We start from the raw sequence: 207,472 nt of genomic DNA, 5'->3' as shown, positions 1-207,472 counted from the left end.
TTGACGTTCAGTCGGAGTAATGGGCCTTTAACGGGCTTCCTGAGTGGCAATCGACTGCATATTAAATGAGCCCACCCACTTAATATACACATAAAGTCCATCAGCTGCTGGTACAACTGACGGGAAACACAGAGCTCGTTGTGCAGGAATATCTGTCTGTAAACAAAATGAGGTTAAAGGGACAAAGGCGGAGTAAGAAGAGTTTGCTTGTGTCCGTGTCAGCTTTGGATAATAAGACAATGAAGCCCAAGAGAAAGGACCAAACACCTCTCCTACATAAAGGAGGGACACTCAGAGACTTTATAGTTGTTTTCCCCTTTTTGCAGTCGTTTTGTGGTCATTTTGTGTCTCTTTGTAGTTCTTTTGTGTGTCTTTGTAGTTGTTTTGTCTCTTTGTTTTTTTCTGATAAAATGAATAAGATGGGGTAAATAGGACAAAAAGGTTCAGTACATCTTTCACTCAGAGCTGTTATGTTTAAAGCTTCATGAACAAACATGTAAAGAGAAACACTAACAAACGCACCTCAACACACGAGGAAAGAGAGTGTTTCTCTGCATTTCCTCTTTGCATTGTTTGTCAGGCAGAAGTGGACCAGATGAAGGTCCAGCTTGTTCTCAATGAGACATCGAGGCTCGTTTTAGACGTGAACCGGTCAGTCTGCATTCACGACAGCATTCCAGGTGCTGAGCTGCGTTTCAGGGCCCTGCCCACTAATGCCATCCACAAACATGTGCTCTCACTGCATGTCAGGGTGCTGACGAATTACGTATAGATGCCACTTTAAAAACAATTATTCAAAGTATGTGACGTCAGCCAATCTAAATGTGAGACAGCAGTAAAGCGAGGTGACTTCTCTGACTCGATCAACCCCAAAACATTCAATTATACTTCCATAAAAGTTTCATATTTATATCAAGTTATTCTTATCTAATGGTTGTGCCTTTAATGGACAAACAATTAGGGAAGAAACTAACAATTATTTCCATCATAGATTCCTTTTCAGGATATTTTATAGTTTGATTTATTTGGTCTGTAAAATGTGACGAATGCCAAACACAATTCCCTGAAACCAAATATTTATAAAACTGTTTGTTTTCACCAACAGTCCAAAACCCAAAGAGTTTACTGTGTATACTGTATCATCATATGGTCTCAGCACTAAATAAGATACTTTTGACCTAAAAAGGTGAGTAAAGAATAAAAAAGCAGCCGAGGATCAAGTGGTCGAAGCACTTTTCCTGAAGTCTGACACCCAACTGAGGGGGGGTCCTCATGCCCCCCAACACCCATCACCTCCAGACTCACCTGAACAGGTGACCCCATGGTGGAAGATGTAGTGGCAGCACACGTCACACCAAGTGTCCTCGCCTCCGGGCAGGAAGGTGTGTCCCTCCCCGGACTCCCGTCTCACCCTGGGGTCCTTCTCTCCGGGGGTGAAGATGGTCCTCACATCGGGCGGTCTGAACCCTCTTTTCTTAGACTTCGGTGGCCCCGCACCGTGACCGTCCATCCCGTTTCTCCCCTCGTGGCTCGGTGAACTCACCGGTGGTTTCACCTCCCCGTGCGCTCTCTCGCTCCAAGCCGCCTCCAGGCTCTCCAGAGAGGCCGGCGGAGGAGTCAAGTGCGGCCGGACAGCCTTTACTATCGCCGGGCCCTTGCCGGCCTTGGAGATCCGCAGCTTGGCGCCGGGCTGCGACCAAGCGGTCTCCGGTGCCTCGTCCATCGTACCCGGGGATCTGTTGACATGAACAGTCCGCACGGTTAACGGAGACTCATCCGTGACCGAGGAGCGCATGGGGACATATTTCCGACCCTGGTGCACGACGTTGAACATCATGTAGCCTACACTCAAACTCCTCCGCTGCGTTTACAGAGTCGGGTGAGGTGCATTGACAGAGTGACCGACAGGTGAGGCGTCACTGATGAGCAGTGTGTCCTCCTCGCGCTGGTGTTTGTTGTCGGTAGAGCAGGTTTGAGGCAGTCCGAGGTGCGCAGGGGAACGGGTTGGATCTCATTTCATTTGGAGAAACCAATCAGCAGCAGCGTCACGTTGGACCGTTAAGAAAAATACGAATTTATAGATTTTGTTGTCAGGACGCGAAATCATTTGCAACTCGATTACAGTAAGTCAGTGAATTAAAGAGACAGTTCTTTAATTCGGCGTAAATTGCAACAAAATCATCTAAACTGAGATTGAATTAAAGCAAACTGCTGTTAGGGATTTCATTTATATGCCGAATTATTAAAATAATTAATAATATAAGAACTTGTCGCCTGGTGAAGCACTGAGAGAGTAATTAGAAAACTAAAAAGTAGAAAAATGAAATACATTATAAAACATTTGAATAGGGTTCAGGACTGCTCTGTCAGTACGATACAGTTCTTCGTTTGACCACAAGACGGGGCTGTTTGCACTTAAAGAGATGTGTACATTATGACGTTTTATACATGCACCGGTCACAGAAAGGTCATTTTAACAATTCAGTAATTCAATTCAGTTAATAGATTTAGTTCATACATGGCCAAGATTTACCTTTCAAGCCTTGTACTTAAATATATATTAACATTTCTTGTGACATGAATACATTGTGATAAAATGTCCTAAATTTTAATATTAACTATCAATTAAACTGCTTATATTTCCAAAGTATATTTCTTTCTGCTGAATCAATAAAATTTGTAATAAACAGAGAATATTTAAAAAAAAAAAACACACATGACTACATCAGTAAGAACCACTTGGTGTTAAGATTTTATTACAAAGAATAGTTAATTTTTTTCATTTACACATTTGTAGCAAAATCACACACACACACACGCACACACACACACATTCATGAAAAAGTGCAAATGCTAAAAAAACAAAAACATTAATTGTTTTTATCCACCAAATTCCAGCACAAATAATGCCGATTTAAAATTACGATAGCTATCTTATATTTCCCTGAAACACGATTATTATGTTTCCTTTAAATTAAATCACATATAAAAGTTGATATCAATGAGACGGAAACAGTTTTGTCTTTGGCTCAGAGTCTTAAGAGGAAATGGCACAAAACGGACCTGAACACCATTATGCATGTGATGCGAGGGTGCAGGTGTGTTGCTGCTCGTCAGCGTTTCACGTGCATGTAAACTGAAACGGTGGCAGAAAATTAAAATGCGTCTCGAGTTTTTGAAGGAACTCAAACGACTTCCTGCTCACTCTTCATCCTCATCGTCACTGTAGAAGGCTTCCGCCTGTCAGAGAGGGACATGTGATGATTAAAAAAAGGCTTATGGGTGAACTGAAGTGTTCAGGAAGATATTAAAGGTGTGTTGTTAACGTACGTATCCGCCCTGCTGCTGAACCCAGGGGGAGTAATAATGCTGCAGGTATCTGGCTCCGTGGTCCAGCAGTCGGTTCCTGGGCAGCGACTTCACCTCCGACAGACGACTGGTGACCTGCAGACAAACATGTTGGTCAATACCCCCCAAAAAAAAACCTGTTTTACTTTGGTTGTATTTATTAATAAGACCATAAAAGGTTGCTCTCACCTCACAGGCGACGGCGATCTGGGTTTCGGGCGACGCTTTGGGCCCCGGAGAGTCTGGGTGGAGGCTCTTGAGGCCCATCCTCAAGAGAAGAGTCGACATCAGCAGCTTAAAGAAACCGTAGTCCCGGAAAAGCTCCGTGGCGATAGCGGCGTCTTTCAGCTCCTGGTGAGGACCACAAACGGTTTCTTCATGTTTAGAGTCTTTTCATTGGTGGATAAAACATCCGTCACCATTTCACACACTAAGATATTATGTTATTAAATGTTTACGAGCCATTTGTGAACTCTAGACCTTCCAGATACGGTGGACGACGGGCACAAAAACAATATGACGGCAGATAAACATGAACGACTTCCAAACCTTTACCGTGAAAGAGTTCCCTACGAATCCTCCAGAGAGGCAGAATTATATTAACTATATTCAGAGTGAAACGTTGTTTCTTACCTTCTCGTCGAGCCGGTCTCCAGCGTCTCTCAGCAGCAGGCCGATCATTTTCTCCACATTCTCATCTTCACCTGGAAGAAAACAACGAGGATCAACGGTTTAAAGGTTTGAAGGAGCACGAAACACAAAACCAACAGACAGTTTCATATTTCCTGATGCTCAAACATCACCTACATTTTGTTTAGTGGCACGTTTAAGGAAGGAGGTTAACACAGTGGTGATGAAAGTATTGCAATATTTATATATAATTGCAGTATCTGTGCTGCTTAAAGCTCGGCAGCTCTGGAGACGTGTTTGTGGATGAAGTCTTCACTAAAAGGAGCTTCGTGTTTATTCTGAGAGGAGGAAACCAAAGCTCACCTTCTGGCGAGTCGGGCTCTATTTCTGGAGGAAGGAACTGGATTTCATCAGCGATCTTCGTCAGTTGATTTGCCGCCTCTTTCAACTCATCCTCCTCTTCTTCTACTTCTCCTACAGCGGAAAGAAATAATACAAACACACGAACGAAACGGTTTAGAGAAAGAAAGCACAGCAACAAGTCCCAGCCTGTATCCCAAGAATACAAACTTGTGGCTGCATGTTTTAAAACAACATTTAAAGTACAAAAACACAAGGTGACGTAGACGAGGAGGTGATGAAGAATGCGTCGTCTGTTTCGGTAGATTATAACCGATAATTAAACAGACAATTATTTTCATTATCGATGTAATCTGGTGATAATTGTCTCACTTAATCTTATTTATAATGTAATTTAGATGCCTGCTGTTTGCTCGATAAAGTAACTTAATAACATCTTTTAATTTGACTGTTTTATGCATAAAAGAGCTACAAATCCATAATTTAAACATCCCAAATATCATTGATTAAATATGAGCCAGAGCTCTGGACTTTATAGTGACTTTCAGGCATTAAAGTCGTCATTTTATATCATTTTACAGACAAAACGATGGTTCCAATAATCAATAATAAAAGTAATGATCCTCACCACTCACAGGACCACGTCTGCAGTCATCGTCAGGCAGTTTCTCATTACTTTTTCTCAGTTCTTTGTCTTCTCCCTGAGGTTTGATACAGCTGAAAATGTTTCTCCATCCCTTCATCATCATCATCATCCTCCTCTTCTTCTTCTTCTTCTCTTTCTCCGTCGTCTGAGGTGAGGACAACTCGTTTGCGTCGAGGCCACCGCATACTAAGACGTCCTGTGAAGGAGACTCCTTCTGAGGAGACTCCCTCTGAGGTCGTCTCCTCTTGGCGTAGGCCATGAGGAGCCTGAGCTCCACCGTGTCCTCCATGCTGTCGGAGTCTGAGGTAGGTTTAAGGTCTGTGGTGCCGTCCAGGCTGGAGAAGGGGTTGTGGATTTCCACGTGTCCGTTCGCCATGTTGGTTTACTGTTGATTAAAAATGGAAAAAAAAATCCTTCAACTATAAGATTAAACTCAAAATGAGGGATTTCGAGCTAAACGAGTGTTCATCATAAACGTGTTCTTCTATCAGTTGTTGCTTCTTTAATTGTATTATTCTGCATTATAGACATAGACATTATAAAATGTAATATAACAGTGAATAATGCCACGAGGTGACGTCTTTAAAATGCCTTATTGATCATGATGAACTATCAAAAGCTCATAAATATTAATGTCAGCAAATCCTCACATTTAAGAAATCTGGAACAAGTGAAAGTTTAGATTTTTAAGCCTGAAAAATGACAAATACTCAATTAGTTAAATAGTTACCACATAATGTCTGTATTCTACACACTCCAAGAGCTGTGTAATACACATTTGTTCATACTCTATAGTAGTGTAGTATAACTTATTATTCATGTAATATTAGTCATTTTAAGTCATTTGACTTACCATTGACCTACATGCCACTGTTTTACCGCCCCCTCGTGGTGGTTAGTGGACATTACACTCATGAAACTTTCCAAAGTCATGTCGAGGCATGCACTAGTTTATTAACTTATTAATAAATTGTTTTTACTTAAACACACAACTAACACACAGTCAGTAACTTAAACAATACGTTTATTAACTGTCACACGGCATGTTTGATTAATAAAAGACACTTTTAACAGATGTTAAGACGTTAAACGTTTGTTACAACTGTATCGAGTCAACGAATGCGGAAGTAAACTTTAATAATAAAGGAATAATATTTGAAAAGCATAAAAATATGAGTACTTACGGTCCAATCGAGTAAAAAGAGGCACAAATATGCTCCAAGTGACACCTTCCTCCTCCACTAGCTACAGGTTATTACTCCTCCTTCCACTTTTAAAGACTTAAGCGGTCCCTCCCGCGACGTCTTACGTAATGACGTCAGAGAACTGTCATGTGACAGAAAGCTACTCTATGTGCTCGTCCTCACAACTTTAGGTGAGTTTTTCTACTGAAAATCAGTAAATAGATTAATTTAAAACAAACAAAATATAATATATTTATATTTTAAAATATATAAATATATTATATTTTGCTATCAAGTGTTGTTTCTAACCAAACACAAAAGTGAAACTGACAGTGACACAGCAAATAAAAAAAGTGTTTCAACTTTATTTATAATAAAATGATAAGATTCCTCAAATGTTAATGTATATATACATACACACACACATTTATTTATTTTTTATTCTTCCCTTAAACATTTTTAAAAGTCCACAAAATTCATCCCAAAGTAAAAAGGTGGTTTTGTTTTTGTGACAGAAACTTCCAGAACCTCTTTGTGTTGGTTAACAGTTGTTTTGAATGGTGTGTCAGTGGTATAATAACCTTCTTTTACATCAAAATACTTTCACTTTGGCAGTAGTGTTTTGACAAGAGAAAAGAGGAACTGTTACATACAAACTAAAATAACAAAGAGGAAGTTTACATTCATTTAAATAAACTACATGTTGTGAATCTACGACGTCTTCGATGTCTAAAATCCTCACAAACGTGTGAAAACTTAACCGGCACTTGTTGTTGACGATGAACGGGACGACTTATAATTCTTCCTCTTTCCAAGAAGTGGTCTGTTTCTATATACTCACTGACTGCCGCGACGGCTGACTCATGAACAAATAAAAACAACCTGAGCCAGCAGCAGCAGTTTAACAGGACTCATCAGTCGTCTTAAACATGACTCATCAGTCGTCATCAGTCATGTTAAAGATGACTCATCAGTCACGTTAAAGATGACTCTGGCCTTAACAAAATAAGATCTTAAGTGTGAGTTTAATATTTTTGGTTTGGTCATTAAAATGTATATTTATTTTGATTTATTTATTTTGGTTCCCACATAATATTATTAAAACAAAAACATATTTCTGCCTCATGAATTTTCTACTTTGTCAGACTTTTTCTTCTCTTTTCTCATGTGAATTACTGAATAATTTTATTTCCTCAGGCAGCAGAATGTCATTTAAATAAAACAGGACAATAGTTTAAACTGGTGATAAAAGGCTGCAAGACGTTGCATCTTTTTAAGGGGTCACAGGTAGAAAAGGTTGGGAACTACGGATCGAGAAAACACTACGGGAGCTCATTTTAAACAGAAAAAATAAGATAAAAAGATGAAAAGTAATGATGAGAAAATAGCATTTTAGTTTACTAGGTCAAAGTTATGAAACAAAAAGTCAAAGTTAAGAAAGTAAAAGTGAAAGTTAGGAGACAAACAGCCAAAATTACAAGATGAAAAGTCCAAATGTATGTTTTTATCATGACTAAATTTGTATCCATATATTTTTTGGGTATAAACCCAGTAAACTGGTGTTATAATCTAAATACTGAAATAAATCAGCTGATTAGTTATAGACTTATTATATTTGCAGAAGTATTAAGAGTTTCCAGCCTGTTAAACAGTTGATAAAGTCTGACACTTGAAGCCATAGATAGTTTTTAAAGAATTAACTTTAATCTACATTTTCTTAAAGCCAACTGGGACAAGAACTCCTTGAAGTGCTCAGAAGAAGAAGAACCAGCAGGAGATCATTTGATCCTTCCACAGGTTTGTTTGTCCTCTTTTTACCATTTCAGGGAATTCCCATCTGAGACGCGCTGAGGTTGTTTGACTTAACGGCCACCTGAGAAATCCGTCAGAGTCGCGTCACATTCAGGAAGTTATTGAACACAGTTAACGTTCATTTCCTGCTTCAGCATACAAACACAGCAGGATACAGTGAACACTTGTTTCAGTACGCCGGTGAATGACGTTTTATAATCAGGTTTGAGTTCACGACAACGTGCAGTGAAACATTTAATGTGTGGAGGAAGATATAAAGATGTAAAAGAGATTAAATCTTTTTATTACTGGCAGTAGAGTCTCGTGTTTGACCTCTTGACCCTGTATTAACAATGATTCACTGATATGAATAATATAATAATATAAAACCTCTTGATTTGTAATCTGTTCTGATGTTTAAGGCATCTTTTTTAAACCTAAAAATAATCCTTTAAAAACAAGAAAATCATGGATATTTAGAAGTTTTTGTTCGAGGTTTTTAGTTTATACTCTACTTCTTTATTTTACCTGAATTATTTCTATGGCACAGTGTTTTCATGACTCAAAGAGAAGGGTCTAATCCATCAACATTACTTTTAATTTAACTAACAGTCAGTGAAGGTTTAATGAAATACCTTAACTCCACCCGTCTGGTGCTAAGAGTGGAGTAAAACAAACAAAGTAATTCACAGGTCTGATATGAATCCAGCAGATTTAAATCTATTTAATTAAAGACCGTTAGAGGTGTTAGTTGACTCATCTCTTTGTATTTTTAGATATATTTATAGTCTGTTCTTGTCTTAATGATAACGTATGTTTGTTAGTGTTTGCTAAACAAATAAATAATACATAATATTAAAAAAGAGATGTCTAGTGGAGTGTTTAATGGTTTTGTCATGATTAATATCTTGTTTCCTTGCACAAGTATTTTGGATAATTTTAGCAGTGCAAAAATTAAAATATCTTAACAACTATTTGATGAATTGACATGAATTTTTGCACAGACATCCATGCTCCCCAGAGGATGAATCCTACTGATTTTGGGGATCCTCTGACTTTTCCTCTAGCGCCACCAAGAGGCTGAAGTTATGCTAACATGCTAAACAAAGATGTTTTAGCATCAGCACGTTAGCATGCTAGCGTTAGCATTTAGCTCAAAGTGTAGCCTAGCACTGTTGTAGGGCCTGATACCTTGTTCATATATTTGAGATCATTTTGATATACTTTATATATTTTATGTATTATTGTTGTGGTTGTGAGTCAGTGTTCAGATATGATGAATTAAGAACATTGTTAACTACACTACGAGGCATCTTTGCATCTGGATGTTTAAATTAAAAAGTGACTTCATCATGTTGGCAGTTGGTTCCCAGTTTAGATAAACGTTTTTGGCTGAAGAGGAAACACAGTTAAGCAAAATGTCCACAACAGGAAATAATGTCAGAGGCAAAACTACAGCATCACATCTTCTTTTAACAAATTAATAAAATAAAACAACAAACTTCAAGTAATCCCATCATCATCATCATCATCATCATCATCAGAAAAATAAGAAATACAAAAGCAAAAGATAACCACATGTCCAACCAAAAAGGAAACTCAGGTAGAAATAAAACTATAATAATTAAATAGTTTGAAACAACAATAATGCCATTTTTTATGCCATATTACCAGAAAATAATCCCAAGAAGGAGGTAAGAGAATGCCATGCATAAACAAACGCTGATGAGAGACGTAATCTAATACAGAGTTTCTACTCCATGGAGTGATAAGAGGCGTGTGAGCGGGCCGAGCTTATAGTGGCTTCATAGAAAGGTCGTCTCCATTCACAGAGAGTTCAGTTTGAGGATTTCATTTAATCGTCTCCAGACACTCAGAGGAAGCTCTCGGTGTTGGAGAGACAGCGGCAGCCATCGTAGAAGCAAACAATCGTGAAAAGACAAAGAAAATCGTATCTGAGAGGCTTGAAAGTGTGGATTTAGTCGAGGGAATTTACTCAGAAGTGAAGCAGAACATCTCAGATATATTAAAGTAAAACTGTGTGACGGCTATATTTTTAAACAAAACTTCACATGTGTTGGTTTCAATGGTAAAGAGATAATAAACTGTCAGCAATGACTCATAAAAACAGGTCTGAGTAACACCGAGTTTCAGTTAAAAAAAAACGGGATTTCCAAGAGTTTAAAAGCCGTTAGACTTCTACGATGGCTACGGAGTCTTTAAAATAATTCAAAGCAGTTCTTACTTTATATATCAATTTAGCTTACAACAGGTTATATCAAAAGAGACCTCACAGGGTTGTTTTTTAAAAGATCGATCCATGTACATGCACACAAAGTAACATAAGAAATAAAAGAACAGGACAATCATGTAACCGACCAGCACTGAAGTAAAAATGCACATTCAATACTCCTCGGTGCTAAATGGTAATGTTCAAAACATTAATGTAATGTAAACGATTAATATAGAAATGCAAAAGACGTCATCGATTCATATTGCATTGAATATGGCTCAGATTTGTATCTTCTTCTTGGATTAATGCTGCAAACACACACACACACACACACACATACACTATTACAGCAACACACAGTCTGTGGTCACGTACATGCTGCACAGAGAGAAGACTGTTTCTGTTGCAGCTGTACTGATTCTCTTTTCAGGTTTGATATGGAATGAAGAATCCTATCACACACTCACACACACACACACACACACACACACAAGCTGCATGTGAAAAGCCTTGTCGGGTCAGGAGTACCAGATACACACTATGAAAAGTTAAAATATGTTTGTGTGACGTCAGCTGGAGTTAGTGATTATGCTTTAAACGAGTCTGGTCTGTCCTCCATAGTCAACTGGCTGCATTACGGCTGAACTATCCCCCACACTGGGCTGATACTGGCTTCATAGATTTCTTTATAACCATATCTGACAACGAAATGCTGTTAAAGGTAAATGAGAGAACGTTCTTCCTGGTTTACCTCCAACACTGTGGAATAAACCAGAGGTTCCCAACACTCTTATTTATCTTGTGATACCTTAAAACATATCAAATCTATTTTATTTTGTTTTGTTGTTTCTGGTATTTTTATGAGAAACTTGTAGCACTGGTTTTAAAAGTTAACACAAAAAGATTTCTTCCTTCTTTCTTTCTGTACTTTAAATAATGTGGGACCTTCATAACGTTATCAAAGCCCTCCGTTGACCCAGTGACGCTGAATGAAACATTAATTTGGTATGAAAGCAGAGATTCATGTGAAAACAAACCGCTGTGATTCTGGGAGCAGATGTGACACTACATCCATGTAATGTCTTTGGCACACAGGTTTTATGGGGTGAATGTAATACAAAACTTAAGTATTTAGGTCAAATGTTTTTCTAAATGCTTATCAACACACTCTCTTTCTTAAAATATGAATTGTGACCAAAAACAAACGTGTTTTCACGAGTTCGGCTCTCCTAAACGACACGTGAACTCACGACGGCTGCCCAAAGTGCACTTGCATCCTCAATCAATCAGCACAACCAATAAATAGAATATGAATAAATAAATACAAATAAATAGTTGACCATTAAAATCTCCAGCTGCTGTGAGCTGAAGCAGTTCACTGCTCTGGTTTGTCTCGTGTCTCCGTCTGCAGAGAGTCCATTATTTTATTTTATTTACACTTACACACTCTCCACTAAGAGTGTGTGTGTGAGAGTCCAGAGAGGCAGAGTGTGTGTGTGTGTGTGTGTGTGTGTGTGTGTGCGCCTCAGACAGCCGTCTCCAGGTCCTCGCGGGTGGTAGATTGTTGTTGGGCGTTCAGGAAGGCGGCGAGCTCCGAGTCTCCCTCCGCTTGGTCCGCGGGCATCTTCCCCTGGTGGACACACACACGGTCACTACGGTGAAAAAACAAAAAGGAGCGCAGAGCTGCAGCTAACAGGTTGTCATATTGAAATTATAATAATAATAATAATAATAATAACATATTACAATGTTGCCCATGCATCAAAGCTAAAAAAGTACACTAATATTAATAGTCTGTCCATCTGTCTGTCTGTCTCTCTCTCTCTCTCTGTCTGTCTGTGTCTCTCTGTCTGTCTGTCTCTCTCTCTCTCTCTCTCTCTGTCTGTCTGTGTCTCTCTGTCTGTCTGTCTGTCTGTCTCTCTCTCTCTCTCTCTCTCTGTCTGTCTGTGTCTCTCTGTCTGTCTGTCTGTCTGTCTCTCGCTGGTGAATCCCGAACAAACAAACAAACCAACGTTGTGTGAGACGGTCAGGACATCCCCAACTCTGGAGCCGGAGAGACACACCCTGTAGGCCTCTGTAGATCATTTACAAGTCATGCTGGTCCTCTTGATGTGACTCAGCAGCAGCATTTACGGGTAGTGTCTCTACAGTGTGCGTGTGTGTGTGTGACTGTGTGTTTACCTGAAAGTTGACTTTTTCGAGCGACGCCCCGGCCTCCACCAGCAACCGACACACGGCATGCTGCTTCTCTGAGGCTGCTTTGTGCAAGGCAGTGTCCCCTCTACACACACACACACACACACACACACACACACACACACACACACACACACACACACACACAGTCTTAGCGATCAGATAAGCTGTAAGTACGTGCAAATTGTTGGTTGTCATTTACAGGTAAAGATTACCGGTAAACTGAGCACACTGACGTAAAACAGAAAGCATAAAAGAAGACACACAGCAGATAAAAGAAGAGTTCTCACGCTATCGAGGCAGCTGACTTTCAACAATAACCTGATAACAAATACAAATAAAAAACATACACACAGACTCATTTAAAGTAGTCAACATACTTCTCTCTGTCGGTCAAATCCAGAAGCACCTTAGAGCCTGAAGATGGAAAAACATAATCACAAAGACACAATGATTATGTATTTACACATTTACTCTTTGAATTAGTACTTTAAAGGAGTTTAACAGCGTCAAACTCATGATAGACGGCTACATAAAAGTGTTACACTCATTCTTCTTGCTCGTCAAAAGCTGGCGCCTACATTACCCACAATGCAACTCCATGGCTGACACTTTTGGGTATGCTACGCTCGTGGCGGCTAACGTTACCTGGAGCCTGCAGCAGAGATGAGCAGCGAGTTACGCTTCTTTCTGACTCCACACCACCAGATTTATTTAACACCTCGAGTGACACCCTTTAAGATCGTCTTACACACACATTTACCTCCATGCACTTCATACACGCGCTCACCCTGTTGCAGTATGAAGCTGACCAGGTCCGTGTGTCCGTTCTGGGCGGATATATGTAACGCTGAACAACCTCTGGAGTCTCTAACCAGCAAGCTGACGCCTCGACGCACACACTCCGACAGCTGGAGACAGAGGGAAGAAGCAGATTAGCTTCTTTTTCTCATTTGTAGCTTCAACATGGTATAAAACATATCTTTGTGTCGTTTATCTTTATCTGTGATTTATGTCTTTATGGCCATAGTTTGGTTTACAGACAGTAAACACACATAATATCTTTTAAAGTATGTTCAGCGTTCTCTTCAGCAGCACAGAACGGTCTCTTAAGAGTCGAGAGATTCAATGGAGTGGCTTTATGCTGAAGCATTATGGATGTTCTTATCAGCTGGTGAAACCTGGAGAGATTAAACTAAACGGAGTCTTAATAAATCTCAGTGCAGCAAACCGGTTAAACTTGCTTTAACGACGCGCTCCTCTACAGTCAGTGAGTGATTGCACTTTACCATAGACAGGTCTCCTGTACCGGCAGCCGTCAGCAGAGCTGTAAACACACAAACAGACATCGAGCGAGATCAACGCTACAGAAATCTTCCTCTTTTTCTAAACATATCCGCCTCCGCGTGGAGTAACGATGACTAACGATGAATCACGTTCAGGGATTTTTTTTCCTGCTTTAAGATGTTGAGGATGTTCTCAAAGTGAGGCATTGATTAAGAAAAAAGGGAAGCGAGGAAAATAACAATAAACAAGTTCTTATTTTCTCCTGCAGGGTCTTCTGCTGGGACTCTTTCAGAGCTTTCAGTTTCACCGTCTTTTGTCCATTCAGATGAAGCCTGAGCTAATTTCCTCACAGCGGAACATTTTCATTGTCTCTGGCACATCTAAAAATACCTAATGACATAAATGAGCTCAGAGTAACTGGAAAACCTGCCTGGACTTGAGTTAGACGCACCAAAACACGTGTTTCATCTAACATTACTCAATACCACCGCACCCGTAACTATGGTTTCCAAAAATACTGAGTCACCTTTTGCAATTATTTTGTATCTGTAACCCTTTTACTGCTTTCTGGAACTGAATTCAAGAGAAATTTACCCCAAAAAACAATGAAACAAACATGAAAGACGTGTCTCTGACTGAATATGAAGCATCGGATGAGATGTTTTGATCTAAGAGTGAGTGGACTCTGTTTGTCGTTCGCTAAACTGAAAGTAGACAAAGATGTCGAGACAGGTTTGTTAAACTGGAGAGTCCCAGGAACTACAGTGACTTATTATTCAACAGAAAATATCCTCCAACTTTCCGTGAGAAAGTTTAAGGGGAACGTTAGAATCATCACAAGACTGAACGAGGGGATTTAAGAGACTCGCAGCTGTTTTGAAAAACATCTGTAAAGCCCTCAGGAGGGTGTTGAGATTCAGCAAGAGGAAACTCTGTTCTTTAAGAGGAAGCTGCTGCCTTCGACTCTTTATGTCTTGATAACAAACAAACACAGTGTGTGTGTGTGTGTGTGTGTGTGTGTGCGTGTGTGTGTGTGTTTTTTACCTTGTTCGTCGGGTGTCAAAGAAACACTGGAAGTACAAATTACAGAAGGAATTAAAATGTGATGGAGGTCTCACCCGGTTAAATAAAGGTTGAAAGAAATATAAAACAATACATCTGTTGTGTCTCCGCTGACGTACCCGGCGGTCGGCTCCACCACCAGATCAGGCATCGCTGTGGACGATCCCTGGTTCACCGTCGGTCCCTCGTGGTCCAGGATGAACACCTCGTCCTGACAGATCTCCGTCACAAAGTGGAGGTGCTCCTACAGACACACACACACATACGTACGCACATGCAGATACAGATATATATACAAGCAGCAGCTCATGAATGCTGATGATAGCAGCTCCTTTAAGTCGTGTTTACCTGAGCCTTGTCGATGCGGTAGAAGCGGTCAGCTGACGTGGCTGCAGAGCACAAACATGCATGTCAACAGGAAGCTCTTCTTTAGGACTCTGAGGACTCTCGTCTGTCTGTCGAGTCACTTAACTTATTAAACCGGCTTTTAACGGACTCAGATCACCTGTTATTTTATCTCATTTATCAACTTACACTTTTACATAATTACTGTCTCCAATTTCCTTTGTAAACATGTTAAGAAAAGAGATTTACAAAGTTGTTATTATGATAATTGAGACACCAAAAACACCAAAATAAAATACATCATTTAAGTGACTATTCTAAAGGTTTTCCTCCACTGATGAAAGTTACAAACCTGGCGTCTATATGTTCGGATCTCTGGGAAGTGAGATGCAAAAACAGTAGAAAATCAAAGTGTCCACTGCTTGCATACTTTAGCTGCTCCTCTCTGATTAAACGGTCCGAGGTTTGTTCCTATTTGTTTGTGTCACATGAACATCTGTGTCTCGGTCACTCACAATCCAAGAAGCTCCAGTTGGGAGAGAGTCTACTGGTGGAACTGGTCCTCGGGACGCCTCTGCTCTCGTCCTGAAGACAAAGAGATCAGACACTCGTGATCTTCATCATCACTTCACTGAACAATAAACTAAATGTACATTTACATGTATTTAAAGAAAGCAAAAGAGAGAAATCCAGACAGAGGAAAGGTATTAATAAGAACAATCAGTAACAAGACAGAGACAATGAGGCAGAGTATAGTGTAGTTTAAATTAGACTCACCACAGCTAATGAATATCATTATTATATTACTGTTTTGATGAACACAAAAGACTTTACTCAACAGGGTGTCAGTCTGTAAAACCTACATTTCCTACGTTGTATTCAGCGTTTGAGTTTTATTTTCATTCTTTATGGAACTGCTAACACTGCTAAAAGTATCATAACTACGGCATAATCGTCCAAAATCCTTGAAACAGGTTGATACAAATTTTAAGTACTGGAAAAAAAGGCAGATTTAGAGATTTAAAATATGTAAGAAATTACTTCTAAATTGTTCAAAACTGATTAAAAAACAACAACTTTTCCTGCAGAAAGACACCCAAAAGTGATATACCTGATAGTGCACCCTGTGGCCAGTAGATGGCGCCTGGTGTAAGTCCTAGCAAGCACAGCAGACAGGTTTCAAGGTTAACAAACAGCCAAAGCATTTACATCCAAAACGTCCACAGATGTTAGCCCAGTTAGCTTCCCACGAGAGACACACAAGCTCCGCATTCCCAGCGGTGTCGGATGCTCATCCGTCTATAAATAACGCTGCAAGCGTCATGAAATAATGATGAAGAGGAAGAAACAGAAGAAGATTGAGATGATCATGAGCGTTAACGATGAAGATAAAGGGCGGGGGGGGGGGGGGGGGGACCTGCCTCTTGTAATCTGTCGATGTAGAGTCTGCACGTCTCCAGGTCACAGTCGCCCCTCACCACCACGATGCCCACTGGGATGGCTGGAATGCACAAACGCACACTTTAGACATTTATGCATCGAAAAAGTAGGTTAAACCAGGATTAACTGCATTTTTTTTGGCTGCATTCATTGACATTTAATCTTTTTTTGTTTTCATTTTGTTGGCAAAGAGTTGCTCATTTACACATCCAGCAGATGTGCGACAACGTCATTGATTCGTGTCAAATGTTCACTCTCTTTTAGCTCTGATTCAGGTCCCTGAGGGAAATATCTGGCTCTTAAGCTGCTAAACGCTCCACTATCTCCACCAGCTGGTCTTAAAACTTTCAAGACTTTATTCTAATCGTCACATGCATGAAATTTGAGCTCTGCATTTAACCCCTCCTGAGCGTTTAGGAGCAGTAAGCTGCTGTGACGCTGCCGGGGACCAGCCACTCCAAAGTCTCTACCTCCGTCCCTCTCTTTGATGAGAGTGAATCAAAACGGTAAAGCTGTGAGCTAGAAAACCAAAAAGAGCCTAAAGATGCTGAAATGCTCCGTAGAGTCATGCTAATCATTGCGAGTGACCACACACACACACACACACACCCTTACAGATGTCTCGTAGCCGCTCCTTGTCGTACTGCAGTCGGTCGTACTCCTGCAGGCTGATCCGATTCACTCGAAGACGCAGACGATCTGGAACTGCGTGAGGACTGGAAAGACAACACACACACGCACAATTCAGACAATGATAAGGACACACGTATGCATGCACACACAGACACACACACACACACACACACACACACATCACAAACCAGATTTTGCACGATAATGACATTTAAATTCTGTCTTAAAGTTTTCTAACTGAGCTCCAGTTTTAAAGGTCTAACTGACGACTCTGTCATCCTCCTGCAGCACGACCCCGACGCTGTGTTTAAGTCAATGTTTGTGGGCAATGTTGCCTTCAGCGAGGACGGAGGTTGAATATTGACGTGGGTGAAAAACAAAACCACAGTGAGAAAACACACAAATCTACCCATCGACCCAGCCTCGTGAGCTCAACATCTTATCTGCAAACGAACAGAAAGGGCGTCAAATTAAAAGTACATTAACACTTTTGTTCTTTTCAGTCACAGCTGAAGCAAAATTAAGAAAACAGCTTTTCTTGGGGGGTGTGGGGGGGGGGGGGGGGTGGACATCAAGTGAGGGCCAAGGAGTGGTGCAGGAATAATAAGCTCAGGGAGAAGTTAAAGGTAAAGGGACTACAGCGGAAAACACCAAGACAAGAGGCAGACAAACATGTAGAAGTGAAGAGACTTTCAGCATGCGGCCATACTCTCTCTATGTCTGTCTGTCTGTCTGTCTCTCTGTGTCTCTCTCTCTCTCTCTGTCTATCGCTCTCCCTCCCTCTCCCTGTCTGTCTGTCTGTCTGTCTCTGTCTCTCCCTCTCTGTCTGTCTCTCTCTCCCTCTCCCTGTCTCTCTCTCTTTGTCTCTCCCTCTCTCTCTCTCTCTCTCTCTGTCTCTCCCTGTCTCTCCCTGTCTCTCTCTCTCTCTCTCTCTGTCTCTCCCTCTCTCTCTCTCTCTCTGTCTCTCCCTCTCTCTCTGTCCCTCTCTCTCCCTGTCTCTCTCTCTCTGTCTCTCCCTGTCTCTCCCTGTCTCTCTCTCTCTCTCTCTCTCTCTGTCTCTCCCTCTCTCTCTCTCTCTCTGTCTCTCCCTCTCTCTCTGTCCCTCTCTCTCCCTGTCTCTCTCTCTCTGTCTCTCCCTGTCTCTCCCTGTCTCTCCCTCTCTCTCTCTCTCTCTGTCTCTCCCTCTCTCTCTGTCCCTCTCTCTCCCTGTCTCTCTCTCTCTGTCTCTCCCTGTCTCTCCCTGTCTCTCTCTCTCTCTCTCTTTGTCTCTCCCTCTCTCTCTCTCTCTCTGTCTCTCCCTCTCTCTCTGTCCCTCTCTCTCCCTGTCTCTCTCTCTCTGTCTCTCCCTGTCTCTCCCTGTCTCTCTCTCTCTCTCTCTCTGTCTCTCCCTCTCTCTCTGTCCCTCTCTCTCTCCCTGTCTCTCTCTCTCTGTCTCTCCCTGTCTCTCTCTCTCTCTCTCTGTCTGTCCACATAAAAACAAAAACTCACATTCAACACGATACGACTCAACTTGGGTTCGACCAATATACGTTTTTGAAGTCAACAATGACACAAATATGTTGATGCTGCAAATAGTTTTCCCTTTGTGTCAGTATTCAACACCTTTAAAGAATCTACTGAGTACAAATATTAATAAAAGTTTGCATAAAAGGAGAAATTAGATTTTGGTCGAAAACGTAAAAGTTGTGAAATTGTTTATTAAGTCACGTCATCAAGACAAAAATATTTGACAAATGCAAACTTATTGTAAGGAGAAAAAAGAGCTTCAGTTTCATGGAATTAAATATTGGTCGAACCCAAACAGACAAACGTTGACAACAACAGCATTGACTCGTCCACTCACTCCTCGTCCACTCACTCCTCGTCCACTCACTCGCTCGCTCACTCGTTCCCTCACTCGTCCACTCGTCCCCTCACTCGTTCCCTCACTCGCTCCCAAACACACAGTGACGTTCAGTGACAGAGGGCTCAGGTACTTACACAGAGAAGGAGTCGGGGGGAGCAGAGAGGCGGCGCAGATCTGCTGCACACACCTTCTGAATACTACGGCCACACACACACACACACACACACAGAGAAGAGAGGAGGAACGTGAGGAGGGGGAGGGAGGTGAGGAGGAGAGGAGGTGAGGAGAAACATATGGAGGAGAGGAGAGAAGGTGAGGAGATGATGAGAGGAGGTGGAGAGGAGATGAGGAGATGAGGAGATGATGAGAGGAAGAGAGGAGGAGAGGAGGAAGAGAGGAGGTGGAGAGGAGGCGAGGATAGGAGAGGATGAGAGGAGGAGAGTAGGAGAGGAGAGGAAGAGAGGAGAGAAAGAACGGAGTTGAGGAGAGGAGGAGGAGGAAAGGAGGTGAGTATAGTTTGGGCGGAGGAAGAAAGTTGGTGAGTCAAGGAGAGGAAGAGAGAAGGAGGAGAGGAGGTGAGGAGAGGAAGAGAGTGAAAAGAGGAGAAGGAAAGAGAGGGAAGAGACAAGGAAACAAGAGGAGAAGACAGGAGAAGAGACAAGATGAGGAGAAAAAGAGATGAGGAGAGAAAATAAAAAAGAGAGGAGGAGACAGGACAGGAGAAGGAGAGGAGACAAGAGGAGAAAAAAATGAAATGAACAAGAGGAGAGGAAGGAAACAAAGGAAGGAGAGGAGAGAAAGTAAACAAATGAAAGTAATAAATAATCAAAACGATCACAGACATGTGTTGGTGAGAACAGAAGAGGGACAGAGATAAGTGGACAAACATTGATACACAGAGTAGAGCAGCAGTACATCAAGCAGAGACAATAGTTACTGCAGTAACTATGAAGTACTTATTGTTATTTACTGTGCACGTATTTACTGTAGCTGGTAGACTCACATATATAAAGACAAAGATATACATGGATAAGTATTAGTGCTACAGGGAATGGAGGAGTGTTAGTAGCCAGATATAAGCATTGTTTTGTTAGTATTATACATTTAATACAGGTACTGTTCTTAAAGGGACAGTGTGTGTCTACAAAGGGAGGAGTGAGCAGAGGGGTTGATCTATAACACTGTCCCTTTAAGTAACGTTTTTAATTCAGGACTACTCACGATGGAGTATTCTAAGACTGCGGTATTCCTACTTTTAATTAACTAAAAGGATCGGAGTACTTCTCCCACCACTGCACCGCAATACAGCTCTGCTGCTTCATCCCCGATAGAAATCAATAAACGTCTCGGTTCATTCTCCTTCTCAGCCGACATAGCCACACAGTATAACATGTCAGCCGGTCTCCCCGGTGCTTTCGTCTTGATTAAATTGAACATCCGTCCTTTGATTGTGGTTTGGCGAGCTGACGGGAGTTGTGGGACACAGAGAGGAGTGAATGTCAGCTCCCACTAAACAGATCGTATGACTCACTCAGTGCAAACCCGGGCTTTTACAACACCGCTGGCCTAGTTCCTCTCTCTGTGTGTGTGTGTGTGTGACTCACTCGTTAAGCAGGGGCACAGAGGTGCGTCTCTTGCTCTTCTGGACCATGTTGGCCTGATTTCGGAGGGAGATGCGGAGGGTGGAGGGAGCCAGTCGACACGGCTCACCGTCCACCTACATGCAAACAAACAGAGACACACGAGGACAACTCATTGTTTGGTCATTTTTATTATCAGTGACAATACAATACGATACAATACTTTGTTTGAGTAAAATAAACATGCTTTTCCAGAGAGAGAACAGGTAAAAACATGATCTTAAATATCTTTTAACGGTATAATATGTAGCTATACCTGTGCACACGTTCTAAATCTTAACTATATTATTCTTCTGCTGCAAAAATATAGTTTCATCTCATGTTGTTTTACTTTCTGTAGCTATAATCTGTATATAATAACAAAGTAAATTCACGCAATGGGCTAATCATTTGGCGAATACACTCACCTGAACAGGTACAGTCTTGAAGGTAGTGAGGACGACTTCTCTGCACTGGTGCAATCTCTCTCCGTGACCGCCGACCTGTAGCGCCGCCTGGTGGACAGAGCGGAGACTTACGGCAAAAGAAGGGATGACGATTTCATCAGATCGTACCACACTGTTTCTATTTCCTTGTTATCTCACCAGAGAGGCCACAGTGAAGCCAATAACCTCGATGCAGCCGTCGTCGTGTCGCTGCGGTTCAAAGTCCCGGTGGTCGCCTGTGTTCCCCCACGGCATGGTGCCTGCACAGTACCTGCACACGTTTAAAAATATGCGTCATTAGTTCATAAAAACGGCAATGGCTTCTACCAAACACTGAGAAATTATAAATAGGTCAAATTTTTGGGCATGAAAATGATCCCAATAAATATCAGACACAGTTTCATGGACTCTGTATATTCACCGACCTGGGAATGTTTAGAAACACGATGCATTGAAACTTCAGCTCCTGGATCTTCGGAGTTAGATCGGTACCATCGCACTGAGAGAGACAAGGAAAGGAAAAGTTCAAATGTGTGTCTTTGACCAGCTGTTACCAAAACCAGATGTATGCCCTCAGGCACGAAGTTCTGTTGCTGTACAAAACAACTCATTTTCACTCTCAGATCCTTCCGAAGCTTCTCTCTCAGTTCTCAGTTCTCACTCTCAGCTTGAACGCTCTCGCTCTAAAAACCTGTTGTGAAGTGAGTGGAAAGTGATTGATTACAGGTCAAAGGTCACGTCAGACTCGCCCATTCAAGGACACCCTCGAGGAGTTGTGGCAGCGCCAAAGAGTGAGGAGAAGCATGGACCTGAGGCATGAATGTAGGAATTCTTCAGCAAGGATCCCATGAAAACACCACAACCAACGATGGTTGTATGTAGTAGTTTAGTCGATCAGTATTGTGTTTGATATATATATATATATAAAATCAAGAAAGCAAACAGCCGAATCGTTAACGAGAATGATTGTTAGCTGCTGCTCTAATAACAGTACGGAGGTCAGCAGCTCTGGTCAGGATCCACTGAAGGACACTTCAGCATGGCCGATGTTAAAAGAGGAGTTGAAGGACGGACCTTTTAATCACCCGGCCGACCTGCTGCTTAGACATGTCGACATGGAAAACGATACAGATCGAGAGAGAGAGAGAGAGAGAGAGAGAGAGAGAGAGACAGAGAGAGAGAGACAGAGAGAGAGAGACAGAGAGAGAGAGAGTGTGTGTTAACACTCACCACCACTCTGACGTGCTTGGACAAATCCCTCGAGCTTCTCTGGAGGAAATCTGAGAACGCAGCCTGCAAAGACACAACCACACGCACACACACACACACACACACACATACACACACACACACACACACACACACACACACACACACACACACACACGCACACACACACACACACACACAAACAGAGAAAAAGCGAACCCAATCAAACAGAATTACAGTTCATTACATTTCCCTCATTAAATAGAGATAACTCCCCTGCATGCTTCCTCTCAGACTCCCACCCGTCCTTTATTCCTCACATCTCTCATTCTTTACAGAATATCGTGAGTTTGTAAAAAGTTATAAGATGTCTGTCAAACTTCAGATTTGAACCAGACAAAAATTCTAAACAAACATTGAGAAGAAGCTGGAAAATATGATGAATTTCACTTCTAATCAAAACTTCTACAAACTACACGATGCTATAAAAGTGCAAAATGTCAAAATTCATTATTATTATTATTATTATAAACCATGACATCATCATGTTTACTATAGCACACGGGATGCAGATTCATTATTAATCTAACATGACTAGAAACTGCAATTAGCTTTGGCGTTGCATGGTGGCAGATAACACCAATTCCGATTGGATTTAGGACTTTAATAAGTATTTACGGCCGACAGTAAGACTCAGAGACACACCCTGCTGTATCCCAAACTCCTCACTCTGGCCGTGATTAGTTTGTCTATTTTCCCTTCATCTATATTTCCTGATATTTGTGTCGTCCAGCCGCTCCATCTCTCCTTATCCTCCTGTCTTTTCCCCTCATTCCCTTCCTTCACTGCAATGTTGCTTCCCTCTCAGCCGTGATTCTTGTAGAAGACTACGTTTCTTTCTTCGTGTGTTAATAACACTGAGTTTCTGAGTGGGCAATAAGTCAAGCGGGACACTCACCCCTGCATAGAACATCTTGTTGCGGAAGCGACTGTTAAACTTTTCTGGGTTGGCCTCTGCAAAGACACAATGAGAGAGGCAGAGAAGGAGAACACATTAAATATGTTGCAAACACAGAGGCGTAGGTAGAGGAAGACTTCGGACTCATTCGTGCGCGTATGAACGCGTCCTTTTTAAAGTTTTCTTTCAGTGGAGTGCGATGCATTAACGGGAAAGAGAAGGACTTAATGGAATATAAATAGAGTTAATGCAGGATGAAATGTGGGGGGAAGAAAAGCGATTAAGATTTCACCGACCTCTGGATTCGTGGAACTCCAGGGTGACGTGAGCATCGAAGCCCAGGCTGAAGTAGTTGTTGAACACATTCAGAGGCAGCTGAGGACAAAGGACGACGTATTTAAGTGAGCATGTTTGCATAAATATTACACAATTAGACGGCTCATCGTTTTTAAGTGGGGTTGTATGAGGTACTTATCCACAGTCAGACACAGGAGGACCAGCACGGGAGCAGAGCAATATACTGCTGTGGACGTATTTTAGACACCTAAAAACTCTGTTTAAGTGTACGCTATATTTAGAATATTTTCACTGACTTACCTTGTTGTCAGAAAGTCCTTTCCGACGGGGAACTAAAGATATCATCTACGCTCTCTTCAAAGCCGTGTATTAAAACAGTTCTGCAAGGTACAATTACTGTTTTTGTCGAAGGACTCCTGTGGCTTTGAAGAGGGCGTAGGATATAACGGCTTCGGCTCCCTGTCAAAAAGTGTTGTCTGAAAGCAAAGTAAATTGGTGATAATATTGTACATATAGCGTACATTTGAACTGATACGGATTTTAGGCCCCCTATCTCTTGAAAGATGCTAAAAGTTCTGCACATAGTGGCTTTAACTTATTGTAACCAAGTCTTAACCCTCGAATTACCCACACACACACACACACACACCCTGACCTTCTGTGTTCCCTCCTCCGGCTGCGCGGCACCTTTCTCTACCAGGAGGTTCCACCTGTCCAGCTGCACCACCGAACCGTCCTCCACGTGACACAGAACCTTGGACACCGGCTCGTCTGTGTAACCCTTCAGACAACATATAGACAGCGAGAGAGAGAGAGACAGAAGAGGAGTGAATTTACATTAAATAACATATAGAGTTAAAGCGTCGAGCCAAGGTGTCCAATGCAGATGATCATTTTAGTAGCTAGTAGTAGATGTGAAATGACCGAACGCTCCAGACCAGCTGCTACTAAATGGACCTTGTGGTGAGATTTGTTTTGTCTGTTTCCACGGGTCAAGAATGAACTTTCAATCCCAACTTCAAGTCCTTCAAGTGCTCAGAGGAACATCTGTAATAACTTCATCTGCAGAGGAAGATCGTGTGATCCCATCAAAAGCTCCAGAACAGCTACGACAGTAAGAGGACCTTGAGGGGAGATAGTTGTGCCGACGGCTGTTTTAACGGTCGGAAGGGGACGCTCGTATCAAGTAACTAACAAATTCAGATAAGTCATTAAATCGAGTCTTGTCAATAGAATTACTCTTATAAATTCAGAAGGTTTTGAGGAAAAACAAGGAAGAGGAAGAACAAGTAAAGAAAAAAGAGGAAGAAAAGGAAGAAAGTGAGGAGAGGGAGAGCAGAGAGAAGGACGAGAAGAGAAGGTAAAGGGAGATGAAAGGATGATTTCCTCTCTATCCCTCTTTTTATCTGTCGAACCACCGAGGTCTCTCTTCCCGTTATCTATTTGATAACAAGAACACACACGTGAACACATGAAGGGAGGTAAAGAAAGAGAAGAATAGACAGAGAGAGAGCATGTGAGCATTGGCTCTCAACAAGTGGTCACTGAGGCGGCTTCACTGGCACAAGAGCACAGATACTCACACCAGACCTCATGCATAAATGAGTGAACTTTACAGATAACACACACCTTACTCCTCCCTTTCATCCCACCATCAATCCATCTCTCTAGTCTACCTTTGTCATTCAAGCCAGGTCTCTCTAATGGACGCTGTTTTGTCTTTCTTTCATTATTCTCTCCGTCCTCTGTCTCTGTGTGTCGTCTGCTTTTCATTTTCTGTCTGGACAGGGTCAGGAAATCAGTGTACCAAGGACTGCAGTGAGTGTCTCACACACACACACATACACACACACACACACACACACACACACACACACACACACACACAGAGAGTCACAGGGTTATTCACACTCACACAGAGAGAGGTGAGGCAGGTGCAATGGTGAGTAACATAACTGAGTGTCAGAAGGAGAAGAGAAAAGGAAAGAAAGGAGAGGGAAGGAAAGATGGCAGGAAGACGGTGGGAAGGGAAGGAAGGGAACGTGTTGTTGCTGCTGTGATTGTATGTTACACTAATGCGGTTCTACTGCATAAAGAAAGAGAAAATGTTACACTCGTCATGGAATCAATTAAAGGGAAGTGTCAACAACGGCCGTGTCATCGTTGTGTGACGTGCTGTGCCTCGGAGAGGTCAGACGATGGCTGAATGTCGGGCTTTAGAGGAAGAGTTGCGCAGGAAGAGCGTGCCGTAGACTTCCTGGAATGTGAGTTTTTCTGTCGCTCCCAGAAGTGTCTGAGAGACGAATATTAGATATTCCTTTTCAACTTATTGAGTGTGTTGGAAGTGCTGGCATTGTTTTATCTTCATACTTGTTTTAATCAACCTGAACTCAAAGACATCAAACACACTTAAATTAACTACAGGGAGGAGAAGCTGCGACGTCCTGCCGCTCACAAGTCAAGGCTACAACTCACCCCACCCCAGTTGAGCGTCCTGGCGAGGTCATTTCCTGTTCCCAGAGGAAGAACAGCCACCGGAGGCTGGGGGTTCATCTGCAGCTCATCCAGAGTGGACAGGATCCAGCCCACCTACAGAAAGACGAGCACGGGAGGTTATAGGCTGCAGAGATTCACAATAGAATGTATAGAAATGCATCACAATAGAACAGAGTCTTACCGTGCCGTCCCCTCCGCAGGCAAGGATCCTCAGATTTGGCACTTTACGATACAACTCCAACCTGACAATTTCCCACACAAAGCAGAGAGAGGTTGTAGAATACAACATAACAAAGACTGATTGTGTTGAGTGGGTGTAATTGGTGCAAGCTTTGTGAAAGTTGCTCGACCCGTGAGCAGAGTATTTGAATAAAAGAGGATAATGACTAACGCTGAAGTGAGAAGATACAGCCCCTTCACCCCGGCAGTAGATAATGACGGTTTAAGTAGAAAACGATCACTAAATTGGCTGTTTCTCTATATTTGCATTCTTTACACACTCGTGAAATGTTTTGCTCCCAACTGAAGGGTACTTACGCCTCTCGCAGCCCCCCCTGTGACAGGTCGAAGACTTGTCGAGGGTTCAAGATCCACATTAACATCTGTAACACCTTGGCACCCTACAGAGAGACATTTACAGTCAGGGTTGTCCTACAACTACTTGACGAACCTTATTGGAAGATCCTCCAGGAGGAACGATTTCATATGATACCAGTATCTTCATAAATCCTCACTGATGGTGAGCTTGAAGGGGTCTCAAACAGACAAAAATAAAACATTTCAGGGTTCGCTGACCTGGTTGCCTCCACTCTTGGGATTGACAAAAACCAAGATGGGCTTCATGAGAGGTGAAGGAAGAGGCTTCAACATGAACGGACGCCATTTAGACTCCTGAAGACAGAAAGAGACAATAACGATGAAATGATTAGACGACTAATCGATTAGCTGATTTACAAAGGGCAGAAAATTCAGTTTTCATTGCTGTTCATTGATCCATGTGGTCACAATACATGGTCATGAAAACATTTACGCACATGTTGAGTAGGTAAGTGGAGCGTATAAATCTGCTCAGGTGAGAGGAAAACATAAATCTGAACCCGGTATAGACACTTAAAAACACTAACGTTCAGTCTCACAGTGCTACTTACATCCAGTCCCTTCTTGCTTGTCCTTCGTTTAAATGATGTTCGCTTTTTTCTCCTGGCAGAGTTCTTAAGTGAGCTCTGGGGTAAACACACACACACACACACACACATACACACACACACACAGAGTTCAACGGTTAGTTCACTGCCACCGTGTCCCTTATGATGGTAATTAAAATGAAGGATGTGATGTGACTGAGGGTTATGTGTGTGTGTGTGTGTGTGTGTGTGTGTGTGAGACACAAACCCAGACATGTGTCAGCTCATATCACATCATAGCCAAAATCACACACTCTTTTCTCACACACACACAGTTTTTGACACACGCCTTCTTTTAGAGTTTTAAATTTAGATCCAACAAAGTCGTTTCTCATTACTGTCACAAGATGACAGGTTAGTGAACTTTATCAACCAGTGGACCGACAGGTGAGGGGCGTCTGCAATGTGTGTGTGTGTGTGTGTGTGTGTGTGTGCACCTGTGGTTTCCTGACTTTGATGATCCAGGAGGGTGGTACTATGACTCCAGCGTGGGCCCCCAGTGAACATGGCTCCTCAATCTGGTGCAGCATGAAACACGTCACCTTATTGTGGAACTGCAACAGAAAACACTCCTCGTTGTCATTTATCCTTTTATCAAAGATATCGTTTATAATCGAGCCACATCTTTCTGAAACTCCGCCTCTTAAAGGGTCATTTCACCCAAGAATATAATAATTATTATAACCCTGTAATAATAATTACAGAGGATGAATTACTTACTGCCTGTTTACACCAGGAACAACTGATGGCGATTATTTCTTTACTGTGGAAGAACTTCTGTTGAAAACTCTGCAGAAACCGACAGAAATACAACGAAGTCAATATTAACTGTTGACAACGTACGTGTGTGTGTGTGTGTGTGTGTGTGTGTGTGCTTACCTTTCCACACTGTCTACATTTCCCCTCCTGTCTTCTTCTGTGAACCCAGTGATGTCTCAGTATGTTCTGCTGTCAGAGGGAGAAATGCTATTTATAATCCTGTTTCCTCGTCACCCAAAGTGTAAACAGGACACGTAAAAATTCTTCTTCTGTCACATGTAGTAAGTCTTGAGCATATTTAAACACACACACACACACACACACACACACACACACACACACACTCTTACATCTCGCATGCAGCGGGATCCTCCCTCTCTGTAGGTTGGCTTACATCGGAAGTTAATCTAGAAAGAGATAGAGACACAAAATGCCAAATAAGCTTCATTTTAGATGTGTGATGACTTTGGTCATTCTTTTACCCGTTACCTGTAAAGTCTGTTTCGATTCGAGTACTAACAACGAATAATTGGTCAACATTCTGGCGTTCAATAATGACAAGATCGCTCTGAAGAACTACAACAGCATACGACAAGTTACCCAACATGCATCTGTCCTATGTAAGCTACCTGCACTCATTTTAAGCTCCACAGTAACAATGCTGCAGGAAACTCTCTCACAAACATGCGTTAGAACTGAAACTCCTTTCAATGATAGTGTGTCAAGTCTGCATTAACTGTGTGTGTGTGTGTGTGTGTGTGTGTGTGTGTGTGTGTGTGTGTCATACCTTTTCTAGTTGCTCTATGCAGCCGGAGTGAACAACGATCTTACAGGCAGCACATTTCCTCCTGGGGGCCGACTTCTTAAAGGAGAAAACAGACACACAGCACAGAGGGCGGTGAGATACACAACAACAACAAACACACAACAGACACACACTGATGATACGTGTACGCTGTTACACACACATTCAAGCACACAGAGATGTGTTCAATGTGTCACTTCTACAGCATTAAAGGTACGATTACACCTGTGATGACTCGATTTTCAATCTTTTTCATGCCAAGAGTTTGATGAGATCTGTCCCTTAAATATGAAGCTACAGCCCCGAGACAGTTAGCTTAGCTTAGCATAAAGACTGGAAACGGGGGGAAACAGCTAGCGTTGCTGGCTCCAAACAAAACCGAATCCACCTACCGTCACACTAAAGCTCCCTGTTTTACCAGTTATTTCTTTAATTTGTCAGTTTTTATGCTAAGCTAAGCTAAACAAGTGCTCGCTGTAGCTTCATATTTTGTGGACAGATAATAAGAGACGTATTGATCTTTAATTATAAGCAAAAACATACTATTTTCAAGTAAACATAGCTCATGAAAAGCTAGTATGCCGGGGAAAGACAGCTCAGAGATAACCACTTCAATTCATCACAATGAAAGATAATAGTGAAACACTCAGGATGCCAAAGTGCTGTTTACCTTCAATGAATAGTACTGGCCTGCTGCCTTTGCTCTTACAACACACAAACTACTCACAATGGGTGATAATGGAGCGGTGTCAACTCCAGTCAATGGGTTCAGTCTGAACTGTCCCAGTGAGCAACACTTAACGGCACAGTGCTAATCAAAACACAGCCTTACACTCTCATATCTGATGGGTTAGCAGTTCTCAATGTTCTCAAAGGGACTCTCTTCTCACAAGAAGTACGTCACGTTAAGGAAGCAAGATGTTCTTTTTCCAGATGCTCCGACTGACAACATGTCGGGGAAACGACGGGTCTTTGACGAGGAAATGTAAGAACTTGGTAGAAATCGTCGGTGTACGTAATCTTACAATCCTGATTTTAAAAAGATTGTTCTTAGCAGAGAGTTGACGAGAGGAATTAACGTCAGCAATTCAAGCAAAAGGAATCTCACGTGACGCTCCGTGCTGAGCTTAAAGCCTGGTTTTCCTCGATTAAGAATCATATCTAGATGAGCGCAGGTGGGAATGTGCAATCTCCCCCGAGGTCACGCTGTCCTTTTAGCTAGCTGAAAGCACGCATCGCTGATGGAATATTTATCTAATTAAACATATGACAGGGAGAGATTATGATGAATATATTTTCGCTGCGGCTCCGCTTCGCTGGCAGCAATCTCCCCGTGTTCCTGTACTCTCACTGCGCTGTAATTACATGCCATCAGTGGAAATGACCAGATATGTCATTATGTTATTGTCAGTATTGTAGGTTGTTTTCTCAGCTCTGCAATTCCAAGTGCTGTTGTTCCCGTCGGAGGTGTGTGGAGCCAGAGAGGGTCCATAATACCTGTAATTTAAAGCCTTTCTGCACCGCTCTGCACGGTTAATGTGAAAGTTCACCTTCATCCTGCTGCTTTGAAGTCATGGATCATGTGAGTGGGAGTGTGGCGTCCTGTTTAGAATAACTCACATACATACAATAACGCTGCACTTCCAGAGCGCTGGACCACCTGCTCTGTGCATGAACTAATCCAAAACATATCAGACTTTGAATGAGTTACTAGCGTGTAGATTTTAGATTTTGGATGTTTAACGGACTCTAATTTTTTCCCCCACAGACCAGCTTTTAGGATTTGAGGATTAAGTTAGAGGATAGGTTCCCAACCACAGACTGTATATAAGAAGTGGACGTATAGTCACCTATTGGTTTGTACTCTACGGGTTTAAAGCCTCGACAGGGTGGAGCTAAGTACAACAGAAAGACATTTTTAGGCGATCAAAATGTTCCAATTAACTTTCATGAACTTTAAGTTCTAAAGACGAAAACACTGTCAGTCACAAGGTAGCCCCGCCCTAAAGCATCCCCTGCTTTATGGTCAGTTTGGCTCTATATGGACCATAATGTACTAAATGAACATCATGCTGTATTGAAGAAGACTTGAAACTATAGATTGAGACCATAAACTCATGTTTACAATGTTTACTGAGGTAATAAATCAAGAGAGAAGTAGAGTCATTTTCTCATAGACTTCTATACGACCAGAGGAGTCGCCCCCTGGTGGACATTAGAGAGAATGCAGCTTTAACACGTGAAGCTTTGGCTTCACTTTACAGAACAAGAGGTTGCTGCCTGTTCCCAACCCTTTGGACCACAGACCCGTACCAGGCCTCAGAACAAGACACTACACACACACACACACACACACACACACACACACACACACAGGAGTGGTCAGTGTGCACACTACTCACTGCGGTCTTTAGTAGGCAGGTGTCCTCTCCGAGATAACAGAGCTCTCCTGAACAACTCGTCTCCATCCACACGTGATCCCCGTTCAGTGCGTTCTCCTGCAGGTCGACAGAGAAAGGGAAGTGAGAGAGAGAGAAAGTGGAAGTAATGATATAATAACTCACATTATCCTTTGCGTCGCTCACTCACATTAAACTGCAACCATATGCACATAAACACTCGGCAGCGAACGCGGTCAACAAGTGTGTCAAGCACATAATTGGCGCTGCTGAGGCGGCGGGTAATTTCACAGTGCATGTAAATTCAGGGAGCTGATTGAAACCCACCACAGGAGCTGGTGATTCATGTGCAAACACACCTCTGTGCATACAAACATGTAAGTGTGCTTGACTGCATGTATGTGTTAAACGAAGAGGGTAGTCCTGTAGAAAGTGCAATGAATACATTTCTCCTGTAGATGTAGATGATTAGAGACCGACTGGCCAAACAGAGCTGCACTGTGATGAGAAAAGAGGAGCCAGAGCTGTCTGATCTCTTTCTAATCTCTCTCTTGTCTCTCACTTCTCTCTGATTGGTTAACCACGGTCATAATTGCCTCTGCCACAGAACAGCAAATCCCTTTCAGTAGCCATTTGTAATCATTTCCATTTCCTCCTCCGATATCTGGCCATACCACAAACAGCAGGAACACAAAAAATAAAACCACTCTGATTCATTAAGGGGACCATGAAGCCGCAGTAAATCAACCCCTGAATGTAAATTAATGAGTGATGAGGTACAATGATTATATTAAAGTGTGTGTCGTGCGGAGAGCTAAAGGCCAGCGATGACGTGGTGGAAGTGTCCCTGCAGACGGAGCCAGAGGGGAATCTCAGAAGGCTCGTCTACTTACACCTCCCAATTAATAATACAGCAGGTTTTATTTAATATTCAGTATTGATGCACGATTCCCTCGGTGTCTCGGTGAGACGCTGACATCCTTGTTTTTAAACTCCATTAAGCATTTTTAGATGTTTTTCTGATTCATATCAATGAGTTTGCAGTATTTTGGAGGATGTAGTTTGTTTTCTTTCATGAGCCTGTTGTGCTCTAAATTAAAGATGCCTCTTCGTTGATGTTTCGGAGTATAAAGCTCCCTCTGTCACAGTCTGAATCAGATATAAATAGAAGCTTTGTCTCGCTTCCGTTGAGCCCATTGCACACAAAGTAATCGGTTATTTCGGCACAGACTATATTTAAAATCAGCTCTAACAGGATCTCAGACTGTTTTTGTGGTAACTGCAGACCAAATAAATTATTTATAGTTATTACTAGTATGTTGTTTGTAGTGGACATGGTTTAGTTTACTGCGGGTACTTTGGATTATAGAAAATATAAAACTTCTCCCTTGATTTGACCCCTTTCTGCAGAAATGTGGGCCTTTTACAGAACTGCACACTCTTGTGAATGACATGGGATTAATTTTGATCATCACAAAAACACAAGTTGCTTTGGAATTCATTTGTGCACGTCTTTTTACAAATGTCCGATGTTTAATCACGTTGATTTAAAGGGAAATGAAGACGCCTCGCTGGACTTTTTGACCATTTCTCCCTGATTTGCGGCGTCATTTCATGACATTTTTCTGAGTGCTTTCCATGGCATTACCATTAAATCCGAATGCAAAATAAACCCCCAGAAAAAGTCACATCCCATAAAAGCTTTTCTCTCTCCCACGCTCAAGACATTTTCTGGTAATGATCAAAAAAAGAAAATTGCTGCTTTCATTTCCACGGGAACATACGGCCGTCGAAACCAGTCTGCTGACAAATCTGTTGGCATGAAAACCCGAATGTCATTCAGTGACTCAGACCGAGATAAATGTAACAGAACAAAGAAACAAATCTGATCCTTATTCATGTTTAAGTATGTGTGTGTGTGTCTGACCGTCCAGTCCACGCAGGTACGCAGCTCCTTGTTGGGCCCGTTGGATGCCGGAGGCTGGGAGGGTTGAGATGGACCGAGGTGCTGGAGGCCTGAACGGGAGATCGCTTTCCTAAAAACAGGAAAAATAACTTTATCGGCAATCAAAAACAGAAAAAAGCCTGTAAAGAGACACACTGTCATCCATGTGTGTGTGTGTGACACAGCTCTCTCTCACCACAGATTCAGTATAATTCAGTATGTACATTCATTATTCATGGTATGAGACCACATTTCAGCGGGTTCGGCTGGAGATATTTGGTGGAGGAGAAGCGGGAACAGCTTGGAGGAGAGACTGCCAGCAGCACTTTGGGGTGACAGAGACAGATCTGTTCAGTCAGAGGATGAGTCAGCAGTCATCTCTCTTACTCTCCATGTTTCAGGCTCAGACTCTCGCCCCGTTACGCTTCCTCTTCCCATCTTCTGTCATCTGGATGTTTATATATTTCTCTGTGATTTCTGCACCACCTCTCTCGTCCCCGTGTCCCAAACATATCTCAACATGTCTCTGTCCTTATTCATGTTGCTGTCCAGCATCTATCAGTAACTGCTGAGTGTTCACTAAAGCAGCAAAAGACCATTTATACTTGACATACTTTAATAATTGTGTTTATCTATTTAACTCACGTCCTTGAATATACAGCATTGAAACCATTCTGTGTCAACTGTCTTTTCATGCAGTATTTGCATCTAAGTTCATTTTAAGTACACTTAAATCTCACTTTCTGAGAAAAAACAAAACAATTTGGGGGTTCTGATAAAAAAAAAAAGTCAGTTTTTAAAAAACTATTCATGTTTTTGTATTATGTAAACCTTTCCTGTTTGTACAATATAGCAAAGAAGAAAACATTTGAGCTTTTCCCCAATAACTTCACATAAACGTCCATATTTTTGCAGACCTGGAAATTGCAGAAAGGATGTGTGTGTGTGTGTGTGTGTGTGTGTGTGTGTCTGTCTGTCTGTCTGTCTGTCTGTCTGTCTGTCTGTCAGTGGAAAAGGTTGCACGGGAGCATCTGACCTCCCTGTTGAAAGTTTCAGTGGCCGTCTGTCTAAAATGATCCACCAGGACAAAGAGGAGTCCACTTACACACACTGTAACCTGATGACACACCCCGACACACACACACACACACACACACACACACACACACACACACACACACACACACGTACTCGCCCTCACGACTCTTGGGATAAAAATAGTATTGCGTGGGTGACATATGCACAAATACAAGGACGTATGGTGACTGGACATATGCCGCGTATAACAAGGATCACACACACACACACACACACACACACATATAAACTTCACGAGTCTAATCTCATTAATTCATTCTGATGAATGTATATTTTTTGATATGATCATCACAAAACAAGGTTAATGGGAACACACACTTAAAATATGCACACACACACGCACACACACACACACTCTGATTCAGGGGTCATAGGGCGACACTATATTTGAGTGAGTCCTAATCTACTACAAGCAGACAGGCTCACACGCATTAAGGCTAAAATCTAAACACACACATAAAATGGTCAGTGTGAAGCTGGTCTGTGGTCTGCGTTAGCATACAAACATAAACACACACTCTGATGCTGCACTCGTTTAGAGACAGATCTACTAAAATAACTCAGACAAGATTAAAGACATTAAAGTCAAACATAAGAAGACAGATAATCATCTGTACGACCAGAAGTCATTTTTACAGATGTTGAAATGAATGCTGCCTGCTCAGCTTATGTCACATTTAAACTCTTCAGGTACGGAGAGAGGAGATTAAACTGAACCATGAATAGATCAAACACCTCCTATTCTCTCTCTCTCCCTCTCTTTATCTGGTCCTTTCCCCACATCACTGTCTCTGGAACTAATCACCCTCCTCTTCCTCCTCCACTCTCTTCTTCTATCCTCCTCGTCCTCTTCCTCCTTCTCTTCCTCCACTCACGTCTCTTTTTTCCTCTTCAACATCCCATCCCCTCACCTCCTCCCCCTCTATTTTCCATTTCTGCTCCTCATCTGCTCTTCTTCTCCCATCCATCCATCCCTCTCGTCTCCTCTCTTTATTTTCCTCCTCCTCCTCCTCATCCTCCACTCTCTTCTTCTATCCTCCTCCACTCTCTTCTTCTATCCTCCTCGTCCTCTTCCTCCTCCTCTTCCTCCACTCACATCTCTTTTTTCCTCTTCAACATCCCATCCTCTCACCTCCTCCCCTCTAATTTTCCATTTCTACTACTCATCTGCTCTTCTTCTCCCATCCATCCATCCCTCTCGTCTCCTCTCTTTACTTTCCTCCTCCTCCTCCACTATCTTCTTCTATCCTCCTCCGCTCTCTTCTCCTCTTCCTCCTCCTCTTCCACCTCTCATGTCACTTTTTTCATCTTCAACATCTCCTCCCCTCACCTCCTCCCCCTCTAATCTCCCTCTTTTTTCCATTTCTGCTCTTCTTCTCCCATCCATCCATCCCTCTCGTCTCCTCTCTTCCTCTTCCTCCTTTCTCTCCTCCAGCAGAGGTGGGTTGTCGGCGTTGCCATGCGACGGCACAGCGGGAGCATCGGCAGCTCATCCAGTAATTATATTGGTGGAGAATCATCTCTGTGTGTGTGTGTGTGTATGAGTGTGTGTGTGTATGTGTGTGTGTGTGTGTTTCAGCAACTTTAACAGCAAAACTGTAAATGCAGTTACTTCGACAGAAGCCTCGTCACCCCATGTGGGTTGACTGTGTGTACGCGGACACACACACACACACACACACACACAGTCTTCATCTAACAGCCTACACACTGAGGATGATGTAATCTGTGTAATTCCTCAACTGGTTTCTATATACAGATCCTCTGTAGCGACGGAGGGAGGGCTGGACCGTTACTACAGGAGGAGGTGTGTGTGTGGCGTTCAGGTGATTACGGTGGAGTGTTAACAAACCCACACCGGTGCTATCCGGTGATTTCACCAGTTTCTGTGAACGCAGAGAGCCTCGCCGCACAGCCGGGCAGCACCGCTCATGATTAATGGCAAAGTAAGAACACAAAGTAATGGCCACACAAAAGAAAAAAAAGGCAGCTGCAAGTGGGAGGAATCAATTTGAACATCTTCTGACTCGTGGAGCAGAGGATGCTGTGATTATACGTGGGAAGACGTCGGTTGACAAAAGAGACACAACTGCACCAGTGTGGGTTTAGTGCTGAACCGGTTTCTCAGTGCAGGAACATGTTTGTTTCAGGGAGAATGAGAAATACAAAGTTTGCAGGTTTTTCAGAAGAACAGAAGTTGAACTGTGTGGTTTCTCCGGCTTTCATAACCATTGTTCCTCGTTTGGTTAAAAGGGGGGAAATCACGTGTTTCTTCATCCAAAATTGTGCCAAAACGCAATTATTAATCGCCGATGATCCGCCTCAAGTTTCCCACCAAAACACTACATTTAACGCCTCATGATAACGATATAATTTACCTTCAACTAATACCCATTTTTACTGAGTAGAGCTCGAACGCATCATATTTGAACTCAATGCAACCTCCGTCAACGTTATCTGTTAGCTTTGTTATTAGCACTTAAGTGAAAAGTGTACAAAAAGCAACCAGAGTTAGCTTTAGCTAAAAGTGACCTACAGTGGCTTCAGTTATGGTTTGAGTAAAAGCCTAAAAGTACTGTGTGTGTGGTGAGAAACATCTATATTTAAATATGTATTTAACACCTGCACAAAACCCCTAACGCCAAAATAAGTCAGAAGTGGTCTTGAAGAGCCCACAGCAGCCAGACATTTGAAGCAGCATCTCAGGAATCGATTGGTTTCACTACCGGTGAACAGAGAAAGACAGAAGATGACGCGTTACGCCGGTTATAAAAGATACAGCTACAGGCAGAACTCCACTCACCTGTAGCCAAGAAGCCGGTGAAACCAGCTCACTTTTTTCCCCCTCCTTCTCCTCCCTCCACGTCCGTCTGCTCCCACATTTATCATTATTACATTCAAAGCCTCTCTCTCTCTCTCTCTCTCTCTCTTACTCCTGCTGCTAACGTCCTCGTCTCCCGGACTGAATCAACCAAACAGTTATTTCCAGCGTAATTATGCCAATCATCGTGACGGACAGCCGGGCACCTGACACCAGACATCTGAGCTCCACGCTGCCGTGTGACAATGTGTGTGTGTGTGTGTGTGTGTGTGTGTGTGTGTAGGTAGTACAGAGTTACGATTCAGCTCGAGATTAAGCTCGAGGTTATACATCAGGAGTGAGGACGGTTTATTAAGTTTATGTTATAGATGAATGATATTGATACTGTGATGTTATAGATATTGTCTAGGATCTTGGTGTATATTAATTGTCTTTTTCTGGGATTGGCGGCTACACTACAATGAAAAATATCTATAAAGTGAAGATGAATTTACTGACAATTCTACTGAGAAGTACAGTACACATAGAAGTACAGAAGTGTCTGTTTTGGGCTGTTTATAGGAGGCTACCTCATCATAACTCATCGTATTATCAATACCACGATGTTGGTTAAAAGCCTCGCCCTATAAATTGACGGCTGAGGTTCAATAAAAGAGTCTCTTTCCCCCTCCAGACATTATTATATTGCTTCCTATTTCCTGCCTCCTCCTCCCCTACGTCTCCTTTCCTTTACAGGTGAGTGGGCTCTATTTTTGGAACATTACGTAAGAGATAACCTGAGAAACTGAGGTCATGATTACACACACACACACACACACACACACACACACATTTATCAGTGTTTTTTTAAGCGGGGCATTTAGCTGAATGTTTGTGCAGCACATAGATGATACAGGGATTTAAAGGTTTAGAAGACGTTTTGTTTTTAGGCTTTTATGCTGATGGAGGATTTAATTCTTGACAGTGTAGAGAAAAAAAAAATACGTTCCAGAGGATTTAAATGTCTCCTCGTGACCAAAAATAAAATAAAAGTGCTGATTAAATTAATAGACATTCACAAATGATGAAAAGAGTTTCCACGAGACTGCGAAGGGGCTTTACAATCCTACACCCTCTCTCCTTAGACCCTCTCTCTTTAGACCCTCTCTCTTTAGACCCTCTCTCTTTAGACCCTCTCTCCTTAGACCCTCTTAGACCCTCTCTCCTCACTTATGACTCTCCAGATGATAACGGCAGTAACTTCAGTAGACGGCGAGAGTGAAACAACCTCCCAAACCCGACACAAGCCGATCCGTCGGCTGCTTTGTGAACACGCAGACAGTTACAGATGTTAGCCTTAATCTTGACATGGACACACAGATGTTCATTTACGTGGAGCTCAAACATGAGAGTTGACAGTGAGGGACAATCAAGTCCTTCATTCAACACGCTCGCTCTCTTCTTGTTGCTCCACTTCGGTTTCTTTATCTCTCTCCTTTCAATCTTCCTCTTTTCTTTCTATCTCAACCCAATTTCTCTACCTCCTTTCATTCTCTCTCTCTCTCTCTCTCTCTCTCTCTCTCTCTCTCTCTCTATGTGGGTCAGTGTGAAAGGCTCGTTTGTTGCCTCTGGTGACACAGCATGCCCAGAGTGTGTGTGTGTGTGTGTGTGTCTCTACAGGCCTCCTCTCGGTGCCTCAGGTAATGGGGTGTGATGGATAAAGGTTGATCTCCACATGCAAACACACACTCGCAAAACTCACACCGACTTTATGAGACAGGATTCAGGAGGGTTTGAGTATCTCATGACGACGGCTGACATTTTTTAAATAACAGGAAACACACACACACACACACACACACACACACACAACATTCACACGCTTTTCATACAAATAAATATGTCTGACTGCGTATCCTGTGTAGACAAAGTGCATCTTTTGCAGGCTGTATACACGTGTGTGTGTATTCAGAGCGACAATAACATCGGGAACGGTGCAATGCAACTTCATGCAGCAATGCTCTGCGTTGGCCAATCAAATACATGCAAGTTCCTGGTAGATTGTTTTGTAATGTGAATGTTGTAATGGTGGAGGATAGATTATTGCTGCTGTAAAAGTATATCTTATTGTATCATAAACAAGTGTTTTAGCGTCTAATAAGCCTTCCAGCTAATGGAGATAGCTTGACTTTTTGGATAACAGCTTCAGTCTGACCCCTAAGCACACAAAATCAAACAGGAACGTGACTGCACACAATAGCAGGAAGAAATCAACACACACACACACACACACACACACACACGAACAGTTATTACAGCGAGCTACAGATTGTAGTTCTTCTTCTGTGGTCATTTATTGTCAATCTGCAGAAAACAATTTCTTATCTGCACACACACGCTTCAAATAATCAAACAAACATTTCCCTCATCTCCCCGCCTTGCACAGGCCCAATGTGTTAGTGTGTGTGTGTGTGTGTGTGTGTTAGTGGGCGGGGTGTGAAGGCAACCCCCCTCAGACTTCCTTCCCAGTTTTTATCGAAGCATACAGCATTCCTCTCTGTGTCTGTCTGTCTGTCTGTCTTCCTCCCTGTCGGCCTGTCTGTCTGCACAGTGTTCAGTGCCTCTCCCTTCTGATCGTGTCTGTCTGTCTGCGTGTGTCTGCATGTGTGTGTGCGTCTGTCTGTCTGTGTGTGTCTGTATGTGTCTGTCTGCGTCAGCAGGTGTTAGCCACTAAAAAGCAGATGTTTTCTTTGGGTCTGTAAACGATAAAACCAGACCCCAGATTGAACGTTTACTCCCAGCTGTTACTCCCCTTCTGCAGAGCCGCACTGACAATCTACCAAGTTAGACAGCTGATGCACATGTGGGCCACGAAAACCCCCCAAAAACCAGCACCTTTATGCTGCAGGATCAGACACTTCAGGTGGTCGTGGTCCAGCCGTGACCCGGGTACCTGACATGTGTGAGTACACCTCGAGTTGCAGGAAAAATCGGGTATGTGGGTTAAACACGTAAATAATTGGGTTTATTAATAAAGGTTTTATTGAGTAGTGCTACTGTATATCTACAGTCTGTGGTCATATTTCTATATGATTCTAGCTGCGTTTTCACTCCACTTTAATAAGTGTAATATATTTAATTATGGTCTGCTCTTCTCTTCTCTGTGTGTCTCTGACAGGGAGTGGGAGTGTGAGAGCAGCTGCAGTCGGGTACACTATCAACTCTTATTAGATCACTCTCTCCACACACACACACACACACACACACACACACACACACACACACACACACACACACACACACACACACACACACACACACACACACACACACACACACACACACACACACACACACACACACACACACGCACTTCTGGACAACACACTGTTCTTGTGAATGCAAGTGCAATGTGACCAATAACACACACACACACAGTCATGAACACAGAGAAGAGCACACAGTATCAGTTGCAGCCCTAGACTAAAGGACAATACGTTCTTAATATAAATTGAACAAATAAAACTGGAAACATGTCAAACATTTACATCACATTGTTGTGTGTGTGTGTTGTGTATGTGCATGTGTGTCTGTGTGTGTATCCGGTTGTGAGGCTGGATACAGGAAGCCTGACTCCTTCCCTCTGACCTTCCTCCCTCTATTTATAATCTCTCTCTCTCTCTCTCTCTCTCTCTCTCTCTCTCTCTCTCTCTTTCTCTCTCATTCATGTTCCCCAGAGGATGAATCCTAATGACTTTGCTGACCCTCTGACTTTTTCACCTCACCATGAAGATTGTATTTTTGGTTTTCGGGGGTGAAATGTCTCCACAACCACCTTAACTTCATTAAAAACATTAAAAACTGCCTGTCGTCAAAAGTCAGGTGCTAATTAGCAAATGTTAGCCTACCAGCTAGCTGGACTACGATGCGGAATAAGATGTTCATGATACCTGCTAATCAGCATGTTGAAGAAGCAATAATAAACAATTTTACACAAACAAGACAAAAAAACAAAGACAAATATGTCTCTGAAGGACTTCAGGACAGACCACATGTGCACGTTTCACAATGTCCTTCACTGGACGAGGTGTGTGTGTTTGCCTGCCCTTCACTTCCCTTCTCCATTGGCCTACATTGCTTCTCCTCTGACGGAGGATGAGGAGGAGAAAGTGAGTGTGAAATAGAGAGAGAGAGCGGACAAGAGGACACATGAAGAGAGAGGAAAAGGAATAACAGTGAGGGAGTGAGAGAGTGAGGGGGTGAGGGAGTGAAGGAGAGAGCATCTGTAGGCGGTCTTGGCTTTGCCCAAAGGCCTTGGCTTCTCTCCTCCTCCTCCTCCTCCTCCTCCTCATCATCATCTCTCCTTCACACTCTCTCTCTTTCCCCTCCACATCTTCATCCCTCCATCCACCTACTATTTTCTCTTCCTCTTTTTCACTCACTCACACGTTTTGGTTATCATGCTATGGTTTGTAAAGTGCGGTTAATCCAGCAGTTTCAAGGGGTTCAAACACAGAGGCTATAAGTCTGACATTTAAATCTCTGTCTCTCTCTCTGTCTCTCTCTCTCTCTGTCTCTCTCTCTCTCTTTTTGTCCAGCAGAGTCAGCAGAGTATCGTATCCAAAACTCCCACTCAGAAAACCCACTCTGTTTCTATAAGTAGAAGAAAGAGAGGACGGGAGCCAGAGAACTGCACTATGAACATAGTCATAGTGGTGGAGTATCAACTCAACATAATGCTCACACACACACACACACACACACACACACACACACACACACACACACACACACACACACACACACACACACACACACACACACACACACACACACACACACACACACACACACACAGCCAGCGGGGGAATGTGGAAGGCAAAGAAAGGAAGCGCTTCCAAAGGTGATAAAGCTTCACCAACATTCACGACCCACAAATGTGTTGAAACGAGGCTTTGAAACACAGCGTACGAACTCAAAACTCACTACTGCGTGTCAACAACAACACAGAGCTGTCAATAACAGCAACACACACACACACACACACACACACACACACACACACACTTCAGGTGATCACTGCAAACAGATCATTGAGTGATCACACCTCTCCAAACAGCGACTGGATGTCTCACCTGTGATTCATTTTGATTGGATTGTTTGCTTTTGCTGACTTCGGGCGAGTCTTTTTTAAACACAAACACGTGCACAAAGTGTGTTCGTGGACTGAACGTGATGCAAACTTTAGGCACAAAGTCAATGGAAAGACACAAATGCATGCAAATGGGTGTCAAATCTGAGGCAATGACTTGTGCTAGCTCAGGTTTATGGTGACAGAATCAGAAAGAAACTGATCGGAGAGACAATTTAGAAGGTATAGCAGTTCCTGAGAACGGCACAGCAACGTTAAAACTATACCGCATATATCAGCTAATACATGTCATGAACCAGAGCCAGAACAGAGGAGTGATACTTCCCTCTCCTCACCCTCTCTCTCACATTGTCCTCTGACACCGACATAATTACACAGTCTGTCAGTGGGTATGCACGTGTGTGTGTGTGTGGGGGAGGCATCAGATCCGTGCTGTGCATCTCTATCTGACCTTTACTGCTTAGAATAGACGCAGAAGAGAGAAGAAGAGCAGAGAAAATGAGAAACGGAGAGATGGAAGGCGAAAGAGCAGAAAGACAGAAGCATGGAGGGTAAAAGTGGATCGAAAAGAAAGAGAGAAAGCAGAGAAAAAAGGAGGATAAGACGATAAACTGGTAGGAAGAACGACAAAGTACAGAGAAAGTGAGAGAAACCACGCAAGTGTACCGTCTCTCTAACCTCTACAGCTGCCTAATAAAATGAATTATTTACTAATGACTCTCATCTAACCTGAGCAATTAGTGCGCACACACACACACACACACACACACACACACACACACACACAAAGAGAGAGAGTGAGATAAAGATGCTGTCTCACTAATTAGAGCGTGCCTCTGCAGCTGAGGTCTGCTAGGTTGTGTGTGAGCGTGTGTGCGTGGGCGAGCTAGTGTATGCGTGTGCCTACGCGTGTGAGTGTGTGTGTGTGTGTGTGTGTCAGCGAAGTAGCGTGTGTGCATTTGAGTCAGGGACAAAAAAATCCAAAACCAGCAAAGTAAACGCTTAATTGCAGAGAAGAAAATAAAAACGAAGAATAATTTAAGTATAGAGTTGCATTGTGTGTTTGTGCGTACATAAGTGCATATGTGTGTGTGTGTGTGTAAGTGTGTGTGTGTGTCAGCTTTGAGGTTGAGTGGGGACTCATCTTTGTGAGAGCTGAGAGATGATCAGTGCTCAGTAATCCTACCTGCATTAGACACACACACACACACACACACACACTTCCAAAAAACCCGCGGTTAATCCACGCAGCACATACATGTCTACAATCATGCTAATGTGTGTTTGTGTTAACAGAGGTCTATAAATAGGGAGGTGTGCAGATGTGCAGGACCTGGCACTAGTCTAACCCGTAGTCCACATTCTCCAGAGAAATGAAACCCAAATCTCTCCTCTGTGAATGTGGAGCTGACGGAGCAGCTGTGAGCTCCACCAAATTAGTGAGCGCAACCATTTGGTATCAGAGCCACAGATCTCCCTCTCTCTCTCTCTCTCTCTCTCTCTGTCTGTCTCTCTCTCTCTGTCTGTCTCTGTCTCTCTCTGTCTGTCTCTCTGTCTCTCAACCATCAAAACCCTTTGAAATACATTTAAAAGATGATTACACACGACGATAAAGCGATGATAATAAAATCTAAAAATAAAATGGCCTTTTGTCAGACGGGGAATCCATCTGGCTCAAAAGAAAAATGAGAGACCAGAGGTCAAAAACGTAGTGGTCTTTTCTACCTATAAAAATACATTTCTCATGTTATTTCCTGTTAATTCCTTTACCTTCAGCTCCCTGCTGTGTTCTTCGGCTACACATGTATGTGAGCGGTGTCATTAAACCGAGCTGAGACGGAGACGGACAGAGTTAGAGCTGCGCTGATGGAGTCGCTGTCACCTCAGCGGTCGACTCCACAGGTTCATTATCGGCTCGGAGGAGACAGATGGACTTACTGGAGGTGAGAGAGGAGGCGAGAGAGGAAGGGAGAGAGGAGGCGAGAGAGGAGGCGAGAGAGGAGGCAAGAGAGGAGATGAGAGAGGAGGCGAGAGAGGAGGCGAGAGAGGAGACGAGAGAGGAGGGGAGAGATGAGCTTGAGAGAGGAGGTGAGAGAGGAGGCGAGAGAGGAGCTTACACATCATCCACTCAAACAGCCATCCAGCCAGCCAATCCTCCAACATACCGACCGGCCTCTCAGGTAAAGGTTTAACCGTAGTGTTCGGTTTCATGATGTTAAAGTTGCATAGACAGGTTTAGCAGGTTTGACCTGAAGGGTCAGAAAGGACCTCCAGCTCACTGACGTAGTAATCCAGTCCTTTCACTCGGTCGGCAAATCAATCACTCACCAGCTGTCTGTCCGTCTGTCCAGACACGTTTAAACACAGGCGGTGTGTAAACGTGTCCGGCTCCATGCTGACTAGCTTTGAATGAATGTTAACACGCACACAAATCATACAGCAGCAAGTCAACGTCAATCACAGACGTAAGAACCCAGCAGGTATAAAATATATATATTCATACCAATTACTGCTAATCAGTCAATCTCCTGTCACAACAGCTTCTGACTGAATAAAAATCTGAATCGTGAGTAAAGAATCCTCTATAATCATGTAATAATGAAAGGTTTTCTGTGTATTTTACTGTTGCACCGCGTTAGCGTCTTGCCCCCGTCCTGAGCCTCCGTCCTTTACATCAGAGGAATGTAAACAGACTCCTGCAGTATGTAAAGCAGCAGAGCACAGTGTGGTGAAGGCTGTCCTTTCCTCTACACAGAGATCACAAGACGTTCATTGCGTTACGACACATTGAGGGATTAGATGTTTGGTCAGTAACAGGCCAGAGAACTTTAGGTTCAACCACAGCGAGAATTAAGACTTCTAACAAAAGGCCTCTTTTGAAATAATGAGTGAAACATAAAAGGTGTTAGCCGGCCACATACATCTGTTAAAGTCTTCCAGAAACCTCCTTGCACAATTGTATGAGAGTGTGTGATAGAGAAGGAAGTACTTGACTAATCTTCACCACGTCGAGGTTCCTCTTCCTCTCTGTTAAACCAGGAAGAGGAAGATCCACTTCTCTTTTCTCTTCTGTTTCACCTTTCACCCTTCTGTTTTCTTTTTTCTTAGCTCCATTTCCAAGCAGGAAAAGCCTCTTACGGCCAGCCAGACGACTAATAAGGAGCGGCTCCTGACAGCCAATCCCCCATAATGCCTCAGCACACTGCATTATGGGCAAAATAACCCCCGACACACACACACACACACACACTCGCTAGCACTCTCAAACACTCCTGAAAAGGCTAGGAAAGAGAGAGAGAGAGAGAGAGAGAGAGAGAGAGAGGAAATCTCACTTCTGTTCCTAAAACAGACACCATCATCCCTCTTCTTGATTGATATGCACGAGCATACACAAACACACCGCCAGCCAACGGGAACGCCGTTGCTCAGAGAAGGTGGGGAGGGATGTACCAACACCTCGGTGTGTCTGCGATATGTGGAAAGATAGAGAGAAGAGGAAGAGCAGAGGAACACACCGCATCATCATCATCATGACTGATGTTTGACCGAGCCAGGAAAAAGGTACACACTCCCTTCAGTATCACGGCATCCGTCCTGTACAAAAAGCTTATATTCACCTTTAACCCTCACCCTAAGAGGTCAGTCACTTCCTCCAGAACATGCTTAAAGGGCCTCTAAGCAATGTGTTGGGCCAGAAAGTTAATAAAAATGTACCAAACATGTTGTAAACTGTGTACACCGACAATGGATCAAGATATAAAATGCTCCACAGGTTGAGAATTACTAAAATAAATCATAAAGAGGCTCTGCAAAATGCAGCTGGTGTTGCATGTTTAACCAACTAAATTCATGTTTTTTTAACCAACAAGCCAAACTGCACCCTCAGTAAACAGTCTCACAATGGATGTATTTAATTACTTGTCTTTGAAAGTAAGATATTTAATGTGTAGTCAAGTAAATGATGGGAAACTCTCAGAGTAGTCCAATAAAATAACCAGCTATGACTGGAATTAACAAAACCGTTGATGAAAAGCCAACTGCAGCTTTAGCAGCACACCCGATGATACACTGGTTTAAAATAATACACGACTGCTGAGCTGTTATGTCTTTTGAATTATCCATACATCCATACAGCTTACTCTCCTCTTCCTCCTCCTCCTCCTCCTAACAGGAGAATCATAAATATACATGCGTATATCTGTTCATCCATCCCGAGGAGATGAGAGAGGGGAAATTGTGTCAGTGAGCCTTGTATTTCACCAACAATTGGTGCTCTGATCGTCTGCTTAACAATTCATGAGTGTCTTTAAGCTGCCCGGACTCTGAGCCAAGCGTTCCGCTGAATTTAACACAGTCTGAGCAACAGAAGCGACTCCTACACTGGTTGTATAAAGCACGAGGGAGCAGCTCTTCCTACAGGATACTATGCAGATGCATTCAGGTGAAAGCTCTCATTCCTTATTGATTTTAGTGGTTCAATCCACTTTAGCCCCGACGGGGGAAGGGAGCAGGCAGTTAATCACCATGTAAAGAAAAACACATGGTGAAGAGCCTTTTTACTAACAGATATTTAATCTTACATATCATTGTTACAGGGGGATCCATAAACAGACGAACCACCAGCGGATCACCAAACGTATTACGAGTCATCCTAAGAGATAATCTGGAAACCATGAACGTCCAAACGTTTGGGCCAATGTTGTGATATTTGATTGGATAAATTAAAATGTTGACCTGCTGCTGGTGCTATAAAGAGAAGGGGATTACCCTCTAGGGTTCATCCTCTGGGGACCATGAATGCCTGTACAATGTCATGAAAATTCATCCAACAATAGTTTGGATTTCATTGTGGCTAAAAATGGTAAATTAGTGAACCAAGTATTGCTGATTTATGCACCAAATCGATGATTTCTTGAAATGCTTTAAGTGCATAATCATACACAAATACACGAAACCTGACACATCTTTACTTTTTGTACCACGAGATTTTAAAAAGACGTGTTTAATGTTGTTCCTTGTTGTGTGTAATGAGTATTGTTTTTCCGTGTTGGCCTCCTAATCTTAATTTCCCAAGGGGGGGGGAGCCGGCGCTGTTGTGCAACACTGTGATGCATTGCTCGGTTAGACAATTACCGTATAAGCAGCGCGGCATTACGGAGGTTTCTAAATCTGAAATCTCTTTTCCCTTTCGGCTGTTGACCCGTGTTGGTTGTTGAAAGAACTGAAAACTCGGATCACACGGTTAAAAATTTGCCTTCTAAGAGCCCGAAGGTATACGTATACGCCTACGAACTCTGATAAAGGCTCGACTCAAACACGTCCAAGTACATTTTTTAAATGTAAATGTTCTAGAATCTAGATCAACACAATTAAAGGATTTGGCATAAAGACGGAACACACTAGACTTGTGAGCTTTTCATCATCAAGTAAAAAATATATCTGCGACCTTTAAATATATTTTTAGAGCAAGTTGACTTTTATTGCTCCACCTAATGTATCAATTCTCTGTTGGGTAATACAATAATTGTCTTCCAGTCTGACGCTATTCCTTCCTTCTTTCTCGTTGTGACACAGCTTTGACTTCGTCTCTCTCTCTCTCTCCATCTTTTTCACCCCCCTCAACTCTCTCTCTCTCTGTATTTTGGCCCTAATTGAAGGCTGAAAAGAGAGTTTTGTATTCTGGCAGCATCAGACGATGAAAGGCCTTTGATCACTGTTTACCCCTGCAGGTGGTTCACAGCGGTAGCGACATGAGATACATTTATACATCTTTTCATGTTTTTGCCTCTCTTCATGTCTCTCCAGTCTTTCTTCCCCGTCCCTACTGTACATCGTCCCATGTGCCTTAGAAGACATAACAACCCAAAGTGTATTGTGACCAGCTCTTATTGTGATCCGTTGTTTATAAAGTGGGCTGTAAATAGTGGAGGGATAACGTTACGACATCCTGTCCTGTGGCACTTTGTTTCTGCACCAGTTCCCATAAAGGACGATGGTGAAATCTCACCACATGATAAGCTGGCTGACGAAACAAAGCCTTTGTTTTTTTGTCTTCTTTTTTTCCCCCCTCTTGGGCAAACGGGTCATGGTGGCATGTTTACCCAGCAGAGTCATGGTTTAGTCGGCCATGTGGAGGCTCAAGTGGTGGTTCACACACACACACACACACACACACACACACACACACACACACACACACACACACACACACACACACACACACACACACACACACACACACAATAGTAAGACGTCTACCTATCTTGACAGCTGGATTCTCCCAAAAAAAATGCATAAATGACCAGCCGACTGTCACAGACAGACAGGAAGTGTCTGGAACCACAACTCTCTGACTCACTAGTTCGCTCCCTGATTGGGCGTCCAGCTGGTTGACCGGCTCGCTAACTGAAGTGATGTCTTACACACTAACTTGGCGCGCTGACTAACTGGTTGGCGTGACACACACACTCAAAGCAACTGTCTTTGCGACTGTCATGCAGGCAGACGGGTGAGACGTCTAAGAATAGACAAAAGGAGGGACAGTGTTCTGAGAACACACAGACACAGTGTGACGAATGTCTGCCAGATAAGTTACACGTGCCTTACGCTGCCATAAACACATCATAACACACACACACACACACACACACACACACACACACACACACACACACATTAGCTTTGATGTTCAACGCCATCATTTCTCAGCTCTTTCATATCGCCACATATGGAAATTTAATCCTTGGCTCTGGCCACTTCAAAGCTATGTCAACCACCTTCTTACGAAGCATCTCTCTCGACCGGCTAATGCCATTTCCTCCACACGGCTGAAGAGGAATAATCACAGACCCTTCACAGCTTTTATCTAATAAGGCCAAAGATCAAAACTACACCAAGACACGGTGGCATGTAACTGATGCCCTTACCATTGTCATACGGAAGAGAATACATAATTAAAGACACCGGACTGCATTCATACGGTGTGGAGGATTCAAAATAAAGAACCTTACAGAATACGGTCTATTTTCTCGAATAAGTGAGGGTGCACTTCATCATTAATAGTAAAAATGTTCTTCTTGTGTTTCCCCAGAATACATTTGTATGAACAGCAAACAATGGCTGCACTCACACGAGCCAAATGTTCTGTTTCCAAATGAAAGTAACCCAACAGGGGATTTCCAATGAGGCCGTTTTAAAAGTACATAAAAATGACTCGGGAAACGATTGTGGTCTCTATTGTGACGATGTTTCCCCGTCACTATGAGGCAGCACTATCAAGCGAGTGACTGTCTCCAATTAGTACGTAAAATAAATAGTTTGGCATTTTTGGGGAAATGTCCAATAGACCGTTAAATACATTTATAGTCCAGCACACAAACCACTGATTAAGCAAATCAAGAGTGTCTTAAAATAGGCTAAATGTGGCTAAATGAGACTACAAAAGAGTCCTCCTTTAGCTTACTGATGGTGACGTAAAGTCATGTGATTTGATCGGCAGCTGAAGAATAATCAGTGCACATTTAGACGCCCCAAATGTCTCCTTCATATCCTAAATTTATATTGAATAAACAATGAACCATGCTTCTTACAGAAACCCTGCAGCACGTATCACAACAATCAGCTTTTATTCCACATTACATGAATTAGAAAAAGGTTCTGACATGCACAGTTTACCAAATCCAAGGCAACAGATGTATCAGAACAAAATACTCCCGCTATTATTAAATTGGACAAGGCGAAGCAGCTGTGCCCCCCCCCCCCCCCCCCCCCTTCCTGATGATGCACCGTCTCCTGGTAACTTAACAAAAGATGGTTTCCCTCAGAGAAAACAAGCAGAGGAAGAAAGACTCAAATGCTGGTTCAAGTGAAGGATGGTGAGTCTTCCCTTGGTAATGTAATTGCCTTACAGTACTTTAAAAAGACTGTGAATCTTCAAAAAAACAATATTATAAAACCGGATAAATTATCATCTGTCAAATGGATTGTAACAGGATCATCCTGTAGCATCCCTTCTTTTGTAAATTAGATGAACCTCCTTCCTAAATGACCAGTTAATTCTGTTTTAATGTGTTTAACTTGATGCATATTTCATCTGAGTGGGACGTTAATTACTGGTGGCCCTCGTCGTCATGTTTAATCAATATTAATTTAGAGAATACAGATTTCACCAGGCCGATGTATGACCTTATCTCTGTGTAACTCTTAAGACCAGCCATAAATCAAATAATATTCAATAGACTCCGTTGCTTTGTTTTGCCACAGTTTCTAAAAATAAATCAATCAGATACAAACAAGTTAAAATTATTGATTTTACCTCTAAATGCAGATCATTTTGGTTGACATACATTCACAAACAGACAGACAGATAGATGCCACACATTCCTGACTGACATTTGACAACAAAAACTGTGTGTGTGTGTGTGTGTGTGTGTGTGTGTGTGTGCTTGGTCTATAGCCAGTGTTCACTATCAACAGCAGCTGCCAGTCGCACCAGGGTGTCAGGCTGCTGCTGGCATTCACACACACACACACACACACACACACATACATTGCCCACAAATCAATACTGTTTCTGCTCCCCCTCCCCCCTCTCTTCACATGCTCCAACACAACAGCGCTACAACACCACTGGGAAATGAGCGCGCACACACAACAGCATTGTTGCATGTGCAAAATTGTTTTGATCCATGACTGTCATGGGCTAAAATGCTGCTGCTGCTGTTGTGTGTATTAATGTTATGTTGTTAACTTGATGGTTAGCATGACCACCATAAGACGCAGTCTCACAGCTGTTCAATAGTCAACATATGTAGCTATATGACAATTTAGCTTTCAAAAATTAGCACAAAAAATAACCCCTGTAATATAATCCCTCAGTCTCTTTGTGTTTATCATCAGCTTCAGCTAGTTTACATGTCATCCTAACCATAGCATTAGCTTATATACAGTAACCATGAGGGGCTAGCTAAATGTTTGTTGTTTGGTTAAATCGTTGCACTACTGTTTAGTTAGTTAATTTAGTATTATTCTATTTCATTGTATATATTGTGCATTTTTTTATATTTAATATTTTTACTCTATTTTTATTGTATATATTGTGCATTCTTTATATTTAATATTTTACTCTGCTATTTTTATTGTATATATTTTGCATTTTTATCCTCAATATTTTTTCCATTTTTTACTCTACTTTGATTGCTCTACCTGTATCATAATGCTGCTGTAGAGGGATTAATAAAGCATCTATCTATCTATCTAAATGAATAACAGATAATAACATCAACATATCCCCCCTCTGATTAGCATAATGTCCCAGCATCCTCACCGATACGAGGTCTGTTTTCTGAACGCCAGTCCTCTTAGTTTATCCTCCAGTGTTTCCTTCTCCATGTCTTGCAGGCTGCTGAACGTGTCGCTGCAGCAGCCGACGCCAGCTTCCTCCGAGGCGGCTCCGGACTCCGAGTCACCTCCGTCGGCTCCCAGAGAGGCCATGCGCCCGCTGAACCCGCAGGTTCGCTCCTTCGCTTGGGGGTCCATTGCTGGTCCGGGCTATGGATGTCTCGCCTCCGCTCTGGACCCCCCTCTCTACCGGCTTATGCCGGTGGTGGAGAGGAGAATTGGGGGCGTTTTTTTTGGGGGGGGGGGGAGTAAAAACGACACACGCTAACGTTCTCGAGCGGTTTGACCGTTGTGATTTTCAGACCGTAGACCGCCTTTATGTACACGGGCAGCCAGGCACGCGCAGCACGCGCAGCCGCCTGGACATCAGACCGAACTGCATCTCACGAGCTCCAAACCAACTGGAGGAGAGCTACGTCAAGTTAAGCAACGTCAACCAGGAAGTGTAGCGTCATATCCTTCAAAATAAAAGATCTCTCAAAAAACGTCTTTATTTAATTACAGCTGTAGAAGAATATCTGAGAACTAGTTGAACAGAAATAATGTAGACATCTGTACTGGTTTGAATGGTTATTTCTGAAAATGATAAATCCCATGATATATATATGCAGTTATCTATACATATAGCTATCTTACGTATATTATCTACTACACATTGCCAGCTAATATCTTTAGTAGATACTTAGTTGGATACTTAGTTGGACTTTGTAGTAGGCAAAGAAAGGGAAGCATTCGTGTATTTCATATATTATAGTCTCTCTAACATGATGAATAAGAAAGCACTTCGTTGTGGAACCTCACAACATTTGTGCGCACATTTTATTTCCACTTTCTCTATGTGCACAACTGTAGTTTAGTTATTTGTGGTCACACACGATAAATATCATAATACTCTCTTATCATTACAACACCCTCTGACTGATATTACGGACATAATCATGGACTTTGTTTATATTTTGGCGTTGTGTATGTTGTGGATTTGCAGCTCTGAAAAAGGCCTTTATTTTTATATACATGACCGGAAGTCGGGTATTTGATTCTTTGTGCGACTTGACGAGTTTTTTAAAAAAAACTGCGAAAGCGCGGCGACAATTAACACGTTCAACTAACTGCAGCATCCTGTCTGTCTGTCCGTCCCTGTAAGCTCAGCCCCCCCCCCCCCCCCCTCCCTCTGTGTCTGTCTGTCCGTCTGTCTGTCTGTCCATCCATCTGGCCCATGGGACGAGCAGCGTGGCATTGTGGGATATTCCCTCTCCTCTTTTCTGCAGCATCATCAGTCAGAAAGTAGGGCAGAGGGTGAGCGTGCACGCACTCTCACACGCACCCTCTCTCAGTGTATCACTCTCACACACTAATCACACACACACACACACACGCGCACACACACACACACACACACACAGACCATATGGTGCGTCCAGGGACTGCGTGTGTCAGAGCCTTCCCGATGATAATATTCTCACGTTGCTCTGCTTTATGTTGAATCATTCTTTAGGTCTTCCTGATGAAAACATCAGGCCACATCTGTCCGCCTGCTGTTGTCGCCTTGCTGCACTGAGCCACCAGGTTTATAGAGTCAACACTGACCTGAGCTGAACTGTTTCACCTTTGTGTACCTTTATTTTTTGTTGTTTTTTTCCAGCAGTGGAGCATATGTCTGCAATCCTATTCACCATAAATAATTTAACGAAACACACCACGTGAGATTACAGACAAACACGCAGTCATTCTAGTTGTAATAACTGCAGTTTGGCTGCTTTAATTTGTCACTTTGACGCTTTTGAACATTAGTTTGATTTCCAGTTAGTCAACATTTGGATTTAGAATCTGGATTTTTTTAAATTTAGTATCACAAAATGTTGAGTTAATAAGACTTAGTATGTCTATGTTGACATCATATCTCCTAACTTTAATTTAAGTCAACATTTTGACTGAGAATCTTTTAATTTAATTTAGTAACTCATCATTTTGTCTTAGTAAGTCAAATGTTTTGTCTTAGCATATCTTAACAGCTCATAATTGTGACCTACAACGGTCATTTTTACTCTTATAATGCATAACTTTAAATTTATTTTGTGCTTCCACTGAGCAGTAATTATGAGGCGATGCTGCTGATCTATTTCAGGATCCTGGTCACGGTGGAGGACACAACGCTCCTCTACAGGCCGCTATGTTAACCCTGAGACACATGTCTGTCCTAATGGAGTCTAACTTAATTTAAGCTGCACAGAAAACGCTTTGAAGACAAAAACTATCCATCATACGTTGAAGTAAACATTTCATTTTCGGCAGTTGTTGCACTCGTTTTGGAGAGAAAGCCGCACTTAAGGAAACAAGAAAAAGAGTCTACTAGCAGCATTTATGAGGTTGTTTGTGAGCACCAGAGTTCCTTTAGAAAGGCTCTCATTTTACTGCAGCAGGGTCCTGGTTCCAGCAATACGTCCTGGGTCTCCAGCAGCGTGGTGTCGGTGTTGGCTCCCAGAGAGGAGAAGCTCTGCTCCTGGAGGAGGAGGAGGAGGAGACGCTGCTGCTGCCGGGAGCTGAGCTCTCCTCCTCCCTCCGGAGCTCCGACTCCAGGTCCAAGGCTGCAGGAGAAGCCGGATCTGGGTCCGTCCACGGTGGACCGGTCTCTGCTGGAGGATCTGGGTCCGTCCACGGTGGACCGGTCTCTGCTGGAGTCTGAGCTGAAGGAGTTTCTGGTGAACCTGCATGATTTCATCTGGTTTCACCAGAATCCGACCCGGTGGCTCCGATGACGAGCATTAAGAATAACTCTATAGAAACAGACCATCTTCTCTCTGATGGTCTCTTTGCTGATGGAGATCTGATAGAGGATCAGGACTAAACTGAGACTGGTTCAGAACCAGATAAAAGGTCCTCACAGTAACTTCAAGATGTTAGCGAGCTAACATTTGTTTTTATGTCTTCTCTAACGTCAACAAACAGACCAAACACAATCATCTGTTTTGCAAAATATTCTTTTACTAAAGAAAATACTGAATATTCATTTGAAAGCAAAGAGACAGGAGTGGCTTTACACTGAAGCAACACGGAACATTAAAGCTGATTTGGGAAAAAGCTCTTCACTGGAGGAGACGTTTCCACGAAATAAAATAAATCTAAATTAAGTTAAAATCTTGCGTTTCCTACGACCTCTCCTGCAGACTCTTGGAGCAAAGACTATCATCGTGCATCCTAACGTACAGATTCAACAACAAATCTTTGACAAAACACGAGACCGAGATATACAAATGTTGTCTTCTAGTCTCTAAACAGGACTGTGGTCTATTTCTGAGGACAGTTTGATTCATCCTCAGTCTGTAAAATATCATTTCTGACCTTTCTGAACTTAAATAACTTGAGTTTTTAACAAATGGGATGTTTGTATTTACAAGGAGTCTGTAACACACATAAACGAAAACTATAAAAACAACTTTAAAACACTTTTAAACTAAAGCCAACAGACAGTGAGGACACACCGTGAAGCTAAAGCATCGTACGTTCATAATTTATCAACAACGTCGCATCCAAAATAGACTCTGAATGAATTATGGATTGGTTTATAAACTACAGGTCCCACACACATTTAGACTTGCTTATTCATTCACAACTTATATTTACAAAAATAGATGTTTGTTTTGGCAAACGCTGAGAGAACAGAGCGAGGTACAGACTCTCGGAGCTGACCGTGAAAGTGTTAAAGGCAGAAGCATCGCAGGGTTAAAAGGCCATCAACAGTTACTGCAAAAAGTTCACTCTGTGGTTCCTCTGCACATTTAAAAAACACTTAAAGACGAGAAGATCGATGCCTGTCTCATGTTTGTACGATCAATTCGAAGCTGCTGTCGGCAGGCGGTTAGCTTAGCTTAGCTTAGCATGAAGACTGGAAACAGGGGGAAACAGCCAGCATCACAACTATAAAGCTCAGTAATGAGTACGTCATATCTCATTTGTTAATTAGTGTGTTTTAGAGTTGCTGGAAATTGTTTTTTATATCTTTGGTCAGAACAAGGCTAGCTGTTTCCATACGTTTCCAGTCTTTATGCTAAGCTAAGCTAACCGGCTGTCAGATTTGAGCCGCAGATCGATCAACACACCTAAAAACATCCCAAATATGACTTTCTACCATCAACAATGTTTCTAAATGAGCGCAGGAACGTCGAGCTAAGCCCTCAATGTATGAAATGTCAAGTCAGCTGAAGAGAATATACATAACAATATATAAAAGAGAACAATAAAATAAAAAATAACACAAATATATATATATTATGAACACAAACACGTATCAAAATGGGATGTACGCCTCACCGGAATGGAATAAAACCATTTAATAATAAAAGAACTACGAAGAGCAATAATTTTACGAAAATAAAACAAAACAAAAAAAGGTTTCTATAAATACAAAGGTTCTCCGTCAATGTCCTGTAAAAAGCCTCACACGTCGTATTTTAATAAGCTTTCCACTGGAATAAATGCCACGCTGCATTATTCAAAGTATCTGTTGGAATTCATCACAATGTGAGTCAAGCCAGATACAACTGATAAGTTGACTCATGTAAAAAATATTCAGTGCAACCAGCCTCTTAATTATTACTATTATTATTATCATTACAGTGTATTAAGCAGAGATGGAACAATCAGCAGTGGGAACTACTGCATGAGGTTTGCTCCAGGACACTGAACCAGCTCTACGTGTGTGTGTGTGTGTGTGTGTGTGTGTGTGTGTGTGTGTGTGTGTTGACATGAATCTCAGGAGGTCTCGTTGACCGTTCGCTCCAGCTCGAACACTTTACTGCTGCTCTCATTCGTCCTCTGCTCCAGAGACCTGAGGGACAAAAGACAGGAGAGTTCAGTGCGTTTATTTTTATTTCATTTCTAGGTCAGGTCATATTGTTTCAATCTAGTTTTTAATACATCGTTTTCAGAAATATTTAGATATATATAACTTGTGGTGAGGGGTCACAGGTAAAAAAAGTCTCGGAACTACTTTTTAGGGTTTAGGGAGGATTGTTTCCTGGATCAATACCATATCAGAATGAATAACCCTGTTGATTATGATTAAATACGTGTATTGATGTTTATTCCAGGTAACTGTTTCTGTGAGCTCACCTGTGCAGATCCAGCAGCATGTTTTTGGATGTCTGCGTATCGTTGCTTGTATTTCTGAAGGGTGGGTGTGTTTCCACCCTGCTGGGCTCCACGGCCTCCTTCTGTTGCTCTGAGCGCCGCCACGCCGCCAGGACGACGGCCGTCGTGTCCTCCCATTGGTCGGGATACTCCCCGCCCAGACCGAGGAGGTGCGGCTGCTCGTCTTCGAAGGTCGATAACAGATTCCTCGACTTCACTAAAAGAGGAGAAAAGACATTTTAATTTAGATATTATCTATTGATATGTTAGTGTTTTCTTAAACAGGTTAATAAAGTTTTTTGCAGTGCAAACAATGTATTTTGTGTGTTTTGTGTGTGTGTGGGCAGGAAACTGAATTTGATTGTCAAGAAAATGATATCTGGTCTCTATTATAAAACTGTGTGTGTGTGTGTGTGTGTGTGTGTGTGTGTGTGTGTGTGTGTGCGTGTGTGTGTGTGTGGGAGGTAGTAGAGAGGATGTAGTGAAAGGTCAGCTCTTGTAATCAGTAGCGGTGCAGCTTTCTATTATTGCAGCGCTGTAGGTGGAATCTGATTATTGCCGATGTTATAATGGAGCTCCGCAGTTTTATAGCCGGGAAAATAATGATTCATTACAAATAGAAACAGCAGGAAGAGACAGTAATTGAAAACAAATGTATTTCTATATCGTTCAACGAATACATTTAATTGTGATTCAGTAAAATTTAATTGTGATTAATGCCAAGGTCGAGCTTCAAACACAACAGAGAGAGTGAACCACAATATAGCAGCTTGTAAAACCAAAAGAAAGAGCTCCGAAGAGCTAATAAATCTCATCGCTATATGCATCGTGCATCGTGTTATACAGATGAAGTTATCACTATTAGGTTATTTATGATGTCTGTATGTTTGATTAGTATGGAGAGTGTAACCACCTGTGGTTGTGTAGGAATCTTTGACAGCCAGCTGTTTGGAAGCGAGGCCAGTTTCAGTGATGGTGGAGCACGGAGTCAAACTGCTGGGGTAGAAACTCCCCAAAAACAGAGCGAAACACAACACGACCACCTAGAGAGAGACAGGGGGGGGGGGGGGGGGAGAGAGAGAGAGACAGGGGGAGAAAGAGAGAGAGAGAGAGAGATAGAGAGAGAGAAAATACATTATGAATCAATGCTAAGCAGCTAATGAATGGAAGCAGATGTTTTCAATTCAATATTTCAATCAATGTTTCATCACAACAATCTCCTGTTAGCATGCACACACACACACACACACACACACACACACACGCACGCACGCACACACACACACTGTAGTACCATTAGGCATGATGATGTCTGGGTGCCGGCCATCCTGCAGGATTTGGGGACTTTACTGGCCACCATCGCCTGCAGAGACTGCAGCTGCTGTAACAGAGACCTGAGGAAGAAGCACACACACACACACACACACACACACACACACACACGAGTTAGTGTCTTTTGTTCAGCGCTAGTCAGAGGATTTGTTCAGTCGTTTGCTTCATTAAAAAGACACACACACACACTATCCAGGTGCACCAGCATCAACACACACACACACACACACACACACACACACACACACACACACACACACACAGATGCAAGCGGTTCATTTAACTTTCAGACAGTGACGATGAAGCGCACTTTAACCACTGAGTGGAAAACAAGACCCTAAACAGCTGTGATCCAGTGAGCTGTACACACACACACAGCTCATCCGAGCATAACGAGAGCGAACAACGCCGGCTCGAGCATTTCACATTCAAAAACAGCCTCATGATTATGCATGGCTGCAAAATTGCCTATGAAGTGATCTACAGGGAGCTTTTGATTCCACAATAAAAATGCAGTCAGCATTTCCCTCTCAGCTACACCGTGTGTGATAAAAAAACAAATGCCTTTAAAGGGATTGTAAAAACAAAAAGGTGAATATAAACGCCAAGTCCCGGAGGATGTGTCAAGACTCACATCCAGAGAGAGACATTCCCCTCTCTTTAATTTCCTGGTGTTTGGATTGTCACCACTGTCGAAGCTGTCTCCTCTCCTGCAGCTCACTCAACTCACTCAAGAGCTCCGGTGTTTCCCTAAAAACTGTGCAACGCTCCCTCTCTTACGTATCGATTCCAGGAGTCCGGTGAAGCCGTGAGTGGTCACAAATAATGACATTACCGGAGGAAATGGTCTGTTGAATTAACGTCAGAGCACAGAGACGCTGAGCTAAGTGGTGGAACAGGTACTCAGATCTTGTACTTAAGTGAAAAGTAACAATACTCTGTAATAAAAGTAATAATACTCTGTTACAAGTAAAAAGTCCTGCATTTAAAATTCTACTTGAGTAAGTGTTACCAACTAAATGTACTTAAAGTAAAAAGTACTCATCATGCAAAATGGCCTCTTTCAGAGTGTTACATTATGCAAATGAGATAGGTTGTACACATAAGTTTCTGTGCAACAAGATAATTAAATATAAATAAATAAATAATAATAATACATAGTAGTTTTATTTCAGGACTTCGGGGGCTCTCCTGTTTTTGAAGTTTTGTTGTCGGGCAATTTACATTTTTATCATTCTTATGATAAAAGTACAAAGTACGAGATAAAGTACGATAAATACGATACGTAAAGTACAAAAAGAACATGAAGTATGATAACTACCTGATGAAGTATGACAAGTATGTGATGAAGTACAACTCCAACCTGAGTCTAATATCAGCGACATAACTGAAAACACCTGTGAGGTTATTTGGGAGCTTTAATCTATAAAGATTAATCATATTTAATAAGTCTAACATGTGTTTTGTATGTTAAATCAAAGGAGCTGTTAAATAAATGTAGTGAAGTACAATATATGATATGGATATACTTAAGTAAAGTACTTTAACAGTACTTAAACTACATTGTACCACTGCATTGTGTATTGTGATGCGTTGATTATTACCTGTATTTGCTGATATGATGATAAACAATCTTTTTGTTAGATTTTTGCAACGATACCTGAACGTTTCATACTTCACAATGAGAACTACTTTAATTAAATGGGTCTAAAATACACCTTTCAGGAGCGTGTGAATGTGTGACTGTGTCGTTCTTACTTGTTTGTGCACTCCAGAGTTTCCACTTTCCTGCGTAGCTCGTGGTTTTCGTTGGAGCAGGTCTCCACCCTGTGGTCAGACAATAGTACTGCAGGGTCAGTGACTGCAGATGATCTATCATTTAGCATAACTAGATGTAGTTCCTCTTTGTCATGATATAATCTTCTACACCCGTAATGCTTGCAATGTCCCAGTCTCTCAGATATGATGAAGAATGAAGACGAGGAGGAGGACTTACTTCTTCTCCAGAGCGTCCATGTACTCTTTCTTCTTCCTGCGACTCTCTTGAGCTGAAATCTAAGACAAAGAGGAAGACATTTAAAGAAAGAAGCACATAAGATTGCTCTACGTTGTGTGACAAAATTCATAAAGGTTTAATTTATTATAATAATATCTCTCCCAATTATTTGGTGGTTATTCGGGGGTCGATATACTGGCCTGACAGGAATCTGTACCTTATTTTTGATCTTCCTGCGGATCTTCTTCAGCGCCTTCTCTTCGGCTTTGGTGAGCGGCAGCTTGGTGGGCACCGGGTAACCTTCGGCCACCAGCGTCCGACGCTCCTCCTCAGTCAGCATCAGGGGGCCCGACCCCTGCAGCTTCTACACACACAAAAACATACAGCCAGTTATAAACAGAGGGGTAAAAAGATGGATTATAACACTGAAATAAAGTTTATTATTTGCAGTCATTTCAATGCAAATGTCTCCCAATAAATAGACGTATTGTTGTCATGTGTGACAGGTTTGGATCGGTGGATTACTCACATGGGCGGCGGTGAGCAGAGGGGAGTTAGAGAGGGAGGAAGCAGCGCGAGGAGACACCTTCAGGCCGGCCTGGGAGGGAGGAGGGCTGGTGGGGGAGGTGGGGGATGACAGGCCGGGGGGGGCGTGGACGGGGCTCTGGCTGCCCTCCGAGTCGCTGCCGTGGGAGCTGGGAGGAGTGGGAGGCATCTGCAGCGACTCCAGACCTGGAACGACATCCTGATTAAAAATGCTTCATGCAACCATGAAAACTCTTTGAGTTAAAATAAACTGATGTATCAACAAATGGCCAGCAGGGGTCGCTGTAGCATCAGATAAGTGACTGAGTGAGAGGGTGAAACAGTTAAATTCACACCTTTGGGTGAAAGATTGAGGAACTGGTCCACTTCATGAGGCTCCAGTTTAATCTGAGGGATGATGTTCTCCTCTTTTATCTGACGACAGAAGAAGAGTGATGACACAGTTACAAACAAAAAAATCACCGAAAATATCACCAACGATCGTCACGCTTAACTCTCACCTTGAAGCCTTTGCCCTGGTTGTGGCTGCTGACGATGGTCTGAGGTGGGGAGGCGGCAGCAGCAGCTGGGGGGGCCACAGCGAGGCCCTCGGGCTCCTGGGGCCCCCTGCTGGAGGAGGCCAGAGAGAGGGAGAGGGTAGGGAGGAGGGAAGGAGTCTCACAAAGGAGGCTGTCGATGGCGTCCTCCTGCTCCATGGGCCAGTCAGCCGAGTCTCCATCAGACTCTGCAGCACAAGAGGAGACATGGACTCGTGTTACTGTCCTCTGGGACTCTTTAGAAGGACTCTGATGTTCTTAACCTGTGTTTTAAAACTAATTCCACTAATCTGCCTCTTACCTGCGTCGCTGCCTTGCTCTCCGGTCAGGTGCGACAGGGGCGACTGTGGTCGGCTGTCCCCGCAGAGCGAGTAGCTGTGCTCGGCCGTGATGTGAGGCGGCAGAGGGGAGGACGGGGACAGGTCGCTGCCGTCCTCCCCCTCCATGGCCTCCACGCCGCCTCGCACCGCGGACAGGAAGGGGTCGCTGAGCAGCTGGCCCAGCAATGCATCCTGGGAGAGATCGTCGAGGAGCTCGGAGAAGTGCTGCACAAGACAAGGAAGAAATATATACTGAAACTATCTCATTTAATACAAGCATAAAATATCAAGCTGAGACGAGGACACAGACGGATAATTAGATAAATAGTTAGAGTGGAAGACAGCCTGCCTGTAATCACAGACGGCTAAACCTTTACTTTAACTTCTCCCCTCAGGGAACACTGAAGCAGCCAATTAAATACATGTAAAATTGTCTTTCACCGTTTCTCTTTCTGTGTGTGCGTGACTCTCGGTGTGGAGACACATTTACAAAAGCCATGAAGAAGACAAGCGTCCTCCTTCCCCACATTCCTGCTGCTCTCTCTATCTTTCCCTTCCATCTCTTAACGAGTTGAGCGTTCAGGTGTTGTGACGAACAACAACAACAAAAGGCCCCGCAGGTGATGCGTTGATAACATACTGACATACATCTCCTGTTAGTGAGCATGGAACTGGTAGAAACCTATAATTACTGCCGGAGAGCCAGCAAATCATCACAACCTTGTGTTTCTTTTCTTTTGTTATTTCAGTATTTTCATTATATTTCATCTGCAGGATTTGTTTTTGATTGTCGTCAACAGAATGTGAGTAAAAAGTGACAAATGTCGGTCACAATTAGTTGAGAAACGTCCAAAAATAACAAGTTTACAATTATATAAAATGAGAAAAAGCAACAGATGCTCATGTTTTAGTTAGACAACAAAGAATAGATTATTTTCCTAGATTTATTCTTGCTTATACCTTTATTTTGAAAATTTAAAGAATAAGACAGCTTGTTGTATCAAGAAAAGTTGAATTTAATTAGGAATAAATTAACTACTTTGCTGTTAACTAACACAATATTCTAATAAGTCTAATACAAGTAAGAGTGATTCATTATTGGAACAGCAACATGTTTATAATATAACTGTGTGACTACAAAATAAAAGTCCTGCCCTCACTCGAACTCATTGCTCCCGAGAGAACGTAAAGATATTTCTGCTCAGATTCTGTGTTGCCGGGCAGAAGATCGTGTCCAATGAAATATTGGTGATGTGAGAGCAGTCTGGGCTCAGCCAATGAGAAGGAAATAAACTATTTAAATCAAACACACGTGAAACTGAGACATCTGGAACTGTTGACCGAGAAAAGGAAAGAAAGGAAATGAAGGAAGCTTTATTCATACGGAACATTTCACACACAGAGGCGACTCAAGGTGAGTTTAAAGTTTAAAGAGACAGAAGAAGAGGAAGAAAAGAGAAAGACTAAGTTCTGCAGTTTTTAGCATAAAAAGTTAAAGTCTAATAGTTTTAATTAAGGAAAGAGATTAAAAAGAAAGAAGAAGGGAAAGAAGGGAAGGGAGAAAAGACAGAGGGAAAGGAAGGAAGGATAGGATAAAAAGGAAAAGAAAGGAAAGAAGAAAGGAGGACAAGGAGGGAAGAAAGGAAGGAAGGAAAGAAAGAAGGAAGAGAGAAAGTAATGGAAAGGAGAAGAAGAAAGGAGGGAAAGGAATTGAAAAGAAAAGAAAGACGGAAGGAAGTTAGGAAGGAAAGAAGGGAAAAAAGAAAGGAGGGAGGAAAGGAAAGGAAATCTAGCATTCAGACATATTTTGTTCCGTGACATCAGACAAAAGGACGTACGGAGAGACGAGAGTGAAATCAAGATGGAGGAAACAGGAGGAGGGCCAAACATGTGGCTTCAATTACAGGCCGAGAGACTTTCTATTACACACACACACACACACACACACACACACACACACACACACACTCAGTGAAATGACCTCTTAACTCCATAAACACACAGCATGCTCCTGCCACCATATGCTGCCCTATAAGGCCACTGGTTTCAGGCCTCTGTGTGTGTGTGTGTGTGTGTGTGTGTGTGTGTGTGTGTGTGTGTGTGTGTGTGTGTGTGTGTGTGTGTGATGCAAACACCGACAGCGTACCGTGAATCTACTCAAGGAGGGAAGACAAATATGTGCACACTTATCCATCAGATGGGTCCATTTCTACCTTTCAGCCAAGAAAAGAGTGCACGTATGAGTGTGCACGAGCCAAAACCCATCACCTTTACAGCAGTTCACTACGCTTTACAGCGTCTCCTGGCTACCACATCTCGTCTGCTGCTGATATTATGGTTCAGTTACTGACAGTTGAGGGTTTTGTAAACGAATAAAATAGCACTTGTTGCAGGAAAATATAAAATATATGAAGTTAACTCCATTAAAAGTGAACATTTATTCAAGTTTAGAGAAAAATAGTTTGAAAATATCCTCTCAAAGAGGGAGTAAAGAAAAGGAGATTGATCGGGTTTCAGCTGAAAAAGAGGAGAGACCATCATGATGGTAAAAGAGGGAGGAGTTTTTAGGGAGGAGTAATTACATCCAGAGCCCATCTTTAAAAAAAGGCCATATTTTGTGGGGTTAAGTGACCTTTGACATTAACTTGTAGTTTTGTCAGATCAATATAAACCATTAATAACATTCTTAAATCCGCATGCAAATCATAGCAAATAAGAGGCATTTTCACATTATCTTCAGTAATCCAGTGATATTGTCTGTAAATCCATGGGTGCACTAATGCACCCATGGATTTACAGATTTACAGATTTAATTCACAGCGCAGATGTTTACACAGAGAGGAATAAAGCCTCATGTTGTTCAAGAAAAGGAAATGAGAGAGGTCCATCTCTGCAGAACCACACCAAACACACACACATATATAGAGAGGGTTTGTATTCGCTCCCTGTCATTTTCTGTGTGTGGTTGTGGTTGAGAGAAGTAAATGTGATGCAGGGAGTAGACCGGGCTGCAGGATCGGTCACTGGTCGGGTGTAACTCATCACACACACACACAACAGAAACCTCTTTGTCTTCGCAGCCCAACGCAGAGGCGTTATTTGGGGTCGACTGTAACTCGACACTCTTCGGCTGGGAAACTTAAAGCCTAAATGGGAAAACTGGGAGCGTAAACTGGAACTAGGGCAAGAATCTGTAAGCACTCTGAAGGAGCAGTGGTGTTAACAAAGAGCCTATTCTCATGTTCCTTCTGAGTAACATAGCGAAACACAGCAGAGGACGTCGCTGAAAGTGCAGGTTGTTATCTTTTAATGAAGCCACAATGAAGTCTGTCGACGGAGGAGGAAAAACAGAGAGATTGTCTCTCCAGTTCCTGGTTCATCCAAAGAGACGATCCTCTCGGAGGCCTGATCTTAATACAAATCAGAGGAACACTGATGAAGAGAAGATGCCGAAATGGGTCAGAAAAGTCTATTAAACAATCAGAGGCAGAACTGAGAGCGAAGGAAAACTGTTAGCTGAGATTGAGCCAAAGAGCATCTTGTTTGTTGTCACCATGTTGCAGTTGTAGCTACATTTCACGCTAAATTACAAATGTCAACCTCATGGTGGCTCTACAGGAAAAGTCAGAGGATCACCAAAGTCATAAGGATTCATCCTCTGGGGATCGTGAATGTCTGTACAAAATTTCATACCAATCCATCGGATAGTTGTTGAGATATTTCAGTCTGTACTTAAGTGGTGGACCAATTTCTTTAAAAACACTCCCAGGCAGAGTGGCGAGTGATAAGCCTTCACAATAAAAGCCTCGACAGCTGTGTTGGTCAGTAGTTAGCCGTTAAATTAACGGTCTGGGAGTGGAAGGAATGTCCTCTCAGGCCTGTAATTCTTCCGTTGAATAAAGTAGGATGTCTGTTTTAACGCTTAATGACCAGAAGTTTAAAACTGCAGAGGTAGGAAGAGGAGGGAAGTTTGATGACGTAACACCTTCCTCCCTCAAAGAGCAAAAAACAGATGTGAAAGAGTACTGGCATTACTAATGACGCACACACACACACACACAGAACCAAGGGTCATCTCCATGGAGAGTGTGTGTCAGAGTGTGTGTGTGTGTGTGTATCTTGCCCTGGACTTTTGCTGATGATACAACTTCACAAACACTAATAAAAAAAGACACACTCGGAGTTATGTCAAGATAAACTCAATGACTCATTTGTTTGTTTTGGATCCAGGTTGAAGACTTGTTCCAGCCACTATAGACCACCACTATAGACCACCATTATAGACCACCACTATAGACCACTACTATAGACCACTACTATAGACCACTACTATAGACCACTACAATAGACCACCACTATAGACCACCGCTATAGACCACCACTATAGACCATCACGTGTCCCATCATAACCAGATTAAACCAGTATTAAAGTCCCAAGAGATATCTGACTGTTTATCTGCCGCTTCACTGTTAAATAATGTGTTCATAGTTTCGTTTCCACTGTTTAATAAGTCACCAATAGGTTTATAATCTGCAAATAATGGCTTTTTTTTTATAGATCACTTATTTATAAGACAGTACATCGCAAATAAACGTCCATAAATCCACTTGGAAATCATAGGAAAGTCTCCTTATAACTGCGAAACATCACGTTTTAGCATTTTCGTCAGTATAAAAGTACTCCAGTGATACTTGTCTGTACATCCACTGTAAACAGGAGCAGCTAATAGCTAATTCTGCATACTTTTAATGACGCTAACTTGCCAAAATGTAAACAAATCCAGGCTGCAAATACACAGTCAGACTTTAAAAACCCCTGATATATGTCAATAAGTCATTATAAGGCTCACGAGCTTCTCCCTGTCTAGTCAGCTATCATCTAATGTTAATATTTAATTAAACATCTTGATAACTCAACAACTGGTTTTGTTACTTTCTGCAGACTTCAATTGTTGTTTTTATGTCTTTTCTTTCAGTTCATGTTCACGCTTTCTTTTATTTAATCCTTTGACGTTTGTTCCAATTACTATTAAAGTTTAAATTTCGGTAAAACTCGTTGAAACTGCGTTGTGAATGAATATATATATATATAAATAAATGTGCCTTTTCTTCACAGATAAAAGTTGCCTCACAAGTAAAACAAAACTTTGTTTATCTTGAAAGTTGTCTGAGTGAGATTCAAATCTAGTGTTTTCGTTGCCTATTTTACACCGGACACTGTTGAACGCATGCACTGAGAAGATGCACGATATTACAGAAGAGATGAACAGGTGGTGGAAAACCAACCGAGAGACAGAAGCGAGCCTTGTTCCTAAAATTAAAAAACATGTTTCAGTTTCAGTGTTGTTGCAGGTTTTTGGGGTAATTCTCCGAGGAAACAATAACACCTCTGAGCTTTGCTCGATTGTATTTTGTCACTGAAGGGGGAAAAGTTATTCTATATTCTTCTTTGACTTCCCAGCAAGTCCAGAGACTCTCAAAAAATCCAGTTCCTCTGCATTCGTAGTTAATTCCCACCATTCTGACCCTCTGGTGAAATTCCCAAAACACTTTCAGATAAAAAAAAAACATTTGCATAAACCTCAGTTCCTGCAGCTGTGAGCCGAAGTGCAGCAAGTATCTTCTGGAATGCTAACAATGTTTTAACACTTGAAGAACATGTGTAGAGACTTTGTCTGCAGAGCGGCAGAGATTCCTTCAGCGGCTCGGAATACAATCTTTAATACTTGTTGATAACTTCAGGTCAAATTGAGACAGTAAACTAGTGTTTGAGCAGATTAAACAGCTGATAACAAAACCAATGTTTGTGCATCAAACACGCCGGCAGCTTTTTATTTTTAAATCAGAGAGGTTTCTAAAAAGTACAACTATTGTGTCTGTTATTCCAGTGTTCAGTGATTTATTCCAGTATAGTCGACAGGCCCACATGAGGCTTTAAAGGGAACATTAGGCACAGCCTCAGCTTTTCTTAGTTGGATCGAGAATGAAATTATAGAAGTATAAAACAGCTGTTCTGCACCGTAACGAGCCAAAACACCTACAACCATCATATGTTTGCATTATATAACCCTGATAGTAAACAGGACTATTTATCACCCACCATTTGTTGTAACAGCTCTGAGACTCGAGGCCATCTCGGCTGTAGCATGAATATTGTACGAGTCAGCATAATCAGACAAATCCCAGGCCTTGGAGGGTTTCTGCTATCTGGGTCTTATCAGCAGGGGGGGCCGAGCCCAGCACCGAGGCCTCGTGTCCGGGCTGTGTTGGAGGAGCCAACATGGTGCTGCTTCATGTGTGACATCATCATTTCCAACGGACACACAAACACACATCTGTCTTGTTGACATCATTCGTTCCATAACGTCTGAGGAACTAAAGTGACCTCGCTTCACAGAAATGTCCTCGTTGTGAAGGAGACTCAAAGTGGTTCTCACAAGGATAAAAGTACACACACACACACACACACACACACACACACCAAAGCAAATCACAACCACACATGATACACATGACAGCCAGAGATGAGATCAAGCAACATGTTGCTCGCACGACCCTGCAGCCTCGAGCAACGTTGTTCAAAATTGCTGATCCCGAGAGCTTGATTTGAGCCAGATTTATCTACTAATCAAGGACGCCGTAAGTGCATCAGGAAAAGCAATCATGGAAGGAAGAAAAACAGCAAAGAAACTCCTGCAAGTTTTTAGCTGACAAGAAAATCCTGACTGACTGGATTCATTATCAATTAACCTGCCTGCCTAAACGTAACCAAGTAGCTTTGTTGCCTAAATGTCGACTATTTTAAATATAAGAAACAACATAATCTGCCTTGATATTATCATATTATTCGTTCTTTAAACAGAATTGTGTCGGGGGTGGAGTGATGTAAACGGATGTAAACAACAGGATGTGAGGGAGAATAACAGGTGTGACGTCCAGCAGTGTTTACTCTCCACCCACACAGTGTGAGGACAGGAATAAACACACAACGCCTGAATGTGACACAAATCACAGCTGATCCATTACAAACCAGCTCCCAAAACCTCAAGGTCCACTTCCTGTTCAACACCGTCGTCCTTGACCTTTTTTTTTTTTCGGTCTCATTAATGTTTTCACGCTTTCTTTAAAGAAGTGCACGCAGAGTCACGACAGGAAGTGTGTTAAAATAGGAAGTGTCACAGCGCCGACAAAGAGATCCCGAGTCAAAGTTCACATCTATGAGTCAGTCGTTATCTGACGGGGACTCTGCTGATATTAGAGGGCAGGGTGTGTGTGTGTGTGTGTGTGTGTGTGTGTGTGTGTGTGAGAGAGAATCAGTGAGGCCTCACAACAGAGACAATATAAAAAACAGACCCAGACGATGACAAATGGAAAAAACTCTCATTTTCTCCCCCTTCTGGTTAAATCCCCCCGTCTGGTTTACCAAAAGTTCAAACTCCTACCCTCAAAACACACACACCCACACACACACACACACATTCCAGTCTGTCATTCTGACCGATCACAGAGTGCAACCCCCACTCTGCACACACACACACATCCAAACACACACTGACCCTCCAGATGTTACGCAATGACTTCACCAGACTGATAGAAGCTTGCTTGCAGTGTTTTAACTTTCCTCGTGTCAACAAAATCCCATGAAAAACATCAATGAATTAAACCAACAAGTATCGTCAGTGTGTCCTGATAAATCTTATTCCTTTCTCCACCAATTTGCACTTTGAAAATAACTGCACTAGAGCACCAAATGAGGATTAATCCGCTGCTAAAAATAGTCCCTAAGAAATGCACTGCTTCTTTCCATTTCTTTGATGAAAACTACAGAGACCAGCAGGAAATTACTATATATATATATATATTGTGTGTTGTTTTTAAAGAAATAGTCCGACACATAACTTAACACTGGCCACATATCATCAAATCAAGACTATACTTCCTGTCCTCAAACACAGCTGAGACTGTGTCAAAAACAAGCACAGCTCTCTTCTGATGTCTCTCCCTCTCTCATCCTGAGTGTGTGTGTGCTCGTTATAAACTGGGTCAACACACACACACATGCACAGACACACACATGAATAACTTTTTCCATCTCTGCACTGTAACACTGACCGGTCACAAAGTACCATTAAACACACACACACACACACGCGCAGACGTTACTCAACCAGTGAACTCCCTAACCCCTTTCTAGTTTTTCCAGCTCTCCTTTTGTGTTTTTTAAATGTTCTTCCTTCAACACAAACTGCAAACTTCTCTCCTCCTCATGACCATCAACTGTCTGAAACTCAACAAGTTTCTGCTGCAAACTTCAGGACAAGAAGTGAGAAGATTTGAGAAGAAGCTAAGCTCAACGTCTTCTCCCGAGTGCTTTCTTTGTGTTCATGTGGTTGTTTGCTGCGGGATTTAACCCACAAAACATTTGTTGTCATGATCGGCAGGGACCTCGTCTTCACTGAGGGACTCCTGCTGGATTCTGGGTAAAAGCACTGGGTCAATGCCGGTCCTGAGTACTCCATAGAGATCGCTTTAATCACAGGCAATCACTCCCGGGAAACTTGTTTGGGCGCGCCTGTGATCTTAAATCCTCTGTTAAAGCATTAGAGCTCTGTGAGAGGGACGTTTGCCAAGTAGAGACATGCTTGAATGTCAAGTCACACACACACACACTGAACTATGCACGGATGAACGGGCTTGTTCACATCTCTTTAAATGGAAAGGTTCAAGAGAAAAGGTGAGATGAAGAGTTTGTTTAGAGGAATGCAGAGACAAGTATGATCTTTCTCATTTATTCCCAGTTTGTCTGCAGTCACACCTGCAGCTCAGTATTTCTTGGACAGTTCCTCACACTTTATTTAAAATGCCGGCGTTCAGTGCGCAGTAGTGTGACATTATTATTGAGGTGGAAAGTTTGATAACCGCAATCTGTCTCTAACCTCGAGCAAGAGATTTAGTTGTGAAACAAAATGCATTTTCCTCAAAACATAAAAGACAATGCAGGTTTGTTGCATGGGAAGGACATTTTTAGGAGACAAGGCCCAATTTTGAGTGTTTTAAAACAGCTCATATGGAAATTCAAGAGAGAAAATTTACTTTAAAAGTAAATTTAAAAAGACAAACATAAAGTAAACCGGTGAAAACAAAGAAAGAGACAGTTGGAGAGGAAGAGAAAGATGAATAACTCAAAGTTCACAAAGAAAGAAGAGTCAGGAAGAGAAACAAGGAGGGTAAAAAGCAGACTCAGAAATGGGAGCAATGGAGGAGTTTCTGGCATTTTGGGACAGGAGCCGACTTGTCCCGACTCTCAGCTCACCATGGAGGAGTGATGAAGGAGGAGGAGGAATGGAAAGAGGGGTGAAAGGTTAACTAGACAGCGAATGGAGAGGTTTCTGTTTAAAGCTGATTGTACACTTTGAGCCAGGATATGAGCTGCAATATCCATAAAAAAACAAAAACATCAGAGGGGGTCTCACATCTCATACTGTTTAATAAGCACATGAAACACTTTGATGTTTCAAGCCCCCAAAAACTACATCTAAATACTGTCGATACTGCAACTTTAAAGAACATAACATTCTATTTATTGCTCCAAACTTAAAGCTCAAATCTCCACCTCGGTGTCTTTTAGAATTGATAAAGAAGAAAAGAAAGAGTGGTGAGTTAGATGCATTTTCACCAGGCTGCTATTATACCAAACAGCTTCCAGACTCATTTTTTGGGCTGGGTGTATAAGCTACTCACAGGGATATTAAGCCCACACCCTGCTAACCACACACACACACATCCATTTCAAACCTTTTATGGTGACTAAAGCAAAGCCGGAGGGGGCAGATGTGGGACGGGGAAATGCAGAATCAAGAGAGACAGACAGAATTATAGAGACAGATGAGGTAAATTTAGCTTTGCCTCGGAGAACGAAGGCTCCTGTGGATTTTCCATAATGATCCCTCACGCGCTGATTACTACCTTCGCTTTGCTCCCAAACGGCCGTCCGCCTGCAGCAAAAACTTGAGTCCACTTTCAAAGTCGGGGGAAATGTTGCATCAGATTTGGGAAAAAAAGAGAGAAAACGTGGCCTTCATGCGTCCATTTGCACACCATGTGTAGACCCGCTGTCACTTTTTAAAGCCAAAAGAGTTCAAGTCAGCAAGGTGGCTCTGATTAAAGCAACGTAGACAGATATTGTGAAATGTGCCAAATATTTTATGGGTGGAAAAACCTCAGGAGAAGCCTTTAGACCCCAAGACACCAAAACACACGAGTATTTTGTCTACGGCCTTAACATTTACAACCAGTGTACGTCGCTATTTCTTGCAACGTCTTAAAGAAAAATGATCTTATCTTTCAACCTGGGATTTCATTATTGTGACTATGACTATATATTTTAAATATTATATAAATAAATTTAAACTCTTGTCTCTTAAACCCCATATACACCTGGCTACACCTAGTAGTAGCACTAGCTAGCTCGCAAGTAGCTAGTGCTAGTGGCTAACTAGCTTTTGCCAAGTTTGTTTAAGTTTACTAGCTCTGTATTAACATAACATATATAAAATGTTTCCTTGTCCAAGTAGGATATCCAAGTACAGATCACACATTACTGCCAGGCGTAAATGGGGTTTTAGTTAGACCAGACGTAAATGCAGAATTTAGCTACATGGATTAGCTACATAGATTAGCTATTTAAGCTAACTGTGTAGGGATCTACTTCCATGTGTATGAAACATATCTTATATTGATATGTGTCACTTTAATTAATCAAACACAGAAACATAATATGGTAATAAACAGTAAATCAGGAAGCAGCTCCAGTTTCCAAAGAAAAATAAGAATCAACAGCCATGCTAGCAGCTCCGTAACGCTAGCATGCTAACATGCTCAAAGTGCTAAAACACTGTTGCTAAGCAGGTTTACCATGTTCCCCATTTTAGTTTGGCTTGTTAGCATGCTAGCATTTGCTAATAGGGTTATAGTTTAGCTGATTGGATGATTTAAGTTTAATCAGAAAATTCTCCATATCATAGTGTCTTAAAAAATAATTGATGTAGGTATTAATTAACTGTAGTCAACTCTCAGTCGACCAACCAGAAGATCCGGCACCACACCTACATTATTAACACTTCATTATCGAATATAGGTGCATTCCTTTAGGTGATTTAAAGATGGAGAGGACGGTCTGATTGTATTATTCAAAACTGGAACACAGTGGTGGAATGTAACCCAGTACATTTACTCAAGTACACATTTAAAGTACTTTACTTTTACTACACTGCATTTGTCTGAGAAATTTAGTTTCTTTTCAGATGACAGTTTTTCATCCCCTTCCAGTGAAAACCACGTATCTCCAGATGTGTTGATGTTTAATGTTTGTGATAAACTAAAGGATGAAGTGTTTCCTTTATGTGTTGAGAAAATCCTGGTAAGGGATCTGAATACTTCTTTGATAACTGCTGAGTAAAACTAAAATAGACACAGACATCAGAGACACTCAAACTTTGATTGGCAGTAAAATGTGACTGGTTGTGAAATTATGTCATCATTTACTCACTATCTGTATATAAACTGTGTGTGTGTGTGTGTGTGTGCTGCCTACGGACTGACACAACAGACACATGGAGCATTCAGAGAGAGACAGAGCGAGGCCACCGGCGAGCAGGATGCCCTGCCCCGACGGAGAACAGGCTGAGCTCAGTGAGCACACGGATCAGGCTGTTTACCTTTCGACTCCTTGTGTTTGCTCTCGATGAATAAAGCGACTCTAAGTGTGTGTACTCACATCCTTTACTTGAGTAAAAGTACAGATACCACACTGTGAAAACACACTGTAGAACTATTTTAAAAGTAACATTATTATTACATTATTATTAGTAGAATTTACTTTAAGTTTGAAAAGTATTGATTTTGCAGTAAAATGTTCCCCGTCAGTGTTTTACTATTATACCTGATGTTTCTACTGCACTAATGTGTATGTTGCATCTTTACTCCTTCATATCCTGTTAACTAGTTTAATCTACATGAAAAACTGTCATCTGAAAAGAAACTGAAGCTGTCAGACAAATGTAGTGGAGTAGAAGTATAAAGTATCACAAAATGGAAATACTCAAGTAAAGTACCTCGAAGCACAGTACTTGAGTAAATACTTAAGCTGTCAAAGCCATTATATCAATTGAAGGGCTGTATTACAGCTGGAGTTTGATTTAAAGACACAGGTGAGTCTTTATCTGCAGGTATGCTGTGTGTTATGTAAGCACACACACACACACACACACAGCTGCCCTGCAGTGTGAGCAGAGCAAATATACGCGTTTCCTCTGTATGTCCTCTTCTTCTCTCCACGGGTACACCATGTGCTGAGCGCCACGCCAAGTTTTTTTTTTAATGACAAGTATGTGTAAGAGCATGAAATAGCATTTCAGTTTAGTTCACTTTCTCTCTGTCTATTTCCTGATCTGTCTGACAGGAGGCCAAGCTTCTACTCAAAAGCAGACATTTGGTCAAACCAAGACGGGCGGTTATCTCCCAGCTGAGCATCAATTCATGATTACAAACACTTCATCCTCCAGCAGAGACCGGTCCACCGTGGACAGACCCAGATCCTCCAGCAGAGACCGGTCCACCGTGGACAGACCCAGATCCTCCAGCAGAGACTGGTCCACCGTGGACAGACCCAGATCCAGCTTCACCTGCAGCCTTGGACCTGCAGTCGGAGCTCCGGAGGGAGGAGGAGAGCTCAGCTCCCGGCAGCAGCAGCAGCGTCTCCTCCTCCTCCTCCTCCAGGAGCAGAGCTTCTCCTCTCTGGGAGCCAACACCGACACCACGCTGCTGGAGACCCAGGACGTATTGCTGGACCCGCTGGAGGGAAGGGAGGCACGGGAGAACCAGGACTGAGAGGAGCAGACTGTCAGACCCTGCTGCAGTAAAATTAGAGGTTTTCTGAAGGGACTCTGGTGCTCAGAAACACTACCAATCTCGTTCACAGGGACCGCCAGAACCACAAAGTTAAAGCAGTCTTTTCGGCTCTTACGGAAAACTGAAGAAGAAACAAAGATATTTTTGATTAATCGATTAATTTGACCTCCTGTTTTGGAGCATGTTTTCTCTTTCCTGAAATAGATATAACTTACGTCACACAAATACGTCTGTTGTTGCGTCAGAGGCGCGTGGATGAATGGAGATAAAAGAACAAACCCCACCTTAGCTATGACGCTATGTCATTATGTTAAAACCTGAGGAACTTGATTATGATATGAGCGGAGACAAAGAGAAGGAGACGGGAGGGACGTCGGACTGAGGAGGGAAGCAGAGATCGAGAATCCCACACATGCGACCGACCGAGAGGCTTTACATTGTTGTGAGGAATCTCACGTCAACAAAACCCCCGGGAGAGAAAGTGAGAGCGAGAAAGTGAGACTGAGACCCAACAAAGACTCCAGTCTGTTTCCCAAGCTGCCCGGGATTCAAACACTGCAGTCTTCATGCATCCCCCACTCGCACACACATGCTATTCATGCTTTACTATATATATATATATATATAGAATATTCACCTCTCTAACAAGAGCATCTTAGTCCCGCTGCTTAACACAACCTGACCTTTGTGTGCCGTCGGCATGAGCGGCAGAGCGAGGCTTCATGTAACACCTGGAGAGGTTCAACTTTGAGCTTCGGATAGTTGAGAGCAGTAAAGTGGGACAGCAACACAAAGTCGTTTTGATACAATAGCAAGAAATGCAGAGCCAAAATCACAAGTATCAAAACAAATTAAAAGCAGCTAATGTGTAATAATGTATGAAAGAAGAACTAGTCTTGATTTATTTATTAAATGCATATTGATATTCAAAATTAATAAGCATTCATTTTTACGATTCTTAAAAGGGTTAGTGTTTAGGATTTGGTTGCATCTGGCGTTGTGGTTGCAGATTGCAACCAGCTGACTCCCTTTCCAAGATGGTGATCATACCATAATAACACTACTATAGGAGCAACGTAAGTATCAACGCTATGCACCGTGTGCCTCAGGGTACCGCAGCGTGTCGGAGAACTACCGTGGCCTTCAGGTGACATGAAAACATGAACTCTCTAGAGCCAGTGCTTGTTTTGTCCTTTCTGGGCTACCGTAGAAACATGGAGGTGCAACATGGCGGTCAAGAGGCAAGAGCACCCGCTCCTTATGTTAGATATGATGTTTTCTAAGCCAACGAAAACATAAAGACTCTTAGGTTCATGTGAAACAAACCAAAACAAAGTTTTTAGTATTATATTCCATTACACGGGCCCTTTAAAGCGGGTTAGATAATGTGACTTTAAATGTCATCAGAAGTAGAATAAAGACGCAAGTTGGAATAAATTATAATTAAATGCAAAAGATTACAGAATTTGAATCTTAGTACGGCACTTTCATAGAGGAAGATCTTTCTTCTCATCACACAATCTTCCAAAAACGTGCAGTAAATTTTGAACAGCTGGTCCGATGTTACAGGACTCGTAGCCTCGGGACTCGTTTAAAAAGGCCCACATTCACAGCTTGAATGCTCTGAAGTTTTATCAGCACAAGTCTTTACCTGTCTGCAGGTTTTCCTACAAGAGTGTGTGTGTGTGTGTGTGTGTGTGTGTGTGTGTGTGTATTGTCTCAGTCTCAGGGCTCAATAGGCCTCTGTGGTGTCTGATTCCAGTCATGCAAGCCAGCTGGATTTTTTTCCACTGTAAACCCAAATGCTCCCTCCCATCGTCTACACACACACACACACACACACACACACACACACACACACACAGTCTCTGGCTCACTCACACACACACTCTCCTCTCGAGAGACATATGGCTGGACTACACACATCAACTGAAGGCCATTTTAAAGCAGCTTTCCTGAGGAGATGCTGTGTGTGCAACTTATTTCTATTAAAAGTGGTATTCGTCGTGATATGTAACTCGGCAAAAACGTACACAATAACTTTACGTCTTTAGACTCAAACATGTTCACAAACTATTCAACACCGTCCCCTAGAAATAACGTTGTTAAAATACAACTAATTTGCAACAACGAATACATTTTGGAAGAAACCTAATGCCACATTTTCAACTTGGGGGCCTCAAGCAGCGTCAAAATAACTGATGGAAAATATCTGTTAATGGAAAAGTAAAAGCTAGGAGTATACCTGAAAAAGATGGCTTTAACACCGACGCAATGCTCCTAGAATCAGTCACTATTTGGTTCAACTTTGACCTGCAATTTGCTATAAACAAAGTCCAAAGAGAAAGTATGAAAACAGGTATTTTTTCCAATATGATATTAAGTATAAACTCTTCATTAAAAGCTTTATAAAGTGTACCACCCCATGTCACATAAAGTATCTGAGTTATAACCTTTCTGACATAAATGTTCATCACAAGTTAAAACACTAAAAGAACATTAAAAGTCTTATTTTGAAGTTCCATATCCTCAAAAACTAGTTGTTGTTTTTTGTCATTTATAGACAGTTTATCTGCGTTATCTCTCATTTTGAATACTTTGTCACCAAATGCGTTTCAAAGAAAAGAAAGAAAGGAAAAGGAGGCTGAGAAATCATCCAAAAGAAAGTTGCATCCTGGACCTTAAGGCTCAAGTTGTGAATGGAGAGCCGGGTACCAACACACACACACGCACACACACACACACACACACTTCCCTCCCCCCTCGTCTCAATCAAAGTGATTAAAAGGTGATTATTTCTCACTGACAGGCTTCAGAGACAATCACCCTGATCGATAACTTACATTGGTGTAGAGCACACGGTCGATCTCTCCAGCCTCAGACAGCTCGCTGAGGTTCCGGTCCCAGTGTAGAAACGGTTCACTACCGTCCAGGATCTCCATGATTTCCTCCACACACACACACACACACACACACACACACACACACACACACACACACACACACACACACACACACACACACTCACACTCACACTCACACACACTCTCTTCTGCCCGGTTTGTTGTTGTTTTTTGCCGCAGAAATAAAAATGCAGCGAAAACAAAAACGGGTGTTTTGTTGCAGTGCAGTCGGACTGAAAACCAAAACTCCAAAAAGAAAGCTCCAACTCCGGTGTAAAAAAAAAAGAAAAGTTTCCAACAACTCGTTAAAGGAAATAAGTAGAATAAATAGAAACACGTGCCGTTGGTTCAGACTTGAGGGATAAATGCTCGATGTGTCAGTCAGATTGAAGCTGAGCGTTGTTGTTGTTGATGATCATCTGCTCTCTGCTTCAGCTTTCTGCAGCGTCCTCCTCCTCTTCTTCACAGCCCAGACACACAGGAATGCAGGGGCGGAGTCACGGAGAAGCAGAGAAATTGGGGGAAAATAAACTCAAGAAATAAAAGAAACTCAATAAAAAAGTGAGCACGACTGTTAACAAGTACAAGTGAAAGTACTGCAATACATTGGAGGTTAAATGTAGGCTGTAGAATGTGGAGTGGTTCGTCTGTTCCAGCTGTTTATGACACTAGCGTCAAATACCTACAATAACAAACTAGTTTCCGGTTAAAACCTTCAAAATAAAGCCAGCACTCCTCATTTCAGGCCTTTGCTGAAGGTTTTACAGCAGTTAAAGTGAGTAAACAGTAAACAAATATATAAACTAAAATAAACTTGTGTAGGATAATAAGATAAAAGATTCAGTCTCTACTTTTGACAAATTCTGTTATAAATAAGTTTTCAGCTTTTATTTTTAAATCCACTCAACCTATTTCCGGTCTCACACTGGTTAATTCCGTCAATTGACGGAGTTAACCAGTCTTTTAAACTGAATCCACAGGTTTCCCCAAAAATCACAGCCCCGCCCACCTCCAGCTATCCGACGGTGCTTCTTCTTTGATTGACAAGTGACGCAGCCAATCAGGAAAGACTATGACTATTCCTGAGACCAATCACGTTAGGCCAAGAATACCTTTGACTTAAGCCCGCCCCCGCTGCCGGAGAAACAGCCAATCAACGTCCACTAGCGAAAGTACAAGATTTAAATAACTCAATACTTAAATGTGACATACTTTCATAAAGTACACGTTTATATGTTTTTAATGCAAATATTTGCCATTCATTTTCTTAGAATTCCTTTAATAGTTTTTTTTTTACATTTTTAATGGTTATTTGTAACTTTTTTCTGCTTTTCCTCCTCTATAAAGTGCTTATAGGGGAATTTGTTCAGTTATTAACACAGGGAGGTTTGAATCATACATGCCCTGACTGAAGAAGACGAACAAAAATGTGAACACAAATATAGTTTGTAAAAAAAAAAAAAGTCTATTATACCAAATATTACAGAGAAATGAAGCAGCAATAGTGAGCTAACAGATAAGAGGGATAACAACTGATAAGTGACAAAACAAAAAACATCAAATACACACATCAATGTTGGTTACAAGTATGCACGATTCAGGGATGTGAACAAGAAAACAAAATGCAGAAACAGGACAAAAAAAGTTTAGCATATTAAATGCGTTTCCTCCGATTTAGCAGGAAAGACAGCTGACATTTAACACAGAGAGAAGCCAGTGTAAGAAAGAGCAAATCTGTTTAAATTAGACTTAAAACTGGTGATGAACTGTATTTTCTTTGTGATGAACAAATCCCATGAAATGACCACGATTAATCTGACAATAGTTCCCAACAAAACACATGACTTCTTTTTAGTTTTCAGAGCAGTTGTCTTTACCGACCCCATGAAGAAACAATAACAACGTTCGTCTACGATCCTCAACACGACTACGAGTCGCTACAACTTCTTCAAACTTCTAACGCAGTGAAACATTCGTCTTTTCTAAACTGCACCTTTAACGTTCATGTACAAGTAGCACAATGAAAACTATATAATCAGAACGTCTATTTATACTTTCTGCTTCTCTCGATGCCTCAAGGTCGGCAGGAGGCGCCAAACATGATCAGTGTCGCAGCATATTTGGTCCCCGTTCTCTTTGGGTGGGTCAGTTCCTTTTAGGGGGGGGGGGGTTTCAGTCAGGTTTCTGTGTAAAACTGGAGAATACAAAATAAGTTGTCGTGTGGAGACGAAGAGGAGAAAGAGCTTCAGGTTCTTTCTCGGATGTTGTCGCTCAGGAAGACGATGTTGTCTGGAAAGAAAGAAACAAATTGTTTGTCAATTAGGATCCTTTAACACACAAATTAAATGCATCCAAGTAACTGAGCAACGGTAAGAGCAAGTGATGTCATATTTAACATCCAAAAAATACATCTTATTGTGGGTCCAACAAACAGGACGTTCACCCACAAGACCCGAGTGTTCGACACCACGTTGTGGTTCTGTTGCCTGAAGCGAACTGTACGTCCTTATTTTAAATAAGGACGATTCGTGTCCTTTTACACGAAACCAATAGATTGAATTTGTGCCACGAGACTGTGTCGTAATCGTCGTGTCACCTTTACGCGACTTCATATTCACATAAAGCGTTTATGACCTGCGATGATGGTGGTGGCCTGGCGTCTCACTTGGTTCTTGTCCACATATTCTCCGTAGTCCAGTTTCCCCTCCACAAGGATCCTCGACCTAAAACAGAGGCCTTGAATCAGTCACATGAAGGTTCCTCTGTCATACGTTATCCAGCTTTAGACCCTCAGGTGGAGAGTTAAAGTGATACTCTACCGAAAATATGTCTTCTTAGTATTAATATCTCTGCAGGTTTAAAATAAACAATCTGTAATTAAGCTTCTCTTTCTCACTTTGGACGAACTTATCTGCTAGTGCAGTGCTTCCCAAACTTTTTGTTTTCTGGGGACCAACTTCTTGTGGCCATTTCCACATCACTTACTATTACCGCGATGAAGTAAACCAGCCATTTAGAATTTGTTTTATGCTTCAATTATCAGAATACGAACGTTCAGGCGCCCTCGTGTGGCTCAAACCCGTACTGCAGATATGAACGTTGAATCAAAGACTATGGAAGAAAGTCTGAAAATGTATTTGGCGACCTGACCCTGTCTTTAAGAATGACTGATGAAATCCTCTGACCGTGTTATTTCATATTAAGATATCAATGTATATTGTGATATAGTGACGTTTCCTTTGGCTAATCCAGTGAATTTAAATACTTTTTATGATTTTGTGTGTATTTTGTGACTCTGCCTCTCTGCTGTACGCCACCAAAAAACATTTTAAACACCCAGATGTGTTTACGGTCATACCCTTTCTTGACGTACTGGTAGGCCACGTCTCTCAAACCAGGTTTGAACACTGACACGCGATGCCACGTCGTCTTCTGACTGATGTCCCCTGGAGCTACAAAAAAACAATCCTCATTCTTTACACTGTAAACACTTACACACTTTGTTTTAAAACACGCTACAGCTCTTTAAAATGTACACGTAAAATTCTTAACATGCGGTGCTTAGTTTAGTACTTTTACTGTAAATTTATATTTTAGATTCTTACCTCGCAGTGATGTTTATTTCTTATATTGTACATTTATTTCTAATATTCTTAACGTGCAGTGCTTTGTTACGCACCAACATAAGAGAAAAACGATGTCAGCAGAGCTGGACCTTTAAGGAGATCGTAAAATAATATAATATATTAAATATGCTGCTCTGTGTCTTTACTTTATGTGGATTTCTTTCCATCTCTGCAGAGGAATTTTAGCGTAAAGCACAACGAGTTCACTTGTAACAAACTGTTTTTCCATCATCGGGTATCAAGTGACGTCGTACCCGTTGGGCTCGTCTCTCCGTCTCCAGAGCGCCACATTTCATTGGTCGCCATCGAGAAGATGGTGACCGGGTTGCGACCCTCCACTTGTCTCATCACCGGGTCCTGACCCACTCGGCCCAACAGCTGCACGCGGTTTATCGCTGGAACAAAGACGTTAAATCGTAGTGAGAACACATTTGAGAGGCGAGGATGTTTAAATCCGTCTCTTCCAGGCAGAAAGCGGACTCACATCTCTCCAGGATGAGGCTGGCGTCTGTGCTGCTGCATCTCACCACCTGTCTGAAGATCTGTGGAGGGACGAGATTAAATATTTACTTTGTAAAGCCCAAAGTATGCAGAGCTCGTGTGCATCTCCCTGCACACGCTTGAATGTTTTCCTCCTTCTCATCAGTTGAGATGCTTTTCTTTGGTGTCTGCATGTCTGATCAATAAAGTCTCAGTCCATGCTGATGGTGCTGATCTTTCTATAGTCAGATATATATCCAATACAACTAATGTGTCTAGTAGTAATTATTATCACCACCTACTTTGATAACCAATTAATTGATTTGAGTGATTCTTTAAAGAAAAAAAAATATCTTAAATGTGAATATTTTCTCGTATCTTTACTCCTCTATGACCGTTTAAAAAAAAGACTTTTGAGGATGTGATCTTGTGTTTTTGTAAAACACAAATTTTACACATTTTATAGAACAAACAACTAATTGATGAATCCAGAAAATAAGAGACAAACTAATTGATAATGAAATTAATAACTACTTGCAGTAACAATCCCTTTTTTCCTCTCACCTGTGCAGAGGCACTTCTCAACATCTTGTCAGCTGTGGAGACTATTTAAGAGACTGATCTAAAAAAACAACAACAAACATCTTAGAGATAGAAGGAAAAGTATACAAGTAACACTGACATCGAGCTTACTAAACTATATAAAGAAAGATTTACTTCAACTGGTACAAGCAAAATATTCAAACAGTTGAATCAACAACTCTCTAACAGTTTTAAGAAAAATGTAACATTGTAACCTACACGGTTCGTTTATTCTCATTGTACACATACACACAAAAAGAAGAATCAAGCACGTGAGCGTCGACTCAAAGTCACAACAGCAATGGCTGTCTGGGTCTCGCGCCATTAGGATGTGATAAATGAATAAAGAATAAATCTGTTAAATCTTTCAAATATAATATGAGATAAAACGGACGCGTGTTTGGTAGAAAACGGTGTCAAAGTTTGACAAAAGAAGGACATGAAAGAGCTGGTTGGAAACTCACCAGGTGCAGAACGGTCTTCGGTACCCTCACGCTTCCGGTCCGTCTATAACACGGGTCCGACCACCTACCGGAAGTTGTGAAAGTTCCGCATCCTAACTCACGTAACATTTGTTTTATTTTTATTTAACCTTTATTTAACCAGGTGAGTCCCATTGAGATTAAAAATCTCTTTTTCAAGGGAGACAGGCAGCAACACAAGAAACACATAGTTACAGACAGGAAACACAGAACAAGACAAGTTAAGTGACTTAACCGAGTTAATTTAAAAAACATTGACATTTTTGGGAACCTGCCTCTATTTCTTTCATTTTATATTTAAAAGCAGTAAGTGGTATCAGTTCTTTCAGTTTTAAGTCATTCTGCAACATATTCCAGGATGAGGGTGCAGAGTACACAAAAGCCCTTTTTCCCATTTCCGTTCTGGCATGGGACAGTGAGCATAAAGAAGTCCTGAGAACGCAAGGAGTATTGTCCGACACTTCCGCATGATCAATACACACAGGTAGCTTGCAATGTGATTTTTTGCCTCACGTTGGTTTTTCTGAGACAATTATACGTTTAATAGCCCGCAAAACAATATATATTCATAACTTTTTAAACATAAATATGTTTGTGGAATATGGTTAGAACAGTTTAGATCTAATGTAGGACTTGTTATGAAAGCATGTGTTGAAACTTACCTTTAGCAACAAGTGGAAGTGATTTAATTGGTACACAAATAAACTCACTGGTCACATGAAGTCACCAGGATGTTCCGTATGTGTCACTGAGGGGACTTTAAGAGTTAAAATCACGGCTACAACTGTATGAGGAACTTTCCAGGATATTTAAAGTGGGTCCTTAATTAATGGGTAATTACAAAGATAAGAGCCCCGAGGCACACGAGACGTGTCATGCACGCTGTGTCGCGGGTCATAGAGATAAGTAGTCTGCAACTGGGTGAACATGTTTCTGTGCGAAGTCTGCGAGGCAAGTCCCCTTTAAGGAGTGCACACTTGAGGAACGTACAGTATGAAAGGGTTTACACCAGAGAGCTCACAGGCATTTGAGGATTTCCCTGAGCCCTCGTGGACCTGCAGCCAACGATCCTCAAACTCTGTGAGTTCTTTTGGTGAAACTGTTAATGAGTACTTAGTTTGTGAAATGCTCACGAGGTTTATGTACTGCTCTAAACCTCTTTTTCGGGACAATATGCGAGAAAACTAAAGTTTTACGCAACAAAACCACTTAGTTGGGTTTAGGTAAAATATCTTTAAAAAGTTAGATTTAGTAAACAAAACCAAACGTTGCAGTGAAAGCAAAGTATGAAGAGAAAACATACGCATGGTGCATGATATAACTTAAATACTTCCACTAGTGGCAACTTTACAAAAAATACTAATGTAAAAAATACTTGAATTAAAGTAAAAGTCCTGCACTCAAAAAATACAGAAGTTTTATGAGCAAAATATACTTAGAAGTATCAAGTATCATGTCTAAGCAGTGTTCTACTGCTCTAACTGATTTATATGCAGTTGGGGAGTTAAACTGAGTGAGTTTTCATCATCAAAGCATTAACTTATCAAATCCATCACTCCCACAATTAGTGTGGAGGAACGCTGTGTTCTGTCTCAACCTTGATAAGAGTCTAAAACAACCTCTCCTGAGATAACATTCATCAAACTAAACAATCATTTCCTTGTTGTGTCTTTGGTATTTCTGTTTTGTCAGCAGGTTTATCAGGGTCTAAACCCTCTTTTATTTATCTTTTTGTTATTGCAAAAGAGCAAGAACCCTGTGGTATGTTCTGAATTACATCACTTTACTGTAATGTAGCCAACATTCAGGATATCTAAAATCCAAAGTTATACGTCGTCTCAAGTCATGATATTAATCTAATCTGGACGGAGTTCATTAGAACCCTTTTATATTATGAGAGTTCCTTCTGGAGCTCAAGTTACTGTTCAGAAGGTCCAGGGTCTTTGTTCACAATCACAGTTTTTGGGGGTCGTGTTGTCACTCATGCTTTCATCGATCCTTGAAGAACTCTTTCTTCCAAAACAGTTTTTAGGCTGAAAAGAGTTCTTAATGGAAACCTTTAAAGAACCCTTTAAAGAACCCTTGAAAAAACGATGGCACGTATGAAATTAACTCGTGCATTTCTCCACAGACGATTGTCCGCCATGTCCCACACTGTCCCTCCGGTTGTCTCCGTTGTCCCCTCTCGGGCTCTGGTGGATGAGACGTTCAAGGTGGCGGTGCAGAATCTGCCTCCGGGTTCTCCAGTAACACTTCACTCCCTCCACCTCTCCGAGGACAAGGACTTCTGGGAGGCCTTCGGACACTACATCAGCGATCACAGAGGAACCGTGTCTCGTGGGTTCTCTTCCTTTTTATCTCCTCAAAACTATATTTTAAAATCTTAAAGTGTGTTTTAAATCTACCGTGAGGACAAGCGGCCTCGTGCTAAACACAAAAACACTTCAGAGTTCTGCGCTAATTTGCTTCTTGGCTTTTTTGTATATTTTGTTTTGTTGACATTTAAACAATGTTTGTAGTTGCAGCGGATTTCAGTTTTGGGGGAACGTACACGGGAAAAGAAGCCATGGGTTTGTTGTGGAGTATGCGTCCTGTCCCAGGCAGCCGCGAGGGCCTCAGGTAAAACTATCACCTAAAGTCAATCACACAATTAATCCTCTTCTTCTCCTCTGAAATGATTAATCAAACGATATTGATTCTCTGTCCTCGCACTGGATCTGTTATAAATTCTTTGCACTGAACAACAAAATCATGGATAACAAAGACATTGTGGAAAGACGGGGGACTACAGGGCCACGGGTGGGATTTGAACCCGGGCTTGTGCCTTAAGGTCTCAGCTTTAATTCTTTGGGTGTGGATCCACAGGGTGAGCTGGTGAAACCTGTATTTCTGTATCATGTTAACTGAAACCTAGCGTGTGTTGAAGAAGTGAGCTGCTCATCTCTGCTGCAGGCTGGAGGCTCCGGGCCTCATTAACACACCTTGAACCTCTTCACCTGTCAAGGTTGAGAAAGATGAACGTCTGCAGCCCCCTGCTGGTCAACATCTCGGTCTACAGTGGACATGTAGAGGAGGGCTTCAGGGAGCAGGCTCCTCTGGCCTCGGCGCTCACAGAGAGATGGTACATGGGTCCAGGAGTCCGGAGGATGGAAGTCAGAGAGAAAGGAGTGCGAGGGACGCTGTTTCTACCTCCAGGTCCACCTGAAAACATATGTCCTCCTCTTATCTTCCTTGTGTTGCTCTTAAAAGATCAGTGTTTTAGTTAGATTAGATAGTTGATGATCAGTAAATCCAGTGTCTCCGTGCCTCAGGTCCAGGACCGTTCCCCGGCCTGCTGGACATGTGGGGAGGAGGTGGAGGGCTGTTGGAGTATCGCTCAGCTCTGCTGGCGTCTCACGGTTACGTTTCTTTGGCGCTGGAATATTTCTCCGCCAATGACCTGAAGTCAGCCGAAATAGATTTCAACTATTTTGAGGTTTGTGTTTGTTATTAATATACTAAGTTATTCATATTTCAATATATAAAGCTGGTGTGGCCAAACTATGGCCCGTTTTTATTGAATTTCTGCCTGTTCTGTTTGTGACATCTTAGACACATAAACATCTTACATTTACATTTGCATCGTCATCTTTAGGCCATGAACAGACACCAATATTTTAAACTTTACTTATTACGTTTATTAGCGTTTTAAAAAGGTTTATTGTTTCTTAAGTTCCCGTTCTACTTCTGCACAGACGGCGTTTAATATCGTCAGTGACCATCCTCAAGTGATCCCAGACAGAGTCGGAATTTTTGGTCTTTCCCTCGGCTCGGTTGTGACCAATTACTTGGCAGCCGAGAGCAGCGTTATCAAGGCAAGTACTGAATGCAAAATATGTTGGAGATTGCTTTTTTGTTTGCAGGTTTGAAATTGAAAACCTGTAGAACTTTTGGCCCCGATAGCACGCAGTAGAGAACCAGATTTAAGAGTGCATCGTTGTGTTTTGTTCCAGCCTCGTTGTTGTGTTTGTATCAGCGGCATCCACATTTATCCACGCGGGGCGACCCTCGAAGGATTCTCTCGATTGTTGTTCTCGTAGGTATTCTGTTATTCTGTCAGTAACATGAAGCCAGTACACACAGTTGGACTGATATCATGGTGAATTAATTACTTGTGATGGCAGGAATACTCACAAGGTGCGTGTGGATGAGAACAACCATGAGATATGGCGAGATAGGTACCTACCGATTCCCGATGATCTCTCGCAGAAAGTGGACGTAAGTACATGTTGCACTTTTTAACGTCCAACATCGGACAAAAATATGTCTTGGCGCCCTATTTTCGTGGCTTTCTTATCTGTTCTTCAATCATTGTACCAGGCAGAAACCTTCTGTTCTGAAAAGTGAAGTCAATGCAGAAGTGCCCTAAAGCTGCATTCTCTCTAGTGTCCACTAGGGGGCGACTCCTCTAGTTGTATAGAAGTCTATGAGAAAATGACTCTACTTCTCTCTTGATTTATTACCTCAGTAAACATTGTAAACATGAGTTTATGGTCTCAATCTCTAGTTGCAAGTCTTCTTCAATACAGCATGATGTTCATTTAGTACATTATGGTCCATTTAGAGTCAAACAGACCATAAAGCAGGGGATGCTTTAGGGCGGGGCTACACAGTGATTGACAGGTTGACAACCCTGTCAGTGTGTTTTCAGTTAATGAAATGACTACATCCCCTTACGATATAGTCAATGCATTGTACTAAAATGTAAACTATTGTTATGTTGTTCCACTTTGCACCAAATGACACATTTGGTGCAAACATTGGTTTATTCTAACAAACACGTATTGTGCTCGATTCTCTTGGAGGTGGGGAAAATAAACTGTCCAATGTTGTTGGTGAACGGCCGTGATGATCAGAGCTTGCCCACAGTGGAGTGTGCTGAGGATGTGAGTGCACACACACACACACACACACACACCTGCTGGAGCTCCACAGACATGAAATCAGTCGGTGGTGTTTTGATTTGACCTTTGACCCCACCCCAGATGGCCAAAATGATGCGAGCAGCAGGGAAGGAGCACCTGCTGACCAGAATTGAATACCTGGATGCCGGACATCTGATCGAGCCGCCCTACTCGCCTCACTTCAGAGCCACTAAGTTCATAAAGGACGACACAAAAGAGAAAGGTGAGTTCTGCTCATTTAACGTCTGCAGGCTCTGCTTTTTGTTTTTAGTTTTGGTGGTTATGGAAGACATTCATAGATGTGTTCCCTTCACCGTCGATCAGAGAACCAAATATTTTACTCTGTTGGTAAAAAATTGTTCTATATTTTACAATGTAACATTTATTTATTTTGTTCTGCCTTACGTATCCATTAAAAAACCCTCCAACTGTGTTAAATTGAGGTTTTCTGATCTTCATCGTGTGTTTCAGTGATATTGCTTTGGGGAGGACAAACCAAACCCCATTCAGACGCTCAGGAGGACTCCTGGAATAAGATCTTGGCTTTTCTGCAGCAGCATCTGTACTCGAGCCAGACGCTTAAAGCCAAGATGTGAACGCGTACGGCAGCACGCATCGCCCACGAATCAGTGCAGGAAAACAAGGCGTTGTGTGACGAGATCATGTTTTATTAAATTAACACACTCACATGTTCACAGGTGACCGTGTGCCTTTTCTTCTGATGGAGTATTCCTTTAATTATCTGCAAACTTCAACAGTTGACAGTAAAATCAATGGAAGTCGTGGATTTCTAGAGAAAATGTCAGAAAAGTAATTTCTACTAGTTCTGGTATTAAAACTTAATTTCGTTAAATAATCAGGGTTTTACACTGATTAAGTGAATCTTTCTAAAAGCTTCAGTCTACCTTTAATTTAAGAAATTATTTCTTCAATGTACTTCCTGCCCACTAGCCCAACAATCAGACGGAATTGGTTTTATGACCGCTGTCTTCTTCAGTCCGAGTCTTGTTAGACGTAATCTTTTCTCCGTCGTTGACACAATCGTGAGTAATCCACCATGAATGTGCCCTTGCACTTCAGACAACTTCCACTTCAATAACGTTCATTTAGAGCGCACTTCATCTGAGGACATCTACAGATCTACATGTCCTAAATATACACAAAGGCAGAATCCAAACGTACAGGGAAGGATGCTTATACAACAGGAACGTTGGTGCCAATTAGCAGGTGCTTGCGTGCTAATATGCTAAGCTAACGTGGTGAACACTACACCAGCTGAGCATCGACGCAGGAAACCGGGAGAAGATTTCTGCTTTACAGCATTAAAGGAACATTTCGTAACACAACAAAAACACGTGGTAGAAAGAAGTGCTATTCTTTCTACTGAGTTCCTTTGTTTCACCTGTAACAGCAGCAGATTTACCGCTCGGTTCATTAACGGCAGCGGTGCGACTCGAAAGATAAACTCACTCAGACTTTATTAAAGGCACAGTCTGCGAGAGCGCGTGTGTTTGTGTGCGATCATCTGTGCAGATGAAGAGTCAGGATTTGCTCGACCAGCTGAAGAGTTGGTTGGCTGATCGGGTAGTGAGGCGGCAGCTTCTCCTCCGCGCACGACAGCTTCACAAAGTACCTGGAGGGAAACACACTTATTCACCAAGTACTGCACTGAAGTACAATTTTGACATACTTGAGTACTTCCATTGTATTCTACTTAATACTTATACCCCACTACACCTCGGGGAGGTACTTTTTACTCCAAAAAACTCGTGCGTTAGTCCTCACCGTCCTGAATGTGGAGCAGAAAAGTGAGGCAGCAGCACAAACCTGAACTCCTCTCTGAAGTGGGATCGGAGGTGCTGGGCCAGCTGGTTGTTGTACTGCAGACAGGCCAGCAGGAGGCGACAGCGCTGGTACAACACAACAGACTGAAGTGGACTCAGAAGGGACTCCTGCAGGTCCGACAGAACCAGCACCACCTGCTGGACCTGGTACCCAATGAAGGACAACTGCAGAGAGATGAGGAGAGCAGTTCTCTAGTTTTAACTCGAGTCAAAAATAACCTAAATGCAGCTTTAAAATGTTTGGCCTACAGGACAATCTGTCTCAGAGTGAACTTAACAGGGATGTATGATGATGGAGGACGTTTACCATTTGAGGATGAGGCTGCAGGACTCCGAGGATCCAGCCAACAGACAGGAAGTTGTCAGCAGAGGAACTTCTGCTGGCCTAAAGTTTCAATAAAGTGAAAATTCACAGGCTGAGTGGGGAAGTTTGACATTTACCAGGCTAAAATCAGTTTAGGACTGTATAGATGAGAGTAACTTTAGCAGCGTTGATGCTCAAACAATCAAAGAAGAGGTTTCATTGGGATATAAACTCACGTCGTGGCGTAAAAGCAGCAGCTCAAAGAGCAGAGAGCAGGCGGCGTCCAGGTACTCGGCTAGTAAGGCCTGACGCTGACAGAGAAGGACAGCGGTGACATTAGAAACAGATGAAATATATAACATTAATGTGAGTGGGGAGCAGCTCACCTCGCAGTCAACCAGAGAGCTTTGGTTCTGTGTTTGTAGCTCTGCGTCACATATCAAGACGAGCAGCATTCTGGAGGCCAGGGCTCCTCTGCAGGGAGAGAGAGAGAGAGAGAGATAAAGGTGTTTACAGCAGGAACAAGATCCACGCATCAACGTTTTAAAGGATGAAGAATTGAAATAGAAAGGGGACAGTTGGGGTCTTTACTTTTTGGCAGAGAGCAGGTTGAGTCTGGCCGGTTCGACCTCCGTCTCTCTGAACATGACGGCGAGCGTCTGGACGATCAGAGTGCTCAGTCTGAACAGAAGCATTGAGCTGGTGTTAAAGGCTTATTGTTGCATAAAAATTCCTTCCAATACAATTCACAGACACAGAGTGTAAGAAAGTCCATTGGTATTAACTCAGTTTTAAAGCGGACGCCTCTGCTTCATCTCCTTCTGAAAAGAAACTTGATCGGTTTAAAATAAAATCACATTCAGAAGCACTGAACTACCACAAAACTGTGTTAAGATAAGAGAAGAGCAAAAATGAGAAGACATTGGTGAATCCCAGAAATCAATACGTACTAACAAAATAAAAACACACTGCCAAGAGAGTTAAGAGTGCATCCACAGTAACTGGTGAAATACAAACTACATTTTTCTGTGAAACACACACACACACACACACACACACACACACACGCATTTAGTTTTTAATTGACAAAAATCAAGGATAAAGAGAGAGATGAACACACGCACATCTCAACACTTCTGTAACAGCCTTAAGTGTGTTGTGTAAAAACAAAAGCACCTTATAAGCTCAAAGGGTTATTTCCCTGATTGGATTAAGGGTCTAAGATCAGACACACACACACACACACACACACACTCTCTGAAGCTTACAGTAGTTGATCTGCTGTGCAGACTCCACTGAGGCTCTGGCAGCCGTGCAGAGATTCCTCCAGAGTCTGAACCAGGAAGACGAACAGCTCACTGGACTGAAGCACAACAGAGAAAGTCCTCACAAACATATAAACTTCCTGTGAAGATGACACTGACAGTAGAGCGCCATGGTTTGAAGCTCAATATCCCCCAATATTCAGTAAAACCTACGATCAGGACGTCGCCATTGATGCTCTTCTAGTCGGCGATCCCCGATAGTGTCACACTACAAACAACCACTCCGTGTTTAAATAATAGACTGTATATAAGGAGGTTTGAACTGACAGGAGGAGAGATAGTAACGTTAGCAGCATCGCTAACATTATGATGCTTTCAGGGTCTGTTCAGTGAAAATGAGTATTGTGGGAATAATGTCGAGGAGCACAAACGGGTGCGTGGACGTCTCACCCTCCAGAAGAGTCGGCGGAGTGTGATGTCGCGGTGAGCGGCGGTTCTCAGCTCCTGCAGCAGCAGGTAGAGACTCTCCACACTGATCCCCTCCTGCAGGAGCTCACAGCTCAGCTGACCAAACAGGTGAGCTGTCCGCTCCCAGCTACACACACGCACACACACACACACACACGCACACACAGCAGGTCATAAATAATGCTTCTGCTTCCGTTACAGTGCTGTGTTACAACAGAGTTTTGTTACCTGATGGCTGGAGGTCGTTTTCCAGGACAGGAGTTAGACGAGGCACTGCACCTCCTTCTGTAGAGCGGGTCCAACGCCAGAGTGGACTTCTGAACACACACACACACACACAGAATGTTAACATCCAAATAAGAATATATGATTGTGGGTAATGGAGTGGAATGGATTTTAAACTTGTCCATCAGGAGTCGGACAACGTTACGGTAGAGAAATGCTGAATCAGTGGATAACTACAGGTGATATAGTATTACATACAAGAATAATAAAAGGAATGTCAATTATTTTCTAAATCAATTGATTATTGATAGAATCCTAACGACAGTCATCCCTCCATCACATCACGTCGTAAAGCACTCGCTCGTCAATGAGTCCCTCACAATAATGAAGCTGTTCCATGAGCTCTGCAGATGGAGGTAAAGTCTGGACGTATCCGACACGGCGTAAAGATGCAGCTCGGCCTCCCTCTCCTCTCCGCTCGAAGAGTCCCTCCTCAACAGGCGAGACAGAACTGAGCCGATCCCCCTCTGGACCTGGATCAACACATCATCAACACACCAATGAAGGTTTCATCTTCTGAGCCACTTTGCATGCACAAATGTTTGAAACCAAATGTAGAAAAGACAGTCTGCACCTGGCCAGTGTTGGGGAAGTTAAGTCTGTGACTGGACGGCGACCGAGGAGAGGTGGGGGAGCTGGTGGGCGAGGGCGCTGTGGAGGGAGGCCGAGTGGGGGGGTGTGGGACCCTGATGAGGCCCAGAGTCTCCGGGTCTGGACACGAGGCAGAACGTGTGGGTGGTAACGTGGGAAGCTCACCGGGGCTCCTGAGGAACAGGAAAGAGATGGACGAGGTTCACTTCTGTCACAGTAGCATCATTTTAATTGTGGAGGAATGTTAATATGTTGATTATTTTAATTGTTTGTCCTATAAAATGTCAGAAAATGATGAAAAATGTCTATCAGACATCCTCTAATGTCTTGTTTTGTCCACTTGCCTGTCATAGAGGAGTGAAGACACCAGTAAAAATTCACATTTAATGTTTTAACATTTTTTTTCTGATGTGTATTGAGCATTAAAGCTAAGTGTGTCTTCTATTGTTGCTGACAGGCTGCTCAGTAATTTCAACGTAACGATCCAACGGATGAAAACTGCTTCCGAGTCCCCAAAGATCCATCAATATCTCTCAGCGTGTGTTTAATGACCCCCCATGGGTGAACTACACTCAAGCAGAAAGATAGGTAAGCATGAGACAGCGTTTACATCACACACACACACACAACAAGCATTTGTTGTAACGAGGCAACAAGTCAGTGTTCAACGACAGCAAATCTGATCGCACTTCCTCTCGTCATTTCCTGAGACGCAGAGGGATTCAAGACGCGACCAAATAGCAATCAGGACGTCAAGAACCCAGAACAATTCATTCGAAAATAATGTGTATTCAGGTAAAAAGTCGGATGAAGGTACTTGACACAAATTCCTTAATTTTCACTTCATAATTAGATGAAAAGCTGAAACGATCAACAAAACTACTTCTAAAAACTGCACAGCTTATTCATTTTAATTCAGATATGCTGTATATATTTTCATATTTAAAGTGTAATTTTACTCTTTTAATACTTCGTTTGCAAAAGCTTCTTAAATGTGAAGATGTTCAGTTTAAAGTAGTCAATTTTATACATCTGTGTTTGGATGAAACAATCAAATTGAAGACGAGGAGTATAAGAACTTGTGATGCACATTGTTTGGGCTGTTTCATAATAATAATAAAAACACAATAATTTGCAAATTAAAAGAAGGTTGCTCATGTACTCATGTAAAATAAATACATTTGGATCTCAGTAATGAGTCGGAGACGATCGTGGTACCTGTTGAAATTCCCCAGTGGACGATGACCATGAGCAGCAGGTAAACTGAGGTGAAACATGTCCCTCTTCATTAAATACGTCATGAGCTACCCGAAGAGGATCACTACTGAGCCTGTTAGAGTGAGGCAGCTTTCACTTCACGCATTATTTACCTGTTTCCAAACCGAAGGGATGAGATTGAACTTTTTGTGGAATGTTTTGTCGTGTCGGTGAGGACACTACCCTCTTCCCGTCACCACACATACAGTATACAAACATTATGAATGCAGGTATTTAAGCTCCTAAAGTTTAACCCTCCTCTCTTGTAGCCCTGCAGATAAACACAGCTGTAAAGGTTTTATAGCTCAAAGAGTTCGTCTGTCTCCCTGACGCCCAGACAGAATCTGAGCTGCTCACTTTGGACACACAGGAGGGTAAAAAGCTAAATTAGACACATAAAGTTACACCATGCAGGACAGCTGGACCTCTGAAGTGTCAAATAACTCCCGTAGTTGTGGATTAAAAGACTTTAGCATTCGTTTCAAAGTAGATTTTCAGTTATTAGACTTAAGCAGGAAGTGCGCTTCTTTTTGGACCATCTTTAAAAAGAGTGTTTGACACTCAAGAGTTAGAAAGTAAAAGTAACCACAGCCGGTCTCAGGTTCCATTGATGGCTATCATCTGACTAACCTGAGAGGGTATTTGTGTGTGTGTGTGTGTGTGTGTGTGTGTGTGTGTGTGTGTGTGTGTGTGTGTGTGTGTGTGTGATGCTCACCTCTGTGCAGGATATCCTGTCAGGGAAATAAAAGACACAGGGGGGGTAAAGTTACACTCAAAAGGTATCGGGGGAAATGAACCAAGAAGCAAAGAACAGCTTCACAGATTTCATAGTAAAACGGCTCTTAAATAACTTGCTTTTTCTCCAAAACTGCAGCAAATTACAGGAGCTTTTCTCACTCAAATAGAAGTTCTCCGTGTTATTGGGACGTTACTGGCTGTGCCGCTGTCCCAGCAATGTTCAACCATCAAGCAGCTGTGAGGCCAGCGGCTGATCGACCGGTGTATCTCTAAATGTACTGCGCTTTACTGGACAATCTCACACCACAGACTGTGTAAGTGGACGTATCGTCATCGTGACGTCACCCGTTGGTCAGTAGACTGCGTTTTGAAGCCGTGAGTTCGTGGTTTTGGTCGTCGCCATCTTGGCTTTTTGCAATGAACGGAAGTGAACATATTTACTAAATGAACATCATGCTGTATTGAAGAATACTTGAAACTAGAGATTGAGACCATAAACTCATGTTTACAATGTTGACTGAGGTAATAAATCAAGAGAGAAGTAGAGTCATTTTCATCAGTAGAAGAGAATGCAAGTTTTAAGACACTTCCGCATTGACTTCACGATTAGCGCATCAGCTGCTCTTCCTCCTCAGCCACAGCCGCCCTTACAAACTTTGGCCCCCTACGGTGATCTAAGATGCAATCTTTGACAATTGTTTGTAAATTATTTTGGTAATTTGACATTTAAAAACAGCTCTTTACCTTCTACGGTGTGTGTTATTGTTGGGCATTGGCTGGTTCTGCGAGAGGGCGGGGCTACGGGAGGACGTCCCGCCTTCCTGTCTCTCCTCAGCCAATCATGGCCCCTCACAGCAGGCTTGTCTGTGACGTAGGTGATTCGAATGTGCTGGCAGAGTTCCCGGTTCTTTCCATGAAGGAAGTCTGGGAGGTCATTGACCTGAGGAGATGATACGGAGAAAAAGATCGGGATTAACTCTGTGAGGAGGAATTTAAACCGTTGACCTCTGACCTACGTGACATAACAAGGTGTTAAAAGGAGGCGTGTTCTGCTACAGCTTGTCTTTTGGATACTGCATGTTATGTAGGGTTTTATTACTAAGCATTGAGCTTGAATCTATTTCGAGTCCCTGGTAGTCTAGACCAGGACATTCAGTTTAAGCTCAGGATAATGGCTTCCTGATTAGTTAGCGTCTTTATCGGACAGCAAAGTGTTGCAGAGATATAGAAAACTGATTATTTATTCTTCAATTACTTTTGTTATATATTTAAATAAATGTGGTGTTTTAACAATTAACCATTTCAAGTTTACTATCAAACAAGAACAAAAAAACAGCGTATGTGCTTAATTTAGAAGCTGGAAATAGAGAACGTTTGACATTTCTGCTTCATAAATATCTCAAACGTTTAGTCAACAATCAAAATAGTTGCTGACAATTAGTTGGACAGAAAAAAAAAGAAGTAATTTCTGACATTTAATAGTCCAAATATTCATTTTTCAATCAAGATTAATGGAGAATTCAGTGAATCAATAACGTCACAGTCCTATAGCCGATATTGGTTTTCTGTCAATCACCTAATTGATTAATTGATCAGCTGTAGTAGAACATTTAAAAAGTTGAACACCATTCTTTGAACTCACGAGCTCGATGTCACGCACACACCTGAAGCTCAAGGCTTCGGTGAGCGTGCGCGGCGGGTATTCAGTGAGGTACACGCGCTCGTCGCTCAGAACCACGTGCATGTAAGCCTTGTTGATGGTCTCCGATAGCACCACGCACGGCTCGTGGGCTCGGATCCGCTCGTACACCGTCCGCTCCGTGTTCCGCTTCAGGAAGGAGTCCAGCTTGATGTTTGGGCGCGAGAGAAGGAGCGCACCGGAGCCGGTCCGAGCCATGCCGGTACTGGTACCGAGCAGTTGGTGACAACTTTGTGGCTCTTCCCGTCCCGTTAAAGTACAACTGAGCAGGTAAACTGCTGCTGTCTCGCGCTGTCAGTGCGCACAGCGCTCTGATTGGTCCGCGCAGTGAGGAGGAACGCTGCTGATTGGCTAGAAGATACTGGGTTATTACCTCATGTAAAAACAGGCAACTGAATAACTGTTTACACCTTTCATGGTGAAATGTCGAACCATAGTTGAAGGTTTTATTTATTATTTATTTCAAACAAAGCTTTATTAATTACCCTTGCACATGACACTTTAATAATATACTTTTTTAAATATACTCCTATTTGTTTGTTTCCCATATTTTTATATTTTATTGTACATTTCAATATGTTTCTATTTTTAAATCATGTCTTGTATTTTGTGTTGATTGTTGTCATGCACCATCCACCATGTCAAATTCCTTGTATGTGCAATATACTTTCACAATTAAATGGTTCTGATTCTGATTAAGTTCATAACAAGTTTACAGTTCATAAATACATAAACAATATATAAATATACATGCACAATATAGAAAAACCGGTACAGATATGTTTGTGCCACGGCAGGATCTGTTTTATAGTTTTATGGTGTTTTATTACCATGTGGCTGTCTATAACAGTCTGATCTATTACCAAGAAACGTCTGGTTACTCTCATTTAAAACATGTAATGCTGACAAAGAGTTGGATAAGTTATTTTTTTACATTTATTCAACAGGTGTAAACTCAAATTATAATCTTTGTAGAAAAAGGTGAATCAGAGTGGTATGACGGCAGGTGGAAGTGGCACACAGTGGCACACAGTGGCACACAGTACCGCCACCTGATGCATATGCAAATTCCATGCAAAAGTGAATTGCAATAAATAAATCTGCTAGTCGGGAGCTATACCCAGCATGCATTTCTTCATGATTGTACATTAACAGTGACCATTTGTAAACATCTACTCTATCAGAGAGTCTTCTATAAACAATGGTTCTAAACTGTCAGGCAACAGTTTTATAAAGGAACACATAACGTCACATACGTGCGTGCTGTGGCCGACAGATAAGCAGAAGTGTTAACACTAGAGGGGTAGCTTCTAAATGACTTGACTAGGCTACCTTATTTACCCTCAAATGTAAGAAATAACTTTATATATAATAGTTATGGATATTATTAAAATTATGTTTGTTAATACTGAATAATTTAATGACACACTTTGCTGTTGAAACCTGGAATCATTTTGAAAATGTGCAAAATGTCTTCTTGTTCCTCCTCTGCTTCAACTTCCTCCCTTTCTGAGAGAGCGAGAGAGAGAGGGGGAGAGAGAATGAGAGGGAGAGGGAGAGAGAGAGAATGACAGAGAGAGAATGACAGAGAGAGAGAGGGAAAGAGAGAATGAGAGGGAGAGAGAGAGAGAGAGAGAGAGAGAGAGACGCTGGCTGCAGCTTTGAAGGGGAGCTTTGTAAATGGATGCAGAGATGAACGCCAAGTTGTTTTGCAAACCAAACCACACACACACTCATACACACACACACACACACACACACACACACACACACACACAAACACACACACACACACACTCCGTGCAGGAGATGAAGGCAGTGTTGTTTTACAGAGGAACAGACTCTGTCTTTTATCCAGCTCAGTAAGAAGACTAAGACACCATAGACACACAGACTCTGGGTTTACAGGAGGAGGCTGCAGTCATTCTTAACAACAACAAACCAAACCTTTCTTTTACACATAAACAGTTACACCTGTTCAGAGTCTTTTGAAATGCATCTAAAGTAGCTTTTTGTAACACACAAAATCAAGTTAAAGTTAAATCAATATATATATATATATATATTTAAAAAGCACATCAGCCCTATATGTTCGTCTCATACTGCTGAAGACAAATGTTTCTGGAAGCTTTTACTCAGTTTCGTTAAAGATGTTTAGAACTATTTTAGTCCCTCGGTTCTGGTCAGCTGGGTCGGGCTGTGCTCCTTCATCCCCATCCTCCTCATCCTCCTCATCCTCATCCTCATCATCAATGTGTGTTTGTGTGCAGTTGCAAACAAAAGTCGTGGGCTGGCCGATCACACTGTCGTCTTTGTTCTGCAGAAGAAGAAAAACAGTCACATTTCCACCAAAGAGAACGAGAGAATATAGCCGCGCACACTCTCACACACACTCTCACACACGCGCGCACACACACACACACACACGCACACACACACACACACAGCGTTAAAAAAACATATTATTAAATGCATCATCAAGTCACATATACATCTATCTTAATGTACAAAACAACTGTCATAAAACTACTTAACTTCATTTCAGAGGTTCTCAGATTCAATAACTTGTAATCATAAGTATATAACAACAATAATAATAATAGTAATGCTGGTATGAAATTCACAAGTGATGTACACATGAATGCATCAATGATTATAATTCAATACTATTATATGTATTCACTCCTAGTTCACTTGTGCAGTATTTTGGCCTATTCTCTGTTACTTTTATGGTTTTTATTCGATTTGTATTCGATTTATTACATTGTTTTTCTTCATCAAAGGACGTGTGGTTAGCTAAGAGGAACAAAAGAAGCAAAGAGTGAGAAAAAGAGAGAAAGAAAGAAAGGAAACTATGTTTCTGTCTCTATTTCTGTGGGTGTTCAGCCGTTGACGTTCTCTGTTGCCTCCCAGTCGATCGGGCACGCGCGCGCGCGGTCACGCAGAGCGACATCTGGTGAGCGCGCGAGCTCTGTCCAACCCTGCTCCACCCAACCGACAAGTGGCGGAAACCATCGAACGCAGCCGAACCGAGCCGAACGTTTCAGATCCGAAAATAACGGAAGAACGGCGAGAGATTTTCCAGATATTTGACAGTTTTATTTCGATCTAACTTCGTTAAGGCACACAGTAGTGATGACTGCTCTTAGCAGCTGGGAGGTGTGCGTCAAGTACGCCCTCTTCATCTTTAATTTCGTCTTCTGGGTAAGATATTTTAAGATATTTAAAATAATATTGACAAAAGTAAGCTAAGTAACGTTACATGTACTTAAGTAGTACTTTTGAGGTACTTGTAAAGTTACTTTAATTACATTTTACGTTAACTTTACTTGATAGCCGAACGTTACTTCTAACGTTACTTTAAAGTATACCAAAAGTAAGAGTAGTTATTATGCAGACTGGTATTATATATATATATATACTCATAATGATATATATATTATATTATTGGATCATAATCATTGATGCATTAATGTGTACATCTATTTAATACTGAACTGCTTTATTTTAACTAAACTTGACCATATTTCTTCTTGGTTGTAAAGTGGACATTTTCATGACATTAGTGCAATTTCATGTATTCATGAGGAATTTAAGATATTATTTCAGTTCAACTAATCTAGACACGCTGACCAACATGTGTCTTTATTCTTATTAAGTGTGTTATTACAATATTGTGTTGTTCTGACCGAGACAACTCCCAAATTATTGATTGTAAGTATTTACATTTCATCACGAGAAACATTTTGCCACCATCAATGTTAGCATTGTGTACGCCATAGTCTCACAGTTGGTGGACTTTTATCTTAATTAATATGACGAGCTAGGCTTCATGAGCCAGTAGGACGGACAACATGCAGCTGTAAATACATTAACACAGATGTTAACATGTTGTCGTACATGTTGACTCTAAAAACTGAGACATTTTGATTGACTTCCTGCCCACTCCTACTTCCCTTATTGTCTCTCTGACCACTCATTTATAATATAGTAGTTGGTTATGCAATCATGCATATCTCAATTATGTGGGAATTGTCATATCTAAACTAGAACGCTGCTCACTCGCCAAACAGAATAGCTCATGGCGGAGAAGAGAGAGCGAAGGGAGTGAGAGACGGGGGAGGCTTTAGCAGCTCGGACACAAAGCTAGTGTTGTTGGTTTCACTGGGTCTACTGGGAGAGGAGCTCCAGTTACCTCAGTGTGTGTGTGTGTGTGTGTGTGCGTGTGTATGTGTGTGTGTGTGAACACACCTGTGAAGCTTCATTTCTCTTCATCCACATTGTTTTATGCTTCTTGTTTGGTCTCAGAATATTGTTTTTTTACCATACCAGTTTAGTTATTCATAAATAATTCAATGATCAGTATACCCTCTCTGTCTTCTCTGGTGATGTGACAGTAATCAAGTCATTTTTTATGTAATATATCATGGAATAATTCTAAATATTCAAAATGTCTGTTTCTTTATCCTGAGTTCTCTCAGTCAGTCACCTGCTTGATAATTGCATTCACCTGCTCTGATTTAAACCTCAAGGTCCTCTGCTGGAAGAGAATACCCCTCCCACACCTCCTCCCTCCCACTCCTCCTCCCTCCCACTCCTCCTCCCTCCTCCACTCAGTCCCTCCCCCCTTCCTCTCCCTAAGTATACCCAGGTGAGCCATGCAAGGGTGTGGTTCCCAAAAAAATACTTCTCACCCGGCCCTATTTGTTGTCCTCCCACAAAGAAGACGGTGTAACTCAGAGAAGGACACTCTGCGTTTGGATTGTCTTCTTAAAAACCTCTAAACCTTGAAGCCATGGGAGCTCTGCAGTGTATCAAATACATGGTGTTTGTGTTCAACTTTCTCTTCTGGGTACGTAGTGTCACTTACACATGATACGTGAGGCTCTGAGGATATTTAGCTGGTGCTTTTAAAACGTGATTCAGTAAGAGGAGGGAAGTTAAAACAAGTGTTAGTTTGAGGAGTGTGTATTGTTTGAGGGGAGAGGCTGCTTAACTTGTGTTTAAATTATGGTTAAAATCCAGTTTAAAACTTCTTTTGTAGAACGTTTTGAGCCTTATTTTGAGCTTGCTCTCTCAGGGTTACAAACTTTATCTTCAGCTGAATTCATGAATCAATTCCTGAACTTTTTGGGGCTGAAAATGTGCTCCCAGTGGAAACTATAGTGCAGGATTGGTTGATTACATTCACCTGCTGTCAGGCAGACTGTCGGGACATTACAACACACATGGTGTTCTTGGTAGATTTGATTTAGTCTCAATCACTAGATCCCAAATGATAAACGAGGGTTTGACATCCGCTGTAGAACTAGAGGGGAAATTATTGTTTGTAATCCCAGAGGAGGTGTGAAGTCACTCGAAGTTCTTTAACACAGAGATTTATTCCCAAATAAGCACACTCCCTGCTGTGTCATTACCGTTATGACCTGTTCACAGTGGCTGTTACGTCCTCGTTTAATGACTGTTTTAACTGCTCGTCAGTGTGTAATGATTGCACAGACAACTATGAGTGGACACATGAGATAACAACCGAAGAGAGAGAGGCGTAAACATCAGATTACATCGGTTTATTTATTATAAAATGTTCCTTGTTCTAAAAGACTACATTTCCCACGATCCACATTGTCTTGGAGGATATTTCATTTACAAGAAACTCTTTAACTAGTTCATAAAAGCTGGCAAACATGTCAGCAATAATTCATTTCTCTGTTGCCTTGGCACTTTTGCTGGTGCTGCAGAGAGAGAGAGTGTCTTCTTGTGGTTAATGAGAGCTAATGTGAACCTCCAGGGTGTTGTCTTCCATCTTTAAGACGGCTCATCGCTGCCTTTGACTACACAAACACACAACTCTCCTGAGTGCTTTTACCGTATGTTCACACCAATAAATTCATCATTCAGCACGCAAGCTTTTTACAGCCAGGACTTAATGAAAACAAGATTATATCAAGTGCTAATCCAAAAGACTCTCCACTGCGTCACTGTCGGAGTGAAAGGTCTTCATGCTATTGTCTGCATATATTGCATGAAACAGAATATTAAGCCTTTACACCCCTACGCTGAGGTGGGTGCACATTGTTGTGATGTGTCCATCCGTCCGGTGATTCATGGTCATCAGACTGTGACGGAGGACGTGTTGAGGCAGATTCCTCATGCCTCCTGTTGCACAACAAAGACGTCAGACCTTATGGAAGTTATTTGGGTGGGTTATTACTGAGGTTAACACCGTGGAAGAGTCATGTACATACACAAGATGACTCTCACCATTACTTTGCAATGTATAACTTAATAAAACAATGTTCTGGTTAAACAAAGACGTGTTATTGTACTAGAAGATGTGCTTGTTGATCAGGTTCTAGTGGGTGGGTTTGGTATTCGGGACTGTGTGTGTGCGTGTGTTGGGAATGTGAAGCATTCAGTGGAATCCAGCACAGTGTTTTCCACAGACTGAAATATCTCACCAGCTATTGCAGGAGATGGTTTGTCTTGATGCAGACCATCACGCTCCTCACGGGAGGAATGGAAATGACTTTGGTGATCCCATGAATTTAGTTTATGGCCAAATGAAATCTGCTGACCCTGTCATCCTCTGTGTCTCATGTAGCTAGCAGGTACCGGGGTGCTGGCTGTGGGCCTTTGGCTGCGTTTTGACTCCAGGACCAAGGGACTGTTTCAAGGAGATGACTCGCCTACAGTCTTCTTCACCGGTAAGGCCTCAGCCACTCGAGCCTATTATTAAACCTAAACGCGTTCTATTAGGCACACGTTTCCACACGAGATGTCTCTTTGACATCTCCTGTTTACATGTTAAACAGGAGTTGACCCAATAACCATGTGCACAGTTATTTATCAGATCAGATGTGACGGTAGCGCTACAACAGGAACGAGCAGAAGAGGCAGCTGAGGTCAACACGACACACGGCTTTCATTCTTCTCCTCCTCACAGGGTCGTCTTTGTTTCTCCACTTCTGTGTTCTCCGAGGAGCTCGCAGGAAGAGACTCCCTTCCTCCCTCCCGTCACTCTTTGTGTTTCGCTTCCATCAAACTGATGAGTGAACAATCCTCTGGGCAGTGAGGCGACAGAGGATTGTTTTGAAATGACAAACATCTTAATAACTGCTTGGGAGGAGGAATGTTTGTGTGGTTCATTTTTAAATCATGTTTCATCAGCATGAAAACTGCATCAAAGGACAGTAAAGAAGCTGAAATCATTTTTCTAATTAGTTTTTACAGTGGATGTTTGGAAACAAACACAGTAATTTATGATTCGCTGAATATTATTCATAACCACAACTAGAGGGAAGTACAACAACAACACAGCGGAAGTATACTGATGCTTTAATAAACACCGTCACCACGATATCGTGTCGTTCTGTAGGCGTGTACATCCTGGTTGCGGCGGGCGCTCTGATGATGATCGTGGGCTTCCTGGGATGCTGCGGCGCCATTAAAGAGTCACCGTGCATGCTGGGATTGGTGAGCCACTCTTCATGTTCAGCACGTGAACAGAGTATTTTGGGAAATATATCGACACTAAATGTCAACCAGGTAACTCCAGAGCTCGTAAAGTACAGTTCTGACTCTTGTTTTCCCGTTTAGTTCTTCCTCTTCCTGCTCCTCATCTTCGCTGTGGAAGTGGCTGCTGGGATCTGGGGTCTCTCCAACAAGGACAGGGTACACAACACACACACACACACACACACACACACACACACACACACACACACGCATTCTGTTGTCAGCTGGCAGAGTCTGCAGTGTTTTTCTTTGTGTTTTCAGGTGGTGGACGATGTCACAGAGTTCTACAAGCAGACTTACGACAACTACAAAAACACCAGACAGGAAGCACTGAAGGAGACGCTGCGTCTCATCCACTTTGGAGTGAGAACACACACACACACACACACACACACCCAAAAGGTCTATTGCAACAACTTAATACCCATCACCATCATCAGGGCAACATTTCAATTCCTCCAATACTTTAGTTTTCGGCCAAATTCCTGCAGAACTAGTGCCGGTTCTTTGTGTTCAGTGCTAATCTTACGCCCGTATTTCCTCTTGTTCTTGTTTCCTCTTCACAGCTCAACTGCTGCGGTCCCGCGGGGACGGTGTTCGATGCCGCCAAAGATATCTGCCCCAAGCAGGAAGGACTGGAGATCCTCGTCACCACGGTAAGGCAACACACAGACGGTGTAGGAGTCTCCGGTCATATGGTTGGTTTCAGGCGAGCCGGTCTTCTTCTTTATGCGTTTTTATAATATGTTATTTCTGAAGCACTTATCAAACGTAAAAAGAACAAAGGATAGAATACAATGGACACATTTCCACATAAATATATATTTAACCTCCTAAACGCGTATAAATTAATCCAAACGTGGTCTTTGAACTACAAGTTGCCTACAAATCGGATCTAACGGATTCTTTGACTTCCAGTTTTTTTCCCGCCCCCTGCTGCTTCTTATAAAATGCATTTAATTTCACTCCCAAACATTCCTCCTTCCTGTTGCTGTTCCTTCAGACCTGTCCAGCCGTCATCGACCAGATGTTCAACAACAAGCTGCACATCATCGGGGGGGTCGGCATCGGTATCGGTGTCATCATGGTGAGTCTGTGGAGGACGGACCTACTTTATCTCGAGTCTCTCTTAGTAAATCAGCTAATACAGTAAATCTAATGTGGCTTTAACCCTTTCTATTCCTCCTCCTCAGATCTTCGGCATGATCTTCAGCATGATGCTCTGCTGTGCCATCAAGAGGTCCAGGGACTTCGTCTGAGCACACCGTCACAACCTCACCTTTTACACTTTCTATCTGTTTAATAGTCATAACAGCCGTTTGGTAGCTTACTGTTCGGGTCCATACAGGATGACCACACCTGTGAGCGTATTGGAACCTCGACGCGTTTCTTTTCCACTCACGAGTACAAATGTAACCTCCCTTCAAAGTGAACTGAACTGTTTCCCAACATGAAGATTCGACATCCAGCTCTTCATCAGAGATGTGTTGACTCTGCTGCCCTCTGGAGGACATTACAGATCACCACTCTTCACTTGTTGGGGAACATCCGTTCAGTTTGATGTAAAGTGTTCGTCAGCCTGTGGTTGGTTTCTATTCTAACAGGCTTTTTTTGCAGCTGACTAAATTTTAGTGACTTTATTTTTTTGCTCGTTCCTGAAGTTAAATGTTTTGATTTTTTGTTGTTTGTTTTTTTTAAAGCTGAACTGTGGAGTTTTATGCAAATATTTTGATTGACTGAAGTTCAGATTTATCTTTAAAATGCCAAATAAATGAACTCATGAAGAGTGATTTGTGTTAAACTGAGACTTTGTAACAATGGTTGTGACTGATTTATTTAACCAAATTATTGATTATTATTATTGAAAATTAAACAGTTAATTGATGACGTTGATGTTAATTGTAAAGTTTCTCGGAGGTCTTTACAATCCATCTTTTCTCAGATCTACTGAATACAAACATTGAATTGTAATAACTTTACATTCACTGCCTTCATCGGGTCTTTTGTTTTATTTTCACGAGAACATTTTTTTTAATCAAGTTTCACATAAGAGACAAAGTAACTTGAATTATAAAGTCTGAGATAGTTGACTAACGGTCATAATTATGATGTGGGAAAACACTTAAAAACATGTTTTATATACATTTATGGATACAATTAAAGCTCTAATTGGATAACCGAAGTTGCTCATTTGCACTTTCACCATAATTTAAATTTCACTTTTCCCCAAAGAGTCTGAAAACTCAGTCACACAGTTGGAAAAGAAAGTATAGAGGCAGTCTGGGTACATTATTTATTCCATAAAACAAAACAAAGGAACGCACGGCTTTGACAATCCTAAAGTCGTGGCGAGTTGAGAGACGGGTTTAGTTTGTCACTGTCGTCGGTTTACTGCAGAAACAAAAAGAACAAAGATGAGACGAGCTTAAAGGAAGTCTGGTATTATTCTATATTTTACCTTTTTTAAATGTTGAGACGCGTACTGACACTGGGATTTGTAGAATAATGTGAGCCTCTTCCTTTAAGATTGTGTGAAGCTTTGACACTGAGACCAAACCCGACACCAGAATTAGATTTTTGGCAGCGATAGATTAACTGTCTCTACTTCTTTTTGGGCTTAAACCTTTAGTTAAATCAGGGAATGGACAGAAGATTAATCAGATTAAACCACCAAAATGAGCATTCTAACATACAAACACCTAATCGAGAAAACAACCCCCAGATAAATCAATTATGACTTTAAAACTGTTAGATTCCAGTTTGAAAAGTCCAGTCGGTCCACTCCACTTAAGTGCAAAGATGCCTTTTGCAGACAAAGTCCTGCTTTACTTCATCTTCTCTGTTTCACTCGTTCAGGATCACTAAAGCAGCTACATATGTAAACAGTGTCTGCAAACCAAACCTCTCTTTCACACGGTGAATGTGCCGAGCTAAACGGATCTACAAAATAAAAAAGAAAGCAAACTTAAAGCTACTTCTGGAAACCCAGGCTCAGAGCTGTGAATGGCAGAATTATTAAGTGCAACGTTTCGATGGCGGACACATCGACGTGATATAGAAACGTATAACGGTCCCTGTAAAGATCTGTTGTGCAGTGACGTGTGGCTTCGGTGTGAATTGTTCCCCTTCATTCGTGCTACAGCTGTGTGTGTGCGTGTGCGTGTGTGTGTGTGCCTTACACAAACGTGTAAGTCAACCTTCCTTTGGTGCAGCATTTAAGAAATCCTCAAAGCAAAGACTTGATGTGGAAAATTAATTAAATGATAATCAGATAAGCTAAAGAAGAAATAAAAACATTCCAACTGTTTTGCATATATTTGCCACAGACGCCTGAAGCTGCTTGTGCTATTGCTGTGTTTGTGCTACAGTTCACAGTCGGTGTGTTTACATGCTCATCATTTACATCCTGGTTAAAGGAAACATCCACGCTGTTCAAATCTGAACAGTATAAAATTATAAAGTAAAGTATAAAGTATAAAGTAATTTAATTAAATTACAGAACCGGGAGAGACGGTTTATTAATCAAAAGCATCCGTTCTCCTGTGAATTTACAACTTTAATGTCTTTTCCTCTGGATATTATCCTCATTCGTAGTTGTTTTTCCTACAATGTTTAAATTCCCGTAAAACGTATCTCCAACGCCAAACTTTTCATCTGATTCTCCTTTTTTTGGGGTCATTATTAGACGGCGATTTGTTGAGTTTTGGACCGTTGTATAACAAAATAGAAGATAGAAGAATAGAAGTTGCATAGAGAATACTTATAATTGTATTTTAGTTTAATCATAATTCATTTACCCACCAAATCGGAGAGTTGCATTGGCTTTTATTCTTTATAATATCTCTTTGTCGTTAATGATCTTGAATATAAATGAAGCTTGAATGGAGTTTGACTGTGTCCCAATTCCACAGTTCATTCTACATTAAGTATATACAAAAAATGCTTAATAATGCCCACAATTCATTGCACTGCTAACGGCTGCAAAAAAGTATTACATCTTTTGCTTTCTGGTGGAGAAGTTTGACATCTATGTGCAGACGATGTGCATGAACTCCTGCTGGTACGCAACAGTAAATCACATCGAGTACAACTGAAAAACAGTGTACTATGACAAGTGGTAGTACATACTCTATAGTAGTCGTATGTAGTACAGAACTGGGACGTATACTTCCGTTATCTACAACCTGCAGACTTGCCCGTCTCTCGGTTAGACAGAAGATACAAGATGTTGCATCATAACTCAGAAGAAGTTTGGCCGACACTAACGGGATAAAAGGGCAGATGTTTCCTTTAACTGCTGCATCGTCAAACCAAACCGAATATGTTTAAGAGCTCGTTATTGTGAGGATCAGACTGTAAATAATTTTACGTTCAAGTTTACGTTCATGTAAACACACCTGTTTCATCCTCCAGGCAGATTCATGGCCTCTAACAGTACATCATGTGTGTGTGTGTGTGTGTGTGTGTGTGTAGTTCATTATGTTTCAGCACCAAGTCTGACAGTCTTCATCCCACAGGAACCATTAAGCTTCACTGGTTTTGGTCCAAGAAAAGTTTGCTGCAGGTCAGATGTGTAAATCATTCCATCAAGTGTGTGAGGAGTCCGTCTCTCCACGTAGTCCTTCCATGTCTCAAGGCCATGTCTTCCCTTCCTCCTCCTCCTCCTCCTCCTCTTCCTCCTCCTCGTGTCCCCGTCTCTACCTGACATCGTGGAAGTAGAGGTTGGCACAAAGACACAGCAGCACGATGGACACCAGCATGTAGTAGATCAGATTCCTGAATTTAGGCTCCAGATCGCCCTGCCGGTACCAGAATATCTGATGGGGAGAAACATAAATATTGTTTTTTTCCTTATATATAATAAAAAGGTCAGTATAACATCAGCTAATGCAACAACGTCTGTGCTGTTCTACTGCACTCCTACTCTCTTAAGTTATTATAAATGTCGTGAATGTATAATAATAATGGCTTTACCAGCATTATAGCGGAGCCACATGCTAACAGGATGCACACGGCAAAGAAGACATTAAGTGGCCGTGGAGGCAACGAGGGGAACACAAAGGAACTGATGACGGTCACCTGGAAGACAAAACAGGACATTAAAGACACTTAAACATTAAATGCGTTCAATTAACTAAACTCCAGCTAAACTGGATATTCAAACTGTTAAACTGCAGCCTCTAAATAAAAGTAAACCATGAGGAAAATGACTATTCAAAGGGCCCTTGATGTGTTCATGCCACACGTTAAGAAGCATAATATTAGCATGTGAGACTTTTAATGTCTGTAAAGGAGAAACGTGAGATCAGTTATAACCGCTCTAGACTTAAATAGAACCTACACAGCCTGTCTAATGGTAAATAAAAAGAATAAACACATTCCAAGTAGAAGCTAATAAATGCCTCAACATTTGCATTTTCAAAGTTATGGTGCAGCTCAGAGCTACTTATTATGACTAGCTCTTTGTGATCGTTGGCGCTCGCGTGTGATACGAAAGCAACAGATAAAATTCAGTCGTTAAAAACAGCTAAAAGTGGAAGAAAGTGTTTGAAGATCAGTTTTGTACTCACTAAAACAACCAGAGACGTGAACCCCCCCACCGCCAGGTTGATGATCCGATCCTGCGGGAAAAGACGAAGAAAGAGTTGAAACAAAAACATTTTCATTTAGCTGTGAGATTGTGAATTAAATTCTGCATTAAACCACTTCCTCCAGGCTCCTACCCGTGCCGAGGTCTCCCCGAACAGAGGCCTGTTGTCCATGCCGCTGGTGCCGTACGTCCTGGTGGAGAAGTCCTCCATGGCACGGCTGGCAGACACCAAACACTCGCCTCTCAGCAGCGCCGCCTCCTGGAGACGCCCGGCCGGCAGTGCTGCATGTTAGCGAAGCTAACTAGGGAGCTAGCTCCTAGCCGCCTCCCTCAGGAAGCTGTCGGCCTCAACAGACCGATGGGGACATGATGGAGGGTGACTGGTTGCCAGGTGGGTTAGTTACTTTACCTGTGGAACAAAACAAAATATATCACAACAGGAAATGCAAACCAAACAAAGTCAAAGTCTCTCACCAAACATCAAAGTCTCTCACCACAACATCAAAGTCTCTCACCACAACATCAAACATGTGCAAAAGTAACAAATGGTTTAGGACTAGAACCTGGACCACCTCCTGGTTTAGGACTAGAACCTGGACCACATGCTGGTTAAATGTTAATATTTCGCGTGAACCTCAGTAGTAAATAAAGTGTATCCAAATAAAAAGTAATGAAGAAAGAATTTAGAGTTCCACATCTACTATAACGGCATTATAACTTTAGAAAACACAATAAATATATAAAAGACACTCAAAGTTACAGCATCGTGTTTTTATAAATCAACAGTTTCTCTAACTATTAATAAACTACAGAAAACAGATTTCTATTGCAGCTCATTCGGCTTCACTTCCTCTATTTGCAGGTGTGATAACAAGTCCGTTCCATCTTTAAAGAGGAAGAAAAGAGTAGTGATGATGATGATGATGATAGCGGTTAAAAGAGGAAGCTGATATGAAACTCTGATTCTGCTCCAATGTAAAAGTCTATTTTTCTGTTAAACTCTTGATTCAGCGACTACTTTGATGAGTGATTCACTTTTTGAGCAAAAACTCCACAAACATTCTCCAGTTCCAACCTCTCAGATGTCAAATATATGACGGATTTATATGATAAACTGAATATATTTAGGGTTTGGACAGTTGATGAAGCAACACTGGGCTCTGGGAACTTACGATGGGTATTTTTCAGATTTCTTAGACCTCATCTGACATTAGAAATGCTACGTAAGTCTCCGTGTTGTTTGGTGTACTTACTCTACAAAAACTATCCGTCCACCAGCTCCAGAGCAGACGACAGACTCTGTGAGGAGATTGTTTCGGTTTCTAATTAAGGTAGAGACCTTATATTATACGATAGATGATGTATTTAAAGAGAGAGACAGGAGCAGTCCTTCACTGCCTGATCTGGGAACTATTTTTTACCGTAACAACTTTCAGTGGATGTAAAAGTACTTTTCACAGGCCCGAGGTTTTCAGTTTGAGCCCTGATTTAATGCAATAAATGGGCGTTCTCCTACATCCTCATTTTTGATATTGCCAAAAAGTTTCTTTGTCTGCTCACGACTCTCAGAATTCGATCATATTCCAGGAATGACAGAACTAGACCGCAGACAGCAGTATCAAGACAGGGGAAAGTTTAGGCTCAGCTTTGTTACAAACTGACGCATTTCCCATTTCAGTTTGCACAGCCGGAGGCATCGACTCGTGTTCGGACACAACAAAAGCCTTTTTTTAGGAAGGCTTATGAAGTCCATAACAACACCTCGAGAGAGAAGTTAAAATATATTCCTCGAACAAGAGTTTCACACCCGTTTTCACAAAGACGGCAGCAGCAGTTGCTGCTTCCTTTCTGGGTCAGAAGGCAGCAGGAAAGGAAACAAACCCCCCTCGCAGAGCTTTCTCAGCAGAAAAACACAGTGTGGAAAACAAGAGCTTCATTATGAGCTAGAATAAAACTGTCCTCCAGTTACATTCCTCCAGAGCCTTGTGATTCACTAGGCTCCTTAAAAACAAGACTGAGCTAAGAAGAAAAATATTTGTTTCACAGTGAAAACCGATGTAACGACACCTCCAGAGACCGTTCAAACTAAACAAATCTAGGAAACAAAGCTATTTATTCAGTCAGATTAGTGTAGAAAGTGAATACAAAGGGGAATATGTCCATTTGGGCAGATAGGTAAGCTTTAGAAAAGTTACTGTTAACCTTAATCTGTTGCTCAACATATCAATTATTTCCTTAGATTTCAGATAATCTATAAAATGTCAAAACAGTAGCGAAATATGCAGAAAATGTCTTGTTTTGTCACACCAACAACCCAAAGATATTCAGCTTCCTATTACAGAAGATTTTAAGAAAAACATTCCCAAACTCAATTTGCTATCATAGTAATCTATTTAAATCACAATTATGACTCCAAAAGCATTGATTTCTTGTAATGTATAAGTTAAAAATGACACAAATAGTCAAAATAGTTGCTTATTAGTTTTCTGTTGATGGACTAATTGGTTAATTAACTTCTTTCAGCTCCAGATAAAAAGGTTTTTGTTGAAAATAAGCTGCAATTAAGATAATTGAATGCCTTTTTCAAGGACTTATATACTCTTTGTTTCTTAATTAATGCACACAGAATTGGGTCAGTCCCATCTGGGTCCAGTGACAGTCAGTACCGAGCACTGTGACTAAAGTAGAGGCAAGAATAGAGTCTCATGAGCAGATACCGATGGGTTAAACTAACATTAATGTATATATACTGTGCAGCTACAGTCAAAACATTAGCAGCTTGTTGTTGTTGGGAAGTTAAGAGATAAAATCTGAACAAACACCTAACACCATGGTTAGTAAATAACTCACCTGGCTAGCTAAGAGCTAAGCAAACACCTTTAACTTTAACACAAACAGCCGTGTGAGTTAACGCCACCTAACCATATGTTACCGTGTGTTATTAAGACTACAACCCCGGTAAACGAGGACTATAAACGATAAGCTAAACGTTGACGTTTATACCTTCACTTTACGTTACTGCTAGCTGACGTTAACTTAAAAGGCCAACTGTGAAGCAGGCTGCTAACAATGCTAAGCTAACCACCCAGAGAAGAATCAGTACATTTTAAAGACCAACGTTTTTCTACTATCTGACTCTACTAGAGGCCCACTTGCCTTATAAACCTCCGTGTTGACTCCGGTGTAACTTCAGACATAATAGGGTCGAGTATGAATTAAAGGGAATAAGCCCGGTAGCTTCGGTTCAAGCTGTTAAAGGAGAGTTCAATTACTGTTGAGCCGACAGCAAGAGTACGGTTTATATGGTTGAGGCCTACGGGAGGTTCACACCAGGCTCCATTCAAAAACAGGACATTTAACAGCGGATGCTAATATGCTAATATGCTAATTTATTATATATATATATAGAGACATAGTAAAAAACAAGATCAAAACAAGTATTATAAATAGGTAAATAAGTAATAATAATAAAACAGTAAAGAGTATAAAATAAGTAAAAAAGTAAAAAATCCACAATAACTAAAATATTATATCTACAGACAATAGTTGTAGTATTGCACAGTGTATTTATACTGCACAGATTTCCGTTTATTAGTAAGTGTTTTAATTACCAACAGCTGTTTTCTACGGTTAAAAAAAGGAGACATGTCACACATTAAAACAGAAAAGTACAAGTTTGAGTTAGTTTTAGTGCATTTTTTTTCTAGTAACTTCAGAAATTAAATTAAATCGTCATGAATTTGGTGTGAGGATATCATACAGTCTCTGAAAACAGACTGTAACCTTACTTAAGCATAAGTATAATGCAATTTAGCATTACTCACCTGCCTTGCTGTCTGTGGAGCAGCAGGGTCTAGTTCCTTTAGCTTTGTATATTTCTCTGAGCAGCACCAAGGGGTTCAATTACTAGTTAATAAAGCATAAATCACTAATTTTCCAAGCAGCTAAGTAAAGCAATATGTTCCCTCAGATGTGAGAGCGAGTGGGTTCCATGGATAATCTCCCCCCTCATGTTACATCACATGAGGAGAGTGTGACAGGCCTAGTGTTTAATCCAACAAAAATTTCTTTTAAACAGGTCATGATGGGTTACAGTGAGTGGGCGTGGAATCTCTCCTCATTAAACCATGGCTAAATATGGTAAAATAGAAATGTTACTGTAATAATGTAATTAAAACTATTACTTAACGCACAGAATTGATCTCGTTCAAACAATCCACACAACTTCAGGCAAACACGACGTAGTTGTATTAACTTGTTCATGACATCTTTAACTACAAAATCAACATCATTTATATAATAATCATGTGAAGTTTCAAAAAAAATCCTTGATTGGAAACAAAACAACGAGGTCACTTTCATCTTCAAAGGGGATGTATCTGTGCCTAGTATAGTGTGTGTTGACAGGCTACCGTTATATTATCATAATGATTAGTGGATGGAGTCCATAAACTTTGACGTTGTGGACATCACGGTCCTCACATTCCCTCTTCCTTCTGAAGCACAATGTGTTGTCTCGACGTTGCTTTTCTGTTTTATTTTTATTTGTTGATTTTACTAAATATATATATATATATATATATATATATATATTCTTTTTTATCGTATAAACTGTCTCCCTGAGCGTTCTGTTATTGTTATTATCGCCTTGGTTTTGCTGCTTTGTCTGTCAAAACACTTTGTAAACTCTGTTTTTAAAGGTGCTATATAAATAAAGTTATTATTATTATTATTATTAGAAAAAGCAAAAGTCAAGTTAACACGGATTCAATAAGACAAAAGCAAAGTGTAGAAACATATTTTTAATGAGGTTTAGTCAGTTAGAAGAAAACAGGTAAGAAACGGACAGTAGATGGCGCTAATACCCTTTAAAGTCATCTGAACCGCCCTTAAAAAGAAACGAAGAAGAAGATGAACTGAATTCAAAAAGTGAATGTTATCAAGTAATATTTCAATATCTTAGACTAACTAATATTATTAAGAAAATATGAGCCAGTTGTTTCTTATTTATTTTCTTTATCTTTTATTATATTTATTATTTTACTACACACTCCAGACCAGTTGGTGGCGGTAATGTGCCAATTCATTGTTTGCCAACCGCCAATAAACCTCAAAAAAGAAAGAAGAAGAAGAAAGATGACGTACAATTGGAGGGCGGGACAAACAAAAACAAAACAGACGACGTAAACTAACTAGATATGCTCTCTCCTGTGGACACAACGACACCACAGAAAGGTTCGTGAAGATGAGTTCGTTTATGGGCAGAATGAAGGAGTATCCCACCGTTTCTCTGGACCGGTTCGACCGGGAGAACTTACATGCCCGGGCATATTTCCTCTCCCACTGTCACAAAGGTGAGCCTGGTAACACTGAATAACATGTTTAATTCACAGAGGCTTGTTATACAGAGTACACGTGTCTCTGATCTGTTTTTATCTTATTAACAGATCACATGAAAGGACTGAAAGGACCAATACTGAAGAGAAAGCTGCACTTCAGGTGAAGTTTACTTAGAGAGATAGATGGATGGAGAGGTGGGTAAATAAAGAGAGCGAGACAGAGAGAGAGAGAGAGAAAAAGAGAGAGGGAGAGACAGAGAGGGAGAGAGGTAGATAGAGAGAGGTGTAGATAGAGGGAGAGAGAGCGATAGAGAGGGAGTCAAATAGTGAGAGACAGAGAGAGAAAGAGATGGGTAGAGAGAGAGACAGAGATGGGTAGAGAGGTAGGTAGGTAGAGAGAGAGCAACTATGAGTTGTGGGTGAGAGCAATGCCTCCATGCTCTACACAGTAATAACAGTAACGATCTGTACTAATGAATCCTCTCCTGGTTTGTAGTCGTACAGTCAGGCTTTACTGCTCCTTTGTGACCAAAGAGCTTCTGCTGAGCAACCCCAAGTACTCTTTCTGGGAGGAATACATAGTAAGTCTCCTCTAATACTTTGTTTTTTCTCCGTGTATGCAGTGTGGTAGTTAAGAGTATCATCTACTGAATAACTGGTGGATGATCTGTTTTAGGTTCCCTTAGAGCTGGAGAGCCCCACTCAGATGTCTCTGGTTGACGAGGCCTCCGGAGAGGTAAAGCCTGAGGATTGTTTCCTTCAGATCTGGAGATTTACGTCGTCAGTTGTGTCCCTGATCTTCTTGTCTGGTATCTCCTCGACAGAAAGAAGAGATTGTGGTCACGTTGCTTCCTGCAGCCCACTGTCCCGGCTCTGTTATGCAAGTCCAAACATTTTTAAATGCTTCTTCATTTTCTATGTTTGTTTCTAAGTGTTGAAAGATAAAAGCACTCATAACCTCTCCTCAGACCTCCAGTAGTTTGTCATGATGTAACAAAGTAAATTGGCTTTAATGTGCATTAAAAATACACATTTAACTCTTCTCAAGAGGCCGAGGAATACACAAAATACACGATCTGTGTGAAACGGTGTGTTCCTATCTGCAGGTTCCTGTTTGAGGGTTCCCAGGGTGCCGTGCTGTATACAGGAGACTTCAGGTTTGCAGCTGGAGACGTCTCCAGAATAGAACATCTGCACTCTGGCAGCCGGTCGGTCCCGATGAACATCTGTCTCGTAGATTCTCTTAACAGTCACAGACGTTCTGGAGTTATGTGTTCTGTCCACTAAAGCTTTCTTGTGTCGCGTTTCTCTCGCAGAGTGAAGGATCTTCAGAGTGTTTATCTGGACTCTACTTTCTATGACCCACGGTTCTACCAGATTCCCACTCGGGTACGTTTTGGAGATGGGGACAGGATTCAATAAAGAGATATCTGGAGTCCAAACAGGAATACTGAGGAGAGCTTCTGAATCGGATTCATCTTGCAGAGAAAAACAGAAAGATTTAACCGTGTGTGTGTGTGTGTGTGTGTGTGTGTGTGTGTGTGTGTGTGTGTGTGTGTGTGTGTGTGTGTGTGTGTGTGTGTGTGTGTGTGTGTGTGTGTGTGTGTGTGTGTGTGTGTGTGTGTGTGTGTGTGTGTGTGCGCAGGAGGTCTGTCTGAACGGAATCTCGGAGCTTGTTGGAAACTGGATCAGTCAGAGTTCATATCACGTCGTGTGGCTGAACTGTAAAGCTGCGTATGGATATGAATACCTGTTTACCAACCTGGGAGAGGAGTTCAACACACAGGTAACGCAATAAAAACACACACACGTTTCTGTCCACGCACTGTAATCTGATAAACACGCTTATGTGTTAAACGTTTACATGTCGTGTGTTTACGATTGTGCTCTCAGATCCATGTCAGAAGTCTGGCGATGTTCAAGAAGATGCCGGAGATCCTGAGCTACGTGACGACCGACCGCAGGACGCAGATCCACGCGTGTCGACACCCGAAGGTCCTCCTCTAGGCCTCTCACACACACACACACACACACACGTAGGGTTTCTCTCAGGTTATTCTGAGCAACAAGTGGGCACAGGGAAACAAGGTTTTTAGATTTCATATCTCTAAAAGATATAATTCGGAACTACTTTCAAAAGTCTCCGATCCACTGCTGGCATTTAAGGCCCATGACGCCCGTTGTTCTTCGTCAACTCCTTCATTGAACCCTGTTTTGTGTGTGTGTGTGTGTGTGTGTGTGTGTGTGCAGGATGAGGAGTTTTTACAAGGCAGCCGGCTGCCGTGCGGCTGCACAGCCCCCGACGGGACTCCTCTTCGCATCATCAGCATCAAACCGTCCACCATGTGGTTCGGAGAGAGGATGAAGAGAACCAAAGTTATAATAAAGTGAGCGCAGGTTCAAATGTCTCTTTGTGGAAGTACTAACTCTCTGAGAAGGTCTGATTACATACGTTCATCTTTTAGGCAAAAGATAAATAATTCATTATAAATCGCATTAAGTTTGGTTCATGAGCCCTAAAATCGCCTTTTTTTGTTGTGTTTCCAGAACAGGAGCCAGTTCCTACCGAGCCTGCTTCAGCTTCCACTCCTCCTACTCAGAGGTACCTCCATGTTTTTATTTAAATTATTAAACCAGACTACTCGACTGTGGTTACACATGGACAGTATATTAGTTACATACACAAGTCTAGTAGAAGCTTGTAGCGTTCTCAGCTAATAATCAACAAGACTTTTTCACTGTTTCATTTTTAATAAAGTAGATTTAATGAGTCATGTCTTTGTTTGTCCACACGTATGTTGAATGTTCCTCTCTGATTTTCAGATTAAACACTTCCTGTCCTACCTCCAGCCAGTCCACATCTACCCCAGTGTTATCCCTATCGGTCGGACGCTGACTGAGGTGACACAGATGTGAGTGTTTTCATTCTCATAATGAATGCTAATCAAGTCACTAAACGTCATATGACAACTTTTAAAGCTGTAAAATCGGAGGCCAATGTCTCCCTTCTGTAGACTTTTGCAATTTTATCTGAATACAACAATAATTTAAGAGATGTAACCAGTTTTATGCACACGTTGGTGTGTTGATCACATTAATAATCGTGTCTGAAACTGTCGGACAGCCGTACTAACGTCGTCGCGGTGTGTTTGAACAGGTTGATGCTGATGTGCAGGAGCCGGTCTGACGAAGCAGCGTCCGTATACAAACCTCTGGGAGTCCTCAAGCGCTGCATGGCGGAGCGACCTACATACGGTGAGACTAACACACACACACACGCATGTGTAACCACAACAGGTGCGCTGCACAACAACACGTCGGTGGATGTCTCTGTAGCTGTGGTGCTTGTTTACAGGTCACCGTGTTGGAGCATGAAATAGAAACGATTGTTAAAAAGTATTACCTAACATACCTTAACTATCTTGATGTCATGTGATCAGGGACAACAAAAAGATACATAATTTCATCAATGATCAATATCAGCTTTATTAAACTAATTTCATCGTCAGCATATGTTTTGAAAGTATTAACTGTTCTTCCCTGATCAGACTCAGACAGCGATGACGGGCTGTTTGACGGGCGGGACCTCGCACCAGTGAGGAAGAAGACGGCGCTGGACCAACACATACAGAACGGTGCAGCATTGTTTTTAACTTCTAGCATTAACGAGGTATTGATTAGCATTCACACCTTTTTTACTTTTTCATCTGCAATTCTCAGTGAAAGCTCAGAGTCCTCAGAAGACAGCACCCGCTGTGTCTGTGGTGGAGAGGGTCACAGACGCTCAGCCTGGTGGTCGCAACTTTGTGGACTGCACCGAGTCGAATGATGAAGAGGAAGATGATCAGCTGCAGGAGGAGGAGGAGGAGAGCGAAGGAAAGGAAGATACAAAACTGGTGAAGGAGGAGGAGAGCGAAGGAAAGGAGGATACAAAACTGGTGAAGGAGGAGGAGAGCGAAGGAAAGGAGGATACAAAACTGGTGAAGGAGGAGGAGAGCGAAGGAAAGGAGGATACAAAACTGGTGAAGGAGGAGGTGAACGAAGGAAAGGAGGATACAAAACGGATGAAGGAGGAGGAGAACGAAGGAAAGGAGGATACAAAACTGGTGAAGGAGGAGGTGAATGAAGGAAAGGAGGATACAAAACGGATGAAGGAGGAGGTGAACGAGGCGATAAAAGAAACCGAGAAGAAGATGATTGAGGCTGAAGGAAGTGGCTCCTCCGATCCTCCCAAATGGGATGATTTCTTCACCACGGAGACGCTGATTGACAGCCAGAACAGCCTCAACAGCCAATTACATTCCTGCTGCTCCGTCCCAAGCCCCGCCCCCTCCAAAATGACTGGTTCACAGAGCCCCGATCTGTTCGGTGACGAAGAGGAAACCCCACATAACGAGGAGAACTTCAGTCTGACCCTCTCCGCCTCGCTGTCAAATCAGTCCTCGCAGAACCTGGATTCGTATTTACCCGACACTCTGATCCTCCAACCAGAGCAGGGGGGGCGGGAACAAGGTGACTCGTGGACCAATGCTGTGTCTCAGGCGAAGGACAGCAACGGCCAATCGGAGCTGGAGGAGCTCTCGGGGTCTCAGGTGTCGTCGGATTTCGATATCCCCTGCACGCCAGAGTCAAAAATGCCACAACCCGACGAACTGTCGCAGTTGTACAGGAAGCTGGCGTCGGGAGAGGAAGTCGGGGCTTCATGTGAAGGAATGTTAAAGGACGGTTCGTTGGTGAGCCATGCTACTTCTGTTTGTCATGCTGCAAGATGATAAACGCATATGTGACACCATTCCTCTGCTTCAGTTAAACCTCCACACCACACACACCTCAGTATGTATGCAGCAACACACGCACACACTCTAACATAGAAGTAGGTTAAAAACACTTCCCTTGAAATACAGTTCAGTGCGATGGAAACATGTTCGATGAAGAGTGTTTATGTGACAGCTGTAGCTGCATCCCTTTAAGCATTTAAAGTTCATATCAATAGTTAGTTTGACTTTAAAACAAATCAAATGTTCAATCTTGAGAGAAGTAACGACTATTACAGAATTGTGACATTATGTAACAACATTTTACATTTGATGAATAAACATTTTTCACATAAAGGTCTCTGTGTTCATGTCTTTCAGCTTTAAACATTTGATCACTCATTTTACTTTCTTATTCCTCTAGCAGTTAAAGAAATAAACACTTTTAAAGACACAGGAACATACCGAGATTTTAAAGATCCAGTGTTTACAATAACTCAAGTTATATTAAACCAAAAGCTGTTTTGTATAAATGCCCGAAGGAGAAGATTCTCTGACGTCGTCTCACAGCAGGAACCACTTAAAGGTCCTTTGCTGTGTCCTGGAGACGCCAACAGTCTGCAGGTTCTCAGTTCAAACAAAGCAAACAGGTGAGCACTGAAAGGTTTATCCTTCCTTTATTAAGTTTATACTGTAAAGCACTTTGTAAACTTTCAGGAAAATGTTCTCTAAATAGCCTCATTATTATAATAAAGATGTACTTCACACAGTTGGACTAACTTTAAATCACCGTTGGACATCTTGCAGCCTCACCGGACGCATCCTTCAGTATGTGTTAAATGTCGTCCTACGTGACAGTCAGTCCTCATCGAGGACAGCTACCACATCTTCCACCTCCTGTCTGCCGTTCTGTGACAATCAGCTGATGGACCTTCAGTGTAACAGCTGCATCCTCTTCATGTAACCACCATTAAACGGCCTGTTTCATACGTCTATTTCCATTAAAAGCACAAAAGTCTTAAAGCAGTTTGTTTGTCTCCACAGCCGGTGAAACCAGGTGGAGCTGATCCCGTTAAAGTCCTCACAATGGACGCTGGGAGAGAAGATTGTCTCCGCTGGCTGCTGCTGTTTCCCATTTGAGACTTGGTGAGTTCCTGATGACAAACGCCTGCAGGGTTTCTTCTTCTTCCTCTGCCGTATGATTCTTCTGTTGCACCTTTCACTTCACAGAGAGGCACAAAAACACAGCAGCAGGATTCATTTCAAGGGATTTATTTAACTGGTTAGAACTGAAACAATGAATGATGATGATTATTATTATAATGACTGCGTGATTTAAGAGATGCAATGGAAAATAAACACCCAGGAGGTCACGTGCAACACTGAATAAATATACTAATATATAATACTATAATTACAGTAATGATCTCTGATGAGATTTTGTTCCTATGAGATAAGTTATGATACAACTTTATTTATCACAAAGGAAATTGTGCAGTAGTTGCAGTATAAAGTAGGAAATAGTTGAGACACACACACACACACACACAAACTGAAGCAAGTACACACACACACACACACACACACACACACACCTGGCTCTTCATTAAAGTTAGAATCCGTCGGCCCACAGCGGCCTCCTGAGGGACAACGGGTCTGTCTCATGCTCTGTGGACGTCAGTTTCATTGATTAACACACACGTCAAATATTAAACAAAGTGCACGTGATGCGCTAACAAAATATACAATACTTATATATATATATATATATATATATACACACACACACACAGACACATGTATGTGTAACATAAAAGACAATAAACAAAACGTAAACGCATGCAGATTGTGAAGAGATCATCAGTGTTTTCTCTCTCCCATGCTCTCATGACCCTGGAGACTCAACAGGAAATTGAGGCTGTGTGTGTGTGTGCGTGCGTGTGTGTGTGTGTGTGTTACCTCTGAGTGATCCAATCTGTACTTGAGGAGTGTTGCTCAGGTCTGCAGGAAAACCCACATACACACCTCCATAGTTCCTATTATATACCATATAACCATATATATCATAACACATTATGCAAAATGTAAAATATGTTTAGAAGTAATTTATTTCTGTATAAACCAATATTATATGCAGAGACTGAAAATCAGAACTCACTTCCGTTTGTCGTCCTCGGCCATAGACTCTTCTGATCTGTCAGCACACACACACACACACACACACACACACATTAAAAGCTCCACGTAACAGAGAACATCAGAGAAAGGTCAAACAACACAGACATCTTTTAACATCTGAATGTGTTTGTAATGAGAAAGATTTAAAATGAACTTACATCTTTGATGAAGACTCAGCACGACCTGAAGTCACAGACAGACAGATGTTAGTTAAACTAACGATCTTCATATTAATTTAAATGATCAAACACATCTTTGCAATCATCCACCTGAGACTACAGGAATAACATCTACAGCAACGAGAAGAAGAAACATTCTGCAAAAGAAGCAATAAAAAGGACGAATCTGAGAAGATTAGGTTGAAAAAACAGCTAAAAGTAGATAAATAGTAAGCATAGCAGATGGGGTTATTGAACTCCATCGTTTAAACACTGGAACGTCTGGTTCAGAGCGCTGCTTTCACACTTATTATCTGATATCCTTCACAATGTTTGGCTCATGTCACAGCTGCGTGGTCAGTTACATCCAGAGACATTCATAACCTGACTGAGGCTGACCATCCCTGCAATTTATATGAATTTATACTGGACCTTTAACGGCATTATCTGACAAAAAAAAGTTACTAAACACTTAAATACAACTAAAGAACGAGAGAAGCGTTGAATCTGTTATATTATCTGCTGTTATATGCTACTAGATAAACAAAATGTTCTCCTCACCTCCAGTATTGCTGCTGCTGTTGTTGCTGGTGGCTGGTGAGGAGTTTCCACAGCCCATCTCTCACCTGAGTCTATAAAAACCACAGAAGAAGAGGAAGGAAAGAACAGACGAATGAGAGGAAGAAGAAGAAATAAAGAAGCAACAGGTACGAAGAAGGTTCCTTCCTCTACTCTGTGTCTATCTACTGTACCTCTCAGCATGGAGGATAGATTAAAATGACGGCAAGAAAAGGGAGGAGGAGGAGGAGGAGGAGGAGAGAGAGAGGAGGAGAGAGAGGGAGGAAACAGCTAGAAGCAGAGTGTGTTCACCCCGGCTGTCAAGGGAGTGTTTGTGTGTCTCAGGCTTTGAAATCTCTGCACAATTTCTAAGGAAGTAGATCAGAGTCGCATTGAATCTTTTCAATTCCTCCCAGAACAGCAGCAGTGGACTTGAGTTGGTGCAGAAAGAAGATGAAACACAAACTTTATTAACAATAAGCGACAGATTGAATACAGAGCTTCTGTACAACTCTGGGAAACCAGTCTCCACTCACTGTTAGATGTCTTCAAAAACATGCTTTTTGATCCCAGTTAGTGTATTAAGTGTATTAAAATGATGAAGTAGAGCTCCAAAGTGTTGCTGAGCTTCACAAAAGACAGCGGTGATGCACTTCTGGAGTTTGTCTTAAATTACAGAAGCTCCTGGAGACTATTTGTCCTTAAATAGTCCATGCAGTCTGGTGTAAGAATGTGGACATTCAGGATACAAAGTGCCGGTAAATAGAGAACGTAAGAGATCAATACTAAGAGGTTTATAAAACTAAGATAAGATGGAAGTAAAAACTATACGAGAGACAAAATAGAAATACTTTATTACATTTATTTTCAGCAGCTAGAATCTGCTGAAAATAAAGTAAACCTTGTTTTCTTACTCATGTGATTTATTATTATTTATATTTATATAGTAGGAACCCTAACAACAGCTATAGGTAGACTACAATTAGAGTTGTGCCACCAGGCGACTTCCCACGAGAACACAAATCCCCTCGTGTGACTGCAGCACAGCAGAGGTGCATCTCCAGTAATGAACAGTCGGCTCCTTTAAGCTGCAGTTTGAGCTTAGAAAGAGAAGAAACGTAGAGATTCTCCTGCTGAACGAGATGCTGCACTGTACGTCTGTGAAGGTCCGATATCGGAGCGCGTTATTGACCCACAGGCTCTAGCTGGTTTTATTATTACACACAGATGCTGTAAATCCCAGTGTCTCCACATCGCCACAGGTCAGCTGACTCAGCAGATTACTGTGTGATGTAGAAACGAAGGCAGCGTCGGTAGACACAACAGCATCTTCATTTCTGATTAACTGGAGAATATAATGTGTGTTAGCTTCTTTGTGAGCACAATGAGACCTTTAGGCTTAAGTTAAACCTGCAATAACTGAGTTTATGGCTTCTTGGCGGCAGTGGAAACAAGTTGTGGACGTAGAAAACTGTTTATTTACACATCCCGCAGTTACGTAGCAACATCATCATTTATTTTGAGGAGAGGTTGTGTCCATCTGATGAATGTAAGTCTAATTCTGTCTCTCTTTTAGCTCTGCTTTTGGTCTCCACCAGCTCCTGGGGGGAGATAACTGTCTCTTTAGCGGCTAAATGCTCCGTTATTTTCACCAAAAGCGACGTTGTGAGAGTGAAACAAAACAGTGAAGTTGCAGATAACGAAACAATGAGCTGAAGCACTTCTATATTTTGCTGCTCAAACCTCCTGCTGGCTCATTGTTGATGTTAAACTGCAAATCCTTCACATCAAACGCAAGCCAGGGAGACATTTTGGGAGCTGCAATGTCCCCGCCGGGGCAATCAATGCTATTTCTTAAATTGAACTGAGTTTTGAAAAGGCCCATTATCAGCAAATTCTTGTCCGTGATTGGTTGATAATAACAACAACAACAACAACAACAGACTTTCTGTTTCTGTACAACTGCAGAAGAAGAAAAGGGTGAAGAATAAGAGTGAAATGAAGAGACAAGTGAGTTGTGGGTGTTTAAAGCTGTAGTTCCTCATTATGAACACAGGGAGGCAGTGTTGTCATATATTTAGCAAATTAAAATCGACAAAATGAAAAAAGATTTGCACCAACCCAAAGATATTTATGTGTTTGTGTTTAAGAATGTAACTGTGTATGCTGTTGAAATTCTGCTTTGTCTCTGAATAGAAGATTAATAATCCAAAATATAACAACAAATAAATCTCAATGTAGATTGAGATCAAACTTTATCGATGCCTGGGGGGCTAAAATTATATAAAGTAATTAAAATTACCAGCTGAAAACGAAAGCAATGAACACATTAATGCATCAATTATTATAATATAATACACTTTATTCTGAAATAGGCCATCCTGCATAATGGTCACTTTTGGTTTTGTAGCTATATTTAGAAGCTTATATATACTTTTGTGCTTAAAGAGTCTTCATACAATATTAAGAGCATTGATTTAGAAACAAACAAATAGCGTTGTGAAGATATAGTGGAGTGATATCCACCTGAGCTCTCCCTGCTTGTAGTTTGTTAATCTGAGTTTCTCTGAGCTGCTGCGGAAGCGTAGCATCCAGCTAAACACCGTTAGCTCTGTCAGCATTGCTGCCGTAGCTTGCGCTGTTAGCTGCGAGCCGCCGGCTCAGCCGTTGCCATGTTGAGAGCCGTGTAGAGGCAATATATGCTTTCAATTTCACTTTTTTCTTTTACGAATAATTCTGCACGGTCCATATTTTCAGCAAACATAAAGGAACGTTAAATACAGCTGTGTTCTTCAATAGGTTGTCTGTGGCACTGTTCACACTTCATACTCAGGGTAATCCTGGGATTGGCCCTTTCCACACACCATAGAGGCAGACTTTTGACTTCTGCAAGAAAAACCTCCTCTAACTTCATACTCACACTCCCTCCCTCTCTCCCAGCTGCAGGACGCATCAGCATCATCTACAGGACGTCCTGTCAATGTTCCGCACTTGGAAATGTGGCTCATAATCCTCTTTATAACAACTTTGGGTGAGTTTATGTTTTTATTTTTTAAAGTTAGTTAATAACGCTAACCCTTTAAAGTTAGTTAAAGGTAATGTACAAACTATCTGAGGTGCTGTCAGGACACTTTGGTTCTCACGTCTGCAGCAGCAACACATGTAATGAAAGCCATCTGTAAACCATTAGTCATGTGTTGTTTTCACCAGAAATCTGAGTGTTTTGTAAGTTGAGAAAGGGCAGAGCTGCTGCAGGAAAGTTTGACAATTCGATTTTATTGCTCAATCCTGAGAGAATCCATGTGATTTTAATTTAAACTGAACGCAAACATGCTCTGCTTCTGGGTTTTATAATTGAAAGCAAAAGGAGACCAGCGTTGCTGATTTGTGGGTGGATTTCTAGTTTTTATTTTGGGGATTCAGGACTGTCACTGACGGCTCTTCTCCTCCCTGCAGCCCTGTGGAGCCCCGTCAGGGCGCAGCAGCTGCCGGAGTTCCCGGATGTCTGCACCGAGGGCAGCTGCTACCCGGCCACAGGTGGCCTGCTGATCGGCCGGGCGCACAAGCTCTCCGTCACCTCCACCTGCGGCCTGAAGCATCCGGAGCGCTTCTGCATCGTCGGACATCTGGAGGTAAGAAAGGGTGGATGCTGCTGCTGGGGAAATGAACTCAATTAACTCAGGGCCTCATGTCCTTGAACTTTCTCTGCTGTTTGATACAGAAGCTGCTTTGAAACAAAGCGAGAATGTTCTTTGGCTTTTGTCTCTTTTGTGGCTGTGAGTGCAAGCAAGGAGGCAAACTTTAGTTACATATAAAAAGCATTTTTCAAAAGTGCTTTACACTTAATATATATAACAAGAAAAAAATAACCCTAAAATATATTTAGTTAACTGTCCAATAAGAAGAAGAAAAAGCAGCAAACTCTCATATTTTAGATCTACTGATGATGGAGACTGATAATCTAAATCCATCTCCTAATCAATGAGCTGGATAGATTCAGCTCTCCATCATGTGTGGGAGTGTGCACATCATGTGTGGGAGCGTGCACATGTACAGTGTCTGCTCGCTGTGAGTTCAGACATTCCTCTCCACAATAAAAGCGCTGTGTGGCCTCACAATCGCTTTGCTGTGTGCATGTGGGCCGGGGGGGGGGGGGGGTGTTCTCCTTTTTATTATCAAACAGCCCTATGGCGAGTCCGCTGTGTGAATGGTGTCCTTATGAAATGACACACTGCGGGGCCTTTTTGCTGAGCTTCCTGAGGATGAGCACAGTCCTCAAGTATGAGCTGCATGGCGGAGGAGGGGGGGAGGGGGAGGGGGGGGGGGGAGTGAGCCTCGAGTAGAAGACCTTTCTCTGATAAACACTGTGAAGAGACACGACGCTCACATTTCAACACGGCTGGCAGGAGCTCGCCGAAATTGAGAAACTCTTCTTGTTTATTCACATGTTGCGATACTTTAAGTGTGTCCGAGCCAAACCGAGGCTCCTGCTGTTTACAAACGCAGTGAACACATTATTAAACAGACACGTGATATATATACTGTGCATCCACTTTTACTGGATCTCTCTGTCATTGCTCACATTATACACCCACATGTGATTGTTGAACACGCATTGAGGCTTTAATAAGCTGCTGCTGAAACAGCCTCCACTCCTTCAGGGAAAAGCCTCTCTTAAGATGTTGGACATTTGCTCGTCCAACACAAACTGGGGAGAATCCTTGTGTTGCATTCCCTGATAATTCCCAAACTTGTCAGAATGACTGATCCCTCTCTGTGCTCGGTGTCCCTCAGGACGAGAAGAAATGTTTTGTGTGCGACTCCAGGCAGGTGTTCGACGAGGACAGCAACCAAGTCAGCCACGCCATCGAAAACTTGGTCACCACCTTCGCCCACAACCGCCTCAAGACCTGGTGGCAGTCTGAGAACGGTGAGAGACAAAACATGCGTGAGAGAGAAACAACAACCAACAGAAGGAAAAGAGTGTGTTTTGCTGTTGAATTACAGAGACAGAACTCCTGTTCTCTTGAGATGAATGACGAGCAGCGTAGCGTGTGAGCTCCGACTGAGGCTCTTCTCGTGGGAACTGAGCTCAGTAATGACTAGACAGGACATCACACGGACTCTCACTGCAGCCAATCGCAGCAGGGACAGGGGGCGGGGCTTACAGGTGTGCTGGGGGAGAACAGGTGTGCGGGTGAGAAACGCGTGTCATCACTTGAACACACAGGGAGGGGAGGAAGTGTGTAATGAGACGGTGGAGGTGGTGGACGATGTGTTCAGATACTTTACTGAAGTAAAAGTACAAATACCACATTGTAAAAATACTCCCAAGTCCTGCAATGAAAATGTTACAAAAGTATGTAAGTATCATGAGGAAAATGTACTGAAAGTATCAAAAGTAGATGTACTTGTTGCAGAAAAATGGCCAAAATGCAGCAAATCTTTACATTAAAGAAGCTGAAAGTGTCTGAAATTATTACGATTGAATTACAATATGTTTTTAAGACGACTCTTAAAAATATCAATAAATTCAGTGAAGCTGATGGTTTCAGACAAACTGCCCTGGAGTCTGTGTCTAACGGGACATCTGTAACATCTGTTCTGCCTGATTAATAGCACACACAACAATCGTCACATCCTTAATTTGAGCCATGAAAGAAATCCCATTACAGTGAGAAAGTCCAGCTCCAGTGTGACGAAAGCTTCCCTCTTTGCTCCCTCATTCATGCCGCACACCGTCTCCCTCCGAGTGGTGGGAATCTGTCCGAGGTGTGAGTCATGGAGGGAGCGGCGGCCAGAAGTGCAGATGGCTTAGAAACAGCAGGAAGCTGCAGACACACAATGGCTTTGCTTGGGATTTCCTAATTCCCTGGCAGTCGTCCTCCAGCTCCCTCTTGGCCTTGATATGTAATATAAACAGTTGCAATCTACACATTTTGCTATATAATCCCCGGAAAAGGAGAACCCAGTTTTAATATTGCAAAGCAACGTAAATAACTAGATTAAAACCACGTTTACACATAAACGTCGTGAAGAATTTAGGAGTAGCTGGTGCAACACAACCCAGAACCGCTGATTGATTAGATTCATGTGAGCTCAACGCTCAAAAAGCTGCATAAACATGTGCAGAAAGAATCTGTAAACATTTAGAATAAACTGTGTTTAAGTGTGTGAGAAAGTGTGTCGTCGGTGGAGAAAGAGATTTAATTGTTAATTTCCTGTTTCTTTTTACCTGCAGGTGTGGAGAATGTGACCATCCAGCTTGACCTGGAGGCCGAGTTTCACTTCACACACCTTATCATGACCTTTAAGGTGCCTGTCTCTCTCACACACACACACGCACACACACGTTATACACTCTCGTAGGCACGGAGATAAACACAGCGTCGGACAGCTGTTGTTGAGCAATGTGGGAAACCGTTGTGGTCTCTGGGGGACGGTGGGAAGAGAGGAAGGAGGGATGAGTTTGAGGGTGTGCAGTAAAATGATTTCACATGGTCGACGCCGACCAGCTGGTTTTGTGCCTGTAGTTCATCATACATCATAATCAAAACGCACACTCTCCATGTGTTTCCTGTCTCATCCTGCTTTGGGATTAGATGGCAGAAAAACACGTCTAAAAGCCACCAGCCTTTCAGGAACATCATAAACGTATATTCCAAGTTGTAGTATTATTATGGTATCCAAATGAAAAGTATTAGATATCTAGAAAATGTACTTTATCCAAATTCCCGTCCGTCTCTGTTGACAGACGTTTCGGCCGGCTGCGATGATGATCGAGCGGTCCATGGACTTTGGGAAAACGTGGCAGGTTTATCGTTACTTCGCCTACGACTGCGAGTTGTCCTTCCCCGGCGTGTCCTCCGGGCCGATGGCCAAAGTGGACGAAATCATCTGCGACTCCCGTTACTCCGACATCGAACCGTCCACAGAGGGAGAAGTGAGTATTTAAGTGTATTGTTAGTATTTATAGTATTTTGTTCTATTCAATGTCTGGTTGATTTTAAGGAGAAGTAGCCGCTCACAAAAGTCACTTTCAATACAAACTTTAAACAGTTTTTTTACTCTTTTAGGTGATATTTCGGGCGCTGGACCCCATCTTTCAGATTGAAGACCCCTACAGCCTGAAGATACAGAGTAAGCTGATCCTTAAATTGCCTTTAAAACCTTTTATTGTTGTGTTGTTGGCATTGTATAGATTAGAGGCAAACATTTTTGACATTTGGCCTCTTAAAATGTCTATAAAGTCGGTGGTCTGTCATCACAGGTTGCATGTAGTCATTGTACTTCTCAGATTGATTGATTTGGAGTCTGTTAAGATAAATTCATTCATTCAATTAAACCCAAATGATGGAGGAAAATGATACGTCGGCTGAGGTAGTTATGTTAGATAACCACATGACTATATTGAGGGGATTTCCAGTACCAGACGGGAGGAGCGCTGCGTGGAATTTCACATGTTGGAGCGACTTGGCCTTCGTGCACTCGCCTACATCCAGACTGAGACACTCACACACTCACACACACATGCAGAGGCCTCATGTTAAGTATGTGGTGAATACTGTGGGTGTGCGAGGAACAAAGGCGGCGTCTTTGAGGTGGGGGGGAAAAAAGGGAAAATGAATCTGTAAAACGATGTGATATACCCAACACTCTTAACTTCCTGTGTGTGTGTGTGTGCAGACATGCTGAAGATCACTAACCTCCGGGTGAAGTTCTTGAGGCTCCACACGTTGGGCGACAACCTGCTCGACTCCCGCGAGGAAGTGACGGAGAAGTACTATTACTCCCTCTATGACATGGTTGTACGCGGGAACTGCTTCTGCTACGGTCACGCCTCCGAATGCGCCCCGATCGATGGAGCGCCGACCAGTGCTGAGGGCATGGTACATCCAAACACACACTCACAGGATGGAAATTTAATATCGACAATTTCATGTTATACCTGTAACTCTTCATCTGTTGATGAAGATCGTGTGACATGATTGAAAGCTCCAGAACAGCCACTAAATGGACCTTTTGGTTAACTTGTTTTCACAACACAGCAACAATAAATCATAAAACAAACATGGTCTGTAGCCTTTTATCAGATCGGAAAAGATCTCACCACACGGTCCATCTAGTAGCTGTTCTAGAGCTTTCGATCACATCACATGATCTTCATCAGTAGAGTCCATCTTACTAAATGGAGCTTTTAGTGAGATAATCTTCTTAACTGCGGAGTATCAAGTCACTTTATATTTATAACTATAACATGTTTTCCGAGTAGATTACTTACTTATTTAATTAAATGGTTTCAGCTCAAAGAGCCAATTGCTTTCCCAGAGCTTTCAAACGCATCTAATAGTCTTTAACTGCTGAAGGCACTCTGAAAAATACACGTGTTGTATGTTGATACTAGAAACTAGAAGAAGAAAATATATATTCTGGTACTACGGATGATGTTGATTTATTTTGTGTGTGTAGGTCCATGGCCGCTGTGTGTGTAATCACAACACCGAGGGACTAAACTGTGAGCGCTGTCAGGACTTTTACCACGATTTGCCTTGGAAACCCGCGGAGGGCCGAAACAGCCACGCCTGCAAGAGTACGAACACAAACACGAACGTAGATTTCACTTCTCAAAATGCATATTTTGACCAGAAACAAACCCAGCAGTAAATGTGACTTTTGTTCCTCAGAGTGTGAGTGTAACCAGCACTCCACATCGTGCCACTTCGACCTGGCCATGTACATGACGACCGGCAACATGAGCGGAGGCGTGTGCGACGACTGTCGACACAACACGGTGGGCCGGCAGTGCGAGCAGTGTGCACCCTTCTACTACCAGCACCCGAACCGCGACCTGAGGGACCCCAACGTCTGCGAGCGTGAGTCACCTCTGACCCCAACTCTGAACCCTTCTGAGAGTTCTGCACTCGTCGTTCCTCTTTACGACCACACACACTACTCATTAGATGAACTGTTAGAATGCATGTTGGTGTCCTCCTCCGGGACATGTCTCTCCCTCAGACGAGCACCACCTGGCTCTGCAGAAAGGAGCTGTTGTTACGTCGTGATTGTAATTATCGACTGAGTGCTGGGTACAAGTGGAAATAGTGTTGTAAAATGAAACACAGCCTCCCCCTCTCTCTTTCCCTCCCCATGAGACTCATCTTTTAAATCACACACTGTTATTGCAGCTCTTGTCCATTCTCACTCACAGATAACCAACTGCTGATGTAATGCTACTACAACGTTTCCACACCTTTATCTGTTGCATGTCATGGAAGGAAATCCCTTCATTTTAGCATTTACTGAGCAGATAGACTTGAAATTAGAATTTTTGAGGCTGCAGCCTTTTTTGTTGCGTCATCTAAACTGTTGCTCTTTTACACAATGAATATAATCTAGCGGGCAGATTTCCATTTCATTTAGTGAGCACGCCCATTCAGTTTTTGGACACTCTTTGACATTTCCTCCAGTGCCTCCTTCAGACCAAAATGTAATTGTTGCACACAAGAAATATTGACAGGCTGCCATGAAATTTGTTATATTTCCCTCCCTTGTTCGTTGTAAATTATGTTAATATTTTCACATGACCATGAGACGGAGGAATGATAAGCATTCACGTGTCCACACGATTTCCCTAATGTCATTTTTCACGTCTCCACAGAGTGCAACTGTGACCCAGCCGGGTCTCTGCAGGGCGGACTGTGTGACTCGCACACCAACGTGGCGGCCGGTCTGATCTCAGGCCAGTGTCGATGCAAAGCCAATGTGGAGGGGGAGCGCTGCGACCACTGCAGACAGGGACACCACGGACTGGGACAGGGGCCTCACGGCTGCCTGCGTACGTCACAATATGTTTCTGTTGAGGCCCTTATTATGCCCCACGTTTTAAGATTATATTGCCTTTTGAATATCTCGGTTCTCATCCTTTTGCACAGGAAAGCCAAACAAGTTATTCACATTTTGCATTTTACCATTAAGAAATACCTTAATTTCCATCATTATAAAAACGTAATTTACTGCAATTTTTAGGTGGAAGGTTGGTTTCATAGTTACTTTACTGACTTTTATTTGTCTGTAATATCAGAAATAGAGATTAAAAGTGCATTTTGCTGGAGAACTTGAAATAACAACGCTGACACAAACATACACAATGTGGATAAACAGTCGGACAGACTGACGCAGGTGAATCTGAAGCTACATTGTTCGGTTGTGTGTTTTGGCAGCTTGTACCTGTAACCCGCTGGGCACTCTGTCCGGAGGAAACTCCTGCGATTCGGACACGGGACGGTGCTTCTGCAAACGCCTCGTTGACGGACATAATTGCGACGAGTGTCTGGTGCGCAAACACAACTGCCTCAATTAAAATACACATTTTTCCGTGTGTGTGTGTGTGTAAACAAAGGTCTGTCTTTTTATTCTTTTCCATGTAGCCGCAGCACTGGGGTCTGTCCAATGACATGGATGGCTGCAGATCATGTGACTGTGATCAGGGCGGGGCTATCAACAATAAGTATGTTTAAAGATCACTTTTACTAATTCATTATCTAAGTTTAGAGGATGCACAAAGGTATAACAGGAGTCAAATTTCACTACAAAACGTATGCACTAAAACATTTCTATTGTACATTTATGAAAAAGCAGAAAAATAAAAATGCATGAAAGTTATATGTACTGAGATAATATCTGCCAAATCTCTCCCTCCACAGCTGTGACCCTCACTCAGGACAGTGTGTGTGCAGGGAGCACATGTTTGGAAGACGCTGCGAACAAGTCGAGTCCGGCTTCTACTTCATCACTCTGGATCACTACACCTACGAGGCAGAGGACGCCAAGCACGGACCCGTAAGTGTGTTTATAGTACCATCCCATGTATTGACCTAAACATGTGAACTACAGCTTCGTTGATCTCTTTAATCTCTGTCAGGGTGTGACGGTGGTACCGAGGCCTTATCCTCTGGATCGCAGTCCTACGTGGACCGGTATGGGCTTTGTTAATGTTCCAGAAGGAGCCTACTTAGAGTTCACCGTCAACAACATCCCAGAGTCCATGGACTACGACATCCTTATTCGCTACGAGCCACAGGTAATAAACATCATCTGTCTGGATGGTAAGAACAACAACAACGCTTCATACACATTTGTTTTAATTGGTGATGTTGATTTAATTTATTAAAGTTACTACAAGGAACTTCTAACTGGTTATGAAACAGTCTATATTTAATACTGATGCCTCTATATGACCTAGATAAGTAAAGGAGACCATCAGCGAGAAGATTGTCTATTCTAAATAAAGTCTGACAGCTTTTACACGGGGAGATATGTGTGTCTGTCTATGTTTGCAGCTGCCAGACCAGTGGGAGCAGGTGAACATCCGAGTGCAGCGTCCCGTCTTCAACCCTCCAAACTACTCCGCTCACTGCGGCAACTCCATCCAGAGTGAAGACGACCAGTCCAGCTCTCTTCCACCTGGATCCAGGTATGAACATTAGCTAACTTCACTGTGTCTCTCGAGCGAGACGTTCACTACACACACACACCGACTCTCTGTTGTGTTTCAGACACGCGTTGCTGGTGAGGCCGGTGTGTTTCGAGAAAGGACTGAACTACACGATCCGTCTCACTCTGCCGCTCTACTCGTCAGTCAGCGACATCCAGAGCCCGTACACGCTCATCGACTCTGTACGTTGATTACATTCATTCATTAACCCCCAACTTATCTTAAAGGACAGAAAGATTTTCCTTGTTGGTCTTCCTTATTGTTGAAAGATAAGGCTGACCCCTTGTCCTCCTCCTCTTCCTCTCTTCGTAGTTGGTGCTGATACCCCGGGTCAGGGATCTGGACATGTTCCATGGGATCGACGGTGAAGGAGCGTGGGATACGTTCCAGCGCTACCGGTGTCTGGAGAGCAGCCAGAGTGTCGTGAAAAGCCCCTTGACCGACATCTGTAACGACTACATCTTCAGCATCTCTGCTCTGCTGCACAAAGGAGCCATGGGTACGTAGTTTTTATGTGCGCATGTATAACATGTGTGTTTGTAGAGTTGCAGACATTTTCGTTTGTTTACTGTCAGGTCATTTTGCTCATAAATCTCACTTTTCTCTCCCTTGTGTTGTCTCCCAGCATGCCAGTGTGACCCTCAGGGTGCACTCAGCGCTGTGTGTGAGCCCAGTGGAGGTCAGTGCCAGTGTCGACACAACGTTGTCGGCAGGAACTGTGAACACTGTGCCCCCGCTACGTTTCTGTTCAGCCCCGCCGGCTGCAGACGTAAGTTTAAGGATCGACTGTCCGGTTTGATGCTGATTTAACTCCGTAACAGGAAGTGTAATGATTATAATATCACCCTCAGCTTGCGATTGTGACCCTCTGGGCTCCGTCAGCGCCTTCTGCCACGAGGCGACAGGCCAGTGCGAGTGTGTGCCGGGGGCCACGGGGCGCCAGTGTTCCCATTGCCTGCCGGGCTTCTGGGGCTTCCCTCAGTGCAGACCATGCCATTGTAACGGCCACAGCGAGCACTGCCACCCTCAGACTGGAGAGTGTCAGGGCTGCAAAGACTTCACCACCGGACACCACTGTGAGAGGTTCGGCACCAGGAAGCTAAATCAAGAGGGATTATAACCGCGGGATCTGGGAGTCTGTCTAGTTTACCTGTTCCTTTACTTCCAGGTGTGTGGGCGGTTATCATGGTGACCCAGAGCTGGGGTCAGGTGGCCACTGCCGTCCCTGTATGTGCCCCGATGGTCCGCGCAGTGGACGCCAGTTTTCTGACAGCTGTTACCTTCTGGCTACCACTAACCAGCTTGTGTGTGTGTGCAGCCCTGGCTACAAAGGTATACAAACACACACACACACACACACAGCAGATTTGTTTGTATGTAAGCAGCTCAAAGCATCACGTTACAGTTTATGTCATCGCGTCTTCACATGTTAGAAACCCAAACACTCCTCTAATTAGCCCTCTGAACTTGAAAAACATGAATTCACTTCCTGTTTCCTTTCCTCGTGCAGGCGCCAGGTGTGATGAGTGTGCCCCCGGTTATTTCGGGAACCCTTTGGTGCCCGGTGGGCGCTGCATGCCCTGCCAGTGTAACAGCAACATCGACATGCACGACCCGGGGTCCTGTGACTCTCGGACGGGCGCCTGTCTCAAATGCCTTGGCCACACCGAGGGCTACGGGTGTCAGCACTGCAAACAGGGTTATTACGGCGACGCTGCCACTCAGAGCTGCTGGAGTGAGTACAGCTGTTAATGTGACACTACTGTATGTATGGGTGCATGTCTATTATTCATCTACCATATCGATATAACTAACATCCTCAAACATCCAGCATCAGTTGGGCTGTAGCATCAATCTCATCTCACAGTGTGTTTCTTTTAATACAATGAATACTCACACAAACAAATCAAACGTGGGTAAAAGCTTTCGAACACTGATTGACGTCTTCCCTCCTCTGTGCAGAGTGTATGTGTCACTTTGTGGGCACAGCACCTCGGGCCTGTTCGTCCCCCGATGAGTGTCAGTGTGACCAGCACAGCGGCCAGTGTCCCTGCCTGCCCAACGTGGTCGGTCAGAACTGCGACGCCTGTGCCGCCGACACGTGGAACATCGCCAGCGGGACGGGCTGCCAGCGCTGCGACTGCGACCCCGTCCACTCCTACGGATCCTCCTGCGACGAGGTGAGTCAGACGCTGTGATGGAATCCAAGAGCAGCAACCACTCGCCAAACATCCAACATCTGTCTGCATCATTTCCTGCGTTAGCATCGCAGCAGCTGCTCCGATTTTGCTCTCCCACGTTATGATGTATAGCTGAACTGAATCCCAACGCTGCACCACAAAATCGGATTGTTGAGTGAGTTTTCCTTCCACAATGTGGGACTTTGTTTTCCCAAACAATTCTCAGTGAGAGTAAAGCTCCAGGGCTGCAGTAAGTCACTGTGACCAACCCATCTAATCACCGAGGCCCGTGTTTGTGTTGTTTTTGTGATGTATGGACTCCAGCTGTTTGGGAATAGCTTCTCTCTGCAGCTCTGTTTAACTCAAACTCACAACTGTGTATGTGGATGCATGGGAACATGCACATAAAGAACAGAATAGTGTGCGCACACACACACAAATATTTGGATTTCTGTGTTTACTGGCTGCTCTCCATCAGAGGAAGGAAGTTTCAGAATACACTGTGGAATAACTGAATACACTTTTCTCTGAGAGGAGCAAGTTGTATCAAACTACAAAGGTCCATTGTGTCCGCACGTCAAAGAAAAGACATGAAACAAACACATCATCCACCCTCTTGCACGTCTACTGTCTGATCATATTTAGTTTGACCTGATGTTCTTTGTGTTTTTGCTGTTCCTGAAGATCACAGGACAGTGTTTGTGCAAACCCGGTTTTGGTGGCAAGACGTGTCGAGAATGCAGAGAGCTCTTCTGGGGGGAACCAGAGGTGAAATGTCACGGTGGGTAACACATCACCGCTATATGAACAAACAAGAAAACCGAGTATTAACGTTAAGCTACGTGAAGCTTGTTACACTGCCCTCTAGTGGCCAGCTCAGTTCGCAGCGGTTTTCCTTCGCAAAGCTCTGCCAGGCCTGGACAGCAGCCACGTTCACTTCCTGCTTTTTTTGGGAGCTTTCTGACTTCCTCTGGTCCTCAGTATGTGAAACATATTAGCAGTTTGGCTGAGGTCAGGTAAGAGACCTGGCCAGCCAATAACACGCTGCCGTTTGGCAGTAAAAGAACTCCTCAGTTCCCTTGTTTTTATGATCAAGATAATTGACCTAACATAGAGGGACTATGTTTAAAACGGCCTTGAGTCCTGGATAGTACCTCTGAAGAAATGTGTGCGTCACAGAGCTGGGAATGACCTCTCATTCCCAGCTCATGAGAACCAGATGTTCCCCAGAACTCCCAGGCATCCCATTTTCGTCATGCACCAACGCCCAGAGGACTCAGGAATTATGCCTGCTGTATTCCCTAAAGGTCTCTCAAGCTGCTAATCCAGCTGGACTTCGCTTTCCATCTGCACAGATGATACACGCACTGAGAAAAGTGTGGGAGTAATGCGTAGTTATGTGAGAGAGTGTTGGTAATAAAGCCTCTAAAAGATGTCGCCACAGCTGAGAGGTTGTTATGTCCATATTTATATTTCAGAGGTTAGAATGCTGTCTGCGTGGTGTGATTTAAGGATAATCACCGTGCTTGTTCTGACCCTAAAGTGCTTTTAAAAACAGGTGTAATATTTCATCATGATAATGCAAAACTTCAAACCCAACGCTCCTTTTCTGCTCCATAAATCACACAACACACAGCAACACTGATGGTGGAAGCCTCTCCAACCTTGCATTCCTTCTTTCTGACTTACACCAAACCTCCTCCTCCTCCTCCTCCTCCTCTTCTCTGGGGAGGGAGGGCAGCCCTGTGGAGGGCCTCGAGACTTGGCTCACGTTCATGTCTCTGTTTATTTACTGGAGTGCTGGAGGTTGAACAAACTTTGTTTTCAAATGGCTCATTTCCCGAGGGAGACTTAAAAACCTAAACACTCATATAACAGAGTCCTCTAGGTCAAACAAGTTCTATTATGAAGTTCATTTATGATCATTTTGACGCTCAAGTCATCATACATCATGTAAATATGACCGTACAGGACAAATACTTACTATCCTTGACAACAGTGATGGCTGACATCATGCACTATTCAATTGAAAGCCAACTGGGAATACATTGCATGGTTTTAGATTTATTTCCTTACGATGTGCACATATATCGTTTCATAATTAGGGATAGTTGAACCTTTATTTGTATTCCTGAAATCTGATTTTCTCTTCCAGCTTGTGACTGCGACTCTTGGGGAATCTCCAGCGATCAGTGCCATCGTGCGACGGGTCAGTGTATCTGTGTGGAGGGCGTGTCTGGGCCACGGTGTGACAAATGTGCCAGAGGCCATCAGGGGGAGTTCCCCACCTGTGAACCCTGCCACCAGTGCTTCGCCCTCTGGGACACCGTGGTCGGCGAGCTGACCAATCAAACTCGACGCCTGGAGGCTCAAGTGACACAGCTCCAGACCAGCGGGGTGACGGCGCCGTACAAAGAGTTGGTCAGCAGCCTGGAGAGGAACACCAAAGCTGTCAGAGAAATAGTAGAGAACAACCCTGCAGCAGTGAAGCTGGAGCAGATACAGGAGCTGATGCATCAGATTACGTATGTACACAAACAGATCTGTACAACATCTGCAGACACCTTTTTGTTTGTGTTCATTACCGTCTTGTTTCTTTCAGCGGTGTGATGTCCTACCTAAACGGAAAGCTGAACACGACGGAGGAGACCTTGAACCTTCTCCAAAGTGACGCCAACGCCACCGATGCAAAGTTGGACACGCTGACCGATGAGGCCAACCAGCTGGAGCTGAGTGTCCAGGAGCTGATAGAGGAGGTGTACAATGCCAAGAACGCCAACATCCAGGGTGAGAAACTGTGCTTTTTAAACCTTAAACCAACAGAGAGGCCAGCGTGTCATCAGCAATATTGCTTCACATACATCCTGAAGCATGGTCTGAGGAACAACGGATTAGTCTTCTATGCAATTCCAGAAATTTGTTTTAAACTCCTGAAGAGGTTAGCGTATCATCAGATACATCACAGTAGCGTACTCGTGCTGACATTCCCCCGTGCATTTACCTCTTAGACCGACCGACATCCTTTTCTGTGTCTTCTCAGGTGCCATGGACACCATTGCAGCCGCACACATGCAGTCTACGATGGCTGAGCTCCGCGCCAACACCTCCACCAGCAATCCCAGAAGCACGGTGGAGGAATCGGCCACAGTACGGAAAGCCACAGAGGACAAACTGAGCGGCGCTCAGAAGGAGTTTGACCGCAAGCACCAGAGAAACTCGCAGAAGCTGGACAAACTGTCTTCTGAGCTGAATACATTTGACCTGTCACCACTTGGCGAGAAGGTGAGAGAGGTTTATAAAGAGTCTGTTTTTCTCAGTAAAGTTTCATCTTAATGCTGAACATCGTCGACAAACAGACTGACCTCAAACTGATTAAATATTCACTTACACTCACTTTGTTTTCTGTTCTTTCTCTGCAGACATGTGGTGGTGCAGCTGAAGGGGACGGCTGCTCTGGCTCCCCCTGCGGTGGTTTGGGTTGCGTCGGCGAGGACGGAGCGCCTCAGTGCGGCGGAGACGGATGCGGAGGCCTCGTCACGACTTCCCAAACTGCACTGAAATCAGCCAAAGACCTGGACCGGGAGATCCTCGCAGCGAGTCAGGAAGTGGACAAGCTCTCCAGGATGGTGAGTGAACATGGTAGAAACTCAACTAATGTAGAATGACTTCAGATGTAAGTGAGCTTTAACTGATTCTATTTGTGGTCAGGTGTGGGAAGCCAACAACCACGCAAACAAGGCCAAGGTGAACGCTCTGGAGGTTCTGGTCAAATCTAACCGGAGCAAAGAGAGAGTGGAGCAGAGCAACCAGCAGCTCCGGAACCTCATCAAAGAGATACGAGACCTGCTCACCAGTGAGTAGATCGCAAGAAAAGTCATTTTGAAGTTTAAAAAGGGGGAAAGAAAGTATCAACTCTGTTTTGTTTCTGATTATCCAGACAACACGGCAGATGTTTCGGTGATTGAGGCGGTGGCCAACGAGGTGTTGGCTCTGGAGATGCCGACCTCGACCGAAAAGCTGCAGGAGCTGACGAAGGAGATCAGGGAGAAGGTCGACACTCTGACCAGCGTGGAGACGATCCTCGGTCAGAGCGCTGAGGACATCCAGGCTGCAGAGACGCTGCTGAAACAGGCCAAGGCTGCCAGGTAACATAATAATATTTAAGATTATACGAGTATAGGTTCATTTTAGTGAGTTTTTGCGGTCTCCAGACATAAATGAGATGCTGCGTTTTCTTAGATTGTCTCTCGTCTACATGATATATGAATAAAGTTATGTTATTGTAAATACATATACTCTATCTGTCCATCAGCGAGGAGGCGTCTAACATAAAGGAGGCGGCAGATGTGGTGAAGGCCGCCCTGGATGAGACTGAGCGTGCTCAGACTACCGCTATGGACGCCATCCAACTGGCCCAGAACAACACGAGGGGAACCCTGGACCTGCTGATCTCTGTGAGTTTAATCCACAACCCTCTTTTCTCAGACTGATGGAAGCTTCATGTACCGATAACGGACACAGAGCCAGTGACTTCAACATGTGCGCGTGTGTCAGGTGGAGTCGGAGACGGCCATGTCGGAGCTGAAGCTCGGTAACACCACGGGTCGTCTGGTTCAGCTCGAGCGGGAGGTCGGCCTGCTGAGACAGAACAACCTGGAGGTGAACCGCATGGCGGAGACGGCCGACTGGACCACCGACCAGGCCAGACTGAACGCAGAGGAGGCCCAGCAGGTTGCTCTCACACACACGGACACACACTGTTTACTCATCATTCCTCCTGAAATACCTTAAGTCTGGATTTTGAGTGATGAGGGCCGCTTTCCGTCAGTCTAACAAGGTGAAGAAAGGAGCATTTTCTGCTGCTATTCTCCCAGTAATGCGCCGTTGTTTGTGTGTGTGTGTGTGTGAAGGAGTTTGACGTAGAGGTGAAAGACAAATTAGTGGAAGTCAAGGACCTGCTGGAGGATAAAGGGGAGTCAGTGCTGCAGGCGAGGAGGAGAGCGGACGAACTGCAGCAGGAAGCCAAAGTGTTGCTCGCAGAGAGCAGCAGGAAGCTGCAGAGACTCGGAGGTGGCCGTCAGATGTTTACAGTATTTTCTTTACATACTATATTATGACTTTTATGAGATTATTTATGACAGAAACAGCCCGGTTTTCTTTCATAAGTCACAGTTTACTTTGTTTTCAGAGTTGGAAAGTTCTTATGGGGCCAACCAGCTCATCCTGGAGGCCAAAGCTGCAGAGATGGTGGAGTTGGAGCAAACCGTCCGACGGATCCTGGAGGAGATCAGCTACAAAGTGACGCTGTACAGCACCTGTGCGTGATGATCACCCTGGACGGTCGAGCACCTGGCTGGGATTTTAATGGTGCCAAATGTTTTAAAGCATTTCAATTATGCTCCCAGATAATTCTGAGTATTTTATAGCTTTTAGGACCAAACACTGTAATATGTTTGACACTGTCAGTGCCAACAACTTAACATTCAAGTATATTGGACAGCTGTGCCAAAACAAGTGAAATAAGCTGTACTGCTGCCAAAGACCATTGCAGTATTGAAGTAACGAGTCTCAAAGGAAACCACTAAAAGCCGATGTGACCTCAGTGCTCGAAACCAAGAATGTGTGGAGAATATTGAACGATGTAACTGTATAAGATATTAAAACCTTTGTATTTAAATATATGACTGAACATATTTGATAGAAACAATATGTACGTACTGAATAAGCCCAAAGATAAACATTTCTGAATAGTTTTGTTTGTGCATACGAACAAATATTAAACTTCTATTTGAAAATCAAGTAACTGAAGCGTCGGTCTTTTATTTTAGGTGGAGCGTCAAGAGTTTCACTTTCAGCTACCCGATGGCGACTTTAATACCAGCTTGATTCCAGATAGATTTTAACAATTGTTCAAGGTTTCCCTGAGGTGGTAACCCATAAAGATCTTTACTAATCTTGTAATCAGTTTAGTGAGTTAACAGGCTGAACAACAGCGCCTCACACAGGCAGAGAACAGCAACTACAGTGATGCTGAAGTCCAGAATAAAAGGTTTGAAGTGTTTGATACCGTACATGATAAACTTGGACAAAGATGATTTACAAGAACAGAGAAACATTTTTTTATTTGATATATTTGGCATTCAGAAGAATATCTGTTCTGGTTAAAATAGAGCATCCTCCATGAAACAAGTCATTCAATATCATTACAAAAGACGACAGATGACTCTTACAGTACTAACAGACATGTTATTGGTTAATTTGTCAAATGACCACCTGTGCTGTAGTTGTATAATGACAGACAACGTATCCTCATGACTCAGTGTGATGTTATGGCTCTGTTATTATGTGGCACTTCAGACAGCAGCAGCAACACATGTGGATCCTTGTTTAGTATTTGCACAATGGTGAGACAGATGTGGGGTTTTAAAGGCCGACATTGATATAATTTTACTGCCACAACAATGACAACTATTCAATGTTTTCAAAGAGTTGTATTTCTTGGAAGCAAAACCTGAAATAAAAACAAATTCACATCATCATGGGACAACTAAATGTAACACTATAATCAAATTGCTTGAGTATTAGCAGCTTGATAAGGCCGGGCGAGGAAGGTTTAACAGACTAACAATGAAAGGAAAATCCTCCCACAACACACTCGTATGATCTCTGTTTTTAGACATCTGGTGTAAAAATATATGGAGCTGTGGTCAGAGAATCTTAAATCAAAATGTTGACCCCATTTACACCCTTAATGAACTTCAGCGTTTCAGCTCCAAACAAAAAGTACAACTTGACATTAAGACCGTAAAAGTGTTTTGGATTTGTTTTTCTCTCCAACTCACAGGGGTTAAAAGTTGAAACCGGAGAACTGGCCTCGGGTCCTGGGTCTAGTCTCTGCTGCGGGGGTTATGTGGTGGGGGGGCTCCTTCCACAGGATCCGAGCTGGGCACGGAGAGCAGCTGGCCGGCGTGCATGCGTTCGTTGACGCGCAGCTGACAGCCATCCTGCAGCATGCGCAGCGCTATCCGGGCGATGTTACGCGAGTCGTCCAGCCCAGAGTGAGGGCGACCTTCGTACTTCAGACCCAACTTCTCCAACATGGTGCTCAGCTTCGTCTGTGTGCGCGGGACCTGGGGGGGAAACAGCTGGTTGGTGGTTTGCTGCTGTTTCTGATGGGGCTTAAATTCATTTAAAAACAATAAGATCCTTCAATAGTCTGCATTGAACATTTTGTTCTTTCATGAATAACTTTTATACCTTCTTGAGGGTTCATTGTGAAATAAAGACCGCAACATCGAGTCTCTCATATTAAAACTATTAAAAACACAAACCTTGTAGAAGTTTCCGTATGATTTCCTGATGTTGATCCACTTCTTTGCAAAGTGGGGGTATCGGATCCGGCTAATCCGGCACTGGATGTTGAGGAACTTGCTCATATCCCAGGCCCTGAAGAAGAGTTAGGAAAGAGAACGGTGTAAAGATTTCACTAAAGTGATGAGAAGAGCCACATATTCAGCATCTTCAAAGAACTCAAACACACCCGTCGGTAAGGATGGCGTATTTGTACTTTGTCCCAAGCTCCCTCTCCTGAAGCCAAGCGACGACCCGCTGGAGGACCTCTGGAAACAGCTCTGCTTCGTCCACCATTTTCTGCTCAACAAAACAACAGAGTATTCAATAACACAAGAACTCCTGATCACGCGTTGATGATGCCGATATCAGAGCGGGCTCCACCGACCTGTGTTATCCCCGTTAACTTCACACAGAAGTCTGAAAGCTGTGGGTTCGTCTCTGGTTTCACATATTCCTGAAAGGAGTCCACCTGCAAAGTAAATGACAAAGAAACGACACTCGTAAATTCAGAAGTCGCCCCACAGGTTAAAAACGGAGCATCTCAAACTCAACTTACAATTTCTAAGGTGTGCGTGTTGATGAGAACCATGGGGAACTCAATGATTTCATGGTGGAAGTCTGAAGGATTATCCTCCTCACACGTCGCTTCAAAGTCCACCACGCAGATGTAGTCGTAGAAGGTGTCGGTGGGCCCCCCCTCGCCGGGGGACTGCATCAGCTTCTGCTTCTTGTAGTGGCTCTTCAACCTCTTCTTCATCACGTCCTTCACACCTCTTTACACACAAAGAGAGAGAAGAGGTTTAGGGAACACTGGAGGTAGAAATGTTTATGAACTGAGCACCGAGCCCTGCGGTCAAATGTCTTCCTCAATAGTATGTTAATATGTTCTACTGTTTCTATTCTTTATTAGTTGTATATACTCTTTGGCCAGCGTTACCTGGTGTCGAGCTGCAGTGCTGCTAACTTGATCCGAAGCTCTTCCTTGGTCATGCGGTTGATGTGTCCGTTAGCCTGAGCGATCTCTTTGTACACCGGATGACTGAAGTCACTGTTGGACTGAGACGGGGACACCTGAGGAGCAGATTCCTCATCGGGACATATCCTGCTGCAAGGCTTCACCTGAAGAGGAGTTATATTATTAATTATGTGGGACAGAAACATAACACACAGAGGAGTCAACATGCTGTCAGATTAGTTCACTGGGCAGGTCGGTGATGATAGAATATGGATTAAAACGTGCTAAGACACAAAGATGGAATATATAACTTGAGTATTTGCATTGTGTAGCTGTACTTCATTATATTAATAGGAAATATTGTTCCCTTTGCTCCACTACATGTATTTGATGATTTTAGTTACTATATTAAGAGTAATAAACAGTCATAGTATAGTATGTCATAATAACAGTAAAAAGTCATAGTATAGTATGTCATAATAACAGTAAAAAGTCATAGTATAGTATGTCATAATAACAGTAAAAAATCATAGTATAGTATGTCATAATAACAGTAAAAAGTCATAGTATAGTATGTCATAATAACAGTAAAAAGTCATAGTATAGTATGTCATAATAACAGTAAAAAGTCATAGTATAGTATGTCATAACAGTAAAACGTCATAGTATAGTATGTCATAATAACAGTAAAAAGTCATAGTATAGTATGTCACATATACATGTTTTCATCACCTTGTGGTTGCTGAAACTAAACAATATGCTTACACATGAATGAATCAATGATTATAGTCCAATAATATAACACACATTATTCTGAAATGGGTGATTCTGCAGAATGAGAACTTTAACATTTGATACTTGAATAAATTTATGCTTATATCTGCGTTCATTTTGGCGTTGAATTGTTAGCATCTCAGAAACATAAACAGCATTTCAAAGGTGTAGCATGAAGCTAACGTTAGCTCAGTGCATCCACCAACCTTCTCTTCTTCTCTCGTGTTAGACATCTTCACGTTGACGTCCTCGGTGTGAATGTTCTCCTTGTGCTCATCCATTTAAAGTGGAAGTTAATCCAGAAACTAGTCGGCAATTTAGAATAAACAACCTAGCGTGAATTTAAAGTGAAGTCAGTACTAGATAACGGTTTAGCTTCACTTGCTAACATCAGCTAGCTAGCTAACAGGATAGCAATCATTCCAGTGTTTGGATTCTTCTTCGCGGTTTTCCACTTTGAACCGCTAACTTAAGTACGGAACTAACTCGTTCAGTTATAAGTATTACATACGTCTAAATCAATCAATAATAAACGCGATTAATCGATAACGTTACTATCTCAGCTCAAGATGCAGGTCGCCGCTCAATGTTCAACTTTTTTTGAGGCGGACAGTTGTGATGACTTCCGGTTTGCGCCAAAATAAAATGACGCTCACTGGTGGTGTGGATGACACATAACATATCTAATACTGGACGTGTATTTCTGCATATTATGTCTTGCATATTATGTCTTGCATACACAATATGGATACTCACGTACTGTAATTTATTTATTTTTTAATTTTCAATGATTAATACCAATTTCAATATTTACACATGAAGATAGGACGCACAAGATATATCAAGATAATGTTTAATGTGCACTGTTTGTCATTTGTTCCTATATAACTAATGTTAATTATTATAATCACAATTGTTTTGCTTTTTGTTTGTGTACTCTTTTATCTGCTTTGCTATAGAAAATGCCAATAAAGCTTTTAAGACATTTATGTGTGATTTGGAGACACTGCTCACACCTGACAGCTAGGGGGCAGTCTCCTCTAGGTTTTAGAAACAAACAGCAAAGAGCACGAGGACAGAAGAGGAGCAAAATACTGACTCTGAGTAAAAATATTCTATCTCCATAAAACACATATAATCTCCATATCTGAAATATTTCTGGGATGGTAAAGCATTTTCCCCAAATCAAATCAAGAGTGGAGATCATTCAAAAACCACCTGACATGTATTTCAAGATGCACCTGCATTAAATTAAGCTGTTTATGCTAAGCTAAGTTGTTAAGTCTCCTGACCGTAGATTAGTGATATCAATCTTCTCATCTAACTCTTGAGAAGAAAAGCAAATATATTATATATTACTTTCAAGTACTATAAGAACATACTTTAGAGGTTTTTTTTCCACTCAGTCATTTTTATGTATGAATTCCTTAAGATGCTGAGTGGTTTGATCTCGGTCCTGACGTCACACAGTCCGATGGTTAATGTATAATGGATGAGATGTCGGGAATAAAAAAAAAGGACAAGTAGGAAACAGAACATCTGGAACGATCTTTAAACAAAATCTGATTTATTTTCTCATTTGAAAATAAGATAACGTCATGGAACCCCATAACCAGAAACTAATGCACAGAGCAGAGACAGGAATATGAAAATATACATCGTGGACGTACAGCTTTGGAGAGGAGGTGCATTTCTCTCCTGAAGAGCAGATACAAAGATTTTGAGCCAATTTGAAAACCACCAAAGACCGATGGTAAGAAAACTAAAAAAAAATATTTAAAAAAAGCAATTTCAGTGTTACTTAGAAAGGCGTCTGTGCCTTAAAAATCTCCATATTTGGCTTTAGAAGGGACGCAAACAGAAGACAAAGAATAAAATAAACTGACACGGCTTCAGTCCCGGTTCACCCCCCGATCATCACAGTGTGCAGGGTTACAGAGCACAGCGCTACATGGTGCACTTTCCTCTGTGAAGTCTGTTATGGTGCATTCAAGTCACGTGGGAAAAATAGTCGCTAAGGGGTTTATGCCATCACTTCTTCTAAGTTACCGACATTTCAGTCATTGCAATTCATACTTCTTAAAATCTGATGGCAGGGCATGAGTTAGTGTGCTAGCTTCATCTCCAATGAGTCACTTCTCAGCCGTCTAGTGTGAAAAGGCTGAAGGGAATTATTACGTGCGATTGAAATGTAGTAGCGGTAATCAATCACGGTCTCCCCGCAGCTTCATTAGGTGGGAATCCTTTCAAGTCAGGACTATTCCCACAGGACCTGAACGCAGCACGACATCGAAGGCTTTACACAAAAGTTAATTTTGTTCCGATCACCTCGAAAAATAAAAAAAGGCAATTCAATAAAAAGCCAAAACATGCTAGAGCTTTTCTCTAATCGTGTCGGCCTTCCTCACAGTTTACAGGCTAGCTGGTCGATGCTAAAGCTGCACGTCAACTCATACGTTACCCGAAAAACACGAAACAGAGTTTACATGACGAAAACCCCAAAGCAACAACGAGACAGGAGGCAGTTTAAAAGAGTTCCTTTAAAAAGGAATAGTTTTAAGCTTTCTTACAGAGAGTTAAATGAGTAGAACCAGGGGACGGTTAGCTTAGCTTAGCTTAGCTCCTGGTTCTGTCCAAAGATAACAAAATCTGCCAATGAGCAAAACAGTGACAGAAAGTCAATGCTTCTATCCAAGAAACAGTCCTGCATGCACATAACAGCACACATTGTTGTATTTAAATAACATATATAACATGTTAATTACTGAGTCAGGCTAGCCGTTTAAACTCGTTTCCAGCCTTTATGCTAAGCTAATCATCTCCTGGCTCTAGCTTCATAGCTAGACGTGAGTGTTCACCAAACTCTCTCCAAGAAAGCAAACATTGTGTGGAACACGGTGGAGACACAAACAAGAAGCAGACACACACAAAACACACCCACAGTTTAAAACAACAGCTTATAAAATGTTTTAAATGAGACGAGAATAAACATGACATAAATACAGGACAGATCAGTACACAGTACAAATCAACCTTCGGGTGGACGTGTCTTTGTGTTGTCACAGCTGGCCGGTGTTCAGGACTGCTTGACTGGCCACATGCAGCCCGTGAGAGTGTTCAGAGGGGTGAGGTGGGGCCTCAACAGATACACGTCCCTTTATTTCAGGAAATAACCGGCTGTATTTCCACGCACCGATCAAATCCTCTGTTTAGATTTTAGTGTCTTGTTGTTGCTGCGATCCAGAATCCAGGTGGGGAATCCTAAAGCCAATAATATGGCCGATTAATTCCAGTTGATTCATCTTCTAGTTGTTACTTTGGATTGTAGTGATATACTTTTATGTCAGCGTTGTGTCAAAAGTTTTATATGTTTGCACCTTCAGCACGTTGTGGATCTCGGTAATAACTTATATCAGCTTGTGTGTTGACAGTGGAGGTGCATTCTGGGAAAGGCTTTTCCATGGACCCCATTGAGACATGCAAAGCACAAAGCCATGAACCAATCACGTGGAGCCCACAACAAGGGCTGGTGTAGAAGGCTACATGTAAACTCGACAAAAACCTGGACCCTTCAGGGTTGGTCGTCTGCTTTCGCGCTCCCTCGAGTCAGTGCGAGAGGAGCAATCGTTCCAAAGCGCTCTGCAAATGTTCCCAGTTCTTCCACAGCAGCGCCAGCACGGACACGCCCACGCAGGTGAGCGCCAGGTGAACGCGGCTGCGCAGCAGCGGGGCGGCGAACTTGGCCGCTGTGGAAACGCACACCAAGATCACGGTGACTATGGCCAGCATGATGTTGATGCACTTCCCCAGCAGCACCTTGGCGTCGGTGTTCTCCACCTGCACCGTCTGCTGCTGCTGTTGCTGGAGCTCCAGCTTTGACACGCGAGTCTGACACGACTCCAGCACCTCCTGCACGCGCATACACAATATGGTTGAGATCAGGGAAATACTGGAGAGCAATGAGTCATAAGGGAAGGGCAGCGAAACTGGATTAGATAAGATTTGACATCAACTGCATTAGAAATGAACAGCAGTTGTGTATCTTATAAGAAATGAATGGGAGATGCAGGAGGCACCTCAGTGTGACTCGTCCGTCTTCTTCTTAAAAAAGACAAAATACCCAAAACGGTAAAAGAAAACAAAATATTGTACAACCAGTTAGAAAAGATCAGAACACTAAACGCTACGTTTAAAGTAGTAAATTTGATACGGAGTCGATGTTTTGTTGCTTAAACTGTCATAAATGACTAGAGTGGTGAGTACTATGTACTATTATAGTGTTTTTGGGGTGAACTATTCCTTTAAACAATGAATAGATTGTCACCATCTCTCCATCTTTAACTCAAATATTACGGATGTTAAATGTCTGTACTCGTTCAATAATGTTGAACTTGAGTCTGTGTTGTATTATATAACTCGCTCTCATATGTTTGTGTACAAAAACACAAAGTACCTGGATGTCCCTGGCCCTCTCGTAGGCCTGGTAGGCCACCTTCTCCTCGATGCTGGCCAGCTCCTGCTTCAGGTTACTGGTCTCATTCTGGTGGAGCTCCGTCAGGTCATTTAACTGGTCCTCCAACCGCTCATACCTGACACGCACGCGCACACACACACACACACACACACACACACACACACACACACACACACACACACACACACACACACACACACACACACACACACACACACACACACACACACACACACACACACACACACACACACACACACACACACACACACACACACACACACACACACACACACACACACACATGCAGAGGAGGAGGAGGCAGAGCACCAACGATAGAGAGAGACGGTGAGCAAACGATGCATAATTGAGTATGTGTGTGTGTGTGTGTGTGTGTGGGCGAGTAACAGTACAGCAATTTACTTACTACAGCAACTGAGCTGCTGAAAACATTTGCCCTTGGACAACTTAGCAACAGTCTGGAGGTTTGTGTCTATTTTTAGTTTACAGAAGCTTATAATAACTGTCAAAAGCCTTTTGAGGTTCAACAGATGTACAAACACACTGCGTCACTACCAGTTAGTTATATTATTTAACTTCATACTATAAAGACTGTTCCTCCCTCAGTGACGAGGGCAAAGCCTCAAACATCCGTGTTTACTAATCTAACAAGAGTGCAGCTTGACCTACTTATTGATGACCTCTGTTATATGCGTTTTAAGAGGACACTACTGGGTTTGTGTGTAATCCCCACCTGTATCTCTCCTCCTGCATCATCTGTGTGAAGTAGCTGTAGTCTCGTTTGAACTGTGTGTTCAGAGTCTCCATGTCCTCGGCCAGCTGCACCTGAGCCTCCCTGATCTCGCGCACCATGTCCAGCACCTCCCCCAGACGCACGTTGGAGTCCGACCTCCCCGGACCCCCGGATCCGGCCCCGGAGCCCCCGGCCGGGTTCCCGTTGGAGTCTGCGGACACGGACGTCCCCGTGGAGCACTCGTCGTCGCTCTGGTACTTCGACGCTTTGGCTACCGTGGTGGCGCTCCCGCTCAGGCCCCTCGCGGCGCCGTCCACGTGCAGCCCGGACCCCGACTCCATGGAGCTCTTGAGGTGGGCGATGTTGTCGGCGCTGCCGAACTTGTTCCTGATGAGGTTGGCGAACTCCCGGGACTTGTTGAAGAAGAACGGCGGCGAGAGCGACACGCCGGGCCCGATCGTCTTCACTTTATCCAGCGCCGGGTGGCGTCCGGTGGCGCTGACATCCCGCAGGCTTCCCTCTTTGCTGTGAGTCCCGGACTCCTTGCTGCTGCTGCCATCCTTGTGGTTGTGTTTCCCGTTGGTCTCGCTGTCCTTCACGCGTCGGTGGTACTGTTCCAGCTTCCTCTGCAGCCGGGCGATGGTGTGCGCTGACTTCTGGTTCTTCTTCTCGAAGACCTGGCGAATTCGTCCCACCTGCTGCTTGTCGGCGTTGTTCACCAGCTTCAGGTACTCTGCGACGTTCTGGTCCCGAGCTGCCTGCTCCACCTTGATCTGCTCCGTCACCTGAAGGCAGAACGACAATTATTTAGGATGCGCCGATTCAACCCCCTCTTTATCATTCGGACTGTTTGTAACTCCTTTGCACTCACTCCAAACAAAAGTGTTCTACTCTGTTTTTATTACTCACTGGGATAGAATAGATTACATTAGTTGTTAATAATCTCTTCATTAAGTTTCAGTATGATGAGAAACTTCGATCCAATGAAAGTGAGACAACAAGGACAATGAAAATCAAATCAACTGAAATCTAATTGGCTCATCATTGGATAAAGACATTTAACAGCTCTATAAAGCACCATCAAACTGAGCTGAGGAGTTATTTGATTTGGTCTTTGTGATGTTTGTTCAGAGGCTCTCGGAGTGAAAACACAGTAAATCCTCTGACCTTAAGGACCTTCTGCTGCAGGCTGTCGATGCCGAGCGCTCCTTTGGTGAAATCCAGCCCGACTCCGTCATCCCCGATGCTGTCCACCAGGTTGGACTCTGAGCCGCCGCGGCGAATGGGCACCGGGATGCTGAGGATGTTGGCATCGCAAGCGCTGCGCTCCGCCTGTAAACACACACACACACACAAAAGGATTGGAATTATTAGGAGTGAAACTACAAAATCTATAAAACACTCTTTTATAGTTGTCCAGACCACAAGTTGATGCCTTAAAATGTCTCGTTTTGTTCGACCAACAGTCTAATATCCTGGAAATATTCAGTTCAAAGTGACATGTGGCAAAGAAACGCAGCAAATCATCTCATTTGAGAGCTTGAAACTAGAGAACGGCGACATTTTCTGCTTAAAAAATGACTGAAAGAAGCATTTTTCCATCTGACTGACAAGAGTCATTTCTGTGTTTACAACATTTAGTCATCAGAGTGTCTTCTTGAGTGGAGCCGATATCAATAATGCTTCAAAAGATCATCTGACGCTCTTTATTATTGTGACCGTGGAGATTTAAAATGCCTCATTGAACAACTTTAGAGAGGAAATTAAATCTCATCAAAAGGTACAAAAACAAAAGACGGCCGTTGCTCAGACGTCTATTCAGACTTTCAGGCACAAACCTGCTGCACAATATCAACCCATTGATATAAAACATCAGGTGTGTTCATGAGGCCGCGTAGAAGAGCTTCACGTTTTTCTTTCCACCTCTTGCTTAAACTGGCCTGCCTCGTCTCTTGGCGAGACTCACAGAAGATGAGAGCAGAGCTTTAAAACAGCCAAACAAGAGGATGAGGAGAGTTGAGTGTTCAGTCTTGAGAGGATCCTTGTGTTTAGATTGAAGAGGAGGAAGAGCTGAGTGGAGGCTGATAATCCACTATTGACAAAAGCAGACGGTTACGCAACGCAACCTAAAATATTAGTATGTGGTAACTCTTGTTGCTACGGCAGCAAAGTGCACATAAGCTCTAAAACACGCACACACATGAGCAAACAGCTGACGAACCCTGAAGGCGTTTTTTTTGGGCTGTATTGTTTTTGTCTTTTTCTTACACACACGGCGCTTTAATTGTGTCCTGTGGCTTTGTGATACGTCCTGCAGAGTCAGCAACCGTCACCCCCCCCCCAAGCAGAGAATCATAGTCCGACATTAACAAACAGTCACTAACTTTATTAACATAAAGTCATTCATGTAATTCCTTTGTTCTGAATTAAACACTGTGCTTCTCCTCGCTACTCCTGAGTACAGATGGCTTCCACCCTCACAACACGTCCATCGGTCCAACCAGACGGCCACGAGCAGAACAAACCTGTGCTGCTGAGAAACGCCGATTCAGTCAATATCGAGGTAAACATGCAGAACATTTGCTGTTAGGAGCCTCGGAGACACGATATTCTTGTTCCTGTGGCTGGAACAGTGGGCGGTAAAAGGTTGAAAAGAAAAAATAATGAACGGATGATTAAATAATTCAGATTGGTGAAGTCAATCAGCTGCAGCCTGGTGATTAGTGCACGAGACTAGTGAGTGAGTCACCTTCCTATTGTAGCGAACACTAAACCCCCTGCTGTGGACTCACAAACACACACAACCTGGAATAGTTTACATTTGTGACCAAATGACGCTTTCATTTGCACAAACCAAGCAGCTTTTTCACATCCTCCTTTGCTGCCTCTCACGCACAAACAGCCTGGAAGTAAATCACATGTTTGCAGGAGATTCAAGTGTCAACATGCGGCTGTGTGAGCCTCACACTCGGCAGTGCACACACGTATCGCACATCGGCTGGGATTATTTACATGTGAAGACACAGAGGCACCATATGTCTCTGAAGGGCACATGCAGATATCAGGTCACTACTCGGCCTTTGGCTCAATCCTGAAGGGTAAGTTAGCATTTGTACCAAATTTTATGGAAATTCATCCAATAGTTGTTGAGACATCTCACTCAAAACCATTAAAAGAAAGGTCACCAACATCTGGCAGATGTTGAGATACTTCAGACTGGACCAAAGTGATGCACCGACTGACCTCGTTCCTGAAGCCATGCTGCTAGTGTGGCTAAAAATAATCTACAGATTAACTGATGAAGGAAATAATGATCACTTGAAGGCAAACACTCCAACAAGAAGAGGACCCACGATGAGGCAGATCTGGTGCGAGTATCTGCGTCGGTGTGCTTTCTATAATCAAAATCTAAGATTAGAGACGGGAGAGGAAGCTCACGCTGTTTACGGTGTGTGGAAGAGAGAGAGCGAGAGAGAGAGTGGGCCAACAAGTGCTACTCCAACTCCCACTAAGCACCGCTCATCTCAGCATCTCATTAGTGGGAGTTGGGAGTATAGGGACCTTGCCACGGGGAGACGTACGGCCTGACACAAACACAGGAAATAGCCATTGGAAACGTTTCTTTTGTTGCTCCCAGAGAGAGTCCGAGGCTCTTTATTCCTGCCTCCAATCCATCAGTTTTATTTTCCACTAACACGAGCCAGAGGTAGACGCAAGTCAGATACCCGTCGTCCCTCGTGAGCGACTCGATCTTCCCCCCCGTCAGCTGATCAGAGCGAAACGCAGAGGTGACGCTCAGCTATTTTGTCAAAAACCAATCAGCAGCTGTCCGCCAGTGACGAAAGAACAAATCAACACTAATCCATCAAGTCAAGGCTGTTCACAGAAAATGTAAAATCCCCTCTGAATACGAGCCGAGTGAAGTGCTGTGCATACATTATTCAGTGTCCAGGGCTTCACACATAACCAAACTCACCGGTCCGAAATGGAAAATGTGGGCTTGTTAAAAATAAAATGAACAGGGAGTTGGAGAACTGGACAAAAAAAAAAAAAAAAAAGAGTAAAAAAAAGAAAATCTAAATGTCATCCTTTTACTTTGAAATTGTGATATATAGTGTTTATTTGTATAATAAGCTGCTCAGAGCTAGTGCTAGGAATGAATCAATTAAATATATACATAAATAAACACATGAATTTGTTTCTTATTGGCATTAGTACGGCATTAAGCCAGTAATGTATTTGCAGTAGATTATTCTTTACTTCTTCTCTGTGACAAATGAGAGCTTAAAAAGTGTAACAGAGATTATAGCACATTAGCCGTCTATTGGCTCTCAACCAGCATGGAGCCACACACAGTCTGAACCAGCACACCAGATTAGCAACGGCTGATTTAAACTGGTGTGTGTTTGAGTATTAGAGGAGGAAATGATGTGGCTGGGAGATCAAGAGATTTAGAGGAGGAGATGTTTAAAACCAGACTTCTTAAGCCAATAACAGGAAGCCAGTTCAACATAAAAACATGCTCATTTCTCTGTGAGGCTGTAATTCCGAGCTACATGCTAATAATAGCAATGCTAACATCCTGATGTTTAGCAGGGATCATGATCATCATCTTAGTTTAGTGTCAGCATGCTAACCTTTGCTCATTAGCACCAAACACAAAGGGAATATCATTCTTTCTGCAGGTATTTGGTCATAAACTAAAGTATTGGACAAATTAAAAACTTTGACCGTGTGTTGGCGCTAAAGGGAAAGTCAGGTAAGTGAGATTCATCCTCTGGGCCCCGTGGATGTTTGTACCAAATTACATTAAAATCCATCAAATTGTTGTTGAGATATTTCACTTTGGACCAAGGTTCCCTTCAGCTACATCTCTAGCTTGTCTAAAAATAGATGTTCTGTTCAATTTTCTTTGGTATCAGTTCTCCTCCGGCACCATTATCGCTTCCTTCCCTAACAGGACGGACTATACAGCAGCTCTTTGGACAAATATGGAGATGTACTCGGACCACAATTTAGATAATGACGTTTTGAAAGGCTTAATCTAGCAAACCCTATTATGTTTGCCAAGGCCACTCTGTTCCAACAGACGAGAAGAACACAGATGAGCATCCCTGGTAATTGATGACTGTACTTCCTGAGGGGCTCCAGAGAAAAGCTCGTACACCGAGCCTAATGCATCAACGCGGCCACGGAATAAGGTGCCGGTTAACCAAACCAGTGCACCTGCACTTTGATTTAAATACATTCAACCTGTGGGGCACAACTCTGAAATGCTAAATTGCAAAAGGAGAGTTTTGTGCAGACTGAAAACTCCCTCTGCAACAAATTAAACACAGTATGAATAATAAATGAAACAACTGGGGATCTATACTGAGCTGTTCATCATCAGGATTAACGCGTGTACTCGGTGGGTCACTAAGCACTGCGTCGTGTAATTTTCACATTACCCTAATGCTGTTTCTTAAACTTTTACATTTCCACTGCTGTGACTTTAGGGCTCATAACTTGATTTTTAATAAGTAAGCAGAGGAGCTGCCTATTTTGAAGTCTGCAATCAAAAAGAGACCTCTGTGTCTGAATGCATAATGAATATTAGATACGCTGTTTAGGAAATTATTTGCGTTAACAGGAAAAGAAGTGAGAGACCTGGCTTGGTTTTGGTGACAGGATGTCGTCTCATTTCTAAAATGTATTCAGATCACGTACAGAGACAGAAAGAAGACAGAAGAAGAGGACAGCTTAAGGTGAAATGAGACATTTGGTTCATGTGAACTGGACTGGAGCGCCTCCTGTCGGGACCATCGGCCGTGACTCTGTGGCCTGAGAAGAGGAGCCTCCTGTGGGGAGGACGAGCTGGCAGACATGCACACCACCTCCCCGTGGGGCTCCAGAGATGCAACAGAGAATTAACCAGGGAATAAATGGAACGCAAATCATCATTAAACTGGTTATTAAAGATTATTCTAATGATAGACGGTGTCCTAAGCTGACTAAATGATAATTCAATGTAGTTTATTGACGTTCTGTGGAATTGTATCATGATCATATTATGAGCGGCGTATAATACATAATTAAAGCTAGTAATGTCAACACATACTGATAATGCTAACAGAAACAATATGAATATCATCTTCACTGTGGCTGCAACGAACGACTATTTTCGATTGATCGGACGATTACTTCCTTGATTCGTTGATTGAATGTTAGCGCTAAACAAATGACACAAAGTAGTGAAACATGCCTGTTGCCAGTTCCTAACACTCAACGTGGGACCTACAGTCCTTAAGTAACCCAGAGATATACATTTAAATATCATAGCGGACAAAAAGAAACATCAAATATTCACATTTGTGAAGCATGGAGTGCTATATATATACATGGACATATTGCGTCGTCATAACTGTGAAAGACGGAGAGATCCACACACTGTTGGACTTTTAAAAAAAGCATTTGATCAAAGGACCTCTTTGTATTGTTCCGCCTTTGCAACACCCTTGTTCTGTCTGCAGTAACACACACACACACACACACACACACACACACACACACACACACACACACCAAAGGTGGGGCTGAGGGGAAGTCGACAGCTCACGTCTGATTACTGTGTCGATGCACGGACTGAACCAATTTCAAGTCAGGACAGGCTGCTCTCTGCACACTCCACGTTCCATGGATCTCAATACTAAGTGTCTTGTTATCAACAGCCATTGTGATTCTAACCGCCACAGTACTTCTTCCACCATCATGTTTGATCCTGCTTCTGAAGCACTTTAATCAGGTGTCATAACTACTTGACTACTAACCTCGGCAATAAGTTATAGAGATGAAGACGTTAGGAATCAACGGAAAGACATCCGAGAAGCATTTAGCACCATGACGTAACTTGATGAATTTTTCCGTTTTTCTCCGTGCTTTATAAACACTCCTCTGTGCAATGTGTGCGCTGTGAGATAAGCAGCTCTGAAGTCTCTTAGACCGAGATGTCCATACAGTATGAAAGAGTGTCAAGTCGTCACAGTGACGTGACCCCAGAGCCTCATTAACAAACCACAGATGGAGGGACGAGAGCCCGACGGAGATATCCTTCTCTCCTCAGTCATTCCTCTGTACACTCGCTGCAAATTTAAACGGTGATCAGTTCAGACGGCCGCAGAGAGACGGCTGCAGCAGACTGAAGAGTAATACCTTCTTCTACGAGTCGGTCGAGGTGTTATGTGCGCCAACATGTGGAACAACAGCGCGTTCTTTGAGTGTCAAATGCTTAGAATAAAGATCTACAGAAGGACAGTCACGTAAATAAAATAGTAGACATTAAAAATGACAAACAGGACTATGAGTGTAGACCAAGAGAGTCTCGAATGTGCTTTGGATTGCATTTTGTGCTTCTTTTCAGTAATCTGGTGTCGTCTGTTTGTAGTCATTTAACTAACGTCTCTAGATGAACGATGCTTGTGATATTTAACGACAAAGCGCTACATTTAGAGAGACGTTTACTTCATTTTAAATAGATGTCGATATGGAACATTTCCCAGAATGCAACGGATCATTTAACATCAGTAGTGTCTTGCTGTGACTAAATAAACGTTATGTGGGGTGATGTTGTCCGCTGCGATGCTCCGTTAACCAGAGAAACTGGGAAATCACAGTGCAGCGGGAAACAGAGCGGTCTCAATGGATATCGAGTTAGAAATCAATGAAATGTTGGCAATCCATTTACTCTCTGGGGGCCTTAGCATGAGATAATGACTTGATGATACATGTACAGAACCAACACGCATATATATAAATATATATATATATAAACGTGTACTGCACAAGCTAGAGGACGGGAGAATATCTCTACAGCATCTGAACCACGTGTGTGTGTTTGTATATGACCTGCTTTACACAACCACATGCAACAGAAAAAATTGTAATCCGTCCTCTCCTCTTGTAATCTGAGATTTTAATCTGCCGCTTTCCAGAGCAACGATTACCCAGCAGCCCTTGCGCCCATTCTAAAAATGCCCGGGGGAGGAAATAAAAGAAGGAAAGCGATGAGAGTGAGGATGAAGGATACGGAAAATGTTTTTAACATACATACTAACATGTTATATCCCCAACAAAACACACACACACACACGCACACACACGCCAACTGTAACAGAGGAAAGAGTTCGTCTACATTCAACCCCTCTATTCATAACACAGCGCTGCTCCGACTTCTCCGGCGTTCCTACTACAAGTTATCGTGATAGTAACTCTGAAATATTTTGAATAACGCTGCATCCTTCTGTCAACACACTTTGCAAACATCGGGAGTTACATAACGAAGACTGGCAGGTGTGTGTGTGTGTGTGTGTGTGTGTGTAGGGCAGCAACTATTTCTTACGTATTTTGGATTCTGACTGAAACAATTAGTCGATTAATTGACCTTCCATCAGCCAGACAAAGGTGAGGACGTGTTTGTTTTCTTTGTCCGAAGACATTTGAAGACATCGCTTTTAGTTTTGGGATGTGATGGACAGTTCTCACTCTGTTCTGCCATTTTTAAAAGACACAACGATTGATCCATTAATCCAATAACCAAATCAAAGCAGCCCGCATTCACACACAGCACATTTATTTGGAGTATATGTGTTATTAAGGCTGCAACAAACTATTGTTTTTGATAAACCGATACATTGATTAGTATGAAAAACGCAGGTAAACACTGAAGATTGCCTTTCACGAGCTAAAGCGACGCCTTTAAAATGCCTGTTTTGTCCGACCAGCAGTTAAAACCCAAAGATATTAAATTTCCAACGATATAAAACAGCAAATCCTCAGAGATTTAGAAGCTGCAAGCAGTAAATATTTGGCTTTTGGGCTTCAACGATGTACCAGCCATGAGAGTTGTCTAAGTGATTAAATGTTGCACGGTTTCTGGGTAGAAACGTGAGCTGCGGAGCCACATATTCCCACATATGAATTAATTCCTGCATCTGTACGTTTTAATATTCATGACTTCGCTTTGCATTATCGCAGGTTGTGATGATTGTGCAGCGGCAGTTCTGTTGAGTGGTTTAAAGAATATAATGCAAAAAGGGCTTAAACCAAATCTAGGCAGCGAGCTTAATACATCTGCTCACAGAGTGTAATAATAGGCGATGAATCAGCGTTATATGATATGACTAGGGGCTAAACAGCCGAGTGTGTGTGTGTGTGTGTGTGTTAGCCCAACACAGGATCCCTTTGATAGGCAGAGTATTTGTGTGTTGGTTAATCCACACCGTGTTACTCACACACATCACTGCTGGTGTGTGTTGATTCACCGTCAGCTTAGCCCACTCCATCGCTAATCCAAACGCACTGAGAGGAAGAGATGAACCCGTGCAACTACGTCTCAATAATTCACATCTCACAGATCCACCTCTGTCCTCCTCCAGCGCTCACGTCCCCTCCCTCGCTCGGTAATAAATCGAAGCTTCATTTAGTCCGCGATACGACACAGATTCCATCGGTTGCTCTGACAACAGACGCCATTGAGTAGAGGCGGACTCGCACTCCGGCGCGAATGACCAATGAAGGGAGCCGAAGAGCATCAGTCAACGACATCCACTCCTCCCGTTCTGCTCGCTCGCAATGGTCAAACAAAGGCCACGGCTCAGCTCGTCACTGTGATTTGTGGTGCTGATGGAGGGTGTGTGTGTGTGTGTGTGTGTGTGTGTGTGTGCTGCCCATAAATCAAAACATACTGCAAGAACTGGTTTCCTGTATCCCACAGAAACACAGCACAAAATCAAACAAGCTTGGACCTGTTGAGTGCAATTAACAGCCAACGGCTAGGAACATATTATATCGTGTTTGCATGCTCTATTTCTATCCATATATCTATGATAATTTAAAGAATATGTCATTTTACTTCTCAAATCTTAAGTCTTAAAATGACCCCGAACAAAAGCCGGTTCTACTGAGCTAACGAGAGAAATAATATAGAAGCTAGAGAATATTTTGATCAATTAATCTATGACTTGTTTGCTCATTTAAATGACAGAAAACGGTGTAAAATGTCAATCTTAAGTTTATCAAAAATGTTCAGTTTAAAAGCGAAAAACAAATCTCACAGTTGAGAAGCCACAACGAGGAAAATGCGCAGACACTTCAGCGAGCGGCGATGATTAAATAAAGAGAACAGAGTGCTCATTAAATATACGAGACTTCAGAGGACGTCTGCTCCCGGCTGTTCGCACCCTGAAACACTTTCAGGAGACTAAATATAAAAGGCGACGGGCAGAGTCGGTTCCTTCCTTTGTTTTGTGTTTGTTATGTCAGCCAGCAGTTATGGAGCTGCAACGAACCGACTGATCCGTCGATTCTTTTTCTTTAGATTAATCCCATAATCGTAAAAGACAATCACAATATCTCCTTTAAATGTGTTCTTTGGTCCAAACAGTCCCAAAACTCCTCCTTATGGACATGAATCTAAAGAAGAAGAAGAAGAAGAAGAAGAAGAAGAATCTGCTGCCCAGAGGGGGAAACTATCAGGAGCTCAGAGAAGGAAACACCCCCCCCCCCCCATCCTCCACAAACACACTAAAGTTCAGCCTGCAGAGGAGCAAATCTTCCTCTTTGAAAGTGATCTGATGGTAGCTAGAGAACAGGCTACTTGGTGCATTAATTACACACACAAGAGGACAGTAGGGTTTAACTTTAAGCTGAGCCTACTGATTAACTGTATTTTGACCCGATTATATGATGACACAGGAGCAAACATCTGCGTATTCACAACCTCAAATATTCCCTTTGAAAACACAGACAGCTCCTACAGAGAGTGTTGCATTATGGGTTGTTTGCAGCCTTAATGCTGCTCGGTTAGCAAGTTTCACATCTGTGCATTCTTCATGTCCACGGATGAAAATGAACCGTTCAACCAGAGTAAACAGCGCAGGTTAGAAAACGTGTGTGATGAAAGTAAGCTTTCGTACAAGTTTCCGTCCCGATTTGAGGCTTTCAGTGCTACTTCCAACTTCATCGAACAGACCCTCCTCTCCTCTTACAAACACTAGACTTTCCAGCTACTGTCTGGAAAATGTTCTTGGGGAAAATGACTAATGCTTCCACAGCAACTACCACTCAGGTGCCCTTGGGCAAGGCTCCTTCATCCTGCACCCAGATCGCTGCTCAGCAGGAAAAATACGTTTGCACCCCGGGGGCGGCTCGGCCGCTTGAAGGATGCTCAGTCGACGCTTCCGTACGTATCCCCTGAGCTTCGTCAGATAAAAGGTGAACAAGAAGCAGCTCTAGGGTGTAGTGAGCCCCCCTGCAAGTGGGTCAGAGGACCACCAGTTCTCTGTTATAACACATGTTATTCAACCTTTGGGAGGAATAACACAGTGACACAAGCACTTACTCTTTGATACAACTTGAACACACCTCGAGGAAAAACAGCAACCTCCCCTGTTGTTTCCGTTTCCATATAACAGGACATAATAGAACATATTTCAACACCTGCAGACAGACTGGATCAACTTGCTTTGCCCGTGGGTGCTTATACTGCTGTGCAGTCACGTGATGTCTGGGTCACAAAAAAAGGTCTCCTCGACACAAAATGACTTGTGGCAAGTTCACTGTCTGCAGGCGGTCTGCAAGAAGCTGGGCTCATCTCCACCAAACTCCATTATAACATCTGTCAATGTGATGCACGTGCAGACACACAGCCGTATATAACATGATATAAGAGCTTCAGACCGCAGTGCATTTTGGTAGCACACGGTTGTGTGAACTAAGAATTGGAAAATGCAGATTCATGCATGTGTACATGCATGTGTAATGGAAAGTTGGCGTCTTCACACAATAAAGCAAAACGTGTCTGGACTCGTCGGGCATGGAGCGTCAGCTGTTAGAGGATTTTAGGAGGAAACAGAAAGCAGGATAACTCCACTTCTCCTCTAATGACGGTTAGCTGGTAGTACAAAGCGCCATATTAACCATATATTTACCATATTAACGTCACTGGTGTGAGAGTATCCCTACTCCTGGTGAACTTTTCTCCACAGCAGCACGAGCTCCGGAACATACTCTCGAGGCTCACACTTGATCTCCCGTTTTGTTTTGTTTTGTTTGTCCTCAGGTGTGAAGTTGACCGTCGTCCGTTCGCTTCGTCGGTGCAACAACACGTGTCATCACGGCGTCCTACTGGCTCACCACCGCTGCCGGTGAGGGAAGAAAAAAAACCGACCGACAAGCGGCGACCGACGGTGTGGTTCGTTCCACAGCACGCCGGTAATCCCTCTAAACCGGGCGAGCCAGGGAAGGACAATGTGTGATTAAGCCCCGCCCACCGCTTCAACACTGGGAGGGGCTGCGGAGGATATCGAATACACCCCCCTATGAATCACACACACACAAACATGCAAACACACGTACATACACGAACACACACACACACACACACTTACATACACACACACACACACACACAAACAAACACACATTCACCCCCCTATGAAACACACATAGACACACACACACATACATACACATACATATACACACGTACATACATACACACACACACATACAAACACACATACACACGTACATACACACACACACACACACATACATACACACACGCATACATACACACACACACACACACATACAAACATACATACAAACACACGTACATACACACACGCATACATACACACATACAAACATACACACACTCTTTACTACTGTCCTCACCGATTACAGGCAGACTTCTTCGATATCTTGTTTACAGCGGATTAAAATCACATTGATGATTCTTTCGATGGCTGACAGATAAACAGGACACATATCTGAAGTGAAGGGTCGGATGAATTACCCAACAAAGGTCTGGGGAGAGACTCATGAATGATTTAAGGGCAGAGCAGCTCTACTCTGGCATTACTGATAAAGAAACCAATTAGTATGATTAGCAGGTCATGCGATATGGGCCCGCTGATAGTTTACTGTCCGGGCTCACATGAAGTATTCATCCACACGCTATAAGTGGACTCCTCCGTATATTGGAAGACATACCGACAGGTGTTTCATCCCCGTCTCACCCTCTTGTCGTTCTTCATCACTATCTCCCCTCTCGTGCACGCGTCGACCTGAAGCCCACTTTCTGAGTCAGCCATCTTTTAATCACCGTGACAAGTGTGTGTGCTGACAAGTCGGACACTCTGAGGCCGGGTGATTCAGCCTGCAGGGCAGAGAATAAGCACCCGGCACCGAGGCCGCCTGCAGGGCCAGAGCTCCGTTATTGAAAGTTGAATCCGATCCAGGCTGATTCAATCACATCGGTTCTGTGAGTGCGTGTGTGCGTATTTAGGAAAGATCGTTGCATAGCTCTGGGATGGATCCACGACAAATCTTTCCGTTATGATCAATCCTAAATAACCTAATACACTTCCAGTCCATTTCCCCTGGGTATTGATTTATTACATCCACGCTTATGCGTGTGTGAAAGAGAGGTAGCAGGCAGGGAGTTAAATGTGACATTTATTTAGATCCAGATTGGTGCTCTCTTTGTACTTTAGCATTGATTTGATCCACAGAGGGTATTGGCTGTGGGCTCACAGAAAACAACCGTTATGTAAATGCCATTAAGAGCAGATCCCTAATGGGTATTTCAGCACTGCACGACTCCTGTGAGGCTGTAAAACCGCTACAAAAGTCCACTTTAAGACTATTCTATTTCCCTGCATTGCAAGGAAATAAAGAATTCTGTCACACACACACACACACGCTGACGTGCATGCAGTTCCAATTCTTCATCTAAATGTCCCCCCCCCCCCCCCCCCCCATCTGATATTTAATAAGTGCAATATAGAGATCAAAATCCAACTATCTGCCAAAAAGAGAGATGGTGCACAGCATTTCTGATCTAGATTTCATGGTTTGAATATGACATAAAATCCATGTGTCGGTCAAGGACTGAAGCTTTTGCGTGCGCACATAAAAATCCACTCTGTTGATCACAAGATGCCATTGTTTGTGTTCTTTATGGACTTTCTGCAGCGTTTCCTGTCTCCATCTCAGCAGTGACATCAGCCTGACTTCCATAACACACACACTGTCACTGGTCAGGAGAGTGTACGTGGGGCTCTGGGTTGTTTCGGGAGAAGAGGGGGCTCTGGAATGTTTGACGGAGTTGGGAACATTCTGAAGGGATTCTGAGACGTTGGGATGTTTAGGTGAATGGAATTGGAATGTTCCAGTGGAATTTGGGAACGTTGTTGGGGGACATTCTGTCAGGGTTCTGGAATGTTTAAGTTAGGGGTGGTGCAGGATGTTCTGGTGGGTTTCTACAAGGCTTAGGTTACCGGGGTCAGAACTTTCTGGTGGGAAGGGGGCCTCAGATAATTCTGTTGGGGTTCTTGGGGCAGCTTTAAAATGATGCTGCATGACTCATGTCTTATTATTACTTCTCTACCAGTATAACTGACTTCAGTGCAACTGCAGCACCAGAGAAATAGAAACACGTGTATGATGAAATATAACGCAACAACCTGGAATTACTTAAGATGTTCTCTTTTTTGTTGAGTCTTCTGCCTTAGTTGCTCTATGGTACATTTCATACATATATACTTGTTCTCTTGTATTGGACTGCACACATTAATGTTTCCAACATTTAGTCCACCCAATTTACATATTTGGAGGATGTATGCCAGTAAAACTGACGTCAATCCCGCTAACAGTTCCTATTTCTCACTGACAGTAAACCTGACTTCATTTAATATGTGTGAGAAAAGAAAGTGAGAGCTAATTGACAAACAGCTGTCTTAATCCGGCCCGGTTATTGCTGCGTCTTAGCTGAGCCAGACAGGAAGGGGAACTCTCCAGAGCAGACTGTGTTCAGACGTCTGTCGGTAAAAAGAAATGTCTTTGCTTCCTCATTTCTTTTGTTCCTTGCAACACACAATCAGTACATCATACTGAACAGATACAGACCAAATCAACTGATGTTATGTGGATGAGATTACACCTCAAGTAGATCATGTTTCATTAATCTTGCATTCATCTTTATCCATTACACAGACAGGGAATTAATGTGTACTACAAGTAAATTATAAGATATCAGAGCGCCGTGGGGAAAAAAAGGAAATTACGCGCCGAGAATTACATTAAGATCTTTCACATTTCACAGTTACGTCTCCTGCCTAATGTCTGGCTGAGATCACTGTCGCATAGACGCTCTAATGTGTTTTTAATGTTGTCATTTGGGAATGTGTCTACATCCAGATGAGCACAAAAAGCTGCGACCCACTGCTGTGTGCATCTGTATGTAAAACTCGTCTTCCATCCTTAGCGCCATGCAGGGCGAAGGCAGAATCAATTGAACAGCGAGACGCTTGCACATGCACATGCACATGACTTTGGGCTCAGTAACAGGAGCAGTGAGGTTATGCCACTAAATAACATCCCTTCTTTCATTATGGCTGTGAGTAACCTGTCCGCAAATATCTCTCTTTTTATTAAAGCTGTCAGCCTTTTATTATGTCAATGCCTTAGTGCCAGCAATTACATTTTCTTTCACAACCCGTCTCCTTCCCTGCCTGTCTCTCTCACCTCATGGCTACATCTCCCACAGTTCTTTCACTTATTGCTTGGACCTTTATAGCGTTATAACTCTGCAGCCTTGCTTCAATCAAACAGAGCACATCACCTATGTCACCCTGACTTAAATATCATGTAATGCCTCTGGATCTATCTCTGCCAAAGAAGATGGATTTGTCAGCAAGGCTAGTTTCTACGACCCTAAATGTTCTTTTCACCGTGTGCTATTGATGCTGATAAGGCCCATTAGGCTCACTAGTGGACGAGTAATGATCCTCACTCGCACACAAATATGTTGCAACAGAAAGGGTGTCGAGAGCAGGAGGGTTTTCTGCTGCGGTGGCTGCCCGTTTGGTAGAGATGACAGTGATTGATCAGCCTGAGCATCCTCATATATCACCGGGCAGAATTAATCAGCAGAGCGGACTCAGTCTGACACACTCAGGATCAGCCATGATAACAAGTCTGTATGAAATGTAGACATGAGTCCTTCCCAAGAGGTCACGTCTACTTAGTTTCAAACTACTGATTCACTGATTCAAGGAAACAAGCTGTGAACACGACAAGTTGTTCGCAAACAGTTGCTTACTTATACATCTAGCAGATACGGAGCAAGATTAGCATTCATTTGGAGTCATGTTTCTGCCCACCGGATGAATGTAAGCACCCTTTTTTTGCTCTGTTTTTGGTCTCCACCCACTTCTCTTTACCGACTACATGCCTCAAATTCTTCCGGTAGTTGCTAACTTGTGGGCTTACCTGCATAAGTGTGACTTTATGTGTATACGGAGAAGTAAAAGTCAGCAGTATTCATGTAATTTAGAAGGAGAGAGAAATATTTGATCTGATTTAGCTAGTATAATTGGCATAACGTTTTGTAATTGGAGGTATAGTGTCACGTGTCGAACACATTACTGTATTAACTTAATTTACTCCTGACTATAAGCTTTCTCATTTAGCTCAGGTAGCTCGGTAGTTACACCTGAGTAAATAATTAGTGGAAGTAGTTTGTATGGTACATCGCGAATTACTTTAATGATACGTAAATCTTCACTTAACGTGAAGTACTTTTCTGATAACTAGGCTGAGTTTGAATCGATAAAGAGCAACCGGCTCCAGAGTTTTCCACTAGCTCTCCTCTCTTTGTAACCTCTGCATTAAAAGCAACTCTCTCTTTCCAACAAATGAACAGACGAAGCGTCGCTCCTCCTCCTCACAGTCTTTTCAGCCTCTATGAAAGCATTTCTTCAGGGAGGGCTAAGGTTCCCTGCTTTCCAGCCGTATCTTTTGTCCCAGCATAGCAGGGGAACTAAATCAATGGGGCACTTGAATGGGAATGCAGGGAATGAAAAGGGGCTGGCGGGGTTTTTTAGGAGACTCTGATGATAAATTTAAGCTGCCTGGAATAGAGGCTCTGCAGCAGATGGATGCTGTACCATCGAGGTTAATCACACGGACACTATTTTTACAAACCCTGATGCAGTTTTATTGCATGCAATAGTTGTGGACAGTAAATGGCACTTATGATACTATTAAAGACAGAAATACAGTGAGGCATATATCTGGACATGAAACAGGTGGTCTTCTGAATAGGCAGAAGTGAGACGGGGGGTTTTGAAGGCCCAAACTACAACAAAACTGTACTCTATCTGCAAAATAAAGAGCATTTTACTGGCTGATTGTAGTTTTTTAACCTCAATAAACTTTAATTTGTCTACTTTTAGGCCAACATTAATAAAAATATGAATAAAAGGCTACAGCTACATGTTAAATTGGTGCCAATACCACTCCATACTTCGGGGAATATAAAAAGGTTTTGGCCCATTCCTTCATGTACAGGTCTAGTGTGTCCGATTTGGCGACATCTAGTGGCGAGGTAGCAGATTGCAACCAACTGAAACTTCCATCTAGACCTACAAGACGGGAAATAAAATGCACAGTGAATACAATTGAACAGTTAACTGAATAGTTAAAATGGGAAAAATCCAATTAGGGCCAGGATTATAGAAATAAAAACAGCTGGGCCCGGCCCTCCATATTTGAAGAATTATTTGGGGCTCCTGACCTCACTGTTTCTAAAATCCTGGACCTAATTTGATCCCCACCTTTGGTCTCAAACAACCAGCTTCTCATGGGTTTTTCGTTCTACACAGTGATGGAATTCATGCTGACACTCATTACTTTCACACAGTTTGGCCTTTTTTTAACGTTTTTTTTGCTGCCTTCACCCACAAGCAGCTTCTCGATGTTTCCTTGTCACTTTGTTCTTGATGCATGAGCAGCCTTGGATTGCATTTGCTCCCAGACACCTCTCACCAGTGTCTCCCTACTGTCTGTATAACATTGTAGTTAAAGCACAAAGGCATTGTTTATACCTGCAACCAGAGCAGCAAAGCTGAAGTTTAGAGTAAGCACACTCTAATACATGCCATTTTGCAGCTAATACTTTTACTCAAGGTAACTTACTTGTACCTGGTAATCATGGATTGTTGCCTGTAGCATGTTTTAACTAAACTTTGATGTATTCCAGTGACATAAACACTGTAACGTGAGCTGATCTGACCACGAGAATGTGCGAATACTTTCATAAAGGACAGTGCAACCTCTCTGACGGGCGCCAGACGCCGTTTGAAATAAATATCTAAAGGGTCACACTTTCAAAGTGTGCGGGGCCACGCTTTCATGTGTCATCCCTGCTACACGCCCACATCGCTGCCCACACTGCACCACCAGCTCATGACATTTAATGTCCCGTTGTCTTCCTCCGAGTGGTTCGAGACCTTGTTGGAGGATGAATGTATTTTTATAGAGTAAATGACAGCTGCTGTGACATGTAGGCGGAGAGAGAGAGAGTTAAAGTAGCTGTAAGATACGGAGGTGTGACATTAAAGCAAGAGGTCAGAGAGATAAAAGGATATGACAACATGTGTCATCAAATAACTCAGCAGATTAAACATCAACGTTCATATACTGTCGGATGGCTGATGGCGAAATCTCTCTTCTGATGCTGAAACAATAAGTCGATTATTAGTTGACCGACAGAATAATCGGTTGAGGAGTGGACCAATACCACTCTCATAACTGTCTGTTAAACATGAAGCTATAGCCATTAGCTTAGCTTAGCATAATGATAGCAGATTTATTGTAATGTTGTGGAATTAGAGCTAATAAACTTGCAACCGGAGTGACCTTAAAGCCAAGGAGACAGCATGAAAGTAAGAACAGAGCGAGAATATCACATTTCTTATTTCTGCTGCTGACTTCACCGAGAAAACAGATGACGATAGAGAAAAGACGAAACCTTTATTTACAGTACAGAGCCTGTTTTTCCTCTTCAGAGCAGGTAGCTAGAGGCTTCTGACACAGACAAGGTTATATGTTAATGAGGCTGAGCACGCACGCGCACACACACACACACACACACACACACACACTGCTCTGTTTGACTTTTATTTAACCAAACAAGTCAACTATGAATAAATCTTATCTGGTATAATGTTATTCACATACAAGGAAAGAGATTACTTTTCTGGACTTCTCTTCCAGACTCTAATGACAGCAAACACACTCACACACACGCACACACGCACACATACACACACACACACACACACACACACACACACACACACACACTGTATCGTAAACTCAATCTCGATAGATAGAACATCACATTCGGTCACTTTTACCTGAATCTTCAGCTCCCTTTGTCTTTACAAAGAGCTGTATAGTGAGTTTCAGCTCATTGCTGTCCGGTCTTTAACTTTACTGGTTTGGTTCCCTCTCACAGCTCTCACACAGTCATTTTCGGTCAAATCTGGCAGCAGTTTTCCCTGAAAAAGCTCTAAAAACCATGACCGTCTCTACAAAATGTAAAGGCAACCCATCCAACAGTTGTGGAGATATTTCAGTCTGAACCAAAGCATCACCGTCCCGGGAGCCACTCTGCCAGCATGGCTGACAATAATCAAAACACTAATTAATGAAAGTAATTGTTTGGAGCCTTATACTCTTAACAGATCATTACTGTGATGGAAAAACAGACAGCGAAGGGAAGCACACACTATCTTTACATTAACCCTCACTGACACACACTGACAATCTATTTAGGTAATTCAATTTGGGAACTTCCACTGAACTATTTGCAGCCACTTGTGATTCAACACAACAAGTGATTTCTGGTGAAACCGGCCTTCTCTGGAATCTTTGCACTGTATGTGATTAAAGCTTCTTTCAAATTATTAAGGTAATATTTGTTTGTTTGTTGTTTTGATTAGACAAGTATGATGAATATAGGTGCAGTAAATATGTTGGCTTCACTTCACTTTAATGGCTCCATAACCAGAGTGGGTGGGATGTGTTTTCAGTCCAGCACAGTGAAATGCATAGTGCACAGGGTCAGCAGACTTATATCACAACCTCTACGTGGGCAGAGAAAGGTGAATACAGCACAATGCAGAGATGCAGGAGCTGTTTGTGTTGCAGATAAAATAGTAATTCTACACATGACGGCTGTAATTAATCATGAATAATAAGCTGTTCTTTAGTTTTGTGCCACAGAGTTGTGCTGATTTGAGATCTTACTTCATGTAACGGATGTAAAAGGGGAAGGAGAGACGTGGGAAATGCAGGCCTTTTGACAACACTGGTGAAGTATAATTTGCACAACTAATACCACTTTAAACGTTAATGAAACATAAACAAAATCCTAAATTAAAGTGTTGGTTTCAGAGTGGGCTTGAGAGTGTGAGGATAAAGGCACAAGACACTCAGTGAGGTATAGTAGCCAGAGAAATGTGCTGTTGACACGCAGCTTAATGAGCGACAACAGAGGAGGAATAAAAGCTTCGACCGAGGTCTTTGATTGCTGAGTGTCTGAGACACTGCGATGGTTACCATGGTAAACGGATGGAAGTGACCACAGTTAACAGTTGGAGGGCATTTCTGAGGCTCTGTAGATATACTGTGCACGGAGGCTTTGACAACACATCAGCGGTGCAGAAGCTGTGAAAACACTGTGACAACACTGTGACTTGTTGCAGGACTTTCCTGCAGAAACAAACAAAAAAAGCTGCTTCTTTCTACTATTTCCTTGTTTGTGGACTGGCACAGGCCAGTGTTGGCTTGACAGGAAAAGCCCCATTATACTGGAGGGGTTACAGAACATTATTTTGATGGCATTTTGTTGTGCATATACTGGCTGAGTGAGGCACACATAGAAACCCACAACGTCAGCACAATAAGGGCAGCCCAAAGAACAGCGAACATCTAGGAATTGGCTCTAAATTTAGCCACAGAGTGCAATAACAAGAGAGCGCCTGAGACTGAGATAGACAGATAAAGACAGGAGGCCCACTAACATGAACTCCTGCTGGAGCACTCGGAGAAACTTCAGGGACAAGCGAGAAAGGCAGAGAAGAAGAAAGCAAGCTCTGCATGATCGATGGCTTGCTGTACACATTCCTTAGATGTTACTCGAGCAGCAAAGGCCAATCACATGCTTCACACTGACACAAACGTGGTGAAACTTGCCAGGCTCAACCTCTAACTGTCAAAAAAACAATTGCTCATCTCAAACGTAAAATAACAAATTTATCAACAAGGCTGTAATGAACCAAACCATATAAAATCAATCTTTATAGTTCATAATCATAGTGAGCTATACCAAGAACGCCGAGCCCAAAAAAGATCTTGGTAACTAACAGAGGACAGTTCAGTGGTAAACAAGTGATAAAGTCTATCTCACACATACTGCACAGCTTCTCATGTGACTCATGCAGAGTTCATGAGGGCAATAATACGCTGCTGATTACATGTGACTCTGCAACTGACTTCATTTGAGCTGCATAAAGAGAAGTGATTCCCTTATCCACCACATCGAACAGACAGAAAAACTCAAAAACGCTACCTCTGACACATAGATGAGCGGGATAGCGGTGTAGTTCTTCCTCATGCCTCCTCTTCCTCACGGCCTGAGGTCAAAGCGCATGCCACAGCGGCTTCAGAAGACTCACACCAGAGAGCTCTCTCTGCCTCCTTTGAAGTTGTAGGACTACCCTGCGCGAGGGGAGGAGTATATGTGTGTCTATCTGGCTGTGGGTGTGCAACCCTCTTATTGTGAAAGCTTTTGCTTCCTGTGTTCGCAGGCTCAAAACCTCAAAACCTCGCTCCGCACAACGTTGCCTCGTACTGGGATGCGTTCCCAAGCTGTCCTGTTCTGTACTGTTTTTCACACACTTGGGGAAAAGACCACCTTAAAAGGCAGCCGGAGACGGACATTTTTTGATTCCTATCAGCCACCCTCCACTGGTCCGGGCACACTTCGCCAATCAGGAGGGAGCAGAGAAGAGAATGGAGAGCTGGGGGGGGGGGGACACTGAGAGAGAGAGAGTGAGAGGGGAGGGAGGGAGGAAGGAGATTTAAGGGAATGAATGAATGTGGGAACGTTGAGTTAGTGCAGGAATCTCCTGCCAGACTCGCTCCCGGCGGGGTGAACGCTCTCTACAGGCCGGAGACAGCACTTCTAATCTGCAGAGCCAGATAACACTGTGTGTGTGTGTGTGTGTGTGTGTGTGTGTGTGTGTGTGTGTGTGTGTGTGTGTATGACCGAGGCTGGACTTTGCACACACTCCCACTCATGCTCAAAGGCATACTTTACAAGTGGGAGTGGGAGAGGGCTCAATGTTGTTTCTTGTCATCCAACCAACCGAAAGCATAATGTTCTTCATCAACAATTCCACTAAAAAGTCCAAAACTAACAAAACTTTCCTCCTGCTTTTATGTGTGTAGTCACAGATTGACACACTGAAAAACGATATGACACTATTTCTAAGTAAGTGAGATAATGTTTAGATTTAGATTTGCTTTAAGTATGTCACTTGCCACACAAACATTTGTACTGCAACACCTACATGCACTCCGGCCTTAATGGACATCAAAACAACCTCTTTAGGATCTTTCTGGTACCCAGCTGGCATCACTAGCTTCAGTATACTGCTGCGGCAGCACTTAAAGACTGAGAGAGATTATCTGCTCCACTTTGCAGAGGAAAACAGAAAGGCAACACATGGGCCGTCCACTGTTCATTTAAATGGTACTCTAGCTTATTGTCATTCGTCAGAGCACTTCTGGCTCATTTTTCTTAATTAATGTCAGTGGATGAGACGCTGCCTCCATTCTCCGAGTCCCCACTGGTTTCTAATTAAAGACGAGAGAGGATTGTTATGCTGGCTCCAGAGGATGCCAAAAGCTTTTTTTCATTCAGAAATCAAAAGGAGCATTGCCCCCTCCTGGATAATAAACAGTATCACAGACGTGGTGTGTGCTGAATCTTGCATTTAGGGGACTTTCTTCTTCTCTTTCTTCATCTTCTTCCTCCAAACCATCCCCTTGATGGTAAAGTGATGAAACAGTGAGTCTCCTCATTTAACAGCTCCAGATCTCTGAAACTAGAAAGACGATTCATGTCTCAACTGACGAATGATTTATGCACCGAAACTCAGATTTCACACTTGACACACACTTGGAAAATTATAAGTACAGCTCTGTGAGGCTGTACTTGGCTTTGAGATGGCTAAAAGCCAACATTAGCCATATTAGCTAATGATGCTCTTCGCACTCTATTGGCGAGTTAGCACACTAAGAAAAATGTGGTTAATGTGGTCATGTAAAAATGAATTGGGTGGACGGTGCAAACACCTAACCCACACGTATGACAGTAACTTTAATGCTGATGCATGTGGTTTACATATGAAACACCGTTTTCGTTCTCATTTCTTTTGGTACTTTTTGTACTTAAAAAGAATGTGAAACTCACTGAATGCAAAACTTTAGACTGAATTGAATAGATCATATATTATATACAAAATGCAGTCTTGACTGTCCCTATGGTTAGACCAGAAACATCACAGAACGACAAGGATATTGAACAGATGCCTATTGGACAGATGCAATAGGCTTACTTGCTCACGCTTTTACCAAAAGTACGGTTCGATATTTACACGACGAGCCTCTAAGGTTTATTGTAAGAACTGCCACTCCCATCATAAATGTCTGTATAGAGATTTTATTCAGGACATGTTGGATGCAGTTTCAGAATACCATAATTTACAAATATGCAGTCAGAGTTCACTGAGCTCCGGCTGTGGGTGGAACCCACTCGTGGATCTTCTTGCTGGTGGTGGGGAAGGGCACGTACTGCTGTGAGCTGCCACTCACGTTGAACTGGTGGACCTCAGCCAGGAACTTCTTGGGCTCTGGTGGATGTGTGGTGGGGGGGTCGTCTGTCATGCAGTGCAGCCAGCGATGCCTGAAGAGTGAACACAAAGGTATAGCTGTCTTAAATAATAAACTAATTCCTTCTTTTTATTCATTTTGTGGTGATTTTTGTTGACTGTTACATTTCTGCAGGAGGTGAAAACATGTAAATAATGTTTAATCTACTTGCCAAAACAGTACAGTAGACTACAAACTGCATATATTTTTTATATGTTTAAGGTAGATAGTAGACGTGCCAAATATTGCCAAAGAAATCATTTAGAGTTTTAGCCCAAATGGTCATTGTTGTGCTGATTCTATACCAAACTGCAGGTCGTACCATTCAGCTGGAACCATGCTGGCGTCCACCTGCCACTTGGTGTTCGTTCCGTTCATCTCTGTGGTGTAGATCACCCAGCGGTGACGTCCTGAACACATTTAGGAAACAAACAAGAGATTATTAATCCAATCTAACAAGTGTTATCTGAACATCCTGTGCTAAATACTCCCGACAACAACATTATGTTTAGTGTAAATGTCCTGCTAGTGACTGGTTGAAATCATGCACATTTGGGGATACTCGACTCACCAAAGAAGTAGTTCTTTTTGTCCTCAAAGTATTTATTTCCATATTTATCCAAACCAACCAGGGCTCCTGTCTTCACATCGTTCACCCTGCCAACGGAATAATGACAGTCAGGTAGACAGTCCCAAGACAATACACATCTACTAACACATCAACGGTGGTTTAATAAAGACAATAAAAAACATTAAATTAAACTGACCGGAATAATTGAAGGAAAAAACCCCGAACTCCACCATGACCTCCTATTTGTCCCAAAGCCCTTCGGACGATGTTCGCATACTCCGCCATCTTGAGACGGAAGAGTTATCGAGACGGACTGTTGTGCGGAAAAAATAAAAAGTCCGAGTAGCACCAACAAGCTTGTAGATATTAGTTCCACATGTAGATACACAAGTATGTGGTAACCGTAACAGTACTTGTATAATATAATTTATGAAATGTATATACTATAGTAACAAAGTATAAGTACTATTTAAAAATTAACATACCGTTTATCTTTTCCATCTCTACACCCTTGTATATGTTTTTAGTGTTCAACACTATGATAGTATACTGTTTATTTCTATTTCTTATCTCATGTTTATACCATTTTTATTTTATCTACACATTCAAGGACGGTGCATTTAAATTAACATATACATGAAGGACTGTATGTGACAAATACAACCGTAATCCTGAACTATCATAGATGTTGCTGTTAGTGCAACTACAACAGTTCATAGTATTACTTCACCTTTGTTGTAACTACAAGCTCAGTCAGGTGGACCAGCCTGTTTGATACAGTTAGTGACTGTTGTGTTTATAAATCATTCCCTTATGCTGTTAATTTCACAAAGTACATACTTATATATGTAAATATCTAGAGTAGTGTTGGACTGTGGCGCTACACTGATCCTGTATAAGTGATGATTATCGGACACAATGTAGACTTCCAGGCGTTACCTAGAGAAGATGTCAGGCTGCTTAATGGAAGTAAAGTGACAATTATCGGCAAGATCAAGGTCTGAAATGGTGCTGAAATGTCAGTAATAAATGATGATTGGCGGAGAGAATATTTGCCACACGCAAAACGTGATCTATCCAAAAAAATTACAATCGTATTAATGGCGATAAAGTGAAGACTATCAGCGAGATCAAGGTATTTTTTAGATTCGCCAAAGATACACCACCACAGATGTACCCTAACAAATATTCGATAGATCCACATGTTGTGGAGGGAAGCACCAAAAAAATACCCGTCTTTGGGATGGATGTTATAAGCTACCTGGCTCACTGGTCTAAACCCAGAACTCCCCTGCAAGAAACAGATATTTACTTCCCTGTCAAATCAACGGCATTGACACTGAAGCTCTATTAGATTCTGGAAGTGTAGTCTCATTTCTTCCGAATGAATGGGTACAGAAAAATCTCCCAAATGAGATCAGACCCGTGGAGGATTTGGACGGCAGCCAATACATGGATGCATTTCGAGCAGCTGATGGAAAACCTCTAAAACTGACTGGCTGGATCAAAGTCCAGTTGAAGATGGATTCACTGACAGTTCCAGAGATACGATCTACCTACCTATCTATCTATCGACCTACCTATCTACCTATCTATCTACCTACCTACCTATCTACCTATCTATCTACCTAGCTGCCTATAGTGACAGTGGTTTGAACACAGCTCACTGCTTTTCATCCTTTGAAGTAAAGAAACAGGAAATGAACACGAGATATATATATATTTTATATTTATTTAATTAAAAACTGTTGCCTGACAGTTTAGAATCATTGTTTATAGAAGACTCTCTGATAGAGTAGATGTTTACACATGGTCACTGTTAATGTACAATCATGAAGAAATGCATGCTGGGTAGCTCCCGACTAGCAGATTTATACCTCACCAACACACATCTGAACGAGAGGCACACATGAAATCGTATGACAGCAGCCGAAGAGCTCTACTGACAGAATTAACCGTTGTATTCCTTCACTATAAAAAGCAGGATTTGGGTTTCTCCAACTATAAAAGTTGCCATAACTGGGAAGTGCAACATACAGCAACCTAACCAAGAGGAAACAGACCTGATAAATGACTGTTTTTAAAAACTACAAACCTCCAGTACCCTGGCTAGAAAGTGAGTAGTCATGCAAACTGGATGCTTAAATTGTCCTTATTTAGTGAAGAATGTCAGACAGCACCTATATTATTGCAATTCATCTCAAAACAGGAGATATAAGGCACAACGTCTGCATAAACAAGCATCAAAATCCAAAATGTTTTCTTTCTTTTGAGCATTTCCTTAGAAATATAGTTTGTGCATACTTTCCACATCATTAAAAAAAATCCCCTTCTTCTGTAAGAAGTTTTCTTTTAAATTTAAAAGAATAACTGATGGAAACATATTTCCTAACAAACCCTGACTCCCAAAATAAGCGGCAGCCTGTGCTTTTAAAACAATAAATCTTCCTATTTTATAAATATTAGCTCTTGGCTTTGATATAAAAAAAAGGTCATTGTTGCTCTTTCATGTCCTTATACGCAGTTTTACCCATTAACCATTTCTAATGTGGCTTAACAGGCAAAACACATTTAAAAAACTGATTGAAAAATATCTACATTATTCATGACATTTCCAGTTTTCTCCAGGACGTTGTTTCTTCAACCCATCATTTAAATGTTTTGTTTGTTAAATTGAAAAACGGAGGAGTAAAATCTCTTAAACCAGAGAGATCAACTAAAAGAGCAGAACATCAACTTCCTGTTTCTCTGTAGAAGCCGGATTTTCACAGTAAAATCCCACCTAGTTACACGGTTAAACTCTTGAACAGACATCGGCGACACTTTGCATTTATAATTCAGGTGAGAAAATCTTACTAGTTTGAATATTTAACAATGTGTGTGTATTTGTTGACACAGAAATGACACAGTAGGTTTTAAACTAGCAAATATCAACCTGATCAAAAAAAGACGGACAGTTTTGTATATTTTGTTTCACACAAAAAGTAATTCCTTCATCCATTTGCAGTTAAAAGTAATTCCAAGACTTCCTCGGATATCCGAGAACTTTAAATATTCCCGACAACTGTTCTCTCTCACTTCCACAGACACGCTTCTGGACTTGACATGTGACCCACGGCTGCGACAAACGCTTAACTCTGACGTCTGCTGAGCATCAGTAGGTGTTGTTGGTACTGATGATATGTTTTAGAGTTCTTTGAGGGATAAGCAGTGTGTGTTTCTTTTGCAGTGGGTTTCTGTTTGAAGTAAACAGTCCATCCGGAGTCCTTCCTGAGCTGGTGACCGCTGACCTGAGATCGATCAGGGGTCGTGAGTTGTCTATCAACTGGCTCCGGGGCTGCCATGTGACGTCACTGCTGTAAAGCTGATATTACTGTTCAAGAATCATTGCCTCTTGGAAGGCTTCGATCCATCTAAAGACAAAAACACAAAACAGGGAACTTAGCGACCACTGTACAGCATACAGAATACATAGTAATGATCTCTATGTGGTAGTTCTCATTGTCAGTGGCGGAGTCCGCCATTCCCGTTTAGGATATACATTTAAATGCACTGTGGATTGACAGTAAACAGGGCAGCATGTTTACTGCCATGTTACAGCAATTACCTCTGAGCGGTGGGGATGTCGTCGGCTTTAAAGATGTGAAACAGCGTATTTTTGTGATACAGCTTAAACTGCAGCTTCTGGGCCGGACCGTTCTTCTCCTCCCTCAGGAAAAAACCGAGCAAAGGCTGACTCTCCAACGCTGCAACGTCCTAAAAAGGGAGAGATAATTACTCAAGCGAAAAGGTAAAAAAACGAAAAGCCACACATAGTTCAGGAGAGCAACAAAAGCACACAGTGTGCGTACCTCGCTGGCAGCGTATGTGTACAGGACTTTGTTCTTAATGACAAACCACAGCCTCTTCCACTGCTTCTTGTAGCCTTTTGACCTGTTTAAGTAGCCGCTCATGGAGGAGTTCTCAGTGTTGGCGGACACCTGGAAAAACAGCATGAACAAAATAAAACACTTCGCAAACTTGATACATAAATAATGCAAAATAAATGACACGAATATAGTGTTAATTTATGTTCCTTGCCTCTTTTAGTGCAGCAGGAATCTTCTTCTGTTTCCTAGAGAAGGAGAAAGCTCCAGATTTGATCGGAGAAACTGATGTTGAAGCACAGCGGTCACCTAAAAAATGGGGGGAATAACGTCAATATAATAGATCAAAACCATATATTTTTACCACGAGTAAATAATCTATATTATCTTAAAGGACCAGTCTGATTATATTCTGTATTTTTGTTATTGTCAATCTGTCAACAAATCCCATGAAAGACCAAAACCAACAATGCGTTTTTAAATCGTTAAAAACAGCTCACAGATACATATTCATCTTTAAAAAGGCTAAATCATTTCCCAAAACAGATGGCCACTGTAGCTTTTATCTAACGTTACTCAAACAGGAGCAAATATTGCATTTTTTAGGGACTATTTTCAGCGGCGGATCAATCCACATTTATTGCTCTGGTGAGTATTTGTGTCCACGTTTACTTACTATTCTCCTGCAGTTTGGCAAAGCAGTGATCACACACTCGTGCCGGCTGGTTCTTCAAGTACTCCAGGTAGTACTTATTGGCAGAGCACGCCTGACACACCACCTGTCAGACACACGTGTAACTGCGATGAGAAGGGGGTTCATTCAAGAATGTTTTGTAAGAGCAGCAGTAGTCGTAGTGGTACAGACCCTTCCACAGGCGCGACAGTGATGCCTCCTCCAGGTGAGGGTGAACTCACAGGTGCAGATCATGCACATGGTGGCCCTCAGGTCTGGGATCCAGATGGGAGCCTTTGAACCCAACGGGGCCCCGGTGTCGACAACGCCCTCCGCCTGGGTCGAGAGAGATTGGGGCTTAACATGGACACATTCAGGGTGAATTTATAACATGAACAAACGCAAAGATGTTTAGTTTCACCTCCTCCTGACTTCGACTTGATATGAAGGTTATTTTCTTCTTCGTGTAGTCATCTATGGCCTTGGCGATGGCCTCCAGCCACTCGTCCCTCTCTGTAGCTGAGCTGCAAGATACACCAGAACTCTCAGCAACAGTGAACAGAACAATCAATTCAATGTATAGATGTTTACAGCTCATTGTACGATATATTTCATGTAACTGTCAGATGTTAAGACTGACCTGGCAGACAGGATGAAAGAGCGCTCAACACTCTCAATGTTCAGCTCGTTCTGATAGGCCTCCTGGCTCGGTTTACTCACCTGGAAGACACACCAGAAATCCATAAATAACAGATAACCACCAGGGATTGTGCACCATTTCAGATGAGCAACGTTCAAACTGTTGTTGCAAACTCAGCCTCATGTGTTTCAGTATACATGAAGAAAACAGTAAGAGGTGAAGCTCTAAAAGTAAAGAGGACCATCACAGCGTGTCTCTAACCTTCATCCCAGCTAGAGAGAGGACACTGTTGAGTTTATACTGGCCAGACTGGACCGGAGTGGTGTACATGAGAGCATCGTTGAACTGAGGGAAGCACAGACACAAGAAAACTTCAGAAACACACACAGATAATATAAAAATATAGATATATATATATATTTTTTTTTAAGGCAGAACAACAGCATAACGTAAACTGGATTTAATTATCGCTCACCAGAAAGAACATACGAGGCTGCATGACTTTCCTGGACAGCTTCATTAGAGTGCCCTCCTTCAGAAACACCTGAAAATAAACGGGCTGCATTTAGAAAACACCTGCAGTCTGTGGAGTCCAGTGGCTAAACAACGACTTCTTAAGACTCAATCGATACGCAAAACAGAAGCACAGAGCAGCGTGATGTGATGGTGGGGTGATATCATCAGTCATACAGACTTAAACCACACATGAGTGTATTCTGATTCACAGAGAACCTGCAACATTAATAATGACCCTGCAAAAAATGATTAGCAAGAAACTGAAAGACGATTAAAACGAGGAGGGATCAAATTTAACGTCTTCTGATTTGTGGAGCACTGCTGTGGAGCAGTCATATTTGTTAAATATAGGCAAACTGGTATTTGTAAGTCTTCTGAGAGAATTTACACCTGTGTGAAAATTCTCCCCGCATGACAGACCGAACTGCAATCTGAACTTTGGTTTGTGAAAGAAGTTAGCAAACCCTTTTGAGACTTACCCGGCCTGGCTGAACGATCTCATGGTGACCGTTGAGACTGTACTGAATCTGCATCAGCTTCTGAAAGTTATCCTGTGAAACAGCATCAGAGGTGTGAGGAGAAGCACGAGGCTGAAGTAGACGTGAAGCTGTGTGTGGAATAAGGTCTCACCCCTTGTTTCATGATATCGTTGGCGTGGTTGGCCACTTCTTTCACTATGCTGAGGGCCGCTGCATGGAGAGCAAAGATAAAACATCAGCTTTTAGCAAATGATGGTCCTGGTGGACACTGCGGGGGAGTTTAGTTCTTTATCTGACCTTGTGTGTCTTTATAGTCCTCTGAGTCTTCTGGAAGGTTCTTCAGATAATCTGAAAAAGAAATTTCCATTTATTTTGAAACTAGCAACAAAGGCAAAAGGAGAGTCTGTCTGCCCGCGGCAATTTGCAAGATCCAACAAGTTATTTTATTACGATTAAAATAACACCCGTATCACTTTGATAAGTATGTGTTTGAGAAAACACCTCATGTCCTAAAAAAAGCAAATAAAGTACATGCAATACATGTTTTGAAATACATTTTTTAAATGTGTACATTGTGCAGAATATGCTCGAGAAGAAACAGATCAATATCTGCTCTAGATCTAGATAAAAACAGATATTACAAACTTTCCTTTTCTCCTTCTCTGATGATATAAAATGTGAAATTCCTTATTTTCAGTGTGCAGTCAGCTTCCAAATTGCCTTGAAATTGTTTTGAATATTTGAAATCTGTTCTGCAGAATTGATCCCTTGCGTTAAAGCTCCTCAGGTGTTTATTACTGTTACTGTCCACTGGGTGCCAGTACGGTACCAAAACAAAGAAGGTTCATTCAGGTGCTGTCAATAAAGGAGCGCCATCACTCAGGAAACCCTTTGACCATCAGTGAATAGCGAGTGTGTGTTTGTACCTGTGAGCAGCAGCTGGTACTGAGGGATCCTCTGCACTGGTTTCAGCAGGTAGTGTTTCAGAGCCAGACTGGCACATCTGGGACTCATCTGGGACAAAACAAACACGGTGCCGTCCAGTTTACTGTGAGAGATACGCGTCGTGTGTTTTCATGGCTGCTTCTGACAGCAGCACTTCCGGACTGAAGCTGAGCTGTATCACTTCATCTTTAAATGTTAGTTACAGTGAAGCAGTGAAGTGTTATGTCAATAAGAAAAACATTACAACGTTCTCTGTAATAATTCCCAATAAAAGCAAATACAAAACTGTATTTCCAGCTTTACCTCAAACTCTCTGACAACAGCGGCGAACGCTGCGTTTTTCCTGCACTGCTCGTCCAACAGAGCAACGTTGTTGTCAAACTGGCGGATGTAGGTGGAGTACATCTTCAGGTAAGGACCCTTCTGGACGAAGATGTCCGACAGTCTCTGGTGATCGCTCCTGTAACCAGACACACACAAACAGTTCCCTTCAGTCAGTGAACCGAGTCATTCAGTATAAAAGTAGTCGATGAAAAGGAAATCCAGCTGTTGTGTTCATTTATTTCATACTATTTAACACATCATAAGTCACTGAATCAGTACCAACATCCCCCAGTGCATTATGGGAGCTGTTGTTCTTCTCCATGTGTGTTGGTTGTGTGTTTACCAGTGTGCCACTCGCTCCTCCAGCTCCCTCAGCAGGTCTCTGTTGAGCTGGTAGAGTTGTGGAAGGTAGTACAGGATCTGACTGAGGATCCGCTCCTCCACCACCGGCTTCCCATTCTGACGGGTGGCCTTTGCGACAGCATCTCGAAAGTCCTGCAGAGACACAGAGGGTGGATTCTGCATCATTATCACACACACACACACACATACACACACACACACACACACACACACACACGCACACACACACACACACACACACAGCTGTACAGGGTGGGTGACACATGACAACATACTGTATTGCTGAACAGGAACACCTGGTTATCACCTCACGAAACTGCTGAAAATAATTTAATAATGCACAATTTTTTATCTAATCACCAACTCCACAGAATGTCTTGCTGATGTCATGCTGAACTTTTTGATATCAACATAACCAAAACACAAGACAAGCTAAGAAGTACAAATAGAAAAAAAAATAAAAAAACTCAGCGAAGTAAAATATTATTACAGTTTCTTTTCTTGCATATGGACTCTTTGACACAAAGAACTGACAAACCACAAACCATTGAAGGCAGGTGCTGCTAGAAGACACTTCAGGGAGCGACAAACCGCCGTCTAAATATTCACAAAACGGACATGAACGTTGGCAATAAATTATCTAAAAATGTCACCAACCCACGCACCCACCTGCACACACTCAACACAACACACTGCACACACACACACAGGATTATCTAAGGTATGTGTGTGTCTGGAGGTCGTCTCTGTGGCCTGAGGAAGCAGCTGCTGTGCGGCCAGGCCGTCCGCAGAGAGAGGAGAATGCGATCTGACCTCTTTTCTTGGACGCCTCGCCCCCCCCAGCCATCCATGGGGCGACGTTTTCTACTAATCCCGCTGTGGGTTTCTCCAAAGCCACGTCTGAGGCGGCCAAACAGGTGGACCCTCGACCCCTCTCAACCGGGATTCAGACCTACTACAGAGTCCGTCTTTGAGATATACATAAACACACGCTTCCCCGTCAAACGTTACCAACAAAACCTAAACAAAAGACATTAAAATGTGCTCTAATACATTAGATGTCCGTGTGTACAGTAAAACATTCTCCATTCACTTCCCCTAAAAAGCTGACCTCATCCAGTCACATGGTTCCTGTTAGCCGTCATTCAAAACACAGGAACATGCAGCATTTAGCTTAATTTATCTTTCAGCAAAGCAAACACTGCAGACTCAAGGAACCCTGACAAGTCTGTTTTTAAATATATAATCCATCACTGCCAACTACATCTACAAAATATCTCTTTTCAGTGCAGTAAAACTTTGCACCGCTTATGATTTTTCCCGGCAATGATGGATATAAACAAGGATGCATCAGTGGGCCACAGGTTCAATCACCATTGTGTTGCCTCATTTAGCGACAGTGACTCAACAGACAGCTAGATATGAATATGAAATATGAAATAAACTCTTTGGCGTTTGAACTCACCAAACAAACATCAACCGAGCCAAACAAAGCCTGTGACTCACTTATGGCGTCTTTTTCTTGCACAATAACACACTCACACAACAGTGTTTCCCCGTGAAGAGACGGATCAAAGCGCCGCCTCCCTACTTGTGGCCGTGCGTTTACCTGCCCACTGCCGCCCACGGGGGAAACCACAACCCTCCAACGCTGCAACTTTAAAAAGCCTCAGCTGTGAAATAACGGCGTTATTCAACTCTGAGCGGGGCCTTAAGCAAACACAACACCGGCCAAGACCTCATTAATTCATATTCATCCCAGGGAAGAAGCTTTGAACACCATTCAAAACAATCACAGCGTCGGCGAGGGTAACAAAAACATACACTGAGATTTATTATGTTGGGCACTCTTCTTCCCTGTCCCTTTAATGCAACTCTTGGATAAATAAGACACTTACTATGTGAAGCAGCTTCAGGACATCCACGAATCTGAAACATGAGCAGAAATACATCCGTTAGACGACACACATATGGACGTTTTTAAGTGTTCACTCCAAAAGCACTCACACTTTCTCGGAGCTCATAATCTCCTGGGCGATGTGCACCACCTTCTTCCTCTTCATCTCATCCTCCTGCTGAAAGAGCACAAACACAAACAGTTCAGCAACGCCACAGACACGCCACCGGTGACTGACCTCGACACAAACACACCGCTGTAAACTCACAGGCTCGCTGCAAACCACCATGATCACTGGGATCCCGTTTCACTCTGCAAAACCATCAGGATTGAGTTTACAGCCTTCAAAACAACCCGAAAGTAGAGCGCCAACCCTCCTCCCTCTCTCCCCTCTCCCTGTGTCTTTCTGATGGTGTGTGTTGTTGAATGGTAATGGGGCGGTCTTTCAATGACTTAATTTGGACTGTGGCCTTGGCCTTGGGCCCCCCCCCCCCCCAGCTTGACTGAAATGTCCCACTGGTCCTATCGGAGCCTGTGTTTGTGATACCCTGACAGTATCACGGAGAGCGTTACACAGGAGGAAGAAAGAAAAAAAGAAACAGCTCATTGAGAGAGCTATTCCTGAACCTGTAGCCCTTCTGTGTTTGCTCACCATCCCCCCTTTCAACACACACACACACACACACACACACACAGACCTTTGGAGAGCTGTGACGAACACACTTGGCAGCAAACGTGCACACAATCTCCAGTGGCTGCAGCGACAGTTCAACTGTGACATGAGACGCTCTGCCAGTTTTACATGATGTCATTTTTCCGTCCAAGTTTCTCTTTTGTTTTGTTTTTTATCATTTCTGAATAAATTTATAGTCGCTGCTGTGTAATGACTGATTACCTGTCGGTCTGCCACATCCACGTGCTCCTTGCTGGAGGTGGAACTGTTGTCCTCTTCATCTGAACTGTGGATCTCCTCCTCCTCAGAGTGGACGTCCTGCCCCAGCCAGCCACTGCACATAGCAGACATTCAACACAACAAACGGAGATTAAATGACACACGAAGCAGAATTAAGTTTTCGGGATTAAGGGAAGGTCTGCGGACAAGAGTGAGTTGAGAAAAACACACCCTGGATAAATAAAGATTAAAGTTGTGTGCAAGAGGGGGACCTGATGATGAATTGGACTTAATCATTACTCACAAGAAGCACATGAGTCATTACAAGAGTGTGAAACTCATTAAGAGGTCTGGTACAATAGAAATCTATAACGATTAGAATAAAAACGCTTGTGTGAGATAAAACACAGAAAAGAAGGGCTTTAATACAGCAAGAAAAGCCTGTTATTTCGAATTCTTTGGTTCTGATAATCATGTGATATTGTGACCTAATTGTCTTATTGATCTCAGCCATACTGCCCGGTCCGTGTTAATATTGTTGTGTTTTAGGTGGGTCCATATCCATCATGTTTTTCTTTAAAGAGACCTTTATAAACCCTGCTGCTGGCTCCACTCTACCCACAAGGCAAACAAGCACCAACATGTGTTTGTGTGTCACTAAATGTTTGGCTCTTTTTCTGTACAATTAAGCCGTCAGATTTCAAAGAAGGGTGAGTTAATGTGTTTTGATTTCGCCTCCATTGGCCCTGTCCTGCCGTCTCTCTTTCCTACACAACTCTCTGTAAAGAGGCTCGGCAAAAAAAGGGTGATGGCTCGGAATAAAAATCAGAAAAGGAAAGACTGTGGGACTCCAAACATTCTCACATTTCCTTTCACGCTCATCAGCAGTAGCCCGCTCTCTCCACTTCCTTGTTTTTCTTACGTGCCTCCGGACACTTTCTTTTACCTAAATAGTAATACACACTCACTCTTCCTCTCTTATGCTTCCTCTATAGTGGAGCATTCCAACACACTGGATCCGGCACAGAGCGCCACTTGTTTACAGCCTGAGGCTACTTACATGAACTCAACAGGCTCAGATGCCTGGGAAACACTACACATTCACTCACTTCTCCCCCTGAGCACAGAAACACCCCGATAACCACTCGGATGCAAACCACACAGAATAAAGAAACAAGGTTCATCTCAGCTTGATGCCTCAGCGTGACTTAACGTGGTCTCGACTTCATCACTTGTAGCGCCACCGTCTGACAGAGGGAACAGGACGCACAGCACTTATCATGGGAACGGCTTCTCATTACAATTTGTTGGCGGTGTCCCTTTTCACTTATTCGGACGATCGAATATTTGTTTGTCATTAACAGAGCAAAAGGCCAAAATTCTAAAGTTTTAGCTTCTTAAAGCAGCACTTAATCAATGTTTTATATTTAAATGATTGTATTATTATAATTGTTATGTGAGTGGGTTAGTTGTAGCGACAACCTTTCAGAGAAGTATCACTCAAACTTAGCTCTACAGAGTGTTTTAGCATCTTTCAGCTTTGTTTTGGTTTAAAAGAAGCCACTGTGCACTACCTGCCCAGCACTAACCGGTGAACAGAGAAAGTTAGCAACGAGCAAATGGACAAAGTGGAGCATTTAACAGATAAAGAGATATTTCCTGAAGGAGTTGGTGGAGACCACAAACAGAGCTAAAAGTAGAGTGAATGTTGGACTCAAATTCACCAGATGGCCAGACACGTGACTCCAAAAAAAGATCGTATTTGTTAATTTACTGGGATGAGAACAGAGCTCACTTCAGAGACACAGGAGGAGAAGAATGGAGTGATGAGGTTAGGAAGAGGCTAAACACAGTGCGAGTGCGTGCAGGCCGAGGAGGAGGAGGCCGGTGGTTGCTGGAGGTTTATTTTCCCTGTTCCAGAGAGCTGTGTGGCGTTTCTGCGATTCTCAGACATTTCCTGCCCTGGCCACCGAAAATAACCCACAGGAAAACAGGCCGACCTGTTGCACATCAATGCTCCATTCAAATCCAATGCCCCTGTTTCAAAGGTCAACTTTCACACACTTGTAAACACAAACCACGAATGTCACCTGTGCAACTAGTCGCACACGGCGGCTCCCACACTGAAGCTACGGGTCAAAATTACAGAGTGGCTGCAAGTGTTGTAGAGTGGCTCTGAACCTCACACACACACACACACACACACACACTCTCTCTCTCTCTCTCTCTCTCTCTCTCTCTCACTCTCTCTCTCTCTCTCTCTCTCACACACACACACAACGTTCCAGGTATGAATCGACCACCTATCTCTTCCTTAAACTCATCTCTCTACTGCAATAGATTTTTAAATAATAATCATTAGTTGGACCCTTTACAAACTACTACTGTACCTCTCGTACTCATGCTCGTGGCACCTGTGATAGGGATCCTGCACTTCATAGATGTCTGAATCTGCTCCGTCGGGGTCATGTGACCAGCCCGGCCTCGCACTGTGAAACGGCAGGTTCATGTACTCTGGGATCTCCTCGTACAGGGGAACGTTCTCATACTCCACCGATTCCTCTATGTATTCTCCACGAACATCAGCCTCCACTATGCAGCTACTGGGCCGCTCCAGGCTTTTCCCCCCCGGGCTTGAGTCCACGCTGGTACAGTCCAGGGTCTGCCCTCCTTTGGCCAGCAGCTTTGGCAGCATCTTGACAGACAGCCGGAGCTCCAGCAGCTTCCTGAAAGAGAGGCTCCTCTTTTGGGAGTCGGCCCGGGTGGCCAGGTCGGCTGCAGAGAAGGACTGCGCCCTCTGCTTGACCCCCAGCGCCGGAGCTCGGCTCTTTGGCGGCACGCTGCTCCTGGTGGGCATCTGCCGGCTGAAGAAGGTCACGCAGGGCCGCGTGAACCGCCAGGCTGTTTTCTCCTGAGGGGGCGGGGGCAGCTCCCTCATCGGGGTGTTCGCATGTGGAGGTGCAGGAGGGCAGATGGAGGGCGGAGGGGGCGTCGGCAGGCTGTGTCTCTGAGGTTTTCTCGGTGGCGCCCTCGGTGACCGCTGATCCTCGGCAGAGAAGGCCTTCCTCGCGTTCGCCAGAAGAGGATGACAGCCGAGTTTGATCTGTTTGGGGAGGCTGTGAGTTATCGGGTAGCGCTCAAAGTCGCCGTACCCGTCCTCTTCATCCTCGTCCACGCGGTGCTCCACTCCCCCTTTTTTGTGGCTGTTGGAGTCCGCGTGCGAGAGCAAGACTAAGGAGTGGGAGGTGTTTTTGTTTAGAGAGGGGGGCATGCGGGCTAGTCTTTGAAGGCGAGGGGAGAGGGAGGTCTGCCGAAGAGGGGGGACCGGTGCGCTGGTCTCGTCATCTCCCAAACCTGAGTCTTTTTGGGGTAAAAGGTCGTCACATGTGTTCCATTTGAGCTCCTCGCCGTCCGAACCGAGAGACAGACCAGCTAGACTCAGTTTCCCCTCATCCTCTCCCATCTCAAGCTCCTGTCTCTGTTCCTCCGCCACCTGATCCTGGGCACTGCCCTCCACGCCATCCTGCCTCACCAGGGCTGGCTTTTTAGGTTTGCGTGGGTGAGGGACTGGGAGAGGTTTGCTGGGGGCAGCGGGGACCTGCAGATCAGGGTGTAACCTGGTAGGAGATGCTTCGCTGCATTCTACCTGAAAGGACTGTGCAGACGATTCATGAGGAGGGACACCTGGGGAGACAATGATGCTGCCTGCAACATCACAGGTAGAGTCTGTGAAATCTGTGTTTTGGGCCTCAGTCTGTCCATTCGCTTTTGAAACATCAGGCTCAGCGACAGCACTTTCCTGATGTTTGACAGTCTCTGGAGCGTTCTGCTCCTCGGTCCTCTGTGCCTCTTTGTTGACCAATCCCTGATCCAGGTGTCTCTGTCTTTGAGGTTTGTCCCTGGGCTTCTTGCTAATCCCTCCACCTTCCCCCTTCTCTACAGCAACTCCCTCCTCTTTGTTTTCTGCTCTCTCGTGTGGCCTCGTCCCTGTGAATCCTTCTGTAGAAATCCCATTCTGCAACGGTTCCTTGTGCAAATCGCTGCCAATCTCAGTTGCATGTCCGTTTTCCACACGCTGGCACTGGGAACAATCCTGGTGCCCACAGGAGCAGGTGGGAATTATGTAATCCGAGTTACGCTTGTTTGTCTCTGATAAAATCCCATTTTTGGAGTTAAGAAGTAAGAGGCTATCGCCTAAAGCTTCCTGCCGTTCCTGAGTTAGGATAAAGGGTTCACTGGGTTTGGGTGGCGGAGGTGAAACGGGGGGAGATGAGGCCGTGGATTTGGGAATGCAGGGTTTGGGGGCAACAGCCGGTTTAGTCCTCTTGAGAGTAGCAGGGGAGGGTTGGGAGATGACTGTAGACTGGGAGAGAAGACCTGGTTTGGGGGCGATGGGTGGGGGAGAGGGTTTGGTGGTGGCAGGGAGTTTAGGTTTGGGAGCTAATGGAGGCTTCTTCACACCTGCATGTAAAGAAGAGGGAGGATATTTACAGAGAAGTCAAACAACAATGTACTCACACTTCCTTTTAAATGCATCATGCAACACCGTCACATCACATGAAAGCATGCTCCATCCACACCTCCTCTAGTAAACGCACAGACAGCTGCAAACTCAAAGCTCGGGTCAAAAGGTCTCCAGAAGGTTCAGAACGACGGAAGGTTGGAATAATGTGTGAAATGAGGATTTATATAAGTAATGAAACTTTTACCACATCTGCTCAACCGTTTTGTAAAGTAATAATCTGATGAACGAGCAGCAAACACAAAGTAAATCTGGATTATTTCATTCAGATGCACAATGTATTGTTGTCAGATTGTAGTTAAACATAAGTATGTTGTATTGTATGTATTACAACGAGTACAATATTTACTGTAAGTACATTCTGATACTTTACTAATGTTTAAAGTAGATGATACACAGACAATGACTGATTAATTTGGTTAAATAAAGTTTAAATTGAAAAAAACAGAGCCTCTACAATTAATAACAAGCTGTGAATTGACATTGTAGGCGATGTTTTCCGCTCTACTGGCTGAAACGTTTGGCTGGCCGACAACACGAGAAGTGGAGTCATCGAGCGGATGTTTCCGAAAAGGCCAACGACCAGAAACCGCTGTGACTCCCAGACATGCTGCTCTGCCTCTGCAGAGAGCTCCAAACTCTGCTCAAACAGTATAAAGCCATTGGGCTTAAACACCAAAAACACCCACGTTATTGAACAGTAATTAACATGTTTACTAATCACTGATAGACACTTTTCAATTCGGCATACACCTTCTGTTTTGGTTCAGCAAAAAAATGATTTTAAACTTCACCACGGATGGCGGAGACGATCAAACCTAAAACGTGACTCAAATATCAAATTATCTTTATATATTGGCCGAATTTGCCAGTGTATGCTAACGATGCCATGCGAGTTCATTAACTATATCTTCGGATATATAATGCAACTTAAAAACCGACTTAACAACCAACTAGAACATTTTAGAGCGGAGTCTGGCCTCGCTGTAAAAGTAACGCCAGATATCTGGACGCGGAAACACAAACAACAATAACTCTTTTGCACATATCCCATTTCTCTAAGGATACACCTCTTCATCCAGGTAAACGTTACCTGTTTTATATCAGAAGCTAACACTGCAGCTTATTATCGAGTCTTGTTGCATCAACAGCAGGACAGATGTTTTAAGACAAAGGATTTAACCCCCTCCAGCTGGGACAGTAGCTTTAATATCAAACGTGAAAGGGACATTTTACATTGTGAGTTATGATGGAAGTTTTTTAGAAAGCACTCTAAATTGCAATCGAGCATGTGTCCTTCTTTTATATATTTTTGAAAGGTGTTATTAAGAAAAAACTACGCGTAATTACGCGTGGCTGCGTACAAAGAGGGTTGACGCTTATCGTCCGTTATAACGCATAGTTTTTTACTACAATAAAACTACAATAAAACTTTTTTACTACAATAAAACTACAATAACACTTTAAGTATTTAGATTTTGCACAGCTAACTTTAAGTTAAACAAGGAAACAAACCTGTGCTCATGACTCCCGACTGGCTCCCTTCTCCATGAGTAAATTTACTTTCAATGGAATTGCGAGAAAATCTGCGTTTTCTCCTCATTCGACACCATAGTCAGTTTGAAACCCACTCCTGGGAGAAAACATGCAAATCCATCGCTGTCGCTCCTTATCTTGCCAGCGGATGCTCGGATAAAGTCTTTACGCGTGTTACTTTTCCCATTTTTCCCCAAAAAGTTTTCAGCCACGGTGCTTTTCCCAACAGTATCAAGTAGGACGCAACAAAACAATCCACTTCCGTTTATGCATTTCAAAACAAAAATAATTGTTGAAGAATTTCTGGTCCGGTTGTTGTAATCTGATGTAAAGCACGGAGTTAAGCATAAATATAGGTTCAGTTGTATGTTTTAAGTAAATATAAATGTAATTCAGATCGATTCCGTGATTCACATTTCCAACAAACTGTTTAAAATAAATTGTAGTTATTTATTTTGAAGGGAATTCCGGTTTCACACTGGTTGATTCTTGATAACTTTACACTCGATTTTTCCTAACGGTTCCTCCACTGTCCCTCGCGCCCACTTGGGGCGCTCTAACATGCATTCGTGTGAGTTGCTCGCGAGCAAACGACGAGCATTATGGGTATTGTAGTTTTAAGCGAAGTTTTCGCAAACCGGCTAACAACCAACTTCTCCAACGGCTGTTCCTGACTACTGTCGCCTACAACTTCAGAATGCAAACGCGGCTGTGTGTATAAATGGCGGTGAGCAATGACTGAGGAGTTTGACGAAGATGTGGTATTTGAGGTTTGTATTACAGCCGCTGTTTTTTTTATTTTTAATCGAAACTTATGGATGCTTTGTCATACCTAGACGTTCCCGAGTCATTAAGGGCAGCTAGCTTATACACAGATAGCTTACCGTGCTAGCAGCCATGCAGTAGCAGCCCAAAACAAATCCACATATTTATGCTGCTAACTGTGTTTCTGCCAAAAGGAGCTTTGTTGGTCACGAGAGGGAGCTGAGCTGTGCGCGCGCATTGTTGTGTGTTTCATCCTTATTATTAGACTGGTAGTTTCAGAGGAGGGGTGTGGAGGACCAGGTCCAATGCGACACACACACACACACACACTCACACACACTCTATGTCTGACTGGTGACAACATCAGCTGCCACTTCGTGTGACAACATGCATGTGAGTAGCATTTAATTGTTTTTATTGCCATCTAGGCATATAGTGTTATTATGATGGGTTAATTACATTAAACTGAGATGCACCAAATGCATGTTTTTTTATTTATTTCATGGCTGAGTCTGAGCTGTCTTTGTTCAGCATAAGAAACAGTGTTTATCCCTCTATGAGTAGGTTATTACATGATGTCTTGTGCATGCATGTAGTCTAGTCTCCATGGTGCACAGAGAGGCTGAAAAAGACATTCCTGGCATCTGTACGAGTGATTTACAGATTCACATGTGAAGGCACTTAATAGCATTCTTCCCAGAGCAGAAAAGTAGTTTGCATGGAGGAAAGAAGTGAGAGAAAGGTAGAGAAAGAGGTAGTTGGAGAACCACACCAGTGAGGGCCTACGATAGACCGGTCGACAGTGTCGAAGGCTTTAGCTAAATCAATACGAAATGCTGGCAGGACAGGAAGGAGACAGCCAAGAAAGTGCTCCTCTAGGCTGATGACCTAATCACCAAATTCTCTCCACAGGTCCTTCCATCTGGCAGTCTCGCTTCTCATCCGTCATTCCTCAACTACTGCATTCACCTGTCTTTCTTTCTCTCTGCAGAACTCTCCTCTTTTCCAGTACCTGCACGATCTAGGGCACACAGACTTTGAGGCATGTCCAACGGCATCGCAGGAGGACGAATATGGCGGACAAGAGGGAGACCTCACCTCTCCCGACAAAGATCCAGGGAAGACTTCAGTGAGTGACTTTTTATAGACCACAATTCAAACAACTCCCCTGACCCGGGGCGGTGTGTGTGTGTGTTTGATTTGCGCAGTCAGACAGAAAGTAATTAATTTAACTATTGACTCCAAACAGCAACACAGTTTGGAGTTGAGTCGACCTGTGATTCACACAGACGAGTAGTGTGTCCGGGGAACCTCGGGGATCACATGACGGGAAGCAGTTTTGTTTGTTTCGTGCAGGAACTTTCCGTACGTGTCATGCTTCCTCTCTAGTACGCTGTTGTTCTAGGGAGTTCAGGAGGATGAGGGATTCGTGATGAGACAGGAAAGCGTTTGGGTCGTCCCTGTGTGACCGGCTTCCTGGAGCTCAGATAAAGTCGGAGCCGATGCAAAACACCGTGTCGACGTTGACAGACCACAGCTTGTCTTTCTTTACAATGGCAGTAAATGGCCTCCTAATCTTTGTACAGTATAGCTTTAAGGGCTGCAGCTAATTATTATTTTAATTTTGATTTATCAGTTACTTGTATGGTCTGTAAAATGTGACAAAACGGGCAAGAGACCAATACAAAAGATATTGCGTTCACGATGATATAAAAGAGAAAATCAGCAAATTCTCACATTTGAGAAGCTGGAACTAAAAGCATTGTTTTTCGTGGTGTAGGTAAGACCACAACTTGCTGTTTTCACTCTTAGACCTGCTGTCATATACAGCCGTCTGTGCTGAGTGTGTCCGTTCTCTCACTCGGTAGCGATCAGTCCAGTGTGTCTGGAGGCTGGAGTGTCGTCTGCGTGACACCGGGAGAATACTGATGAGCAGGAACAGCCGGTGGCAGGATGTGCTACGGTAGTGAGAGGACGGGCATCTGTGAGTTAATCCCAACGTGGTTTACATCATCTCTGCGGAACCACCGGGGGAGATTAGCCGCTTTGATGCTACGGAGAAGACGGAACAGGGGCTGTGGCCTACTTCAGGCTGACGACCAGACATGAAACTCAATCTCAAATCAGTAATCAATACTACTGCAGACGAGTGACGCTTGTGCTTTACCCCCCCAGAGAAGGGGTCAGCTCGCGGGCTGTCCGGTCTGAATCATTAACTCCTGCAGCACCACGCACGTCACGGGATGTTATGATGCTGGTTTACATCATTAACATTAACAGAAAAAAGTACAATAACATTATTAAAGCAAAGTATTTCACGGTCGCCACGAAACACTCTAAGCTGATTAGTGAATAAAAGATCCTAGTCATGATTAGGCATTACACAGTTTGGGATTTTATTTAGGCTCTTAAGCACTTGCAGGAAAAAACGTGCAACGTTTTGAACAGCCTGAGGTTTGTTATGCATCCAAAATGTCAACACACTTTAAATTGTGAGGCGCCATGTAACTCTGGTTGTGAGTGGATGTCTCAGACTGTTTAGTCCACGGGGCAGAGACTCATAGAAAGCAAGAAATAAAACGTGTGTGCGTGCGTGCGTGCGTGCGTGCGTGTGTGTGTGCGTGTGTGTGTGTGTGTGTGGTCTCCAATGAAAGACGTACAATCTTGTCTCTTTTTCTGGAGCTTAATTAAAGAATCCTTCCTTTCCGTCTGTCAACCGTATATTTGAAAAGGATGAAAGCTTACGTTTTATTGATGCCAAAAATGTAAACATTCAGTCATAACGCCAAAATGAAAACTCAACAAACTGAAGTGGTTATGTTGTTTCTGTGCCACAACAGAGACCCGGGAGTGAGTGTTTTTACAAACACACATTGCACTTATTGTTGTCGCCTGAAAGAGTTTGTCTCCTGGGATACTCCCTTTGACCGTCGGAGTGCGTGCGTGTGTTTAAGTGCACACACTTGTTATTTACTGGTTGTGCTAGAAGAAGCACACTAAAGTGACTGAAAGACTTCCAGGTGAATCATTTATGCATTTTCATCTGGAATGTGTTTCACTGATCCTCCTGGGTTGTACCAGGGCATAGCATAATAAAGAGCCCTGCATATAACTGGAACAGAGCTGTTACTTACTGATTTATAACCTTCCCCCTGTGTGTGACCTGCAGGGAGGACGCTTATGGAGACTGGCTGAAGCTTTGTGGAGATGGAGTCCGATTCACCAGGCGGCTGCGTCTCGTAAGATGGGCCAGCAGCTGGTAGGCAGAGTGGGAAACAGAAAGGAATGCTGGCACCAGCAACTTCACATTGTTTTATATTTAAAGGCATCCATTCTCTTCCATGTGTTTCTCTTTTCTTCCAGGACTGTGTGTTCGGCCAGTACTCGGTGAAGTGCATTCTGGACCAGGACGTGCTGTTGCAGGAGGACGTGGAGCTGATTGAGCTGTTAGACCCGAGTCTGCTCACCCTCGGCTCGTCTGCTTCTGGCTCATCCACTCGAGCGAGCGTCCTGCCCAGACCCGGCCTCATAGCCAGGCCCTCCCTATGGTACGTTGTTAGGAGACAAGCACACAGACGTACAGGGGACGGGCAAAATACTTTGTTCGCCAAAGAATATAAAGCATTCCAATAAAACGCCAGCACAAACTGAAGCCATAGCCTCTAAAACAGTAGTAAAAGTAAACATATAAAGTAAGGAATGTTCATTATTCATATTCATTACATTCTTGGTATTCTAGTGACACTACAAAGAAACTGTAACAGTACTTCCTGTGACTTGTAAATTGACTTTGACGTGTATAACTGATGGTTCTCGTCCCTGTATGGATCTAACCAGTTAACGGCCGCACTAAATCAGAATTCCTCCCTGTTGTCCATCACTTAGGGACCTGGCGGGGCTGGTGGGCCTGGCTGCACTGCTGCTGGGTTTGTGCTCCGTGTCCGAGGGCCTGTGGTCGCTGGCCGCGGCCCCCTGGGGCCTGGCGCTGCTGGGCTGGCTGGGAATGAGGGGGGTCCTGCTGTGGAGGCGGGGCCGCATGCAGAGAGCCGTCCACTCGCGGGCCACGCAGCTACAGACTCTGGTCCACAACAGCAAGACTCTGACCGGGCTGTCTCGTAAAGCCCTGCGCCTGGTGCAGGAGACGGAGGTCATCTCCAGAGGGTTCACCCTGTAAGTGTGCTCGTCTTTACGTCTACATGTCACCCAATCACATCATGGTCATGTCTCCATCCTGCTCAGTTAATTTCTATTTCTAGCACCGTGTCAGTTAACTAACCTCCTGTAGGTGTTTTATTATTCATGGTAGCACTTGTTTTAAACCTCTTTTTGTCCGTGTGTGAGTTTAGCTTTGTCCATAAACCACACTAGCATTACACTTCAATCACTTAGTAAGTTAAGGGGGTAGTTTCACTCTCTTGCCAGGAGTTAGATGAGCAGATCGATACCACTCATGTTTGTACAGTAAATATAAAGCCTGTAGCTGATTCGTTTAGCTTAGCATCAAGCCAGTAAACAGATAAACGGCGATCCTCGCTCTGTCCAAAGTCCTACCAGCACGGCCTTCTTACGCAGGATAGATGTTGACTGATTCCAGTCTTTGTGCTAAGCTAAGCTAACCAGCTGCAGCTTCATATTCACCACACAGACATGAGAGCCGTTGATCTTGTCCTGTAACTCCTGGTAAGAAAGAGATTAAGCGTGAACTATTCCTTTAATAGCATGTCGTATTGTCTTTCCATTTCCTCAGTTTGTGTGTTTTCGTCTTGTTTGTGTCGTCTTTAGTGTTGCGTTCAGTGTTTTGTGTGCCCCCCCCCCCCCCCCCTGCCTCTTTGGGACGTCTCCACAGTTGTATCACATTTCACTTGTCAAGTTTGCTCGACAGGGTGAGTGCAGCCGGCTCCTTTAGCAGGGCGGGGTCGGGGGCGGTGCCACGCGGCCAGCAGCTGATCGGACTGAGGAAGGCCCTGTACCGGGCGCTCCGCACGGCCTTCAGAGCCTCGCGGAGAGCCACCTGTCACATGCTCAAGGCATATCCTTTACCTTGAGAGGAAGACTTCACATAGGAGTGTCCCGGACCTCTTTTGAAATAGGAAACAACTCACTATAAGTTAAGATGTATGTGAGTATTGTTATAATGGAAGAGTGATGTGTCCTTAACCCCTCTCAACGTTCCCTCTGAACTCTGAGATCGATAATGTGACCAACTATGTGTCCGCGGTGCCTCTGAAGGAGCTGGGGCTCGGCCTGGGGATCGAGCACCTGGGTGACGAGCAGGCTCAGGAGCTGACGGACGACTACAGCCTGCCTGCCCTGAAGGTAAGGCCGCTAGATAAGTTAACCAGCTGCTGGCGGTCGCCTCGAAAAGGGACGAAGACCTTCATCCACTTCTCCGCTGCAACAGCTGACAGCTAAAAAAAAAAGCCCCAAAACAAGAACAGGTTTCATGACGAAAGGCTTTAATGCGTAAATGTTTGTTGTTTTGTGCTCCTAAAGATGCTGTTCCAGCTGTGGGTGGGGCAAAGCTCCGAATGCTTCCGACGACTTGCTCTTCTCCTGTCACCGCGAAGAATAGAGGAGCCAGAAGAGGGCGGAGCCAGCGGGGACGCCTCCCCTCCTGCCGCCCTGCTGCACCGCTCCATCGCCGCCGTGACGGAGCCCCTCCATCGCGCTCTGGCCAGCTGCCTCTGCGAAGTGCAGCGCAGCTTCGACTTCCACCGACACTTTGAGACCCAGCTGAGGACGCCGGGCTCCGACGGGACGGGGAGAGTCAGGGAGAAATGCCGAGAGCTCAACACCCTGCACTCGTCCATCCGAAGCCTGCAGCTGCACCTCAAGGCCCTGCTCAGCGAGTGAGACACACACACACACACACACACACACAATCCAGACTGCTCTCATTCTACACTTCCCATAATAGGAGATGAGACTTTAATGACCAGTGAGGGGAAACTGGGTCACTCCACCAGCAATAAACCTGGGAATATGGAAAAGAAACGTATAAGTGGACATTAGATCATGAGGTCAAACATGAAAATATAATATATAATGTCAAAATGAGGGACATTTGTGCTTTTAATAATTGTCAGTGAAGCCATTGTTCCTCACTGATTTCCTTTATTAATGTCGGAGCACTCACAAAGAAGCTGATGGAGATTAAAAGAAAGGGATTAGTTGGAGAAGGATTTGTAAATTCACCAACTGTGGAAACGGCACACAACGATATTAGTAAGATTACCCAGCATTCCATGTGTCCTGAATATAAAAGTGCCATTTACTTTATGCCTCGGCGTCAAAGTTTATTGTTATGAGCACACATTAAAGCCACAACAAGAAAGGGTAGTAGAGGTTTAAAGACCAGCAGGGACTCACAATTCTTACATTTGACCCCCGTTTCTGTCAGATTTCATGTTTAGGAAACTGATTAACATTTTCAAAGCCGAATGTAGCTTCAGTTTCTTTTGCCCTCTCCGATTCAGCGCGGCAACAGAAGATAATGTATTCATCCTCCTCTTCCGTCTCTGATATCGCTAGGATGATCATCCTGGAGGACGACCTGGAGAAACTGATGGTGTCCAAGGAACCCACGGAGTTGACGCTCGAGGGCTACCAGGACCTCAGGGACCGGCTGCACCAGCTGCAGCCACACATGCAGGCCAGCTCGGGCTGCTGGGAGGACACCGTCGGCCAGGTGCAGCGCATGCTGAGACGGGTCAACGCCTGTCCAGGTGAGCTCAACACAAACAGACGGTGACACCCCCTTTAGTAGTATATTAGTTCCCATATTTACACAGGGCCTGTTTTTAGCACACTATTGACAGCCGTGGAGGAAGGAGCTCCTTCACATTGCGGGCAGTCAACACAGTGACCTCGCAATAACGTCAGTCCACACCGTCTCTGCAGGTAATGCCGAGGGTCTGGAGCGGCGTGGTCCTCCTCCACCCGAGATTCCTGCTCCTCCTCCGTCCTACCCGTTGATCCTGGACAGAGACTCTGTGCCAGAAGAGCTGGTAAGACGAACCATCCACCTGACAGCCCTGTGCTCCTTCACACCAAGACTCTCACCACAGTCAAGATTTCTGTCCCTAGTATGGCCTTCAAAAATGTGTCCTTTGACCAGGAGTGGGAGGCCTACGTGTCCGACTCGGACTCCGACGGCGAGGACAGAGGGTCTTGGTCCGACATCTTGTCACCGGAGGAACGGGAGCGGCAGCGGAGGGAGAGGGAGGAGTCCCGTCGCGTCCTGTCGGAGCTCAAAGCTGTGCTGGGCTTCCGTGCGTCAGAGGGGGAGAGGATGAAGAGGAAGCAGCTGCTCTTCAACGACCAAGGTCTGCACTGACCCGGGTCAACTCTCTCTCTGCTGTGATCATTCAAAGAGGAGCACATCCCAGTTTGGGCGACTTTGCTGACATTGTTTTTCATGTGTAGTCAAACTATACACACAATATATAATGTACTCTAAATGCAAAGCATTGAATAATATATTTCTTCGTTCTTGCAGCTGCTCCCTCGGCTCACGGTGAGAGTCCAGATACCGTCACGGAGCTGTTAAACGCTCCGACTTCTCTGGGATCAGCAGGAAGTGCCGATGAAGAAGGAACCCACTTTTCGGAGTGCTCTGCAGGAAACGAAGGGGAGGAAGGGGAAGGAGGAGGCGGCAGGGTGAGGCTTGACCCCTCAGCAGAGCCGGTGATGGAGTTCAGCTGTGGTTTGGAGGATTTGGGAGGAACTTCGGTGTGTGCAAGAGGAGGAGGAGGAGCGTCCGAGCTGCACCTATACGACGGCGTCCTGCAGGAGGAAGGGGAGGGCCAGAACGGTCTGGACTGCTGCCTGAAACCCAAAGCCCCCGCCGTCTCTGTGATGGACAGGCTGACGGAGATCCACGGCTCGGAGGCTCTCAGCTTCAGCTCCGCCCTCGCCGCTCAGGTGGCGGCGCACTCGCACTCGCTCATCACCATGGAGGAGCAGACGTTCGGTGATGACGAGGAGGAGGAGGAGGAGGAGGAGGAGGAGGATGGAGAGGAGAGCGACAGACGAACCGCCGAGAAGGACTGAAGTTAAACCCCGCTGCTTTAACCGACCGCTGAGCAGAGACTGTATTTATGTCTTATGTCTGGCTGTCTTTTATCGATGGGTCTGTCTTACATCTTAACTGTTTCTGGTGTGGAGGCATTTTCAAATTTACACCACTCTATTCCCCCATCCGTCCATTCTACTGTACATTACTACCCACAGTTCTTACTGCTCGCTCGCTGTTAAAACTCAGGTACCAGAACCACTAAAGCAAAGAAGACCAGAATGTCTACAGTTCACTCGCTGACATCCACACAGTGAGTGTTGTTCTCAGTCGTTCAGCAGCTGTGGAAACAGGCGACAAGTGTAATAGGTTTCTTTGAGAATAAAATGGTTTTATTTGCAGTTTTCAAAACACTCCAATCTGAGTTACTGTCTGGAAGTTTTGGGCTGGAGGACTTGAGAAGTCGGGAGCAATAATGCTGAGATACAGCGGTAAGAGAGCATTTAAAAACGTTTCATCTCGAGACAACGAACAACAACTAAATGGAAGTTTCGGGGCTTTATGCAACGTACAGAGATGAGAGGACAGAGACCACACCACAATGTAAAAGTTCTGCATTCAGAATTCAACTTAACCTAAATATTGCCAACAAAATGTAGTTGAAGTATTGAAAATATAATTACTCGTAAATCATAATTTCAGTGAGTATTTGTAAAAGAACAGGATTTCAGGAGCTCAAATTTGTACTTAAGAGCAGTAATTGAGTACATGTGCTGTCACACACACACACACACACACACAGTATGAAAGGGAGCTCTGCAAAAAGAGGAAGTAGAATGCTATTTTTACTATCGGGGTCTTTATTTTTGTCCGGCCCTTTCTGCGATTCCATCCCTCTACTTACTGTCTGACTGGACACAATGGGGGCCGGACGCATAGCGCACCGTACACAATATTACATAAACATACACAACCCTATTTGGAATGCAACACTATTGTATCTAAGAACTAATTCATGTAGACTGAAACAGCGTCTGTTTACAGGGGGATACTGTACGGACTGATCTGTGTGCTGCTGTGAGGGGTTGATTCTCTCTCGTGTGAGGGCAATCTATAACTTTATGTTTCATACGATGTTACTGTACGAGTCTATTCCCTCCCACCTTCCCAGTCTGACTTGTCACCATGTCTGCCTTGTCCCGAGGTCTACCCCCTCCTGCATTCTCCAAAGTGAAATAAAATACCCTTCTGAAAGAGTTTCGATGTATCCTGAAGTCTTTTCTGCCGCTCGTGTTTCAGAGGCTCTCACGGTCGGGGTAGAGGAACCGGTTTGATGAGTTACTTGATATGTTTTGTGTTTTTTTTTTTTTTTGCACAATGGCTCCACTTTAAAGCCACCCCGGCCTTTGGAGACTTAGGCCCAATCTCCAGGCCGTCCCACTGTCAAATCAAAGAGTGTTTGAGTCTCTCGCAGACACTTTGAGCCCTTAGTGAACCCTTTCCATAAATCTGCATTTCTGCAGACTTTGCCCAAGAGAATTACCCAAAAGTAAAGTAAATAACAAAATATTATTTTGAGTAACCGGGTCATTGCTGTTGAGTCACACCAAACCAATTTAGATTGATAAATAGCGCGTAACCAACACTATTATAGCGATGTCCCAATTCAGGGTCTGTCGCCTAAAATCCCTGCTCAACAGGATTATATATATGTATATATATATATATTTATAGTGTATATACCTGTATATATATTTATAGTGTATGCATATATATATATTTATAGTGTATTTATATATACATATTTATAGTGTGTGTATACAGTATATATATAATCCCTGCTCAGAAGGATTATAAATATATACACATAAATACATTCAACTAAAAATATTTTCAGTATATATACTTTGAAGTTTTTAGTTTAGTGTTTTTAATCATATATTCAAAAATGCATTCATAGTTTATTTTCATAATGTTTTTCTAAATTAATAACCAGTTAATTAAATCAGTTACTATGTTAAATAACACATTTTCAGTTGTAGTTCTTGCAATTAAAACAATGTATTTATCAATAACTTATTTTATTTCATTCACACATACATATATATTTACATGTACATATAAATACACATGTATATATATATACTTACATGTGTGTATATGTATATATATATATACTTACATGTGTGTGTATATATATATATATATATATATATATATAGCAATCCTAAGGCAGAGGAAATCAATGAAGACAGTTAATATTAACAGCAGCAAAACAAATGTCAGCAAACGTGTTCACATTTAGTTATTTGTGCAGCACTGGATACCAGTGGTGGGCCGTCAGGGCCAGCAAGGCCTTCTCTGCTGGCCTAGACAGAATCACAAAGTTATAGCTATTTTATAATTTAATAATTTTTCATAAATACACTACATGTATTATAATTTTTTGTTGCTCTGCTTCCAGTGCAGCTTGTTTTAAGTAGAGCTTTTATCCAATCAGATCTCACCTCTGTGTCTCTAGGTAAGAAGAGAGGCCCCCGGCCTGCAGACTCACAAGTGAATCCCTTTGCAGTTTAAGTGAATGGGGACGATATTGTTGATTGTCATAGTGTTCAACCAATCAGATCTTTAGTTTGACATGTTGGGCGTATTCTTTGACATGTCAGAGCCTGCTAGCTGGCCTAGCCATACGTGATCGGTCAGTGGGCTAGCGTGACATGTTGGGCGGTGACAATGCCAATATCTGCTGCCTCTGTCGAGCGGACATTTTCAGCCCTCAAACGCATTAAAACCTATTCAAGAAATACAACTGGGGAGGCTCGACTGTCTTCACTGGCGTCCATGAATCGAGAAGGACTTCTTACTGGAACTAAAACGCACGGATGTACTGAACAACCGTGAGATTAAACTCTGTTAACAAAGAAAGGAGGATGGACTTTGTCTTTAAATTGCACCAAGTGTGCAACATCTGATTCAACAAAATAAAACTTTTATACAACATATAGAATCAGTTATCAGATATTGCACACACCAAGTGTGCAACATCTGATTCAACAAAATAAAACTTTTATACAACATATAGAATCAGTTATCGGATATTGCACACACCAAGTGTGCAACATCTGATTCAACAAAATAAAACTTTTATACAACATATAGAATCAGTTATCGGATATTGCACACACCAAGTGTGCAACATCTGATTCAACAAAATAAAACTTTTATACAACATATAGAATCAGTTATCGGATATTGCACACATCAAGTGTGCAACATCTGATTCAACAAAATAAAACTTTCATACAACATATAGAATCAGTTATCGGATATTGCACACATCAAGTGTGCAACATCTGATTCAACAAAATAAAACTTTCATACAACATATAGAATCAGTTATCGGATATTGCACACATCAAGTGTGCAACATCTGATTCAACAAAATGAAACTTTTATACAACATATAGAATCAGTTATCGGATATTGCACACATCAAGTGTGCAACATCTGATTCAACAAAATAAAACTTTTATACAACATATAGAATCAGTTATCGGATATTGCACACACCAAGTGTGCAACATCTGATTCAACAAAATAAAACTTTTATACAACATATAGAATCAGTTATCGGATATTGCACACATCAAGTGTGCAACATCTGATTCAACAAAATAAAACTTTCATACAACATATAGAATCAGTTATCGGATATTGCACACATCAAGTGTGCAACATCTGATTCAACAAAATAAAACTTTCATACAACATATAGAATCAGTTATCGGATATTGCACACATCAAGTGTGCAACATCTGATTCAACAAAATGAAACTTTTATACAACATATAGAATCAGTTATCGGATATTGCACACATCAAGTGTGCAACATCTGATTCAACAAAATGAAACTTTTATACAACATATAGAATCAGTTATCGGATATTGCACACACCAAGTGTGCAACACCAACACTATTTCTACGCCTGCAGATGTTAGAGATGGCTTTGAGCTCGTGAAAGAGACTGAGCCTCCCTTCTCTCACAGATGTTTTTTTTCTTCAGTGATTTAGTGAATGAAGTTGATATTCACTGAATTTAGGAAAAACCGGAGCCCCCGAAGTAAATCTTACCTTACCTTCACCTATATAACACTAACCTTATTTCTACACCTGCAGATGTTGGAGATGACTTTGCCCACAGACGAGAAAAACTTGCAGATGGTGCTGCGCTTTTTGGGTGACGTCATCAGGTGATCTTTGACAGAGGAGGCAATGCAGTTCCCAAGTTCTGGTTCCTCTAATTGCATGGAGAGCAGCACCATTTCTACACTGCCCCACTTCTTACAAAGGTCCTGGAAAATGTTCTTGTCAAGTTTATGAAACGTTTTGGGATCAAAATCGACACCACGTTCGATCCACGTTCTTTCAAACAGACGCATAATGATGGCCCCAGAGTTTGTAGTGTTCATGTTCACTTTTGCTTTCTTAAATATCCGCAAAACCAGCGCCTCCACGAATACATGAACTGACATTTTCCTTAGTTCTTCCTGAAATGTTGCACCTCGCGAGGGTTCAGCACGTGTTTCCTCACATACTGAGCCAGGAGTTGTTGAAGCTACGTCGTCCTCGATGTTGTCGACCGACGACTGAGTTGATGAAATAGACTCAAGCTCCATTCTCTCACTTGTTGAGTCAGGAGTTGTTGAAGCTACGTCGTCCTCGGTGTTGTCGACCGACGACTGAGTTGATGAAATAGACTCAAGCTCCATTCTCTCACTTGTTGAGTCAGGAGTTGTTGAAGCTACGTCGTCCTCGGTGTTGTCGACCGACGACTGAGTTGATGAAATAGACTCAAGCTCCATTCTCTCACTTGTTGAGCCAGGAGTTGTTGAAGCTACGTCGTCCTCGGTGTTGTCGACCGACGACTGAGTTGATGAAATAGACTCAAGCTCCATTCTCTCACTTGTTGAGTCAGGATTTATTAAAGCCAGGTAGTCCAGGATCTTGTCGGCCCATGAATGAGTTGGTGAAATAGACTCAAGCTCCATTCTCTCACTTGTTAAGCCAGAAGTTGTTGAAGCCAAGTCGTCCTTGCTGCTGTCGACCGCCGACGGAGTTGGTGTACAAGACTCAAGCTCCATTTCGTGTCTGTCGATCCTAATGTTCACCTCTTCCAGGAAAGTCCACATATGGTTCAGCAGCTCAGCGTACGTGTTAGCGCGTGACTCACTGAAAGATGCACTGCTGGTTATTGTTTCTGGGATGATCTCGGGCGCCATCCCATCTGTGAAGTGACAGGAGAGGTAATCCTCAACTTCCTCTGTGATTATACATTTGACAATGGTAGAGCAATAATAATCCTCGCCTTGATCTATGTATGACCTGATCTTAACATAAGAGCATTGTTTGACTTCCAATCCTGTTGGATATATCTTCTCATAGCTCTTCTGGTCTTTAAAAACTAGCCAAAGAAAGGTTTTTGCAAAAGATATAAGCTCATAAGGGATTTCCTTTCTTATATGCTCCTGCTTAATCTTTGTCTGTTCCTCAATGTAAGCGGACAACATGTGGCAAATTCTTTTGATAACAATGTTAATTTTTTCAATCTCCCATACCATCGGTGGTGAGAACAAATTTTCACTGTAAAGCTGTCCATCTATTATTTCATCGCCTTCATCTTCCGACTGATACGCCCCATCTATCCAGTTCTCCATCATTTTCCCGAGAGTAGCACATTTGGTGAGTACATCACAATAAAGGTCAATTTCAAGAAAATTATCGCATCTGAATACGATCTCCAGTGCGCGCTTGATTTTTTTTTGGTTAAGTTCTTTGTCGCTTATTAGTCCGGTCAACGACCATATCTCTCGACACATTAGTGAGGATATCATGTCATGTTCAAATTTTGATACTTGACCCTTCATACATCTTAACTTCTTATTCAACTTAAGAAGTAGTTCATAAAGTGGCGACTCAGAGCCTTCATCATTTAAGGACTGTACTTCTTCTTCGAGGTAATTTGAACTTGAGGGGATAAAGTGGAGGAAACTCTCATCCGAGTCATCAACCTCTTCACTATTCAAATCTTCTTCCTCTGAAAGGCTCTGTGTGTCGTCCGGACTGCACTCAATTTGCTCTTCATTTATTCCAGTAAGTGGCGACTCGGAGCCTTCATCACCTAAGGACTGTACTTCTTCTTGGAGGGAAGTTGGACTTGAGGAGTTAAAGGGGAGGACACAGTCATCCGAGACTGCAACCTCTTCACTGCTCAAATCTTCTTCCTCTGAAAGGCTCTGTGTGTAGTCCGGACTGCCCAGAGGCCCTTCATTTATTCCAATGAGAGGGCTGACAAAACATCTGTCAATCAGCTCCTCCAATGTCAGTAAAGTTCTTGGACTATACATGGAGATACTATTTCGGTTGACCCTCTATCTACACTTCCTTCACACACTGAAACTCGTGAACTAATATAGAGTCCAAGCCAAGTATCCCCTGCAAGCTAAAGGAACTTCAAAGGCAATAGAATTCACGTGACGTCATAAAGACAACTGTTGCTAGTGCCGCCTTTGGTTGCCTAGCAACCAGATCTCCGTGGTCAACTCAGCAGACACTTACTCTTTAGTGCACCTATATGCTGAAATTCACGGTAAACGCATTCAAACGGGACAGATCGGGAGCGAACGAAGGACTTTGAAAGATAGCGGAAAGATTAACGTGAGACAACATCTGGTTTCTTCAGACAGACATCCGGTTTTCAGAATAAGATGCCAACAAGGTATGAATTATATTCACATTAAGTATAAAACATGCTACCTGCATCTCGTGAGTTAAAGGGAAAATACACCTAAATTGTGGGTAAAGTGTCTTTATTCTTTGATCGCTGGGTAACCATAATTACCTCGGAGTTACAGCATTATATTGATGAACAGTAGAGCTGCATTCACATGTTCTGACTGTCATGAAGACAGACATTTGTGCTGAAACGTGCTGAAACATGTTATTCATGTTGCACAGCAGTGGAACGTTTCACATACAGTCACACACTGAGCACAGATAGTGAAGAGATAGAACTGCTGCTGTATAAAGGGAATACTGCTGTTAAAAAGCACCTGATGTGTTTAAAGTGTTTGCAAACCAAATGTTATTGCCCTTTTGTTCATATAGCAGTACTTTTAAAATAAAAGTGCACAATACACTACTTTTTAATTCATTATTGAACTGTGCCATAACAATGAGATTAATCGCAAAAAATCCATGCGATTAATCGCGATTAAAAATTGTAATCGTTGCCCAGCACTACTAATAATTGCATAAAGGAGGAAAGCACTTTATTTGTAGCCTATTAAGTGCTGCAGAATAGATTTTTTTTTTTTGTCTTTTTTTGGCTGCACAACTGGGAAGTTTTTTATATATATTTTGGATATAGAATATACTGTTACTGTATATTGGCATTTTAGCAGAACGTTTTTTATTCATTTATTTAATTATTTATTATTATTATTATTTATTTGGTGCAGAATACTGTTTTGTATTTAAAATAAGGTTTTGTTTCTGTTATTATGTTTAAATCAGTTCCAAGTTACACAAATGTTAATATATTTTAATAAAGTTTGCCTGTTCAACATAATATCAACCAGGGGCGTCGTTAGGCCTATTTTAGGGGGGCTGAAGCCCCCCTCAAATGTTCTTCAGCCCCCCCAAATAATTTGGCATTATTGGCTTTAAAAAAAAAAAAGAAGAAAAATATATATATTTTTTTA

General features: G+C 42.8%; 16 protein-coding genes and 2 long non-coding RNA genes across 25 annotated transcripts; 7 read left to right on the top strand and 11 right to left on the bottom strand.

Moving 5' to 3' along the window:
* Window positions 1-2,729: 2,729 nt before the first annotated feature.
* On the bottom strand, window positions 2,730-6,274 carry LOC142971048 (uncharacterized). The gene is made up of 7 exons (XM_076111645.1): window positions 6,169-6,274; window positions 4,967-5,369; window positions 4,342-4,452; window positions 3,982-4,052; window positions 3,538-3,699; window positions 3,331-3,444; window positions 2,730-3,240 (listed from the first exon to the last, which is right to left on the bottom strand). The coding sequence occupies exons 2-7, from the start codon at window positions 5,358-5,360 to the stop codon at window positions 3,202-3,204; spliced, it is 891 nt and encodes a 296-aa protein (XP_075967760.1). The 5' UTR covers window positions 5,361-5,369; window positions 6,169-6,274; the 3' UTR covers window positions 2,730-3,201.
* Window positions 6,275-6,281: 7 nt separating this feature from the next.
* Window positions 6,282-48,191, top strand: LOC142971049 (uncharacterized). Of its 2 annotated transcripts, XR_012959327.1 has the most exons (8): window positions 6,282-6,359; window positions 7,892-7,965; window positions 28,766-30,356; window positions 31,039-39,978; window positions 40,195-40,225; window positions 40,754-44,348; window positions 45,277-46,609; window positions 46,764-48,191. It is a non-coding gene; the product is annotated as an uncharacterized LOC142971049 (long non-coding RNA). The 2 variants fall into 2 exon arrangements; XR_012959326.1 differs by having other exon boundaries at window positions 28,766-39,978; window positions 41,618-44,348.
* On the bottom strand, window positions 9,413-28,112 carry dgki (diacylglycerol kinase, iota). Its single transcript, XM_076111291.1, has 27 exons — window positions 28,090-28,112; window positions 27,931-27,999; window positions 27,648-27,764; window positions 27,175-27,249; window positions 26,822-26,917; window positions 26,564-26,646; window positions 26,208-26,268; window positions 26,006-26,119; window positions 24,186-24,311; window positions 23,530-23,608; window positions 23,234-23,289; window positions 22,297-22,359; window positions 21,492-21,565; window positions 21,226-21,337; window positions 21,049-21,135; window positions 20,606-20,718; window positions 17,138-17,238; window positions 16,504-16,583; window positions 15,598-15,667; window positions 15,086-15,126; window positions 14,794-14,981; window positions 14,720-14,745; window positions 13,678-13,715; window positions 13,179-13,299; window positions 12,769-12,805; window positions 12,374-12,473; window positions 9,413-11,822 (listed from the first exon to the last, which is right to left on the bottom strand). The coding sequence occupies exons 3-27, from the start codon at window positions 27,738-27,740 to the stop codon at window positions 11,718-11,720; spliced, it is 2,139 nt and encodes a 712-aa protein (XP_075967406.1). The 5' UTR covers window positions 27,741-27,764; window positions 27,931-27,999; window positions 28,090-28,112; the 3' UTR covers window positions 9,413-11,717.
* A 1,754-nt stretch (window positions 48,192-49,945) lies between the features above and the next one.
* On the top strand, window positions 49,946-54,685 carry LOC142971050 (uncharacterized). Its single transcript, XR_012959328.1, has 2 exons — window positions 49,946-53,267; window positions 53,693-54,685. It is a non-coding gene; the product is annotated as an uncharacterized LOC142971050 (long non-coding RNA).
* On the bottom strand, window positions 54,530-77,762 carry creb3l2 (cAMP responsive element binding protein 3-like 2). The gene is made up of 12 exons (XM_076111644.1): window positions 77,177-77,762; window positions 61,406-61,649; window positions 61,069-61,292; window positions 60,904-60,982; window positions 60,552-60,754; window positions 60,240-60,386; window positions 60,023-60,081; window positions 59,785-59,853; window positions 57,989-58,088; window positions 57,608-57,737; window positions 56,677-56,911; window positions 54,530-56,392 (listed from the first exon to the last, which is right to left on the bottom strand). Exons 1-12 carry the CDS (start codon window positions 77,273-77,275, stop codon window positions 56,317-56,319), a joined length of 1,665 nt encoding a protein of 554 aa, XP_075967759.1. The 5' UTR covers window positions 77,276-77,762; the 3' UTR covers window positions 54,530-56,316.
* Window positions 77,763-79,406: 1,644 nt separating this feature from the next.
* On the bottom strand, window positions 79,407-82,447 carry ssbp1 (single-stranded DNA binding protein 1). Its single transcript, XM_076111859.1, has 7 exons — window positions 82,389-82,447; window positions 81,907-81,964; window positions 81,347-81,404; window positions 81,117-81,257; window positions 80,595-80,688; window positions 79,871-79,959; window positions 79,407-79,525 (listed from the first exon to the last, which is right to left on the bottom strand). The coding sequence occupies exons 2-7, from the start codon at window positions 81,928-81,930 to the stop codon at window positions 79,482-79,484; spliced, it is 450 nt and encodes a 149-aa protein (XP_075967974.1). The 5' UTR covers window positions 81,931-81,964; window positions 82,389-82,447; the 3' UTR covers window positions 79,407-79,481.
* Window positions 82,448-82,771: 324 nt separating this feature from the next.
* Window positions 82,772-88,042, top strand: LOC142971239 (peroxisomal succinyl-coenzyme A thioesterase-like). Its single transcript, XM_076111905.1, has 11 exons — window positions 82,772-82,890; window positions 84,538-84,743; window positions 84,926-85,025; window positions 85,411-85,601; window positions 85,718-85,881; window positions 86,141-86,260; window positions 86,399-86,481; window positions 86,570-86,663; window positions 87,251-87,331; window positions 87,431-87,572; window positions 87,821-88,042. Exons 1-11 carry the CDS (start codon window positions 82,874-82,876, stop codon window positions 87,943-87,945), a joined length of 1,323 nt encoding a protein of 440 aa, XP_075968020.1. The 5' UTR covers window positions 82,772-82,873; the 3' UTR covers window positions 87,946-88,042.
* On the bottom strand, window positions 87,997-96,075 carry cunh12orf56 (chromosome unknown C12orf56 homolog). Its single transcript, XM_076111906.1, has 14 exons — window positions 95,744-96,075; window positions 94,846-95,041; window positions 94,079-94,094; window positions 92,090-92,279; window positions 91,836-91,988; window positions 91,459-91,547; window positions 91,213-91,357; window positions 90,766-90,860; window positions 90,089-90,178; window positions 89,884-89,971; window positions 89,734-89,808; window positions 89,501-89,578; window positions 89,177-89,358; window positions 87,997-88,982 (listed from the first exon to the last, which is right to left on the bottom strand). Exons 1-14 carry the CDS (start codon window positions 95,996-95,998, stop codon window positions 88,871-88,873), a joined length of 1,764 nt encoding a protein of 587 aa, XP_075968021.1. The 5' UTR covers window positions 95,999-96,075; the 3' UTR covers window positions 87,997-88,870.
* Window positions 96,076-98,804: 2,729 nt separating this feature from the next.
* cd9b (CD9 molecule b) lies at window positions 98,805-105,122 on the top strand. Of its 2 annotated transcripts, none has more exons than XM_076111666.1 (8): window positions 98,805-99,004; window positions 102,402-102,504; window positions 103,176-103,273; window positions 103,397-103,471; window positions 103,577-103,678; window positions 103,882-103,971; window positions 104,319-104,402; window positions 104,509-105,122. In XM_076111666.1, the coding sequence occupies exons 1-8, from the start codon at window positions 98,936-98,938 to the stop codon at window positions 104,572-104,574; spliced, it is 687 nt and encodes a 228-aa protein (XP_075967781.1). In that variant the 5' UTR covers window positions 98,805-98,935; the 3' UTR covers window positions 104,575-105,122. The 2 variants fall into 2 exon arrangements, with proteins under 2 accessions (XP_075967781.1, XP_075967782.1); XM_076111667.1 differs by lacking the exon at window positions 98,805-99,004 and adding an exon at window positions 100,593-100,652.
* Window positions 105,123-105,594: 472 nt separating this feature from the next.
* On the bottom strand, window positions 105,595-112,216 carry tmem243b (transmembrane protein 243, mitochondrial b). Of its 2 annotated transcripts, none has more exons than XM_076111668.1 (5): window positions 112,062-112,216; window positions 109,039-109,314; window positions 108,886-108,936; window positions 108,290-108,394; window positions 105,595-108,132 (listed from the first exon to the last, which is right to left on the bottom strand). In XM_076111668.1, the coding sequence occupies exons 2-5, from the start codon at window positions 109,114-109,116 to the stop codon at window positions 108,013-108,015; spliced, it is 354 nt and encodes a 117-aa protein (XP_075967783.1). In that variant the 5' UTR covers window positions 109,117-109,314; window positions 112,062-112,216; the 3' UTR covers window positions 105,595-108,012. The 2 variants fall into 2 exon arrangements, with proteins under 2 accessions (XP_075967783.1, XP_075967784.1); XM_076111669.1 differs by lacking the exon at window positions 112,062-112,216 and adding an exon at window positions 110,159-111,218.
* Window positions 112,217-114,048: 1,832 nt separating this feature from the next.
* dclre1c (DNA cross-link repair 1C, PSO2 homolog (S. cerevisiae)) lies at window positions 114,049-119,355 on the top strand. The gene is made up of 15 exons (XM_076111799.1): window positions 114,049-114,259; window positions 114,353-114,404; window positions 114,741-114,825; window positions 114,921-114,980; window positions 115,069-115,124; window positions 115,351-115,452; window positions 115,561-115,633; window positions 115,890-116,030; window positions 116,138-116,239; window positions 116,495-116,631; window positions 116,792-116,846; window positions 117,068-117,156; window positions 117,402-117,499; window positions 117,793-117,879; window positions 117,965-119,355. The coding sequence occupies exons 1-15, from the start codon at window positions 114,151-114,153 to the stop codon at window positions 119,014-119,016; spliced, it is 2,298 nt and encodes a 765-aa protein (XP_075967914.1). The 5' UTR covers window positions 114,049-114,150; the 3' UTR covers window positions 119,017-119,355.
* Window positions 119,356-119,832: 477 nt separating this feature from the next.
* Window positions 119,833-141,365, top strand: lamb1b (laminin, beta 1b). The gene is made up of 36 exons (XM_076111877.1): window positions 119,833-119,958; window positions 120,043-120,144; window positions 121,902-122,041; window positions 124,833-124,923; window positions 125,349-125,524; window positions 126,687-126,822; window positions 128,134-128,207; window positions 128,647-128,835; window positions 128,969-129,032; window positions 129,579-129,781; window positions 130,362-130,482; window positions 130,577-130,765; window positions 131,551-131,727; window positions 132,113-132,225; window positions 132,320-132,399; window positions 132,596-132,731; window positions 132,814-132,972; window positions 133,232-133,365; window positions 133,448-133,568; window positions 133,699-133,885; window positions 134,012-134,155; window positions 134,238-134,469; window positions 134,555-134,718; window positions 134,897-135,121; window positions 135,349-135,566; window positions 136,251-136,347; window positions 137,722-138,091; window positions 138,169-138,353; window positions 138,607-138,848; window positions 138,986-139,192; window positions 139,275-139,419; window positions 139,504-139,711; window positions 139,879-140,020; window positions 140,121-140,297; window positions 140,477-140,636; window positions 140,755-141,365. Exons 4-36 carry the CDS (start codon window positions 124,890-124,892, stop codon window positions 140,889-140,891), a joined length of 5,346 nt encoding a protein of 1,781 aa, XP_075967992.1. The 5' UTR covers window positions 119,833-119,958; window positions 120,043-120,144; window positions 121,902-122,041; window positions 124,833-124,889; the 3' UTR covers window positions 140,892-141,365.
* Window positions 120,611-121,953, bottom strand: LOC142971219 (overexpressed in colon carcinoma 1 protein-like). The gene is made up of 5 exons (XM_076111878.1): window positions 121,896-121,953; window positions 121,335-121,359; window positions 121,157-121,192; window positions 120,958-121,034; window positions 120,611-120,666 (listed from the first exon to the last, which is right to left on the bottom strand). Exons 1-5 carry the CDS (start codon window positions 121,951-121,953, stop codon window positions 120,611-120,613), a joined length of 252 nt encoding a protein of 83 aa, XP_075967993.1.
* A 296-nt stretch (window positions 141,366-141,661) lies between the features above and the next one.
* On the bottom strand, window positions 141,662-145,268 carry eri1 (exoribonuclease 1). Of its 2 annotated transcripts, XM_076111550.1 has the most exons (8): window positions 144,855-145,268; window positions 143,857-144,038; window positions 143,476-143,692; window positions 143,305-143,388; window positions 143,107-143,216; window positions 142,898-143,012; window positions 142,409-142,696; window positions 141,662-142,077 (listed from the first exon to the last, which is right to left on the bottom strand). In XM_076111550.1, the coding sequence occupies exons 1-7, from the start codon at window positions 144,927-144,929 to the stop codon at window positions 142,454-142,456; spliced, it is 1,026 nt and encodes a 341-aa protein (XP_075967665.1). In that variant the 5' UTR covers window positions 144,930-145,268; the 3' UTR covers window positions 141,662-142,077; window positions 142,409-142,453. The 2 variants fall into 2 exon arrangements, with proteins under 2 accessions (XP_075967665.1, XP_075967664.1); XM_076111549.1 differs by having other exon boundaries at window positions 141,662-142,696; window positions 144,855-145,267.
* A 930-nt stretch (window positions 145,269-146,198) lies between these two features.
* tmcc3 (transmembrane and coiled-coil domain family 3) lies at window positions 146,199-171,485 on the bottom strand. Of its 2 annotated transcripts, none has more exons than XM_076111547.1 (5): window positions 171,343-171,485; window positions 151,044-151,208; window positions 149,877-150,661; window positions 149,102-149,237; window positions 146,199-148,557 (listed from the first exon to the last, which is right to left on the bottom strand). In XM_076111547.1, the coding sequence occupies exons 1-5, from the start codon at window positions 171,385-171,387 to the stop codon at window positions 148,255-148,257; spliced, it is 1,434 nt and encodes a 477-aa protein (XP_075967662.1). In that variant the 5' UTR covers window positions 171,388-171,485; the 3' UTR covers window positions 146,199-148,254. The 2 variants fall into 2 exon arrangements, with proteins under 2 accessions (XP_075967662.1, XP_075967663.1); XM_076111548.1 differs by lacking the exon at window positions 171,343-171,485 and adding an exon at window positions 161,843-162,136.
* A 1,998-nt stretch (window positions 171,486-173,483) lies between these two features.
* ndufa12 (NADH:ubiquinone oxidoreductase subunit A12) lies at window positions 173,484-174,600 on the bottom strand. The gene is made up of 4 exons (XM_076111591.1): window positions 174,476-174,600; window positions 174,280-174,365; window positions 174,031-174,118; window positions 173,484-173,742 (listed from the first exon to the last, which is right to left on the bottom strand). The coding sequence occupies exons 1-4, from the start codon at window positions 174,562-174,564 to the stop codon at window positions 173,562-173,564; spliced, it is 444 nt and encodes a 147-aa protein (XP_075967706.1). The 5' UTR covers window positions 174,565-174,600; the 3' UTR covers window positions 173,484-173,561.
* A 1,406-nt stretch (window positions 174,601-176,006) lies between these two features.
* LOC142970930 (FYVE, RhoGEF and PH domain-containing protein 6-like) lies at window positions 176,007-191,968 on the bottom strand. The gene is made up of 21 exons (XM_076111430.1): window positions 190,912-191,968; window positions 187,265-189,335; window positions 184,878-184,989; window positions 184,093-184,160; window positions 183,984-184,014; window positions 182,066-182,217; window positions 181,702-181,858; window positions 181,380-181,467; window positions 180,751-180,801; window positions 180,605-180,663; window positions 180,454-180,525; window positions 179,934-180,002; window positions 179,720-179,803; window positions 179,459-179,538; window positions 179,240-179,342; window positions 179,011-179,154; window positions 178,822-178,924; window positions 178,360-178,454; window positions 178,131-178,259; window positions 177,887-178,035; window positions 176,007-177,692 (listed from the first exon to the last, which is right to left on the bottom strand). Exons 1-21 carry the CDS (start codon window positions 190,997-190,999, stop codon window positions 177,650-177,652), a joined length of 3,948 nt encoding a protein of 1,315 aa, XP_075967545.1. The 5' UTR covers window positions 191,000-191,968; the 3' UTR covers window positions 176,007-177,649.
* On the top strand, window positions 191,549-200,968 carry vezt (vezatin, adherens junctions transmembrane protein). 3 transcript variants are annotated; one of them, XM_076111432.1, is made up of 12 exons: window positions 191,549-191,702; window positions 192,689-192,826; window positions 194,867-194,956; window positions 195,061-195,245; window positions 195,583-195,867; window positions 196,580-196,726; window positions 196,866-197,013; window positions 197,191-197,546; window positions 198,229-198,422; window positions 198,598-198,704; window positions 198,815-199,022; window positions 199,196-200,968. In XM_076111432.1, the coding sequence occupies exons 1-12, from the start codon at window positions 191,667-191,669 to the stop codon at window positions 199,747-199,749; spliced, it is 2,448 nt and encodes an 815-aa protein (XP_075967547.1). In that variant the 5' UTR covers window positions 191,549-191,666; the 3' UTR covers window positions 199,750-200,968. The 3 variants fall into 3 exon arrangements, with proteins under 3 accessions (XP_075967547.1, XP_075967546.1, XP_075967548.1); XM_076111431.1 differs by having other exon boundaries at window positions 196,568-196,726; XM_076111433.1 differs by having other exon boundaries at window positions 191,554-191,659; window positions 196,568-196,726.
* The last annotated feature ends 6,504 nt before the right edge of the window (window positions 200,969-207,472 follow it).

This window comes from Anarhichas minor, unplaced genomic scaffold, assembly GCF_050575085.1.
Source record: "Anarhichas minor isolate MPS153535 unplaced genomic scaffold, ASM5057508v1 ptg000045l, whole genome shotgun sequence".
NCBI classification, from domain to species: Eukaryota; Metazoa; Chordata; class Actinopteri; order Perciformes; family Anarhichadidae; genus Anarhichas; species Anarhichas minor.
Note: the sequence above shows the minus strand (reverse complement) of the source record. Positions and strands in the feature narration are given on the sequence as shown.

Bases quoted from the DNA above. Each gene is read 5' to 3' on its own strand.
- eri1 (XM_076111550.1), bottom strand. From the start codon at position 144,929: ATGGATGAGCACAAGGAGAACATTCACACCGAGGACGTCAACGTGAAG. The intron at 144,039-144,854 runs GTTGGTGGATGC...ACTCCTCTTCAG, and splicing joins ACACGAGAGAAGAAGAGAAG to GTGAAGCCTTGCAGCAGGAT. The intron at 143,693-143,856 runs GTAACGCTGGCC...TTGTGTGTAAAG, and splicing joins GCACTGCAGCTCGACACCAG to AGGTGTGAAGGACGTGATGA.
- dgki (XM_076111291.1), bottom strand. From the start codon at position 27,740: ATGCTGCACCAGATTGAGGAGCCATGTTCACTGGGGGCCCACGCTGGA. The intron at 15,127-15,597 runs GTGAGTGACCGA...TGTGCTCTGCAG, and splicing joins CAACTGGAGCTTCTTGGATT to CCACGTCAGCTGACCGCTTC. The intron at 14,982-15,085 runs GTAAACACGACT...GTGTGTCTGTAG, and splicing joins ACCGCATCGACAAGGCTCAG to GAGCACCTCCACTTTGTGAC.
- LOC142971239 (XM_076111905.1), top strand. The intron at 86,261-86,398 runs GCAAGTACTGAA...GTTTTGTTCCAG, and splicing joins CCGAGAGCAGCGTTATCAAG to CCTCGTTGTTGTGTTTGTAT. The intron at 87,332-87,430 runs GTGAGTGCACAC...ACCCCACCCCAG, and splicing joins CAGTGGAGTGTGCTGAGGAT to ATGGCCAAAATGATGCGAGC.
- vezt (XM_076111431.1), top strand. From the start codon at position 191,667: ATGACTGAGGAGTTTGACGAAGATGTGGTATTTGAG. The intron at 194,957-195,060 runs GTAGGCAGAGTG...CTTTTCTTCCAG, and splicing joins GTAAGATGGGCCAGCAGCTG to GACTGTGTGTTCGGCCAGTA. The intron at 199,023-199,195 runs GTCTGCACTGAC...TCGTTCTTGCAG, and splicing joins GCTGCTCTTCAACGACCAAG to CTGCTCCCTCGGCTCACGGT.
- cd9b (XM_076111666.1), top strand. From the start codon at position 98,936: ATGACTGCTCTTAGCAGCTGGGAGGTGTGCGTCAAGTACGCCCTCTTC. The intron at 102,505-103,175 runs GTAAGGCCTCAG...GTCGTTCTGTAG, and splicing joins GCCTACAGTCTTCTTCACCG to GCGTGTACATCCTGGTTGCG. The intron at 104,403-104,508 runs GTGAGTCTGTGG...CCTCCTCCTCAG, and splicing joins TCGGTATCGGTGTCATCATG to ATCTTCGGCATGATCTTCAG.
- dclre1c (XM_076111799.1), top strand. From the start codon at position 114,151: ATGAGTTCGTTTATGGGCAGAATGAAGGAGTATCCCACCGTTTCTCTG. The intron at 115,453-115,560 runs GTCGGTCCCGAT...TTTCTCTCGCAG, and splicing joins CATCTGCACTCTGGCAGCCG to AGTGAAGGATCTTCAGAGTG. The intron at 117,157-117,401 runs GTGAGTGTTTTC...GTGTTTGAACAG, and splicing joins CTGACTGAGGTGACACAGAT to GTTGATGCTGATGTGCAGGA.
- creb3l2 (XM_076111644.1), bottom strand. From the start codon at position 77,275: ATGGAGATCCTGGACGGTAGTGAACCGTTTCTACACTGGGACCGGAAC. The intron at 61,650-77,176 runs GTAAGTTATCGA...TGTCTTGTGCAG, and splicing joins ACCGTGTGCTCTACACCAAT to CACTTCTCCGAGCTCCTCGA. The intron at 60,983-61,068 runs GTGAGAGTTAAG...TTCTGTCGTCAG, and splicing joins ACCAGGGCAAAGGCTTCAAG to ATAAAAGAGGAGAACATCAT.
- cunh12orf56 (XM_076111906.1), bottom strand. From the start codon at position 95,998: ATGGCTCGGACCGGCTCCGGTGCGCTCCTTCTCTCGCGCCCAAACATC. The intron at 91,358-91,458 runs GTAACAAAACTC...GCGTGTGTGTAG, and splicing joins AAACGACCTCCAGCCATCAG to CTGGGAGCGGACAGCTCACC. The intron at 89,809-89,883 runs GTGAGCTGCTCC...CTTCTCTGTCAG, and splicing joins GCTCTCTGGTTGACTGCGAG to CGTCAGGCCTTACTAGCCGA.
- tmcc3 (XM_076111547.1), bottom strand. From the start codon at position 171,387: ATGAGGAAGAACTACACCGCTATCCCGCTCATCTATGTGTCAGAG. The intron at 150,662-151,043 runs GTCAGAGGATTT...TTCTGCCTTCAG, and splicing joins TGCAGCAGAAGGTCCTTAAG to GTGACGGAGCAGATCAAGGT. The intron at 148,558-149,101 runs GTACTTTGTGTT...ATGCGCGTGCAG, and splicing joins AGAGGGCCAGGGACATCCAG to GAGGTGCTGGAGTCGTGTCA.
- lamb1b (XM_076111877.1), top strand. From the start codon at position 124,890: ATGTGGCTCATAATCCTCTTTATAACAACTTTGG. The intron at 130,766-131,550 runs GTGAGTCACCTC...ACGTCTCCACAG, and splicing joins GGACCCCAACGTCTGCGAGC to AGTGCAACTGTGACCCAGCC. The intron at 134,470-134,554 runs GTTCGGCACCAG...CTTTACTTCCAG, and splicing joins ACCGGACACCACTGTGAGAG to GTGTGTGGGCGGTTATCATG.
- LOC142971048 (XM_076111645.1), bottom strand. From the start codon at position 5,360: ATGGCGAACGGACACGTGGAAATCCACAACCCCTTCTCCAGCCTGGAC. The intron at 4,453-4,966 runs GTGAGGATCATT...TTTCCGCTGTAG, and splicing joins CAGACGTGGTCCTGTGAGTG to GAGAAGTAGAAGAAGAGGAG. The intron at 3,241-3,330 runs GTACGTTAACAA...CCTCTCTGACAG, and splicing joins TTCAGCAGCAGGGCGGATAC to GCGGAAGCCTTCTACAGTGA.
- ssbp1 (XM_076111859.1), bottom strand. From the start codon at position 81,930: ATGTTGAGAAGTGCCTCTGCACAG. The intron at 81,405-81,906 runs GTGAGAGGAAAA...GTCCCTCCACAG, and splicing joins TGAGAAGTGCCTCTGCACAG to ATCTTCAGACAGGTGGTGAG. The intron at 79,960-80,594 runs GTATGACCGTAA...CCTCTGTTTTAG, and splicing joins TACCAGTACGTCAAGAAAGG to GTCGAGGATCCTTGTGGAGG.
- tmem243b (XM_076111668.1), bottom strand. From the start codon at position 109,116: ATGGAGGACTTCTCCACCAGGACGTACGGCACCAGCGGCATGGACAAC. The intron at 108,937-109,038 runs GTAGGAGCCTGG...CTTTTCCCGCAG, and splicing joins TCGGGGAGACCTCGGCACGG to GATCGGATCATCAACCTGGC. The intron at 108,133-108,289 runs GTAAAGCCATTA...TCTCCCCATCAG, and splicing joins GTGGCTCCGCTATAATGCTG to ATATTCTGGTACCGGCAGGG.
- LOC142970930 (XM_076111430.1), bottom strand. From the start codon at position 190,999: ATGAGGAGAAAACGCAGATTTTCTCGCAATTCCATTGAAAGTAAATTT. The intron at 179,343-179,458 runs GTCAGTCTTAAC...TGTATCTTGCAG, and splicing joins TCTTTCATCCTGTCTGCCAG to CTCAGCTACAGAGAGGGACG. The intron at 178,925-179,010 runs GTCTGTACCACT...TGTGTCTGACAG, and splicing joins ACTGTCGCGCCTGTGGAAGG to GTGGTGTGTCAGGCGTGCTC.
- LOC142971219 (XM_076111878.1), bottom strand. From the start codon at position 121,953: ATGGGCTGTGGAAACTCCTCACCAGCCACCAGCAACAACAGCAGCAGC. The intron at 121,193-121,334 runs GTAAGTTCATTT...GTGTGCTGACAG, and splicing joins GCTGAGTCTTCATCAAAGAT to ATCAGAAGAGTCTATGGCCG. The intron at 121,035-121,156 runs GTGAGTTCTGAT...GGTATATAATAG, and splicing joins GCCGAGGACGACAAACGGAA to GAACTATGGAGGTGTGTATG.
- ndufa12 (XM_076111591.1), bottom strand. From the start codon at position 174,564: ATGGCGGAGTATGCGAACATCGTCCGAAGGGCTTTGGGACAAATAGGA. The intron at 174,366-174,475 runs GTCAGTTTAATT...TTCCGTTGGCAG, and splicing joins TTTTTCCTTCAATTATTCCG to GGTGAACGATGTGAAGACAG. The intron at 173,743-174,030 runs GTACGACCTGCA...TTCACTCTTCAG, and splicing joins AGCATGGTTCCAGCTGAATG to GCATCGCTGGCTGCACTGCA.